Source organism: Passer montanus, unplaced genomic scaffold (genome assembly GCF_014805655.1).
Source record: "Passer montanus isolate IOZ18808 unplaced genomic scaffold, ASM1480565v1 scaffold53, whole genome shotgun sequence".
NCBI lineage: Eukaryota > Metazoa > Chordata > Aves > Passeriformes > Passeridae > Passer > Passer montanus.
In genome coordinates this window covers 965,583-1,252,358 of record NW_024370263.1, presented here as the reverse complement: position 1 = coordinate 1,252,358, position 286,776 = coordinate 965,583, and the positions used below count along the sequence as shown (strand labels likewise).

General features: G+C 44.4%; 9 protein-coding genes and 1 long non-coding RNA gene across 17 annotated transcripts; 5 read left to right on the top strand and 5 right to left on the bottom strand.

Moving 5' to 3' along the window:
* Positions 1–119,943: 119,943 nt before the first annotated feature.
* GP1BB (glycoprotein Ib platelet subunit beta) lies at positions 119,944–123,670 on the bottom strand. The gene is made up of 2 exons (XM_039724582.1): positions 122,226–123,670; positions 119,944–121,572 (listed from the first exon to the last, which is right to left on the bottom strand). The coding sequence occupies exon 2, from the start codon at positions 121,408–121,410 to the stop codon at positions 120,799–120,801; it is 612 nt and encodes a 203-aa protein (XP_039580516.1). The 5' UTR covers positions 121,411–121,572; positions 122,226–123,670; the 3' UTR covers positions 119,944–120,798.
* Positions 123,671–123,805: 135 nt separating this feature from the next.
* SEPTIN5 (septin 5) lies at positions 123,806–166,055 on the bottom strand. 4 transcript variants are annotated; one of them, XM_039724578.1, is made up of 13 exons: positions 165,923–166,044; positions 165,779–165,789; positions 145,507–145,570; positions 134,339–134,435; positions 133,737–133,823; positions 133,072–133,195; positions 132,833–132,967; positions 132,040–132,157; positions 131,599–131,700; positions 130,634–130,730; positions 129,252–129,387; positions 127,624–127,726; positions 123,806–127,320 (listed from the first exon to the last, which is right to left on the bottom strand). In XM_039724578.1, exons 3-13 carry the CDS (start codon positions 145,519–145,521, stop codon positions 127,264–127,266), a joined length of 1,071 nt encoding a protein of 356 aa, XP_039580512.1. In that variant the 5' UTR covers positions 145,522–145,570; positions 165,779–165,789; positions 165,923–166,044; the 3' UTR covers positions 123,806–127,263. The 4 variants fall into 4 exon arrangements, with proteins under 4 accessions (XP_039580512.1, XP_039580511.1, XP_039580509.1 ...); XM_039724577.1 differs by lacking the exon at positions 145,507–145,570 and having other exon boundaries at positions 165,923–166,055; XM_039724575.1 differs by lacking the exons at positions 145,507–145,570; positions 165,779–165,789; positions 165,923–166,044 and adding an exon at positions 138,665–139,307.
* A 2,710-nt stretch (positions 166,056–168,765) lies between these two features.
* On the bottom strand, positions 168,766–203,574 carry LOC120509655 (septin-2). 3 transcript variants are annotated; one of them, XM_039724580.1, is made up of 13 exons: positions 203,495–203,574; positions 198,684–198,735; positions 197,502–197,601; positions 195,974–196,060; positions 195,271–195,394; positions 190,723–190,857; positions 190,101–190,218; positions 185,446–185,547; positions 184,484–184,629; positions 183,432–183,515; positions 182,451–182,508; positions 176,140–176,233; positions 168,766–169,546 (listed from the first exon to the last, which is right to left on the bottom strand). In XM_039724580.1, the coding sequence occupies exons 2-12, from the start codon at positions 198,708–198,710 to the stop codon at positions 176,165–176,167; spliced, it is 1,050 nt and encodes a 349-aa protein (XP_039580514.1). In that variant the 5' UTR covers positions 198,711–198,735; positions 203,495–203,574; the 3' UTR covers positions 168,766–169,546; positions 176,140–176,164. The 3 variants fall into 3 exon arrangements, with proteins under 3 accessions (XP_039580514.1, XP_039580513.1, XP_039580515.1); XM_039724579.1 differs by having other exon boundaries at positions 168,766–169,543; XM_039724581.1 differs by lacking the exon at positions 203,495–203,574 and adding an exon at positions 202,744–202,767 and having other exon boundaries at positions 168,766–169,543.
* A 40-nt stretch (positions 203,575–203,614) lies between these two features.
* On the top strand, positions 203,615–208,960 carry LOC120509658. Its single transcript, XR_005629313.1, has 2 exons — positions 203,615–203,849; positions 207,043–208,960. It is a non-coding gene; the product is annotated as an uncharacterized LOC120509658 (long non-coding RNA).
* A 3,875-nt stretch (positions 208,961–212,835) lies between these two features.
* CLDN5 (claudin 5) lies at positions 212,836–216,513 on the top strand. The gene has a single exon (XM_039724483.1). The coding sequence runs from the start codon at positions 212,926–212,928 to the stop codon at positions 213,574–213,576; it is 651 nt and encodes a 216-aa protein (XP_039580417.1). The 5' UTR covers positions 212,836–212,925; the 3' UTR covers positions 213,577–216,513.
* A 13,555-nt stretch (positions 216,514–230,068) lies between these two features.
* CDC45 (cell division cycle 45) lies at positions 230,069–242,869 on the bottom strand. Its single transcript, XM_039724525.1, has 19 exons — positions 242,695–242,869; positions 241,553–241,612; positions 241,170–241,262; positions 240,574–240,711; positions 239,852–239,995; positions 238,874–238,929; positions 238,236–238,284; positions 237,576–237,637; positions 237,141–237,191; positions 236,156–236,275; positions 235,689–235,820; positions 235,211–235,309; positions 234,802–234,963; positions 234,458–234,596; positions 234,023–234,106; positions 233,440–233,558; positions 232,938–233,014; positions 231,694–231,760; positions 230,069–231,036 (listed from the first exon to the last, which is right to left on the bottom strand). The coding sequence occupies exons 1-18, from the start codon at positions 242,743–242,745 to the stop codon at positions 231,696–231,698; spliced, it is 1,701 nt and encodes a 566-aa protein (XP_039580459.1). The 5' UTR covers positions 242,746–242,869; the 3' UTR covers positions 230,069–231,036; positions 231,694–231,695.
* Positions 242,870–243,105: 236 nt separating this feature from the next.
* UFD1 (ubiquitin recognition factor in ER associated degradation 1) lies at positions 243,106–248,858 on the top strand. Of its 2 annotated transcripts, none has more exons than XM_039724304.1 (12): positions 243,106–243,296; positions 243,397–243,503; positions 244,214–244,246; positions 244,622–244,743; positions 245,054–245,184; positions 245,669–245,741; positions 246,223–246,291; positions 246,807–246,872; positions 247,146–247,193; positions 247,549–247,637; positions 248,132–248,213; positions 248,727–248,858. In XM_039724304.1, exons 1-12 carry the CDS (start codon positions 243,121–243,123, stop codon positions 248,799–248,801), a joined length of 1,071 nt encoding a protein of 356 aa, XP_039580238.1. In that variant the 5' UTR covers positions 243,106–243,120; the 3' UTR covers positions 248,802–248,858. The 2 variants fall into 2 exon arrangements, with proteins under 2 accessions (XP_039580238.1, XP_039580239.1); XM_039724305.1 differs by having other exon boundaries at positions 243,209–243,296; positions 243,397–243,529.
* A 519-nt stretch (positions 248,859–249,377) lies between these two features.
* On the top strand, positions 249,378–250,692 carry CUNH22orf39 (chromosome unknown C22orf39 homolog). The gene is made up of 3 exons (XM_039724306.1): positions 249,378–249,970; positions 250,082–250,089; positions 250,389–250,692. The coding sequence occupies exons 1-3, from the start codon at positions 249,406–249,408 to the stop codon at positions 250,515–250,517; spliced, it is 702 nt and encodes a 233-aa protein (XP_039580240.1). The 5' UTR covers positions 249,378–249,405; the 3' UTR covers positions 250,518–250,692.
* On the bottom strand, positions 250,274–257,976 carry MRPL40 (mitochondrial ribosomal protein L40). The gene is made up of 6 exons (XM_039724656.1): positions 257,911–257,976; positions 253,862–254,056; positions 253,452–253,639; positions 253,182–253,265; positions 252,029–252,184; positions 250,274–251,684 (listed from the first exon to the last, which is right to left on the bottom strand). The coding sequence occupies exons 1-6, from the start codon at positions 257,974–257,976 to the stop codon at positions 251,375–251,377; spliced, it is 999 nt and encodes a 332-aa protein (XP_039580590.1). The 3' UTR covers positions 250,274–251,374.
* A 1,433-nt stretch (positions 257,977–259,409) lies between these two features.
* On the top strand, positions 259,410–285,671 carry LOC120509554 (protein HIRA). 2 transcript variants are annotated; one of them, XM_039724301.1, is made up of 24 exons: positions 259,410–260,173; positions 260,946–261,056; positions 261,843–261,933; positions 262,418–262,512; positions 263,352–263,447; positions 264,244–264,404; positions 265,369–265,536; positions 266,058–266,171; positions 267,688–267,758; positions 269,650–269,755; positions 270,313–270,534; positions 271,155–271,240; positions 271,692–271,886; positions 273,249–273,419; positions 275,365–275,584; positions 276,321–276,425; positions 277,201–277,349; positions 278,050–278,211; positions 278,925–278,983; positions 279,973–280,078; positions 281,231–281,353; positions 282,322–282,485; positions 284,181–284,269; positions 284,758–285,671. In XM_039724301.1, exons 1-24 carry the CDS (start codon positions 260,035–260,037, stop codon positions 284,872–284,874), a joined length of 3,120 nt encoding a protein of 1,039 aa, XP_039580235.1. In that variant the 5' UTR covers positions 259,410–260,034; the 3' UTR covers positions 284,875–285,671. The 2 variants fall into 2 exon arrangements, with proteins under 2 accessions (XP_039580235.1, XP_039580236.1); XM_039724302.1 differs by having other exon boundaries at positions 275,380–275,584; positions 284,758–285,168.
* The last annotated feature ends 1,105 nt before the right edge of the window (positions 285,672–286,776 follow it).

The window sequence follows — 286,776 nt, the reverse complement described above, 5'->3', positions numbered from 1 at the left end:
GGGGGGAGCTGTTCCTGGAGGGTGGCGTTCTGGGACCCACCAGAGGAAAATACTTCCATTTTTCTATCCGATAACTCTACTGCCTGGCTAACAAAAATAATCCCTTATTAAAGATAACAGGAATCTGGCTTGTATAATGCATTCATTGAGATTGATGTGCTTCCAGTTTTCAGAGTTTTTATTCCTTCAGAGAAACTAAAAGCCACAATATCAGCATAATGGTGGGGACAAGCTCTTTTGGAGACACAGCTTCGGTTTATGATTTTGTGTGTGCTTTTGAATTGCAGACTTAAATTTCATCTCATCAAAATAAAGTTATCAAGGTCTTAACCTGCCTGAACAGGTTATCCATTCAGCCTTGCATTGCAGTCAAGGGGTGCACACACGTAAACCACCTCTTTTTACCAGGGACATGGAGCCATCTATCTGAATTCTCAACCTTTTGTTAGACCAGAGATTTGTTTTACTACAAAAACAAGATGCAAATGCCAGTAATATATTCCTCTAACTGAGCCAAATTCCACATTCTCTTATACTCTCAGATACCTTTACCAGCAGCAGTATTTTGTGTAGTGTGCAAAAAAGCACAGTGGGGTCTTGGAGAAAGAAAGCTCAGCAGAGCCACTGCTACTGTTCCCCAGGGGGCTGCCGCAGAGCCCCTTGCTGTGGGACAGAGGTAGCCAGAGGGTACAAAAGCACTGATTCTGCCACAAGTCACCCAGAGTCCCCTCCACACCGGTACATAGCCCTCACATCTGTTTTGTGTGGGAAGAAGTGATTTCAGCCTGACAGGCAAAATCAGGTGTTCTTACAGATCAGTCCTGGAGAAGATATCAGTGGCAAGATAGATCTTAATTTCTGATGAGAAATGGTCCACCAGAACTGGCAAAGGCCCCAGCTCTGAGGTGGTAAATAACCCCAGTGCTTTTCTGGCAGTAAAGCAAAAATCTGCTTTTGTGCAGTGGTCAGCAGAGGAGAACTCAGCTGGAGCAACGTGGGGTAAGCAGAGGGACTCCCAGGGAGAAGATTAATGCAGGGGCTGTTTTGTAGACTCACAGGATTGTGATCCACTTTTGTGCCCAGAAAAGGTCTACTTCAGCATAGGAAAGTTCCACCCATCTCAGAATAGCTTTGGTTTTCCGAACACAATTTGATGTCATCAAAGATGATTTCACCCTTTGTCTCTTCATGGGTGAAATTGCAGCTGAGTGACATTCTCACATTATGCAGGGACAAGTGCAGCAGAAATTCCTCCAGCTGAGGAGTGCTTAATTGCAGGGTCACCTTGTCAGTGTGGTGAGGAGATCCCCTTTTGGCTCCCACCAAAGGTTTGAGAGAGGCCTCAACTCACGTGGTTCCTTCCCAGGACTTGGCTCTTCCCACTGAGCTTCCTGCAAATGGCAGGACCATGAAAGCACAGAACCTGGATGTCCATCTCCTGGCTCCTTTCATTCCTTTTTCCATAGATGAAAAGCATGGTTTCATCCTGGTAACACCCAGGAGCTGGCACGTTTCAGCCTGGAGTTATTTCTTTTTTTTCTCTAAAGAGCAGTGATAAAAATAACCCCCATTAAAAAAACCCAAAAAACAACACCCCTTGATGGCCTGACGCAACCTTCACCCACAGGAGCACTGGGACCGACAATACCATAATAAAGATCTGAGGTATCACCAAGAAAAATAGGAAGCAGCCAAAGGAAAAAAAGGTCACCACAAGCTCACTGTAAACACCCTTGCTTTGCACATATCTGGGCTATGCTGATGTGATTGCTAGCAGGCCAGTGTGATGCTGCATTTTCACTGCTACAGGTATTTATTTTACACTCTGGCTCTGAATCCGAGCCTCTGAATGTAAAAACAATCAGAAGGCTGAAGTGTAAATTCTCCCTGCTGATTTATTTACTGTTGTGTTTTTATAGCACCACATGGCTCTAAGTTTGCACTGGGTCCATTCAACCAAAACCCATGTCATACACTTCCAGAGAAATGAATGACTTTATAAATTCTCTACAATAATAATCCCACGTACAGGAATGCATGCAGAGAACACCCAGACGGGGCTGGAATGTTTTAAGAATATAATATTGTGCTTTTTTGGTCAGGGAAACACATTTCTCTCAGGAATATGTGGTGTGGCCCAGGCTCCAGCCCTGTCTGCCTACCACCTGTAATAAGCCCTTTGGGAGATTTTAGTTCAGGCCACCCAAACTGTGAGCTGGGCAAAGAGACATCAGCACTACGAAGTTAACAGCCTTAATGAAGCCCGGCCCAGAGGAGACTCAAAACATCCACAGTAGGGGAAAAAAAAGGAAAGAAAGAAAAGGCTTTGATAGGAAAAACATCTGATCCATGTTCTCTAATCTTTGCTTTGTTAGCTAAAGCATCTTTAAAGGGCCTAATACCCCTGGAACAGGGATCTCTTTCTCTCCCCTTCAGAAATACCAATTAGAAGAGCAGGAAACTGCTTCCAGAATGGGGGGACTCTAAAAGAAATTAACTTCAGCTTGAGTGATCTGATTGCCTTTTTTCCACAAGCTATTTTCCCCCTGTTGTGTGGGTGAGCAACAGTTTTCTCCAGGGAGAGAAACCAGCTCCATGTGCCAATACTGCTGATGGAAAGGGAAACCAGTGAGGCAAAGAGACAGGAAAATTTAGCCAATAAAGGGACAAGAAAACAAGAGGGTTTACATTTTAAATATAACAGGAATGACACCCCTCTGATATGGCAGCCTGAGGAGTGAGTGTGCTGTACACTGGCAAGAGGGAAGCAGCAGGCTGGGTACCAGCAGCCAGTCACCAGCTGCGAGCAGGATCAGTGCACGGCCCTCCAGCCCTGGCAGTGGAGGCACTGAGGGATCAGCGGGGCAGAGGCGGTGCTGATGGCAGCAGATTCCATTGTCTCTGCACTGCTCCAGTCTCCTCGGGAAGGGAAAACCTTCCCCAGAGTCTCGGCGAGGGGAGCAGGTGGGCAGGCACAGTCCATGTCTGCACAGCACAGCCGATGGCCGAGGAGCAGCTCAGTGCAGCCAGCCTCCTTCTGCTGCCAGCAAAATGGCCACAGAACTCCTGGTGACACGCTGGGGACTGTGGGCCACACTTGCTCCTGCCCCAGGGTTTGGTGGTGGGAGCCTGTGGGCTTGGCCAAGGAGCAATCAGCTGGCCAGTGTGGCTGCTGCTGCCATGGCAGCCCGTGCAGCAGGCTGGAGCTGCGATGGCGATGGCTGCTCTCCCTGATGGCAGCCCTCCCTCAGGGCCATCCCGCAGCCCCACTCCACTCACAGCTGTTACAAATGATAAACCCTCTCATCTCCACAGACCCAGCTAACCCAGAGCCTAGAAGGGAAACATCTGAATAAGCTCCTGGCTCTGTTCATGAAATTCCTGGACATAGTCCATGCTAAGATCTTTTTCTCTGTAGCTGAGTATTTTCTTTTGCACCTCAGGGATGTTACAACAGCTGTTTGTAAACAGTTTGCATCCAAAGTTAGCAGAAGGGTGAGTAGGGGAATCGTGTATCAACTTTGTCCTCTTGAACATCTAAAAACTGTTGCAGCTACATTGGCAGTGCCACGGCAGATTTAAGAAGTCAGTTGAAAAGGCCAGTAGCCATCAGGGAACCACCCATGCCTGCCCACACACAGCCAGGCTGGAGCAGGACTGTGGGATGCAGCCCTGACAGTGCCTGCCTGCTGGAGGCACACGCTGCCTCTGCTTGGGATGAAATTCATCTCAGAGCCTGTGGTCAGCTAGAATCCAGGAGGAGGAGGTTTTCTGGGAAAGGAAGGAGGCAGAGGCTGGTAGGAACTGCTGGAGCCAAGAAGCTGCAGAGCAAGTGTGTGCTGAGTGTTGAGCACTTTGGAAAACCTGGCGTTCCTCTACACAATGCTAAGGTGGCTGTGGGGTGGCATAAAGCAGGGCTTGAACCTAAACCCTGACACCACTGTCCATGCTCCCTAGTCCCTCACAGTATCCAGCCTTGGAAACAAGATACTCCTTCTCTGTTTTCATTTCCACCAAGAGTTACTGCTCTGAGCCAGCTAAGTTTTGTACTGAAAAGAGAAAACTTGCAAAAAAACCCCCAAAAAACCCATAAACACCCTGCACCATAATGGAGGAAGGATAAAATCTTGTCATTACTGCATACAGGGTATCTGGGTTTCTGGAAGGCTTTTGCTTTCCTATACAGCCTGAAATGGGCTGGCTACTGTGAGAGCTCAGTCCTATTGCAGGAAGCTGCTGCCACAGTGATCCCTGGAGACCTCAGCTGGTGTAAAATTGGGTTCTACAAGTCTCAGTAGCCCTGATGCAAGACCCTGGATTTAGGACATCTGAGCTTGTCACCCTCAGGAAGAGCCACAGGGGCCACAGCACAGGGCACAAGAGGGCTGGGGGGCATCTGCTGCCATCTGTGTTGGCAAAGCTTTTTCCCTCTCTTTTTCTTCTCAGATTGTGTTACCTGTCATCATTTCTGGGAACAAGTGTATTTTAAGAGATGTCTTTAGACTGCCCAGTGACAGGCTGCCATTTGTACATCGCCCAGAGTGCACTGGAATAAATGGAACCACAGCTTTGTCCAGGGGCTGTGTTTGCTCCCTCAGGCTTTTCTCTCCAGAGATGCCTCAGCTGTCTGACTTCTGCCGTTGTTGCAGGTGGCACAATGCCTCTGTGCTTATCCCTGCCAGCCCAGACTGACTGGTACTGTGTGCTGGCACACCCCAGCGTCCTGAAAGGTCTTTTAGTGTTTTTCTGGATGGGATGGATTGGCACAGGCCATCAGCAGAACCCAGAATTTTTCTTTCCATCCTTTATTGGCAGTCTTTCAGCTGATGTTGGGAGTACCTTATTTGCTTTCTTCTTCAACTAACACTTTCCCTTGACATTAAATGATAAAAAATTGTACTGACACTGGCAACAATTCCAGAGTATTTTTTCCAGCTCCAGTGAAAAGTGAGTTATGACTCATTGTGCTCATTCTGACACCAAATAATTCTGGGTGTAGATGTGTGTTGTGCTATATGAAAGTGGTTTTTGTGTGCAGCTGCTGAGGCTTCTGCTCATTTTCTGATGCTATTGAAGGCAGCCTGAACTGAAACAGAAAGATGAAGTATATGACCTCTGCAGACCTCTGGCATGCAACCAGCAGCAGGAGCTACCTGAGATGGGGCAGAGGCTTTGTGGATTACTGCCCTGGTGTCAGGTTAGTGCCAGGCATTAGCTGGGGAGGGTCACTGCAGTTTTCTCAAGTGCCAGATGCTTAGCTAAGGAACAAGCCCACATGGTCCCAGGTACAGCCCTGGATGCTGGGGCTAGGTTAGGACATCAGCATGTGCAGAGATGCTTATGGATGTCACACCCTGAAGCAAACTGAACAAAATGTACATTGCAAATAATTGCTCAATAAGAGAGGAGAAGCAGAGGGTGGGATGAGCCCTTGGGCTTTCCCACAGCACAAGGCAGAGGCAGGGAATTATTTTTACTTGCAGTTGACCATGTCCAGCTCCTGTTTCCTCCTCTCCCAGCCACAGACTCTGCTTGGTACCAGATGCACCCTCTCCACTTGATGCTGTCTTGCTTTTGCAGCCTGACCCGTCAAACTGAAACAATACAGGACATGTTTTACAAGGTACTTCTGCAGAGGGGAGGGAGAATTTGTAATTTTATGGAGCTTGTAAATTGAACTTGTAAAGTCCTTTAAAGCCCAGAGCTTGGGCATTTCATCCTACTGATATTTAGGGATAAAGGCCAGCAAGGGCAGAGGTGAAAGGGGCCAGATTCATTGCTGAGATGACTGCAGGCATTGGAGCTTACAGAGGGAAGGAGTTTGGTGTAATTTAAGCACTAGCTTTACAAAATGAGCCTAGACCATCTCCCTTGCAGCTCTTGGGAGTCTTTCTGAGCTAGTTATAGCCTTGTGTGAATATATGAGTACAAAAAACTCCAAGTAAGTGACACTGAGTCAGCACCTAAATGAAATGCTTTTGGCTTGCACTTCACCAAATATGCCAGCATCTGGGGAGACAGCTTACACCTCTGGCAAATTTGGTTTTTGTGCCTCAAAGGTTGGGGTGAGCATCCCTGGCCTGCAATACCACAGTAGTATAAGGTACCTGCTGAAACAGCCCCAAAAAAGAATAAGCCATCTATTGCAAAACACCAAGCATGAATGTAATTGAAGGCAAATTATAATAACAGTGAGTGTAACAGCAGGGCTTCCAATAAAGCCTGTTCTGTGTCCTGAGCCAAGGGCTTTACCTGCCACTGTGGCTCTGCAAGGTAATTATTCCATGGGCAGCTGAGATGATTGATGGAGATATTCATTAAACACAAACCTGACACTTTGCTCTCTAAGCCCAAATAATCCAACCAGGCTGTCCCTGAACAGGGCACCCTCCCCTTGGCACGTTTTTCACGGGGGGTTTCAAAGGAAAATCAGCAGTCAAGTACCAGAGCCCAGACCCAACGGGGGGATCCTGGCTTGCTCCTGAGGGCCGAGGGCAGGTGCTCAGGCTGGAGCCAGCTGTGCACACACGGACCCTAAGCAGTGAGTATTAGGCTGTGACAGCTGCAGCTGGCTCTGAAATAAGCACCAAGCATGAAGAGATTATGATAGATTTTACTTGTATTATGAAACTGATTTTACATCATATATGAGGCAAAAAATGTCTGTCTCTCAAAGGGATGGAAATCCTTTTGCAGGGCCAGAACCATCAACAGAGCAAAGCTCAGGGCTGCTGGTGGGGGTCAGGCTAATGGAGCATCTTCTCTGCACAGTGGCTGGTCCACAGTGTATGGCATGGAAAAAAAATCTCTATCTGATAGTCTGATTTCAGTTTGGAGGAAAAATAGACTTCTGTTCTTTCTCACTTCTCTTCCCAAAAACAGTTTTCAAATTTCTTTGCTATTTTTGACCAAGAACCAGGCTGCTTTGGTCCAGCTGTTTTTGTGTGCACCATAAGTAAGGGACAAGCTAGGGAGGAAGGACTCATCTCTACCTTCATCATCTCACCAACAAGAGTCATAATTCCCCTCTGAGACAATCATGTTATGTTTGATGCATTTCTAGTCTTCTGGGCTGCTGGAAGGACTTGCCCATCTGTTTTAAACAGGCTTGGAAAGAAGTGGCCTCAGAGCTGAGGGCAGGCAAAGTGATGGGTCCCCAGGGCAGCCCAGCCCAGGGCCTTTCTGTCACTCCTCTACAAGTGGGGAAGTTTGGTCTTTAGCCAGCAACTCCTTGTGCCATACAGATGTAAGTGCTAATTCATAAAGAGATCAATCTTACAGTGTTGAATAATACTAATGGCATAACTAGCACCACCTCATTAGTCCTCTAGTACCTGCCCCCCAGGACAACAGCGTGCAGAAGAATAAAAACCCAGCTTTAAAAAACAGCTCTCTAACTCTTTTACTACTATCTCTGCAGCTATTAACATGTCAAAGCTGCTAGTAAAGGGCCTCTGTTACTGGTGGGAGGCTGTACAGCTGGTTGTGAACTTTTATGAATATATTGAACTATGTAACTTGGAAGCAAAAGAGTTATGTACTCATTTCCGAAGCAGATCATTTTTGTGTGACTGAAATAGCACCTAATTCCCCTTCAGTTAATATCACAAAACTTCCATGTCAAAACTAAAGGAAAGCATTAGCATATGATTAAAGCAACAGATTACAACTTCAGACCTTTTAAAACTTTGCTTCATGTGTGTGTCCAATTTTGGACACCATAAAGTCCCTGCAAAAATGCTACTGATGTCTGCTACCTTCAACTAAAATTGTTTTTTTAAAAAAATTCCTCTGCTCAGAACTGGCATGTTTTGGGCAGTGACCAGGACCCAGGACAGCTGAGCAAGAGCTCTGTAAGCAGGCTAAGGCCTGCCAGGAGCAGGTGAAGGGTTTGTTATAGGGATTTGGGGAAGGAAACTGTGGGATCTCAGTGGAGCAGATCAGCAGGTTTGTCTAAGGATGGATGGTGCAGCAGCACCGAGTCACTGCTGAAGGCAAGAGACACTTTGGCAGAGGTTGGTTGGACTCAGTGCTGTCTCCCTGCACTAAGCCAAGGCTCTGACTAGCAAGGGAAGTGGGTGGGAACCAGGGTCTCCAGGCCATTTTGAAGGGCAAATACTCCCAAAAGTGGATGTTTTTACTCTTTCAAAGCCAGTGAAAGGCTTGTGATTCCCAGGGCACATCTGAGCCCCCTGGGATGGTTCCTCATTTCCTGCAAACCAGGTGTCTGCATGGGGAAGCAGGATGCACCACAGCTTCAGGCTCTGCTCACGGCACTCTTTAGTCACTGGGGTTATGGGAAATAGCCTGAACCATCCAGGAACTGACAGTGGACCCCATCCTGTTATCATGCTCTATGATGGCCTATCAGGAAATGACATAAATACCCTCCTTACTCTCTATTTTATTTTTCATCACTGTGAAGCATCTTTTTTGTTTTGCTTCAGCTGGCAGTAGGTGACCAGTCGCAGTGCCCTGGCTCCCCACATCCTGCTGGGCAAGGTCTGCCTCCGTCCCTCTGAGAATCGGGCAAAGGATGTGTCTGTTTGCCGGTGTTTTTTCTTGCTGCCCCAGTGATGTTGCCTAGGTCAGGAAATAAACCTTTTGGGAAGGGGCAGGAAGGCAGGCTGTTATTAAGCTGCCTGTGCTGAATGTCCACAGCGAGATGGGCACCGTGCGTCAGCCGGGACCAGCGCTGCGAGAACGAGTTCACACAGGTCTGCCTGTTTTGATCCAGAGTGACTCCAGGTCACTGACCCCTTCCTTTTGGAAACCTCTATCTATCTGGAGTGACCTTTACAGCAACATTTTAAATTTAACTTTTGCACTCTGCATCCTGCCTATGCTGAGAGGGGAAGCTCCCTTTCCAAAGAAAGCTTTCCATCCTTGGAAATACATTAAATAGTACTGCCAGTGAATTAATTGCCTTCTGAGAGTTACACACTGAACTGCTAAGCAGGGGAGGGCCAGTGAATACAGGAGCCATTCACCAGCTCAGTGCCATTGTCTTTCCCTGCTGTGGTCACAAGCTCTTTGAGGACAGCAATGTGGATATCATGGATACCATGGGTGCGACCAGCACCAGCCTGGTCCTAGGAGGAGCCCTCTCACTCTTGTCTGCTTTTCCTGCTCTGAACTGCCCAACAAACAGCCCAGGAGACCCGTCACAGGGTGATTTTCTGATTTACAATGGGACTGTGGTAGAGTATTTCTAGCTCAGTTAACAGCTGTTTTGTTAGCTCCTAATTTCTCCCATAATCTGTATATTTTTGTCGCAGCTAGGGCATGGTCTGTGATATATGATGGAGAGCTTTGCCATTAATCATGTGCAAGTGAAAGTATAAACTGCTTTTATTAGTTTTTGGTGTGCCAGGTCACATAAATTAACTGGAGCATGTGTTTAATGTGTCCTGAGCAGTGTCTCCTACCTTTCCTGGTAAGTCAATATGTCACCCAGGAACCTCCTCTATCTGTACCAGCAGGACCAGCAGGACCACAAACACTCTTGTGCTACCCTTGGGGTGACTTTTGCCTAGACTGCATTTAGGGCCTGCCTATCCCTGTGGAAGGGGTTTTTACTGTGACTGAAGTTTATAGATGGGGGAGCTAAGGCACAGTGAGGTGACACAGTGGGGTGACACAGTGGGTGTGCTGCCAGTCTGTGTAGCAGCAGGAGACCTGCCTGTATGTCTTGAGTGAGACTCAAGTGGGGCAGAAGCGTGAGGCCAATGGAAACTCCCTGAAACTATTTCACTGCAACCCAGGATGCTCTTACATCTAAAACTCACCTGCTTAGGACAAAGCTATGAAAAAACCAGCGAGTCAGCTCTTTATGGCTCCAGTGCTCTTGCATTTCCTATGGTGCACTGTCAGTATCACTCCAAGGGCTCGGGTTTTCTTGGAAGGAAAGGGTGTAACCAATTCATTAGCTGACCCTGGCATCCTGATTTGCATAGGATGCTTCTGCTGACTCTAGAATAATAGTGGTGATTATAAACACATGATGGAGAGGGCTGAGGGCGGTGAAAACCATTGTAACACACATGGGGCGACGTGCTGACGGACGGGCTGCGGCTCAGGGTCCCGGGTTCTGGGCAGCCTGCTGAGCTCCCACACAGCGCGCGAAATCCCCCAGAGCAGCTCGGCAGCTTTCCTGCAGCAATTCAGCTGTCCCCACCAGGGTCCTCCTGACATCGAGCTGCTGCCACTGAGCAACAGAGAAAATCTAATATTGCCTCTATGAAATGCTGTCATCCAAGTCCTGGATCAGAGCCTGTGATCCTGCACGTGCAGTCTAGACAGGCTGTGTCTCAGCCCTGCAGCTCAGAGCCCCCGGATTGGCAAAGCCAGGGCAGCTGGAGCACAAAGTGCCTGTACTGTTTTGTGTACTCCTGGCCCTCAAAAGATGCTGAGGCTGAGCAGGTTCTCACACAGACTCATTTAGGCTGATCTGACCCAGGGCTGCACAGCCTCTGAGCTTGATCTGGTATCATAGGTGGGCTCACACTCTCTCCTAACCTTAAATATCCTCTCTTGATCTTATTTGGATACTCAAGTTTTGCTCAAAATACCTTCCATTCTTCCTAGTGCTATCAGAAGAACCTTGGCATGAGATTCAGATGTGGTACCTGCTCTCCTGGCACCCATTCACTTACACACAGACTATTAATGTGCAGGAGTGTGTCATAAATTATTTGACATGTATGTAAATCCCAGACACAGAGTGTAGTTTTTGGCACCCTCTTCCACAAACTGATGTGTAAACTCTTTTACTTGAAAACTGAAAATGATTTGCTGGGTCTCACACTTTCCGCATGAACTCGTGGGGACTCTGTGTGAAAGAGATGGACAACACCAGGCTAACCTGCCCCTTGTTTTGGGGAGCTGTCAGATCTTTCTTGTTCCACATGAATGCAATTTTATGGCTTGTTCCCATCACTCTGATGTTTCCAAAATAGCTGCAGAGAAGAGTCCAATGACTCAGTTGTCATGCTTTTTTGAAGAGTTTTCACCATGACTTTTAAATATCTTTGAGTTCTTGATAAAAATATGACCATTTACTATCCTATGGAAGTCTGGTTTCCAGTGTATCTTTCAGAAATTATTCCTGTGATCAAACTGCCTCAATGAAAAAAGAATTCTTCTTACCATGTCCTTCTTCCTTTTGCCAATAGAAATAACTAACCTCTCATGTGCTTAAAAGGTCTCATGCAGGTCCTTTGGTAACTGGTTTGGAAATTATTCTTGCAATTTCCTAGCTAGCTACTGACTTGGCACTGCTGGATATTTTTCTGGTGCAGAAAACAAGGGGGGAACAGGGTGCCCCTTCCAGCAGGTAAAAGGGACTGAAGAGATGCTTGAATAGTTACTTGGCCCTTGCTCCAGTGCTTAAAAACACTCCTGTTTCCCAATTGGGCCCTATTTCTCTCCTAAAAACATTCCCTGATTTGTGACCTATCTGCAGGTGCCTGGGTTTTTGTTGGCTGAGTGTCCACGTCCTGAAGTGACATTGACTATTTGAGGATTTGTTTCTTGCCTTGCAAAAACATTTAGATTTCCAGAGCCAGAGTCCCCGTGACCATGGGCTGGTGGTTGGGTTTGTTTTCACACAGAGGAGAGGGGATGCTGCAGAATGACTGTTGCTGGGGGCTCACCCAGCTCTGGCAGGTGCCTGGGTTGAGATCATGCTGGGAACTTGAAATGTTGCCAGGTTGGTGTGAGACAGGATCATCTCATTTGTTCTTTTCCCACCCAGCTGTTCTCTATCAGGTGTTTGTCCTATCAGCTCACACACAGCTCTGAGCACTGCAGCCATCTCCCAGGCACATCCTTCCCATGTTGGAGGCTCATATTTTCACTTTCACAAGCTGTTGTGTCTGCTGGGATTTTTCTCAAGTTTGAAGTCCTTTTATGACTGAGCAAGACCATTGTTTAAGCCTGAAAATACTTCAAGGCTCTCTCAGGACTTACTTTGTGTCTATCATGGTCTTAATGATCTGGGCATGGAGTGACTGCTTTGTGCCAGCTGTCCTAGTGATTTCCTGGCTCCTACTCTACCATTTTACCTGTGATGGGGAGTTTGCAGCAGTAATTTCTGTTAACTTCTCTTTTTCCCTTCATAAATCTGCAAGGAGACACAGTCAACGAAGGACAGTCTCTCACCATTTGCACCAGGTTTTAGATGAGCTGCACACTCCTCAGTCACAGGGAGCCCAGGGCCCACCCAGACATGTCTATGTTAAAAAATTACAGCTGAATCCCTTCTGTTCAGTGTTGTGTCAATCCACCCAAATTCCCTCTGAAAGCCAGGCCAGAAACACTGATATGTCTAAATAATTAATGTTAAAACTGTCCCCAAACCTGGAAACCCAAATAAGACACAGGCTCCCACTAGAAAGGATATTAATACACGAAAGTGTGGCACACAATGAAAAAGAGATTACTGGACAAAGAGCTCTGTTAACTTATTGATTTGCAATAAATATGGATTAGGTATTTAAAAGATTTCTATTCTACTGTCCTATAACTCCCCGTTCCAACAGGAAGACTTATTTTAACCAAATGGATCACACTTTTATTTGTTTTTCTAGGAGCAAACCATCTGTGCACCAGGAAAGTTTTTATGGCCTATGAAAGAGTACTTATAGGTGCAAAATATCAACATTCCTGTAAAATTAAATTAATTACCTGTTTGGGAACAAGGATTCCTTTCTCCCTCGTTTAACTGGAATTCCCAGGTCTGCCCCCCCCGTTCCTTTCCAAACTGGGAACTCAATCAGATTAATCAAGGCGAAAGGCATTTCCGCTCGCTATTCAAAACATTGCAGCTCCCCTTTGTCCTTATCATGAAGCTCTTCAATCACTCACTGCCATAGAGGAATGGGATTGGTTGGGGATGGGGACAATGCATGTGCTTCCTTTGACTCAGATCTACCTTCCTTCCCTTTACAGTCACTGTAGCACCTTCTATTGCTTGGAGCCCAAAAGTAAAAGCTGCTCCAGAGGGATGCAGTGAGATGGTCTGAGCAAATTGACTTGCCGAGGTGAAGGAGTCTAGATTATAATTTCACTGGCTCATCTTTCCTGTGTAACAGGTCTGTGCTTCATTCTTTGCTCTTTTTCTCTGAGAATGATTACGTGACTCTGTTATTCTTCCTTTATATTTCATGTGGTATCAGCTATGCCACATAGTTTGCCATCACATCCTTTCCTTTTGTATGAAAAGAGCGTATACTCTATCCCAGCAGATAGCTACACTTTGGCAGGAATATGCTTAAAATTCAGTGAGGAAACATAAAGGGTAATGGACAGCATGATGTAGAAGGAAAAGATGCAAAACAGACATAGCTCTGCAGGAAACTGCATAAAGTCTAGAAGCCACTTTAGTGTAGATCTGGGGAGAACTTTCCTTACAAAAATCAAGTGATTCCTCAAAAAAGAAACTCTCCCACTTCTGAAAGCAATACACTATCAAATGCCCAGTTGGCATTTACCCTTCTGAAAACCATTTTCAAGTCAGAGGAATTTCAGAAGCAGCCTATCTGTCAAATATTTTAATCCTCTAACTATAAATATGGAGAAATCATAACCACAATGGCAGAATCCCTAGCAAAAACCTTCCTAGCTGCTAAAACAGTTTAAGGATCTGGAAGCAAAAACTTCTACAGTTTAGCTTATGTAGTGCCCTTCTGGTCATAGCCTTCATGAGTGTCTCTAGAAAACCTGCATGCGAGAATATCAACTGCAAAGATGGGCTGACCACAGATATGTCCCATGTCCTGGGATAACACACTGTACCTTTAGTCACTGGAGAAAACTCTCCATGCTCCTTGCAGCAATTGGGATTTAAAACCATTAGAAACAGGCAGAGGCACAAATGATAGAGCTAGAAGTTATAAATTTTTACGTTTTTGCAGTTGGCTCTGGTGGCTTTATGTAGTTGATTCAGGAAAGCACCTGCATTAGAGATGGAAAAGATTCCTTGTGTACCCCAAGTCCCCAGTACAGAACCCTTCCTTACTGTGTGCCACTGGTGCCAGGAGAGTTTTTAATAATGGATTTCTTTTTCTCACTTCTCTTGGAAGATGATTAGAACCCATCAGCTGAATGTCCTTTAGTTTTAGGTTATCATTTAGCTTGATGGCTAAATGGTGTTTGGTACCAGTACAAGTCCACAGCCAGATGTATACATGGAGCTGAGCTGGCTCAGCAGGAATTCCCTGCTGGAATGGTCTCACTGGGGAGTGGACAGTGTATGGTGGCATGTGGCTCACAGGAACTCGGCGCCTTTAAGACAATTCTGTGGCTGTGGTCATGCCGGAGGAGGAGTTTCCCCCTTTCTCTCTGTTCATGTGACACACATTGAGGATCCCTGAAATATTAAAATAAACAGAAAGTTTGACTTGCAGAACCTGTCTGCTAAGCCAGGAATCACATTTCTTGCTGCAGTTTCAAACTGCCATCCAGAGACTTGTAAAACATTGACAAAACCCCTTTGCCCCCAGAGCTTTCAACAAAAACAACAGCCAGTACTCACACCCATCCCTGAAAGAGCAAATATACTAAAGCCAGTTTCTGCTTCACTCTCCTTGCTTTTAGCCCCACAAAGGAGAATCTCTGAGCATATTCTCCTTTGTAATTTCAATTTCTTCTCCATTCCTGCTATAATAGCTGATTTAAGGATTAGAAGGCACCAATGTGCCAGATGTGAGGGAAGCAGGCTTAGTGGATGTAGTAAAAGATATGTAAGGAAACCCCCTGATGTAAAGGCCCATTTCCTGTTACTCTCATCACTGCCTGCTTTCAATGGGGAATGAGTGACCCTGTGTTTCACAGAGTGGAAGCTTCTAAGTGGGACTGCTCTGAGGCTGCCTTACTACTGCAAGGTGTAGTAAAGCACAGGGTACCCAAGAGACAGAGACCTCCAAGCAGATTATTGATGCATCTAAGCAGATGGTACATGGATGCTGGCTCTGTAAGCTCCATTCCTCAGAGACACGTTGGACTCAATAGTCACCACACATAACACACAAGGACAGGGCAGGGTTAGTTTGTGACTCACCCAGGAAGTCTGTGGCACTGCCAGGAACAGCACACCAGTCTGAAGGATGAGTGTTTATATTCTGCATGGTAGATCTGCCTGTTTTTCCAGCTACATTTTAATAAAATGCCTGTTGCCATCTCTATTGTGAAGAGAGGGACTTCCCTAAATGACTTTGTTTGAAAAAAAATCTCAGTGAATAGAAATAATGAAGAATATTCATGGATGAGGTTTGAGCTTCATAATAACTGAACTAATTTTTATCCCCTGACACTTCTTGCTACTAAATACATACTCAGAAGGATGCTGGGAATGTCTTATTTGACTGAGACACGTGTGAATTTGTGTAGGGTTTTTAGGTGATGATGTTTCATGGAATATACCCCAGAGCCCTCTGTCCTTGTGCTTGGAGAGAAGGTTCAGTTTATATGGCACCCACAGCATCCACCAACTCTTCAGGTGAAAAAAAGTACTGAGACATTACCAAAGATGCTTGGTGTTCTTGCCTATCCTTTGCCCCTCTACAATCATAGTGGGATTTGAGAAGATATGTGAAGTGAAAAAGCAATTTGATTCTACATCCAACTAACACTATCCCACCCTTAGGATCAACATATTTCATAGCAGCTGCTGGCAGAGTATCCCAGGTTAGGTGTCCAGTGCTCCCAGTAATCCACAGTCAGCAGCCGGTTTTGAACTGGGTTTTTTGGTGAATACCAATCCCACAGACAGATGGGCTTTTTCCTCCTCTGGTCTTCTTAGGAAATACTCTTTCAGCTGTTTGGACACACAGATCTTGCTCATCTCAGAGTAAGGACAGCAGGGATAGAGAGCATCCTCCTCTCACCTATCCACCCAGCTGGACTCAGCTATGGCTGCTGAGCAGAAGCAGTGCCCAAAATAAGATCCCTCCATCCTGTCAACCAAGGTCAAGTTTGAGAACAAGGTTAGAAAGTTTTACACATGCAGAGGAGACCTCCAGTCCTTCTGGTGAGAGAAAAGACGAAAAGGTGCCAGACAAGATATAAAGTGTTTGTAAAGCAGCAGAGAGGGATGGGGAAGCTGTCTGCGCTGCTGTGCTCCAGGTGATGGGAGACAAAACCATCCAAAACACCATCCCACGGATGAATGGGAAACCTTGTTTTGCCTTGGGGATGTTCACATTCTGTTTAATAGAGAGATTTGCTCATATAAGCCCCAAGGACCAAAGAAGCCAGGAAAGCACAGACTTAACATCTCAACAGCTCACAGAGGAGGTGATAGAGAGATGGTGCAACAGAGGAAGGCATAAAATTGTAAGCTTTTATTAGGTGTGGATGATAACAAACGCGCTAAGCAACCACTGCGTGTTTGGCATCCCAGGAACTCTGACTCCAGAGCTGGTATCTAGGGAAATGAGCTCTCCAAACTGCAAAGCTCAAGAGCTTTGCTGAAAATGTATGTCAGCTCTTCCTTTATCAAATGCTGCAGATCAAGTGAGAGAATTTGTTTCACCTGAATCTGCAAATCATTGCTAAGTCATCGGGCCCATCTACACACACAGCAAGAGCATCTGGCTGGCCGGCCTCCCTAAGTGCTGCCTGAGTGCTTTGCAGCTCTTCAGCCACAAGTGCTGGGAGCAAGGTGTGAGGTGCTGAAGTGAAATCGCCAGCTGACAACTTCCAGGGGAGCTTGGGAAGCTCCCTGCAGCCTGTTCCCTCTTACACTCTCTGACTTCCATGACCTCTCCACAGATGTGAAAATGGCACCTGAGAGGCTTGTGTGCAGAGCTAGTAATTTGTCCTCACCCAGTCTATTCCAGTATGCAGAAACATGCATGGTGTGAGAAATGTGTCCATGGCATAAAGCCAGAGCCAAAACAGACAAAGAAATAATGTTTACCCCCAGGGCCCTTCTGACAAACAATAAAAAAGCAATAGAGTCAAGATAGATTACGCGTCAGCTAAAATATTACCTCTTCCTGCCAATTCTTATAAAAGGAGGCAAAGCTGCTCTTCATGCTGAACTAAAACTTCTGTTAAAATACTCAAGGAAAACAATCATTTAGACAGCATCTTTTTTTCTAGCCAATGACAATAATATTCCTGTTAAATCTTTATTGTGACAGTCTGCTTTACGGGATGCAGCAGGCAGTTGGCTTTGACTACAGAGCTGCACAAAGGACTAGAGAACTCAGAGCCCGAGATGAACACTCTAGTGACAAAATCTTTGCAAGCAGAGAAATGAACTAATTCCATCTTCATCACATACAGAAAGCAGCTTTAGGTTGGTTGTTGGCTACTTTTTGCCCTGTGCAAAACCCACTTCCAAAGGCATGAAGGAAACGATTGCCACTTGGGCCTCGGAGGGAATGACGAGCAGGAATGCCAGCCTGCCTCACCTGAGCCAGCAAACAGCAGCCAGCTCCTGACTGGGTGCCTGTGCTCACCTGAATGGGTCTGAAAACATGGAGATGAATAGGCACCGTGTGAATATTTTATTCAATAAACTTGGCTCTGCTGTTGTGTGGTGGGTGAGGCATGTGATTTATTACTTACAAGAATTTGGACAGCCCCTGGCTTAATGTGAAAACACTGGCAAGTGTCAGGAAATTCATGAACTTTACACACATGATTATCGATGACTTGTATCAGCAAACAGTTCTGGATATCCTCCCTTTTGCAACAATGCCAGTGGCCAAGCAGAGCAAAACACCCATGTGGGCCTAAGGTGGTAAATGACACACCATCATCTGCAAACAACCCACAGTCAGAGATTTGTCTGTGTGACACCAGCAAGAGGCAAAGGCTCTGCTTAGGAACAGATCAAGAAAGAAGAGTTTACCCACTTCTGCAAAGCCTGGGTAAGTTTCCAACAGGCAGCACCTGTAGTGGTGTACAAGACACAGGAAGCCATACCTGTCTCCATTAAATTTGATGGGCATTGCTCAGAGTCTCTGTGGATATCTATGCCATAACATGAGCTGACAAAGGAGACCCATGCCTTTTTCAATGAAAGATATGATCAGACAGATGAGATAAGCTTCAGACAGCTTTCTTGGCTTGGCAAAACCAAAACTTCCTGTTACAGAAAACTACTCTCTGCACTCAACAGAAACAAATTTTGAATGCTGGGCTTCCATGTTGGTATTTAATGAAAGTACATGTTTCTGTGAGTCAGACAGATCCTACTCACACCTACCCATACATGTCTAAACCCACAAATCTGGCAGTGGGACAAGTTGTTTATGCACAAGCACCTATACCTGAAATGAAGAGTGCAAAGTGGCATATATAAAGTACTTAATTTCTAAAGAAAGATCTATTTCAATAAAGATAATTGAAGCATGCAGTTCAGGGGAGATCAGGCAATACAATACCATGCCATGCACAGACATTGAATATGAAGCTCTTCAGAAAGAACTTGTTCTGCTGTGAAAATTCACCACTTGTCCCACTTTGGAGTTAGGAGATTGTTCAGATTTTAATTAAGCACTTAAACATATGCTTAATCAAACCTATTCAAGGACAAACTGTAATGGAAACCAAGCCCCTCCAGTATAATGGTGCTTAGGAGTGAAGTTAACTGGGATTATTAATATAAGCACTGTTACCTGGGTGAAAGGGAAATTAAGAATAGCAAGAAAACGAAGAAACATACCCAGAAGTAATGAACTCATTATAGTAAAGAAGGATGAGTTCCTCACTCATGAAGCACTCATAAGTACCTATTTCTGTTCTGATTTTTTTTAAAGAAGGCATATTTCTATCTTTCAGTGATAATGGCATCCTCTCTGTCCATCAGAAACCAGGGAAAACTTTCAATAGGAAGCATCAGCTGCTTTAAAATCAGCGGAAGTGGAGCTGTATGACCTGCTACTGTTACATTTAAGGAAATTTTGGAACATGAGGGAAGTTCCACAAGACTGAAGAGAATTGCAAAAGGTGCCAACATTTGAACAGGAGTAGATGGAAAATCCCAGGGGGTATTAACTCAGATAAATGGATGTTGGTTCTGGGTTCAGTTGTGAAAAGACTGATACTGGATACAAGCATTGAAGAATGTAAAGGCAGCATATTTTGTTCCAGTCAGTGTAATGGTATAGGAAATAAGTTTTGCCAAATAAACTTTTTTTGATTACAAGCTTCATTAATAAAAATACCTCGGATATAATATAGAGATTTTTCTATAAGGCATAAGGTTTATTTGCACAACACTGACAAAAAGACTGAGCACTCTACAAAGCAGTGTAACATTTCTTAAGTTGAATACAATTAAGGAACTGGCAGAATACAAAATATTTGTAAATTAGAAACTGTGATGAAATGGGGCTGTTTCTGATAGCATCCTACCCTTGACCAAATACCATTCAGTTTCTTTTTTAAAATGCAGATTTAAGTAGGGGTAACACTGGAAGTGGCTCAATAAGGGAATGTGGTACAGTACCAAGAATGAAGCTCTGGCTTGTTTCATCAATATGCGCTCAAAGTTGACCAAATGAAAAACCAAACAACCAATGTGAAGACTGGAGGTCCCATTTCCAAGATGTGAAGCTCTAAAAACATTAGAAGGGCATGGGGGAACACAAAATAATCAGTACAAAAGTGTGGCTAAGAGTATTTGAACTCCAAAATAACAGACTATCAAGGGATTAAAATTGTATTATCTTTGCCTGAGGAATTAGTGAGACCACTTCTAGAATATCTGTCCTTGCTTGGATCTACTCTTCAAAAGGATGTGGAAAAATCTGGGATACACTCAAAAATTTATGTCTAAATGAGACACAAGGTTTGGAAACTATGACAGAAAACAAAGGGCTTGTAGAACATAATCTATGTAATTTATCGAGGAGAAACCTAGAAGAGACTTTGAGGAAAGCTGCAACTTTTTCTGTGTTCATTTTTGCTTGAAGGAAAACCAAATTTTAAAACCTGACTTCTTTCATGAAATAGATCTCCTGGTCTCTGAGCTGTTCTGATCCCAATGATCCTAAACCCTAACAAATCTTATGCCAAGGGTAACACAAAGCTGAATTTTAAATGGAGATTGGTTACATTTCTTTCTAGACAAATCATTTGCTGGTGTGTGCAGCTCCAGAATTACACACCCCAATGCATGAACAAGTTTTTCTTGCACCCAATGAGACCACGTGGCTGAGAAATGGTTATTGAAGGCAAGGACTGAACTCTAAGCATCCTGGGCTCTAATCCCACCTAAGCCCCTGCCTGATATTTTGAACCTGAGCAAGAATTTCACCCCCTCAGCCTCCAGTCCAGCTGCAGAACTGGGAAAAAATCAAGATCTTGCTGAAAACCAGATGTTGCATCTCAGCTAAGATTTATCTCTAAAAAGTAACACAATGAAAAGACCTGCTGGGGAATGCAGGCAAGTGGATGGGTGGAGACTGTTGCAAATACTGTAAATTCACAAGATGCACATGGATACTCAATGGATACTCAGGAGTAAATGGGAAGAGGCCTTTCCATGATGATCAGTTTATAGGAGTAGCATTTTCAGCCTCAAATTCACAGTAATAGCACACGCAGTGCTGCCAGCAGGCAGCTTTGAATTTTGTGGATTGGCAGCCTGGAAAGCCCCACTGCCTCAAGCAGAGGTGGTGGGTTGTAGGCATTTTCTTTCTTCCATGATTTGGAAGAGGCCAGTGAACCCTGCCATTGGAAAGCCCTCAGTTTCAGTTCATATTTATTCATGTGCTCGTTTTTCTTGTTTGGTGAAGGTTGCATGTCAATATTTAGTCACTGCTGTGGAAACAGCAACACACATGCAAAGGGAGAGGGGAAAAAGGAAGGAAAGAATAAAAACCAGTGTTTTAAGGCATAACCAATTTGGCTGGTTTTGCCTTCTTGTCTCAAGAATATGAGTTTGTGTTGCCCATATGCCTGCAAAAGGAAACAGGAATTGAAAAGGGAAGTGTATCAAACTGTTTACTTGAAACTGTGGGCAAGAGTGGGAGCCAGAAGGTCTGGGAATCCCATCAGGCATCCTCTGTGCGTGCACAGCTCCCTGGAATTGCTGCCTGGGGCCGGTGATGCAACAGAGCTGTTGTGTTTTCAACCACCTCCTCTTCTCACCAAACCCTGTGGGGGTACCCTGAGCTCCTCTTGGTGGAGTTTTGTTTCTGATCCTGGGGCATTGGGCACGCTGGATCAGAGCTGAAGGTGGGCAAGAAGGACCAGAGAGGAGCATCCAGCCATCCATCCCCAGCAGCCAAGGGGCAATGGAGCTCTGGGGCTCCTTCCTTCCTGTTCATATGCAACTTGCATTGAAAAAGCAGCAACAACAAAAGGATAATACTCAAAGGACTTTTGTTGATAAGACATATGAAACACTGATTACAATAAAGTTTTACCAAGTAATATTACAAATTGCCCAGCATTTTAAAAACTATGTTTAAATTGCTCCTGATAATATGTACCTGCTGTGTAGTAAAACCAAAATGACATGGGTAAATTCTGGATTTTAATGACAAGAAAGGACAAAGTCCTTAGGTTATATTCCATTTGAAAGCAAAAAAAGGAAAATGTGGTGACTGTGATCTCCAGAGAATATTATTTTCTCCATATTTACCCACAAATTAAGGGAAGACTTCTTTTTTTCTGTTGTTGGAAGTGGAAGGATATCTAGTTGTGATTTGGAGGAAGTGCCATCAATAGAGTGAAAAGTAGTTATTATATGTTGCACTTGGCAATGGGAACATCCTGAATAAAGACACAGGGATGTGCATGCAGAAACCTGAGGAAAAGCCTAACCTGAAAGGGAGGTCATCTGGTGCTGCCAGTTAGGGCTGCAGGGTTTGTTCTGCTCAGGCTCTAGTCTTTCAGTATGACATTGCCTGTTGTCAAAAAGTGGCAAGTCTCAGTGAAACCCTGGAGAAAGGGGAGACTGGAACACCCCCCGGGCTTTGGCAATTGTTATAGAAAATTTGTGTGTGTGTTTAGATCCTTGATTGCAAAAGAAAAATGGCATTAAGTTGGCACCAGCAGGGAATTTCATACCTGTCAGTTTTTGCACAGGTCTGTAAATGGCAGAAACTTTCAACTTCTGCCAGAAAAGCATCAGGGTTCCCACATACAAAGCCAAAGAAATAATATATCTATACCAAATACAAGAAATTTATTTTGATTTCAATACAGTCACTCTGATATAAGAGCTGAATAGGTTTGTAGAGGCTTGATAAAACCTAAAATGGAAATAGTTCTTGGTGTGGAAAGTCACATCTCCCATTTCTGCAGTAAGACCAGGCTGTAGCATATGAGCACCAACATACACCTCCTTAGGAGATATATCTAAAAGCTACATTAACTTATAACAAAAGTCTAATTTGACCTCTCAGGAGCTAGAATGTTGGACTTGCAGATCAAGTGTCATTAAATACAAAACAAAAGCTGACCTGCAGTTTGTCCTCCCCGTGCCAGGGCTCTCCAGATTCATACAATGGTATTTGTGTGTTTTCTGCCCTCTCACGTGGGCAGGGTCCCTGTCTGGGACAAGTGAAGAAGAGACCCTCAGCTGTTGGCTCCAGCCCTGCAGTGCATGGGGTCTTTGATGCCAGGTCCTGGAGTGGCCTAGTGCCAAAGGGAAAGACACAAAAGTGCCCTGCAGCAGATGTGTGGTGGGATGCCTTTTACATGGACCTCATTGTGAATCCCATTGTAATAACACAGGCTTGGTCCAAACCTTTGTGTCCTTCCACAATTCAACACTTACAAATAATTAAAGATCATCTTTACAAGTGCCAAGCAACTTACAGGTCTTTCTAGATTTAAAACTAGTGTTGCTGGGTCCCAGGTCTAAGGTGATGTGTGGGTCAGGCAGGTGATGTATGGGTGCTGGTCCCCTTGTCTGCTCTCCCCTGTGGCTTTCCAATTTTCATGAAGAAAGTGCACAAGGCAGCTTGTTGGTTGCTTTGCCACGTTCCCATCCAGACCAACAGTGTCCTTTCTTGAAGAGGGTGTGTATCTTTTGCCAGGTCCACACCATGAATGTTGAGTACATGCAGTCCCTTTTGAATCACAGGAAGTATGTCGGCTTTGGAGATTATCAGCCCATTATTAACATTTCAGAAAAATATAAAGTGGTTTCCGCTTTATCTGTTTACTCTGTGGCTGATAAAATATTAACATTTTTCAACCTCCACTGAATAATCCCTGGTCCCCAAATTCCCAGACAATATGGTGTGTGGCTTAAATGGATCACCCCAAATGAAGCTGTTTCTCTTGGCTACTGTCATACAGGAAGCTGGTGAGAAAAAGGTTGTTTGCACAGGATTTAAGCATTTAAAAAAAATTTATGAAAAAGTGATGCTGAGGAAAACATCAGGCAAGTAGTAAAAGTGCTTTGCATGTGTGCAGCTGTTTCCTGGACATTTCTTTCTATTGCAGAGGCACTTGGTTCACAGGAAATTCCAGCTCACATACAATGCCAGTCTCCCCAGAAAATGGGCTCTGTGCTCAGTCATATTGATCTGCTTTGTGCAACTGGTGGTGCTGGCAATTAACACCAAGTGCACACTCACAGACATCAGAGACTGTTTTGACTTGATTCTAAATGGGTTTTAGGAAATAATAGTAAATTTGCCTCCATCTGTTTTATAGTAGGGCTGTTTTTTCTCATAGTTAGTTTTGGACCTGCCCAGGTTAGATATTGGTACAGATATTACTTTCCAGCTAAGCTCTGTGGGCAAGCAGCTGGCTCTGGGCTTGTGCTGAGCACCACGTGGAGTTGTGCTTTTTGGTGAGAGGTCCAGAAGAAAGAAGCAGAACTGTAAATCCACAGGCTGATGCACAGACTGAGGGTCTCACATCAACCTTCTCTATACATCCACGATTTGTACCAAGTTTACAGGTCCTGAGAAATTAATTGTTTCAACCAGCTACTCTTTCTAGACTGTTTTTCCAAGTTTAGAGTAGTGACAACATAAGATGGGTACAGACTCCAGCAAGCCCAGATAAACTTCACATGTTTAGCATTTTCTGTTGGATAGAAACCCCAACATGTTGCAAGCACTGCTATGGCTCATCTCATGGCAGTCCCAGCAATGTTTAGTTCTCATCCGGAGGTGCTGGGAGCAAGACAAGTGCGAGCAGGGTTAGCTGGAGTTCCCATTCTGCTGAGTTGGCAGAAAGCCTCATGGCAGCAGATGCAGAGGACCTGAGATGATAAATGGACTTTGGAAAGCAACCCAAACATGTACATACAAATTAGTATTTAACATACAGTTGCTATTTGCAAATTATGCCCTTGTGATTTAGCTCTCGAATGAAAGCAACTGTGTTAGCTGAACAAACAGTAGCAGAGGAGGCTGCAAAAACCCAACTCCACTCCCAGCCACAGCTGCACCCTGGCGAGCCCCTAGGCCAGCCTGCCCCTGCGTTCACATGAGGCACACACACCCCTTCCCAAACACGCCGTGAGAGCCACCCAGGCTTGGTCTCTTCTCCCGCTCTAGCAGGCACTTTGGGCCATATGAGCCACCCTTAACCAGCCACTAGCCCTGAGGCTGTGGGGAAGGGGCTGGTGGCACCTGCACTGTGAGATGCAGGTCACTGGTGAAGGGGAGATGGGAGCTGGGCCGTTTGCCAGGTGCTTTGCAGAAGATGAGCTGGGTCACTATCCCATGTTTTTAACGGGAAGTGATGTTATGGCAACACATGAATCACAGTTTGACACCAAAAGGAATAACCACGGTGGCCCAACACCTGAGCACCCGCCCCTACATCCGGAGTGACACAGCGGGCTTGACGCAACAGGCCAAGCTCTGACGTGTGCTGTGAATGCCCCAAATCCCAGAACTCCTCCAAACCTCAACAATCAAAACAGACCTTCCCAGTGTGAGTCCCAGTGCTGAGAGCATGCTCTGCTCCTGGGCTTCTTGGAAGGTCCCAGGGCAGAGGGGAGGAAACCAAGGCTGAGGAGCATAGAGCACCCTTGGGGTGCAGTCAGCTAGTTAGTCTGCAAGGTGTTGGGACAGCACATCCCAGCTAAGGAGACTGCTTGCCTCCAGCAAATATGAGGAGCTGGTGGGCAGCTGCCTCCTGCCACTGTTCCTGGCATAGCATGGTCAGGGCTGGCAGCCTGAGCGCCGTCCCAGCTGAGCTCTGCACCAAGTGTGCTTTGCAGGACCTACCAGGAGTAGCACAATGTACCATCCTCCCCTGACCCCACAGCCAGGCTGGAGTTTGGAGGTACCAAAAGGTGGTGCTACTCAGTGGCCTACATTTTGCAGGTCAGGTCTTTCCCAGCCAAAAAAAGAGGAAAAGGATTACATTTCAAAATAGTTTCCCTTCCCTTTGGAGGGAGAAGTCAGAGGTAGAGCCAAACAGCTGCTACTATGCATGATTTAAGGAGATAAGAAGCAGCAGCAAGAGGGAGAGACTGGGATTTATAGTATCAACCCTAAAAATAGTTGTTAAGAGAGAGCCTAAGCCTGGCAAAGCCTCGCTGGGAGTTGCCCCGTACACAATTGCTAAGCTCAGCAGATGGCATCTAGGCGGGGAAGATTTGCCTTTGAAGTTTGTCTCCACCATCACCACTTTCACCCAAGATACTCCTTTACACTCGAGGTCCAAGTGGCTCAACCCCTTGTGTGGATGTCCCAGGAAGACAGGTCACACTGAAATAGGCTGTCAACACAGCAGCTCACACAGGCTTATAAAAATAAAGTACAACTCAAGCCAATACAACTTCCTCTTCAAGCATCTCTGAGCAAGGAAATGACTTGCCCAAGCAGGTTGGTGGCAGACACTAATGTGGAGAGGGGCTCTCTAGGCTGCATTCGAGCCAAACTCGAATGACATGCCCAAGTTGGCAACCAGAGCTGGAAAGATCGTCTGCATGTTGAGTCTAGCCCTCTGCAATCGCAGACAACCGTGTCATATAAAACCATTTCACTTTGTAACTATGCTGCTCATCCCTTCAAACCTACCAGGAGTGTTTTCAGACCCTCTCTTGTCTACAGGCATCCTCTTTGCTTTCCTTGCTAAAAGTCCCTAGGGCAGTGGGACCAATAAATACACATTCCACACTCAATTGGGAAAGCCCATCTGCCCCGAGAAAAGAAATAAATAAAGACAAACCCTAGTGGAGCTGAGATCAATAAGTATCAGAGCTGCCAGATCTTCTGCTGGAAATGAGCTTTCTACTTGCATTTGCACTGAATGTCACCCACACACAAAAAAAAGACATTGGTGCTGTAGCACAGGTATGTATTATGTATTCTACACTTTGAGGAAAAATGTGTTTTTTTAAAGTATCTGGTTTGGAAGTTGTTAGGAATTTAATTTGCTGTCCAAGAAAAAATATTTTTCTGGTTTAGCTTTAAAAAAAAAAAAAATCAAATTAATTTATTTTTAGTGATGGGAGATGAGCAGATACTTTTTAAGGGAAAGGTTAAAATAAAAAGATGCTATCTCTGGAGATTTCCAGCTAGATGCAAAATTTCTTTTTTCCACTAAAAGGTAAAATGTTTGATCTATTCCTTATTTGGTTGTCTCTCCCTCTCCACTCACTCAGGATGCTGAGCACCATGTAAGCCCAGACTGTGCCCTGCCCTGGCCTGGCTCTGCAGAGCCTGTGACAAGGAGCCTGACATGGCTGCACACCTCGTCCTCCCTGGCAGAGGAACTCACAACACTGGTTTTGCTCAGAATGCCCACATGCTGTTTCTAATAAAACCTGATCTCCTTCTTTTTGATGCAGATGACAGGAACTGGTCCTGGTTTAAGTCACCCAGCCAGAGAGCACACACCACAACTGGCCCATGATAACTCTGGAACTGGAGAGAGGGACTCAGGAAGCAATAAATCAACCGTGCTGAGTTATGACATCGGTGACAAAGAATGGTTTCTCCTCCAGCAAGCCCTGCTGAAGGTCCTTGGTCTCTGAAGTCACTGTAGGGGCTGGGCTGGCAGGCCCCACAGTGGAGCAGACAGTGTTTATTTGTCCTATATGCACTCTGGAAACAACCAGTGCTGCTGTGGATGATTTACATACAAGTGCAACAAACAGCATCAGGAACACTGAAAAATTGTTACTTTGATAACATTTTGAGACCCCACTGAAAGTTTGTATTTCACTACACTAGGAATATATAGTTGCCTAATAGGAACTGGTTCACTCCTAAACAGGGAAGATCAATGAAGAGTAATGGAGGCAGCCAGGGCAAAGAATGGTGGAAAGATGTCCAAGGTCACACAGCAGCTTGCTGGTTCACTAGTCCTGGTTCAGTGTGTTATTTGCTTCTTCTGTCTAATCCCTCTATCATTATTCACACTACAGAAGTATCTTTGAAACCTCTAAAATACTATTTGACCATTGAATCACAAGATGGAGCAAAGCCAGTGAGACTCAGGAAAGCCAGGGCCTGTGTCTCGAAAAGGTACATCTGGTAGAAGCAGCCCCTCTTGCAAACGTGCTCCCAGAGGAGGTGCAAGCCTGGTGCTGGCTGGGAAACATCTGAACTTCTAATACACTTTGAGCAACCACCTCCAACAAACAAAGTTTTTCAGTACAGCCCCACAGTACTCCCAAGAAGGAAGCACTGGACAGCAGTAACTCGTCACCCATTCACTGGGGAGGGAAAGGAGCTAGGACTCCAGGTTGCCAGGCATGTATTCCACTTGAATTGCCTCCTACCCTGATCAAGTGACAAGAAGCCCATATAGTGCTGTGTGGCATCAGAGGGTGATTCCCTCTGCACTCCCCTTACTGAAAACCTGAAGAGTCTGGGCCAGGGTGACACACCCTGGCCAAGCTGCAGAGCATGGCTCCCTCCAGGGGCAAAAGCAAACAGACCATTTGTTCAACTTTGTCTAGATTGTCTACAGACTCCAAAGCAAATAGCTAAGCATGCATCTTGTAAAAATGTCATGTCCCCCTGTTTACAAGAGATTTCTCTGTGATATTTGCTCAGACCAAAGGTAAAGTCACACCAGCGAAGCAAACAAGAAAGGAGAAGGAAGTCACAGTGAGGATTAAGGTCCCAGTCTGCACTGGCAAATGGAGGCTGTTGGACATGGTCATGTCACCTCCCTCCCTCTCTTCATGCATCAAGTTATTTGTGGCAGAGGAAAGAGACCATTTTAACAAAGAGCCTCCCAGGAAAGCTTGGTCTCAGCCTGCAGTGTGTGATGTGATCTCTCGGCCACACAGGATTCTCTTGTGGAGCAAGGAGGTCAGGATGTGTCCAGAAGAGGCTATGGTGTGTAAATCTATGCACAGCACACCAGAGCTGGGAGCCCCTCCAATGTCCTGAACAGCTTTAGAGGGGGAATGGATGGTGCTGATCCCCTGGGAAAGGTGGCAGCATCTGCAAGGGGGAGCTGACCAAAGGCTCTGCAGATCAGGACTGCTTTCCATTTCTGCTGCTCCCATTACAGAGATTCTTCTGCCACTGGGAAGTGAATTGTGGAATTTCCCCTTCAATCCTGTCCGCTCCACAGACAGTACTGGATAAACTGAAGATATTTGACACCACAGAGACATTTCCAAGGTGCCATAAACCCCAGTGTGGGTTACGTGTTGGGTGAATGTTGGTGAGAAAAGAGCTGTAAGGGGAAAGCACTGTGATGTTGCAAATGGCAGATCCACAATGTGTAACTGACCCCAGACAGAAGCAATTCCATCAGTTCAGGAACTTGCTTATAAATATTTTAAAAGCAAGCACATGAGCAGATAGAGATGTAGAAGAGGCATCTCTATCCCTCAGGAACTGTTGGCTCCTGTCCATGGGATTTTCACAGAGCACTTCTATCTCATTAAAATCATTTCTTCATGGGCCATGAAATGATTTTCCATGCATGGAAAAGGTTTGTAATGCTCTCAGCTCTGAGCAAAGGAACACACTGAGGATGGATGGCTTGGAGAAGCTGACATTACACCTGGTCCCAAGCAGAAAAATGGGAGTAAAATCAAAGCCATCAACTCCATGGTACCCTGAAGGGAGATGCTGAAAAAAACCAACCTCAGTGGCAGGATTTGGGATCACCAGGCAGGCATCACTTATCCAGCTCTGGCTGACACAGTCCAGACAGCAGCTGCAGCTTGTTTCCCACAACAGAAGCCCCTCCCTTGCCTCACCCTTTACCAGCATTTTAGGGTGAGCCCTCCCCAAGGAGGGAGCAAATGCAGCTGCCTCAGCAGGGTGACAGCCTATCTTCCCCTTGGGGTGCACCTGGCTCTGAGCCCCCTGTGTGTCCCCTTGGGCTGGGGGCTGGCAGTGTGGGATACAACCTGGGGCAAAGGGAGGGAGCTGCTCCATGCTCCGAGCCTCTCTCCACCCCTTTCAGCCACCTCCACTGCAGAGCCAAAGGCTGCTTTGCAGTACCCTGGAGCTGCAAAGCTCTTGAGGCCAGAGCCTGGGCCTGGTCTTCAGCTCCTGAGGCTCCAGGAGTCTTCAGCTGTCTGGAAAAACGAGTCTAAACCCTGCTTATTTGGAGAAGGCACAGGCTGGAGGAGTGTCTCTTCCCCACCCCCTACACAAAAGGAGGATGCTGATCCTTGTGCTGCTTGCCAGCCCCCTTCTCCCCCCTTCCAGCTCTTTACTCCTCCTTCTGTCTTTTCCTTTTTGAGAGGGTTGCATCAAGAAACACAAACACTTCTGATCAGCTTGCAGTAAAAGAAGCACAGTATTTTAGCTTCAAGAAACTTTGGAGAGGCTCGCACAAGGCTACAATTTGCCTTGCATTCCAAAAGCCAGGCTACAGAAAACCCCCCTTGAGATAATTTTACTGATACCTGGGTTACTTCTTCCTCCTCTTTGGCAGGAGGCTGCAGCACCAGAAAGTGTCAATTTACTCTCTCTGTTGGGCCAAGAACATCCCTGGTACAAATTTATTGCTCTTAATAGGGCTGGGCCTTTAATTCCTAGCACATACTTGTGAAGAATTTTGGCTTGTCACTGAGGGGTAGGAATTATTTTCCTCTCTACAGGTACAGGCAGATCCTCCTTTTGCTGAGGGCTCTGCACATCCCAAGAAGAGCATTACTGCAGTGCTCCCATAAAGAGAATATGCAAACCCCATAAGCACCTGCTTGTGCTGAAAGCCAGCAGTAGAATGGCTGCTGTTCAGTACATGGGATTTTTTCTTCTTCCTTTCCCCCTTTTTATTGCTCTTCTACCAGTTGAAGTGCTACTGTGGGATCAATCTGCCCCAGTCCCTTAGGGAATTAGACAATGGAGTAAAAGGTTCCTATAATGGAGACAGGGCACTTTTGCCATTGAAGTCACTAGCAGCTGAAATTAGGACGAGGGTTTCATGGCAGATTTTATGACTTCTTCCCATTTGTAAAGGAATCTGGTTTAAATGCTTGTCATGCTCAGCTGAATGGGGATCCTGCCATGCTCCTCTGTGGACAGTGCTGATGTTCTCACTGCTGCAAAAGCTGCTGCTGGTGGCTCCCCATCACTGATGGGGCAAGTGGCCACCAACCACAGCAGCCCATTAAATGTTATTCCCTAAGAGAGGATTGCTGACGACTGGAAGGAATCTCCCTCCTGCATTCCAGCTCACTCAGTGTCTGTAGGGCAAATCTGGGCTGATTACAGATCTTTTAACAAAAATCAGCCTGAAGGAAAGCAAAGAGCAGAAATGAGCACAGTGCCAGCATGTGCCACAAGTCCAGACTGCTGGCATGTGCCTGGCAGTGCGTGTGGCAGAGATGAGGAGACCTCTCCATGCAAATGCCCCTCTGCAGCCCAGAGGGCAGCCAGGCTGGCCAGGCCAGCAGCTCTGCTCACTGCTCTAACAAACAACACCTGAGAGCACAAACAGCAGGGACCACTGCGGGATGCAATTCCCATAAGTACATCAGGCTACAGCTTGCCATGAAGACTGCGTGGGTTCAACCGCAGCAAAGGCTCTGCTACTGCAGTTCCTTCTGTGAGGTGCCTCTGCACCCAGCCTGGCAGCAGAGGCAGCTGCACATTACCACTGAGGCACCTTGAGTGCTGTGTCCAGTTCTGGCCCCTCAGTTTAGGAAAGACATGGAGATGCTGGAGCACATCCAGAGGAGGCAACGAGGCTGGGGAGGGGCTTGGAACACAAGCCCTGAGAGGAACCATCGAGGGAGCTGGGGGTGTTTAGCCTGGAGAGAAGGAGACTCAGGGATGACCTCATCACTTGCTACAAGTTCCTGAAAGGTGGCTGTGGTCAGGTAGGAATTGGTCTCTTTCTCCAGGCAGCATCAGACAGAAGGAGAGGACACAATCTTAAGCTGAGCCAAGGGAAATATAGGTTGGCTATTAGGAAAAATTTTTTTACAGGAAGGGTGATAACGTGATAAAGTAATGGAATGATTCCAGGCTCCAGGCAGGTGGTGGAGTCACCATCCCTGGATGTGTTTAAAAAAAGATTGGATGTGGCACTTGGTGCCGTGGTTTAGTTGAGGTGTTAGGGCATGGGTTGGACTCCATGATCTTGAAGGTCTCTTCTGACCTAGTGATGCTGTGTGATGCTGTAAACTTCATCCCAGTGTGCAGCAGATTCCCCTTTTGACATCTTTCTCAATAATACTAGTAACTTTCTCGTTGTTACTCATGAAATCAGCACACAGTGGCTTGCAAAGTCAGGTGAAAGAGGGGATATTGTTTCAGTCCCTCACATTTCTGAAATGTGAACAGGAAATGCAGATTGCTTTTCTTCTGCAAGGAAGAAAACCCAGACTCCATGATGAAAAATCTTCTTTGGATTTCAGCTAATGAGTGCCACAGCTTCATCAGATCTACAAAGGAGGATTAGTGATGGTTGGAAAAACCCAAGTAAGAACATATGGAAGAATGAAAAATGATGAAAACTTAAATGTCTGCCTTTACCCTCCTATAAAACTCTTCTGTACTTGGCCATTATGGATCACTTGTGGCTAAGTAGAATAAAAAAGGTCACTATTCTTACAAAATAAAATGATGCTTACTGGAGGTCCCCAGTCCCCAGATCTGGGGCCTTGGCAGATCTGTCCCTTTCTCTAAAAATCCATTTCTGCATTTTGTGACTCTGCATGCCTAACGATGTTTTGTATACATCTGAGAGTCTGCACAGACACTCAACAAACCACTTGCCTGAGGCCTTCATTTCATGGGTACTATGTGAACTGGTCTCCAGATAGATGAGGTTGCAGAGGTTAAATAGCTAGTTACAGTACATAAAGTTTATATCCACTGTGACTAGATGAAGCTTTTCCCTTCTTTTAAGTGTCTTTGTCTTTATGGAAAACAGAAAGATGACTGCAGCCACATCCCAGCTTTACAGCATAATCCTATTTTAATGGTAATAACATAAAAAATCCTTCCTTCTTTACATCCAAACACCTGCACTGCACTTCTGCAGCAGTGAGAGATGCTGCTCAGCAGGCAAGGGAGACTTGGTGCCTGTGTCTTGACAATCTGTCTGACCTAACACCCCTAACAGTCTTCTATTTCAGACTTCTAGTGAGATGAGCAAGGCTAAATGCAGTGGAGATCCAAACCTGGCCCAAGAAATTGAGTTCTGCAGATAATTTTTCCTTTCTTTTATTAATTGTGTACAGCAACAATGTCCTTCCTGCTGTGACTTAGTTTTCTACCAAATTTCATAGAGAAGGTATTTGGAAGATGGTTGGTTGCATATTTCATTTCATAAAGTTAAGAACACTTTATCAAATAAAGAAAATACCATTACCAGATGCTCCATGCTGGCCCTAATAGAGCTAAATAGTCCCAGGCAGGTAGTGCCATAACTTCTTTCTCCATCATGCCAGGAAATGTTGTCTCGTGCAAGCTGGGTACATCCCAAGAGCAATGATTCCTCCAGGGGCTCACTAGTTTGGTGACCTGTTCCTACCCACCATCTTGTCCTTCTTTGCTCTAGGGCAGAAAGTGAGGAATTTTTAAATGACTCATGAGATAGTCAAATCTAATTTCAACCTTGATGCAGTCTGGAATTCCTACTAACCATCTTCAGCCATCTCCTCCATGAAAAGTGGGGTTTTTTTGATCATGATTCCTCTGTGCTCTGCCACAGGCATCTCCCAAAGCAGTGGCTGTGCACTGCACCATTGCATGCTCTCCTCTGTAAATAGATGTGAGGAAGCAAAGAATTGTGAGGCAGGAAATGGCCACTTGGTCCAATGAGCCTGGGCCTTTAAGTTTATCTCGAACGCACCTCCTTGCTTTGTCTTTGCATCTGCAAATCTCCTTTCTCCTCATAAAAATGTCTAGCTGTCTCTTAAACCCATTCAAACTATTTGCTTAAGTGACCTAACTTGGCAGCAACTCTACAGCATTTGGGCAGGCCTGAGTGACATAATGCTGCCAGAATCCCCTGTTTATTTTTCATGTTGCCTGCAATCCTGCCATACTGGGCTAGGCTGTAGCAGATAAACAAGTCCTGTACAGCCCACAGGAACCATACATGGAAAACTCAAAGCCATCACAAGTGGCAAAGCTGACTCAGCATCCAAAATGCTTCCCATGAAATAACTCAGGAGCTGGCCTGTTCTCATGGAAGAGCCATCTCTGGGTGGAGTTCTGAATTGGCTCCAGCCTGTGTTCAAGAATAGATGGGAGAGTTCCTGCCACCCTCCCATCTAAACTTCTCTTCACTAAGCATATTGAAGCACCTCCTGTTCCCAACAGTCAGGTAGCTGATTTTAAACTCATGTACAGTTAAGTAGTAAAGATTTTGTGAAGATTAGCTGGCTTTTCTGCTGCTTATAACTTTTCTTAGGAATGATATTCACTTGCATGTTCTAACTCTAGATGAGCACTCCATTTGGTTCACTCACTATGGTTCCTTCCACCCTGGTGTAAGGCCAGCTTCACTCATCTGCTCAAACCTAGTGTAACTCTGCCTCCCACTGGAGTTTACAGTGGATAATTTGTTTCCCTGTATCTGTTCTTAAATTGCTGTTACTGATGCTGCTGAGCACACACTACCCCACGAGAGGCAAGTTTCAATTGATGCAGCTGATGCTGTGTATTTATTCCTATCAATCCCATTCAGTGCTGTTCACACATTTTTGCTTGGCAGCACCCCCAGTTCCCCGTGTGGGACTGTACACCTCACAGCACAGTGGACTGAAGCCAGGGAGCTTGTCATCACATTTTCCTAGCTACCCTTCCTGCATCCTGGGAAAGATCCCAATCTGAAAATCATAATCACAGAATAAACTTTATCAGACATAGATCCTCATCCACATGCACCATTACATGAGTACCAATGGTTACACATAATGCCTAAAGCCTTAAAATCACTGAAGTAAACACTGCAACATCCAGCCTTCATTCTTTGTTGCAGTTCATACTCTGGAACGTGTTGGGAGCAGCCAGTACTGTTCTTCATCATGTGCCTGAGCATTTGTCAGCTGAACTGCAGCAGTGGGAAGGCAGGAATAAAAAACCTCCAAGTGTAACTTTTCCATATACACTGTATTCCTAGGTTACAAAATAATCCTACATATTCATATAAATGTAGCCTCACTAAGGCAAAGCACCACTGATATGAAAACTTATCTGGAATATTAGGATCTCTTCACTTCTGGTTAATTTCAAGATTCTGTGAGTGGTTGGCACATGGAAAAATCCCTTTGGTCTTTATATAAATCCCATTCTCATAAACATTTGAAAATGCTCTTATTCCAGTTTTGCCAATAAGAACAGACATTTAAAGCATGTAGAAACAGAATCAGGTTTTTAAAGAGCCTTTTTTGCTCCTCTCTAATTACTTTTTGTAGCACTTTAAATGACAGGGTTCCTGATGTAACCCTTCTACAATCTCTAAGAGACTACTGTGATTTGATTTTTTTGTTTAATATATTTTGAGCACTGATCATATATTTTGTATCTAATGTTGCTATCCATCTCCAGGCATGTGCCAGTTTGTTTTTTCCTGCTCTTCTCGGGTACACCTACGACTGGTAAGACAGAAGGCCAGATCCTGCTCTCCCTGGAAAGCTTAGTTCTAGCTCATTTAATGTGATCTGTAACAAACCTTATTTTCCATTTTCCCATCTGACCCCTTCAACTGTTTAAGGCCCCTACGTGTAGTAGGTTGTGCTGACTTTTGATGATTTCTTCATCATCAGTCTGTGTACAGAATGTTCTGTATTCAGAGACATATACGCAACAATGCAAAATATATTTCTCTGTTGAAAACTAAATCCCAGTTTGTGAGAGACATTATTTGCCACCACATCAAGCTTTTCCCATAAACTGCATTTCATTTCACCCTGCATTTCCATTCACTTCACTCTTCCTCAGCCTGGCAAAGCTCGAATTCCTCAGCAGCTTGCTACCAGCTAATGCTGTATCAAAGGATGTCTAACCCCAATGAACTGTGCACAGGGGGATACGAAAGCTCTCAAGAAGACTAAAAACACATAGCTGGGAGTCCACTGCCACCAGCCTTGGCAGCCTCAGCCTCCCCACATCTTTCCCACAGTTGGAGCTGCAGCTGGTGCCACCCCTTCCACTCAGCCATCCCAGGATGTGTCACTGCTCCCCCATGGAGCTGCAGCTGGTGCCACCCCTTCCACTCGGCCCAGCCATCCCAGGATGTGTCCCTGCTCCCCCGTGTGCAGCTGTGGCTGCTGGGCCAACGGGGCAGCGGTGACCAACCCAACAAGGCTCACACACTCTGCCAGCTCATTGCACTCAGACAGCTGGAGATTACACTGAGAACAAAGACACAGACAAACCTACAAGAGAAAACTGAAGAGAAGTCCTCAAGCAATGGCTGTGTTGGAGTATTGCTTCTCCTGTTTCCACACCATCATTTTTTGCTTGCTTCTCTGTGTCTAAGTATTTTAAAGCAGAAATCTGATCTGCCCATTTGGGTTCCAAACAGGCCAAGTTCCTGCTGTAGCATTGCTTGTGTTTGGTATCCAAATCAACATGGGATGGAGGCTGCCTTCCACAGCAGGGGATCTGAACACCTTTTGTCAATTTAAACATCTTGTTCATGCAGAACTGTCTGTGGCTTCACATCCTGCACAACCCAACTGCCATGGGCCAAAAGCAAGGGACAGCCTGGGAGAAGGGAGCAGCTTTCACAGAAGAGCTGGAAAATAAGAGAGGCCGACTGTGCCATGCTTTTTTCACTGATGCTGGCAGATAAATCACTGCCCTCTCATATCCCCACGGCAGGTGTGTACAGAGCAGCTGTTCTTTGGGCTCTGTTGCCCTGTAATGGCACATGTATGTTCTACCTACACCCCTGCCACAGCTGCTGGGAAATAAATCTCTTAACCCACTGGAAGGTGGATTCCCCCATTGTGTCTTGGGAGAGGTATTTTCATGGTGAGAGGATGGGAGGAAATAGGGCTTTGCAACCAGAAACATGCAGAACAATATTCAAAATCACAGTCCTGTCTTGCCATCCAGATGTTTCCAGAGACACCAAATCACTGCATACCAAATTCAGGGCTTCTCATTCCCACCAGACAGCACTGCATGAGGAAAGGACATGTGCTCTGTTTAACCTCATTTATTCCTTAGCAACCAAAAGCTCCCTGTATTTTCCCATCTTGGGGGCTTATGTGTGGATCCCCATTCAGTGACATTCTCCCACCATGAATGATTAAGGAATCTGAATCTTTAAAAATTGCCAGATCCCATTTCTATTCCTAAATACAGCCCTATAGAGAGAGATAAGCCTGGGAGGCCAGGGGATTTTAGTTTATGATCCCTTTTTATGGGGCCAAGAAGCAGTGCTATGAAAAGGAGGTCTGGGGCTTTTTCTCCCCTCTGTGCCTGTGCTTTGCAGAGATTTATGCAAACATTTTTTTGTGCTTTACCTAGCTGTGCTGTGGTTGCTGAGAAAGCAGCTAGAGTCTTGCCCTGGGATGCATGGCCCAGACATGTGCCAGGCCTTGGAAGTATGTTCAGCACTGGCCAGTGCTAATGGGAAGTGAGGATTAACATCTTAATCCCTGGCATAGCTGTGCCACCAGCAAAGCCAAGGCAGTGGGCAACTACCTCAAGGTGGAATGAAATTCAAGATTGGTTTGAAAAGGCTCCTCCTGAGAGTGCTGCCCATAGCCTTGCCTTCCTGTTTTGGGAATGAGTGGGATTTTGCCTCTCATTCACCAGTAAAATACTTTTATGCTAATAAGGGCAAGTGTGGAGTGGTAATTTCTTAGGAAGCTCTGTGCTGTGCAGGACTTTCCTTGCCTAATACAGCTCTTGAGGACAGGTTTATTTGTGTGGTTTACTTCACATACCTGCAATATTTTCTTTCCTGCACAGGGCTGAATGTACCTGTTTAAATTTATGCTCAGGACCAACTCAAAGATCAGTCACTACACATAAGGTCCATAAGTTTCACTGTCTCATTACCTGTATTTTCCTGAGAGGAGGTGGAATGACAAACCAAGGAACAGGAGAGAACAGCCATGGAACTTGGAGTGCCCTTAGCAGTGCCACTTGACCTTAGAACCTGCAGGCTTAGGGGTAGGGGAGTATAACCAGCAGAGTCAGCAGCTGGAATTCAACTGCCCCAGCAGGAACTGAAAACAAATGAACAGACCAACTGAAATACACCTTCCCCCGATCTCTCTCTGAATCAACACCGTGCTGTTTACAGTAGTGTATAATAATATTGAATCAAGATTTGCATGGGACAATTTCTATGCCACAGCACATGATAACTCTGCAATAACTTTTTTTTCAGTGATGCAAAAACATTTACTTTAATGATAATGAAAATAAAGTCAGTAAAATCCCTTTGTCCCGTTGTTTTGATCAGATAAACCATATCTACCAACTGTTAGAAGGAGGATTAACTTGGGTTGACTTTTTTTTTAATGTACTATGAGAAAAGCCCTGGGGCCAAAACATTTACAGGCCAGGTTTTAGTGCATGTTGATCTAATAGTTTCGCTGAAGAAAATGTCTTTAGACCTGGCAGGTGTGTATTGGTTTTCATTACTTCAAGTGTCTACTAGCAAAGTTTTAATTAACACAGTTGTACACAAAATATTTTCAGTGGTGCAAGAGTGAGGAAGTCCAGAGCAGGACTCCTGGGCCCTCTTTCCAGTTGCTGAACTGGGCACGGTAGCCAGGACTGTGGTAGTCTTGTCTGACTCTCCCATGGCTCTCAAACTGGTAGGATAAACTCTCCTCCAATACCCAATTCTCATGTACTATTTGCAGGACCCCAGTCCTGCTCTGAGGTACTGAAGGAACTGTCTTTGCTAAGGACTGAGGGGAAATACAGGAGCAAGGAGATGGACAAACTTGGCTGAAGTCTCCCAGCAAGTCTGGGACAGAACCAGCACAGGTCCCCAGGTGTCCCCAGACTTATTCCCGTGACCTAATCATCCTGAGCTGGCCATTTGCCTCTCCTCATTCCACCTGGGGAGATGCCAGTTTTGAGAACTATGGAAGAAAAGGAAACAAGCTTAGCAAGCTGCTTGCCTACTACAAACATAACAGGAGAAAACACAGCATTTGCTTTGCTTCTTATCAGAGACGTTAGGCCACAAGAGATAAGGTTATTAGCAAAAACATAGCACTGGTGCTCTAGTCAGATAGCAGAGGAGATAGACCACTTATCAGCCCCTTTATGAAGTCTCCCTCACTGTTATTATAATTTTCTGATAATATTCTATACAAAATTGATAACATTTTATTTTTCCTGGACAGGTTCTTTACACTTGCCCTTTTCTTAACAGGTTGTCTTTTTTCCTTCTCAACTAAGCAGACTTTCCATCTGAAGTCCTAAGTTTGGCTGCTCCATTTTGTGTCTTTTAGATCCACTTTATTCCAGTTTCAGATTGCTTCAATTGCACTTTTACTTTCTTTGTCTTCTGCTGCCTCTCTTTCAACTGAGATGCTGCTCTGGGGATAGGTTTTTGACAGTGAAAACAGTAAATGGGATGACTTGCATTTCATCCAAAACTCCACTCTTTGTCTGATGAGCATTTATTTATCATGGATGATAAAGTCCTTTTGTGTACTTGGGACAGAGCAATTTCATTATTTAGCTGTGCTAATCCATGGGATCCCCCATTACTTTGCCCCTCTGTAGTATCCTGAATGTTATGTAAAGGTTTGATTTTATTAAATTTAATGAAATCAAAAGAATCAGTGATCATCAAAGAGCTCTCTGATGACTGGCTTGTAAAGGCAAGTGCCTTGAACAGTCCCTGCTGCAGGCTCATTTTTTGGACATTAAGGTTCACAACTTTGAGAATGTAAAAGCACCTTCATGCAGACAAAAATTAGACCCTAAATTATGAAGTGCTGATCCTACACCTCTAAAATTAGTGAGAGATTAGTCACAAGTTTCAAAGGGCAGAGGGTCAGGCTCTACCAGGAAAACACAGTCACCCTGATTTATTGTGCACATTTTCACGGGACGGCCTCTGAGATGCAGTGAAGATCTCAAGATGGCCAAATTAAATGGTATGTAGAACCCCCCTCCTCAGAACCATCTGTATGATCCTTATTGTGTCCTGCACAGTCAAGCTGAAAATTTGGGTTGTTACCATGCAGATTATAACTAATTTCATACATATGATTTTGAAAGAGATCACTTTACAGGGCCTTTGCACAGGGATTACTTGCAATCCTCCTTGAGGGGTGATCTCAAAAGTTTTTTCTCAGTATGATAGATTGATTTTTCTTTTGGCCATTTGTGATGATTAAAGCAGAGAACTTGACAGGTCCTCCTACAAAGGGTCAAGTCCTGCTCCTGGAAAGATGGGAGTTGGCATCTGGTAGCCTGAAACTGGGACAGGCATTTTAAAAGCCAAACACTTGGCCAGGAATTAATTCAGACTGTCTGAATGGGACAACGTTTGTCTGCCCGTGGTTCTCACATGCATCATTTCCAGGGCTTGCCCTTCCTGGAATAACATAAATCTCTGATGCTGTTTGGCTGCCTAAGAGCACCTCAGTTGAGCAGAGCGTGTTGTCTTAAATAATTTCTAATTCCTTCCTTTCTGTGGTGTTATAAAGCCTTGTGTACACTGCTCTGGCATCAGGCCTCTGCCTTGGAGCCTGGCAAGAGGCTGCATTTTTGTGCTCCTTAGGGGATCAACAGCTTGGCACACTGTTGTGTTTTCTGAATCTTCATCAGTATATGCTGCAGTGTTTTCCTTCTGTGATATCCAGGTACATTTAAGAGCATGTGAGTCCTATACTCGTGGCAAACTTAAGATTAACTGAAAAACACAGAGCAAATTTTTTTTCTACATCAACTAAGTTTTTCATTTATAAATCAAGAAAGGGCCAGGCCCTGCCCAAGAGCAGAGCTGGGCTATTCTGTTGCACTGGCTGCAGTGCCCACCACACACTTTACAATCCAGCCTGCTTCCTTTTCATTCCACAAAAACCATACAGCCCTCAAAAGCTTGACTTTGTCAGTGGACGTGGTTTCTCCATAAATGCTGCCTTGGTTTGTGATGGTATAATACTGGATCATTTTGTCTGTATTTCATATTATTTATGAAAAACTGCTAAAAAGAGTGTAAATGCTTAAAGTAATGCATTTTATACCTATAAATATGGTATATTATGAATGGGTATGACCAGATGAGAGGAAGTTGTCACAGAATGTTTTGGAGGGCCTCTTCAACACTACTGCAATCATTAACCATCAACTGCCCTATCTGTCGTTTAGTAACAACTTACTTTGCATGTGTAAGTGGAAAATACAAAATACAACTGGATTTTCTTTTTGGTGATAATCCTGCAGTCTGAGCAATCCTCTATTCTAACTTGCTGGATATCCTCAAAGATCCCAAGACACACAAATAGGAACAACAACTCTGACCTGTTTCTGTTTTCACAGCCCAAATCACAGCCCTTCAGCAAAATAAGTCTGAAACTCCAAGCAATTTGGGGGCCTTTTTCAGATACAGACAGAAATCCAGATCACCTGGAACATATAGGTCAAAACTGACTTACTACATTTACAGACAGGTCTGAGACAATCATACATTTCCTGGTTTGAAAGTGTAAGCAGACTGTGAAGTGGCATCTGAAGAAGACATCTGAAGTACAGTGCAAGTCTTTAACTGTCAAAAGTATTTATTTACCTGATAGTGATGCAACATCAAAGTTTCTTAATACAAACTGAACCACAGATCTCTTTTCACTAAACAAAACAGCAGGAGAGGGAAGCAGAGTGGCACTACTTGGTGGAAGATGAAGCCAGCAGCAGTGGCTGCTCAGGGGCCTGCCAGGCCAGCTGCCTTCTCTATGGGGCAAACGAGCTGAGGGTCTTGGTGTGAAAACACACCCACACAACCCCTGTGAGTCCGTGGTATTTTGGTCTCTAGTGAAAGCTGAATCGCTTTGACTCAGCTGCAGAAGCACTTAGGAGTTGTGTGGGAGTCCCCCAGAACACATAACAAATCATGGAGTAACAAAGGGAATTAAAAGGTAGTAATATGATACATGATTTAAGAACATAGATTAAATATTGAATTAAGCCCTACTCCCCATTCAGCCTACAGCCAGTCTCTTTGCTATAAAATGGCACTGAGGGCCAAATTCTGCTCCTGCTTTAATGGGAATGAGGAGGAATTGCTATGGAGTTATGTCAGAACAAGCCTGAGATGGCGAGAGGAGCCTGAAGCCAGGGCAGCAATGCAGTCAGAGCATGCCCAGGAGGGGATGGGGTGGACAGAGCTCCTGACACAGTTGTCAGGGTAGGCAGACAGGCCCTAATTGGTCTGATCTGATTACTTTTTCCAAAAGCTTTGAACTTTGCACAGGATGCCTTGGGCCTGCCTGCAGGAGCCCTGCTCTGGTGGGGAATTAGCACAATGGCTGGGCTGACCTCCCCCCACCCCAATTGAATTTTATTATCTAACGGGCAATGGCTGGTGATGAATGACTGACAGGTGTGATCAGCTGATGGGAATCGCTGGGGATGGTACACATGCACTGCGATTTTACCAGACTGTAATGTGTTCTGCAGTGGGCAAAGGATAAAGCTTGTAAAACATTTGTTTTAAGTCTTAAAATATCAAATTCCTCATAACTATGGGCTTCCTAAAACTGGCCCTGGTAATTACAAGTGTTGAGCCATGAATAATTTCACGCTAGGAGGTGCATTAATTTTAACCTCCTCCCTCCTCCTCCAGACATTGTGAAAGCACATTACCAGTGAGGACAAGTTTATGATCTTATCCAGGACAACTGGTGCAATAATATGAAATGAAAACCAAGACAAAAATGTCATTGTCTGCACACTGTACAAAGGGATCCTGCAGAAAGCTCCCTTTGCAGCCTGAGACCAAGAGTGCTCCAAAGGTGCGAGCAAGATTTATGGAACCTTTCCAAGCACATGGCTCAGACCCTGTCAGATCTGACTGTCATCAGCCTGGTGTCTAGGGATTGTTTCAAGGAACAGGGAGGAGTTTTGACATCCCTGTGTTTTGACTGTCCCTATGAAGGTTTTTATTTAAAATCTTCAACCATGCTTGCACAAAAATCCACTGAGACCTGGGACCACATTGATCCCAATGCAGCATGCTTGCTCCCAAAACAATCACCTGCAGTCTGGAGTACTTGGGTTTCTAATCTCACTGTCATTAAGTTCAAGGCAGTGGTATAAGGATGTATTTGGCAAGCCCTCCCTGCTTAACATCTACATGTTTCTGTCTGATCACATTTATGACAGCAACCCCATAGTTTCACAACTCACTCAGAAGTTACACCTCAGTCAGAGAGGAAACAGGCAAGTCTGGCTGGAGGAAAGATCAGAGATTTCTATCTTGGGCAGGGCACCCCACAGAGTATTTGCCATTCAGGCTGTGTTGAGGCTGCACTGTCAACACCATCCTCAAGAAGGATGTATAATACAGATGTTAAACACCAATTATCCCACTAAAGATCAGGTAAAGTTAAATAATGGCAAGGGTGTGATGCTTAACATTGAACAAATTAGGGATGATATTTTCTGCTTAAGGATCCCAAGTGCCCCTGTGGTAGCTCTCCCTCACCTTGTACTACATCAGATTGTGTGTGCTGTTACAGCAATGCTGGGTTGCGAAGTAAAAAATTGTCTTGATGCAGATTTGAAAGCCTTGGGGTTTGCTTCACAAACTCAGTGCTACATGCTGACAATGTCATTCTCAGTTGCTTCTCAGTCCCTTTAGACTGAGTTAAATACCTTGAGCTAAATAAATAGGCAGTCCTGGTTTATATCAAGACATCACAATTCACAAGTCATTAACATTGCTGGGCTGCACAAGGTAGAATTTAATTTCTATGTCTCATCTATGATCCTGAAAAATCAAATCTTTGGGCACTTTAATGATTGTTCCCCTTTTGTCCTTTAAAACAGCAAAACAGCACTGAAGCCAGCTATAGGCTATTTTCTTGAAATTTTTCATGCTTCCTTTCCACTTTTTAAGAAAAATGTATCAGTGTGTCACTACTACTAGGATGCAATTTTCCTCTGGAAATCAAAGCACAACAAAAACTCTTTATCAGTTTCCCCATTCTCTTCAGAAATCTGTGGTAGCAGATGCCTTAAACTCTCTCGTGGGTGAAGGGGAAAGGTTGGATTACTGAAAAAACAAGGCAGGCTTCAGAGTGTGGAGGAGGCATTAGGAACTGCTTAGGATCTCAAACCTGCAACACCTTGAACCCATCACCAGCCAGAACCGTGATGGATGGGAGAGGATAAAGGGCAGTCTAGCTGACCCATGATGCCTTCCAGTGCCCTCCAAGAAACAAGAAGAAAAGAGATTCTTATCACTCTGTGAAAGAACAGAGGGGAAAATTATCATTAAAATGCCTTCCTAATAAAACTAACAAACAGGAACTTTTTTTCCTTTCAAACTCCATTCTCTTATCCCTTCCCTGCAAGCTTCAAGATGGCCATGACTTGAAGAATTTTAGTCTTTGAGTGAACCTTTCCTAAGTAGAGGTCACATCCTTCTGCTTAGACTTCAGCTTGGTTAGACAGTCTTCTTTGAAAACCTCAAGAAAATAAATAATTTTGTGTATATCTTCACAGTCATCAGTGCATCAAATAGCTATGTAGAATTATGGTAATACACAGAATTAATATAAGTAATGTAACTGTGTATTCGTGAATGTGAATTCACATCCCACATCAACCTCCCAGAGAATCACTGATGAAACATTAATGAGTCACTTTATTTCTCTGTTTGCTTTAGGTCTGGGAATTTTGCTGTCTCTTTGTAAAGTGCTCTAGATGACGTCAAGTAGTGGAGAAGTTAGGTGTGTTATGGAACTGAGGCAATTACAGACCTTGTAGCAAAGCTGGCCATTGGAACTTAATTTCCTGTGATTGCTTTCCCCATAGATATTTGCAGCCATGCATGTTTGTGCCTCTCCCAGCCAGCCAAAGAGATTTGCAGAGCTCATGGGAATCTTTAGGAGTCAGATCTCCCCAAAAATGGCATGATGCTGCTGGTGTGCTTTTACACCATATCTTCCTGGTGGTGATAGGGGCTGGTGGGACGAGGCTGCAAAGCTGAGTGGATCTCAGGTTCAGTGTCCAGCTACAGGGCACCTTGCAGGACTTGAGGTTCTGGAATCAAGAAATGACCTGTGGAAATTCACTTGTTACAGCCCAACACCCTACCCACACACTCGCAGCAGACGGCTGGGGAATAGAAGCTCTTTTTCCCTGTTCCCTGAAAGCCGCATATAGGATTTGGAGCAGGAGGGCTTGGAAACCATTTTTTAAAGTTAATACTAGGATTCTGAGTATTTTGGGGAATCATACGTATCTCTGATTCTTTTCTGAATCCTGTGGGGCCAGTCTCAAGCCCAGGAACTGCTTAACAGCCAGTGCTGAACCTGAGTCAGGCAGGAGGGATAGCAACATAGACACTGTGTCTTTCTTTGGCTATGGAGCTAGAAATGTTTCCCAAAAGCTGCTGTGATGTTGTGTCCCAGGCTTTTCCTACCATGGGACCTTGCACTACCTCCAAGGAACTGGTTTTGGATGTGAAAAAAGTTCAAGTTACATAGACATGCTGGCAAAAGACTTTTCAATGTAACGAAAGCATCAAAATCAGGTTCTTTGGCCTCTGTGCTGTCTATCATCCAGTGCCTTGGCCCAGGTATGACAGCCCCTCTGCCTTGGAGAGTGCTCCAGTGAGCCAGGGCAGAGGGACTGACATGAGACACTATAAAAATGGGTGATTTAATGAGTGCCATGCACCACATGACTCAGGCCTTTAAAACAGCCTTGCTGTGAGTGCCCGATGTACTGAACCATCCCAGATCTCTTGTAAATCTTGTCTCTTCTCCTCCAGAGCCTGCGAAGTTCCCATGATCACTGAAGGAACAGGGGTAGCTTGGAACCTTTCTGCATTCAGAGTTTATTCCTAATCCTGTTAGTTCCTATCTCACAATGACATAGCTTGGATCCCCCAAACATTCCAGTAATTCCTCCCTTTTGAGCAGGCAGCCGAGGCACTTCCTTGGCAAGCAGGCATCCCACATTCCTGGACTCGATTCCCAAGCTGTCTTGCCCACTCTTCAGGAATGGCTCCCTGCAGGGACTTATTTCCTTAAGGATGAGAGGTTTTCATACCCTGGCAAGCTTCCCACTTCCTATCATCACACATATCCTGTGCAAAGAGGGAGCAGAGCAGTGCAGGTTTCTTCTCAGTTGTTTTGAGTGCCCAGACACCTCAGGATGACAAGCAGGTGCTTGCAGAGTGTGTGGTCCCTTGCTCCAAGCTGGGACACTGCTTCAGGGTTGCCAGGGGTCCTGGGGGAAACTCTTGCCTGAGCTGTGACAAAGCACAGGGAAGAGCCTTTCAGATATGACACATTAAACTCAGGGGCCTGCTGAGAGGTGCTCCCAGGTCTGTGGCAGAGACCAGCTCCCAGCAGTTACCAGCACTGACAAAGCTGATGCATGAGAGCTCGGCTGCTATGTGAGGATATCACAGTTTCTAAGCAACTTTCTACCTCAAGCTCAGGTGAGAGTGTCTGAACATTAAGTTTTTCTCCAGGAAGAAAGGGTATCTGGGCTGAATTCACCAATCTCTGTGTTGTGTTGCCTTCTACCTTGGTGCCTGCATGTGCAGTCCAGCATAGCAGCACTTTGCATTTCCCAGGCCTCTCCCTGACTGCCCAGAATTGTGCTGCTCATCTGCTCACTCACACAGCCCTCTCCTCTCCTCTCCTCTCCTCTCCTCTCCTCCCCCCAGTGAGCTGAGACCTAGGAAATACCCTCTCATTGGGGCTCTAGCCACTACTGTCTTTATGAGCCAAAGGAACCTGCAAGGAACAGGATTTTGTTCAGGCCTGTTTTCCAACACAGATGCACAGAGGTGCATACAAGTTCAACACAAGTTATCGGGCTGGTTATGTTCACCTGACAGGCTGCCTAGTTTAATTTCTGCCTCCAAATACTGTTAGCTACTTCTTTTCTCATTTGCTGTCCATCACTGGGCTCCCAGGGGTGCTACCAGCATTTAAATATATTTCGGTATGAATTCTAGTTGTATAGGAAAGAAATAAATTCCTTCCCATCACTGAGAGGCCCGGTTTAATGTGATGTCTAACTCCTGTTCTACCAACCTTCCTCTACAGAAAACACTTCTGCCCGCTCCACACGAGGTGCCTGTGCGTGCTCAAACAGCGGAGCCGCACGTACAGCCCAGCGGTCCGCGGCACAGCCGCGCTCCAGCGCTGTCCCTGCTCCAGGGCTGTCCCTGCTCCAGCGCTGTCCCTGCTCCAGGGCTGTCCCTGCTCCAGGGCTGTCCCCGCTCCAGCCCTGTCCCCGCTCCAGCGCTGTCCCCGCTCCAGCGCTGTCCCTGCTTCAGCGCTGTCCCCGCTCCACCCATGTCCCCTCTCCAGCCCTGTCCCCGCTCCAGCGCTGTCCCTGCTCCAGCGCTGTCCCCGCTCCAGCGCTGTCCCTGCTCCACCCATGTCCCCGCTCCAGGGCTGTCCCCGCTCCAGCGCTGACCCCGCTCCAGCGCTGTCTCCGCTCCAGCGCTGTCCCCGCTCCAGCCCTGTCCCTGCTCCAGGGCTGTCCCCGCTCCAGCGCTGTCCCTGCTCCAGGGCTGTCCCCGCTCCAGCGCTGTCCCCGCTCCAGCGCTGTCCCTGCTCCAGCGCTGTCCCCGCTCCAGCGCTGTCCCCGCTCCAGCGCTGTCCCCTCCGTCGGTGCCCGGGCTCCCGCAGCGCAGCGCACGGAGACACCTCGCGGCGAGCCCTGTGACTACACGGGGGGCCAGAGTCCCCCTCCCCTCCAGCCCCGCTGACCCAAGAGCCCCGGGCCATGGCCGGAGAGCAGAACACAGACAGCCCCGGGACAGCCTCCTGTTCTGCACAGATAGGGTGTAAAAGTAGTTTTCCTTCTTAACGCTGACAAAAGGAGATGATTCAGGACACTGCATCAGAGCCGAGTTGTCCTGTGGAGAACAGGCCACACAGACTTGTACTCCATCAGAATGCATCGGCCAAAACCCTGGGACCTGCAATTTTTTTCCCAAAAGGGCTGAGGTGATCACCCACTATGTGTCTGGAGACAGAGCCTGATTGCTGCCTACTGGCCGTGTGTGCATGTCTGCAGCAGAGCAGAGCTCTCCTGTGAAAACGAGAGGCTGGCAGCCTACACTTCTGATGCTGAGGCACTGTTGGAAGTTTGCTCTACTTGGGGGCTTTGGTTTCCTTGACTTGAAAACAAAGTAGTAATATATGACCTGCAAGGGTGTCATTATCATAGCAGAGATCTTGGAGGTCCTTGGAAGAGAAGTGCTAGAGAAATGCAACATAATAAAAATGCAGTTTTCTCTTTGCCAATTCTATTCCGCTTCAAGGAAAGGGGCTTTTGCAATGACAGCTGGGATGAGCTGGTTTTGACACGTCAGGGTATGCAGGTATTGATGGAAGTTTTAAGTGAAACATGACTAAAAGACTACATGGTGTACAGTGCTTTTGCCTTCCATGCCTAAGTGCTTCACCTTTCCTAGAAACAATCAAGGCAGTGAGCACTGAAGTGTCAAGAATTCATACTTGATTTCAGCAGGGTAGAAGCAAGTCCAGAAAAGCACAATTGTCCAGACAAGTTCTTCAGCATATTCTCCCACTGCGCTTCTTGCTGGACAGCCTGGAACTGGCTGATAATCTCTGCTCTTGTACCTCATTGTAGCTCTCAGGTAGTGAACTTAGTACAAGGCATATTTTCACACCTACTTGCTACTTTCTAGAATTCTTTTTTTTCCTGCTAAAAATTCTTCTGATTTTATTTCAGTTTTACACTGAGGGTGGGATTATCCTCCAAGGTGACTGCCACACACACCTCCTTGGGAGCTGCCCAAAGCTGCCCAGGGCCAGCTGAAAGGCCAAAGCTGCGTGTGTAGATTTTCCCTGCAGTGCTTTGGGGAATGCAGCCTACGCTGGGGGCTCAGGCAGGCTCTGCCTCCCAGACCAGGGTAGAGGAGCTGGGAGGAGAGACTGAGTGCACCTCACCCCTCTGATGTGCTGTGAAAGCTACGCCGGATGCACCAGCTGGTCTCAGGGCTCTGCTGGCAAGTGCTGGCATGCACTTCAGCCTGCTCATGTTGGGGGAAGCATCAGGAACGTCTCCTGATTTTATAGCATCAGATCACATTTGAGGCCACAACCTGTTCCAGTGGAGTTAAGGCAGAAGAGAAAGAAGATTTTGCCAATGTGTTAACTTTTAATTAAATCTTAATGCCTTAATTAAAGCAAGGAGGGCTTAATTAAGGACTTAGCTAAAATTTAATACTTTAATGGGACTAAAGACTTTAATTTATCACTGAGCTGAAAAAGAAAAAAGCATTAGGACTCTGAGATGCACATACACACACCAGCCAATTATGAAAGAATCCTGGGGTGTCAGGTTCATCCATCAGAGCATGCTGTGCACAAGGGCAAATCTGTGGTTGTTCACATTTCCAGGTTGCCTGCCTAGAGCATAATCATAACTTGAGATCATTGTATTAAAAGGTACATGGTACCCTTTTCTTTTCCTAAAGATTCTCTTCTGAGCTGATGAAGCCCTTCCTCTGGGCTGTCTAATTCATGCTGCTGCTGTAGCTCAGGGATGAGGCTGGAGGGGTCCTGGTGCACCTGCAAATGCCCAGCTCTGAGCCCATGAGCTGCTGCTTTGGGGCTGTGTGTGATTTGAAGATGCCCCATCACTGGCACACGGCCCACAGCTCTGAGGACTGGACAGTCCTGCCCAACATTACTGGGGTGACAGGATTGCTGCAAGGCATTTGGCTGGCTTTTAAAGCCAAGTTTCCATAGAGCTCAGAGCTCAGCACCTCCCATCCTCCTCAGATGGGATGTTTGTCAATATTTCTTGTGCCTGAAAAGTATGAATCCAAGCCACTGCATCTCACTTTCAGCTTTTCAAGTGTGATGTCCTTACACTGTAACACCTGTACCTCACAAATACGTGGGTTCTAAGGAGCTTCTGATTACAGACTCTGAAAGATTCCCTACATGCACTGGTCTTTCAAAGGAATAATTTCCAACCATGTGACTTTTCAAGTTCATAATCCAGTACACCAATTAATACAGTTACCTAGAGAGGAATCAGGACTAATGAAAGCACAGAAAATCTACCCTTTTACATTTCTTTACATTGTGGTTTTGCCCTTTAACATTTTCTGCCACTGATCTTGAAAATCTTCTAAAAGGTCAGCAGGTATCATTGTGATTTTACCAGCAGAGAAGTTGAGGTATGGACGGGGCAGTAAATGACTAATCCAAGATCAGACAGTGACCTCACAGATATTTTGAAGACAATTCCCCATCAGGCAGTGTGCAGCTGCACTCCTTTGAAGGGAATTGGAGCTTAAATAGAACCTTAGGTTGAGAAAACTCAGCCCTTCTCCTGGGTGTAATGTGATACTATGTGGGGCTTGGCATTTTGGTCAGACTGTCATTTCTTCAAACAGAAATCTGCCCAGCCTCTGGAGAAAGGACACATATGTTTCCTATAACAAGACTGTATGTTATTTTTTATATGCATAGGAAGGCTATAATATCTGAGAAGACTCATTACGTGCTAACCATTCATATCTGCAATTCTCTGTGGAGTCACATAGGCCTAATACATTAACTGCATCAGACACACGGAGGGCCAAAGCTCCATCTCTGTCCAGGGAGCACAGTGCACAGCGCAGCAGGACTGGCAGGTCAGGATGCAGAGACCCCTCTCTGTTTCTCTACCAGCCTTCATTAGGAGCAGAGCAGTCCCCCAGGAGCCTCAGCAACACTCAGGGCAGTTATTCACTGCCAGAGCTGGGAGCAGAGCTGGGAGCAATGGCACAGGGTGTGAGGGTGCATGTAGCCCAGACACATCCCCTGGGCTGATTTGCTACAGGGACACCAACACACAGGAACTTCCAGGAGCTCTGGGTGACTTTGCTACACCCAGGATGTGCATATCCATGTGCAAAGTAGAGACAGTGTTAGGGGGGTGCAAATGTAAAACACTCCCTAAACCACGTTAGCCATTTGTCCCATAAATCAAGAAGATGTGCTGGGTTCCGCCTGCTTGCAATCCTCCCCAGGATGTGAGGAGAAGCACTCTCCTAGCACACCCTCGCTTGCTGAGTCTGCGTGCTCAGCCTGTGGAGGCAGCTTGGGGTGAGGGGCTGGGGACTTGCCCCATGCACTACCAGTAATTATTCTACTTTGATTCTTGCTCATCTCTGGCCCATGAAATCAAGGCCAAACTTTGGAGTGTGTGTGGGGGGTGCGGAGATGGAAGCTGGGCCCAAACTGCCTTAACTGGTTCCACAGAGCTGCTGCTTTCCGCAGCGAGCAAGCCAGAACAATGTCATCTCAATACCCCGTGCTAATCTGGGGGAAACTGAGCGTGACCAACTTCACGCATGACAGCCTGGAAGCCAAGCATGGGAGGTCAGCAGCAGCCTCGCTCCGAGCTCCCTCGCAGTCGCTGGGAGAGCTGAGGCACACGGACAGCGCATCCCAGCGCCCGTCACCCCCAGCATGCACTGCCACAGAGCCTGGCCATTCCCTGAGACCACAGTCCCCACGCTGACAGCCTGAACTTGCAGGGTCTCAGCTACCCACCAACAAGAAAGGCTGGTGCACGTTTTAGGCGTGCTGTCATTAACAAATGAGGCACAGCGCTTGATTAATTCCACAGGTTTCTTCCATTAGGAGCCACTACATCATTGCTACGCGAGAGCCTTCCTCCCCTCAGCGCTGACCTTCCTCCCACAGCTCGCCCATTTCCCTTGGCTGTGGAAGTTATTACAGACTGGTTATTTGAAAGACCTGGAAACCGGGGCAGCCGCTGCTTCCTTTCATCTCCAGCTCTGCTGCTCCTCACTCCTTGGCAGTTTGGAAGGATGGTGGAAGTAATTAATGGCTGGGGAGTGGAGGAGGAGGTGCTCCTAAGAGGGGAGTCAAAAATTCCTCTTGACAATGACCACATGTCTGAGGCTCGGCTACTAGTTCACCTGACAGCAATAAGGGCCTAATAGTCATTAGTCACCACTGCAGACACGCTCCATGCACTTCTCCATACTCTTTTTTTCCATGATGAAGGCTGAAAGTAAAACAGCATCAACCACCCTGATGCTTTCAACAAATTTTGTCACCTTGCAGGGAAAGACTGGGGAACTAATGGCTCAGAGAGCTTTGTCAGCATCCCCAGCAAAGATAGGGAAGGATCTTCAAGCACAGAAATATAGCAAATTAAAAAAAGATTTTAAAATGTCAACTAAATTCCACCAGGAAACGAGACAGCTGAGAAGGGACAGGGAATACCCACAGGGAATTCAGGCTGATCGATATGGAAAGTTTGTGTGACCCCATTCCATGTGACCTGCAGCTCCCAGTTTACCCTTCCTGTCTCTCTTCCTCAGCAGTCTCTCCCCTACCACCCTGACTTTAATTTCTCTCTGCACCTGATCCTGGGTTATCTAAAGGCTTGCATCCAAAGAACTTTGTTTCTGTGGTGCAAGAAGCAGGCATAAAAATACAGTGGTCATACCATAGCCCAAAAGCAAGTGGAAAGCTTGGCTCTGCAGCACTCACTGTGCTTAGGGCAGTAGAGAGCAAGGGTCAGACCAGTCCCTGCCTCCCGCCCCATGCCTGCTCAGGCTGACACGCTGAGGCCAGGAACCTGTGTGCTGCTCTCCCTGCTGCCTTTCCCACCAGCTCACACATGATAATATCTGAGGTTTTGGCTCAGAGTCACCTGTAATTAGAACAAAACTGGCAAATTTCTGATGTTGAACATCAGATAAAATTGGTTGTGAATGAAAAAATAAAAAAGAATGAGTGTTATAAAGTGGAAATGATATGTCTGAGAGCTGATCAGGATCTAGAAGAGCGATGCAGGAATGCTAATTCTCCTCCATGGAGGATTTGGAGATTATGTTTTGGACTGAATGCAAAACCAAAATATTTTGAAATGCAGGCAGGAAGGGAGTGCAGCTCTGGATCTTGGCAGCCATCTGCTTGCCAAACTGTCCCACAGCCACAAGTCATTGGGACTCCCTTGGGCTCTGAGCCTGTCCTAGACCTACTGACCACAAGGTACAGACCTGGCACCGGAGCTGTGCCCACCCCTTGGCTTGGCACTGTCCCCCAGGTGTGCTAGCAAGGAACAAGTGGGCTCTGTCAGGGCTCTGCAGAGATGCCTGCCTGGGGCCTTCCAGCCTCCCTTGTTGTGGAGCTGCTTCACAGTGTCAGCTAGGTTCTGGACTCTCAAAAGCTTCTGGAGCAGAGGCTGCAGCTTTGCTTTTCTGAGAATTCTTCAGTTTTTCGACTTTATAACCCAGCACTCTGCATCACCTATCCCCCTGTACCCCTGCCAGACAAATTAATCCTGCCATTCCCATTTTTCAACAGGAAAACAGGGGCATAACAAATCACAGTAGTTGGCCCAGGGCCAGACAGAAGATCTGACCTATTGAATCCAGGTCACGCAGTTCTTCAACCAGGGTCTTAATTGCAGGATCATCAATTCCTCCATCCACAGCTGTCCAAAACAAGACTTTTTTTTTCCCAGAAAAGTAGGCAAAAGACTCTTTGGGCCCAGCTGCCTTTCATAAGTATCTTTGCCAAGCTTTTCTGCCCCATTTAAGAGGGCTCAGGCATGGTTTATAAAATATCAGATGGAGAGCTCTGAGATAAAGCCCTTTCTTTTCATAATGCTCAATACAGTGCGTGATTTGGCTGCAGAGGAAAAGCGTTGCTGTTTGGAAAAGAGCTCTCCTCTTTGCCTGACCTACACATCAGTCATTATAAGTAATTGTCGTATCACAGAGAGAAGAGTAGATAATTTCACTGGTGGAGCAGCCATGCTGCTTTTGAGGAAAACTGCAGTCTCCAAGGAAAGCCACAGCAGGCTTGATTGGTGCCCAGCTGCCATGCAGAAGTTAAACCAGATGAGCTGTGTCAGCCCAGTGGAAAGCAAATGCATGGTAGCTGCTCCAAAAGCCTCTCTGCCCCTAGATTTGTCACTGACTGCATTGTTATCTGCAAGGGGGCAGAATCTAATCAGAAACACATTTTTGAGTGAAGGACTGACCTCTGCAGTATCACCAGGAATTTCTGAGGCGGTACAGCTGTGCAAGTGCCTTCCCATCTCCGTGAGGTAGAGTCATGCCCAGTTTCATTTCAGGGCTGCAGGGTCTCATATGGTGCTGAGCAGCATTTCTTTCCATCTTAAATCCATTCACTGTATTTGAAATACAGCTGTGCAGCACTGAGATGTTTCAGAAGATGGAAAGAAGTCAGAGAGGATCAATTGAAAGAACTGAAAGACTCTTACAAGAGTGTTGCCTCTCCCAGCATTTCACCAGGGTATTTCTATACAGTGTTCAATAGTGTGTGTTTGGCCACTCACCACTTGTCTTCCACAAAAGCACCTCCTCTTGATTTGAAGAAGCAAGAAATACAGAAATGTACATATAACCTTGTTCTAATGATTAATTATTCTCACTGTGAAAAGGAGGGGAAGTGCCTGATTTTATAATTATTTGGCTTCACCTTTCAGCCAATTTCTTGTTCTGCCTTTCCACTCAGATTAAACAGTGTTTAGTTCTTTTCCTTTTGAAAAGTTGCTCCTCCACTGCAGCCAAATCAGCTCTCAGACTTCATTTTGGAAAGTCGGATGAGTTGAGCTGTTTAAATATTTCATGTGGTTTAGCTTGAAATTGTTTGTGATGCTCCTTGTCCCCTGCTCTTCCCCTACCTCCATTTTTAATAGTGTGGAGCTAACCCCCAATACAGGCTATAGAGGAAGTCCTAGCCTCAGTCCCATCAGTGTAGCCCAGGGTCAGATTCCCTTACTTACTGCTCCATCCTGTTCCCTTTTAAGAGCCTGGGGGGAACCCTAAGACCATCCAAGGACACAGTTCCCACTCCAAAACTCTTCTTGTGAAGGCAAAAACTCTCTCTGAGGTCAGGTATACAAGAGCTGTGAAGATTCTGGGCTTGGTCTCCAACAGGAGCAGTAGATTAAATTCTACAGGAGCTAATAACAGCCTCAAAATGTAATTAATTTCCTGCAGAGCATTTTATTAATAGCCCTTGAACAGCCATGTTCTCAGAAGGGTGCAGTGCCCACAGGTGCTCAGCACTGGAGACCTCTGAAGGCCAGCCCCAGTGCTCAGTCTGGAGGGTGCTGAACACCTTCACATTCCTGAGCACTGCACACCTCCCTAAATGCACCAGTTTCAGGCTTTGAGATGGAAACCCTGGAAAGGGTTTGCTGGCATACCAATGACAGGAGTTTATTATTAATTACTGCTAAAACTTCACAGAATAAGAGAGATTACTTCTTGCTCTCCTTCAACTTTGTTTTCAGGATTACATTAAGTAGTCCTGAAAAAAAAATCAAGTGCAAAAATTCTTTATACGAAAAGTATAAGGATAATAAAATTACCAGAAAAATAAAATATAGAATAATAAAACCACTCAGTCAACACTTTTTTTCCTTGTTTTGTTCTAATCTACCTGATTTTTCCCTAAACCTACTCACAAACTTTAGGAAAAGGATGGATCAGTAACTCTAACAAACATGCCAATTTTCCAGTGATTTGAGGTCACAGTGGGATTGGGGAGCAGATGAGCTGAACACAAGTTTTTCCATCTTGTTCTGCAAGTAAGGGCAGGACTCACAATTCTCCTACATACATAATTCCTATAAATGCCTCTGCACCTTGTACATGGGATTAAGACCTTTTCAAGGTGAGAAGTTGTAGCCACAATGATATGATTGGAAAGCTGAGTCTTCACCTGGCATTGAGACAACTTATTCACAATATCCTGCTCTTGACAGTTGGCACTCTGCTAAAATGCAAGTGGAATATTTTCAAAAGCACTCCCAAAAGTTAAATCTTCCATTTTAATATTCAAAATAAGAAACAGCCCTTCCAAAACACTTGGCACTGCCCATCTGAAAATCACCAGTCATGTCTGTGCTTATTTTATAACATCTGGCAACTTTCTGTCATGCCCCACTGCTGGGTAACAACCTTGGTGACTTTTTGGCAGCTATTACATTATTAGCGCGTGTCAATCCCAAAGCTTACTGCTGGATTGAAGACCCTGAACAGCAAAGTACTTAGCTGCTCTTCATGGTTACTGGGAAACACCTAAAAATGCAAAACAAATATATCCTAAAGGCTCAGATGCTAAAAGGAAGATTATATTTTTAAACTCTTGATTTTTTGGCTTGCTGCATACGTTTTGATCACGGAGGGTTTTGCAATTATGCAAATGGCTGAAGAACCCTCTGAAGCTGGAGCTGAGCTGGAGTTCAGAGGCATACCTGTAATAAAATCCCATGATGACTTAGGAGTGCCACTTCAGGCAAATACCCCTTTCCAAGATAAAGAGCAACACACTATTGCAATACGCTGGGTTCTTCTCATTCTTTCGCCTTCCCGATGTTTGGCACAAGTCCAAATCCTCTCTGTTTTCCACCCACCCATCATACATATTCTGCTAAATATCCTGTCCTCTTGTCGTTTTGGCAAAAAATAAACTATGCACGAGAAAGAATTATGCCTGTGAGGCTCTCATAAAAAAATTCCTGTGAACGATAAATCAAAACAAAATAATAATTATCACCAGCCACAGGACCACATTTATGTTTCTCATATTTTCCTCTTACTTTTCGTAGATTATCAAGTCTACACAAGAGCAAGAGCCAGATTTTCTTAAAGATACTGATACACCAGTAATCTCCAAAACTGAAGCTCACCTTGTCTACAAGAGAATTCTCTATGCTATTTACAAAAAGGTTTAAAATTTTCTCTTAGAATTATAAATGGTACATTTCTGTCCTGGAAACAAGATGCCTTGTTTTTTCCTATGGCTACATAAATCTTCCCTGGTCCCTGTGCTACTCCTGACTTGCATTTAATAAATAATAAGTAGTAATAAAGTGATTTTTTTCCTAAGGCTCTCAAAGGCATTGACATGGACACATACTCTGTAGATGGGCAAACTGAGGCACAGGGGACTTGCCCAAATTGCCAGAATGGCTGGGTGGAGGCAGCTGCCTGATCTCACCCGGCAGATGTCCAGTTTTCATTGGCACAGCACATCCGGATCAGGTCAGGGACATTTATTTCCCCCTGGGCACATCCACCCATGCAGGAACAGCACCCAGCTCAAAGGTGTTCTCCAGCCATGCTGGGGCTGAGGAATGCAAGTGGGGCTGAGGAGTTTCCCACTCCTGCAGAAAGGGTTGGGCTGCATGGAAATGGGAAGGGCCAGCGAGACCAACTCTCCTCCCTGCTGACCAAGTGCTGCCCAGTTTTTGGATGCTGGGCTTCAGTGTGACCAAAGGACAGAGCGGAAGGGCCTAGAAGGAAACGTTCTCTAAAGAAATGTTAAAAGAATCACCATGGCTCAGTCTAGAAATGAGAAGGAAAAGCAACACTCCACTGTTTTCCCCAGCTGGGCAAAGTACTAAAGGCTCCAGTCCCTGAAACAATGTGGAGCTGTGGCAATCAGCACCCAAAGCTAAGGTGTAACCTCACCTTTCCTTCCCCAGGAGCCTTGGAGCTTGAACAGAGGCAAATCCTTCCAAAAGCCCAAGAGCAGATGGAATTAACGCATGAAGCCCCACCAAAATAAACGTCCACGGGACTTTTTCTAGCACCTCACAGGAGCTCAGACAGCTATCCAGCCTTTGTGTCAGCACCTGTCAGCTTATTCCCACTCCAGCAGGCATCAGGACTTGTGCCTCTGTGTGCTCTTACAACAGCAATTAGGCTCATTAGAGAGCAATTAACACTATTACTTATCAGCAAAGTTCAGAAGTATTTTAAAATTAGTTTATAAATACATTTGCCCACAGGAAAAAATACCATTTGCTGGATTTCAGCATTCCTAGACCTTAACTGTATCTTTTCCTGTGTAAAAAGGAAAAACCATATATAAAAAAACACAGGCAATTCCTAACCAAATCCACTGAGAAGGGACATTGAAATAATTATTTTTCACAAGCTCCTACTGTTAGGATTAAGGAGGAAATTATGGCAATGTTTTTATCTTAATACCTGAACTTCTGTGTCAATACTTTAGCTATCCTAGTGTCAAAGTCCTGACTGCAAAGCAATGCAATGTGTGAAGGTGCAAGCCCAGCCAGACACAGCATGGTGTGAGCAGGGGCTGCCCAAGGATGAAGCTCACTCCCCACACCAGTCAAAGGAATTCACGTATAGCAATACAGTTAACAAAAGATTCAAGGCACTGGACATTTACAGAGACAAACAGCATGGATCTAAGCTGTGGCTGGGATCCTCTGGTGAGTTTGCCCTGTGAAATGGAGCGTGGTACACATACGGAGAGCACAGAGACACAAAATGTAAGCTGAGGTTCAGAAAAGACCATCACCTCCAATGCCTTGGTATGTTGCTTGGGTGAGCTAAGCGATCTAGTAAAGGCTGAAATTTATCAGACTAATGCAAGCAGATTGCATCTGAATCCAAGCTGGTTTACACATGCAACAACTTTCTCAACCCCACAGTACCTTTGCCTACTCATCCAGTCTGCAGCTATCAGCATCTCATCCCTCTGGCAGACACTACAACCTTAGCTATAATCAGTGTTCACTGAGGCAAAGTACTGAGGAGAAAACCAAACTGAGGAGAAAACCAAGCCCCCTGAGAGCACCCATGGAGGATGGCTGATCATGTACAGGGTCTATATCTAATAGATGTAGTCTGTAAAAATGAACATTCTGTGAGTTGTGGAGAATAGGCAGAGGGACACTGAGCTGGGATCCAAATGTTATCACTGGAAATCAACTGATACCACTTGGCAGCATGGGGTGTTTCTGCAAGACATTGTGCTAGGTAAAAATATGTTTGGAGGGTCAGAGATTTCATGACCAGGCTGACACCTTATGTGACTTGGGCCAAAGAGCTCATCCTCTGTGTCGTCCACACAGCCATGTCTGGCAAGGTGTTAGGGGGAAGGCTAAGGCACTTGTACCTGGTTAGCCTTTTGGTTTTATTTTTATAACTACAGTCTCCCAAATGTTAATGCCAAACAAGCACATCACAGGCCTGGCAACATGAGCCACAATCTTGGAATGTGACTGCATGGTAATGTCAAGGGCAAATTTCTAAACACTCTCCACCCTTCCCTGAGAAATTCAAAGACACAGGCTATTAAATAATCTCTTCATTTTAGTAATTTAGTTGCTGTTTGTACAATGCTTTGAACGTGCGTGGTGCCACAGCACAGAAATGCTAAGTACTGGGTTATTTAGCTGTAAAGCCTGTGATAATCCCTCATTATGAAATAATAATTAATCATCATCATTTGATTCAAGAGCTCCTCACCCCTACCCCCACCCAAGCCCTACAGGCACTGACCAAACTCTCTCCTGTCTGGACAGGACAGGTTGGTTATGGATGCAAAGTTCAGGTATGAACTTTCCCAAAGTTCAGGGCTGTGCCTACCTGTGTGTCTCACCCAGCCCAGCGGAGGGACAACATTTCCTGATCTCCAGCTGAGGATCAAAGCTACGGATACACCCAGCCCAACCATTCCCATCACTCTTACCAGTCCAGAGAGGGAAATTGAGACATTCAAAGGGTAACAGAGGACTTCAGGAGATGACATCTAAGGGAGCGCTCTCTTTTTATGAGGAACAGAGTACCTGACTCAGCTATTTCTGTTTTCTGTATAAAGATGGGGCAGATCTTCAAAGCCTCCCTCCCTGGAGGCAAGGAATATCCTGTTCTTAGTGACTGCCCAGAGCAAGGTGCAGGGCACTGTGAGGCTGTTTGGTTTCAGAGCTATCTGTATTAAAAGCAATTTGGCATTTATAGTATTAAAAATTAGCACAAAAATATAGTCATGACTGCTGCAGGTGGAAGACAGAACAGAGCCTGGACATGTGAGAAGCCAGAGGGGACACACTACAGCAACACTGGGACCTTGAACTGGCCCCCAGCCACTTCCACCAGCTGTAAAGCCCCAGTGCATTTACAGCCTGGGCAAACACTCATGAAATGAAGAGGCAAGAGACTTAGTCATAAAAGAGGAAGTTGCAGGAGTCTCCTCCTGCTTGGGACCCTGAGCTCTCCACAGCAGTTAGCAGTGCACACAGTAATGCCTGCTGTGAGTGTCACACCTCTTCCCCCCATCCCACCTCTTAAAAGACCCACAATTCCGACCAGACATGAAGGTGGAATTGTGGGAGCTGCTCTGCTTTGTACAAGACGCTTCAGAGCCGATGCAGATGTTCATGTACCAGCTGAATGGAGATGTGCATTCCTACATGAGTTTGAATATTTGTGTCTAAGCGTTCTAAATTATCTTTAACTTGCACAGCACAACCTCCACACCATTACAAACATCTTTACAGCCAGTTGATCTCCCACCAGCCCTGGTCATCCTGGAGAACCATGCCTCAGCCTTCTCCCAAAACTTTACCAAAGAGATGTCTGCAGCTGCTCCCATCTACTTTAAAGTTAATAAAACTAAAGTGGAAAACCTTGTGAGGTGGTTCCTATTTCATCATGCTGTCTGAGGAGAATCTAAAATTAATGTCCTAGATACCAAAAGCAAGTTTAGGGTGAGCTAAATGACACCTGACTGACAAATGAACATGAACAAAGTTTCTTGTGCATCCTCCTAGACAGGCAGCACTGACCAAAGCTGCTGGTTCAGCCATTTGTCACCAAACTGAGCAGTAAGAGGAATGACTGGGTGGGATGGCTGCTATGAAGGGTCAATTAGACACAACACTGGTACCAATCCCTTGGTATGAAAAAACAGAGTCAAGAGCCTTGGTCTGCTCTAGTGCAGAACTCTGGAGGTGGAACTCAGCTGATTTGGGCTCTTCACCTGTGATAGCTACACAACAGCTCACTGTGCCTTGGCTAAGGTTCAGGTATGCTTTAAGAACTGATTTTCTTATTAAGATTTTCTTTTGTAACTAACTTGCTTCCAACTTTGTAATCAGGCAACTGAACTCCTTTTGATGCAAATTAAATATATTATAATTTTAGGCTAGCTCAGTGTTTAAGTGGAACTCCTCCTCTTTTCTGGAGGTAGAAAACCTAAATAAATCAGAATTGTTGGCATGCCCCTTCTGCAGCTGAGCTAGGAGTGATGTGAGCACTGGTGTCAGGCAGCGCCAGGTAAAGGGAGACTCAAACCTCTTAGCAGATGTCACACAGCACTTTCTGTCACAGAGCAGACACAGCAGAGCAACAAACTGCTCTAGCAATGTCCCCCTTAGCAGCATCTCTATTTTTGTGAGGTATTACAGTGAGTCCTTCATGATATTGTGAGAGAAAATACTAACAAAAATATGTGCAGGATGCATTAAATACCACTTCAAAGACAGAACATGAAAAGAATTTTTAAGAGGGAGGAATTTGGGGAGTTTTTGGAAGTATTCTGGATAGATGTATTCATGTGCTTTTAGTTCAACAACCTTTTCACTATTCTTTTTCAATAGCATGGAAGAAGATATAATACCAGCATTGGAAAAAAAATCCAGAAAACACTGGCAAAGAGTTAGATTAGCTTTTCATTCTTGCAGGAGAAGGTTCTTGCAGGTTCTTTAAGCCTCTGAGTAGTTCAGTTAATATGAGAAATAAAACTTTAGCTTCTAAATGTGAGTGGTATTCACAACTGGAACTGAGGGGGACTTCTTCATCAGTCACACTGTTAGAATATAGAAGAGATCTTTCTGCAGTAGAGCAGGGGAGCTGTTACCTGTCCATAGATATTGCTGGATCTCTTGCCAGTGCTGAAGATCTTTGGTCTGTAGTTACACAGCAGATCTCTTCTGCTCTTAAAGTCTCTATAGTTACATTAGACCAGGGCCAAATCTTCTTCAGAGTTACAGTGAATTTAGAGCAAATCCATGAACCTGTTTAATATGCACTACCTTTACACCAGCATAAGGAACAATATACTTATGAACCCTCATATTTAGATTTTTACTTTCTCCAAGGAAAACAGACCATGCCTAAAACAGTCAGGCAGTTTTATTTTCAGGGAGCTGCCTGCTATGTATTAGTAAGATACTTTCCATGCCGGGACTCTCACTCTGTCTTTCTCTTTACTCTTCAGCAGGTTTCCATTCAAATCAGGTTGTTTGCCTCTTGGCCATGGATATTTCTACAAAGAATGACTTTCAGGTGGGATGACATTTCCAAAGTGCTCAAAGGGACAAGTCTGACCATGCTGTTCTGTGGCTATGATACATTATCAGATACTGACCCAGAGGGAAGGTTTTTTGGCTGAAAATTGAGATAGAAATAGATCCTTTTGCCTATGTCACAGCCTCCTGACACTGAAGATGAAGAAATGGGCTATAGAGGGACACTGAGGAAGAATGACTTCACCACAAAGCTTTTCCCCAGCCAAGACTGGCAGTGGTTTCACTAAGGAAAAGCAAAGTTTCCAAATACAGCCCTGTTTTTATCCTACAATGGCAGCGAAACTGGATCCAGGTTTGACAACTCAAAGGACAAGAGATGAGATGGCACAAACAAACCACAGGAGCTGAATCAAGGTCCCACTGGGACCTGACTTTGCTCTCACTTACATGGCTATAAAACATGGCAATGAAATCACACCATTTCAAGGAAAAAATGGAGCACAAATTTTATTTTTTGAGAGATTACATTTCCCTCTTTGTTACAAGATTATGGTCATGTTATGCCAAGATCAGTTACGAATCTTGATGTTTCCAATGTCATAATGAAATATTAATCCCACAATTTTGCACTTGTATACACATTGAGTGAACAGCCATTCTCCAAAGCTCACTGGTGATTACACCATGTCATTGGCATCTCCTCTTTTAAAAAACACTTGAGAAAATAAAATAAAAATCATGCTGTAAGATTCTTCCCATCAGAAACCTCAGGGATCTTTAACTGCAGAAAGAAAAAAAAGCCTTCCCTAGTGCCTGACAGCAAGTTGCATTCTTTGCTGAATGGGAGGTCAAGAGGTGACCTTGCCCCTGCCCAACTTCCTGATCCTCCCCGGCTGCCAGCGCCGTGCCTGGGAGCCCTGGGCTGCTCCGAGCTTCCTCGCAGTGCAGGCCAGCACCAACATGGCCTGACAGGGCTGGAGGGAAAAGGAAGCTGCTTCTATTCCCACAGCCTGTTGTTTGTTTTTAATGGTGAATGGCAGCTCCATCACTGCATCCCACAGGTCCCAGGGAGGGCCGTGGGCTGCCTGGGGATGGTGGGCTCGCAAGCTGCACAGGTGCCACCACAGCTGGGACTCTGCAGGGGCTCAGACAATGCTGCAACAGGCAGTGAGTGCTGGGGAGGGAGGAGACATCAGCCTCATGAGACTTACCTCAAGACTCTTTTGCTTTCTACCTGATTTTCTGACTTGCAGATTATACTTCATTCCTAAGATAAAAGTATTTCCACTTACATTTCACTGCAGGGCTGGGGACAATGAGTGCCTTTGCTCATAGTTTTGTTGTCGTCTTGTGTTTTCTTTTGGGCCTGAACTGAGAACTACTGCCCAATGGGATACTGCAAGGCCTTCAGGAATGGGAACTCCATTGAAGAAGGAACAGTAAAGCACATCCTTTGCATGAGACACAAATCCAAGCTCTTTTATTCTAGCTACAAACACTCACAGAGTGGAGGCAGCAGCCGATCAATGCCCTGTCAGTGTTTGTGTTACAGTGACCATCATGGACGTCTCACTCCTTTAGCAAGAGAGTTGTAGCTCCACATGAAGAGTCAAGCTTCATCACAAATGTTTTTCTCTGAGCAACCACGAGCACAGACTGTTCCTTTTGCTTCTGAGGAAACGTCTCTGAGGGTATGCAAGGGAGATATGCAGGAAGCTCAACACCAGATCCAACTTGTCTTTCTCATGTTAATCACTTGTCTGTCATAACACAACAGGTAAATCTCATTGTACAAGCAGGCACTTGGAAGACAAAGGCAGCCACCCATATGTGAGGCTTAAAATGACTGGCAAGTGCAGAAAATTGTCCTACCTGAGACAATTATGTGCCATTCCATGAGTGAGCTTGTGGTTCCCCTTCTGAGAACTTGGTCTTCAGAAGCATTGCAAACATGCAGCATTTCTTTTGCAAAACAAACATATTTTGCTAAATAAATTGGTGCTAGCTGTATCATCAATTCTTTGAGATGGAAATGTCTGAATACTCTTTGGCTTTACAGGGCTAATATTTTTTGCATAGGGCTGCAGTGATACTGCTGTCTCATCTGACACACAGCTTCCTGCAAGAACAGTACGTTCCTCCCTGGTAGCATCTGAAAATGAAACTTCAGAGGAGTTTTCCACCCCCATATGTAGCAGTAAGGGGGGGCTGTGGCCTCCTTTTTTCCAGTCATCACTTGCCTCCATAAAAAAGGAAGAAATTGTGAATATCATAACATTCCTAGATTATTCCGAGGCTGCCTGCCTCTGCTTCTCTCAGCAAAGTTTTATTTGTCCCAGGTCTGCCGAGCTTTAGCTGATGCCTCATGGTGACAATCCATGCACAGCTGCACTGGCAAGAGGAGTCTGTTTTATGGCCACATCCACAGTGGCACTGACTGGTGTTAGATAGGTTATACCCATGTCCCACAGTGAAAGTTTTTATACACTCACTCATGGCTATTGCTGTGTAGCTACTCTGCACAGCTATTGTACCCTGAGGATTTAAATTGTCAAGCAAAGAGCCTGCTCTCTATTTTCTTTGCTCTTTTTCTGTGTCTGCTTTACATACTGATGGAGGATTACCCTGGTTTTACCTGCTTGTCAGGCAGCTATTCCACTAAGTACTAATTGTATTGTTCTAAATCTCTCACATTTCTTGACTAAAATTCAATTTACTTTTTTTGTCACAAGAACCACATGCCTGATTGTCCTAAGCTCATTCTCCTTTTCTGGTTTTCCTCGTCTTTTCAAAATGAAAAGCTTGAAAAAAAGCTTTAACTGAGCTAATGGAAGGGGAGATTGTTGTTTTTAAGGCAGATGTGTGTCTAAGAGCATTTTGGCACTGTAGAAAGAAAAAAAAATATAGTCAAAGTAAAGGCTTCAAAGAAAGTCTGCTGTCTTTCTTTTGCATGCTATACAGCAGTTGGTGTTTTGCAATGGCATGGAGTACAATGACCATATATAATCTTTTCTTACTCTGTACATCTGCTAAACACACACTTCACACTCGACAGCTCTTTAGGTCCCCTTAGCCTCAGTCACAGGATAGACCCTGGGTGCCCCAACTCTTGGTAAATGGGGATGTAAGAGAGGCAAAGAGCAGCTGAGACTTCTGGATCATGTGCCACACAAAAGGAATGGTTTGTTGATGAGGAGGGATGACAAGATGAAAATCTGCAGCCAGGTTCTTGGCCAGGTTGAAGTAGCAGTGGATGGGCTGCAAAGTCACAGGGGGACATGAAGAGACTGGGTGCCTGGCCAGGGCTCAGTGGCACTGAGGGGCTGGAGGGTGGCAGTCACCAGCCTGCTCCTGTCCTCTGCAGCTGCCACTGCTGGCTTAGGGGTTTTGTGCTAAAGAACTCAGCTCAGCAGGAAGGGGAAGGGGTGGTGTGGAGGCAACTGCCAGGGCAAAGGGGAGATGAATTTTTCATTTGTTACGGGGCCTGAAATAGCTCTTAGCAGCCCCGAGTGCGAGAGTCATGTTGCGAGGTGGGGGGAGAGGTGGGTGCCAATTTGTCAACAAAGCTGCTTCAGAGTTACACCGAAGATTTATGAGTGTCTGCATGGTCCTTCTAGCAACCAAATCCTGCTCAGGGTAGGTGAGCTTCATGCTCTGAACGATAGCAGAGCTCAGATGTGTTCACTCAGTCTGGCCTGCCTGGAGAGCGCTGTTACCTGCACCCTTCTAAGGCAGCAGCTATGGCCTTGGAGCTCCAAGGTGTCCTGGGCAGTCACTTCTCCCTGGATGTTTAGCTGCAAATGGCCATTAAGTGCCTTTTAAAATACCACCCAGAGGGTTAAGAGACAGACCACAGTCTGATAACTGACCCAGGGCAGAGCCAAAACAAGAATCTGACCTAGACTGTACAGACCCAGCATACTGGGCTCACACAGAGACAGCTGTGAGAGGCTATTGCCCACACTTTGATTCACACTGGGGTTTTAATAAGAAACATCATTTTTGATCAATCAGTTTAATGTGTGTCCTAATAAGGCACCAATCTGCAGTATAGAAGTCCTAGATTTTGGCCCTGGATCCTTGTTATTTCCAAATCATAAGGATAAAACTTAAATGGACAAGTTTCAGTTCAGTAGCTCTGACCTCCTTAAAAATCCTGACAGGTACCAGTGTCCCAGCCCAGCCTTCACAGGCACTCACTTGTTCCCCTGTCCTACCCAGTGTACCCAGCTCCTCACTGTCCCAAGTGGAGCCCAGTCCTGACAGTCTCCTTGGAGCTTTGGACAGCAGCACAAAAGTCTGGTTGTTCCAAAAAGTCCTTATTGGAACAGCTCTAACTCTAAAGTTCATGAGATGTGCTATCACCCAGGGATACAGATGTAGTTCACTGAATGCATTTAATAAGCTTAGCTAAAATCAGATTGGTTTTAGGACATTTTAAACTGATTAAGCTGGGCCATGTGACATGGCTATAGGTGGAGATAAGACCTTAAATTATTATTTTGCCTCTTAACTCTAACAAGGAACCAAAATTTCCAGTTTTTGCTACTGATACTAAAGCAATTATTACTAGAATAAATACACCTGGAAATGCTTAAAAATATCAATTTATTCTTCAAGGGAAATACTCCTATTGGAGTTCAAATTGAAGGTGACATTCAGACTTGAAGCTGGATTTCCCAGTCACAGCATGAGCTATATGGTACTGATAGAGCTGAAGTCAGTCAGAGGAAAGGCAAAAACCACTGCTTGGGTGCAGGGCATCAGGGAAAAGGACATAGGAAGGGCCTCTTTCAGGAATATTTCAAGAATTAGAAGTGGACACAAATAGTTTTATGACATGATTCCAGAAGAGTTTTTAAACCCCCTGCTTCCTCCTGTAACACAACAGGCTTCTGAAACACTGACACTCTTCTTAGCTCAGTCACTGCAGAGATAATAGATTGTGTTCTTGGACATGTCTCAGCAGTGAGTGAAGGGTGTTCTTTGAATCCCTTGTTCTAACCCACACCTGAAGATTTTCCCCTTCCCCACACTGGATACTAACCTGGAAGACTGTAACTTTCCCCCAAGAGCACCCTTCTCTTAAACACCAGCCTGTGCTGAAGCTGGGTGTCAAAGCATGCTCATTCAGCAAACCAGAAGGCTGCAAACAGCATCCCACCCCCAGCAGAAACACCAAAATCATTATCTTTTAAGGAACAGCCAGCCCTCAGGCTGCAAAGAGGAGGGGGTGAGGGACCCATAACCCTGCACAGCTCCCACTGCAAATTTACTGGCCTCCTGTCTCGTTTTAACAGAGTGAGGCTGGGGGAGAGAAATACCACACATAAATTTGTGCAATCAGTCATACAAGGGGGAGAAAAAAAAATCCACAGTCATCTCCAAGATTTACGAGCCCCCCTGAGCTACAGCACAGAAAAAACAAAGACACACACACATACACACAAGAAGTGAAGGGAAACGTGATCCCACTTGCAGCTTTATTCCTTTATCATGTTCCCTGACAGCAACCTGGGCCCGGGCTGTACAAAGAGGAAGCATACAGAAGGTGTGGCTGTGAACAGCAGAGAAACAGACCAAGACTAGTAATGTCCATGTCATAAAAGCCTGGCACTGCTCCTTCTGGGTGATCTTGAAGCACCAGAGAATCCTTCCATCCCCTCTGACCTCAGTTTAACTGCAATAAACTGAGTCCTGACATCCCAGTCAATGGAGCCACTGCAAACTCATCTGGTATAAGCTGGGAGCAAAGTGTGTCCCATCATTGCTTACATCCCTGGGATGTGCCCATTTGGACAAGTGTTATCTGCACTGAACACTCACAGCTCTTCCACAATTTTTAGAAAAGCTATGCTTTAACAAGGAAGAGATCTGTGGATCCAGATCCTCAAGCATGTCCTCCAATTTTAAACAACATAGCACATGTAGAATTTAGATTCCTTTAAATTCTCAGTTTGAGCATTAAAAATGAATGCACTAAACAACACCATTTTTTGCAAAAAAAACCCCCTCCTTGATTGTGGAATCTCCTCTCTCTCTCACAGAGACAGTAAATGGTACATTGGTAAATGATACACTTAAAACAATCTAAATCAAATGAACATGACAAGAGCTTATCAGCAATGATCAATCACACTGCTTGTTGCTACATTCCACCCAGCTCCTTATAATATTATATCATCCACGTAGGCTGTGCAGTGACAGAAACACTCCCCTCTTACTTGGGTGCACAGCACCTAACACACACCTCCAGACCAGTCCTGGGCTTTGACCACTGGGGAATGCTGGCTCTGCTCAGCTGCTGGTAGGAGTTAAGAGAGGACCTCTTTGTGTAAATTAATGAATTCAATTAAGATTTCTATGTCCTGGTCATTGTCCCTGAAACCTCTGAACTAAAGTGCTCCCACCCTTTTGCACCCCTCTGTTTCTGCTTTCTAACCAGGTTCAAAACCATAGATTTAAAAATTTGAAACATCAGTAAAGCTCAAAGTAAACTCAGAATGAGATCTCAGCAGCCTCTTTTAGCAGCTTCTTCTTATAAGTTTAGCTTTAACAACCTCCAGCCAAGGGGTGGCTGGGTACAGCTCACCAAAGCAGTACAAGCAGAGGTATGGTGCCAAGAAGCAGTGCAAAAGCACTATTTCATTTTCTCACCACTGGTCCTGACACCAGCACAGAACCAGTGACTGGTTTACATCTATTTCCTCATTAGTTGACATAAGAAGTTTAATCTGCAACCTGCCCTACCACACAGACTTAAAAGCCGTGATTCCTGCCCTTTTCAGTCACATCATATGACTGTGGCCAAAAAATATGTTTGAACAGCTCTCCCACCTCAGGCCACTTTGAGGGATTATTTGGGCATGTTCCAGTTCGGATGCTTTTTCTGAAGTCAGTCTGTGATTTTCACTTTAGTAGTTCTGCTACAACCTGAGGTAAGTCACAGTCTGCAGACACTGAGGCTCAGTCCTTAGGAACACCTGTAGAAGGGGAATGGCAGGTGCAGGTGAGAGAAGCACCTGGGCACACAGACCTGGGGCCCATGTCCCAGGTATGCCACCAGCTGAGAGCCACTCAGTGCCAAGGTTTTTAAAAATAACATGATTTGGGAGCAGGAGCTGTCTTTGTAAAAGTCACTGATGGATTTTGAACTCCTAAGATCCAATGCATTTCCTAAAAGCCTTGGCTCCTAAAAGCCCCAGTAGGGCAGATGGGTGCAGACTGGCACCAGGAGTGTCAGGTAACAAACAACCTGATTGCATTTGCAAACAAGAGTTTCAGCAAAACTGGAACTGGTCCTCAATGACCAATGCTAAAGCCAGAAATTAAAATGGTGTTTTTCCTACGCTGCCAAATACATAAATGTAAAATTTATGTTGTACCTTTATGATAAGAAAGCTGTAGTGCATGAGGTGTTTGGGATTCATTGCTGCGTGGCTGAGAGACAGGAGGCTGTGCCAGGCAGGGGCAGGGCCAGAGATGGTCAGCTTCCTTTGAGAGATGCATCCGAGTATGAGCGTGTGGGAGCTGTGCACCAGCCCTTGGTCTGTAACAGATACTGCCTCAAAAAGGATTTCTTCAAGGGGACAAAGCAGGCTGAAAGAGGACTAACACAGTGCCTCAGTGGCTGTGAGATGATGTATTCATGCCTTACCATCACACCTGTTAAGAGCTCAAATGCACTTTGGAAAAAAAGTCCAAACCTCACTTCAACGAGATCTCATGCAATCCAAATCCTCCACTCTCCCACCTCCCAGAGCTTTTGTGCTGCACTTTCAGTGCAATTACATGCTAAATATCTGTCTGTCAATGTGCTGGATCCCCTCAATTTGTATGACATGCTTTAACGCAGGCCTAGCCAAGCCTAATGGAATGACAGCTATGCCCTCCAACCATAGACCGAGTGCTGCTGGGAGAGCCTGCCCGGCTCCACGAGGAGCAGGGGAGGGGAGGACACAGGAAAGCCAAATGCCCCCACTTGGACCTGTGGCTCAAAGAGAAGAGACTGCCACCTTCTCTGTTGTTGGCTCTGAATGAAAAACCAGCAAGGGAATGCCATACTGTGTGTGTTCCCTGGCCCCAGACAGACACACAGCCTCTGTCACGGGTGGCTTGCCAGCAGGTGTAAACATGGGGAGCTTGTAGTGAACTTTACTGGGCAGTGCTGGTTTCCAGCAGCTGAGGGTTAGATCCCTCTGTCTTTGCACTGATCCCATATCATGGGTGTTTTAGTCATGCACACCAGGAAAGAGTCAAACTGGAAAAAAACCCATTCTTTTTGAAAGAAATCCTTAAACTCCCAGGCTAATCTTCCATAATATCGGTGAATCTCTCCAAGCTTGTTTTTGTCTTCATGTCCAAAACAGCTGGGAAGGTCCTTAGAAATTACCAAATCCATCACCCTCTGGTAGGAAACGAGAAAAAAGGGCCAGGGAGAGCCGCTTAACAACCAGAGAGAATTCTATTTGTTCAAAACCTGGTATAAGGGGAGGGGGAAGATAAAATGTATCCCAACTGCACATTATCAGGAGGGGAACGAAAAGCGACTGGAGGGACACGGCACTAAAAATAATGATTTTTCAGCCAGCAGCCAGACAGGCGTCTAATCCCATCTGAATAGAGACATCACTGGAACAGCACCCGTCAGGGTGACTGCTGATGCTGATTCCAGCTGGACAGGTCTCACACAGCCCAATAAACATAGCTCAGTCCTGTGTTTCTGTTAAATCTTTTCTTTTATTCTTTTTAACTGCTTTCTTCCCTCAAACCTTATTGTCTCTATTGTAACCTAAGAGGGCTTTTTAAAAGCTGTAATGAAAAAAGTAAATGAAATCCATATATCATTAACCCTAGCATTGCAAGGGACCATCCTGGCATTTGGTTGTGAATGTGTTTGTAGCTGGGCTGTGGGACTGCTCCTTTGTGATGTTTGACAACTCCATGGTGCAACAACTCATTTTTACAGATAAAAACTGTTGAAATTTTCCTTTTCAATATCAGAAGTGTTTAATAAACATCGCCACATAACAAATACCTATTCCTTTGCCTGGAATAACAGCTCTGGACAGAGATTCTGCTACCCTGAATTTCCCACTCAGTAGGGAAAGTTTGTTTGTTTTAAATCAGTGCAAGAATTTCCGAACTTATATTTATGGAAGAGAAAACAATAAATCAAATTAATACAAGCCAATTCTTGCCTCTGGTAGGAGCTGTCAACTTGAGCTTCCAGCCTTCCTCCTAGTCCTTCTTGCAAGAGCCACTGAGCCTCCCTGAACCAAAAGGCAATAGAGGGGCTGCATCCTGGATAAACCATGGATACAATACTTTAGCTGTGGGATTCCTGCTCTGCAATGGCTCTGCAAGCAAGACAAACACTGCGAGCTGGTGGTGCCAGAGCCCTCTAGCTGAGGGCAGCAACAGCAATCTGCAGCTGGATTCACACCGGGCACATTCCTCTGTGATGCCAGGCCTGGCCAGCCTGCTAGGGGAGCTCCTCATTTCAAGACTCTCTTCATCCTGGCCTGATGTCCTGTCAAGTAGCTGATGTGTTTTATTGCACATTTCAGCAGGGACTGAAACACGAGTGTGCAAATCAGCATCCCAAAGTATGGCAGAGCACCAGCTCAGTCCTCCTGCTCTCATAATCATTTTTATAGCCTTGAAACAGAGAGGTCCTACTGGCTAATCACCACAGGGCACCAAGGATGCTTTGCTCTCTGATTTAGTGGTCTTTTTCTAGCTTTTTGTTAGTGTTTAACTGTGTCTCTGAAGAAGTATAAACAAAACCCCTCGACTTTGCTTTACGATGACAAGAACCACAGCAGACCATCCCAAGGAAACAGCAGCACCTGAGAACTACCATTGCTGCACCTTTTGAGCCTTCTTCATTCACCCTCTAAAGCTGATTGCTAGATTCTGTTTGTAGTTTGTTATTCCTCCCCTACGTGGACCTTCTTACCTTGTTAATTCTGAAACTACAAATTACCTGAAAGAACAAAGGTTATGGGGGAAGGTTTAATTCTCATGTTCAATGCATTTTGACACTTGAGCAATCTTTCACCTATCTCAGTAGGTAGAAAATAAAGACAACCCAGACTAAAATGCCCCAAAATTAAAGCACTGAAAAAAAATCAAACTTGAACATGGTTCAAAAGTGCCCAGTAGACTGCTTTTTATAGAGGACTGAAATGAAATTCTGTTTCCAGGTTTTCCCTGGAGCATTCCAAATCTGGACCCATGGCACCATTACTGCATTTTAAGCACATTTACTGAAATATAGGAAACACCTTTGCTCTTTATGAGTTCAAACACTAAATGACTCAGAATGAATACCTGAAGTAATGTGAGCAGAGCCAGATGGTTAGCATTTGTAGAAGTTAGTACAAAACAGCTCAGTCTGTACTTTCTAAATGCTCAGAAGCAAAATATCCCAAAATATTTCCAAACATGTCAAAATCAGAAGTTCTTCATATGCTTTGTGGAGAGATTTTTGTTTTAAAGTCAGCTGTATGTTTTTTTTTTCTTAGGCCTGAATAATGATGCAAATCTGATGAGAATTAAGACAGTAAAGGAGCCTACAAAATCCTTTGGCTACACAGCAACAGAGAGGGGGTCTCCAGAGAAGGAAATTTCATCCGTCTGCTTTGCTGACAGGAGAAGGCTCAGCGTGATAAAAGAGATCCTGCCACTTGCTCTGAGAAACCCCAGCAAACCCCTGCACTGATACATCTCCTGTGACACCTGCTCCAGCTGATCCTTCGCAATTTGACAGGGCTGGAGGGCTGAGGGCTAAAGAGGAGGTGGGCCAGGTCCTGAGAACAAGCACAACATTTCATGTGTCTGATCTGGCTCTTGGCTTTTGAGAAGGCTGAAAATGAAAAAAATCAAATATTTGGGCACCCATAATGTTATGTTGCCAAGGCTTTGCAACCTATTCTCTGATGTTCATGTCCTACTTGAAGTTCATTTCACAGTACAGTATTGTTAGAGAGTTCTTTATTTTGCCTTTTTAACATTTTACCTTATAAATCAATCCTTTCAGGTCCCTATTCCTTATTCTCTTAGAACTTTTATCTGTGCAGGAGAGCACTACATCATTTATCCCTCTCTAGTCCTCTGGGGACTTCAGTGAAATCCTCACCTTGAGAACATGAAAACTTGAACTGGCCCTGGCCTGAGTGCACAGCCAAAAAGCCTTGGAGGCTGCAAGAGACCTCAGGCAACGTTCCAGATGTGTAACACTTCTTTCTCAATTTACATGAAACATACTCATTTGCAAATACTGACAACACAAACTCCTGATAATCTACATGCCACACATCACAGACACACTTGCCACAGCATGACAACACCAGCTAACATAGCTTTAGAGAGTCCTAGGGAAGAGCTTTCTCTCACAAGGCTGGCTTTGTAGCTTTGTCTCCAGAGCTTTTCTGTGAACATTATTGTTTAAGGCTATGATTTATCTCAGTTATTGACTGGGAGGAGAACAATGTAATGGTCTGAACCTCACAAAATTTCTCAATTCCATGTACTGGCACTGCTTTTCTTTCTGGAGTGAAAGTGTGTTTTGTCTGTTTAGCCTTAATAATTCATGAAAAAATAAATAAACAGGCACTGGCTATGTTGTTCTTTCCTCCCCTTATAAATACATCATCCTGATATGTGTTACCTGCTGCAAAACCCAGCCAATTTGCTCTTTACAGATAAGATGAAGCATCTTTTCCCAGTGAGGAATAACTGAGTCAGACCACATTACCTGCAGTCAGGTTGCAGGTGCCAACCAGCTGCACATCACTGCCCCCTTCCCCTGCTGCTGTGGTTTGCCTTTCTGTGACCTGCTCCCAGGGACTGCACAGAGAGCAGGAGGGGGAGGCTGAATGCACTGCTTCCACTCATAGAAAGCATAAGCCTTGCACAGCAGTGGCTCCTTTGTGCCTCTCTACCTGAAGGAGGATTCTGTGTTTGGCCTCTAGAACTGAGCATGGACAGAGCTTTATTCCCCAGAAGTGGTGTGAAATTTCCCCATGTTATAATTCAATTCTCATAAAGTGGTACTATCAGAGCAACAAAATATGCTGCTGTCCTTTCATTCCCTGTCAATCCATTTGTGTTTACAGTCCATTATGTAACCACTGACCTTGAGTTTCCTCTGGTAAAAAATCAGTAAGAACAAAAATCAGGAAGGATTACACAGCAACAAACTAGTCTAAAAACCCACTCTGGTGGCATTTCTTAAAATCTGTGCCAGATGGAAGACTTTCAACTAAGAGAAAAACTTGGAAAAGTCCCATGTCTTCTGGCTGAACTGTGAGAAACTAAGTTCCATCTCACCGACATGAAAGGCAGTAAGAGGCAGTTCATAAATTACACTCTGCTGCTGCCATCATGAGTTACCAATTTGTAATTTTGTAGAGATTACACCAAAGCCATGGGCAACATCAACCCTGAGCTCTAAAACTCTCATTAACAAAGGACAGTGTCACTCCCAGTGGCACAGGTAAAGCTATAGTGCATATCCCCTCTTAAGAAAGCAGAGTCCAGAGCAACACCAGCCACACTCTGAAACCCAGAGCTCCCCTGTGCACAGAGCAGTGTGAGCTTTATGAGCTCACACATCATAAGACACATCAATTCACATGACTGCAAAGTGGATTTTCACCTGTTTTGCAAAGTGAATCAAAAAAAGCAGAAGTTTTTAACACTTTAGTTAAGTTTGATCCAATCCCAATTTTTTTTTTTGAGTAGCTGGTGACTTGCCAAATGAGAAAACACAGAGCAGTTCACTGGAATTCAGAGGGAGCTTGGAGAAACTGCAAAACCCAAAGGTACGAGGCCCGGCCCATTCATTCCTCCCTCTTTAGGCAGGATAGAACATTCCCATACTGATTTTTCCTCATGAAGGAAAGGAGAGAAGGGAGAGAGCTGGTGTCAGGTGAGGATTTCAGGGTCTGGCTCATCAAATTCCAGGAGAATGACCACCCTCGTAACCCAAAACAGCTGCTGTGTTTATAGTAAACATAAATGATAACTGGGTGGCCTTTGAAGCCACCATGTCCAGTCCTGGTAATTATGGACAAGTGGATACAGCAGTGATGATCCAGAGCATTTGTTTAACGTTCAGACATAATTAAGGCCATTATCAAATTTCTGCCCCTTCAGCAAAAAGGGGGAATGGGGTCAATCGTCTGATACCACTGGCAGAAAAGCAGGGGAGGAGTTTCTTCCCAGGGTAACTCACAGTGGGTAGAATTCCTCAGTACCACCTGGTGCAGCGGAGGCCGTCGCTCGGACGGAGGCAGGTGATGATGGAAGGCCCCTTGGGCACAGCAGCCAAATGGATTCAACACCAGGGCCTCCCACAGAGCTGTCCCAGCCCCTGTCCCTTGAGTCCAGGAGACAGGGTAGTTCAAACACCAAATGCATGTCTTGGAATGTCACTTCTTGAGTGAGGGGAGGGGGCGGTGGCAGCATTACTAATTGCAAGGAGGTATTGCCTGTGTGCACTGGGAAGGACTAACCCCCCCAGTGCCACCCCCATCCTGACCCATGGTGACTGGTTTGTGAAGGATGCTTTCCTTTCCCAGACACTCCAGCTTTATGGCAGAGGGAAATACCTGGTTTGCAAAGGGTTATCCCAAACACCAGAGCTGATGAAAAGGTAACTACACAAGGCCTTTATGGTGGGAAATTGAAATGACCCATAGTGAGAATTATCAAACAAAATCTAACCAAGTATGACAGTGAGAAAGGCTGGAGGGATGGGGAATGAATTTTACCTTTTCAAAGTTGGAGACCTAGTGCTAGGATCCATGTAGCATGTTTATTTCCTAAATAAAACCATATGATTATAGTGCACCTAAAAATTCTCCAGAAGCTGGCAGGAGCTGCAAATGCCCAAACTGTCAAAACCACACTTGAACCACACTTCAGTGAGATCAAAAGCACCATCCACAGATACCTGAGCATCCCAAAGGCCTTTTTTATTGTGACCTCACAGGATGTGCTTTCTTTCCCTCCTCAGAGGGAGAAGACCACAGGTTGGGAAGTGGACTGAGATGTCAAAATGTGGCATGGAGGACCTGGAGACCTCCTGCAGAGCTGCTCTGCACAAACACAACTTGTTGCTGAGCAGTCTAGCTGTGGAACACCATCTATCTCCTCACTTACAGGAGTCCCTGGAACAGACTAATACTGCCAGCAGCACCTCTTGCTCCATCTGAGGGGATGTGGCTCCAGTAGGCCAGAGGGGCTGAAGGGATGGGGTAGTGTTCCCTCGGGAGCTGCTCCCTGAGGTCAGGGCTGGGGCACAGTGCCAGAGCAGCACTGAGAATGCTCAGAGCTCTCTGCTCAGAGGATAAACAGAGGGTTGAAATCTCTGGGGTTGTTAATCTGTCACCTTTCCCCAGCACTGAATTAATTTTTTTAATGTGTTTTTAAAAGGAAAGTAAATAAAAAGAAAAAATAGAAGAGATGATAAATGAAGCCCTTTCTATTCCCTTCATCACTGGGCAATACCACCCAGATGTCTGGCAGGGACAAAATATTAAAAGGTTTTTTTGCCTTGCCATCCCCAAGAAGCATCTGGATTCACAGAAGCTCTAATAATCTGTCTATCCCAGATTTAACCTCCTCTCCCTGCTGCTACAGAAGCAAAAATGAAGTGACCCTGCTTTTTCCAAATCATAGAACTGTGGACTGCATGAACAGTGCTGCTCAAGTACAAGCTGATTTAACACCATGATAAGCTAGTCCAAAAAGACCCTGAGTTTCCATTGTGCTGCCTGGATTTTCCTACTAAGAAGCTGGAAGAATGCATCACATAACCTGGATCTATTCTGTGCAAAGCTCGCAGCTGTTAAAACAGCAAAGAGTTTCCCAGAGCGTGTCTGTGTTTGCTGCAGAAGGGAGTGCGTGAGGCTGCCGGCCGCACTGGGCAGTGAATGGGCCTGGGACCCGCGGGACCCAGCCCAGCTCTGACCTGCTGTGTGACCTTGACCCTGTTACTGCACTTCTTTGTGCCTCTGCTCCCTTTGCAGCACTTTATCTGGCCTGCCTGTTTACCCTGTCAGCTCTCTGTGCTGGGTTTGTCTGCTGCAGCTCGTACACATGACACAGGCAGGGGCTGATACCATAATATTAACACTTGCTAGCCAGGTTCTGCACAACTCTTCATCCTGGAGCAAGGGGCTTCTTTCCACAGCAGTGAATATGGTAAGAGCTAGTGCAGAATCTGCCATCACCCATAAACACAGACTGAATGACACACAAATCCTGACAATTGTTACCACCTCTCTTCCCTGAGGTGGAAGCAGGAAGAATCACTGCTTCCACCTCAGGAAAGGCCTTCTGAAACCCAGTGCCTTGCAGCCAGGTGCTGTTGGCCTTTTAGATGAGAGGTGCTTGAGGAAGCATATTGCCACAGGGAAAACAGAGTTTCATTGCATTCATCTTCCTTGAAAATCTAACTGAAATAAAGCAAGCCCTTGGCAGCATGTAACAGGAGAGGAATATGCTCCAGAGACTGCTGCAGTGCACACGGTCCTGGTGACACCAGGGGTCTTTCAGCTGGATTGTCTGCTTTCTTCCTAACACAGCTGCCATTAAGGAGCAGAAGACAGACTTCAGCCCCTGCAAAGAGCACTTTCATCTGTGCACCATCTCTCCAACTGCCAGAGCCAAAAGTTTACTTGAAGCTCCAGCCAATTACTGCTGAAGACACACCAACAAGATCTAGTTCTGTGGGAGACATGCAAATGCATGCTGGGGTTCCCGTGAGGGTGTGAAAGCTGCAGACCATGTGCTGCTCCTCTGAACACACCTGTAATTGCTTCTAGCCCAATATTTACCTTCCTGAAGAGAGCAGTGACCAACCACCCAACAGCACCTGGCTACTGTACAAAGCCCCAGTGGAGCAGCTTCCTCTGTTTTGTGTGAAGGAGGAAGTGGGGGCAGCTAATAATTTCTTCTCTGTAGCTGTACCACACAAGTAATCAAACAACTGCTGACAGTTGGGAAGGGAGGTGTTGGGGGAAGGGGGCAGGGCGGGGAAGGACCATGTGTTAACCTAACTGATAAGATTTGCCCAGCCACAGCTCAGCCTGTCTTGAAGGTGGGGTGATGGGCATGTGGATTTGTTCTTAGCAGTTCACCTGCTGCTGGCTTTCAGCACTTTTTATCCCGTTGTTTTGTTTACCTTACAGGCCTATTGTCATCACCTCCGCGCTGCCAGCGCCGGCCTCAGGTGCGAGCGGTCCACGAGCGCTCGAGGTGCAGCCACCACAGGATCCTGCTGGTTGTGAAAATTGCTTCCTTTGCTGATGGTGATAACATCAGGCAAACAAACGTTGTGTGGACTGTTGAGCTTGTCTTTCTCCTCGGGACTTGAATTGCGTGGAGCATTCAAAGCAGTATAAATACACCTAATGTCCAGTAATGAAGCTGGCGCAGACACGAGCAGGTCTGAGTACCACTTGATGACAGATTCTCTTGTGGGATTATTGCATGAATGGAGGTGCTAAGCGTGGTTATTGTTTTCAAGTAAGATTCAAAAAGACTGCTTCCCATCTTTTGAGCTCCCATTTTCAGATGTAAAAATCCTGCCCAATAAAGTCCAAGATATTTGCATGGGATTTTTGGCCCACTGTCCCAATTACATACACAACACAGGCCCAGGGAAAGGCATCCTGCCTAACTCAATTTTGTAAACTTTCTGCAGAATGGGTAGGGGTGGGTGTGTAATTGGGAAGAACCAGTGGATGTGCCTTTGCTACAAAAGTGCCCAATAGTTTAAAAAACCCCATTCATGCGTCTGTCTCCAATTCACTTTTGTGTCCTTAAGAAGGTTTTCACTAAAATACAGCCCACCAGCTTACAGTGTTAATGAATCACCTGCTTCCCTTGAATTTACTCCCAGTGTATTGGCAGAGCACAGCCACATCCCGTTATTTATTTTGCTAGACAAAATAAGCCAAATTCTGTGTATAAAATCCACAAACAGTACAATTTCCTGATTGTTTTAGGACATCTTCTCTGTACTCCCTCCAGTATCGATCTACTTCTGATTATGGGTCAACCAATACAGAACACAGCATTAAAGACGGGATTTCCCAGATCTCCTAGATGGCGTTGACATGGAGAGAGGGCACCACCCACCAAGCACAGGCATTCAGCACTGCAGACATAACCAGTATCTTTAATGGCACCTCCATCACCATTTGAGCTCTTCTCCCCCCTGTCCCAGGCACCTTCCCTATTCTGCTCACACAGCACAAGGGTGGCTGGTTCTCAGGCCTCATGTTCAGAATCCTGCAGCAGCCTAGTCCACAGCTGCTCAGCCACTCAGGGATAGTGGTGTGCAGCTGCTGAGCCTCAGAGCCAGCCTCCAAGAGTCCTGACATGGATTTTAGTGGGATTTACTGCACTGAAATGCAGAAAATCTTGTTGCCTTTAGGATTAGCCCCTTCATTTGCACATACAGTAGTGCAGGCTGTCTGGGTCCACTTCCTTGCACATGGTGCTCAGTCCTTCAGTTACCACCGAAAAAACTACTCACAGGACACCCACAATTTTAATTCCATCTATCAGCAATCATTGCAGTAGGGCAGCTTCCAACTGTTACTGGAGCAAGGACTGTCAGGAATTTTATCACAGTCAACCTAACTTAGGTTAATTTATACTCATTATGAATGATCCTAGGTCATCAAATACAGATTAGTGATACTGCAGTACAGGAGTTTTACAGTGCTCTTGGAACTAAAATGCAGTTATTTCATTAGAAATGTTCCAAGTTTTCATTACAAATGGAAAATAACAAGGTTGGAGCAAGGTGGGCTGAGGAAAGGCTGCCTGGGCAGGAGCAGTGCAGCCCTCAGCCTCCATGGCCCCCAGAGCCTGCTCAGGGAGCACAGCTGCACTGCAGGGTAGCATCCCACAAGAATAACAGATAAACACACTCACTTCACAAGCCACTGGGCACTATATTTCTTCTGATGAGAACCATCCATTATTCTTCCATCCTCCTCTCTGTGTCACATTAGTGAGCAGTTTTACAAAGCAAGTCAGGGGACAGCTTTATTTACTCCCAGCCGCACTGCACGGCACCCAGGTCCGTCGGTATTGGTTACACATGACCTCGGGTCTTCCATTATGGGCTAATGTCTGCAGCCCTCTGACCTCCGGAAGTGCTTGAGGAAGAGCTGCAGTAAATCAGAGCAGCACTTAGCTGTGGAAGAAGAAAGTCCCTCCTTATCAATCTGCCAGCGGGAGAGGAAGGACTCTGGCTGGGCTGCTGAAGGGTGATGTGCTCTCAGCTGCTCGGAAAAATCCACAGACAGAAGCAGCCCTTGCACTGCATGTTGCCACCATGGACTGTAGGAGTGAAGGCACAGTGGCATGAACCTGGCTGTGTTCCTCTCTCAGCCTGGGCTGCCAGGGACAATCCCAGCCACTCGCTTCATGGGGCAGGTCCCGTCTATGAACACCTCTGCTTGGCAGGCACAGACTCTTCTACTGCTTTCCCTTGAGGATGCCTGGTCTCACACACTGACTCCACGGCAAAGTGAGGGCCAACCCAAGCCTAAGGCTGACCCTGCATAAGGTCTATAATCAATCCTTACCACTCAGCCTCTTACCAGAGGACGTGAGCAGTCTGTGCAGTCTCAGCAAATTCGTCATCATGGAGTTAACCCAAGGATGCTGTTAAACACCCTGTGGGGCAGAGCATGAGAAATTACAGGTGGAAGCAATAATTTAACCACAAAACACCACACTTGCAAACCATCATCAGTACAAGCAGTTCTTCCTGTGAGGGTGGAAACAAGCAAATTTGCCACATCCTGTGCCGACAGGTGGAGCCCCAGAAGGACACAGAATTGGGAGAGCATTAGGGAACGAAGCTCCAATCTCTGCTGGTCCTGCAGTTAGCAGAGGATTTCAAAACTAGTAACAAGTAGCTATCAGGGAGGCCCAAAGAACATTGGGATGGGACGAGGTACTTCTTTGTTCTGGATGGGCCCTGAAGGGGAGAGGATGAAGATCTGCTGATGAAATGCATAACTTATCCTTTACAATCAAGGCAGGAGGACCTTGGAGAACAAAACAATCAAGGTGGCAATATCACTTTCCTTCCCCATTTATCTCATACACAGTTGTAGTCTTTATCTCTTTCTCAGAGTGCCTGGCTCAGTCAGGTCACAGGAACTCCTCATCCCAAAACCAATCCTATACTTCATACAGTATATTTCTTTAAATTTTAATTTTGCTGTCCAAGAAACAAATGAAAAAGCAGCTGATCAGCTTGATCAGGTCTGGAGAAGGCTTGAAGATCCAACATCCCATCTCCATCCTTCACCCCTAGAGCAAGAATACTACTTAACATAAAAAGCAAGGAAAGACAAGGGAACAAAAGGATTTTTAATGCATTGGAATGTGTCATATGCCTAAAAAGTATTCTGCTATGTCATATACATGCATACACAGATCACTTTGTATGTGTTTTTTCCCTCTTGCCTGTCTCCAGAACAAACACTGCAATTGTACTGTCCCATAACTGTTTCTTGGCTGCTTCTACACATTCCAGTACAGCAGCATCACAGATTCACTATGGGAAGGACTCACTCCCTCAGCTGATGCAGCTCACTGCCAGACCAACATTATCCTCTGTGTATGAGGACTGGTTCTTTGGGGAAAGGCAGGGTGTAACATCTAGCAAAGGGAGAAGCTCCACCCTTAGGATACAGGAAATACTATCAGAAAGAATACTTTTTTTTCTGGCAGAGCTGAAGATCCATACAAGATTCTCCAAGGGTGGGGAATCACCTCCTAGTGACAACTCATTAGGTCACCTGGAGGGGTTTTTTTATGGTTTATGTGCTTCAGGGGTTTTGTATTCTATTGCAAAAGGAAGTTTACAGTGGGGAGGTTTTTGCTCAGCTACTGTTAGAGACAGGCCCAGACCGAAACCTTCTAATTACAGAATCCCAGATCTTGGAAATGCCCACACATGTATTCACAAATCCAAGTTCAGACCAAATTTTCCACTACCTAAGGGCCAGTAATTGGGGTGTTTTTAACATGTAAATAGTAAAACCAACCAGCAACACAAACAGAGACTGCAGAAGGAACACCATGTTTCCAAACACCATGTTTCCAAACAATGCAGGAAAGATTTTTTGAAAGAATCAGCAGCACCCATTGGGATCCTGGGAGCCCAGATTCCTGAAGACAGCAGACGTGACTCCCCTTTTTCCCTCACCTCAGTAACTACCTGCTTGCTGTTTACTTGGTGTTTCAGAAGTACTAAGCCACAAGATCCTGTCCTGTCAATTCTGTCACATTTCATGTGACAGCTGTCCCTCTTCTACATGATGATAACGACTTTGAAATTCACTTGGCATTTCAGCTCCCTTCCTGCTTCTCTCAACAGCTACACAAATGATGTCAACACATACAGAACAATAGTGAATCATGAGCTGACAAGCACAAAGTGCACAGGAGCCTGTTTCCACAGGGTGATCCCCAAAAAGATTTTAATGCACACATTAAAAATGTATAGAATCACCATTTCTCATGGAAATAAGGGAGCCAGAATTTATTGCTCTGTTCATGTTAAAGTCCTGGGTGTTGTTAAGCACTGATGCAGATGGATCTTGCAAAACAGAAAGCTAAGCTGGGTAGACCCAAGCTGCCTCAAGGACAAAACTGAACTGTCCCACATGTGTCTCTCAGTTGTCACAGTCACCAGGGCTGTTACCTGCTGCTATGCCTGAAGGAAGGAGCAGGACCACAGCCCAGCTCCCCACACCAAATACACATTACGTGACATTCACACTACAAGCCAGAGTTTCTCAAAGGCATACACTACTAAATTAATGCATAATGATAGATAGCTTATCACAGTCCTATACATTCCCTACAAATCTAGCCTAGGATAAAACACAACATATGGTGTTCTTCAGAGGTTTCTTGCTTTGTAGTTACTTCATCTTTTTCAGTGCAAAAGTTGATTCAAATATTTCTCTAACCCCCAAAAAAGAATAAGAAAAAGAAAAAAAAAAGAGGGAAAAAAAAAGGCACGAATAGCAACCCAATGTTATTTTTTGTGGTGCAGGCATTTAATGTCTGCATTATGGCAGTTTCATATTATGGCAGCTTAAAGTCCTGTGACTGCCACCTAAGACACTATCTGAAATAAAATAAGAATTGTGGCAAGTCTGTAGCCAAAGAAAAGTATCACCAAGGCAATAAACTCCTGACAATACTATCTTTGGCAGTGGAGATGTCCTTGCCTTTCACTGCTTCAGCCTATTCCCAGAGTGCTTTTACAGAGCATTGTTTTAAAATGAGAATCATTCAATGACCAGATTTATAGCACAAGTGGAAAAATCATGCCAAGGGTTCCTTCAGTCCTGCCCCATAAGCACTGCTTAAAGCCCACCCCCTCTTTATTTTTTAACTTTTTTTTTTAACAAGAGTTTTGTGCCATGAACACACCTATCCAGCAGCCATTAGCAGTGACTGGTGCACAGTTAACACGGGCACTCCAAATACCAGGGCCACATCAGCTCGTGCTTCAGTTTTACAAGTCTCTAAAATAGGAAAAAATGCAACTCAAGTGTGCAAGGAAGCTTTTATATAAATATGAATAAACTGAATTTGAGAGCTTTGAAAATTTGATAGTGCCAGTGAAATCCTGCTACTATGAAGACAACCAGACTTTGCTCCCTTCCGTACTAAATCATTTTGAAACCTGTTTGCTGACTGTTTTTATAGTTACTGTAAAAGTGAGAGAACTTCCAAATTCACACTGCCCCAAGTATTTTTTACCACAGAGAATCTTACTGCAATTAGTCTGGTTTGTAATGGAAAACAGATGAAAGGAGAAATTAAATCAAAACCTTGCCTCATATCTAAGGTGTTTTCATGCCACACATCCCAAGTAATTTTCCCAAAACCAACAACATTAAATTAAAAGCTCAAATATTTCTACCAGACCAAACAAATGCAGATTAAGCTGAAATTTAAATGGAAAGTTAAAAGATTTTTCCTTCTCCTCACCTGCCAAGTCTTCAAAGTTCAGGGCTCTGTGTTTCTCTTTCAACACTTAGCAGCAGAAACACCTAGGGTTGAGTGGAGAGATTTCCTCCTCACACTGGCATTATTCATTATTTCTGAAGTGTCGACAAATTTCTTCAACACTACACAATGCACACAAACAGGAGTCCCTGCTCCAACAAATTTACAGTCTGAGGTGTTATCTTTGTTGTGTTTTGGTACATCACCAAAATTTCAACAGGATACCAAGTGAGCCCAATCCAACTTCCACCAGCAATTTTCCACTGCTTTTAATATGAGCTGGAACAGCCCCAGTCAGACTAAGTTATAGAATTAGCTATTGCAGGAGAGAGCAGAGTTCTTGGCATGCCTGCAAACAGCAAAAAACCTGATTCTCAACAGTTTTGTTTGAAATTAAGTGTATATTTGAATGTTTTCACACATAATACATTTTGAGAACTAAAAGAGCTCCCTTTTCACTCTGTCTTTCAACCCCAGCAGTGCTACAGATCAAGCAGAAGCAGACAATTTCTGAACCAAGGCAGGCTGGCAGCTACAGTAACAGCTCCAGCTGGTGGAAGTTGGTGAAAGTTTTGGTTTATTTTGTGCTGAGCTTTCTGCCAGGACATTTCACACATTGGAAGTGTGTATTTTCTCTGACATTACTGAGAGCCTGCAAGTGTTCCTGCAAATAGTCCCACAAATTTATTTCAAATTCAAATTAGGGCAATTTCTGCTTATCCAAACCTTTGCACTGAGTTGTTATCTGTGCCTTTTCCCCAGCTGTACCCTGTGGAAGAGAATGCAGCCACACAGCCCTGTGCACTAACACACATCTATTTACACCCAAAAGGCTGTACAAGGATAGCACCAACTGGAGTTGTTGCCCTTCTGGCTTGTGCTCTAGCTGGGCATGGATCCTTGCCAACATTCCTGTGTAAACCAGACAGGATTTTAAATGTTGTCATAATTAATTCTTGCAGTTTAAGCAGCATTTCAAACCACAAGTGAAACAAATTGCAGCTAAAGGCAGAAGGGACATTAGTGGCAAAAGATTGGGAAAAAAAGCATCTTAAACCCACACCCACCACATGTCCTAGGTACTGCTGATTCACATCATGCCAAAGCTCAGCACCAGCACAGCCAAATGCCAAATGCCACAGCTCACAACAGCCTGACCCCACCACTCCATAACCATGCTCTGTTCAGACAAAGACAATGTGAAATGACTGAGAAAACCTCACAGTTCACAGAGCATCTTCAAACTCACATACCAGCAGTATCCCCACCAAAGGCCTCTCCAGCTACCTGGTGCTGTCTTCTGGGAGAGAGGGATCTGAAAGGGCTTTCCTGCTTGCAGCATTTTGCTGACCTGTTCTCCCTTCCAAACAGGGCATGGCCAGGAACTGCTGTGACCATCCAGACAAGATGCCAGATGTTCTTCTCCTTCTGTCCTCTAGCACTTCTTGCAGTTATCCCTGCTTACAACCAGTGCTTTCCTGATTTCCTCAGAGATGTCCTCCTCCCTCCAAGATGAGAAGTCCAAGGGGTTTCCATTCTTTTCCTCTACTGCTTTGCTCAGTCACTCAGCCACTATGGAAAGCAAAAATGAAGATCATGAGACTTAAGTGCAACAGAACAGATAACTTGTTTGCCATAAGATGTGAAAGTTTTTTCTCACAATTCTTATGTTCAGCTCAAACAAATTCCTCTCTGATACTTTTTAATGGTGCTTTTTTTTCTGTTTCACTGATATTTCCAAAAGCTCCAAAATGAACATAGGCATAAATAGCTTCCATCAGAAAGTATTCAGTCTACCAATCTAGAAACACTGCTTGGGGATTTAATAAGGTAACTGCTTGTCTATAGTGCATCAAAACACTTCATTTCCTGAACAAAGCTTTTTAGTACTTATTAACGTTTATTTAGCTTGTATTTAACTTCCTTCTTTTGAAAAGCTTTCTCAGTTTCCTTCTCTGATGTAGCATCACCCCACTGATTACACATGAAGAGCTGACAGGACCAGACTCACTGCTCAACTCTGTTCAGTGAATAATTCAGGATCATCTCTTTCCACCCTAAACTGATCTGTTTACTGTGGAACCACTCTGGGATACAAACCTAATATCAGATTGGTTATTTGGATAAGAAGGGGATTTTTTGCCACACCTATCAGATGGAAATTAAGTGTTCCAAGATGTATTAGGTTTAGGTTATTGTGAAAATGGGATCCACTGTGAAGGTCACATGCAAGCTTAGTTTCTGAATGACTATAAAATTTTGGATACCCAGGTTGAAAGCACACGTCCAAGTTTTATATAGAAGCTGCCTTCAGGTTGAAGAAAATAAAAACTCCCAGGGAATGAAAGACTAGCTGACTTCCTTTATAAACCCTGAAAAGTCTTTGGGGAGAAGAGGGCTACACTTTTGACATCTAGAAATAACCTCCTCTTGCTCCTTGTCTCCTACCTTCCACTTGCCCATTTCCCATAAGGTCGTTTCCAAACACAATTGATTTGAAAACTCAGATTATTGTGTTAAAATTGCTGACTGTGTACTTGGCACCCTGGGCCAGATTGGGACAAACCCCTCAGGTCCTCTTTCCAGCTAATTTATAGCAATTTTTGTTGAGACAAGGAGTTATGGTCTGTAAAAGGCTTGCTGTCAGCCTCTCATAACACCCCAGCACCCTGTCAGAGAAGGGACAGAGCCTGGGAAGAAAGTTTCAGCAGTGATCAGCTGGTTTCCAGATGGGTGGCCTTCTACACACTGTCCAACCCCATGGGTCCAATAAACCAGCCCTGATTTTGCACTTTAAAAAAACAAAGATACAAACCCTCCTCTACTCTCCAATAGGGTTTTATAAACACAGTCCCAGTCTCTGTGTCAAATTTATTAGGAAGAAATTAATTCTGCTGTCTCTCTCTTTGTATGCATGTGGCCAGCCCCTTTTGCTCCAGTTTCTCATTTTCACATGGGTGGAGAGACTTGCATCATGATTTACACCCTTCTGGGTTGTTTTCCCATCAGAAATAAAGAGGGGGCTAAAACAGTCAGAAAGTTGAGGGATTGGCCTCCAAGGTATAAAACCACCCACATGAGGCCATGTTTGTCCTCAGTCTGGCATAAATTCTCCTCTTGTCTGTCCTCCTCACCTTAGCAAACCAGAAGAGCACATGATTCAAGAGGTACAAGTCTGATCAGCAGCACCAGTGGTGAGAAAATGGCCCAGTTCAGAGCAGGAGAGCATCCTGGCCCTGGAACAGCACTGCCCCTGCACCAGTGCTGCTGCTCGGGGGCTGCTCTGCTCAGCACCAAACTGCAATCACACCCAACCTGCACCTACACATCTTCAGTTCCCTTCTAACTACAGCAATCTAGACAACTATTTATTCAGCTAGTATGTCTGTCTGTTTACATTAATCGTTGCATGCATAACTTTCCCTGTATTTAGCCCAATTTCCCCTTTTATTTTCAGCTTATTACTCTTACTCTTACTTCAGCAGTGCAAAGATTTCACACTTGGCATTACCCTGAGGAGAGCCAGAAATGGCTGTTGTCACTCTTTTGCCTGGTAGGTGTCTCAGAGCCAATATTCAGGCTTTGGACTTTCCTCATAAAGCTGCAACTTCAAAGCCAATTTTATTCCTCTCTAAACTCAGTCCAAGAAACATGAGTACTTCTACATAGGAACCATTAGGACTGTTCTCTCAACTGTCCCATCAGGATGATGACCCTGATTATAACATGCTCAGAGACTTCCAAAAAGTGCAGAAGTAGAAATCATAATTGTAGGGGGAGACTGATTGTCTTCACAAAGAGTGAGTAAATGTCATATTTAATAAAGATGTTGAACTAAATTTTTAGGCATCATAAATGTCTGCTCACTAAAACTCATAATTATGGATGATCCTGGAATTTGAGTATGTAGGCTTTGTACTGAAGAAATTAGTAGAAACTATGCTAAGGAACAGAATTAATTGTAAATACATGATAATGATAGCACCAATCCCTTAGAACCTCTGAAGGATTCACTGTGTGTATGGGTAAGAATGAGCCAGCTTTTATGAAGGTCCCTTACGAAAAGAACCTCTGAAGGATTCACTGTGTGTATGGGTAAGAATGAGCCAGCTGATACTGTGTAAATATATATTTTTTTTTTAAAAAAAAAACACCTTTTATGAAGGTCCCTTACGAACGTTTAACAATGGTGTGAGAAGGAGACAATTGATAATCCCATCATTTCTCTGATGTGTCTATTAGAAAAAAAATCCAGATTTGCTTGCCATGACTTGCAGCCCCCTGAAGGCTATGACCATCTTCCCAACTTGGCCATGGCCAGGATTTCATTCTCAGGTATGACTAAACCTTAAAGAAAAACATGTCCCACAAACAATTACAGCATTTTTCATCAACACAAAACTCATCAACCTCAGCAGCACAGACAATATCTGTTAGAACAATGAATTTTTAGTGGCAGCCTATAGAAATCTCATGGCATAGGATCAGGGTTATTATTACTTTTTTAGAGGTATAAAGTTCCCTCACTAGGTGCACTGAAAACCAGAGCTCCCTCACAAAGAAAGAACACATCCACTCCATTATTAATAAGCTTTCACTGCTGAGGCTCAGGACAGCCACAAAAAGTTAATATCAATCTTTCCTGTGAAGCTCTGCCCATCTGCAGCATTTGGCACAGATTTTAAAGTACAGTAGACTCGAGTTTTCCAGGGAGCAGCCATCATTCCTGTGCTCCCTCTAGAGTGACTACTGGAAGCCAAAAGCATTTAAGCAAAGCTAGATAAAATCAGCAGCGCCCAATGTGGGTTCTTTCTGGTTTCCTGCAAGTAAACAGACATGTTTACAAGGGGCTGTACATTCACATCAATCATAAGGTGACTTTGTTTACAGTAGAGGAATTTCCTGCAGGCTTTTGCTGTCCTGGTTTCTTTCTCTCTGTATTTACTTTTGTTCAAACGCAATTTTAAAAAGCCATAGGTACTCCAGCTCAATTCAAAACGTGACACGCTGAAATCTGAAGCAGGCTATAATTCATGCCCAGATTTAGTTGTTCTTTTTCTTGTTTGTTTGTTTAAGCTAACACACGCCTCTGCATTAAAAAGCCACTTTTCTTTACCCATCCAATTCATCTATACCTGGAAAAAGGCAGCTTTAATTTACCACTCCATTAAGAACTGCTTTTCTCATCAAACATACAAAACAGCAGAAGGCCACCTTATATAGGGATCAGGTTTATAATTCAGGCATCTAGAGACAGATTCCTCTGGAGGAATTAAAGTAAAAATGTTAGTGAATGCAACTGAAAGACTGGTATTAATAGCACCTGAGCAGCTGGGATTAAGGACTTCTGCTGCCATGAATCAGAGTGAACTATTTCTCCACCACTTCACTGAATAAAAAATTATTTCAGTGGGAATTTAATTTGAAGAAACACTACAGAATTGGGCTGCAAAGTTCAGAACTTGGACAAGGAACCATGTTGGCTGTTCTGAGATACACACTTTGATAAAAAATAATGAACCAAAAGTTCACTCTGCTTAAGCTACTGGATACAGATAGGAAAAGACTGCAGCAGCTGGGCAGCCATCACACCTGCTATGATGGCACAGATCCTACAGCTGCTCCACCAGCCCCCTGAAGTGCTCACTCTGCCTGAGCTGTTTGCTCTCCATTCTGCTGCATGGTTCAACCACACTTTAGGTCACTCTGAATTATCATCCCTGAGTGCAAGTGTGCACTAAGAGGTCAAACACAGGAAGGGCCAGCAAAGGACACTCCTTTAACACACAGGTTTTAGGAGGCAAGGCACATCTAACCCCAAAGGCTACAAAAGAGAGATGCACAAGAATATGAAGAGCAAAGCCAGAGATTGCCAAGAAGGAAGTATATTGGTGTTTCTAAGTGGCAGAAGAGGGAAGTAGCCCCCCTGTTTGCCACTGAGAGGCTAAGTTGCACAAATAGGAGCAGGGCCCACATGAATACAAGACTTCTGGAATTTCTTTTCAGTAGTTTCCAATGCACAAGCCATGATTCAGTAAAAATTCAGCCTAGTACAGGCTCTCTTTGTTAGCATCTGTTAGCAAGAATGTCAGCTAATCAATACATTTTTATTGCCAGATACCTACAGGGCTGGAATAGACACTATTTCTGACATTATGTTCAGTGTTCTTCTTACACCTCATTTTCCTGGAAGCTGTTTTCCTTCAGCTTGTGTGGCATCATTATTCATCTTCACCGATGCTTATCTGCCTCCATAAATTTGCAAAAGGCCATCCAGGGAGCTGAGTCCCTCTGGACAGGCTACCAAACTCATGCAGCTAACTTCTCCACCACACCACTTCATGCTTTCAGACTGTCACCTGCACTTGGGTTGGGCTTTGGCTCTTCATGGTGGTGGGGACCCCTGTAGTTGACTTGCAATGTCCCCACGGAGCAGTTTCCCTGCTGTAGGTGACAAGAGGCAACAGCCAGGACTTGGCAATAGACAACAAAAAAATCTTCCCAAAGCTGTAATCCAATTTACAAGCAGCTCCTCGTACCACATTTGTGTGTCACAGGTGAATAGAGCCATGAGCCATATCTGTTAGCAGCTCCTGCTGCAACCAGACTTCTGCAGAACTATTTGGCACCCTGGAGAATACGTTAGCAAGCCTGGAACTGCCTCCTGGAAACTTCCCAGCCTCTCTGTTTGCTTCTCCAGACAGACACCTCTTCTCCCATTCCAGGTACCTGCGTTTTTCTCTCCCATACACTGGCAGAGCCCTGGGTTCCTCAGTGCTTTGTGCTTTTGAGGAATCCTGGCTGCACACTCACAGGGCAGAGATAAACTGGCACGTGGTGCTTTTCTGCTCCACAAGTGCTGTGTCCCAGGAGGATTAGCAGCATGAAGAGCAGGACACTCTGAATCAGCTGGGGAGCCCTGTAACCACTTCCTGCTGACCTCTTGGCAAGTCACTCATCTCTCAGGGTCCTGTCCTGCACCTCAGCTACTGAACTGTCTGAAACAGCACCTTAAAGGCACAAGCTCCAAGCTTTATGCCTCTGCTCTGCTCTTCATGGTTCCTTTGATATTATGGCCAAGTCAGAGTATTTGTGAAACTGTGTCCCAGCCTGGATGGAGGGCTTCTCCTTCAGCACAGAAAAACATGAAGTGTTGACACCACAGGGGGCACAGAAGGACACAACACCAAAATTTTTTCAAAGATGCCCACTGCCATCCTAGAAGCTACAGAGAGCAAGATCTGTCTCCAGTCACAGGCTGGTGAAACCAGGCACCCACCATGCTCTGTCACTTTGCACTAATGCTCCTCACTCTATAAATAACAGTTATTGGTGTGTGGGCCATAGTCAGTAGAATAAGTACCAAGCACATAGGATATACCACCTCCAAGTTAAGTGTTTGAAGGGAGTAAAATTAAGGTAAAATTCAACAACTCTCATTTCAAATCAAGTGAATAAGGCAATGTCATTTAAACAAAGGGGGACACAAACAACTGTGCCATGCACACTTTGGGAAACACATCAGTATCAACAGTATCTTGGAATAATATATTTAAGAGAATTATTTTAATTCTGAATACTGTCTTGCCTCAGGATCAGTTTCTATTTGTCCCAAGACATGTTGAAACAATAAAGAACATTTTCTCACCAAGCCCCTGCAAAAAAATTTCTCTTAGGGGTTTAAAAAATTGGCAAAAAGCCTTCTGCAAGAAAAGTGGAAATACTCTTTATTGCAAAATCATCACACTCCTTCAAAATGTGCATACAGATACTGGCAACTTAAACAACCCTCATGTTTAAAACAAGGTTCTTTTCTGGCAAATACAATGACCACTTGGCCTTTAATTTTAGAAAAGGACAACATCAAGCAAAACTTTCCAGCACAGTACACAAATAGATGATTTCTGTAAATACTTACACTGATGAAGCATGTGCTGTATTTGACAGGTAGGTTGTGACATGTTTGCTTAGCTGCAGGACAACGAGATTCTGGAGCTTCTATGTGCTAATACAATCCAGACAATCATCAGGTATTTTGAAGGTTTAGAAATAACCTTCTATTTCTAAATATACAGGTTAAGAAGACAGGAGATCACAATGAACACCCAAGTGTTTGGCATTTGCCTTATATTATCTGACTTAATAAGTCATCTGAATAAACCTGCATGTACATAAAACTCAAGGGAACTGATCAAAATGAAGAGCTACTTTGTATCATGTCTGGCTAGAGCTTTAAATTCTTCTAAGGAAACTGGCTGAAATATAAGAAAAGAGGCTTACTTCTTCTGTGAACCTCTTTAGAGCAGTATCTGCCACACAGAAGATACTGAGAAAGAAGAAACACATTCCTAGCACCCCATGTCCCAATATTTTGGATGGAAACACGAGGTGGTAGCCTGAAATTCATCAGACTTCAGAATGAAAAATGTGAGTTACATCAAGTTCATTTTAAAATCACTCTTTTGCTGTAGAGAAGACCAAAATGGCTGTTGAGGCTCTATGGAATAGCAATGGGTACAAGGACGTGCTGTGGGTCTCTTTGGCAGTGCCTGTCACAGTAGCTCAGAGCTAGCCAACAGTGGGAGGAGGAAGAAAATTAATTGCAGTGTATCAAATAAAAGACCCTGCAGTTGTTACCATCCTGAGGATCCCTGACACAGAGCGGGCTCACTGCAGGGAAAGAAAAAGCAGCACAGTGAACTGACTCCCTTGGCATCATGTACTCAAAGCCTACACAGGAAACACAGACAAAGCCTCCACAGTTTGCACCCTGCCTGCCAAGAGGAGGGGGTTCATCTATCCTATAGACAGGTACAATGTGCACTAGGGATAGGGGTAACAAGGAAGAAAACCTACTGAACTCAAAGCAATGAAGTCACTGAGGAATGGCTTCCTTGTCCTTGCACCCCACGTGAGGATACACAAAGTCTCTTCCTTCCTTTATCCACAAGTACCCCACTGGGCCTGGGTTACTAATTTCATCAGAAAAAGCACAATCTATGCCATGAAGATAAATGAGCTACAACTGGAGGTGTTTTTCATGTTTAAAGCACAGTGGGCAGCAGTAGACACCTAAGTACTTGGTATTTCTCCTCCCTGTAAGAAAAGGGTTTCTACAATTTTCTAAGAAAAGCAGAGGAATCCTCAGCATTCCAATCTCCTTGTCATTGTTCACGGTGAATATTTGCGTAACAAATCCTGCATACCTGAATTTCCTTACCCAGGCTGTGTGCATGCTCACACCTGACAGCAGTTCTGCTGTATTTCCTGCCATAAGATTGCTTGGCAAACATCAGGGATACAGCAGCAAACTCATCTATCTTTCTAAGGAATACAATAAATTCTAATGTAAAAATTAGTCAAGTGTTCTTCCTTTCCCCATTCTGCTACTGATTAAAAGTTGTCATGAACTTCACAGAGCTCCCACCCCTCGCCATCTACTAAAACCATTTGTCTAATTCACTGGTGGGTGTGGCATAACCATTTGCACTGCCCTGCAGCATCAATTCAGAAAAGTGTTTCAGCATAGGATTAAGGTCCTCTGGGTACAACACCAAAGGTAAGCAAATGCCCAAGGACACTGCTGACCTGGCTGTACCAGTGAATCAAGTTTTTCAGCTGTCAGGCTTTGTATGAGCATCCTGCTGGTGTACCCTGGTCTCAGGGCATGGGCAGCAAGCAGCAATCAACACTAGGGCAAAGTAGTGCTGGTGAGCATAAAAGAATAGCATTAAAGCTAGGAAGGAAACACTTAAAGATTCAAATCACAGGATGAAATGTAGGTAGTAAGAGACATCACAGCAAACAGGAAATGTTTTAAAGCCTCCTCAATATCAAGATAATTGAACCAGATGATCCACTATGGTCCCTTCCAACCCAAATAATTCTGTGATTCTGAGAAAGTGAGAAAAGAAAGTGTTGGTGGCTTGCTCTCCTTCTCTCAGGTCTGTGATCCCTGAGCTTAGAAGGAAAACTGGGAGTGGAGCAGGGAACAACCAGCCCAGACTGCTTCTACTCGCACGTCCAGCTGTCCTGTTGCCACACAGACAAGCTGATGTGGCACAAAGGCACAAAGGAGCACAATTTGGAGGCCGTGTTGGACTCCTGGGGGCAGAAGATGATCACCTGTGCTGTGCTGAAACCAGTCCTGGGATCCCCCCAGAGCTCTGTTTGCCCTGTGGAACTGAGAAGCTGATGTCTCTGGGCACCCCACACCATTCTGTCCATGGTTTGGTGTGGTATGCCCTAGGAGAACACACACCTGCAAATACACTCCTCCAGGAGGCAAACAGAACAGGAAAGTAGATCTCCACTAGAAAGCAGAAAACCTCCTGATAATAAGCTGTGACTGAAGTGAAATTCTCTTTATGCAAGGCCATGTGATATCCAAAACCAACCCAACTGTCCTTCATTTTGATCTTTACCAGGAATTATTAGCACCCCTCCAGGAGAAAATCCACCTCCTGTATTCTGTTTCCAGCTGGCTCCAATTCACTCATGTTCTAAATGTCCCACTGGATTCTTCTAACATTTTATAAGGTGTCAGCTTAAATTCCTGTAATTCGTGGCCCCAACTATGGCTATTAGCATACAGTATGAAAAACAATATTTGGGAATAGGAGAGCCAAACTGTGAAAGTGCAGTCTCTAAATATGGTTGCAGCTTCAGAAAGAGTTTGCAAATGTCCAGAGATTGGGCTGCTCTCATGTAAACCAGGTCACTTAGACATCAGATCTCCTGATCTGATCACATGTGCTGGAGCTTGAAAGAAGCAGGGAGAAGGGGAACATGTAGAGCTACATAAAACCTCCATTTGCAACAACTACCAGCATACATTTATATTGAATATGTGTCCAACAGGAGAAAATAAAATTAAAAATAGTAATAATAAAATAAAACAAAAACTCCTGTGTCTGCTTGGCTCAGGACATAATAAAAAATGGCAAAATTTCTCTCTATTAAGACGGACTATTAGGGCTTTTTGTCCCAAGAAAATGGAGGATTCCCTGCTATGTAAATGCTTCTTTCTGATAGCAATTGGTCAGCTAAAAGATGGGGGACTGATTGAAGAATTATTTGGTGAAATCTGATGCCTTCTTTTCTGCCTTCTCGGGCGCAGCCGAGGGCCAGCTGGCTAGTACCTTAACTCTCCCCTACCTAGCATCCTGACAAATGGGTTTTCAAACAGCTCTGGTCCCTCTGGAGGGGATTTTCTGCAAGAGTACACAGTGATAGAAGAGGGAATGGCTCTAAACTGAGAGGACATGTGTACATTAGATATTAGAAAGAAATTCTTCCCCATGAGCTTGATGAGGCACTGGCACAGGCTGCCCAGGAAGTTGTGGCTGTCTCATCCCTGGAAGTGGTCAAATTAGGTAGGATGGGGCTTGGAGCAACCTGGTCTAGTGAAAGGTGTCCCTGCCCATGGCAGGGGGGTTAGAACCAGATGGTCTTTCAGGCCCAGTCCAACCCAAACCTTCCATGACTCTGTGATAATAAATCAGGAAACCTTGTCTCAATTGATAACTCTCCAAACTGGAGAGAAGTGAGAATAGAGAGGAAGTTTAAGTCTTGGAAAAGATCCAGATATTATTACATGGAGTGTAATACAACAGAGTGAGAACTAGATGAAGCTAATAATGAAGTAAACATCAATAACAAATCTGTCGTACCCTGAGCAGCAATATATCATCTGCCTGCAGCCTCAGTTTAAAAATCCATATGTACAAGCCCCTTCTGCATGTCGGATTTTGATTTCTTCTCTCAGTCACATTCAAATAAGTGTCCCCTGAAACAACCTCATCCCAAAGGAAACCACAACTTTAAAGTGCAAGCTATGAATATCCCCATGGCTACAATGATTCTCAGCAGCATTTGGCATTACAGCCAAGGTCATTTATTCACCAGCTAGAAGGGATCATTAGTGACCTACAAGTGCAAGTCTATTACAAACCTGTAGGTCTTAAATGAGCTAACAGCACATACCGTCTCCAACCTTTTAGGGTAAGTGTGAAGATGCCTCTTAGATCAGATCCTCAAGATAGCCTGGGGATACTGATGCATTCAGGTTTGAGATTCATGCCAAAACAACCCCAAATAAAAATGCTGTGAAAAAAATCCAGTGTCAAGGTGTCTGGTTGGGAAACAAGAGTGCCAAAACCACTTATCTTGTCTGGGAACACAGCTTTTAGAGATTGCAGGCCTATTTAAGGGGTGTATGTGGAACACTGTACAGAAACACTCTTATTACCAAACAGTAAAGAACTAATAAATGTTTCAAGTAGGATGAACTTAAGCTTATCTCCACTTTTTGTTGTTGTTGGGAGTAACACGATACAGTGATATTAATGGACACATTTCCCATGAGTGTCCTGGTTGCACCTTTATACTCCAGTGTATGGTTATTGATGAGCAGTATTGTATGTGCAGTTCTTCCCATCTGGGTGCAGAATCTGCACTTGCTATATTTGGAAGCTGAGTAGAAAGCCAGTTGGCCATCTCCCCTCCTTGCCCTCACAGGATGCCCCTTTATAGCCCAGCAATCACTAAGCTCTAGGCTTTATCTTTAACCAGTCACCCATCTTGACTCAAATGTTTGTAAAGTTTCCCATTAGGCCATTTTCCTCTGTTTCACACCACCAGTATTTGAGCTCCCATTAAACTGAACCAAGGAGACATTCAAACATGACAGATCATCTCAGGATACTTTATATTTAGAAATCAGCCTCAGGCTACAACAGTTCCTGAGATTCCTACCTCCCTTCAGACCCAAGTTTATAATGTATACCCTATGAATCACTTTAATTTCAAATTAGCACTGTATAGTCCCAAAAAGCCACAGAGAAGAATGAGGCTTCCACTGAGCCAAAAACCTCATAAATGTCAGGGAAACATGGCCCTAACCATATGTAAAATCCAATCAGAGTTGTTCTGGTCATTAGAAAGTTGTCCTCACAAACACTCTGGTCTTCTCCCCACCCCATATATTTTATAATTAGTTGCTTGCTTTTATTTAACAAATACTTTTCTCACACACTGCCTTCAAGGTTACCCTACTCCGGCCCAATGTGAGCTGGCAAAAGATAAACACAAGCTGCCTACCAGATAAATCTAGAGAGGAACACACTCCATAGTAAAATCCTCCATTGCATCTGTTCCCTTCCCATGAACAACTGCTGCAATCTGGTATTTCTGTTCCAAGATATTTCTGTGTTTCACACAGCAGTGGGAAGCGATTAGGGAAGGCAGCCCCGACGCTGCAAAGCGCTCACCAGCTGAAGCGTGCGTGTGGGACGATCAGCTGTCAGTCTGAATCCACATGGATTTTGTTACCTGTTGCCCCTGTGCAACACAGTAATCAATATTAAGGGATTACACTCTAAGAACATGAGTGGGGTTCAGTTTTCTCTAAGTGACCCAAGCACATGCTCAACGTGTTTGTATGAGGAGATCAAGTGAAAGATCCATTAGACAATAAAGCAGCACAAGCCCACGTTCCTGTGGGCTGAAATCAAGGGCACATTTCAAGCACTGAGTAGGCTAAAGAAACTTGATGCCATCTGAAACACCCCTCAGCCAGTGCTGGCTGGCTGGATAGAAAATTCTTATTATCTTCCTATCCTGCTTTGTCCTTGCTAGGTTTTTGTGGTCTCAATAATAAAACAGCAAAGTAACATCCATTTAGTCAGAAAAACTAAAGTGCCACCCCATGTTTTCTTTATGAAGTGCTTCATGTATTTGCCTCCAGTAGCTTTTTCATAGAAGCTAAGGATATTCATGGGGAGAGGCGTAGCGAAACCAATCTGCGTCTGGAAAAGTTGATATGCTCCTTACTTGTTGTAACCTGAAGCCACTGCCTTCTTTTTTCCCTTTTTTTTTTTTTAATTACTGGTACATATTTGAGACCTAAGCCAAAATGATATAAGAAGGAATCCTGCTGTGGCTTTGGTGATTACTTGAACAGGTCCTTTGATGGCAATAAACACCCGTGCTGATAGCAGAGTATAAGATCATTTCAAATCAGGCCAAAAAGCAGGAAAAACAGGTGACCAGGTGACTGCTGAAAAAGAAAATCCTAATGTAAATGCATGTGGTGGTCTACTACTGCAGTGTAACCCCAGGTGCTCTGAACTCCTTGTCAAGGAGGCTGCAGTGCTTTAAAAACTTTCATGAGCTAACCACTGCAACATCCCATGGAAACAGGGAGGTATCCTTCACTCTGTAACGTGGTAGAGAGCTGATGTGTGCTCCCACCCCTGTGGGGCTGGGGACTCTGATCCCAGAAGGACCACACAGTCTCATCCAGGAAGCCACTGACAGCACTGGGACTAAGCCTGCAAATCCCAGCCTTGTCCCTAACCAGAAGAAATACTTCCTCCAAGATGAAGGAAGAAAATAGACAAAGTTAGGTTGATAGGCTAATCTGGTGACAGTTGCTGTGCTGAATTTCCACATTAGACAGTGATAACAATAATAATTCTCTATTGAATGCACAAGAAGATTAATAATGCATTTCTTTTAGGAAATATTTAAAGCCTAGTCACATAGTGTCATACCTGAGCACTCAACTTTATGATTTTGTCTCCAAACCATGACATCAATATTAAGATATCATAACTTGTTGGGTTGCTGTTTGTTTTAAATTTGCCTCCTATTTCTGAGCCTTCAGTCTTGTTTTCCAGCTATTACTTTTTTCCTATGACAAGGAGGTTAGAAACTGCCTTGGTTTTCGAAAGCTGAGATTCCCCATTAATTAAATGCATGGCTCTAGGAAACACACCAAATATCACATAACTTGGCATTCTTACCATGTTTCATGTGCAAAGCACTTAGCAAAATTCAGTTAATGGGTCCTGCTAGCACTGCTGTATTTGGAGTTAGTGCAAAACTCTGAGCAGGAGTTGGGACCCTGACAAGGCCCTTTGGAGGATCAGGCCCTAAGCAAGATTTCTCAGGGTCATTGGAGTACTCATAACTGGGATTACAGTTTTGGATTCCTCCTGTCCCAAAAGCACACTTCTCTTATTTAAGACTTTAGCACTCAAACAGAGCCTCATCCACTCCTGAGCATCTCTTTATACAGTCTAGGTAATTTTTGCTTAGTTTGTTACTGACATACACCTCTAGCCAACCCCACAGGAATAAAGCAGTATACAACATCAATAAAAACAATGCACAAAAGAGGTTTTTAAGTTGAAATACCACACATCTCTGTAAGATCTGGGAAGTAACAAAGCACAAAATGGCAGCTCTTGTTTCCACACCTGCCTTTCTTTCCCATCCACTCACCCAAAATTTTAACAGAAGTGTTTATTTGGAGAAAGGAAAATTAAAAGCTAATAGGTAAGAGATGCACACTGGGGATTCAGAGGGCCCTGATCTAGGAACAGGGAAGGTCTCATTATACCTGGAGAGCCCTTTTTCCTTTCACTGCTAAATCCCACTCTTGGACATCCCTTCTGGAAGGCTTTCTGAGGTTGGTAGTGTTTGCACTGCTTTGAAATGCAAGTCTCCCTGCTTTGTTTGTTTTTGAAATGGCTTGAAAGGGAGGAGCAGACGTCCTTGGCTACTAAAGCTGAGCTTTCCCAAAACACAAGCTGCTGCTCTTTGTTTGCTTCTCGTTAATTAGCTGTGTGTCTAATTAGTGACAGGTTCCCTTTGGCTTTCCTGAAACCAAAGCCGCTCCATGTCAGTAGAGGTCCATCAGGGGACTTGTCAGTGACCGAATGGTTTCCAGCTGCTCTGGGGCTCTCCTCGGGAGCACGGTGCACACACACTGCCACTCACCCCGAGGGACTGCTGATAGCCCTGACAAAGGAGATACCAGTCCCTTTATCGGCACTGAACCCCTGATTTCAGGCAGGTCTAATCTGTAATATCCTAATCCACATCACACCCTAATTCACATCACATCCTAATTCACTGTGGAGACAGTTTCACAGCAGGATAGGAAACAGGGGCTTATTTTCTAACCCTCTGCTCTAATCCACTTTCCCTTCCCAGTATTTAGCTCTGACACTTTGGTCAAGATTCACCTCAGTTAGTGCAGTCCAATAACACGAAGTTCACCCAAGGGTGAAAACTACTTTTCAGCTGCACAGTGCATCACTCAGCTTTCAGGGCACTCACCATAGGATACTGTTATTGCAGTTTGTTTATTTAAACTGAGGTGAGCTTGGCCTATTACCAGCTTTAAACGCACCTTTTTGGGGATTCATTGAAAAATCCCTTCAGCTGTACATGCTGGTGTGAGAAAAAGGGAGGACACAGACTTGCATCATCCCAGGGGACCACTGAGACTGCTTCTCCCCCACGAACACACTTCCTGCTCTTCTCTGCTCACTTCCCCCCTACGGGTTTCCATCAGCAGATCCCTAAAGAGAGAGGAGTTTATTTAATTCCCTACTGATGTCAGATCCTGTTGGTGCCAGAATGATTGATGGGCAAGCACCATGACTGACGGGAAGATGCGCTTTCAATTAGTGCTGTGTGGGCCCCTTCCCTCTCCTGCTCCCTTCCCCGAAGTCCCTCTGGGGCAGTGCCCTCATTGCAGGGCTTCTCTTTGTAGGGAATTCTGTATTCCCTCCCCTCTCTTAGATCAGCACACCATTTTACAAAAACATGGCTTATTTTAAGCTGGGCAAAGCTGAACATGGAATTGTCTTGGACATTAAACAATCCCCAAACCCATCAACCCCAGGACACCAGAGAAGACATTTCTCCCAAAAGCCACAGGGTTCATAGCATTTTATCCAAAACCTCTCTGCAACCCAAGGTCTGTGAAACATGGTACATGACAGCTCCAGGGAGCCATGGAGCCAGGAGAAAAAACATAATCTTTACATGGTTTTGACTCCTATTTTGCAATAACTACTCTAAGAATGGACTACATATAAAAATGGGGATTATTTCAATGAAACACTATCAAATGCAAGGAAGATGGGAATTCATCCTATTCACTTTCTTCTTTCTGCAGAACTTGTAATATCTTAGCTCTTGCTCTCATCCTTGGTTAACAAATCCAACCCCTGGCACAGCCATTTGTGCAAATACGATGGCATAAGAACATCAAAAGAGCATTTTCTTTTCACTTTTTCAAAGGTGATTTATTTGTGTTTCTTTCTAGGTTGCACTAGAAATAATACAGTTTCCTGGAAATATTTTCCTGCGCCAAGATTTTCCATGAAGAACAAACAGTGCAATCTAAACATTGACTGCAGCTCAGAAGACTGAAACCATTTTCCTGTGTCAGAGTTTTAGCAATAGCCAGATGTTGATGAACAGCAGGTGCCAACAGAAAACATCAGCTCTGAGCTCACAAGCTCTTCACCAGCCAAGTCCAAAGCATGCAGCAGGGTTATTATTTCACTTCCCAGAGTAAAAGTGATCTAGTCAGTAACAATGGTGTGGAGATGAGAGAAATCAGGGCACTAATGAGGAACTACACTATTCTTGGACAATCAACTCCAGACACAAAAGCACTGGGCTTTTGAAGATGAAGTTGAAGAGATATGTAAAGAGACTTTGCTGGTGATGTACTGGAGATATAACATCTAAGACCTCCTCTGTTGATCAAATAAAGCTGTTCTGAGGAATTATATCACATTAAATCATGGCCAGATAAACTTATCTAAACCTAAATCCTCTGTAATTGCTTCTCTGTGCCCATCCCTCCATCTGCAAACGAGGTTTGATCATTCCCAGTAGATCTACACATTACAAAGCTCACTTCTCCCAACCTACTGGCTCTATATATTTCCAGAAGCACTGTTGTTTTCTGGAGTTTACAAGGCATCTTGAATTCAATTCTGGAAACACACATCTAGAGCTTGCCTAGAATTTCTATGTAATCAACAAATTTGAGACAAACACTTCTGTACTGGCTGGTACAAAGATTCCTTACTTACACAAACTACACAGCGTGCCAGTATTAATAGCAATTAAGTACAGTAACAAAATCATCTCTTCCAGCAATGAACCAAATCTTCCTTGTTTTAGACAGGCAACATAACTCAAAGTCAGTAACATTATGCTTGTACTGTTTGAAGAAAAACACTCCAGAAGACTGGAAAGAAAAAGCTTCTACTAGAGATGCTTTCCCAGATTTCCACATGGAAAAAGAAACCCCAAAGTATGTCTCTACTGCAGACTTCCAGCTTCTGTTGCTTTTCTAGCTCAAGTAAAAAAATTTCCACAGTCCACAGAAATGCATGAAAAAGAAATCAAGCACCTGACATACTTGGTTTAGGATTTAAGTGACGTGTATAAGCAGATGTGTGAGACTTTCCTGTAAAACTCATTGCTCATCCTTGGTCAACTACAATTAAGGAAACAACAGGGTGAATTAAAATGGGACAGAAAACCATGAAAGAACAAAAGCTGAGTCATCAGTCAGCCTAATCCCAACCTCAGTTACAGCATGTGAACCTGGAATAAGTCTGCTAAAATTAGTGCTACTCTTCCAGACCTACATATAGAGATTAGGAGGTAGTTCTGACAATAAATCAGAAGATGTGCAGTATCACTAGTTTCACTGCAGCTGGTGTACTGCAACACATACCTCTGGCAGGGGGATGCTATAAACAGTTGAAACCTGACAGTCAGAACTGGTTTGGACTCCAAAGATGGAACTGCTTCTTATAGGTTGCACAGTGAGGGATGGCAGTCTGAAATGAACGGGGAATCTGGCTTCACTCTCCACTGTTCGTCTGTTGGAAAAACAATTTCCCACAGTGAGGGATGGCAGTCTGAAATGAACGGGGAATCTGGCTTCACTCTCCACTGTTCATCTGTTGGGAAAACAATTTCCAGTAAAAAAAGAAAAAAAATCTTTTTTCTTCGCTTTCCATCAACTTCCCCTGCAATTACACATGGCTTAAATCTAGTGCAAAGGAGGGACCAGGGAACAGGGAAATAGGGCTGTCTTTGGAAAAGCAACTTAACTCTGTGCAATGTGGAATCAGATCCTACATTAAAAAGGCCATACTACAAGCAGGCCATGAGGGAAATAAGAATTTGAGTTCTAATAAAACAAGGAAAAAGAAATGTCTTTTTAAATATCCCATGCTTTCAAAACTAGGACACAAAGCCTATAATGAACACCATTAGTGCCAGCCACTGCAGCATGTCTGGCTTCAAAGCTGCCCTTGTGACACTGTATGTGTTTCTTCATCTGTGTCAGTAGAAAAGAGCAGTAAACAGCTCTAGCAGAGCTGTGTTTTGGTCAGATTTGAGATAGAGTTAAAAGCCAAGTGCAGGCTAAGTAAGGAGTGCTCACAAAGCCAGTACTAACTCCCAAAGAGCTTGTCTCTTGATCTAATAGAAATTCACACTGGGAAATGCTGTATCCCGATCCAGATATGTGTTCTCTGTGAAACACCTCTAAGATCACCTGTAACATGAAGCAAAGGAAAGGCAGAAATATCTAATCCAGCCACTGACCCTGCCAACAATATTTGTTTCAGCTACAGCAGCAGAGATGAGTGGGGCACAGTTCAGTCTGTGTGTATGAGCCCCGTGGGCAGGAAATAGGATACAGAGAATCCTTTTGTGAAGCAGCCCCTTGACCCACTCCCCCAGTCTGGCTGGCTGGATGAGCAACCAAGTGGATGTTCCGGCTGGGGACATTTCTATCCAAGTGTCACAGAAATCTGCCCCAGAGCAGGACGTCCCTTTTCCTCGTCCGCTGGCCTGTGCTCGGCAGAGCGCATCCCAAGGACCGTCTCCAGGTTACTGGTGCCCTCTGCCGACTAGCGGGAGCAGGAAGAGCCGGATGGGATAGCGAGGGGGAAAAGATCCCATGCCTCCGGCAGTCTGCGTGGAAAGGCCTCAAACACAACACACAGACCATACTTTGGGGTAAGAAGCTCCTCCCCTCTCCCCAGTCTGACTGGGTACCCCACGCAGCAACACGTCTGCCAAGGGACAGCATGCTCACTGTAAAATCACGTGCATGAGATGACTGAGGTTCATTCTGAACCCCAGCCCTCCAACCAGCAAAGGTATTTTAAAAAATCACCACCATGTGCGGGTTTCTTGTCAAACAGTGAACAGACCCTCAGCACACACTGAAGTGCATCAGCCCTTGCAGTCCTGCACCACAATGGGGCAGGGGAAGGCAGTGTGGCCCAGGAGCACTTTGTTTGTTCTGAGTGAAAGAGGGGATTATCTGAGTGGGGCTAGACAAGTGCCCTGAAGATTCAAGCGATGTCCAGAGACAGCTGAAAACAAGCTGTACTGCAGCCACTCTGATGGCAAAAGATAAAGGGGCTGATGGCTTAAAGAAAAGGGCTCATTGCACAGAAGAAATGGAGGGTAAATTGGTCTTTTTATTTCCTGCTCATGTCAGCTGGTGATGAATTAGGAAGACAAGAAGAACCTGGCAAAGAGCAGGCTGAGGATTTGGGAGGTTGAGGTCTGCAGGGACCCCATGGCTGCCCTGTCACACATGCCCAGCTGTCTGTGGAGTTTGGAGTTTGACTGCAGGGTGGGTGAAGAGGCTGGAGCTGCCTGGGGACTGCTGCTGCGACTGGCAGAACAGCTTCCCTCCCAAGGCTGATCAAGGGGCTGAGGAGAGAGGAAGAGGAGCTCTTTGCTAAAGTGTACCAGCCTCTTGTGGCAGAGCCAGTCGAGCAAGAGGAGTTGCTGAAACTTTGCCCCTGGCCTATCAGGGTTTTTTACAGGACAGAACACTGTCCTCTTAGCACAGCTTCAGGAGGGGCAGCACATGGGTTTCACACCCCACCAGCTCTGAAGAACAAGCACTTGCTGGCAACCCTTCAGCTCCAGCCTGTCCCTGTACCCAGCAGCTCAGGAGCAGCTGCACTAGAGGGTAGTGAAAAACCCCAAAGCCACATTACTGTTTGCACACAGAAAAGGTGATTCAGCCCTTCCAGACTGATCTGCCACCTTCCAGCTTAGGACAGATTCAGCCCTTGGTCACCCACAGCAATTTTATATCCACTTTGTTAGGGTGTCACTGGGCTGAAGGAGCCTTTTCCCTGACCTGTCTTGAAGCCAGCCAGCCTCAGTAAGAGCCCACTTCCTCACCTGCCTCAGTGCATGTAAGTGTGCATCCCACACTTCAGGTGCCAAAGAAGAGCACTGGCCTTGGCATCTGCAGGCCCAGGAGATATGCACTGAAAGACACCTGCTTTCAGGCTGTGGGAACAGCCCTCTCAGCTCTCCATTAGAGAGGGTGATGACAGTTGCACTTATACAGGTGACTAGGTTTCACCCATAAGAGACAGGCAGAAGGATGCTTTAAAAAAGGGCACACCAAAGAAATGCACCTTCTCTTGGCTAACCACTGCCCTCCTGGTCCTTGCCACCCACAGTGAGCTAAGGATGTTCCTTGAGGTAGAGGAACCAGTTCTGGTGGCAAAAGCTTGGCTCAGAGCAAGAGCCAGAGCTTGCAATAAACTGTTCTTTATTAAAGCACTTTCCTGCCTGTTTTCCCTTTGGTGGCACTGCAGCACCTCCCCTTCCCAGGTGCCCTCTCCTGGACTGGACCTCAATTAACTCACAGCCTCAGGCTATAAATCAAGTCAATAAAAGGGGCTGTAAAATAAACACGAACAGATCTTCCCCTTTCCATTCAAATGTAGTGAAGTGGCAAAGCCTTTTTCCAAGCAGAGCATAGACACCCTGTACTTCACTGGCTTCACAAGAGGGAATCCAATGTGCTCATACATTAATAGAGGTGACCTGGTCACTGGGATACAGGCAGTGCTAGGAAGTGCCCCATGGCTTGGAGGTCAGCCTCAGGTCACTTATTCAGAATTTCCATGGGGTGGACAGTTCTAATTTACAGCTCACAAGAGCTGGAAAATATTTTAGAGAGGGAGGTTAAATAAGCAATGTTGTTGGGTTTTATTAAAAGGCCTGGCCTACCAGAACATAAAAGCATACATTTCATCCAGCAGACCTACCTGACACCTCAAATAAGGAAGAAAAGTAGATCTTCAGCACCGGAGCCAAAATCTCCTCCAAGGGATGCCCAGGAGGTCAGTAAAGTTGGCTGCGTGACACTGTAAACACAAAGGACTAAATTCTGCTGTCAAAGCAGCAGCCATGAGAACTGTGACATTTTCTAATAATTTGCAAAGGAAGGGATCAGAGGATATATAAACTATTGTTATTTGTAGTGCTCCAGTGTCTAAAGCTTCCCATTGAAAACAGGGCCACAGCATGCCAGGTGCTGTAAGCCAAAGTGAAACACCCTGCTTTGAAGTAGTGGAGTCCCTGTAGGCATGAGGGGGTAAGAAGACAAAGCAAGGAGAACAGAGCTTTGGTTCTCCTGATGGACCCGAGATTGTCTATACCCTCACTGGGCAATACAGCAGGATTACCCTGTCAAAGGCTGTTGGGAACAGTCTTTTAAAGTAAGATGACCCAATTTAGGGAAAGTTCTGCCTTTCAACCAACTCTCCAAGTTGTCCAGCAGCACAGCAGCTTCACTCATCTGGTCTACAGAAAAGAAACCAGCTTTATTACTCCAAATCACTGCCAGTTCCCTCCATGCTCCAGAGCCTGCATCAAACATTTTTATAGCCTTAAAAGCCATATGGAACCTTGAAATACATTATCCACCTTCCTGGGTCAAAACCAGCAAACAGTAACTGTAACTCCCCAAATCTATGCACTGCCACACCCTTTGGAAATCATCCATCTCCCTTGTAGCTCATAATCCAGCCCCAGGGAGTGTCTAACTCATAACGAGACTGTTTGCTTGGAGCTAAATCCTCTGCATGTTATCGTTAAGAAATGGATGAGGCAACTGTAGCCTGTTTTCATTAGCAGAGGGTCCAAAACCTGTTCAGAACTGAGCTGCTCCATGCATTAGAGAGTGAGTGACCATATGTGCACATACCCACAGTGGAATGAGAAGGGTTAAAATCCTTAGGTCTATCCTTTTGTGGCCACTCTTTCTGTGTTATTGTTGGTTGGAAAAGAAGTGCTCATTCAAAGAAGCAGGTGAGACACCTTTAGAGCCAGGAGATGGATCAGAAGATACAGAAAAAAATAGCTCAAGAGAGGAAGAAAAAGCTGAAGGGGACTGAAATCTTCATTCAAGTCTTTGTCCCTCCTCTATAAATGGGGAACTATGACAATGCTCCTGTAGTTTGTCCAGTTAATTATAGAACAATAGGAGGACCTGGGCTGTGATGGATTGGTGATTTACAAGATAGGAGTGTGAGAGCAGAGAATGGCAATTACACGAGCACTTCCACTCTGCCTAAATGACAGTGTTTGACTAAGGAACTGGCTGCCTTCCCCTGGTGATAAGAGCCGAATGCCTCACAGGCCCAGGTAAACAACAGCTTGGCTTCACTCAGTCTGGATGGGATGCCCGTTTTCCTTCCCCCCACCCATCCTGGAGAGGCACCTAGGGAGAAGGTGCAGCACTGGCAACTGCTCACCTTCCCTGCAGGGAGTGGATGCCCAGGACCAAGATAAGAATCACTGAAATAAGGCCACAGGCAGGGGACAATGGCCGGGCTTGGGCCACAAAGCCATCCATCACCTGGGAAACAAAACTGTTGTCAGCAGGGTTGGCTGCATCCTCCAGGCATGTCAGTTGTCGATTGAGTTGGATGACAGGCACGTCAAGGACAGAGAAGGCCTCCAGGGAGATGCCAGGAAAAGAAGAAAGACCATACACTGATTGTCACTACTCTGCACCAGTGCCAGGAAAGGCCACACAGCTTCACAGATTCCTTCCAGGTGAAGAAAGCATAAATCTCTTGGTATCAGGTTTGATTTTTCTTAACTGAAGTATTTCTACAGTAGCTGAGGATGCAGCACTTTTCCTTGGCCAAAGGGAGTACTGCACAAATTAAGGCCCTTCATAATTTCTGACCAAAAAATCCAGGCTCGAAGTATTCAGGGATTCTTTTTTCCTCTTTTCTGAATGGTGTGAACCTCTCCCTACAGTCTCTGAGTACCCATACAAGAATCCCCACCTGCCTACAGCTCTGATACAAGTTTGCTCCAGTTACCCCATCATAAAATAGAGGAACATTGGAGAGCACTGATGGCTCCACAGAGGGGTTGCAAGGGAAGGGAGCTGTAAGATGGTATACCTATCTCCTTCACACTTCATACATATCCCACACCATTACTTAGGGCTTGCCTGAGGAACAGTTTATCTGAGAAGCCCCTTCAATGATTACTCTTATTTCAGACTAACAAAGCAGCTCTGTTTGACTTCCCGACCCACTCATGTCTGATTGCCCCATATGGACAAGCCCTTGCACAAGTACTTTGGTGTATCTGTAGCTCCACCAAATGATCCACCTTGAGGGAACAAGAAAATTTCCAGCAGGTCTGGCTTCCACATGGAAGTGATACAAGAAGAGTCAGTACTGGCCAGAAGACAAGAATGAAACACATGTTTCTGATCATTTCAGAAGCTCCAAAAGAAGCCTGGTTCAGAGAATGGGCAAGAGTTCGAAGGGAAATAGGGGAAACACATGTCCTGTTTGAATTGTAAGGTCTCATTTTATTATTAAGCCATCTTAGCCACTCTTAACACATGCATGTGAAGTGTCAACCCAGGGCAACGTGCAGAGTAGTTCATGATGCACATATCAGAAGTTAAGACATCCCAGAGTTTGGAAACTGCTGAATTCAGCAATGTGGTCTGAGCTCATTGTAAAGAAAGATTAAAATGGAGATGAGAGTCTGAACTTGGACTCACAAGTACCAGGGCTTAGAGCAGGGTATATCTCAAATTATAGGCTGGTCTCTCTCCTTCCTTTCTCCCTGTTGCAGCTCCTGGGACTTGCCTTCTCTGTGTCATGTTTGGTGACTTTTTGCTTATTTTTCTGCCGTCGGGAGAGATGCCACAAACCTGGAGCTGGGCCCTTCCACCCATTAATCAAAAGCTACAAGTGCTCTGCAGGGAGACAAAACCTCTGTGTGTTTTCTCTGATATTTCTGGAGTAAGGCATGGGGGGCAGGGGGGCTGGGCCAAGGACCCCTAGTTAGATTAACATTTTATTCAGAGACCTATTAATCAAAGTCAGAAGTGGCGTGAAGCAGCACCAAGGGAGAAAAATAGCTGGACAATCAAGGCCCTTTCAAAAAAAAAACCCCAACCAACCACCCAACAAAAAAAACCCCTCAGCTTGCTCTGATTTACTGCAACTCACTCACAGAACTGGGTGGGAAGGGGGGATTTGCAGCCTCTATCCAAACAGGACTGGACCATGCAGGTAAATTCTGGCTTTTTTCACTTTAAGCAAACAACTCTCTGTATCCTGCCCTCAGCACCAGTCAAAAAGGTCCCTATCTTTCTTTCTCCAGAGCATAACACGCTTTCATGCAAGCTTATACTTTTTAATTATTATTTTTGGAAGACTGCACAATTACACTCCTTTTTCTTACAAGGAAAGACAGGCACAGTTAACGGGAACAGGTCTGGCCAGAGTTCTGCAGGGCCTTTTGGGGAGGAGATAAATGACCCTAACAGCACAACACGGACAGGAGTCAGGCATGTATGTGTTGGGAGCCTGAACAACCCCGTGTTTGTTCCCTCTGGCACCGGCATTAACTCATCATGAGACGAAGCACAGGGACACAGGTGGTGTGAGCCTGAAAACACAGAGATGCACTGGGCACAGTGCAAAAGGGGCACTTTGTTCTAAGACAGAGATCAGCCAGGGAAGAATTCAACCCTCAACTCCACAGTTTGCCTCAAGAACACAGCCACTGAAGCTCTGCATGTCTCAGTGAGAGTCCAGTCCCTCCTTGACTTCAGTCTCCTCAGGCTGTTGCAGGATGGTACCTCAAGGACCTCTGAAGTCTCAAGACACAGAAAGGAATTGGGCCCCATGATCCCAAAGGGTGATGGCATTAAGAACATTATTCTGTAGGGCCTCAGCCAGTAGAACCATATAAATTAAACAATCCTCAGAGGAAAACCTTGTGCTTTCCTCTGAAAGTGGGGCAAGCCTCGTGGAAGACAGAGGGTAAGGACTAAGCTGGACAGCAACATTTTGACCAGTCACATCAAGCAGTTTGTGGCAAACTATAGCAGCTGCCTTATACAAAGACAACTCTGCCACAAAGAAGAGGAGATGGGGAAAACTGTGTGCACATATTCTCTGCCCAGAAAAAACCAAGGCATCTCCAGGAGCTTTGTGTTGGTTTTCTCCCATGGTAAGTTCCTGGCAGCTGATGACAGCAAGGAAACTTAGGGACCTTGATCCCTTCTTTCTTCCTCAGGCTTCTGCCACCTCCAATCCCAAAACACAAGTACATGGAGGAAGAAACAGATTTTTCCTGTACAGATACACCAGACGCCAGGCAAAGAGAGGCTTGTGGAATGCACAGTCCAATGGATCTAGTTTCCCAGAAAGACTGGCCTGGCCTTAGCAGAGGGTTAATTAACTCTGGCAGCTCAGGGCTGGAAAACGTCCACTTCATGCACTGGAGTGCCTGGCCACGGGTGAAGAGAGGGCCAGGGAAACCATAGGGGCAAAGGTCCATCTGCAGACACATATAAAAAGCTTGGCTGGGCTTGTGCCTGGGTCCTGCGGGAGGAATACAAGAAAGATTTAGCCAATTGCTATAGCCAGTGCAGGGTCTTGTGGGTGCAAGGGGAGAACAACAAAACCACAAAAGAGCTGGAAAAACACAGCCATGCCAGGCGTAGGTGGAGACACATTATCATAGGAGGCAGGCGTGCACTCTGCCCTCCCTTCTCTAGGCATCACAAGTGTCTTTGTACCTCAGCCTCCATTAAAAATGGCTGAGGGTCTGATGGGCTTAAAGAAACATTCCTCAGTGGGTGCTGGGGTTCACAAGTAGGGAAGCCAAGTGCATCACTGCGGCATAACAAAGAAATGAAGTCACTCCAAGGCCATGCAGACCTGATGAAAGCAGGATTTGGCTTCCTTGCACACTGAAAGAGGACACTGTCCCATATCTCTGTGCACACTTGAGTGAAGTGTGTTCAAGACAGGAGACCTCTGTTCCCATTGCTAGTTTTGCACATTGCCAGACTGCAGGATACATTTCATGGTCAACATGAGCAAAGTCAGAGAGATTTTTTTCCCAGTGTAGCAGCTCCCAGCTGTATCACACATGAAAAAATGCCCTTGTTCCCCATTATTAGTCTAGCACCTAGGATCTGAGCACTTTGAGAAGACTCCTGGCACCGTTTTACAAGACTTCTGCAAGGTGGCAGCAGCTGCCCATGTAAGCCCAGGGTCTGGAGACAGACACTGCTTCCCAGACCCTGATGTCAACCAGTAACACCAACTCTTCCATCCTCTGACTTCCTGAAACCTAGCAGGAGATTGGCAATTAGCTTAACCATGAAGAACAGGAGAGCATGGTGCCTCTTCTCCAGTGTGCCAGTTATTGAGAAGGAAGCAAGGAAGAGCTATGTGCAAAAATGCACCTTGGGCTGCACATCCTTCCCTCTCACTTCTGAGGAAGGTGGTGCAAAATGCAGGGGTGTTCACTGCCAGCTTTGCAAGCTTCCCCTGCTTCAGTTTCTCCATCTTTGCAATAGGTGCAACAACTGGTATCCAGCTTGGCAAAGCCCTCCAAGATCCATTGATGACAAGGACCCATGAGACAGTTGGTATTATTTTACTAATTATGTTCCTCACACTTCCTACAACAGCAGGTTCATCACAAGGTAGAGAAAAGGAGGAACAGTGCCTGGACCTATTTTAAAATGTCCCACCATCCAAAAGATAAAAGATCAAATCCTTTATGCTGTGTTAGGATAGAACAAGAAGCAAGTCGGGAGCTTAGCTATCTGCCTGGGAAAGGCACTGTGTAGCAAAAGGAGAGTGAGAAATTAACACAGAATTTCTGTGATTCTTTGGCTTGCTACTCAAGATGAGTATCACAGCCATAAATATTTGAGGGAAATACTACACCTAAACAAAGGAAAGTAAGGTTCAAACGGAATTGTTTGCAAAGAATAGGGAAGAAAAAGAGAAGGAAGACAGGCCAGGAGGTATTGGACAAGCCAAGGAAAACATTTTGAGAACACCATGCCACTTAGTGCAGTCAAATATATTTCAAAAGCAAAGAAATAGTTTTTCAGAAGTTACTGCATAGCCCAGCTGTAGGCAGGAGGTATTCTGTTGCCCCTGCTTTGAACCAGACATATCCTCTCCTTCTGTCCAGCATTTTTCACTCACAAATTTCAAAGCACTTACAGATGTTCAAACTTAGCATACTTCCGAGATTAACTTTCTAGATTAAGTTTCTTGGTAACTCTACTCAATAAAATAGACTTCAGCTTTTTCCTTCTGCTCAGAAAGGTCCTGCAAATGCTGCTTTGCTATGAAGTATTCATGGCAGCCCCCAAGTTCTACTGTTTTCCTCTCCACTGCAAGTGCAGCAGTTTAAGTATATTTTATGTACAACTTGGCATAGACTGACTTGGGTACAGTGACTCCAACAAAAGAGCCTTCCTCTCCTGTGCTCTGAAATAGGGCTGGATTACTCAGAAAGGTAGGAGTGCAGGACAAGAGGAGAGAAAGTGAGTACCAAGACACGAAAAGGAATCCTGGCATTCCTCTCTGAGCCTGTAACCAGATCCTCCCCCTCTATTATTCTTGCCACTCATTCTCGATCTGTACGAATTGCTGAGAAGACAACTGGGCCAGCTCAGTAGGCACTGAGCATTTGTAAATACTCACTAATCAGCCCAGATCAAGCTCTTGCTACTGGGAAACTGCCCATCAGGTCTACTCTGCTCACTCCTGGTCTTCTCCTGGTTGTGTGCACAGACTTCATCTTGAGGGCTGTTTGCTGTCAACTCTGCAGTGAGGTTCTTCCTTAGCTGAGTGAGGAAACCTTTTCCAGGCAGCTCTCAGCAGCAAATGAACAGCCAGCAGGGAATGCTTCCATACACCTGCCAGGGACCTCTTCATCTTTGCAGAGCTCAGGTCAGACCTTCCTGGCTCAGGAAAGCCAAGGGGAAACTGCCAGGTGGAGGGCAGCCCATTTCATCCCCTATGAGGATCACTCTTGGCCCAAGCACTGTGGAGAATTGCTCTTGAGAAGCCAGTGCCCCATGGCATAAGCCACATCCCCTCAGCAGCAGGCCATGAGGTCGCTGGTGGTTGCACTACCAAGGACCATTTACCCCAGACAGAGCCTCCTGGCTGTGCAAGGTAAAAAGCTGGTGGAAACCATTCTGAGAACTATTTATTTTTTAATATGAAACCCTCAGCTTGGCACAACCAAGGAACAGTTGGTATATGCATTTATTTTTAAGACACAGATTAAAAATATATCAATCAATTTACTTGTTTAGCTGTCTGTTTTCCAGTTAACAAATACGAGGCTCCAATTTTTGAATTAGAGTTATTTTTCACTTAGAGAGTCAAGTGTGTTGCTAGCATGCAGGCGAGTGAGCATGAAGATGAATGCACCAGTTGTATGCTCTGGGTTTCAGCTGAATTGCTTCCAAGATAGATTTTTTTTTTCCTCTAAGATGGGAAACATCCGAGATAATTTCCCATCCCACATGGATTTCACAATTTCCCATCCCTGGGAACATAAAGTACCTAGTACATGGGGCCCTACAGACATCTACAGATAAAGGCAAGGCAAAGTAGGAATGCTGGAAACTCACAGACAAACAGGGACTGAAATTACATGCTAATTTTTCCACAGCTAATTAATCACTGGAACAAGTTTAGGGAATACAGTGCCCAACCTTCATCCCAATTTTCTTTCATTTTGACAGGACTCAGATGCTTTATGTGGTTTTAGAAGTACTTGCTTTACTGTACATAACTAATGTTACACTACGAAGACATGCACAATCCAGTGCTCTTGCCCCAGAGCTGGGCCTCCCTGCACTGGATCTTCTTAAAGAGAAGATCCAATGCAGTTTGTGTGCACAGCCCAGGACATGCTCCAAAGGCTGAGCCCTGAGCTTTACTGCAGTCAAAGGCACAGTAGAGCAGGGCTGGGATTTCACTCCACTGCCTTCAAGTTTCACATGTTTTCAGCAGACATGCATCTACAAATTATTTTTTTCCTGCACATCTGGAACACAAAGTAGGGCACTGGATTATTGCAACACAGAGCAACTTACCCACAGCTGACTTCTTCCAGAGAGTGAACACCACCACCGAGTTCTGCACTTACTGAGGAGCTTCCTTTCAGATATACACACAGGAAAATACATCTCATGATATATTTTAAATTACAGACAGTACAATGCCCTCTCTCCACCTCTACCTGATGTAAGTATATCTCTTTATTCCTCTCAACACAGAAGCAGAAACCAATACAGTATTTTTATTTTTTTGCCCAAATCCAGCAATGGACAGAATACAAAACACTACCTGGTGTGCTGTAGGAAACTGCATGGGAATTTGCACACTGAAATTCACACGTAGCACTTAGAGAGAGTTTCCCTTCATTTAGGCAGCACAGAAATGACAGTGCTGCTTCTTGTGCTCTTTGAAGTCTCAGGTAAAAAGGAAAAGAAGCAAAGGGATCATTAAAATGCCGTTCTTGATGGATAGTGGCAAGAGGGGATGACAGGAGAGGAAGTAATCAAGAACACCAAGGTCTTGCTTTCAAAGCCTCCTGCACTGCATGATCAAATTAATAAGTTTGGTGGGTTTGCTGCAGCTCGGCCATCAGAGAGCCAAAGGGGAAAGCAGCAAGTTGTATTTTCTGTACAACTTGGGAAATGGCAACAGCAGTGGCAAGGGTGTGGAAGGGCAGGTACAGACACAATAGGCAGCAGCTCACAGCAGAGCTGAGGACGAGGCAAGAAGGACAACAGGAGTTTGGCTGGAAGTGAGCAGCCAGCCCAGGCAAGAGGCTTTGGGCTGGACCTGGAGAGAAGTGTGTAAAGGCAGAAAAAAACACACACAACTGCACAGGGAACTTGCCCTCCACTTTGTCAGTGTTAGTGGGTACAAAGTCCCTGCAGCATATGGGGATTTATGGAATCTAAATATAAAGCCCAAGTCCCACTAACTCTCATTTTGTCTCTGTCCCCACAGAACAAAGATTTCATGTTTTACTTCCCTTCTCTCTCTCTGCAGGAATCAAGGCAGCTGACCCAATATGAAGATTCACCTGTGAGAGGTACAAAACAGCCCAGAGAAAAGCCTTCATTTCACCAGCAGGTTCATTCAGAGAGATCACGACACAGCACATAAGGGGGCCATTGTTTCTGGAATAAAATCTCCATTTGAGCTCTCTTCTTTGGCCATGATCAATGGGAGGGAATTAAAGTCTCATCCTGGGAAAAAAAATCAGCTTGCTAACACTGTGTTGAAAGATCAGGTAATGGAGATACAGAGCAAGTGTGGGTGCCCACATAATGCTTTGGTGAGCTTGAGAATGCTGGAGGTAAAAGCTCCCCAAACACAGGCACATCCCTTATCATACCCTATGAGAGACAACCAAGTCAAGGGCTAGGTTCCTAACAGGACTTGTTGGTATTTCACAGTCCTTTGATGCAGATTTTAGTTCCCCACAGCTCCTGCCAGTCCAGAGGCATTTAAATTCCATGGGTGCTTACACAGCTGCCTGTTCAAGCCTCTGCATTCTCTGTCCCACAGATGCACAGAGCCAGCCCCAACAATTTTGAGTCCTCTGTCCTACATGACCCTGGGGCATTCTGAGAGCACTAACCTCCCACCCATCCTCCTGACCCAATATGGAGATTCACCTGTGAGAGGTACAAAACAGCCCAGGCACCATGCCATGTCCAACAGGTATGTCAGTAAAAAACCACTGCTCTCACCACTCAGTGATGATGGCAAGAGCTTTTTCTACCACCTGCCAAAGGATGGATTTCCACCCTTCAAAGCTCATCAGACTAAACACCCCCAGAGAACCAACCCTATTTACATCATGGCCACAACACCATAATGACGACCTCCTCTCCCTCTCTGTTTCAGTTTGATGCTTTGAAACAACAACAAGAAAAGGAGCTTTTTACCTAGCAGTTCCTGGTTCAAGAAGCAGTGCCTGCTGCTTGGGGCAGCTAAGTCTGGGGCATCCCTGTCATCTTCTGGCTGACATCACACTTGCCTTCACCCTCTCCCAGGCCCAAATCTCACGTGTATTTTACTAGTCAAAGCAAACAGGAGTTTAAAAGCGATTTGCTGCCCTCTCCTGAGCGAGCCCCAGTGACTGTCAGCGCTGCAGTGGCTCTGGAGACACTTTCCTTCAGTGAGCACAGCTGCTCCCATGCACAAGGAATGGTGTTGGTGTGGAACCAAACAGCTGTGACAGGGCAGGTCAGAAGTGATCATCAGCTGTGACAGACGAGGATGGCAGATCAGCTACACAGCCTGAGCCATTTGGTATCCACAGAGGGCATTCCTGGCATTTTGGTTTTGTAACTCTCAGGTTAATTTTCCTCTGTGGAAAAATAAAGAAAGACCTCCCAGCATATTCTGTTCTCAATAGTCACAAATATTTCAGACCAGAAGCAGACCATGAGATATATAAAGAAATAGAAAAAAAAATTACTTGTAGATTTAATTCGTAGGGTGAATTGAGGAGGTTTTTTTGGACTAAACCCACTTAAATCTTTTATGTCCTCCAGTAGTGCTCTATCCTGTCCCTCCAGGGAACATGTAACTTTACCTAGACATACAGTATGTACACACACTATCTTCAGAGCAAAACACTGCAACCTGCTGCTTTCAATGCACTTCCCCATGATAACCAATCTTTTGCAGAAATGTGTCAAATTAAATTGTGCTCTCCATTAAAGCCCTCCAAAATAAGGCCTATGAACCTGAGGGAACCTTTGTTTTCATATGCAAATACAGACATAAAAAAGTAAAAGTCAGTTCTGAACATTTCTCAAATCTTTGTTTTTCCATGTACCCTAGGACAGATAAGATGTCCCACGATGTGGAATCAACACTGTTTTCTTGGCACTCTCTCTGGGATGCCCTTCATGCTTCAATCCTGAAGGGAAATGAGCGGGTTAGAAGGCCAGGCAGCATCATACTCATGACCAAGAAAAATGCCTCTTACGATTTGTAAACAATGCAACAAATGCCAGATCAGGCTGCCCCCAAGGCATCCACTGAAAGTTCTCACTTGGGCACACACAGCACCCAGCTCTGACTGCATGAGAGGGATGTGCCATGCTCCATACTGTCTCCAAGTGCTGCATGGAATGGCCTGTCCCTGTGACCAAGCCCTGCAGTGGGTGACAATGAGTTGCTGCCTGTGTGTACAGCTGTGATATTTTCATTGCATGCCTGAGGGTGCAGAGCCCATGAAAGTGTAAATAAAAGGACAGGGGCAGGTTCCCAAGGGTCACGTGGACCCAGACAATCTGTAAGCAAGGGCCTGCAGCAATCTTCAAGCAAAACAGAACCACTATCCATATGGTACAGGGACTGTGGGATTATGGGTTAAAATCCTCTAGGCCCCAAAATCAGCTTGCTTTGCTTTCAAGCCTTCTTTTTCTCTATTAAACATGCAAAAGTCACCCTAAAGATAACTGAGAAACAAGGCATTTGGAGGAAGGAAAAAGCAGCGTGCTTTCCCCAGTGTCATCTACCAACCACTTGGTCCTTCACTTAGGAAGTGCTGAGCTGCTTTTTAGACACCTCAGGTTTGGAGATCTGCATCATGGAGGCTGCAAACACCTTGTCTGGTCTCCCAGGCTTCTTTAACCTGGTAACTTTGAGAGAAAGGAGCTGCTTGGAAGCATCTGAACCTTTGGCAAGCAGTAGACTGTCCAGCAGGCCTGGCAGCCCAACCCTGCATGGCATGGACTTGGATTGGCCTTGATACTAGAAAATTATTTGCAAAGCAGCTTAATAGCTTGCCCTTATTATGTTTGCCATATTTCACCACTGCTTCCCCTTCAAAGCATCTGTGCATTCTTGGACAGTGTCCCTTCAGAATGAAAGCCAGTTCTCCTTTCAACGACAGCCCAGCAGATCCTCCACTGGGTAGTGAAGCAAGAAAGCATCTGTGACATGCAGATTCCTGAGCCAGGAGAAGGCAAGATATGCAGGCTCTGGATTTATGGATTAGACATGCTGCCATGGCACACAAATCACTCTGCACTCAGTGCAATTCATTATCACAGTGCCATGGCTGGTCACATTTTTTACAGGTGCAAATAATACCGAAAAGGCTTTTAAATTTCTATGTGCCAAGACTTAGTGATGCAGAGTCAGGAGCCCTCCTGCCTGCTCAGGGTAGTAAAACCAAAGTCAGCAGTTGTTCTGTCTCTCTGGACACACTGAGCCATGAAGGATTTTCATCACCCCATGGCAGTGTCAACAGACTAAGCTGTCACAGGGCTGGGACTGTGCCTGCTCCCAGTTCAGCCTCTCCCAGCAATTGAACCTGTTGAACTGCCCACATGCACCAGCAGCACCTTCTAACCCAGGTGAATTCAGCTACAAATCTGCAGTCCCAAAAGCAGCAGGTGTTGCAGTGAAAAGCCCCAGGGGCTCGGGGCGGCGGTGCTGATGGAGCTGAGGTGGGAAGATGGAGGCCTGTGGGTCCCCTCACGGGGCCTCATGGAGCACCAATTTGGACCTCTCCACAGAGGAGGCTCCTCAGCAGTCCTGTGTGCCTCCTTGGAGGTCATGCTCATAGTGATACTGCAGGGGATACTGGTGCAAGAGGTGCAGTCCCCAGAAGAAAAAATAAATCTGAACTGGACCCCAATTTCCTTGGGTGCCTTGCTGCCACATCCAGTCAGGCCAATGCCACAGGGGTTAGTGCTGGAAGGACACGGGGCACAGCAAGGAAATGGCAGAAGGAGACCCCAAGGCAGAGCCCCATGTTACTCACCTCAGTCAGGCTGGCCCCGGCACACACAGCACGGGGAACGTCCTTCTCAGCCATCGAGCCCACCCGCGCGCTGCCCGTGAGGGGACCCACAGGCCTCCATCTTCCCGCCTGAGCTCCATCGGCACCGCCGCCCCGAGCCCCTGCGGCTTTTCACTGCAACACCCGGTGCGTGTGGGGCTAGCGCGGCCCCCTGCGCTGAGCTGAGCCGAGGTGAAGCAGCCTGAGGCAGAGAAGCCCCAGGACTCCCTTCTTCCCCTCAGGTGGCGCCGGAGTGCCCGGACCGGCTCCTTCAGCATCTTCAGCCCCTTCAGCTCCTTCTCCCGTGAGGGGACCCACAGGCCTCCATCTTCCCGCCTGAGCTCCATCGGCACCGCCGCCCCGAGCCGCTGCGGCTTTTCACTGCAACACCCGGTGCGTGTGGGGCTAGCGCGGCCCCCTGCGCTGAGCTGAGCCGAGGTGAAGCAGCCTGAGGCAGAGAAGCCCCAGGACTCCCTTCTTCCCCTCAGGTGGCGCCGGAGTGCCCGGACCGGCTCCTTCAGCCCCTTCAGCTCCTTCGCCCCTCACGGGCTCCCTCAGCGGCCAGCGGGCCGCTAGGGGGCGCTCGGCGGCCGCGGGGCAGCGCCGCCTGGCGGCGCTCCGTCACTGCCCCGGGCCCCACCGCTGTCCCTGTTCGCTTCTTCCCCTCAGGTGGCGCCGGAGTGCCCGGACCGGCTCCTTCAGCATCTTCAGCCCCTTCAGCTCCTTCTCCCCTCACGGGCTCCCTCAGCGGCCAGCGGGCCGCTAGGGGGCGCTCGGCGGCCGCGGGGCAGCGCCGCCTGGCGGTGCTCGGTCACTGCCACCACTGTCCCTGTTCGGTCACTGCCGTCCCTGCCCCGCTCCCATCACTGTCCTTACCTGCTTCAGGTCCCACCGCTGTCCCTGTTCAACACTGCCCTCCCTGCCCCGGGTCCCACCGCTGTCCCTGTTCAACACTATCCTTACCTGCTCCAGGTCCCACCGCTGTCCCTGTTCACTCACTGCCCTCCCGTGTCCCGTCACTGCCCTCACCTGTCCCATGTCCCATCACCTTCCCCCGCCTGTCCTGTCGCTGCCCCCGCCTGTCCCATCCCCTGCCACCAGCTGCCCCGTCCCCACCGCTGCCAGCAGCCCCTGGGCAGAGCTCTTCTCGTGGCCGAGCTGAGTGGGGAATGGACCCCGGGACTTGGGTTTGGGGACTGAAGGGCTCAGGTCGTTCCCCTGCTGGCCCCACCAATGCCCTCCCCATTCCAGCTGCATCACAAAACAAGCAGCCACGAAGTGGCTTTGGAAGAAAGTCCCAGTTTCTCCTGGCCCATGGTAGAAGCCAGCAGCTGCCAAAGTTTAACCCTATGGTGCACTCCAGTAATTTCTCCACCTGCCCTCAGGATTTGTTTTGCTTGGCACAAAGTCTGAGGGTGAGGAACAGTCTCAGGGAACACAACAGCATGCAAAATATACAGTGCAGAATAGAAAAATAAGCCATTTATATAATTGTGCATAATTTTATTTAAATTTTTCTTTATTTCAAAAATAATTAAGGGACACCATAAACAGCAGTAGACACATCAGTGGGGTTTGTAGTTTTGAGTCTCTCAAGATCAGATCTCTTGTGCCAGGTGCCATACAGGCACAGTCAAACAATTCTTGTCTTCAGGATGAATTCCCATAAAGATTCAGGGCCCCAGTCTCACTCACTTAAGTCAGTATTAAAACTAAAGTAGACTAAAAGGAATGCAGATAAGGTAAAATGAGTGGGTTTCTAGACTTGCCCTCCCTCCCCTAGAAGAACATTGGAAAAGATGCATCAAGCAAGAAGATATTTCCTTTCCCTTTTACTTGGGAAACCAAGACAGGAGAAGACTAAATCCCTAGTCCAAAGCTCTTTATGCTGTCTGTGGTAGCAGAAGGAAACTGTATTTCTCCATTGTCCTAGCTCAGTACTCAAACAGTTTGCTGCCCACCTCTGTCCTCCCCTGACCCAGCACAACCAGAAGCATCCTGGGGAATACGGCTGGAATACTGTAGGAGGGCAGGGATCGAGCACTGGAGCCCCTATGAGCTGTTTGAGTCAGTTCTGGTTGCTGTAGTTTATTACTTCCTTAGTCTACAGAACCACTTCCAGCTCAGACAAGCAGTCAAGATCATGCTAAAGAATTTAAAGCATTGAAAAAACCCAAGATTGATTCTTTAGGGACACAGCAAAAGTCTGATCAGTTCAAGTCCTGCTCCAGACTGCAGTCAGGATTAGTTGCTGTACTAAATTGTCCCCTCTGGGTATCACAAACTACAGGACTTCTGCACAGCGTCCTCCAAAGGGAGGAGGGTTTTCTGTCTCGTGATGTTAATTATTGTTGGAGGGGTTTGTTGAAGAAGATACCCAAGGGTCTACCTGCTGGTCTAGTTCTCGGGTGGTGCTCCGGACCTCAGCGGTCATTCTCCGAAATTTCTGCTGGTAGACAATGATGAGGATAACCAAGATAGCCTGGAGGAAAAGGAGGATGAAGAGAGAGAGCTGAGAGAGGAGAGCCAGGCTGCAGTACCACTGCTGGCACGTGGAGACGATCTCATCTTCTGTCAGGTAGGCGATGATGCGGCCGCGCAGGTGCTCCGGGGAGCTGCACCTCACATCCCGGTACAGGCTGCGGTTCTGCTGCCACTGCAGCCAGGAGCGCAAGTAGAGGATGTCACAGGTGCACTCCCAAGGGTTGCCCTGCAGGTAGACCACCTGGAGGCTCCTCAGGTTGTCAAAGAGCCCATTGGGAATAGAGGTGAGCCTGTTGGAACCGAGGTGGATGATTTCAGCCGAGGGACGGAACGCAGCGGGCAGGTTTTCTACAGTCAGGTTTTGCAAGGAGCAGTCAGTAACGGTGGTGGTGCACTTGCATGGCACTGGGCATATGGGTGTCACAAGTGGGAGGAAGCCAAGGAGGGACAAGAGAATTCCACTGTTCATTTTCAGCTGCAAACACTTCCCTGGTGAGATTGGATAAGGTGGAGACCAGACACCACACACTCCAGGACTGACACCACAGCCAAGGTCTTTTGTTGTTCTGTTCTGAGGATGAGCTTCTAAAGTTGGGTGAATTTGGTGTCCTCCACCAGCGACGCAAGAGCTCTGAAAAGAACAGAGTTAAAAGAGAGCAAATTCTGGTCTCTCACTAGAGGTGAAGGAATATTCATGGTCTTGCAACCCTGGATTTGAGGAGGGACAGGAATACATGGCTACTGGAAGGCTTAGCTGCAGCCATCAAATACATTTTCACTAGTCCTCAGAAGTGCACAAGAGCTGCTTGTGTTTTCAGCATTACTGGAGATGCATTATCAGGGTAGCCAAGAAAATTTCTGTCAAGGAATCAAAAACTAGAGTATGAACTTCCTCATGTCTTATTATAGCTCTAGATTACGTCTGTAAGCAAAGCTTCGTTCATGCCAACTGCAAGAGGAGATTCAGAAATAAATTTACTGTTACCATGAGTAAAAAATAGCCTTTCCAGCCCTGAAAAGAAGTAATAAACAGTTTTTGGCTGCAGAGAGGATGCTGACCACTGAGGATGGAGGCCAGTGGAGTTTTTCATGCCATACACTGCCCCAGCAGGTGAATAAATCACCTGTGCTGGGAGACACGGGTCAAGGAGCAGCTGTAACTTCTCCAGAAACAACTACACATACCTGCAAAAAGGCAGCATTTTTCTGTGCTTGACAAATTGTAATTGTCAATCAATTAAATAAAATTTTAAAAAAGAGTAGAAGGTAGCATTATTGACTTACCAAAGTAGCTCAGTCCTTGTTTTCTTGCTGGCTTTACAGCCCAAGAGAAAGGTCTCGAGGCAGCCCAGCCAGTGCAAGAGCGTGTGCATTGCTCTGCTCCCAGATAATCCCCTGCAGCTGGCTGCCAAGATAAGGGCCAGGCTCACCCAGGGACACCTCCCACATGAGGCCTTCCTGCAAGTGTGCTGCCTGGCTCCGGAAGCTGAGGCTTCACTGGGCAAAGTCTTCCAAGAAACGGGAGCTGACACTGCTCACAAGAACAGTTTGCTGGGAGATGCTGCCAGTACTGGGAACTGTGATTCTGGGCCCACAGGCTCAGCCCAACAGCAATGTTACAAAGTCTGTGGCACAGTAACTCAAAATGCACTTCAGACTGGAAGGTGATGTTACTGGTTGGGACCATACTCCCTCAGCACTGGGACCTTTGGTTTCCCATCTCATCAGGAAAACCTGGCAGAGTGGTGACACCCAGCACTTTCTGGGTGCTGACCCTCAGGTTTCCCTTGAAGCAGTGACACAACTCTACTACTTATTAGTGAAAGATCTGCTGATAGACATGGTCTTCCAGTCCATCCATCTTTCCAGAGAAATATTCTTCAAATGGCCCACAGCCCTTGACAAGTGCACTTACTGAGAAAGACTGACCACATGCTTTATTTAGAAGCTGCATTACACAAATACTCCAACAGCAAGTCCAAGGATCAAAACTACCTTCAGGCAGAATCACATCTTCTCATGGCCACCACATCTTCACAGACACTTCTCTGCATCAGCCTGGCCAGGCATACACTACACTCCTCAGCCTGAGGCCACCAGAATCACATCATGGAACTGCTGCCCCATTGAACTCAACTCTGTTACATTGTACTGTGGACATCCTAGAGACCAGAAATTATGAATGCTCTGAAGGTGCTCATGTTGAGAGAACTCAGGGGACAAAAAATTGCAGAATGTGGCCCTAACCGAGGGAATTTTTTTTATGCTCTGAAGAAAGCAAGTAAACTTTAAATTTCTACAAAATTGGAGCAGATAATTCCAGTTGTTTCACTGTGGTGGCCAGGCAGAGTGGGAAAGATATCTTAGGCTAACAAACTAACCCAGTTTTTCCTGCAGGGCCTGCTTTCCACTTGGGAGCAGCTCAACTACAGCAGGGTAAGTTTGTTCAGCAAACTTACCTCATCTCATGTGTTCAGTGCAATGTTTATCCACAGGCAGGTGTTCAGGCCAGGTGAGGCATGGAGCTGGTCTAGAGCCAGCCCCACTGTGGCTCTGCATGCAGCATGGGCTTGGCAATGCTCTCCTGGCTACTTACAAACTGGATTTCCTGGGACTGGATCTTGCCCAGCTGACCACTGATGATTTAGATACCACTCCTAGGGGAAGCTTGGATGTAGAAGAACCTTCAAGATCATCCTGCTACCTTCTGCAATAAACAGGCCAGAAATCCCATGCAGGAAACCTGCCTGAAACCTGCTCTGACTGAATTAGATAAAAGGAGAAACAGGGTCAGTTTTGCTCTCTCCTACAAATAATGCATCACCAATGCTGCTCAAGGGGGCTGAAAATTAAACAGAAAAAGGTTGGATTTTTGAATGTATTTATTTCACTGATCAATTCAGGTAGTAAACATTAATAATAATAATAATAACAATAATCATTTAATAAAATGGATATGTTTAAAAGGTTTCATTTTCTTTGTTCACAATGACAAAATGTTCAAACAGAAATTTACAAAAAAATATATAATTATAATAACCCAACAGATGGACAGGAAACATAGAGCCTAGGAATGGAGCAGGGGGTGAGAAAGGTGCATGGCAGGAGCAAGCCAGCATTAAAGCACAGCAGAGTTTGTGAGGAAGAGCAGGGAATGCCATTGCAGAGCACACGAGTGGGAGCCCCTCCTTTGAGGGGAGGCATGCAAGGAGGCAGCAAGGACTGCACAGGCAGGACCAGCACAGCAGTGGCACACAAGGAGTTCATGCCATGGATCCATCCTGTCAGGCACAGGGGCCAAGATGTACCTACAGCCCCAGCTGCAGCCTGGGATAGCTGTGGAGTGGGACACCATCCCTGCAGCCACTCACTCAGCAGAGGCATGGGAATGTGCCAGGGGGTGCAGGGATTGTATGTGAGCCTGTGGAGGGTTGTGTGAGGGGAGGTGTTCAATTACTTTCCTATCCACACTTCTCACTGCCAGAGCCACATGGCTAAGCTCCCTGTGTTCAGGAGTCTCTCCTCCACTTACTGTGAGAATTGATGCCACAGTACAACACACTCCTTAAATAAACAGATTCCACTTCCCAGGCCAGAATCTGAACCCCTGATGTCCCCCAAAATCAGTCTCTAGTCCCCTTCCAAGCAGTCCCTAAATTCTGGCACTCAGGCCAGGGAACATCCTACAGAGACATGGTTTCAGTGGTACCACCACCCCTCTGTGGAAGCCATCTCTGGTGCCTCACTCCTGTCTGGTTTTTCCTAAATGAAGCTTGAACCATCTTTGCCAGCTGGTAGCCAAAGGCTTCATCTCTCTGTAGAGGACAGGCTTGTGACCCTTGGCTTGATGGAGGAGCCACGTGCACTGAGCTGATGGAGACTTCCCCACGTGGAGGGATGGGCAGATCCACCTCAGCAGCCCTGCCTGGGACCAGTGCGCCCTGAGCTTCCACCAGCACACAGCACCTCTGTGCCCAGCCCAGCATGAAAGGTGTCAGCTGCTCTATGTCCATGCTAAAGGGAAAAGGTCTCCTTTGTCTTCCTGGAATTAATCTGTTTGAAAGAGGAAAATCTCCAGGTGGACAAGGCTCATTTGCAACAGAACATCTCCTCACCAAGATTAGGGCAAGAAAAGAGGGGACAGGTACTTCAAGATGTTTCCTTTTATGTTAGCACAGACAAAGCCAAGAACTCAGCTGTCCACCTTTTTGGAAAACCTGGAGGAAGCTCCTGTTTCAGGCTACTCCACTGCTCAAGTAAGCACATCATGCAAAGAAAGGTTACACTTCCTCTCAGGTGCCTTGGTCCTTCATGTTACTGAAGTCAAGCTGAATCCTTCTGCTCCCCTAGGATGGCACTGCCACTTATGAACCCAAAATAGGGGAGCATGGAAAAAACCCCTGAATATTGTTGAACACTGCTCTCGCCCAGCTTGCACAGCTCTGTCAAAGGGCTTCCATCCTTCCACATGGTGCCAGGGTCTCTCCCCTGCCCCTACAGCCCATGCACTGGCTAGGCAGAGGCTCTGTACAGTGAATAACTGGAACCAGCCAACCTACTCACCAGGGACAAACCCTGACAGGGACTCCAAAGCCCCAGGGAGGAATCAGACAAATGCAGTGCCCAGTAACAGAACCTAGGGCCTGGCTATTCCTGGCCAACACTGTGCTTCCTACCCAGGGAGATCTACTGGGGAGATCCAGAGATGGAGGAACAGATACAAAAAGGGAAAGGGGGCAGAGGAGTCAGCCAAGGAGCAGAAGGGCCCAGCCCATGGCTGCACTCCCTGGAGCCAGAGGGAAGAGCCAAGTGTCTCTCCCTCCAACAGCCCTGACTCCTGTGAGCATGGCAGTGCTGCTGGTGAGCCCTGCCCTGTCAGGCGCATCACACTCCAGGGCTCTGCTCTGGCTGCACTCAAGTTAAAAATACTGCAGGAAGCAAGAACAGGACAGGAGCTGCTGCCCAAAGAGAGCTTTTATCTCTGCCCAGCAGACCCACCAGCCTTCCCAGCACTAGGAAGAGGCAGGAAGAGGCAAGGAATAAGGAGGGGGAGAAGGGCAGGGGAGCAAGAGCCAAGCCTGCTGGGCTGTGCTCAGCCCCACTCAATGGCAGTCCTGCACCTGCCAGGCTGACCCAACACCTCCCACACAGACTGCCTGCAGATCTCTGATACAAGCCTACAGAAACTGCCTCTTCCCCCAGGAGAAGCCTGGAGCCAGCAATTGCTCATGGGACTGCAAAGCCTGGGGGTAGGGGGCAGGTCTGCATTTTGGGCTGGATTTCAGCCCTAGGGTTTCTACCCCCTCCAAAGCAGTCTTGGCAAGTGCTCTGGATGCCACAGTGCTTTTCAGAGCACACACTGGAGACACACTGCAGGTGATGACCAGAGCTAAACCATGAAACACCCTCACCCAGCTACTGCAGGACCTCAGGGTTCCTCTGCCAATGCCTCCAGCCTGCTGTGGGAGAAAACCATGGCAGGGAAAGTGCCCACTCCCATCACCTCCTTGCAGGCAACAGCCAACAACTCAACCTCTGCCAGAAAGATGTAACTGAGAAGAGTTTTCTTGTAACCAGCCTCAGGCACTCAGTCTTTTGCTGTTCAGTGCAAACATCCTGGAGTTTTCTTGACAGGAAGAACAAAACCAACCAATTAAACAAAAAATCCATAAAAACCTGGACAGGATACCAGGCAATCATCAGGACTCCTGAGCAGGTCAGTGCACAGAGGAACCCCCAGCCCCAGTTCTCTGGGCCAGCACTGTCCTCAGGCTGAGAAGCCCAAGCAGTGCAGGTCAAACTCACAGAAGGGTATGGCTGCCTTTACAATCCTTGTGCTGGCCCCAGACAAGGGGAACAGGGACAGGGGCACAGCACCTCAGTTGGGAGTAAACACTTACGTGCATTGACACAGATACTCTAAGTTTGTACACCAGAGAAACCAGGACTTTAAATACCAGAGCATTCCCAAACAAGATATTAGTACATAGGAAAGGGGGATCTTTTTCTTTTCTTATTTTTTTAGGATGCCTTAGAGATGTCCCAGGCTAGTTTCTTTAAAAAAAAAAAAAAAGAAAAAAAAAGAAATCAAAGAATAATTATTTAAAAAGAAATACACATCAGTAAACTGTTAAGTGAACAGCCTCCTCCACAATCCAGCTGGTCGAAAAGCCAGCACTGCTGCTAATAAATTAGAGGGTGCGGGTGCAGCTCTTGCCCACAAGTCTCTATACAACAGGAAACCTTTTCTAAATGTTCACAGCTCTTGCCAGGTCTCAGATGGTCACTGGGGGATCCCCTCTGCCCTCCAGGTACCTGCCTCTCACTGATCCTGCATCTGCTGCTGCATCTTCTGCAGCATCTCTTGCATCCGCCGTAACTGCAGGAGACACAGGAGAGAGAGTCAGACAGGGACCAGCAGCTCCACACTTGGCAGCCCCCTGGAGCTGACCAGGGGATCCCTCAGGGGTATTAACTCCTGCCTGAGCACAGAGGCACCTGTGTCTGGGGTGGAAGGCAGCTATGTTTCCCTGACAGAGGAAGCCACGGCTTTCAACCCTGTCCCCCACCCCAGGAGCCCACAGGAGTGGGAAGCATCAGGACCCTCCATGGGGCAACCCTGGAGAAACTCCTGGGGTTCCAGCTCCAACATCCAGGAGGCACAGGCAGAAATGGTACTCACCTCTTCATCCTTCATCTTAATCAGCTTCTCTGTCTCTGTGTCTGGTGTTGGGAGAGGCAGGATAGGAATGGGGCTTTCTATCCTGTTGTCCTGAGTCAGCTTGCTAGAGAGATGGAGAGAAGGGGGAAGAGCAGTCACTCGTGGTCCAGGATGGCTGGCTTTGGTGCCACCACACAATGACTGTCACTCCCCATGGCACAGCCACCAGCAATGCAGCATCACACACCCAACCAAGTGGAGGGCTCGTAGGGCAATCCAGTCCAGAGCTGTGGCATGCACTTGGATGGAGAATGAGAGCTCCTGCTCAGCAGGTGGGAGGCATGAGACAGGCACAGCACAGCAGCATTGCTCTTAGGGCTGGGTGCCCATGACTGCAGGTAGGGGACACAGGAAGGAGATGATTTTCTTTCAAAAGACAGGAGCTCTCAGTACTTGAGAGGGAATGGTAGTAGCCAAAGAAGTCTGGGCTGAAATTGGAACTTCACGATGCCACTTGCACGTGTTCACCACTTGGAGTCACCATTGGCTCATTATTGAGACAATTCCAGCCTTGGAGCTTAGGCTCTCCTACCAAAACAACTCCCTAGAACTGGCCCTTTGCTGCTTTTATGAAACTTGTTCACTGGCAAGGAACTAATCATGGCATGAGAAACAGTACCAAACTGAAGCTTTCTCTAGGCCTAGCAACCACTTTTTCACTGTGCTCTTCTTTTAATAGACACACAGCCTAACTAAATAGCAGCTGTGACACTGCTCACCCAGCTCTAGCATTTAGCATAGTTATTTTGGGACTCCATATACTTGCTGCTGAAAAAAACAGGCTTGTCTGCTATGCAAAAGTACAGGGATACACTGCGTGTCAGGAGAATGTGCCAACCTGCACGTTGGCACACATGCAGGACTGCTCCTTGCCATTCTGCTCTGCAACATGGCAGCACAGAGCTACCCAGCCAGGGCTGGCAGGAAGTGAAGGCATGGTTCACAACAGAGGAGCCAAGACCTACTTAAACACAAAATTTTTCACCAGTATATCAGTCATGGAAGGGAGAAGGAAAAGTAGAGGTCTCAAATGAGAAGCCTGTGAGTGTTCTCTCTTCTGTTTTCTGATCATTCTGACAAAAACCACAGAGCATCAAATGCAAAGGGAAGACAATGCAGAGAAATCTTTGAAACTGTGTTGTCTTACTAATTGCCTGGGCCCTGTTGTCTGAGAAACAACAGCATTCCCAAGGGTCATGCTATTATTTAGACGTAACTACAAACCACAGAATGCATTCCTGTTCAGCAATGCACACAGCTATCCCTCACCAGAGAGATGGTTTATCCCATTTTATTTGGCTGGATGTATTTAATCCACTGCTCTTCAAAAGAATCTTCAGGCCTATTTCTTTATATCTGCATGGGGAATCCTCAGACAGGAATGTGGATTCTCAGAAGCATTCCTGCTTTGGGTTCAGGCTGTGGGAAACATGCTTGGATTTGCTATTTTAGTTCCCAGTGCCATTCCTGGAGGCTGCAGCCCAGCAAGTCCCCAACAGATCCACAGCCTCCTGACCAACGAGCTGTTGTGAGAGCACCCCCAGCTCCACAGAGGGTGACAGACCCCTCCCACCAGAGGTGGGACCCACCTGGTCATCTGCTGGATGCACTGAGCCCGGTAGTTCTCGTAGTGGACATCACAAGTGACGTCCTTCAGGTCGTGCATGTGTGTCCGGATCAGCATGTTCCGCAGCTTCACGAAGTCGCAGTGTGCCTGGTTCTCCACTGGGGAAGCAACAATGGGAGAGTGCTTGGATATCACACCCCACCAGGCCTCTCCAGGAGCCCCTTCTCAGCTCCTGGACACGCAGACTGGACTAAAGCCCCACCCAGGGCTCCTTCCTCATCGTCCCCTGCCACTGTCCTGGCGCAGGCCTCAGTGGGGCTCTGCACTGCTCACCCTGAGCCAAGGCTGCTGAAGGCACCGTGCTCCTTGTACCTTCTCTGTGTACAAGGATTTATTAAGCACATACAGCAGAGCCCTGAGAGGGGATCCCATGTAATGGGATGTCACTGTTATAACCACAGTGAGCACAGCTGGTGCTGGAGGTAAATTGCTTGTCTGATCAGAATTTAGGACTTATCAAAAGGCCCCTGTAGACAAAATCAGCCCCTGAGGGGCAAAGCCAAGAGCAGGCAATGGAGAGCTGAAAGAGCTGCTGTTGCTATGGGGAGCCTGGCTCCAGACAGTGCTGTGGGAAGCACTGTGCTGCTGTGATGATCTCCATTTGCCTCTGCAGGGCTGGGGAAAACCAGCTGTATCAGGCACAGGAGTTCACAAAGTTGATCCTACTGCCAAATGCCAGCATCCTAACAGGCACATCCCCCTCTGGAGCCATTGAGGGAGCAGAGCCAACAGCTGAGCAGCTCGAGCAGCCAGCACAGCTTTTGGGATCTAAAGCTGCAAGGTCTTAAAGCAACAAACCAGCAAGGGTAAATCAGCAACAGCAGCAAAAGCCATTCCAGGGTTATTCTGCCTAAGGGCTTTATGAAATTTCTCCCTTTAGAAGGGAAGAAAGTTGGAGACAAACACTGTGCACCAGCACAGCCTTCAGCCCAGCAATTCCAGCACTTACAGGAGCAGCAGCAGAGAAAGGAGTACATGAGGGTTTCCCATTGTTTGGCTGAAAACAACAGCTTCTCCCCAGAAAATAAACAGGCAATGCCCAGCCTGCCCTGCTTCACAAGAAGCCATGTCACAGTGCTCATTAAAGCTTAGGCACTCATCCATTCACACTGGAGCCTCTCTTCCTCAGTCTGCAATGGGAGGGTTGTTGATGTACTCCCAGCAACACAGACCTCCTGAGCCAGTCCCTGTGCCTCTGTCTCTACCCCACCTTGTCCCCTACCATGTGCCAAAGGTGGCACAGGCAGTCCCAGCTCTCCCCTGCCATCCCTGCTGGAAATGCCTGTCTGTCCTTGCCCCGTCCCTGCCTGCCCTGCTCCCAGTGCTCCCAGGCTCCGTGCTTACCTTCCACAATGCCCCAGGGGTAGAGCCGGCCCCGGACCCGCTGCCCTTTCGCCTCCACCACGGTGTTGCTGCCGATGACGGCAAAGGGGGCGCTCTCCTGGAACGAGAGGCACCGCAGAGCCCGGCTCAGCCCCGGCTGCCATGGATCCCTCTCCGGGGGCCGAGCTCAGGCACAACAGCAGCAGGAAGGTGCTGGGAGGAAAGGCACAGGGACATCCACGGGTGCCACAGAGCAGGGTGCACAGCCCAGCTGCAGAGAAAAGCCTGAAACACGGGGATCTACAGGCAGCCTAGCTCCCAGCCTGAGCTCAGCTGTGTCTCTGCAGGTGCCTGCATCCCTTCATTAAGGGCAAGCTCTACAAGGAAGCCAGAGCAAAGAGACTGGGACACCAAGCAAGTGGGACAATGTATGCCAAGAGCAGGAATGTACAGACTGTGCTCTTCTCTGCTTAGAAGGGAGTCAAAGCCCATTGCCCACCTCTGGCAGGAGAAACAAGGCCATGCTGCATGTACACACAGGCTTGGGAGGCAGTGAGGACTGGGCTGCTGGGGCCTCCAGATATGCCTGTATGATCATGTTGTGTCCCCCAATGGAACTAATGTGTCACAGTGGTGCCTAATCACTCACAAATCTCTCGTCCTTGCTGATGGCATCACCCAGAAACAGGTGCTCAGAACTGCTGTACAACCCAGCCTTCATCTTAAACACACAGGCTGGGGCAGATGGAGGAAAGACTGACACTGCCTGGAGGGAGAGCAGAAGGGCCATGAGTTCGTGCCACACTTGACTTCATGGCACCAGCAAGGACATCAGCACCTTCTCCAGCCACCTGCCACATGAGGCAAGGCTGCTCCCTGGGCAGCAGTAGCACAGGCCTTCAGCACAAGCAGGGCAGCTCTGGCTCCTTCTGGACTCACACACCCATGAGCCTGATTCCCCAGACCCTGCTGAGCAGATTTCTTACCTTCAGCTCTCTGTCTTGCTGCTTGAACTCCTCATCTTCATCAGAGTCACACTCAGGGAACTGATACACTTTAATGCCAAATTTGTCGATCTCTTCCCGGATCTACGTCCATGCAAGATAAAAAGATGTAAAACTCAACAATACAGAAATGCTGGTTTTATTCTGTTTGTGCTACCATGGTTTGCTATAGCCTAAAGGTGGCAAAAGGATTTGATGTTTCTTCTACAGTCAGCATCTCTGCTGAGAGCAGAGCACAGCTGCAGCTGTATGTGCAGATACTGTGTATGTGTGTGTGTGTATATAGACACACAAACACGCTGTAGAGACACATAAATACATATATGTACAGGCACATAAATACATATATGTCTATCTGCCCTCCCTCCTCAGCTCATCCCTGCCACTGCTTCAGGGATAACCTGTACAGAAGGAGCATCTCACCCTCTCTTTCAGCTTCCGGATCTCAGAGGGGATCAGGCAGTCGGCTTTGGCAATCAGGGGCACAATGTTGACCTTCTCATGCAGAGCCTTCATGAACTCAACATCCACAGGCCTCAGCCTGCAGCAGAGGTGAGGGACACTGTTAGCAAAGACACACTGGGCAGCTCCCCCTCCAGCCTCTCTCACCCAGCCAGCACAAAGGGAAAAGGACAGCACTGTCACAAGAGCCTGCAGAGGCACTGGGACAGCCCTCAGCCAGGGCTGCACCTCCAGGAAAGCTCTCTCCAATTTTAGCTGCTCAGTGTCTCATACAGACACTGGCTGGGTATTTGCTCCCTTGCAGGCCAAATACTGCCCAGGTCACAGCCTGGGGTCTCCCTCCAGCTGTCCTGTACCACAGGCAGCCAACACAGCCCCTTCAGCTGCTCCAGGCTAGGCTGACACGTGAGCCAGCAAGGGGCAGGGACTGAAGGCAGCTTAAAACTCCCTTTCCTACACATCAGTCCAGCTTGGCTAGCTAGGAACATACAAGTCTGCATGGCATTATTTCCCCTGGTTTTCAAATCAGGCTGTAAGGCCTGAGGGAGACTTGCTGTGTCTGTTCACAGGCTGTCTGTCCTGCCAGCGAGGAGAAGGGAGTGCTGTGATGCTTAGCAGAGGGAGAACATCCAGACAGCTCCTCTCCTGTGCAAACAGCCCTGGCAATGCACAAACTACTACAGGGCAATCCTGGGGCACAAGGGTCTTCCCTCTGGACTGAGTCAGCCCCCAGGCCTGGAGTTTGGGCTCTCACCCGTGCCCAAAGGGAGAGATGAAGTAGAGGCAGCAATGCACTCGGTTGTCCTGGATGTTCTTCCGGTTCAGGCCACTCTCATCACGGAAATACTGTTCAAACTGCTGGTCAATGTAGTCAGTGATGGGCTTCCAGCTGGGAAGGGCAATTCAATCAAAACAAAACCATCAGTAGTGTCTCCTGTCTCCTAATGACTGTGAGGTTAAGGACAAAAAGGGAGGCAGCTGTGCCCTGCTCACCACTCAGTGTTGTTAACAGCATCTCCAAAGCCTGGTGTGTCCACTATGGTCAGCTTCAGCTTGACACCCTTCTCCTCAATGTCCACTGTGTGCTTGATGATCTCCACTGTCTGGTTGATCCTCTCTTTGAACAGGAACATGTGAGTTAAAGCCAGGCAGTAATGCTGGGGATCCCCACTACACCCATGACAAGCCAGCTCCCTTTCACCACTGAACACAGGGGAGTAACACAGGTTTCAAAAACCCCAGATCATGCTCCAAGGAGCTCAAGGGGGTGGTACTGCAGGGGCCAGCAGCAGGCAGACAGACTCCAAGAAGATACACAAGCCTCTGAAGTGCCTGTAGCCCAGCTGCTCTGAACATTTTGTCCAGTCTGGGGAAGGGGAATCCCTACCATACTCCAGCATCCAAGAACAAAAGACAAATCTCAATATCTCATCCCAAAGGGCTAGTGCTGCTCTGCAGCTTCATCTTCCCTTCAAAGGACAGAAGGGCCCTACAGCCAAACCGTTTTTGCTCAGTTCTAGTGCCTTAGCAGGCACAAAGGAGAGCAGAGCCAAACAAGAGGGCTGGGATCCAGCCAAGCTTGTAGCTGCTGCTGAAGCAAAGAACCAAAGTGCTTGTCCTTAGGACAGTCCCATTCACCCCACTTTGCCCCAACTTACCCTCTGCATTGAGGAGCTTTCTGTCTTTGTAGAGGTCTGTCAGGAACAGGCTATTCACCAGCGTGGATTTACCCAGACCCGACTCTCCTAATTGACAGAGTGCAAAGGGGAGGAGGAGTAAGCAAGCAACATGACCCACTAATTGACTTACAAATGAAACTTTGAACAAGGCTTTGAATCCTGAGCCAGAGGAAGCAAGAGAGACAAACTGTCAGGAGCTGTTTATTTGCACTACATTTTTCCAGCAGTGGAAAGACTTTTGCTGCAAGATGTCTCAATCCTTGTAAAAATGGGATCTCCAGCTCCCCATTCTTCCTCTCCTTCCTTCCCCCTGGTCTCTGTTCAGCCCTGCCTTCACCACCCAGAGCAGTCACTGGTGGAGGAAAAGCTTGCTCGAGTGGGTTATGGGGGGTCAGGAGGGGCCTGTTCCTCCTGGGGGAATGTCACAGGCTGGGGAGCAAAGCAAGGCCTGAGACAAGCACCAGAACAGAGGGAGGGGAGGATCCAGGCGCTGTGGGAGCACCACAGGGAAGTGAGGAGAGCTGCTTCCCTCCACATTCCCACCGTGTGGCCCAGCCACCTCCATCCACAGGCAGGCTCACCTGCAACCATCAGGGTGAAGTCGAAGCCCTTCTTCACGGATTTCCGGTGCACCTGGTTGGGCAGAGTGGCAAAGCCCACGTACTGCTTCTCATGGTCCTGCGGGGCAGAGGGGCACGGCAGCAGGTCAGAGTGTGCCACCCCAGCCTCGCACAGTGACAGGGAGTGGGACTCAAAAAGCCCCTGGGGCAGAGCCCAGGGCTGGAGGAGAGGTGGGTTACTGTCCTGGCAGCAGTGCAGGGCAAGGCACACACCTCATCTGGGCTTAGGGACCTGGCCCTTCCCACAGCTGAGCACAAAGGGACATGTCCCAGCCACAGCCCTGCTTGGCTGCTCTCCCAGCAGCTTCCCAGCACAGAGAGCACAAGGGAAACAGCACATCCCACCAGAGAGCACATCCAGGCTGCTGACAGACAGCCTTCCTAACTCTGCTTCATCTGCACAGTCACAGCCTCCCTTCACAGCAGGGTCACCAAATGCCACCTCTCCCCAGGTCATTTCCACATCCCTCCCTCCAGAGGCACGTGTGCTACATGATGGAGAGCTCTGTAATTAGCACCCTGGGGCTTGCACAGTCCTGAGCCATGTCTAGAGGAAGGTACAGTGGCTCAGCTTCTGCTTGACCTGAGAGGGGATTATTTCTTGCTGTGTCACAGCCACTCCTGGCTGAATAAGAGGAAATCCTGAGTAATCTCTTGTGTTATTTTTGAAGAGACCAAAGTTCAAGGAGTATGGGAAGTGGAAGGATGTGGAAATATTGATAATAGAATGAAGATAATTTTGGTGAGGGTATTACTTTTAGCATTACTGGAGTGTCACCCACCACCCAACCACTCCAGACAGAGCCCCTTGTCACTGAGTGCTCCCTCACAGCACAAAATCCACAGGCACCTCACAAGCATGGTACATGCTCTGTACAAGCACACTAAGCCATTCACAAATGCCTGAGCTACAGACATGACAGATTCTGCATTTCAACATCACTGAATATAATCATACCACTGGGATTCACACCACAGACACATCCACAGATCCAGGAGTTCCTCAAAACTGGCCCTAGCTCCTATTCCATGGATGCCTTCAAGCACATGACTGTCCTTACCCAATCTCCAGGCACAGCAGGGAACACCTCAGTTCATGAGTTTAACTATCTCCATTCCTGGGCCACACACTCAAAGAAATACAAAATACGATCCAGGGTGCTGAGCTCAGGGCAATGCTGACTAGCACCTATTTCCACACTGCAGGTGGGCAATGTCACTCCCAAGCAGCTCTCTACAGCTGCATGTCCACGTGTGAGAATCCCTGGGCATCCTCAGTCGGACAGACTGCAAAGTTCCACTGGGGACACTGAGCAGGGAAGACAGAGAGTCTCCTCCTCCCAATTTATGGTTGCTCTGGAGCTGCCCACTGAGATGGAACAGATGTGGCTGATGGCTATTGTGGCCCAAGGACTCTGTCCTGTAGCACTGTCATTACCTTCCAGCCACTGAGGTTTGGTTTGGGTCTGAAAATTGGTCATTTTGGCCCTGAGTGATTGTGGGTTCTGATCTCCCTCACCTCCCAGAGCTGAAGCAATGTTGTTTCACCACCCCACAGTCCAGAAAGGCAGGAAAGGACAGGAAAAACTAAATCAGAGAAAATGGAGAGAATTAAAGAGTGCCCAAAGTGCCCCACTGGCAGCTGTAATGGCTGATCTAACAGGCAGTGACATCCTGGGCAGCAGTGCAGCGAGACCCCGGGTGATGAGTGATGGCAGCTCTGATGAGCTGCGTGCAGCAAAGCAATGCCTGCCTGGGGGACACCACAAACTGCCACCCAGAGGGCTCAGTAAAGGACAAACGAGGTGTGCAAAGCAGAGTGAGAAACGTGATAATGGCAAGGTCACCAAAACAAGGAAGAAAAGGCTGCTTCCAGCCTCTGTCTCAGAACCAGAGCTGTCTCCCAGCTGCTTCACTTCCTGGTAACACACATCCATGAGCACAGCCAAAGTGGGCACGTAACAGCCAGCTCCTCACGGTAAAAGGTCCAGTGTTTCCCAGCAAGCACCACAAATATACAACACACTTCCCTTTTGTGCTTTCCTGCCCTGATCTTTACCAGACTTTGGAAAGACAACGATCACTGCTCTCTTCAGTGACCTGACATGTGAAATAGTATTAGTAATGTGCAAATTAAACCATGGCTGAGGCTTGGGGTGTGTTTCTCTTGTTTTGCTTGGTTTTTAACCTTGATGACTAAGGGCTGATAATGGAGACACTGGGGACCTGTGCTCTGGTGCAACTCCAGTTACTTCTGCCAGGTGTAACTGGCTGAACCTGATCTCTCATTTCTGTTCAGCCCAACCAAGAGAGCATGGATTTGCTGTAGCTCTGGTTGCCTCCCTATAGCTCTATGGAATCATGATATTCAAAATGAGCAGATCCCAGCTGGTACAGGACAGTGCCCTTCACCCATGACTCATGTAGTCATTTCCCCTACAGAAAGGAAGGTCAGTGCTGGGTGCAATACCAACAGAAAATCTTCTCTCACTATGGGAGAGACCAGCCAGATCTGTGAGGGGGAAAAGCCCTGTCCCCAGCCATGTCTCCCTCTGACCAGCCATGGACACTCTGCAGAGCCCTGTCAAGGGTGAAGGCAAGAGACCCAAGGTGAGTTGTGAGGAGGTGTGTGCCTTGCTCAAAGCTCCACACCACTCACCACCTCCTGGTACTGCCTGCAGAGCAACCGTGCATGGGGTGGAGAGGCCTGAGAGGGCTACTGACAGAGACAGGGGGCTTTCTGGGTTATGAAAAGCTAAAATCATTAATTAGACAAGAGGTTCGGATGCAGGGAGTTCCTAAATGCATCACAGCCCCCTCCTCGTGCTCTTGACCCTCACAAGCCAGGTCCCATCAAGCTGACAAAAGCCAGGACAGCTGGTTCCTGCACTGCGCTTCCCTTGCCAGCTCCAGCTGTCAGGAAAGGGCCTCAGCCAGCCAAGCCAGCAGCACTCTGGCACAAGGAGCCCCTCTCCCACTGCCTGCTCCATGCTGCTGCCTTTGTTCCCCCGGCATCCCACAAGCACGTGCCTGGGAACGTGCCCCACACACCACCACCGAGGCCACTAAGAGCTGTGGCCAATCTTTGGGACCCTGTCACAAACCAAAGCACCCCAGGCCAAGAAAAACACACCCGTACTCTCCCTTGGCACACACTTGCTGGCTCACCAGACATTACAGCAATATGTCACATCCCCACATCCTCCAATACCCGGCCGAGGTGGCCAGGGCTCCCCTGGCAGCCAGTGCTCCCCCTGGGAGTTCAACCAAGCAACAAAGCCCTGGGTGGGCTCAAGCCCTGTTCGTGTTGGGGGTGTAGGAACACCCAGGATGTGTTGCACAGAGAAGCTACCCTGGTACTGAGGTGTTCACAGTGCTGTCTGCATCTCCAAGGCAGAGCACAGCCTCCATCACTCCTGTCCTTCCAATTCCCTCCTCTGTCTCTGGTGGATGTGCTGTTTAAACCAACCCAGATCTCACGTGACTTCATTCAGCCTGGGGATAAAAGGGGCCTGGCTGGGTATATTCAAAAGGGCTAAAATTAAACATTATGGGACCACAGCAAATTTGAAGAATAATCCGTGTCAAGGTCTGCAGCAAGCCCAGCAATGACGGAGCTGTGCTAGGACCCTGGTGCCGGTGTCCCTTCAGGGGGAAGGGGCCCTGTCGGTGTCACAGCCTGCAGCAGAAGCCATCAGGCCCCCCAGGCTGCCCTTCCTCCAGCCCTTCCCCTCCGGCCAGGCACGGCCGCCACATCCGCGTCTGCACGGAGCAGCACGGCCCAGCCCCGGAGGAGAGGCAGACCATTTGCTTCCTTTCATTGCAGAAAGCTGCATAAATTCATAACACAAACAGCCCCCGAGGCATCTGCCGCGGACATCTGCTCCTCGGGCCTGGGGCTGAGCACAGGAGAATCGGCAAAACCACTCGGCCACCAGCATTTGCTGAAGAGAAGGAACTCGGCCAGCAAAGCACAGCATTAGCACAGCGTTAATTAACACAAATCGGACTGCGTGTGGGCATACACCGCGCTGACTGCTGCCCTGAGCCCCCCCGTTCAGACAGGGAATCACTGCATCCAACAACCGCACAAAAGCGCTGCGCATCTCCCGGCCGCCCCCGGCGCCCGCGGGGCTGCCCCGTGCGCCCGCCGCCCTCCCTTACCGGCGCCTTCCCGCTCCTCTGCTCCTCAGAGGTCCCATCCTGGGCTGTGCGCGTCGTCTCGGGCACCATCCTCCCCCCGCCTGCCCCCGCCGCCGCCCGGCTCGCTATAAATACACCGCGTACCTTCAGCTTGCCCGGGTGGCTTCGCTGTGCCTGCGTGCGCGGAGACAGCAGCCGCTCCACTAACCGCTCCTGGATAATGATCGAATCCATACCCGCGCCTGGCAGCACGGACGGACAGCCGCGGCGGGCCAAGGGAGAAAACCCCAACCCATGTGTTCCCTCCCAGCCTTCGCTAAATCCATGCGGCAGCCCCCCCGCCTACGCGTGCACACACACGCAGGGCTGGCTCGGCTCGCCTCGAAAAAAGGGCGAGGAGGAGAGGCGAGGAGAGGCGAGGAGGCTCCCAGGCAGCTGCCCGGGATTTCCTGCCTCCGCCTGTGCCGCGGGAGGAGCCTGCCAGCGAGGACAGGACAAAGGCCACCGCGGCCGCCGGCCAGAGGCGATGGCTGTCGCCCGCAGTGTCCCGCGGAGAGGCTGTGCGCGTACCGGATGCTGTCCCTGCCATCAGTGTGACTCCGCGTGACAGATGGGCCTATTCAGCTGCAGGATTTCTTACATGCCCTGCCTGATGCAGCCGACACAAAGGTTTGCTGGAGGAAGCTTGCTCTCAGCAAAAACGGGCTGCTTGTGGCTGTGTGGGTGAAGGTGTCAAGGGTCCACAAAGCCCCCAAAAAGCAGGTTCAGATATAACCCCCAGATCACAGTCCTGGTTGATGTGGCTCTGTCCCCACGTGGTGCAGGCTGATCTCTTGTCTGGTCCAGGCTCTCTTGCAGCCTCATCTCTGAATCCAGCTGGAATAGCGGCAGATGCATTCTGGATCTTACAGCAACCATTCAAGCTCTGAAGATGTTTCAGAATAAGGAAGCATCTGTGTGTTCATTAAGCAGATGAACCCAACCCAACAACAGCCCAGCACACCAAAAAAGTTATTCAAATCTCAAGTCTGGGTTCTGAACCTTTCTATAAAATATGCCTTCCAGCTTTTCCGTGCAGCCATAGAAACTGAACAGGAATTTATATTAAACAGGCAAAAGCTCCTAATTTCATATAATCACACCATTCTGGAAACTGGGGGGTTAATGCCACAGCATGTATAATAAAGTGACAATACCACAGCATGTATAATGAAGTGACAGGAGATGACAGCACTGGTGGTGCTGGAGGAACCTGTCCCTTGCCTCACGGGTTCCTGAGCAGCTTTCTGCTCACCAGTGGGAAGGACACAGGCTGCAGCCATACTCCTGCCTCACTCTCACCAGAGCTCCTGCTGCTTCTCTGGGATCTGCAGGACTCCAGCAGTGACTCCACAGAGTACCAGACCAGCAAGGCCTGCCCTGGTCATCTTGGGCCACAACCCAGGGCCTCCACCATGCACCCCAAGTCTGGCTGACACCAGGGTCTGTTATAAGGTACTGAGTCACTCTAAGGTCCAGTGGCCTGAAGTCTGGGAGCAGCTGTGAGTGTGCAAATGAAAGAAGAGAGGAAAAACCCCCAGTGTTTTACCTATGTGCTGCCCTATAAGCTGACAGAGGGTGATGTCAGAAGTCAAAGGCACAAGATCCTAAAGTCTGATAAAAATAAATGGAGAACTGGGAAACACTCCCAGAGCAGGAAAACCCCTGCCACACAACAGCTGTCATACCACACGCGTGAAACCCTTCTCCAAACCTCCTTACTCTGCCAGCAGCATCCTTAATTACACCCACTGAGTTTTGTTCCTGGTTGTTTCTGTGTGTAGCAGTCAAGCAGAAGGCCTGGAGTGAGATCCAGGTGTGGCAGGAACTGCACTGCTCAGAACACGTGCCTGTTTGGCAGCTCTGCCCTCCCTCTGCTGCATTGCTCCAGTCCCCAGGGAGCTGACAGCCCTGCATTGGTCTCTCTGCTCAGTGGTAGGTCAGGCCATGCTCATGACACCTCTTCCTCCTAGATTCACCTAATCCTTGCTTTCCAGGACTGGGCACTCTCCCACCAGGGTCTGCAACTGGCACACGACTGAGGAGCAGTGACAGCACCATGCTGCCTGCACTGGGCAACAGGAGCAATGGCTTGTGGCACACCCAAGGTGCATCCAAACCTTCTTAAGATAACAGGAGGTTTCACCAGTCTTCCCACACCATAAACCACAGTAGCTGCAAGCAAACCCTCTCCAACTCTGATGAATTCTCATGGCTTGGAAAACTCTTGTCTGAGTACCACAGGCCACATGGCCACCAACCACAAGCATCTTCCAAAGGCACATGGAGACATGCTGTGTCCCCATGAGCCCACTGCACCAAATCAGAATATTCTTTTGGGCTGGGATCACAGATGAACTCGACAATGATTTGGTTGCGACAAAACCACAGTGTTGTTCATGGCCCAGGAGCTGTGCTGACAGTGCAGAGAGAAACAAGGAACGACTGTCTCACAGTGCCTTGAGCTCTCACACTCACACATACCCTCAGCACTGGCAGCCAGGGAGGAATTCCAGTCATAAGGCCTTGCCTGACAAGTCAGAGAACAGATCAGGAGAAGAAACAGAAGAGTAGGTCTTGGCTACAGAAATCATCTTAAGACTGAGTGGCCAATGCTGTGGCTTCCAAAATGCTGAAGGCCAGTCAACTGGTCTCAGCCTCTCCTGTCCCTCCTAGAGACAGGAGAGATGCTCATCTGGCACCCTCAGAGTCACCAAACCATAAATGACAGACTCGTTTGTGTCCCTCAGATGTGCTGCATGACACACCCAGAGCTGTTGGCTCAGGCTGCTCTGTGTCCAAACTTCCAAAGACAGCCAAGCCAATCTTGTTTTGCCCGTCCTTTCTGATCACAATCCTCTTTCCACACAGCCCTTAGAAATGCCCAGTGTAAATCCTGGCCTGCTCCTCCAACGAGAAATCTAATGTACACCATCCTTAAAAGAAGAAAAACAGGACATCTTGTGAAGCGTGCAGCAGAGCTCAAAAGGGAAATACTTGGCATTTCCAAGACCTAGAGCAAATCCAAAGTGTTTTCTTGCACTGGCACCTCTAAGCTCCTCTCCAGGCAGGTGCTTGCAGCAGCAGCTCAGGAGTCAAACTGGCTGCAGGATCCAGGCTTCTGAGTGTCAGAGCAGACAACCCCACACTGCCAAGCAGTCAGCAAGGGCAACACAGACTTGGGGTGCACCGAATCCTTCCCACCTCACAGACCAGCTCTTTGTCAAACTGTGACAGCAGAGAAGTCCTCCACCTGCAGGGGAGCTGTTTCCTGGCAGAGATGCTGTGGCTTAGGGACTGCAGTGCCCAGGCTCCACCCTTGGTGAACAACCAGGAGCGTGTCATGGAAGGAAAAATCTCCAGCCTGATCCCGACAGACGCTCTTGAGCAGCACAGAGCCAGGCAACAGGGTCCCACCAGGGATGCACCCAGCCAGCCTGGCCTGCATGCAAGAGTGGTGAAACTGCATTTCCATGGCTTGGCAGGGTCAGCACACTCACGTAATAACAGCATTTGTGTTTCTTCCTCTGAAGCAACTAAGCTATTTCCAGTATTCCCCACAGAAGGGAAATTTTCTTTCTGGCTGTTTTCTAGGACGAAGGGAAGGGCAGCTCCAGAGAGGCTGTTTGCTCAAGCTGAACAGGAGCAGCAGCAGGCAGCAAACCCATTCCCAGCTTGGACCAGGGCAATGGAGGATGAGGAACAGCCAATATCGTCCATGCAGGTGCATAGCTGGGAACCTCCAGGGCTCAGTTACCACCTTCTCCTGCTGTCGCCTCTCCCACTATAACGAATATCAGTGCTGACTTCAGACAGATGAATCTCACGGGTATCACAAGGTCTGAACTCTGGTGCTCCATCACCAGCAGAGCTGCACACTCACCCTGAGGCTCCTGCTGACCTGATCCAAGGGAAACAACCTTGCTGATCTAAACTCTGATGAATAATTTAACCTCAGACTTGCAAGCAAGGCACTATTTAAGTGGCTTCTGGGAGCATCAGAGCCCTGACTCTTTAGCTAGGCTTCATCCTGTGATGCTCAGGAAAAAGCAAGATACCAGACAAGAAATGCAGAAATCCCAAAGCACAGGATTAATCCTCTGTATGTTCAGTGCCACAAGCACAATCTGCACAGCAGCCAGATCTCATCTTTTACCTATTCCACAGGTCAAACTTTTAATTTCCGCTCAAGGATCACTGCTGCTTTGGCACATAATTCCTCCAGAAATGTATCAAATTCTATTTCAAAGGTATTTATGCTCCCTGTTTCCTCTAGAAGTGCCTCGTGCTTCCCAAGAAGCACTGTGTGACTCATGCTGTGCCTCCACTTCCAGCTCTTAAAAAGGAGCGAGGACCGTAATTTGCCTCCTGCCTGTTTAAACTCGTGACTTGCTCTGGAGCGACTTCACAGAGCTTCTCACACCCAGCTCCTCATTTAGGATAACCTGCACGATAAAGCAAACTGGGCAGACGTGGAGCTGGCTGGTTCTCTTCCAGCAGCCCCTCAGTGTCTGCCCGAATCTCCAGCAGCCCCTCGGTGTCTGCCCGCATCTCCAGCAGCCCCTCGGTGTCCGGCCGGATCTCCAGCAGCCCCTCGGTGTCTGCCCGGATCTCCAGCAGCCCCTCGGTGTCTGGCCGCTCCCGCGGCCGGAGGAAGCGCTGCGGTACCGGAGCGCTCCGCGCGAGGGAGAAGCCGGCGCACGCAAGGGCCGTGCCCGAGCGGGGAGAGCCCCGGCGGCTTCCCTGGCCAGGGCCACACGGAAATCAAACCTGCCACCCTCGCTACCCCTCCCATATCGAACATATTCGAAAGGACAGGACAGAGGTTTCCAAATTTAGCCTGTTAAGACAGAAGGAGAAACCAGGTGGTGCAAGAAGGTCTGTGGCAGGCTCGGCACTGCTGCTGCTCATCTCTCCTTCCGATTCATCCTCCAGCTCTGCAGCACAGATCAGACTTAAATAGATACCCGGCCTCTCATCTCGAAGCTACAGCTGGGAAAACCAGGGAGAGGCAGAGCAGAGCCCTGCCAGCCTGGGAAGCCAGGAACATTGCTTGGGAGAGAAACAGGTACACATTCCTCTGGGGCACAGCAGCTGGCTGGGCTGAGAGCGGTTTGGTGGAAGAGGATGGAAAATAATGGTGATTTATCCTCTGCAATGGAAAGGCACTGCTTCTTCTAGCTCTCAGGTTTTCCATCCAAATGACAAGAACATCAGTTTTGGAAGTTCTTGGTGCATGTCAACATACACGAATAGGAAAAGGTTGGGGACAGGATCCTACAGAAGGTGCAGTTTAAGTTACAGGTAGTGGTCCCAATCCTGCCATCCTTACTCACCGAGTAGTCCCTTTGAAATAGAGACGACTGCTCACGTGAGTAAGGGATGCAGGATCAGGCCTGTCTACCAAAGAGGCTGAATCCTGAACTGAGAGGAGATTGTGAGACACCTACGCCTGGTCCAGCAGAGCTAATCCAAGGGCATCACAGGGGAAGACAGTCCAGGCTGGGGCACCACACCTGCAAACAGCACACTGAGCACAGACTACGGAGAGCAAGGTAGTGCACAACAAAAGTGCTCCACGCAAGCAGAAATTCTCCTGCTTCATTCCCAGTTCATCCATCTCATGGATACTTCCAGGTTTTCAATGAGATCTTTCTTAACCTTGCTGTCCTCCCAGCAGGCTTCCAAAAACCTTATTGGGAGAATTGAAAGCTAACTGCCTTGGGAGAATTCCCAACCTCTATCTTCCACCTACAATTAACATAACTTCAGGAGTAGCTGATGCCCACAAGAGAGGAAAATAAGCCCACTCAGCTCACCAAATAATTTTTAATTCCATTAATGAAGGGGGAAAAGGCAGCTCTCTATAGCAACTTTCAGTTCTGGCAGGCACCCAAGGAGAGAAGAACTGGCCTCAGACTGTGTGAGCAATAACTCCAAAAAGCTGTGCAGAATAAGGTGGTAGAGGCACCTTCTCCTTCCTAGGGGGTCTCCTGCAGGTCACTCATGAAGGATTCAAACCCCCAGGCTCCAGCCACACACCCTCCCTCCCTCCCTGCTGCCAGCTGCTTCTGCACGCTCAGTGACATGAAGCAGAGTCCTTGTGCACTTGGGACAGCAGAGGCACACAGGGACCTTCACCTTCCTTCCCAGCCTCACCCTGGGCTTGCAGCCCAGATGAGGCTGCTGAGAAGGAGCCATGCACTCACCCTCCTCCCTTTGCACCAGCACAGCTCCACCTCCGTCTCCACACACCACAGCTGGACCTGGCTGTGAAGTGCTGCCCCTCGGAGCCCAGCACGGGCCAGTGCTCCTGGAGAAAGCAGCTGTGTGCCTTCCAGTCTGCCCCAGCTCGCTGGGATGTGTGCTGGACCATCTGCTATCCCACAGGGGTCCCCCAGGAGCCCATTTCCCAGCCCCACCATAAACACAGTCTGCAAATGTCACTGCCCACATCAGTCTGCCCAGGGCTGGGCCCTGTGTTGGGACCAGCATCTGTCTTTGCAGATGGATAATTAGATTCCCTCTCCATTTCCTTTCCCCTCCTGATGGTTTTTTTTCTGGCTGGCAGTTTCCCCACAGCCCTGCACAATCCAGCAGCATTAGTCAGAGGGAAATTTTGCTCCCTTCCTCCCCAGGATGTTGTTCTTGGTTCAATAAGAGCAGCAGAATTAACTGCATGATGATTTGAGTGTTTCATTGCAGTAGCATTTGTCCTTTTCAGCCTGGCAAACACAAGCTTCCCTCCCATAGGTGCACCCTGCCCCTTTTCCCCAGGTGCCACAGAAATCACAGTGTCATTTCAATGAGTGTGATGTTGTTAGCAATTGGAAGCAATTAGCTAATCAGCAGGAATATGCAATCAGCTGGACTGGGGTAGCAGCACACCTCCATTTATGAGCAGTGGTGCCAAACACTCCTTTTGGGCAGGGCCTAAAGAAGCGTACCTGATTCTCAGCCATGGTGTGAGATGCTCTCAGAAAAAGATCATAACACCCTTCTGCAGGAAACCTGAGGAAGAGATGGAGCAATGTTGGAATTGGGGTAATTTAACACAGAGCTGTATCTCAGAGCTCCCAGAGAAGGAGAGGTTTGTGTGCCCAGATGAAGTATCCAAAGAGATCCTCACTGAGCATACAAGATTGTCTGTCCTCCCCTGCCACTAAGAAGTGGCTTTCTGGGAAGCAGTAAGCCTCAAGCCCTGATGGTTGCACAAGCATCCCCAGGACCTGCAGAGATGCACAGACACATGAGTTCCACCTGACAGAGAGAACTTATCCTGCTGGGATCCACAACTTTGCCAGTTTCCCCCTCACAGGAGATGTACAGACTGAAGCTTTCAGTCTGTCAATTCTGTCCTCTTGTACCCTGTGACATCCTGTGTTCTCCATGGGCAATGTCCTGAATCCATGCAGAGCTTACAGCCCTCCAGTGCAAACCATCAAGACTTCCAGCAGCACCACATCACTGCCTGGGCTTGGTAGCTTCTATTCTGCACAAGGCTGTAAAAACCAAACTGCTGCCTGCCCCATGCAAGGAGCTTGGAAACGCCTTTCAGAAGATTCCAGGAGCTTGCAGCTAACTCCCTCCCCTGTGATCCATGCCAGCCACTGCTGGCTGCCCACCAAGAGCTGTGTGCAGCGTTACCCTGCTGTGCCAGGCTCGCAGCCCACGAGGCTGAGGCACTGCAGCCATGGGGCAGTCAGTGCCTCTTGCACCACCTGCAGCCTGGCTGGGCTTGCCAGGGCCTGGCACACACTGGTGCCCACGCCAGATCAGGGTGGCAGCAAGGCAGGGTGTTCCCAATGGGCATCACAGCCCTGGCTGCCCCAGGAGGTCCCCAGCACAGCTGTGGGACCAGCTGGGCAGATACAGAGCCTGGCAGTTTGCTGCATGGATGAAGAAGAGAAGGTAAGGGCAGCAAGGCAGCTGGGGACCAGGATTGGTCCCCACTGCCTGTGGTTTTGCAGCCATCCAGCACTGACATCAGCTCCTTGTACCCTGCCATCGCAGACACTGAGGCTGTGCCTGGGGGGCAGCTGTCACAATAATCAAAAATGGAGTCAAGAAATGCTTTCCAACACCTTTCTCTCCCCTTCTCAATCACCTGCTTGCTCCAGCAAACACCAAGCCTGGTTACACCTTTGCTGCACAAGTCACTGCTTCCCTGTGCCCTGCAGTGTGACTGGAGAGTCACATTTTATGTGGTGATGGGAGAAAACTTCAAGTCACTGAACATCTAAATCAAACTGTGCTGTCAAAGGGAATTTAAATGAAGTTTCTTCCAAGCTTAAGAGCAATAGTCAGTAACTGCTGGATGTTGCTTCTCCTTACCAGAGAGATATTGACCAGTAGGGCAAAAAGAAGACTAGTTAGTCTGGGTTTGTAGTAAAACAGAGCAAAGAACCTTAGATGAAGAAGTATCTGGCTCAGAGTCTCAGCAGATACTAGAGGGCTCCCCATGTCCTTCCATAATACAGGTGTGAACTGGAGGGTCTGGAGCCTACAGTAAGGAAGGACCACACAGATCATTTACCAAGACTGACAGCTCCTGATGGCTCTGCAGTACCCAGAGGAACACCCTGCCTGAGGCTGCTGCAGGACACAGCACAGTTTGCCAGGCTAGGTGGTCAGCTCAGCAATCTTGGTGCTGTAGTGAGAGGGGGGCAGTAACAGGCACCCCAGCACAGAGGCAGGAGCCCAGCACAGCCCAGCAGCACAGCAGCCTTGTCTGCTTCAGTCCAGCCCCAGACTTCATTAGCAGTTTTGCAGCAGTGAGAGATTCCTGCTAACCACTGAGATGGAGCCATCTGTTTCCATTTATGTGCTGGCTCACAGGAGCAGCTACACAGCAAAGGACTCTAGAGAGGGTTTGCTTTCCTGGGCACAGGGGAGTGAACAGCCAGCCAGCTGGGACAGAGGCTGAATTCACCTCCTCGGTGACCTAATACCTCCCTTCTGCAAAGTGAACACGTGGGAGGCACTGCAGCCCTCCCCCTTGGATTTTGTGACCAAGCTCCATCATTAATCCACCTACAGGCCACGTCCCTGAAGGCACAGAGGATTTGCTCCCAAGAGCAACTTATACCAAATTATTGCTCTGCATGGCACCACCGCAGAGGAGGGGTTGATAAAGTTGTTCCCAACTCTTGGCCTATCCTCTTAAAGCCAGAAGGAATCTGCCACTGATAAACCAGGATCCCTAAATTAACAGCTACCAGGCCCTGTTTTTTCTATATCACGTCCTGCAGAAATCATGTAAGGCAAAGAAATCTTTACCCAGACACCTTTTCCATGCATTCTTTTTTATGTACATCCTGCTTGGGCCAACTATGTACCCAGCCCCACAAAAGAGCAAAATGTGCTAGTGCTGCCTGTGCAGCACAAAAGCACAGAGTGGGGGTGAAAATGGCAGCAGGTACAATGGGAGAGTCTAGGCAGCTTCCAAAAAATGTAGCAGGAAGAAAGGGATAAAAACTGGGGATGCCCTGTGTGGAGAGGGCTACAGAAGTATTAGTCCTGTCTGGCAGCTGAACTTTGGGAGGACTTTGCCACCTTGCTTTACCAGTCACACCTGCTTGGAGGGAAAACAGTCTTCTTGCTCAAAAGGAAGTTTCATACTATAAAACAGATTGCTTAATTCTTGACAGTTAGTGTTCGGAAACTACCCTTTTCCTGTGTTTGCTACTTCCTCTCTGAGCAGACATTTTTTCAGAGCCAGAAGAGACATTATGCTCTTCTCAGCCTGCCCATGGGCCCTGCAATTCCCTTCAGAGATTCCTTCAGTTTGGAAGATCTGGTGCCTGTGGTGGACTCACAAAAACAGCAGAGAGCAGCAGAACATATCCTAAATTCTCATTTCCTTCACAATAAAACCTTCCTAATCTTGACTGGAGAGAGCAGAACTGAGTGTTCCTAGAGAACATTGCTCTTAGGTGAGAAAGGATGGAATATCAGGACATAGCATGAATAGCAACGCCTTGTGATACTGCAGAAGCAGCAATTGGCTGGACAAAACTGCCACAAAATAAAAATCCTGAAACATCCTACACAGCTTCATAGAGGGATCCTTCCCAACATGATCTTGTCTTACTGCCCCAACCCCATCACCAACTTCTCTGCCCCATTGTGGTTTTGGTTATCTCACCTCCAACCACAGCCCTCTGCAGAGGGCAATTCTGGATCACCTGGCAGACACCACCATGCTCAGTCCCACAACAACACAGCCCTGATGCTGCAGAGAGGTGGGAGAGCAGCCAGACCTCAGGGCCATTCTCAGCAGCTGGAAAAGAGCATTCTCTGAAGTGCATCCTCCTGTAGCTCATGTGTCTGGTCTAACAGCCCTAGCACAGGAGCTTCCCTTGCTTCTCCAGTCTGCTTTGCTTTGCTGTCACATATTGTCAAGCTGTCCCACTCAGCCCTGCTCTGCTGAAATCTTCGCAGGAGACGTTTCTCCTCAAAGCTCCAGACAGAGTGACATTGTCATCCTGGTCCATTACAGCCCTGTCCCAGTCACCCTGAGGCAGCTCTCGGGGACTTGATACATTGCAGAGCACAAAGGGCTTCAGGTCACAGAGCCCTGCTGTACCTGAGGGACCAGGGGAGCCCTGCCTCCTGCAGTTCCCAGGCCACCGGGCAAAGCTGTGCTCAGGCAAGCAGGATCTGCTGCCAAGACCTCCCCCAGTGAAGGAAGAGCCAGTGACCCCTCCCTGAATCAGGGGAGGCCCTGAGCAGCACAGCAGGGCTGGGCACTGAGCCCTGAGTTACCATCCCAGCTCCAGAGCTGACAAACCTCCCACCAGAGGCCGTGCCTGGTACAAAGCTTCTTTTGTTCCTGACACACGAGCCTGCTCCAGGCTGCTGCCAGGACACATCTTTATTGTGCCCTCCTGACTTCAGCAACAGGCAAGCCTTGGGGATAATGGTCCCTTTCTGGGATGCTGCTGGGGCTCACACACAGAGGCTGCAGATGCAGGGGCTGCCAAGGTCCCGAGCCCTGCCAGGCAGCCAGCACTGGCACTATGCAGCCACCACCACTGACAGCAGCACAAACTCTCCTGAGGCTCCACCAGCCCAAACTCCTCCTCAAAGACATGGCAGAGCTCCTCTGTAACCCAGCCAGTGACAGTCTCCTGTGATTGCACTTCAGTGTCATGGGCACAGCTGTGGGATGCTAAGCAGAGAAGAAAAAAGGGGCATTTTTAACACAAAATGCCTGTTTGTCTATGCACTTTGGGACTGTTTCATCACATACAGGCATGAAGACAATTCTGAGGCAGGAAGGAGGAAAGTCTGCAAACTCTTGTCCTCACTGTGACACGGTCACAACAGGATTAATTTTCAGTCCCTGCTCCCAGTGCAACAGGGAAGAGGGGCAGAAAAGCTGGAGAAAGTCTCTTGCTTGATCCCATGAATGGTTAAACTCTCCCTATTTAGCAGTGGTGGGAGGGGAGTTTATCTCCAAGCAAGAGTCTTGATGCCACCTGGGACAAGGCCAAGAGAAAAGCAAATTCTTCCAATTTATTCCCTTCCAATACTGCCTACCCAGCTACAGGGAGTTTCTGCAGCCACACAGCCACAGAGACATGAGAAAAGACTGCTTTTATTTTCCCAGCCGTAGCCTACCACAGCCCAGCATCTCTTCAGCTTGAGCTGGAGCCAGAAGACATCTAAGCTTAAGGGGAAGTGGCTGGACACCCCCACACAGCTTGTGAGACAGCACTTGGAAGCTGTCCTTACTGAAAAACATGGACATTTACTGAAGTCCAGAGCTGCAGACCAGCTCCAGCATCCAGGACACAGCTGGCCTTGCTGGACACCAGCAGAGTCCAAGGACTCCAGGCTTCAGCTGTGCAACAGAAAATCTTGGCCACCTCAAACCAGCAGACATCAAGGCAGGAGGAAGGGCCCTTTTCCATGTCAGGAAGCAGAATTATCTAGTAGCTTCTGCAACTGGCATCTGTGGTCTCATGTTCTCCTCATCACTATCTGGACCAGTAGCTGACACCCCAGCTGGCTCCCACCCCATGCTCCAGATCCTCAAATCTCCCAGATTTCTCACTGTCATCTTGAGTCCTAAAAAGCAAAACCTCCAGGAAGGCTCTGATCCCCTTTTCTGCTGATCCACAGGATCCTCCAATTCAAAGAACCCAGCAGGGACTCTTCCATCCATGCACATACCTTCAGCACCTTTCCACACAGCACATGAGCAGAGTTAGGGTGTATTCCAGCTGGGCACAGCTCAGCACCCTGCAGGACAGGGCTGGACTCTCATCAGGAACTAACTGCTCAGGTATGGGACACGTCCAGCTGTGTTTTTCAGATTCTGCTTCTCCTTCCTACTTCCCCCCACTCTAGCATGGAGAAAGATGAGAATGGAAAGATAAAACCCCCCACAGCCATCACTTACCACCCCCTTACACAGCTGTACACCGCTGGGCAGGAGGCACAGGGCTCTCCTTGAGCCTCAGCCCTTGTCTGCATCTTTCAAAGAGTACCATAAGCTCTGGTTGGGCCTCCAAACACTGCTCCACCTCCGAGCTGGAGACAGATGAGATCACCTCCAGTCTGAAATCACTTCCGTTCTCAAACTGCTCCCAGGACTGTGCCACGGATTAAAAAGAGTGGGATGGGTGGGGAGGGAAACCCAAACCAATGGAGCATGTTCCCCATTAAGAGCTCAACACTTAATTTATCTCTGCCTCCCAGTCGACTGCCATCCGAACCCTCCACCCTCCCTCCTTCCCCTGCAAGAGCAAATCTGGCAGAAACTGCTTTGAATTAACAGCAGGGCATGGCACAAGCTGCACAGGACTGCACTCAACCCCCAAATCCCCAAATCCAAACCCAAGCAGAGCAGTGGGGAAGAATCACAGCTTGGTGTTGTCAGATGAGCTCAGCCACGCTGCTCTGCCTTGTGCCAGCTCCAACTGCAGCAGCCCAATTCTATCTCCCCACACACAGGGTTGGAAATGGTTTGTGCTGGCAATGCAGCACTGAGCACCAGCCCCACAGCCCTGTGGTTTGTCCAGCACAGCCCCATTCTCCACTGTACATGTGGCTACACTGGCCAAGGTGGGAGCAGGATTCTCCCACCTGGATCAGACAGCACAAATGCCTGAGGAACCAGACTGAGAAAGGAAAATGAAAATTAAGGGGACTCACCAGCATGGGGGAGTCCTAAGGAAAAGAGCCTGCAGTGGTCACACATGGCCAGGAGAAGCCAGACTGACAGTTCAGTGGCATTCTTTTAAAAACACATTGACCACAGATGAATCAGTGCCTCTTTCATGGGAGCTATAACCCAACTGCAGGACCCAGCAGTGCCTCAGGCAGTGACAGCCAACACACATCACTGTCATACACACACTCCTACACAGTCATGGGTATTTCCCCTCACCCCAGACTTTGCTCAGCACAGGAAGGCACCCAGCTTTTGTGGATCTCTTCCAGAATTCCCAGTCTCACTGCAGTGGCAGCCATTGCATGGGGCCATTTTGTCAGCAAATAGAGCTGCTGTGATCCACACCCTGTTTGGAATCCAATCCAGCTCACACATGCACATGGCCTCACTGGTGACACAGCAGCCACTGGCACAACCCCACAGGGTAGTATGAGCTCTTGCAAGTGCAGTGGATAGAGGAACAAGGGGCAGAGCATGCTCCAGTGCAGCTATCGATCACATGCTGCATAATTTCAGATTTCCTTCAAGCAGATGGAAGACTGGGTTGTGTGTGCTGCCAATCCTGTGATAGTTTCTTTGGATCACACAACAACCTTGGGGCTGAACAGCAGGAGAAGTACAGCATGACTGCATCTCCCAGAGAGCACTTGTTCCTCAGCCTCTTTCCAGAGGCCAGCCCTGGACAACAACTAGCCAAAACTGCAATGAAAGTGAGACCTTTTTTCCTTGGGGGCTTCAGACCTTCTAGAAGCAGTGGGAATCTGAGAAAGGAATCTCTCTCAACCCCTGGTACCAGGCATGGACCTGGGCTGTTCTGGTAGCTCCTCTTCAGCATAGACTAGGAATAAATACACTGCAGGACAAAGGGGTTTCAGCAGAAGAAGCAGCAGGCTGCTCCCACCTGGCTGCATTCCCACCAGATTCTTTCTGCCAGTTCTGGCTTCCCACCTGTAACTCAGTAAGGTGCCAGAAGTCATCAACACAGTGAGGACCTGGTGGGGAAGTGACTGTCCAACAGTCAGGCTGCCTTGGTGGGGGGATGAGGAACCACAGAGCTTCCACACAGCAGTGCCTGTGAGCTCCCAGTGGGAGAGCTCCAACAGCAGTGAGTGGAGAGGGATGTGCTTCACACCCTGAGAAACACCAACCACGACATGGAGGGAACAGGTCTGAAGTTGAACATTTGGGCTAAGGGGAATCCTGAGGCTCAAGTGCCTCTGGGAAGCTTTAGTTGTGGTGTGATTGACTCACAGGGGAGGAGAGCCACTCCTTCATCAAAGTATGCTGTGTATCCCTAAAAATCGTGGCCTCCAGACAGAAATGCCTCTAGACAGAGCTCTTGTATCCTGGGCTTCAGTTCCACCACCTCTGAGCATAGAGAATTTCACTGCAAACACCCACACCTGCCCTAGCTGGGCCAGTGCTGTCTGCTGAGCCCTCAAGAATCCAATGATGCCAAGCACTGAAGAAGAGTCATACTCTTCACCCTGCACCCAGCCACCCTGGAGAGCTCCTAACCATGTCCTCTGACCCCTGAAAAGACATCAACACTGCAAAAGATAAGAAAAGATCTGCAAGAGCAAAGCCTGTGTGAGTTTTCCATGCTGTGATGAGTCTGGGTGCAGCAGAGACAGGCACATGGGAGCGTAAGGCCTCAGGGCAGTGCACTGCCTGGCTCCTCAGCCCTGGATTTGTCATCCAGAGAGCAGACTGCAGCCAGCTGCACACCCCCAGGGAGCACATCCCTGTGTCAGCGTGCAGAGCTGGAGCACAGGGGTGATCCCAGCTGCAGAGGCCTGTGCTCAGCACACAAGACAAGTGCCAGGCACACAGAGCAGTCAGAAAGCAGCACAGCCACTGAGCTAAACAGGGACTGTCCACTAGCCAGCTCCTGCCAGCGAGACACAGGAGGGGTTTAAGGAGAAGTCTGAAGGAAAATAAAGAGGACAACTTTCAAAAGAAGGTGAGATGAGCTTAAGAGATTAATCTGCAATGGAACATCTCTGCTGAACAGATCCCTAAAATAGAAGCAGCATTGTAAAAGTTTCAGTTCCAATACAGAAACCAAAATGTTAAATGGGTCTGTCACTCCTGAGCACAGCCATGATCCTTTCACAGAGCTACAACTCTCACTGATTTTTTTGAGGCAAAGATGAAAGAGCCATTCAGAGCAGCCTGGAACATACCTCTTGCAGTATTTTCCTTCAGCAACCCCTTTCCTGGACCTAGTCCATGGACCACAGCACATGAAAGGCAGCTGTAAGCCTGGCACCAGGTGTGTAAATGCCGAGGCAGCAGCAGCCTCCTCATGGGAGATGGTGAGAGCTCCTGCTACACAGCAGCTCAGATCAGAGAGGGGTGGTGGGGGAACAGCAGTGACAAGGCTGCTCACCAGAGCCAATTTTATAAAAATACAGGAGGTATCTAGCTCCTCAAAGGAGTTAGGTGCTTTCATCTGTATTAAAAGAAGGCTGCCCCTTGGTTCCTATTATTGCAAATTGCCTGAAAAATTTGCCTTTTAAATAACTACATTGTACAATGGCCTTTGTGGGAACGCTCATGTTTCAGCCTATTGCCTTTCATCTCCACACCACCGACCCAGACCAGAGGAATGTGTCAGCTCCTTGGTTAATCCAGAATGTGCCAACAGGCACTGCAAACAGGATCATGGGATCATTTCATTTGTGGCAGGAACAGCCCACATTCCTGGACTGGCACAGTGGGAAACTGCAAGGCTGTGGCCCAGGAGTGGCTCCACAGACACCACTGCCATGCAAACACTCAATAACTGCCATCATGCCACAAGGCCCCATTGAGCTTCATACTGGAAAAAGAAGATCAGAGCTGCTCTGATCTTACAAAAAAAAAAAAAAAAGACACTGCGTTTACAACCTAACTCTGCAATTTTGGCAAATCTCACCTCTGATAATTCAGTATAAAATACTGCAGCCAGACCAGGCAATCTAATTTGACCAGGACAGATGTGGAATATGAGTATTGTTCTGACAAAGTCTCAGAGTATTTTCTACTGAATTCAAGACTGCCATTTTGCCTCTCTCCTCATCAAAAATTACAGCCTTAGGAACAAATCTTATCACCCAGCTGGACTGCAGGAGACAGACACTAAAGCTGTACATCTTGCAGAGGGTTATTAAAAGACAGACATTCAAAAGTGCATTCTCTACACCACCTAAAATCCTTTCCACCTCAAGATAACAATTTCTTCCCTTAAAAACTGAGAGAGAAAGCAATCACAAAAGGTTACTGTCCTTGCATCGGGACCACAGCCCAACCATTGAACACACAGGGTTCTCCATAACATGTTCTTTGCTGATAACATCCCTGTGACACTGGTCTTTGCTGCTATTTCAGTCTTGATTTCCACTGTATCCAGTCAGAGTCACCAATATATTCTCTACTTGCCCTGTAGAAAAACCGTTATCAGCAACTCACTAATGGAGTCCTGATTGTAAGGAACAGATAATTGTGGGATCCTCCCTCCTGAGAATTTTTCTGTAGCATTGCTGATTTCATGAATCTCTTTCTGGGCTCATCTGGAAATAATGCAAATGGTGAAGTGCATGAGATGTAAGATGAGAGATGCTAACATAGCAGGCACTGGAATAGCAGAGTTCATGAAGATGTCACCTTTGAGATGATTACATTGGATTTCTAGAAGTCAGAATGAAACCAGATTAAAAAGATATTAGAGAAGACAGAAAGTCATTTGACTGTAAACGCTGTGGCTGTTGGACACACAAGGGGCACCAACACGCAATGTTAGAAGGAACTTGGAAGCAATGGAGTGGAAAAAATTGCATTTGCTAGACTGTGTTTTCCTACGAGGCAACCCAAAGGAAATGGAAACAGTCGTGTAGGTAAGGCAGAGCAGCAAGGCAGGGTGGGGAATGCTCTGCTCAGTCCATGGGCTAGCAGAGAGCCAGAACCCCCGTGCAATGTCAGCTCAAGTGACAGCCACAACAGGCTAAGAGTAATTTGTCACTCGCAGCCCTTTAACGAGAACTGGGTGCAAAATCAAATTAGATACCCACGAATAGCTGTTAGGACGTGCAGCACAGCGTGAAGGCAAACCTTTATGTGTCTTAGGAATCCAAAGATAACTATCTTCAAGCAAAGCCTGGAACCACCATCACATGCAAAATGAGGAGGGGTTCTCTTGGGCTTCTAGCCTGGGCTCTGAGTTGCCAGGCCAAACAACGATCTCTTGGGATGTATTTTCTGGGATTTATTTTCTCACATTTATTCTCTGTGTGGGTTCTCACCCCACTGCCCCTCACAGGCTTTTCAGGCTCATTTATAAATCATTGCCTTGAAAATACAAAGCAAGATCTGCTTCCTCTTCTGAAGAAAACACATGCTGGCCTATTACTGTAGGATGCCAGCCAAGAGGTGGGTGGATGCCCTAATTATTTTATTTTTTTGAAAAACAATGAAGAAAAATAGTTATTTGTCATGAAGGAAAATCCCTAATCAGCTAAGGGACAAACTCTAGGTACCCAGTACACATGGACTCACTGGAGCCACATGGAAGCTCAGGCATACACAGGGTATCTGAGGAAACAAGAGCAGTGGTCTCATCCAGACATTTCCTGGATGTCCCCTGCCATTAATGTCATGATAAATGGGATCTGAGTCCTCCAAAATGCACAATATGTGCTGTGAGCTCTAACATGCAAGGACACACTTAAGTACCAAACACACCCAAGTGCAAGATGCAGCACAGGAAGAAGCATCCACACACTTTGCAAAGCAGAAGATGGCTCATTAAACTTTCAAACTAACAAGCCCCATGACATCCCTCATTAGCAACCCCATGCACACACTGCTCTGCTGCCACATGAGGGGCAGCTCCAATAACACCATCACTTGTTTACCAAGAGAACAATTCTGCTATTGCCTGACACCTGCCCATGACAGCGCGACCACGCGAGGAGCAGGGAGAGGTTCAGATGACACGGGGCATTCAAATGAGGCAGCAAAATGCCTGGCACTGGCTGGAACCTCTGAGCAGCTGCTGAGGACCAGCCCCATCAGCTCAAACAGAAAGGCTTTCACTGACATTCATGAGAGCTGCTGCAAATAATGCCATCCCACAGCTCCGAGATGGCATGCAAGTGCATTTGGGCACTGGCAGCTGAACAGAGCTGGCACTGAGGAACAGGAGTGCTGGGCTCCATCCATTGCTTCTGGTTTACTCAAACTGCTCTGAGATCCAATGCTGTGAACCTGGGGGCAGACAAGCATGGTGGGGCAGGGCAGATGAGGCTTATCCAGGTGGCAAGAGGACACACTCCTGCTGCACAGTGATGGTCATCAAGGTCCCAAGCAGGTCCATGGGGCACTACTGGGGCATATGCAGCAAACAGGCCTCTGACTCACTGACCTCCATGGGCCTGCTCTGAGCCTCTGAAGTGTCAGCCCCAGGGCTGTTGGCAGACCAGAGCTGATCCAGAGGGTCACAGCTGCTCAGGGAACCTGGAGTGCTAACCAAGCATGCGCCTGAATTAACTGCTCAGTAAAAGCACCAAGTTCTGCTAAATTACTGTCCTCCCCAATACCCACTTCCCTCATAAATACACATGCTGCCAAGGGCTCCCTTCAAGGGGAGGGGAGCTCTTTAAAGCAGCTGAACAGCACAGGTATAAACCTTGGGATGGGACACAAGCAGTTTCTCTTCTGCTTGCTACAGCTCCTGTGCACTGCTCCAGCTGCAGCACAGAAACCATCTCTGAGAGTCAGGACTGCAAGAACAATGGCCAGGAGACAAAAGATCATCCCTGACAGCATCTCTCACTGTCCCAATGACACATTCCTGCTCATCTTGGTCCTGTGCAGTCATGGCAAGGCTTTGCTGCAGACCTGCTGCATTTCTTGAATTAACTCCTGTTGCCTTGATTCAGCCTACAAAACAGGGCAAATACCAGCTTCTGAAGGCTCTGATGCTTCTTCCATTACTGTCTGATCCCAGCTGGCACCAGACTCCCTAAGCAGCAGGAACCTCTGAGAATCTATAGAATCTTAAAAGCCATAAATCTCCCTGATGTTTTTTACAGGGGGCCTTGGGCAGAGGGAAATTACTATTGGTCCAGATGGGCATCACTGGCAGAGACTCAGGAGAGCTTCAAACCAACCAGAAAGCACAGCTAAGGGGACTGTGCATAGGGCAGGCAGATGCCTTTGTGACTCAATTTCACCTGAATATATAATTAATGTAGTATGTAATTAATTTGAAAATAAAAGTGGATGTAAGACTGCAGGATCTAAAGAGACTACGTGTGTGTACGTATCACAGCAAGAATGAGCTCAGTGCGTCAGGAAGGATTAAAATAGTTCCCACGCTGAGGAAACAGTGAGGAGACATTACAAAAAGCTGAAAGCAAAGTGACTTGCCTGGGAAGTAACCTTAAAAGCAATTGCAATACAAACTATAGCAGTAAAAGGCCTGGCTTGTGCTCCCATGTGTGTTCACACAGCTTCATGCACCAGAGGTCCACAAGGAAAAATGAAACATAACCACTGAAGCCACATCTGTACTGCCATGGGCTTTGCCTCACAGAATGCAGAAGGAAGATGTTAAGCCCTTGGAGCCTCTTTTCCCAGAAGCTGAGTGGATCTCTTTCCCCTCCCTTGCTTCTGCACTGAGAACGTGCAGAGGTCAGTGGGACGGGCTCACTCCTCATGGCCAGCCTCCAAGAGCTAGCACTCATGATCCTGTGGATTATTTGCTCAGCCTGCACTCTCAGCTCCAGTTTCCCTGCCAGGAGTCATTCTGAGAGAATGGCACCAACTGCCTCGGGTGGGGTCAGGCAGAGATGGGCCATCCCACTCCATACACACACCCAGGACACATTGGATAACAAGCTGCAAGACAAACAGGGCACTCCCAAAGATCCCCGGAAGAGCAAAGGGCTGAGCTGCACAAAGCTCAGCTCTCCCTGTCCTTGGCACCGAGTGGTGACACAGCCCAGGCAGGGCCGGGCAGCCTCTGCCCCTCTCTCCCCAGCAGGAGTCAGGGCAGGGTGGGCACGGCTGTTCCTGCCACCAGCCACTGCTGCTGTGCACAGAAACAGCCCAGATCTAAGAGCCGAGTGAACAACTGGAGTTAACTTCTAGTAAGGGCTTCCCACCTCTGACTGACTTACAACTACTCTGGCTCACACCCCACAGAGCCCCAGACGTGCATGAAGCACAGCCCACGATCCTCCAGTGCTCCATGTCCAAGCATTACCCCTGAGCCTCCCTCGGCCCTGGCTGCCAGGGCACAGCACCAGGCTGGGCAGGCCAAGGGCTCCAGCTGGATCCAGAGAGGTCTCTGCCATCCTGAGCATCCCTGCACTGTCCTGCCCAGCCCAGCCACATCCCTCTTCCAGAACTCAACTTCAGCCTCAACTTCTCTTATTTCTTTTGACTTCAGGAGTGGACAGCTGTACTCAAGCCAAAAACTAAACAATTCTTCTCCCCCTCTTGGCGTTACACCCTTGCAGATGCTTGTGCAGGGTTTCACTTCCTCTTCAGCTTTTGGCCAACAGTTAGCCAAGCTTAGCTCATTAGCAAAACAGTCCCTGCATCTTCTCAGCACACTCTCCCTTCCAGCCACCCCCAGCACTTGGCTGCTGTGATGCTGCTGGGTACCAGCCTTGCAGGGAGTGAGGGAAGGGAGAGCAGTCTAGAGCTGAATGTTAGCAGGTCGTAACAGATTTCAATTAATGCACTGGAAATGCAAAAGAGAAGGAATGAAGCTCAGAACTAAAACAAAGACAGCTCTTAAGTCAGAAGCAGCAGAGCTGTTCCACTTCCTGCAGCCCAGCCCCTATGGTCAGCACTGCACATCCAAATCTTCCCTCTCAGTGTCAGTGCTGCCTTCCCCTGTTCACACTGAACAGTGTTTCTGGAAAGCCAAGTCATGGATGAACAGCAGCACACATACATACTGATGAGGAGCATATGTTCTGGCATCTGATCCCACCACCACACACAAATCCAGCTCCTGAACACTTTTGTGGGAACAAGATGACTGCAAACCTCTTCACAGCTCCAGGGACAAATCTCTGGGAGAAAGGAATGTGTAACAGCAGACAAACATTTTTGCCTATGCTTCAAGGCTAACCACACTGTAGACATGCACACACACACATAAAATCCAGCCCTTGGGAATTGTGGGAATTATTAATGGGAATTATTCCAGTATTCTATGAAACAACTTGCATACACTTCACAAGCATCTAAAGTCACACAATTATTAGAGGTGCCTCATGTTTCTCTTATGAGTAGAGCATTACACTGTGTGGTTTCACTGTCACAGGGAAACCTCTCCCTTGGGCAAGAAGGGGACAAATACTTAATGTTGGTCAGGAAAGAAAACTCTACAGGTAAGCAAAGAGTGTGCCCTCCAGTCCATGCTCTGTTATCCAAGAAAAAAGGCAACACAGAGGCCACTTGAACTGGCAGAGAAATGGGAATAGGAGAGGGATCCTCTCAACTCAGTCAAGAGGTATCTCAGCAAGAAGTACCTGAAGTACTAAGGATGGAGCTGAGCTCCCCAGGCTTGGTTCCAGCACATATGAGCAGTGACTGCAGCATGGTTACAGGAGCCACCACTGTGGGGTGTCCCAAAACAGCTGGAGAAACCCCTTGGACCGAACATTTAAAACTAATTTGGCAAAGCTCCTGAGATGCACAGCAGGCACCCAGCCTGGCCTGGCACAGTGACCAACCAGCTGGCTGAGATGGAATCTCCCCTGCATTTCCAAGATGTGCATTTCACTGGGTATTTAATGAACAGCATCTTAGACTGAAACTGGGCAATATGGGTTCTAGAAGACACTGAACTCCACCAGTTCTTTCTCTCTCTTGGCTTTTCCAGGGAACGGTCATAACACAAGCCTCTTACATTTACTGCTAGAACCATCACGTGAAGAACAGCATCAGTAAGAAGCCAGTAACAATTTTTGAGAGCATAAGTGGTTGTAAGAGACTCCTTGACTTTGGAGACTAAAAGCACCCAGGGACTGTGTTTCTCCTTTGTTCAAAGGGCAGCAACATTTTCTCCCCTGCAATCACAAGCTTTTGCAAAGCCCCAGCAGTCTGGAACCCAGCAGCTGAACAAGTGTCACCAGCATCTCTTGGGGTTACATGAAGGTTGTTCCTACTCCCTCAGTATCAGCAAGGATCAGGCCCTAACATCTGTTGAACTTACACATTTGGTTAATATGCCTGGAACACTGGAACAGCCCTGTACAACTCTCATGTGCAGCAGAATTTTGGAGCTGCACACAAGTAGCTGAGCAGGGAAACTGAAGTGACAAATGTCCTGTGCAGGAAGCACTTACTTCTCCTTTCCATAAACTGCAGATTGGTACTTGCACCGAGAGGGCTGAACCTCTCCCCTGCCCTGCACTCACAACTGTTTCATCCATTTGGAGCATAAATAATTGAAGAGACAGCAGCAGGAGACAGAATCTGTGCCCAGCTCTCCAGCACTTCTGTTTCACCACAAAGTCCACGCACTCACCTCTTTTTACAGCCCTTTTCTAAGTAGCCAAGCAGAGAAAGAATGGGAAAAAAAAAAGTCCAAGTGCCCAGGATGAACTTCCCTTCCCAGCCCAGCCCAGCCCATCTGTGACACAGGGCCTCCTGCAGCCAGGCTGTTTAGACAGATGCACAGCAGAAAGACAGGCAGGGCTGAACCTCCTGACCTGCTGCAGTCCCACCCCTCCCGACACTGTTCTGAGCACTGAGCCTCTGCCCAGCTTGGAGGGCAAGGGACCAACGTTGTCTTTTGAAATGGGCCAAAAAAAATGAATGAACCACACTAGGTTTTTCACAGAGAAGTAAAAGCTTCCACTCCTATGTTGCATCTGGCCAAGATACACTGGGACATCAGAAAAACAAGCAGGGATGTGCTGCTTTAAGAGTGTTTCCAGTATTTACCTCCAGATTCTGTGACTAATTTGCTACTCCCTTTCTGGCAGGAGCATCTTGGTAGCCAGGATGCATGACCAGGGTTGGAAAACACAGAGGTTGGAAGAGACATTAATGTGGGGAGTCAAAGAGAAACAGCCTCACCCAGGGCAAGCTATGACACAGTGAGAGACTATCCAGCTGTGGTGAAATATCCCATTAGACAGCTGCAAACATAATTTTGCTTTCTCCAAGGGAAAAAAAAAAAAAAAAAAGCCACCCCACCACAACCACCCTGAGTTGACACAGAGCAGGAACACAGATCCATACTGCTGCTCCCAATGACTCAAAGAATCACAATTATAAAATAATTGGTTTAATTCTGAGAAAATTAAAGAGTCTGTGGTAGTCTGTTCTCCTTCCAGATTCCAAACTTTCCTGCACAAGCAAGAATGTTCCTCTAGCCATAAGACTAGAAGAACTCTTATTGTCAGAAAAACATTTAGGTGAAAGATGGCAATGCCACAAAGGAACAGTGCAGGTACAAGTCCTCCAAGCTACTCCAGCAGAGACTTTGGGGAGATTCTGTAAAGACTAAGCTCTGCTTATGGTCTTTGTTGTACAGTTGCTGTACAAGAGAACCTACCACTCTCATACTTCTCATCACGTTTCACAAAACTCAGTTAATCAATTTTCCCCACATAAATATCTACATAGAAACTGAGGGTCACATTAGGTCATATTCAACCAGCTCAAGGCAAGCACAAGGAATCACCACTTTGCCCTCCTCTTAATCTGTTGTTGGTCATCAAGCAGCTGCCTGCACTGAGTTGCCCTCAGTCTCTACAACTACCCCGGGTGTCTCAGCTCCATGCAGAGTGCAGTCTTTCAGGGGATACATTTACCTGCAGCCCATCTGGGCTTATTTCTCCATAAGCTCAGTAGAGAAAAGGAGAAGGGAGTTCAGCACACATGAGCAGGAACTGGGGGATTTCCACCAGCCAGTGCTCTCTAGTAGGCAAGGCTGGGGTTGAAAGTTGACCTTAAAAATGATGCTCTGTGTTGGCACAGTTGCTATTTTAGATAGGAGACATCTCTGCTGTTGCAATATCTGCTGTTCCAGGAATGACAGAAATCTCTGCTTCATTTTTAATAAGAAAAAAGCAAAGGAGTCTGAATGTAAGTTTTTAACATATAAAACCCAGATTCTCAAAAACCGAAACACAAAGGCAATTAATTAAGTTTTAAATGACTTGCACTGAAACCACTCCTCCAATCAAACTACTTTTTACACAGCATCTTCTCTATACACAGACCCCCATATATATTTTTACTGACAAGCAGACCACTTAAAAATAAGTTCAAGTAGAAAAAAAAGACTAAATGCAAAAGGCACAGCCCTGTAATTTCAAACCCACTGAAAGAACTGGATCCACCAGATAGTCTCTGCTCCCACACCCAAACAGCTTTGCAAGTTGATGGGGTGGGGAGAGATCAACTTGGGAAGGAGAGGTTCCCATCCTCCTGATTTAAAAAGAAACAATGACTTCAAAGAACATGAGAGACATGAACCTGAATGGGCAGGAGCCAGCTTCAGAGACACAGCAAGGTAACACCCCAAACACACACACGCCAAGAACACGAGCGAGGAGGCATGTTCTGGAGGAGTGTGCCAGAGACTCCAGTTCAACCAGGTACTTGCAAGGTTTCACCTTTACTCCTCCCACAGCAACACCTCTGGCTTTGGCAGAGCATCCATCTGCTGTACTTGTCCTGTCAAATTCTTGACAAATTGCTGGGTTTCCCTACGTGGGGCCTACTCCTCTGCACATGTGACATTAGTTATTGCTTCATTTCCTACTCAGCTTCACCATGAGAATCTCTCTTAGTTATCCAGTGGTAAATAAATTGCTAGGAAAGAAACCATCCCTCTCCAAGAGGTGCTGAACTGAGGTATAATAAAACTGAGGAGCTTGATGTCACCAGGCAATCTGCCATAGAGCTCCACACCAGCCCATGCTCTTAAACCACAGCCCTTCCCCTGGGAATGCTGGATGCTCTGCACACAGAGACCAGGATGAAACCTCCACTGACTTCAATAATTAGGAGGTAATTCCTTAGAAATGAGAGAGGTGGACAATCTACTGTTATTTTTTCCTGATGAATGGTAGTAATGAGGAGCCCAATCTGCAAATCAGAGTACTCTGAACCCACACAATGCATGAGCCCTGACCATGCTGTGAGGGAGGATGAACACATTTTTTGACACCACATTGTTCCACTCTATGGACTCAGTAAATCATGAATATTATTAAGACTTTACCAAAGGCAAAGACTTTACCCAACTAACATGCAATCTCCTGTACTGCCCTATAAGAAGCCCACTTCATTTCCTAAATATTCATTAAAAAACAGCTCTTATAATATTTTTTAAATCAATTCAGACAAGAACTATAGCTTCAATAAATCCTTTCAATTGTTATCTGCTGTCAGATGCAAGAAGATTGGAAAAAAATTGCACAGGCAGAAAAATCATGCTCTTAAAAACACCAAATAAAAATCATTTATGCTTTTGTGTATTCAGTTTAATTTTAACAGATTGCTTTGTGTTCACAGCTTGGTCTTCCCTTTCCATCCACAAGTATCAGGCCTGGCCCAACTCCATAATGAACTGTGCTCTGTCATGCCAGACCCACTCTGCACTCAGCGTGAGGCACAGGACACACACACCTCCACACTGCAGGAAAGATCTCCTCTGGCCAGCAGGAATGCACTGGCCTGCACACGCGGGCTCTGGGGTACACACTCCAGCCCACTTTTGCCTATGCAGTGTGACAAGAGCCTTCAGGAGCTGTGATAATATCTACAACAGACTCCTCTGATCTCTACGTTCTTCCCCTAGGGAATGCACAGAAAGGAGCCTTATACATAACCCGCTTCCCTCTTAATTTAAAAACATGAACTGTAGAACAGCATGGTTTGGGGGGGACGTCACAAAGCTTCTCCCCACTTCACAGCTTAAACTAGATGTTCCAGAGTGTCAGAACACATTCTGAATTGCTTCCATCCAGAAATAAAACAAGAATTAACTGCAACATTCACAAATAACCACAAAATACTAGCAAAATTCCAAGTATCTTGGGAAAAAAGCATCTGGTGATCCCATTATCCTATTACTCCTGGATTTACTTTGTTCTTCTCATCACTGTGATCAGCAGCTCACAAAATGCACAGTGCCAAGTCTGCATTATATAGGGAAACACCATCTCCTGTCATGGCCAGGTGAACACCCAAGCTGCTACAAAGCTAGTTTGCTTTCTTGTGGCCCAAAAAGGCTGTGCAGTACTAGGGTCTCAGCAGGCAAGGTGTTTGCTTCATACAGAATTGGAGGCTCAGAGAGAGACTGGACTCAAAGGCAGCTGTAAGCCAGGCTGGGAATGGGTGAGATTCCTCCTATGCACTGCTCTGCTGTGCTAACCATCATCTCCATCCCCACCCTTGTGAGGCAGAAAGGCTCTTTCATTTACAGCAGACTTCCCTGTATCATGATGATGGGTACTGAGGGACACACAGGACCCTTATAACCCCTTGCCTAAGCATTGAAGCTCTGCAGAGGAAGATTCCTCTTCTTTTCAAACACCCTAAATCCCTTCAAATACCAAATAGACAACAAAAAAACCTGTCGATGTCATCTGATTGCATCACCCCTCCTCTCTCTCCAGGACTCAAAGGCATGTCTCCAAATAGCTATTAGCTTTGCAAAGCAAAACAGATGTTTCCTAACACCCAAACCCCGGCCGCCTGCGAGGTGCCGATGGGCTGCAGCACCAAGGAGCGGCAGGAGCGGGGCTGTGTCTGCGCATCTGTGCTGCGGAGGGAGAGGGATGCGAGACGTGCTCCCAATACCCAAACGCCTCTGCCGGCCCCGCGCTGCCTTTCTCCATCCGAACCCGCTCGACACACCCAAAGGCAGCGACAAAAAAGAAACCCAAGCCAAAACCCGGAGGGATGCGGCAGGCAAAGCGCCTATTTCCCGGATGAACGCGGCCAAGCCGCCGCTGTGCCCAGGTAGCTGCCGCATCCCCGGGAGAGCCGCGCCCGCGGAGCCCACCTACCTGCTTCTCCTCTGCGGGGCGGCGCGGCCAGGGCGGGATGCCCGCGGCGGGGAGCGGCGGCGGGGAGAGAAAAGGACAGAGAGTGAGGCGAGAGGGACGCGCCGGGCCGCGGGGCGGAGCGGCCGCGCGTCCCCGCCGCCTCACCTGGGTTGACCAGCTTGCTCTTGTACCGCATGCCCGTGCTCATGGTGCCTCCGTGCAGCGACTGCCGTGCCCGTGCGAGCGAGGGCGGCGGGGGACTGAGGGAGCCGAGCGGCGGGGCCGCCCCGCGACGGGCCGGGGGCTGCCGAGCCGGCAGGGCAGCGGGGCCCGGCCGGAGCAGCGGAGCGATGCCGCCCTCCAGCCCCGCCCCGAGCCAGCCGCCGGCGGGCACAGCCCCGGGCCGGTGGGCAGGAATAACCCCCGCAGCCACCCCGAGCCGGGCAGGCTACACCTCCCTGAAGGTCTGAACACTATAAAAGGCAGCGCTCCCTGCTCTGGAACAAACACGGCACCGAGAAGGAGGAATACTGGATTAAAAAAAATACAAAACCCAAACACAAATGGAATAAATAGGAAACGTGTTTCCAGATTTAGCGTCTCAAAATACAGTGGGAAGTCCTGAATCATACTGCAACCATGCTGTGTGAAGTAGGAATGTGTGCTCTGTTTCCATTAAAAAATTTAAAGAGGTTATATGAGAAGTTATTTTAGGTGAAAGCTGTCAGCATAACTCTTTAAGACGAGGCAAGAGAGAACTTAAACAAAAAGCAGCAGTTGCACATGACATGAGAACAACTAACAGAAAACAACAGAGAAGAAAGGAGAATGGGATGGGGAGACTAAGGACACCCAGATCCTTCCCCTGACTTCCATGGCTGCAGGGAGGGGTCACGTCTTCTCCATTTCAAGGACAGGCAAATTATCAGACCTGAAACTCTTCAGAATACAGGACAGGATAAACTTGGAAGGGTGATGGCATAACTGAAGGGCACTACCCTGCCTGGGAACAAATGTGACACTGATGCCACAATACCAACTGTTCAAATCATTGTAATCACAGCATTCATCTTGGCAATTCTTCCACCTCATTCAAAACATCCCTCACAACAATACAAGGAGACACTTCTAAGGCCTGCCAATCCGAGGCACATACATTTTAAAACCACATTAGCTCACCCTGAGCTCACTTTTAGCCATTGATTCAAAGCATCAGAAAAAAATGAATCAGGTAATTGTCAGCAAATTTCCTTGTTTTTAAATGCTAGAAAGCTCAGACCATCAGAGACTCTGCACCACAATTAAAGGTACCAACGAGCCAATCAGCGTTTCATGAGTTGTTTTATAGTCTGCCACAGTGTTTTAAAACTAATGAAGACTGAAAGGACTGCAGTCAAATACTCTTTGATCCTGCTGAACAGTCATTAAAAAAGTTACATGTGGGCTCTTTGTCCCAGTGCTGGAGAGCGTCTGTCTAGAGAAGGCCAGGATGAAATTCAGAGAAAGGGACTTGTCTTGCAAGGCCCTGGTACTGCCAGCACCTAATGGAGTTGAAATGCAAAGTCAGAATGCAGGCTCTAGCCAGTGTCCTCTGTCCAGAGAGCTCCACAGTACAAAGACTTGGCTTAACAACTGCATATTCCCCAGTAAGCTGTTAAGTATTTTAACAAAACCAAGTTCAAATGTAACTGAAAACTAACATCAGTCAACATCAAAGAAGTGGCAGAAAGCATAAAAAAATAAAACTACCTTGAAAGGAAAATATTCACATATGGAATCAGCAGCTCTACAAGCTTCTTGGACAATTATTAAAATAGATCTCAAACTTTGAGCCAAAATGCTCCATCTGGAATCCACAAACCCAAAGAAAGCACAGACAATCAATCAGTACTCAGTATCACCAAGTAAAAACCTTTTCACTGAGGCTGTGAACTTGTGACAGTGACTTTAGTGACTTGCTTTAAAGACAGAGGAAAAACTCCTCTGTTTTTGATAAAATTAAAGACTAAGATGTTTTTGAATGTCTGCTTCCCTATTGTCCTAGCTGGCTTTGAAAGGCAAAGCTTTCATGCCACCTTTGCTCAGCTAATCTAGCTTGTAACTAAGGTCTCCAGCTGAAGTCTGGGTTTCTCAGGAGGGGTGTGGCTGTCCTGACTTTCACAAGAACAAACAGACAGCACATAATTAAGAGGGTTGCAAAACATGATGCAAAATCCTGGAAGAAAAACAAGAAATGTGCAAATAACAGCAAAAAAATAATGAGAAATGTTTGCCATTAAATCTCTCACCTTGGCCCTCTGGGCAGACATGGTTAAATTCAAATTTTCATAAAAAGGGTAGAAAACTTGTGTGAATGCAAATCTGTCACTCCAGTTCTTCTTTCAACTTCATTATAGCAGCCACTAAAGTAACAATGTAACATCCATTTTATGCAGTTCAAGGAAGCCAAATATGCATCTCAGTAATGCCAATCATTTATGAATCCTATCCTGATTAAACACTCATTGCTAGACAGCAAAATTAGGGGTAATCACTACATGAAAGACACCCCAATTTGGTGCAGAAGACAAAGTGTCTCAATCCCATATTTGGAAAATAATGTACACTTGTGCACATATAAAACAACAAGACTACAAAAGCATGCAGAAGAGAGCTATAACTCAGCAATGACATAAAGGAAATAACAACATTCATGAACTTATAAAGTAAGATGTGTGATCAGATTTTCCAAGATATTCACCCACCTAAAGACATCAGTAGGTGCTTAATAAACTTTGGAAAAAAATAGATGTGAAGCTTTGCTACTTAACTTATAGGTAAAACACTTTTAAAGTTGTTTTGAAATGAAATCAATGCAGTTTGCAGGTTTACAAATTTTAGAAAGCACCTTCATACCCCAGGTAAACATCACAACTCCTTTGAATATGCACTGTGCACATCACAGCATTTCATACATTAGCTTGAAAAGGCAAAATAAAACAAGAAAAAAACACCCCAAAAAGAAAATAAACATTTTCCACATTCATACAATTTATTACAAAACTTCAAAGTAGTGCTATGGTATATATAAAAAATCAGGACATGCCATCGCTCAGCTGACAGAAATGCCTGTGACAAATTTTTGCCATCAATTCTTGAGCCAAAGCTCCAGAGGCATCCACACAAGTTGTTGGTGTGTGGAGTGTTTATGGTGTGTTAAGGCACGGAGATTTAGAAAAGTCAGCTTTTTCCAATCACTGGTGAATCATCAGCGTTTCGTACATTTTCTCATACATCACACAAATGCAAATCACCAGAGATGAACTTCAAAAGCAACAAAAGCACAGAGGAAGTTCTGAAAAACTGATACGATACATAATAACCTAAAATGGCAGGTGAAAGTTATAATACTGTGCAAACACACATACATTTACTGTAAACAGGCCACAAAGTCTTAGTATTAACCACGAAACTGTTCAGAACAACCTAGCAGATAAATGATTAATTCATTAAACCCACCACAATGACTAGTCCAAACAGTGTACTCTTGGCAGTTTCTGAATAAAAAGGTACAGGAAGGATAATAAAACCACATTGGTAAGTATGAAGACAGTGTTAAGGAATTAGAAAAGATACACTATAAGTTGAATAACAATGATTATATAAAACAAGCAGTTTTACAACACGATCTTCAGACTTTGTGTTTGTTTTAACGCAGGTCTTGGTCTGTGGCATCCAGCTTTTGCATGTGAACGTTACCACTCGGGCAAAGAAAAGAGAGCACCCATCCACTTAGAGAACCGTATGCTGCTGGAACAAAAGTGGAAAACAGAGCATTAGAAAGGACAAACTCGGCACTGTCAGAGCCCCTGAGAGCAAAGCAGCATAACCCAGGGAATGGGGAGGCTCAGTTCCTGCAGCACAGGCACCTGCACTACAGCTAGATCAGCTGAGAAGTTTGGTCCCAAATATTTATCACAAATGTCCAATAAGAGCTTCTAAATGAGAACTTATTTTTAGCTACATACTTTCTTAGGCACCCACAACCCCCCTCTCAGCCTGCAGGAACACAAGAAGAGCTTTACAGCTCCTCTCAACAGTCCTGCACACAACACATCGACCTTGGCCTGCTCTGTGGAGCATTATTGCTGCTGAGGGAAACAAACCACCCAGCTAAACAGGGCCAGCAGCAAGCTCAACACCATGCTAAGGTAACCAACACTGCTAAGGTAAAGCAGGAAAGAAGATATTAAAAAAAATAAAAATAAAAAAAGCAGTGTTCCCATGGCTGAAAAAAAAAAAGGGATACTGGTCTGTAATTTCAAAAATAACTATCAGTTTTGGATATTTCTACAGTTACTTGCCAATCAAAAAGGCTGCTACAAAGAAAGTAGAATCCCAGCTTTCCCTGAAGGTTAGATCCTGCTTAAGAAATTGTGTCAGATTTGGAACTGGGAAACACCTCAAATCCTCCAGTCCCAAAAATATACTCATTCCTGACAGAAAAAGTTAATCTAAATGTTCATCTGGATGGAGAAAACACTATTGTGCCAACTTGTAAAATGCACTGTAACACTCATCCAGACTGCAGTGGGGATAAAGAGCAATGTGCTTTGCTCTTTGCCCTTCTCACTCTGGAGTTCTGTTCAATACACAATTCCTTCTCATTTTAAGGAGCTCATCACTTCTAATAACAATTAAAACAAGCAAGCTAACAGCAAGGCTTTAAAGCCAGAGTCCATAAAGTCCTAAGCAAATCCAATACTCAAATTCATTCTCAACCTGTTGTGCTACACTGCTACTTTGAGTTTGAAAGAGAAACTTGGTTTCTACCACTACCTGCCCAACTCTAATCTGTTCCAGAAGATGCCTCAAGAAGAAACTGTAACTCATGTTTCAGACTCACATCTGAAAAGACTGGAATTTCCAATAAACATGAAGGCCTGGGTTCTAAGCACAGCTGTGCATTGATGTTAGCAGCATTAGCTACACAATACCTACATTTTATAAGTTCATAGAACACACTTGGGCAAAGTATGTTTGTGTACTTTTAACATGGATCCATTTCACTGCTCTTTCTTCCTCATCTCCTTGTAAGGCAATATTTTATGACACAATTAGGTTGATACTATTCTTGACAAGTTTGACCTCCAGCTTTACTAGACCAACTTTACAGTCCACATGCTCATTTCACCAACACACAGAGTGAACAAATGCCTCCATCTGCAATCTGAGTTCATACCACCATTGAACAAAGAGGATATTTCTCCAGTGTCCATTAAAACAAAACTCTCTCAGTAAGCAGCATAACTAGCAAGTACTGGAACAAAAGTGGAAAACAGAGCATTAGAAAGGACAAACTCTGCACCCTACACACACCTGCACCCTGATCCAGAGGTCACATACCTCAGAATCCTGTATTTGTGAAGATTTTGGACACCTTGTAAAGGAAATGGGTTTGTCTCCCCCTCAGCTCTTCCAAGAACACCACTACAGAATAGGGTGAATTGGCACCTCTGTGTTCACTTCTGAACTCCAAATGGGAGAAATTTGCTTGATAAGCTGCTACATTTTCTCACTCACCTTGTTTTTCTTCAAATATCACCCATTTCATGACAACTACCGCCCTTTGAGTGTCCCATCATCAGCAAGGACTTTAAGAAATGGCATCTTTCCAAAAGGCAGAGGAGTGCTGGATGACACCAGTGCTCTGCTGTAGGTTTTGACTCATTTTGTCACCACACCCCAAACATTTTGGTTTTGTGGTGTTTCAGTCACCCTCTGTTGACTTCACTGCTTCGGGTTTGTTCCCTTTCCTTTGCTGCTCTGTAGCAAGACCTCGGACTTCCCCACAGCAAACATCATCAGCTGAGTTTACAGTAAATTACAAAATTGGCCCTTAAACTGATTACCAATGCTCATCAGTTAAATATGTCAATGGGCTGATAATCACAGAGTCACATCTACATATCAGGATCCAAGCTTCGAAATGATCAGAAATGTTCCTCTGTTTCTTTAGGGAAAAGTGGTCCTGACACATTTTCAGGTTCCCCACGTGACCTTACAATTTCCAACAGACGTCTGTTCTCTAAAGGTGAAAAAACCTGTGCCAGCCCATCAATGCAGGGCTTGCTGAACAACTCCACAGTCAGAAGAGCTGAGGGAGCTGGACACAAACAGCACTCTCCTGGTCTAGTTTCTAGCCAGAGAAACATCCACTGGCAGTGCCAGGCAGTTGTTACAAATACTACCAATTTGCCCAAGCTTCACATTCTCCAGGCTCTCAATTTCAGCTGCCAAAAAACTACAACATCATCTCTAGTTCCTCAAATGACATTTCTCATCAGATCAATTCAGCATTCAGCAGCACCGTTTTAGGAGGCTGGTTGCTATGACAGTGCTTTGTGATGTTCTGTTAAATGATGTCAATTCATTGGGAGAAAGAAGGAGCTGTTTGGTGTCTTTAGCACTGTTCTTATCAAGAACCAGAACAGTGTTAATGTGCTCAGGAGGCTTTAAAATACTTGTGGAAATCACAAGCTATACTAAAAGAATTTTCAGCATCCTACAGATATTTTAAGTGCAAGATGCTTGGGTTTCTTTTTTGTCTGGACATATTTTCCTAACTATAACTACATTTCCAGATGGCTGTATTAGCATTCCACAGCCTGACTTCTGTTACTGATTTGTCCCAGTATGATCTTGAAACTGAGTGAAGACACAAATCAGATTTGTAAGAATAACAAGAGGAAAACAGATTGCAAAGAGATACATTTTGAGAAGCAGAGAAGGAAAGGGAAGAAACATGTGCCAATAACCATTTCACTTGGCACAATCATTCCAGCTTTTCATAATAATAGTTTATCTGAGAGGGACAAGTTCAGAAACTAGTAAATATTCTGTTGGAGTCACTGCAGGTTTATTTCAAAAGTATTTCATATTTGAGCACCCAAATAAAACTAAATGTGTTTTAGGGTTTGCCATCTTTCTCTTCAATCCTTCATGGGAACTGTCAAATATAAGAACCAATAAGCTCCTACACTTCACAGCAGCATCTTGTGTTTTACAAGAAAAAACAAATCCGAGAAAGATTAGCAAGGAGAGTATATCAAAAGTCAGGGTAAAAAAATTGTTACTGCTTATTCTAAGAATATTCTGGTGTCTAGCTGTGCTCTCACTGCCTGCTCCACCTGCACTAGTTGCACACAGAAGTTATTAAATGTTTAGAGGAAAGAGACAAAAGTGTAGGTCAACACACCTCTGTCAGGGCTGCACTCAAAAGATCTTAATCACCACAATCTGTTCTCACAGGCTTTTGTCAGAAACTGCAGCTGGAAACAGGAATGACCAGTGTGCCAAAATCATCTTCCTTTCCTACCTCTAACTCAGTCTCCAGAGCATTCATCTTCATTCCCTTTCAGGATTCTACTTCTCCACAGCAAGAAATCTGCCTGCCCTCTTTGGAAACTTTGAATGTATTCCCTGCATCTAATCTTTGCTTTTTCACTCCCCTTATTCTCTTACTCCAGCCTTGAAAGTAAAGGAAACTGTTTGAAGTGAATTTTCCCTTTGCTCTTTCCATAAAACCTTTCAAGATGGCCCTATTCAAAAGGGATCATGCAAACCAGATCTTCCAGTCATCCCATCTGTGTAGCACTTTCTGGTAACACAGACCTGTCAGCCTTTTTGGCAAGAATTTGAGTTTAGCACTTTTTAATCATTATGCAATGCTCCTGCTAGAAAACCCCAAAGCATTCAGCAAACTCCTCCCCACTCCAAAATACACCTGAAATCAGAAGTGGGTATTTCACATACTTGATATTAACACATTTCATTACCCTACTGTTTATTCTCCAGCTCTTACCCATGAAGGTCTTCATACCATACCACGCCCCACTTTTCCCAAAATACCTGAAAACTGTGCTTTATGTAGGGGAAAATATTTTAAGGGACTTTTGAAGAAAACACAAAACTTAGGTATGTACCCAAAATAAAAAGAGTGAAATTAAGATTTTTTGCATAAACTCTCTGTTTATAATGTCACATACTTTTTCTCAGCACAAAGTAAGGGTGCAAAAGAGCAATGGGAAGAGAGACTGTGCTTTCAGTAGCACAGGTACTTTAAAGTTCTTCTCGTAAAACTAGAACCTGAGAGATGTTCAAGATAAACTGTGATAGAACAAAAAGATTAATACCAACTACATTTAAATTTGTTGGCAGCTTGGCTCTGTTAACCACTGTGTTAATTACAAGCTTCCTGGCTTCTCTAGAAATAGTGATTTCAATAAAATACAGCAAATAAATCTGATGGGAATGGTGGAGCTTGAACTCATCACACCTCCTAAGTTGCAGATTCAGTTAACATGCATGAGAGAAACTTCCCAAAGGCTAAGCTCTGGATGAGGATTCCCTTCCACATGCTGCCTGGATCATACAGCAACACCCTGGTTTAGCAGGACTGCATCTGCAGTTCTCACTGCATACTGGCCAACAAATTACTCTAAAAAAATCAATCTTTCACTCTCTCAAGGGTAACAAAACCAGAAGTTCCAAAGTCTTTCCTGAAAGCAACCTGTCAAACCTGTCACGATTTCCACAGCAGCTTAGCAAATTCCAAAGTAACAGCAGGACCTCCATGTATGAGGATCTCATTCAAATCTTCTCAAAATCATCCATACTCAAGTATTTCAGCCCAATTAAATTCAGCTCAAGATTTAGTTCAAATCACAACAAGATTGTGGGAACACTGTTAAATCTCCTGCTTAACACACAGAGTGGTCCAAGCTGCAGTCCAGCTTAGCAGAGTGAGGTATCTGCAGAAGAACACTTCCCTTGCACAGACATGAGCATGCTCAGAACTCTGTTTACTTAAGTAGCCATGGCTGCAAATTCAGCCTGGGACAAACCATGCTCCAGTTCCTTTTTATAAAGACCTTATCCAGTATTGCCAGAAGCTGTGAAACACAGGGGATCTGGGGCCATTTCTGGCTAACCATTAGTGGGAATACTATATCCCATCAGCCCTCAGATACTGATTTCACAGCACAGGCAGCATCTAGGAACTGAGCAAAGAACTCTGAATATATCTGTACCCCTTGCTGTCCTCTGCCCTGCCAACAACAACTGTGGACAAGGGTGGATTTATGGTGTGTTTTTCTTACTGAGTATCAGTTTGAAGGTGCCATGGGATTAAACATGATTTCTAACCCCTATGAAGAACTGAGCTCTTTAGCAAAAAACAGTAACAATAATTTACACTAAAAAAGCTTTCCTACACCAAATAACCATTTCTACAAGTGGTAAGAATTTGGCCACATGACAACAAAGTCACAGTGAAAACTTGGAGCTTTCAGTTCAGACTATAGTATTTACCAATATTGAACAGGCTGCAAAATGACCAGCTCCTGGCTGGACAATGAGAGCTTTCTGTCAGACACTGCTTGCACATACACCATGTGGTCAGCCACAAAAGTATCCTCAGTGTTTAGATTTCCATCTCTGGGAAAACATATCTTAATATGGAAGTTGGAAGACATGATGTGAAGACTCCTCCATCTGCAACAGATGAAACTGTGCCTGTAAGAAACCTGAGACTGAATTACTGATTTCCCCTTAAGTACTTCACTCAGAGATAACAGTGCCCATACCAGTAAAACCATCAACTTCTGCTTAAGTAAGAATCCAGTGAATAAGTTTATTTCTTAATGATTTTTTTTCTTTTTTTATATGTAAACAGGAAGACTGAAGGTTCAAATAAAGGCAACAAAAAATCTCCTTATTTTAGGCTTGGAATGTTGGCAGCTGACACAAGGTCATAAGGGATAATATAATCCATTTTATTCAAGCTTTACATTCCACAAGACCAGCAATCACAACTAGAGTATTAAACTGAAGTATTAAGCAACAAGACTTCTCATATCCTTCCATTTTTTGTTCTTGCATTTAAAAAGAAAAATTCTACCAGAAGAAATAACAAGTATGTGCTACAGGAATTTTTTTATTCACTCACTCTGATCTCCCCTAATACATCACACATATCATCAAGGGAGTCTGTATTCACACCTGACCAAAATTCTGTCTGGCTCTTTGAGAAAACTGTTAAAAACTCAGCAGTCTACATACCCCAAAACACTCTATCTTCTGTTTGCTTATCAAATTAACTTTCTGACCAGCTTGTGCTAACAGAAGCAAAGCCTGATGACCCAAAAGTAAGGCACTGAAGAGAAGGATTTACAGGTCTTAAAAGCATCTGGAAGATAACACTGGCATATATCTTTTCTAGTCTACTCATGACATCACTTTTTCCTATTAAGTACAGTACATGCCAGGCCAAAGTTCAAAATTAACAATAATCATTGCCAAAATCTTATGCAAGAGGTAAAAACAAGTCAGAAAAGCAATACCTGATGCATCCAGATGCTAAGCACCTTAGTCATCACCAGGCTTCATCCTCATCTGGGCTTGCATCTGGGCAATCATCTCCTGCATGCGGCGCAGCTGGAACAGAAAGACACCCAAGTGTTCACAACAATTTCATGGGAAGCCCAAAAATCCAGGGAACCTTAAAACTTCTTTTTCCGTGGTAGAACACAGATCCTATTTTCCTCTTCACAAACTGAAAATGTTCAATAATTCACAAAACTGATTACTTCATTTTCTCCATCTCTTACTCTTCAGTTCAGTACATCTAACCTTCACAAAAGCTTGGATGTAAGAATTAAGGAAAATTAAGCAATGGAATCCAAATCTTTTGAAGTCAGCTATGCTTGCAGACCTGTGAATCAACATTTAACCCATAATAAGGAAAGCATGTCCTTTAGGTGTGCACAGAGCTACACCTGAGTGTAGCAGCTTTGTTCTGATACAGGTGCTCAAAGCAGAAGATGTAGGAACACTCATCCTGTGACTATCAGAGAACTCTGCAAATTTTTAGCAGCAGTAACAGCCAAACATGAAAATAAGATTTAAAAACTATTTCAAAAGAGAAATAGAAAGATGTTTATAAAATTTGGAATCCCAGACTAAACATATTAAGCACCAATATTTTTAATATCTAAACAATTACTTTTCCTGGAAAAATATGTTTTCTTAAGGCATTTTCTTATAACACTTAAAAATTAGTTTCCATTTCATAAACGACCACTTATATATAATGCTTTGTTGCTGGTTGTTTTTTCAAAAAAAAGAAAAAAAAATCAGAACAAATGTTTCTGAGACAGAAGAAAGAACACTAATATGGATTTTCAAAGTACATATGCAAAAGCCTCCAATTTGCTTTACAAATGACTGGGTACTTCCTTCCAAATGCAAGAGGGGAAGCCCCACATACAGAACTACAAGAGCCCCATTTTACAAAGTGAGAAGGAAACAGGCTGCTATGTCCATGCACATTGTGTAACCTATGAGTCCACCTCAAACTAGAGATCATGTAAAAATCTGAGGCTTGTACAGCAATTTCTCTTTTTTTTTAATTTACGTAGAGAAGTGCTTTCATTTATTTTCAGGGGGAAACTAGCTGAAAAAGCACTCTGTCTAAACAATTATACTCTATTTTCATCCAGTCAACCACATTAATTATTGTGATGATCGTTACTCCACCAGGTTCAATGCAAAAGAACCTGAGACAAATGCTTGATTATATGCACGTGGTGTTGTGCTGTTGTTTTGATTTGTTTAAAGAAATCCCACAAACTGAAAGAAACATCACAGAAAAAGGAAAACTAGCTCCAAGTGCCTATATCACTTTTTCTTGCCTGCTCTCAGATTTAGGAAAGAGTAAGAAACAGAAGATCAACTAAAGAGTAAAAAAGATTGCAGCACAGCCAGCAGTGCCAGAGCTTGCCTAAAACTCACTGGCTTATGTACTTATCCTCTTGCTGCACAGCCCAGGGCTCAGGAGAGGCTGATTCAGGTTCCTGTGGCTGCTGCAGAGATGGCCTCTGACAAAAGGAGATTCACACAGGAACAGCATGAAATTCAGCTAAGTCTGTGGGGATTATTATAAACCCATCTACATCTTTCTGCTAAGTACTTAAAACAAAAAGCTTCTGATCAAGAAGATGGCATAACACTGCAAGAAGGAGGAAAAAAAAGCAGAAAGTTCCCAAAATGAGTGCTGCATTGATTTCATGATACAAGAAAAAAGAAAAGCTTCAAAGATCAACTTGTAAATATGTAAGACACCTGGTCTTTTGAACTGCCTCGTTGCAGATTTACCATCAGAATAAAACTAGCTTTTTGTAAGCTCTCCTACTTGAGCTTTCCCAAGAGCACTCCAAGCTGAGCCATGAAACATTCCCAGAATAGAAACCATTCAGTAATCACAGGGAGAGACACTGCTGCACACGTATTATGGTGATTGCTCAAATGCAGAATTCTGCTAATAGCCAGCATTATATTTTAAGACTTAAATACAACACTGAGAATTGCATTTTCTTAACTTTAACTGATAAAAATATGCCCATAGCACAAAATAAATCAGATGCTGCATATGACACAAATATAAGGTAGCACAAAAGCCCCAGGAAACCTCCTCTGCTCTAACATTAAGAGTGTAAAAGATTTTCCTTTTCCATCCTCATGTGGTGTTTTTGAGACCTACTGGTGAAGTCTCAGTCTTTTCCATTAGGCAAGTTTCTGAAGGAATGGCAAGTTTCTGAAGCTATTTTTAACCAATCCAGTAGAAAACCTTTCAGGCACAAGGCCTGTGAAAAAAACAAGGCACATTGTTGTCAAATTAAAAAAAGGGAATCAAGCTCTATTGTGCTCAAGGAGTAACCATGCCAGTCTCTTCAACAATTCCTCTCTGAGTAGAGGACAGGACACAAGAGCTGCTCCTCCACATTACACTACAAAGAAAACCAGCTCATGTTCACCTTACTGGACCTACTGAATAGACAGAAAAACCTCTGCTCTTAATAGAGGAGCATGTAAAAGAATCACACCAAAGACTGAAATCGATGTCATGTCAACATCTGCATCCCCTTTGCTGTTGGGGACTACAAGCATCAAGGGCAGAAAGTGACTTTGATCTTGCTCAGCAGAGTCCTCTCACTTGCAAGAGCAGCATTGATATATTTGTGTTCACCCCCTAAAGAACAGATGCTACAACATGACAGCATAGGGCCAATGCACATCATGAGTGGAAGGAAGCTAGGAAACAATGTTTGGAAATCTGTTAAGACAAATAATTCCTGTGAATTCTCAGATAACAAAAGGCAAAAGAATAAACATAACCTTGGTATAAATGCCCCTTAGTTTACTTATGTCAGGTCTACAATTCAGTTCAAACAATCAAGTAACTACTGCAGCAAAGCAGAAAGGAAACAAACATTTAAAATGAGAGCTAAGGTTACAGAGTTAAAAGTGAACCATACATCTGGTTAACAGCCTCCACACCCTTAAAGAAACCACAGCCACACAGCTCTGCTGTACCTACAGAATTTCATCTCAATACCAACAGACACTATTCCTGTTTAAACAACATGAACAGCTTCTCAACCAACATGCAGGTATCACAGGAGGAGAAATATTAAGAAAGTAACAGTATTTACTTCCTGCTGATATGTTTCCTCTCTACCAAGTCTGATTATTTCTGCCCATGCCTTTACATAAGAAAGGCATAAGTGAAGATGCTGCAAGAACAGGGAAGATAGAAAATTGCAGACAGTGGATTTTCTAGTGAATGTTCCTGTAAGAGCTCTTTTGATTAAAAATACTTCCAATACCAAGAACACAGGTAATTTTGTTAACTGAAGACAGGAAAAAGTATTCCTGATAATTTGGAAATGGGGCTACCATCAAGATAAATGTCTTCCATAGGACAGGCAAGGCTGAAGCATTCTGCCCCCTGCACTGGGCAGTAACACCCCATTAAAAAATTAAACTTTAGACCTGTTTTTATTTCCCTCAGGTCTGCAGGTCTTCATCAGCAGTCATGCTGCCTCTTCCCATAGAAGTCTGCCCCTTGTTTCTCAAGACAATGCTTTCCCCACCCCCAGCAGCAGCAGGCAGGTACCTGCCCACACCAGTCCCATCCTCACTCCCCACAGGGCCACTGCTGCTCCCCAGCCTGGCAGCCCCACTGCTGTTCCCCCTCCTGACTCCTACACTGAGCCAGGGCTCTTTATCTCATCTGCCAAAGGGTTACACACATTCAGAAAGTGGAAGAAAAGAGAGAAAACAAGTTCAGCATTGTGCTCATTCTGCTATATACAGCCCACTGCTGACCATCTCCACTGAAAAGGATTTGCCCAAAGTCTCAGGGTAGATCACTAGAGAAACCCAGAGTTTGCTGTTTTCATGTAATCACAGCCCTAACATTTTTCTGGAAGTATTACCTGTCAGAACCTTCAAAGGTTATTATTAACAAGATCTCTTCAGAGTAGGAACACCATGGCACAAAACTACAAACTTTAAGTTTGTGCCCACTTACACTACAACATCAAAATAATCTGTTCTGCAACATATTTACAGTAAGGAACAAGAATATCTTTATGCCTATTTTCATTTTCCAGCTCTAAAAAGCAGGTCATCACTTGCAAATGAGTAAAAGTACAACCAGACTAAGCAATAAATCCAAAATGACAGATTAGCAATCACAAATTGGCTGAACTGGGACCACATCCTTTGGCATAATAAAAGACCATTTAGCAAAAGTGATGCCTTGATAAAGATGATCCTGGCATTCGTTCAAGCATTCATTCCTTCCAAGGTTATATAAACCTCACAAAACTGGAAATAGAACATCAAGCACCGTTACTGATGGGAATGCAGAACAGGAGGGGAAATGGATATTTGTTTTCTCTGTGAAGGCCATGGAATGCAAACCCATTTCCTCTGTGCCTCTTTCCTCCACAGATTTTTCCCAGTCTGAACCTTAGGGATGATTTGGAGATGAAGGGACTTCATACCAGCTTATCCACAGAAGATTCAGCAAAGCCTCTTGATCTCTTTGGAACAATAGAATGCAGAAGTTAAAAATGTATTTGTTTTTTCAAGTTCTAACCTAATCCCCTGCAACTTCAGCAGCAGTTATTCAGAGATGATTAGCCCTAGAGGAAACTTTCAAAGACTGTCCCCTGAGAAATTCAAAATTTCATCCCTTTAAGCCATGTTATATAAAAGACTCATTACGTATTTATATACTGGTCTATTTTGACCCTCTGTGTCAATGCATAAATAGAATACATATATATGTACACATATATATAGTGCCTGTCATATCAACAGTTTCCAGGGGAAATATTTATAAGAGACTTTTTTCAGACCTAAGTCTTAAAACAAATAGTTCTACAAGGATACCCAAAATTCTACTTAACTACTAGGCACGTACAATTTACATAGTTGTTTCTCCTGTTATTTGAACTATGACTCAATTTCTTTAAGTCTACTCGTTTGCTTGGAATCATTAAGGAAAAATAGAAAAACAAACATTATTTTCAAAAAATGCTCTTGACTTTTTCAAACATTCAGTGCTGCTGGCTATCAGCTGATGGGCTCCTGTGCTTTGCACATGCCCCAAGAAATGGGAGGCAGTTAATTTGTGTACAGAACACTTGCAGAAGTTCCACTCTTGGATGTGCACAGTCATCAAGTGTGCTCATGCTGCTGAAATGCAGTTATACAGTGATAAATATGCAGCTCACTCAATTTCCAGCAATTCATATTATTAACTACTAATTATGGTGATAATCAGCTGCTTCTGTATTTCCTTATAGGACTATTTATAGCAACATGCCAGGGTTAGCCAATAGCTAACCAGGGTCAGATATTTTTAAATATGGATGCTATAAGGGAAAAAGGAAATGCACAGACCAAAGTAAATTTCAAAAATTTCCATATATGGGAATCAATTTTCCACCTCAGAAACACACAAAACTGTAGTTTTTTATTTTTTATTCCAAATCACTGCACATGTGCAGTGATCTTTCCTGCAGTTATGGATGTGGATCCAAGCTGAATTGGATAAAAGAAGGATAAAGAGAAAAAACCCCATTATCTTACAACTGGAAGTAAGTCTTCAGTTTTCACACTGCAAATAGTACAAGCACTGGCAGCATACTGCTAGAACTTAAATACCATGCTAAAAATTTCTGAGTCTCTACAATTTCAGCATAAAAATACTAAGTTAAAAGGCTTAGCAATAACCTGGAAACACAGTGAGAAATCAGTTTGAAAACAGACAATTTCATAAATGGGCAGGCACAACAAAAATACTATGATGTAAGTCAAGGTTAAGATGAAAAAACACATGTATTAATTAGATTATGGGATTTTTAAGACTCAAGAGCCTATTTCTACTCCATAGCCACAAGACATAAGAATAAATTTACTGGTAATGTGCTTGCAGTAAGCACCTGCACACCTGAAATGACATGAGACTGTCAGTCTATCCCACCACAACACCCAGCATGTGCAGCTGACAAACATAAATTGATTTCAATACTTAAAATAGCAAATATCCTTATGGAAAATCAGCACCAAACAGGAAATTATAAACATTCTGCCTACAACCAAGAGTGCACACCACCTCCCATCCACAATGCAAGTGACTATAAACAAAACACTGTAAGGGCCACTTGTGTGGTCAGGTTATGCCTGTCATTTTGCACAGCTCCAATCCTACCTGCCACAGGCAGTAGCTGATGCAGAAAACTGAAATCAGAACCTAGCATGTTATATTAAATAACAAGTTTCTGAAAGCTCCTCTTACCTCAGCCTCTTTCTGCTGGAGGATTCTATCCTTGTCTACCACTTCCTCTTCAACAGGCCTATTGAAGAAAAGAATGCATTGACAGCATAAAATACAGAAGCAAAAGTCTCCAAGAACAGATTCAAGACTCACATTTCAATTAATATAACATCATCAAAGTCTACATTCTTCCGTACAGGGCAAATTCGGACGTTTTAAAAATCATGCTGCCCTTCTGTAAAAGGTCATCTTTACCTCACAGACTCCTGCTACTCCCTCTCCATTTCTTAAGATTTCATTTCTTTACTGCTATATGGATTTTTTTTTTTTTGCAATTTACTTTAATGAAGATATTTCCTTCACTATCTATCCACAAAAATCAACCACTAAGAAGCTGTGTAGGCTATTTAATTTCTTCTTTAGCATCAAAATGCTTTGCTGAATACTTGAAGAACAAGTGGAATGCGGACAAGAGTAAGCTACTACCCAAAAAGATGCAGCAAAGGTAGTTGTGGATTTTTTGCATTAAGTTGCCAAGGACAACCCTGCCAAGAATTAAAAAAGATATAATAAACTCCATAACACACAAATTATCAGAAAAGATTGTTTGGTCTAAACTTCTCTCTTTAGCTACATACGAAGGAGCAAGAGAAGCAATACCTCCCTAAGCAGATCGACTGGGGCCTATTTAAATTTGCCCACTAGCATTAATTTTCTTCAAGCAGACATCATTACATAAAACCTATCTTGCTTGCAGGCACCTTCTTCCTGCACATTCCAATTAAAATCATAGAGAAAAGGGGATTTAAGCTGTTTACAAGCACAGCACTTCACTATACATTATTCCTCTTCAAGAAGAGCATTTCATACAAAATTCAGAATTCCACAGATTGAAATCTCATCAGAAGTAACTGTTTACAGGTGGGATTAGTTAGGAGGAGGAGCAAGTGCCCTGTCAGTGGGCAGTGAGGAGCAGCAGAGCCCGGGGCAGCACACACTCACTTGCCAGTGCGTTTTAGCCTCTCAGAACGGAAGTTCTCGTAGTGCAAGTCTTGGGTCACCTCCTGCAGGTCCTGCATGTGCGTCCTAGAACAAGCAAAGGGCTACTGAACACTCAGAAAGTAAAGGAAAACACCCTTTTGTCTTCTGTTTCTGTTTTGTCTAATGGATGTTTATTACCAAAATTACCAAGCCAGCCAGAATTCTGCATTCAAGTTCATTGATATTTAATTAATTCCTAAGTGCCCCACCACTATCAAAGACCCAAAATATGCTGCCCTCCTTTTGGTCATTAATTATTTCAGATGAGTTGTTTATACCAGTTTTTGCAGTGTTAAGAACTTTCAAAGACAGAAATTCGGAAAGATACTTTAATTCCAAAAGTATTTTATTACTCTTAAGTGCTGTCAAATATACTTTGTAACTGGGAACTAGGTGGAGCTGCTTGGCTTGCACAACAGCTGCCATTGCTTAACAATTTCCAATTGCCAAGAAAAAAAAGAAAACCCGTTTGCTCCCAGTGCCCAGCAGAGGGCAATCCCTGCCCAGTGCAGACCCAGTTTGGAATGACACAACAGAACTCATTTCCAACAATAGCCAAACATCGTTTAAAAAAAAAATCACTTAAAACCATTTACGCAGGCAGAATATCCGTATCGGCTAAAATCATAACGGGGTGGGGAATCATATTTAACAAAGGATCTCCCCTACTGCCAAGAAAATTGCACTTTGCTTTTGGAATATTCATCACTTAGAAGAGTATTTTAAAAGCCTCTCTGCCCCACCAACTGCACTATAATAAACTTCAGTTGGTATTTACAGCCATCAGATCAGCTGACATAAGGTATAAAACCATCACATACATCTGGCAACATAAAATATAGCGAATATTTTCTGAACTGAGAGATCAGAGGGTACAGCAGGAAAACAAGCTGCAGGAGACTACACTGGCATCAGGGCCAGTTTTAAATTAAGGAATGAACGTTGCTCTAGGTTTTCAGTCACTGTGGCAGTGACGTCACCACAGGAGATGGGATCATTGTACCATTACTCACACCAGCATTGTGCGCAGCTTGAGGAAATCATTGTGCTCTGGATTTTCAACCTCAACAACTCCCCAGGGATACAGGCGGCCTCTGATTTTTTTCCCCTTCACCTCAATAAGTTGATTGGATCCAATAACAGCAAAGGGAATGCTAGCCTAGTTGAGACAGAAAAAACAAGTTACTGCTTTGATTTTTGGCTGGTTAGTTTTTGTGTTTTGCTTTGCCTTTTTTTTTTAAAGAAAGCACAATGATTCAAATAACAGGCAAGAGAGGGGGAAAAGAAGTGTTGAGAAACACTCTCTACTAAAACCCTCTCTCATCAAAAAACCAAGAAATGCCATTCTAGGCAATGGAACCTCTCCTTAGGAGCACCTGCAGCTGTGTTAGGACAGATTTGTTTTAACAGAGGCCCAGAAGGAAATGACGCTTCGCTTTAGGAACACTCGACTGTTGTTGAAGTACAGTTTGGGCATAATGTGTCATCTGACATAACATCATGCATGGAGAACAGCCAACAGAAACATACTTCAGATGCAGAGTGAAGTAGCTAGAGAGAATTTCAGACACATTCTTCAAACACCTTTGCAAGCACAAAGAGGAAATTACTTCAGTAAAACCTTGATTATCTGCTTTAACACAAGGCAAGTTGTTAATTAGTACAGCAACCATAACACCCACAATCTCTCTTCTTGCTCACATGTTAAAACGTTTGAGTCAGAAAACAGACTGCAAATACTAGTTCAAGGTGAATAGTGGTTTACAGTTAAAAGAGGGAAGAAGAGAAAGTCATGACACACTACACTTGGAATTCTGATGAAGCAGAGACTGGAATAAAAAGGATTATAATTCCAAGTCAACACACAAAGGAAACTGAAATTTTCAACACATTGTGAAAGGAATAAAGTACCTTTAGGCATGTTGTAGATTGAAGAACTACAGCAGCAAAATGATAAACTAGGAGTGAAACTTGCCTTTAAAACTCTAGTTTGCTCTTTAAACTCCTCATCTTCATCAGAATCTGCATCAGGGAGCTGATAAATTCTAATGCCATGTTCAGAAATCTCATCCAGAACCTGAAAGTTTGCAAAAAAGAAAGAATAGTACTCTTATTTCATTGAAGAGATATTCACTTTACAATATATGAAATTGATTAACTAGTCTGTCACAAATATTCACCTGACTCAGTGTCCAAACTGCAAAATAGCACAGGCTTGAAGATTTTTTTAAAGGCATAATAGATAAATGTATTTTTGGAAAACATAGCAAGTAAATAATTTTAAAATGCCAGAAGATTTACAAGGCAAATACAGAAGCAAAGTGAGGTTAATATGAAAAAAGAGTAAAAGTAGCAAGAAAGAATTCATTAGTGACAGAACCAAAACTATTCACTCCGTGTCAAAGAATATTTTTGTGCATTTGATACATTCAAAAATGTAGAAGACAGTGCCTAGTGCCTCTTGAATAAAAAAATATAAAAGCTGATTATCCATTTAAAGTGAAAAAATATTAAAAATCCACTCAGAAAAAGACCTTGTTCTTAAACAGTTTTCTTTGTCATTAATGTCTGAGGGTAACATAAAAAATACAGTATCTGTATTCCTGGGCACATTCTTTTCCTAATGAAATCACTGCAGGGGTGAGCAGCCAGCATAACTCCAGGCCTTTTGCAGTTTCAAAAGGTGGCACAAGTCAATTCCTTCCTCAAAACCACAGAGAATGTTTCTGCTGCCACACTACTGAATATGCTTAGGTCAGCTCTCGTCACTGCCTCAAATGCACTGACAAGAGTTACCTTCAGTAAAGGAAGTGTGGTGGTGTAAGGAGAGCATGAAGAATGCTGAGATTCCACAATGACTCTCCAAAGGGATCTTGGATGTTTCTGCAGAATAGGGGAACTGTGCAAACTTCCTAGAGCAGCAACTGTAACCCCACCAACAGCATCTGCACCAAGCAGCTGCCCTGCTCAGTGACCTCTCAGCACAGACAAAGTTGGGCAAATTCAGGGAGAGTTTTGAAGTAATGGTAAAAATATTCAAAAGAGCCTACGTAAGGATTTGTGATACCATCACTGTGTATACAACTGGAAATTGGTAGCATGAAAACAAGTAGACTTCAAATAGAGAGGTCTTAATGAGCCTTCTCTGAGTACTGCTGGCTCCTCCATCCTCTGTCATGATGGCACCCGACAGCTACAGTAGAAATGAAAACTGTCCAACCAGAACAGGGTTATTTAACAGGTGTTTAAAAGAAAACAATTCTCCAGACCATTAGCAGAGGAAAGACCATGCATGAGCCACAGCTGTTCCCTGACAATGTTTTCCTGCCAGGTACATAAACATCCCCCACACTCACACACGCGCACACCGAGCAAAGGACCACGAGCCCCACCTGCACAGAGAGCAATGTTTCATAGAGAGAAAAGAAATCTGGGAGTAAGTGCTGCCAATAAGCCATTAAGACATTCACACAATGACATTTAAATCAATGCATTTAGTTACTGTTTTGCAAAATGAGAGACTTGAACTGTCACCAAATGACAAGAAAAGATGCACAGCTGGGATGGGTGGGGCAGCACTGCAGTTCGATGCCTTTAAGTAGTTGCATAAAACAAGAAAGAACATTTAACCTGGCTGAGATTTTTGAGATAAAATGCAAGTGGAACAATAACGGGAAAGCCAACAGCAAGGGGTGCTAGAATAATATATTACAGCTGTTAAACCTAGTGCTTTCCTGAAAGGAAAAAGAATTGCAATAAAAACAAACTGTATTTTATGCTCCTAACAATGAAACAGCATTTTGCTTCTTCAAATCTGAATTTTATTGGCCTCAGAGGATTCTGTGTTCCTAAAGATTAGCCTTCCCATGGGAAATTAAAAAAAAAGTCAAAATATTAGTTCCCCTCTCATGAAGTCATTCTTTTGAGCATGTTTCCTTAGCACTCTTGCATGGCACAGCTTGTGAAACTGTCTTGCATTTCTTCCCACTCAAGAGTTTGAAAAAATAACTTTGAATTCCAGAAAGCCCAAACAGGAATTACTCCAAGCTGGGTTTCCTTTGCAAGCACCACAAGCTAATCTTGCTGCTTAGTCCATAGCGGCAAAACAAAAACATTTTACTTCAGATTGATGGCCAAATGGCAGAAACATCTAAAAAAAGTAAGGCTTCAAGCTGCGTCAGCAAAGCAGGACTTTGATTCCTATTCTTGATTAGAGACTCTGTTAGCCAAGATGCTTTGAGTTAGAACAATATACAGTAGCTTTGATTTTCAAAGCTTTGGAAGCACATTATACATTTGACTTAATATAAACTCAGTTTGCAGAGTGACCTTTGCCAGCAGTACAAAAATAATGAAAACTTGTTTACCTGCTCCCTAACCACTCCCTTAGACTACAGATGCCCTTCATATTGTTGTACTTAGCAGTGCATAAATGTGGTGATCATATGTCTAAGTCCAGACTCTTTTAAAGATTAGTTAAAGTTAGTTAAATTCCCAGTGAATTATATTTTAAAATAATTAATGTTCCACTTAAATGCCTCCTTCAAATCTTTCAACATCATTCTGCTCCCAAATGCTGAACCAAAAAGTAAGCAACTATGAACACTGAGCCTGAAGTACACTGCTGAAAGGGTGAATTAGGGGGGTTTTACAAAAAGTGGCAGCTCCACAAACAATGTGTGATAAACAACTTTCACAAAGTCAGTACAGTAACAGAAAAGGAAAAGCAATAAAACCTGCACAATCAAACACATTTTTGCTTTATGATTTCCCTATAAGTTCCTTCAATTTGAATGCAGTGCACCTGTTGTTACCTTACAGTACTTGTGGAGGAACAAAATTAAAGTTCAAAAGCCTGGACAGAATTTCTCCCAGCAAGATACAAAGGTTCTTCTTGTCTCAATGAATGGATTTTTAAAAATTTCCTTCCTCCTTTCACCTGGTTCACCATAAAGCTGCTCATTTCTGTATAAGCATCTCCTCCTCTCTTCAGTGGATCTTTGCCTGCATTGCAGGCAAGGTTTGTACAGTCACACCATCCCCACTTTTAACTTTCTCAACTATGAAGGATCCATTCCATCTCTTGGGCAAGTTTTCTTACATCACTGAGCTTTATAAAACACAGCAGCAATGCCAGCAATACCTCATATTGCCAAAATGTAGTTCTTCACGTGCCCACACAAACCATGGCCACACCTGCCACTGTGGCACTGGTTCACTCAAAAATGCTCCAAAAAATCCTCTGAATTTAGGTGGAGTTCAGCTAAAGTGCTGCTTTGCAGCATGATTTTATCTATACTATTTTCCCAATAAATAAAACTGTAGCCCCTCCTCAAGAAAATAGAAAAATACTCCCAACATGAACACCCTTGGAATAAAGATCTAATAATCATTCTAAAGGCCTACAGGAAGTCCCAGGGTCACAATCAAAACTGTTATGCCCTGTATGAAAATGTAATATAAAAGATACCTTATAAAAGGTTTACTCTTGTGTAAAATACAGACTGCAGTTTAGAAGAACTAATTATCCCTACACTACCCAAGGAGTAAGTAATTCAATTTGTAAAAAATTCATAGGCATTATAGGGTTCAAACCCATTAGACTTTGCAAATTATTGTACTGGTTTTGAGTCAACTGAATGTGACAAAGCTTGTGATTGATCTCAATAAATTTTACTGGGCCACCTCTAAGCATACATAATACAATCACACCACCTACACATTCCTTTAACAAGGTGCACAAAGTCATTCTCAATCAAACAGAATAAACCAGAATAGATTAAATATTTACATTCATTGCTCAGATGATGCAATAAATTGGAAATTCAATTTAAGGTTAAAGACTTGTACAATCACAAATATTGACATTATTCCATTTAATTTACTACAAGGTCATATCTGGCAAAAGGTGGGCTGTCTTGGAAAGGTTTCTCAAAAACAAAATTTCAAGATGCTGAGTAAATCTTGCAAAGCAAATGATTTTAGTACTACTGTCTGGAAAGACAGACTGTCTCCACTACAACCCTAAGTCCTGGTGTTTCAGGTGAACACATAACCCAGCACACAAAATGTTCACACAATGACATACATTTTCCCATAACAGTGGAGCCACAAAAGCATCCTGCTCATACATTAACCCAACTGTCCTGTCTCTGCATTAGTGTTTCAGTTTGTACCATGAACCATGTACCACTTATTTTAAAAGTTTCCAACCACATTTTGCTACAAACCACGCAGCAGAGTGCACAGCCCAAGTACCTCCTGGATGAAACTGAAGATATGCCCTCAGAACACCCCTCATGCACTCCCAGCACTAAGGGGCACTCAGGCCACTGCTCAGTCTGAAACATCTCCACCTCCCCTTTCAGGACTGTCTGAGCCCTTGTTACAAACTGTGTTGCTACTGGGTGCACTGCTTTGCTAAGATACCTGAAGCCAAGAACAGCCACATTCTCAGCAAGTGTAACCAGCAAAGCACATCAGACTTCAGTGAAGATTTCCCACCTCACACTTGACCAAGACTGGGTTCTTGGTCAGTATCATTTACCCCTCTTCAGTCTGAAATGACTTTATATTTGGCTTTAATATTGTATGGGTTGATCTAGTCTCATGATCAAGTGTTAGACCTACTCTTCTCTTCAGCCTCTCCCTCTCCTTCAGTGTCAGGGTGTCAGCCTTGGCAATCACAGGGACAATGTTGACTTTTCCATGAAGAGCCTTCATGAACTCCACATCTAATGGCTTCAGTCTGCCAACAAACGGAAAAAAAAAAAAAGATTTAAAATAGGCATGGAGTCTTGTGTTGTTTGTTTTATAACAGACCAAATGTAATAAAATTTACTTATTTCAAGTGTCCACATAAACAGTATTTTCATAATAAATTAAGCTTAAGTCATTCAACTTAATGCCCTTGCTTATCAACTTGGTTGTGCAAAGTTTAAGCTGTAATTAAAACTGTCTCTATATAATGAAGTAGATATTAAAAGCACTTGTGTTTCTGGGTGATAAACAGTGCAGTACTGCCTTGAAACAATATTCTGCCATCACTGCCTTGAAACAACATTAAATGCAAAAGGGGATGAAGTAAGGGAGAGCACAAATCTCCATGGACTGTTTTAATTGCACTGGCTAACTGACAGGTTGGCAACTCATTAACATTACTGCTAAGTTACCAGTTCAAGTAATGAACAGACTTATGATCTGTTATGAAGGTACAACACCCTAAAGTACAAAAGCTGCAGGTTTTTCTTACCCATGCCCAAAAGGAGAGATGAAGTAGAAGCAGCAGTGGACTCTGTTGTCGATGATGTGGCGCCTGTTCAGGCCACTCTCATCGTGCAGGTATCGCTCAAACTGGTTGTCAATGTAGTGGATAATTGTTTTGAAGCTGTGGTGTGGGAGGGGGGAGAAAGACAGGCATCTTACATCAGCTTTAAATAATAAGGAAAGAATCATTAAAAGATAAGAACAGAATGAGAAACACACTTTATTAAAAACACTGCTGTTACAGAAAATTCAACTTCCTAGCATTTTATCTAGCACTGAGGAAAAATATTTTGATAATGCAAAAGGATGTTTTCATAACAACCACCAAGTGTCAACTTATGCCTAGAGCCAATCTCAAGTGTTACTTTGTTCACTGGATAAAAAGTTCAAGTGCAAGCTCAGAAAAAAAGCACTTGGTGCTGAGACAACACAGGAACAGAAGACCGAGGATTTTTCTGCCTTTTTTTCTGGGGTAGGGGCTGGAGATTTGTTTTTAAACTGGTTGATGAATGACATATCCCGGATATCCTCTTGATTTACAACCCTGACCCTAGAGCCAGGTTTCTATAGTTACCTATGAAAATTCTGGTATTCTGTTAGAATTAAGTACAAATACATTTGCAAGTCATGCACTCAAGCATCACATGATTTATTAAGCTATTTTTGTTACCTTACAGAATTCTTTTCTGTTGGCAAAGAAAAAAAACTCCTACTTAGTTGAAGGCAATTTAAAATATTCCCTACAAAGAAGTAAACGAGCACAAAATCTGATCACAGATAAATCAGACCCAGAGAGCAGTGACTAGAGAGAAAATAAAACAACACATAACCAAGATCATTTTAAGCTATTCCAGAGCATGCAGACACCTGCAAACACCATTTATACAAAAGGACACTTGATATTAGGTACTGCAGGGAAGGGAAGTGAACAGCTGACGTAGATAAGCTTACACAGATGATTGTGTATCATGAGCAAGTCCTAAACTACTTGAGAAAAAACTAAGCAGAAAGCTTGAGAAATAGGAACATCCATGTTCCTGTTGCTGAGAAAACACAAACTTGATGTGATACATTTAAGGAGGAAACAGAGCAGATAACAGAAAAGAAAATTAATAATTTGGAAAATGAACATAGAATGCTGGCAAACACTGCAATAGACAGCAACGTTTGACCCAGGGCTGCATGGCTGCAAAGGATATAATGAAAGAAAGTAACAAGAATGATGGAAGAGAACCTAGAGGGAATTTGACTCTCCAAAGCTAAATTAGCTTTTGGATTGAGAAAGAATAAATCCAGTAATAGTAGAATATACACACACACATTTACATCATTGCAAGATTTGGCAATTCTAAGTCATATTACAGAAGACAACAAAGCAAAAGATGGAATTCATTGGGTTTTGACCTTAGTGCTACTCATTGGGAAACAGCATCTTAGTACCTAAATGTGCTGAAACACATCAATAGGGTTTTTGTTCCTGTTAATCTCCAGTACTTCTCTTAGCTGGTAAAAGGTAACGAGACTGAAGACACACAAATATTAGGACAGAAACCAAACCCTAACAATGGGAAAGAACTATCACACATTTCTCTGGCAATGCCATTAGTTTACGTGCAGTTTTCTAGGTCTACCAGCTCTGATTTTCCCCATGAATCGGTGTCAGTGTCCTGTACCTCCTGGCTTCCGGGAAACACCTGGCTTACACCTCAGGGCTGTCATTACTGAGGAGACAGCACATCCTGTATGGAACAGCAAACAACAAACGCTGCATTGGAGCCCACTGGGGGAAAATGAACAATATTATCAGGCTGCCAAAACCCATCAAATATAACCTTAGTCAGTTAAAAAAAAAAAAGGAAAATAAGAAAGAAAAAAAAAATTTGCAGCAGCCAAAGAGCTGAGAGCAGCCATCAAAGAATGACCTGTGACACTGCAAGCAAGATGAAATAGAGTGTGATCAGCAATATCTAACAAGTTCACCTGCAGTCTGTTTTTGTCAATCACTTTTTTGAGGCCAGATATCAAAGCAAATCTAAGCACCAAGCATTTTTTTTCCTCCCTTGATTAGATCCCCTCTCTTCTCATGGAAGATGTTATTTTAAGGACACTCTTCTCATGATCCCAATGTACTTATGCATGGAAAGATGTTGAATGCATCACACCTCCCACCACAAAGAATTTTGCTGTTCTCCAAACACACCCCTAAACTGATGCCATCAGCAATCCTAGGTGTGGGTCTGATGCTAGAATACAGAACTCCAGCCAGCACTAAAGCTTCACAAAGAATCTTTAAAAAATCACCATGGTTAACTGTGGTTCACCTCCACCTTACCTTTCATATTGTTTTAAGTACAGTAGCATCCAGAAAACAACCTCTAATTCAGAAGGTATGCTGTACTAAATCTATAACAAATCATCTCCCAATCCAACACTGTTATTTTTCCAATCCAACAGACCTCCTGGACACACTCCTAGTAGCACAAAATTCTTATCAGTACTTTTTCTTTGACATAAAATACATAAAAATTTACCTCAGCTCCTATCCCTGAAAGTCAGACTCCTAAAATTTAGACTTTTCATCAATGCACAGAGACTAAAAGCCATTAGGGAACCTACTCAGGAGAAAGATATTTGAAACTCTCCCAGCATTTGCTATCTCCTAGAGACACCGTGCCAGTTTGATTTACCTGTGTTCAAAAATAGCCTTCGTAAAATTTGTCACCTCAAAAAACAACCAGTCTGCACAAATTACAGCCTTCCCAAAAAAAGGGCTTTATAAATCTTGGGTCATGATCAGCACTATCCACCAGTGAACCACAACTGCAGTGAATGCTCCTGAACAGAAACATAAGTTCAAGAACATGAACTTGCTCCTTCCTCTGAACTAGCAAGGAAGGAAGGTGGTTGCACTGGGTTAGTCTTCACTACAGCTCAAAACAAAGAGTCTGCCCATCCAAGTCCCTGAAACATCCTGTAAAGATTAACAGACTTTGTCAAAATGACACTTGCCATGGCTGAAAGGCTTTTCATGTGACATAAGTAGACTAAAGAGATACCACTAACTGCATCTTTTTATTTTGTAAGCACTCTTTGTTCCTGTAGTGTATGTGATGTCTCAGATTTGTCACATAAAACTACGTATAAATTGTTCTACACAGCTCTGAATCACCACAGAATGATTCTATTCAGAAAACTTCCAAAAAGAAAGGGGGAAATCTGAACACGTAGGTCTCTAAGAAACATCTGAGCAGAATAAACAAAGGGCATTAGAACACAATCAACAGGAAGAGCTCTCTACAACACAATGCACAGGCTGCAGAGCTCTTGGCTGCAGCGGAAGGAAGCTCTAGTCAACAGTGCACAAAATAAGCAAGACCATGATGCAGCCCAGAAAGACGCCTTTGTCTTATTCCAAAAGTTCCAATTTTTTCAACTTACTAAAGTAGGAAAAGTGGGAGGAAAATAAAAATCTCACTAGAGCTTCACTTTCAGACTTTCATTTAGGGTATTACAGAACTTCACTGCCTTCACTTTTGCTGTGTTCCTGCATCTACACCATAGAAAGAAGAGAAAAACTATCTGATAATAAGAACACATCATTCTGTCACTGAAAGATTGCAAAACATTATATTAGCATTATATATGTTTATTTTATCTGTTATTTATTTATTTCCTGGTCTGTAAGGGAAGGACCCAAATCAACCTGTATTATCTTTATGTTCCATCTCTCTGCACAGTGATCCTTGTTTGCCTTGGGATTACCACCACCACAAATAAAGTGTCAACAAAATTAACAACTGAGTAAAAGAAATATTGTTGGCACTTCTTAAAAGACAACCATGTGAAAATTCAAAGTTTCAATCCACTGAAACTAGAGGCATCCCCGTAAGGATATCTCATCTTTATTTGAAAAAATTCATCAGCTTTCCACAGCTGAAGAGAATTGCCTGACTGTGATTATTTGGAAATTACATTTATGAATTTAGTTTGTTGCAAATTGCCCTGTTCCTCTCTAGGTGCTTTACAGATTTCTTTCTTCATAATCATTATGCTAAAGCAATTATGCATATTTTCCAGTGTATCTACTGACAATTATTTCATCCATTAAAGATTGTCGTTGATATTTAGGCCAGAGAGAGCCAAGTGGTAACTTAATCATAAAAAAACACCAGTTCTACCCAAGTTGCTGGTAGTACCTACAGACAACAGGGAATGAAAAGAACTGTCTTAAAACATGGAAACTGGATGGGCCAGAGATACAGAAAGTAAAAGACAAAAAGTTTCCTCCCTCCAGAATTTTGTTCTATTGGAATGGCCATAGAGACAAAAAGCTGACTGCAGTGCTCAGAGAAACTTTTTGAAGGAGAGGCTGTGAATTTTGAGGCAGAATCATAGACACACCCTACAAAACTTTTAAGAACATCAGAAGTGGTTATAAAATTTAAACTGGAAGTTGTAGAAAGTACCAGACACACTAGAATAGTGTTTGTGTAGGACACACACTTTATTAACAAAGCAGTATTTACACACATACCAGTCCTGGCTGTTAATGGCATCTCCATATCCTGGTGTGTCAACTACAGTTAAACGCAGCTTCACCCCTCGCTCCTCTATCTCTACTGTAGAAGCTTCGATTTGAACTGTCCTCTCTATTTTCTCTAAAATAAAGGAACATTTGGGTTGTTATTTGCCTATCAGTTCCTGCAGAGACCCCCACAGGAGGAACTGCAAGCTCAAAGAGTGTTGTAACCTGCATGACATAAAATATTTTATCAAAATATACAAAGTAGTAAGCAGAATATAACACCACGTTTTTCTAAGTAAACAAGAAACAATGAACTGAAACATGAGTTTACTTATGACAATATGCAAAAATAAAATAATAATACTCAAAAGCACAATAGATTCTTTGTCAAAAGGTTATTTACACCTCTAAAAAGGATTTAAGGCACTACAGACAAAAAGCAGTAAGAAGAAATGGGGATTAGAGCAAAACCACATTTAGGTATATTGATACCTAAAAGGTTTGGGAGGTGTTTTTTTTTTTAATAGCAGCTGATAAACAAAAGCTGTCTTTGAAAAATAAGAAAATGACAGCTCAACAAAACATAATTTAGAAAATTTAAATACAGCAGGATGAAGTGGTGTAATGGGTAAAGAAGGAAGCAATATTAACTGAAAGAGCATGAAATTTGATAGGGTGGAGTGTGCTGGAGGAACTGCAAAACCACATTTACCTGCAGCTCCAGGAATATAACGTTCTGGATAAAGATCAGTCAGGAACAGACTGTTAATTAAAGTGGATTTTCCTAAGCCAGACTCACCTACAAACAAAATAATTCAGGTTATTAAGCATATACACTTTTTACTCCAAGATTTTTAAAGCACCTTGTCTTTCTCCAAGCCCACATTATGGAGGAAAAATAATTTGTTCATCAGGATCCACCCTAGCTTTTGATATAAAAACATCAAAGGTTCAGCTAAGCACTTTGAAAACACCGGAAAAACAAGCCTTCAGTGTTTTCATAAGTGTTACATGAAAATTGTAAGTTTACTGTAACAGATGTCACAATAAAAGCTGAAAGGTCATACAGCACTTGGACTATAGATCTAGAGATAGCTCAGTTACTTGAGGGAAATTACAGCTTTTTTCACTTAAACTTAAAAATCAGGAACTATAACTCTCTTGCCGAAAATTTCTGAGAGCTTGAAGGTTTTCCTAAGCTATAAATTGAACTTGGAACACTGCTGGGAAGATAAATGAGTAAAGCAATCCCAAACTAATAGTCAAGTTTTGTACCCTTACACTTAAGCCCATATAGTTTCCATGGAACTGAAAATAATAAAGCAAATTATTCAAAATTCACCTGAGAAGTTTTATAATTCTGTAACTTCAAATGATACAAATTTTGTCCTACATCTAAGTAACAAAGTTAGACGTGTAAATTTAACTCCTAAATCTGAGTTACAAAAAACTGCTTGCTTCCTAACTCAAGGAATCAAAGGAGCCAGCATTTAGACCAACTGGCTGTATTATTTTAGAGGCTACTAAGCTGATATTAGAGATGAAAAAATTATTTGTATTTCTCATCACAAGCTACATGACACAAGAACTCTACAATTATCACGTATTACCTGTTTATCTCACAAACTGCTGAATACTGTCACCAAGTAATCCCAAATGGTACTACAGAGCACACTTTCACTTTTCACTACTGCTACAAAAGAGTAACAGTACTGTGGGCTCCCTTTGCACATGCAAACCATTAAACTGATTTAATGTAAACATAACATCACTAGGAAGAGCTTTGTGCCTAAAGAACTCTCCATCAAAGAGACTCAGAAGTGCTCATTGACAGAACAGGCAAATTACAGGTTTATCTCTGACACCAGAGTGAGTCAGTACAGAACAGCAGAGAATACAACAGCAGCATCACCATTTCAACAGCAAGACACTCACTGTGTGCATTCATGCCTGCAGTGGGGAAATGAGTGAAAGAAAGATTAAACAACTACCCCTGTCATCTGACGATGAATCAGGAATGCCAAAATGTCCTGTTGGCTCCCAGTCATCATCTTTAATCACTATAAATACTCCCTCCCACTAAACATGACAAAACAGCAACAGATGTAATTAGAAAGTGTATAGAGGTTCAAAGCTTTTTCTACTGTGTAGCAGTCAATTGCTAAGTAGGAAGATGCATACATCTATGTGAAAGAAATGTTGTTGTATAACAGTCAAAAATACTTGAAGAGCTCACTTACCAACCACCATGAGTGTGAATTCAAAGCCCTTCTTCACAGATTTCCTGTGAACCTGGTTGGGCAGATTAGCAAACCCCACATAGCCTGCCGAGTCGGAAAACTGACAAGAAAACAAAGGTTGAATATAAATGAGATCCCTTTCCCCCTAAAAAGCTGAAAAAGAGTTTACTTGATTCTACACAATAATAGGGGTATATAAAGCACAAGGAAGAATAGAGAATGAAACCTTTTTTGCTGCAATAGCAAAGCAGACCTTAAAAAGGCTCATTTACCAAGCAGGCTGATATAAATAGAAATCAGATAAGTACCTTGAGCTATACAAACAAGTCTCCCCTTGGATAAAATCAAAATCTGCAAGCTTGCAAGAACACACTATTATTAATCTTAAGAAATAAATACAGCTCAATATAAAAAATTCTGTTCAAATTTGGTGTCTGCTGCTATTATCTTCTATAAAAATAATGCATATGCTCACAGGTAAAAAACAAGAACATTGTACTAATGGGGGATTACTGAGATACAATCACACAGAGATGTATCTTTTGCTGCTTAAGTTGTTCACCTATCTTCACAATCTCTGACTTCTAACACAAAAGCAGGAAAAAGAAACATGCCTGAAAAACTTATCAAAGAGATTTGGGCTATAAACAAGGCAGTCTGCTCCAACATCTGTTACCCACTGACTGAAAACCTAACAGGAGCCTAAATAAGAACTGCAGCCACCTGATTTAGGGACCTGTGGGCTACCTGGAACCAGATGTCTTCTTCACAGATGAGCTTATCATGAGAACAGGTTTTTTACAATGCCATACACTTCCAGTGGTGTGGGGGGATACAAGGTAAATCACTTAAAAGGTAATTATTTATTTGCTAAAAATCCTTTTAAAGCCCATCTGGATGGACAAAAACATTAGGAATGAAGATTTGTCACATGAAATTTCCTTAGGTTAAGGTACCATTTTAACTTTGTAAGCAGAGACTGAATGTCTGGTGAACAGCAGAAAGTCTATCACTAGGATCACATAAAACCTCTGTTTCTACTAAGCAGTTCCTTTTAAGAAACACATCTGAAGCAATAAGGTATCATTTATTCACAATTTTAGCATTTCAGTAGAACTATAAATGTTTTCAGAAGTTGAATAGATTCTAGACAAAATATTGGCTATGCAGCCATCTCTTTACCTTTACTTTTTCACCTGACTGAGACATGTTTCTTCACTTCAAGTTTCAGACACTGGAAGAAAAAAAGCCATAGTGCCATGTTAGCTGACTTGAAGATTACATTACTTTTAATTTTGAACTGATCAACTGCATATAATAATCACATTTTATTCTTGTAGAATGAAATGTCACATACTCAAAGATTACCAGAACAAACAAGCCATAATCAAAATGTCTTCCTTCTGAAATAAATCACAGGAGTACTTAATTTAAATACTTAAAAATTTCAAAACAGAAAAAATCCTTTAAAATGCAAAATATTAAAATTTAGTATCATAACAAACTTTCATCCATCCTGTCTTTGCAGAAGGATTGTACAGAGATAGGCGAATGTAATGCAAATGTTGTCCAAACATTACATTTGAGAATTATTACCACATCCAAAAATTCTCATGAGAACAGGACACCTACATGATTCCCAGGTAAGGGTCAGAACATAACATTATCTTCAGTGACTTCAAAGTGCTCTTGCTGAACAGGACACTGACTTGGCTAACCCACGCTGGACGCAAAATTCATGCCAGTGTGAAGGGCTATCAAAAGAGATTTGTTCTTTAGTTCCAGACACCCAGAACAGCTGGACTTTGGCAAGCCCTTATCTCTTTACTCAAGGATGTTAGCTGTGCTATAGATTAGTTATCAGGGCAAAAGCAAAGGCCTTTCATTTAGAGCAGCCCCAGAGTAGGGACAGGAAACGCAGAAGCGGCAGGAGCACTTCACAGCTTGGTTTGTTGACAATGCAGCTCTTGGCCTGGAAAAGTAGGGAAGTGACCTATGCAGGCACCTGTGTGTTCAGACCTTCCTGTTGGGTAGCAGGAGTCATTTTAGCAGGATACAGTCCAGTTTGTGACACTGGCAGTTTGACAGTCAAATCCTGGCAGAGTCCAAGCTCGGGACTGAAGGAAAAGTTGAAGTTAGCATAATTGCCACTTGGAGTTCTAAAGAAAACAGATCTTCAGCTCCCATGGTTTTTCATTTGCCCTGCAGCAGGCATTTAAAATCCTGGCAGCTGTGCAGGTACCACCTACCTTATAAGCAAGGAAAGCTGTTTTTTTCCCTCTTTCAACTACTTTTCCCCATACCCAGCTCATTTGTGTACTAACAAAAGCACAGTGCATCCATTGCCATGGAAAATAGGGAGGTCCTCATTCTAATCATCTGTCAGCCTTAACTGTGTATTCCTCAAAACATTCTGGAAAGCATCCCTTCAGAATGGCTTTGAAAACCAGAGCTTCTTTTCCTGTGACCAGTATGCAAAGGCTCATTCCAGCCTCCAGCCAATCATTGTCACAGATCCTTAAAGACACTCACAATCCCACTGAAGTAACTCTGTTGATATCTTGTTTCTAAGTTTGGAAACCTCTGTTGTCACCTTGTCAATAAAATTAGTAACATAGTTCAAGAGTTTAGAAAAGCTCGTAGTTACTGAGTGCCAATGTAGATATACCTGACCCATTTCTCACAGTAAGGCCAGAGAAGTCACCCAGGCCCTCTGTCCACAGATAAAGGAGAGACAGGGGAATGATTCAGGTTTCAATATGCACAGCAAATTCCCTACTTCTACTTTAAACTGACCATACAGTCACATCCATTGGAGCATTACTCAAGTTACTTGATTAAAAAGCACAAGAGTCAAAATTGCCATCAACTGATTATGACACATTCAGCTTCAAAGTTAGTCTGTTATCACATACAGAACTTTTTTTCATAAAATTATCTGCTCCACAAGTACAGCTTACAAAACCTGTTTCCTACAAGGCAAACCACATCACCTTGTGTCTTACTCTGACTGAAAAGTTGCTGTAGGCAAAGCAGCAGCCCAGCTGCTGTGATCACATCATGACTGCAGCTCACACTTCCAGTTAGCAATTTCCCAATGTCTTTTGTTGGAATAGAAATGTGCTAGCTAAGTTACCTCAACAACAACAAAAAACCCCAGAGAAACACCTGCTGTTCCACAACACTTAAGGTGCCTGGGTTCATTTGGGAGCTCAGTTGCTCAGCCTTGACACTTTGCAATTCCTAATACTGCCCTCATGAGGTTTCCTCGAAAATCATTCCACCAAACCTCCCCGGGTAATGTGCTGCCTTCCCAAAGCTCTACCACACAGTACAAATCAAAAGCTCAGAATGAACAAAATGCCACCCGTTAAATCCTCTCACAGCACCAAAAAGCACAGCACCTCAGCACTGCTCACAGGTGAGAGCTTGGTGCTGGAGCACTCCCTGTTGCACATCAGTGAGCACAGAAACCCACAGCGCTGGCTGCACACAGCTGACTCCAACATCAAACCAAGGTGAAGCTGAGTCTCTGACAACACTCTGGGGAGTTCACACACCTGGAAATTGTAGCATCTAATTTCTTATCAATTGTCCAGAACAAAATGGATAAAAAAAATCCCCACAACTAAGGCAAACCAGAGCAAGAACTGTATCTGTTCTGTTTTCTTTAGATTTTCAAAGTACTCTTTCAATCAGTATGAGATATGCAAAACAGCACATACAAAACAGTTCAAGGAGAAAGGAACAGATAAGATACATTTGCAACAACTTACAAAAAGCAGTGAAACTTTATCTGTAAATAATGCTGGGCTCTACTTAGCAGGCCCAGCAGAAAGAAAGGGACACTGTGCTACAGCATAGGAATGTTCAAATCTGGTTTTGAACAGCAGATAACACAACAAAGTTTCATTCTGGATTCCAATAAATTCCTATCCTGAACAATTTGATGCTGGCAATGTAAAGGAGCAAAGTGCCACTGAGTTCAGCTGCAGCTGGAACGTGCCATCCCACTGTCCTGTGCTAAGAGCAGTATTCCGGTGAGGGAGAAAGAGAGAGGAAGGAAAATGGGTCATTTCCTTTGTTCCTGTCAGGATGCAAGAAGTAAACTGTGAGGAACAGGCAGACTGGGAGCTTCTCAATAGGAACCAGCACAAAGAAAGCACTACAAACATGCACAAAGAGCGTGTCCATATAAGGATACCAGACAACATTTTCAAATAACCACTTCAGAGTGACCTTACAACCATCTCAGCAAGCAGAACAGCCCTCCTGATGTCTCAAATGAGGCTTCTTTCTTCCATCAGTGGCTATATAACTCAGATAGTTTTTTGGCAGTATTTAGTGGCCACAGACAGGAGTAAAGACTTGAACAGGTTTCCCAATGCTGGAAATGGTCTCAACAGCATCAGCATTCTGAAGTCACTTTTCAGACTTAAAGCAGACAGAAACACCAAGATATCCCAGTAAAACAGCAGTATTTGTGGTTTCTCACTAAAATAACTACAAAACCCAAGGAAGAAATATCAAATCTGAGTCACATCAATAATAATAGAAAAAACTGCATGATTCAGTGAATCACTGAGTTCTAACAAATGTATCCAGCACAGCCTGTTCTGTGTGCCATGCTTTGTTCCTGGCATGTCCTCACCTCTACTGTGGGAAACCTCCTCCAGATGAACAATCCCAAGTGACTTCATTTTTGCTCATTAGAAATAGGTATTACCAGTTGAAGGAATTCTCTTTTATACACTACCAATTCTGCTTTACTCTTATTCAGGAAAATGACTATATCACTTCCACCAAAGAAGGAATTTACAGAAAATGCAACAACCCAGATGTGACTTTTGCAGACAGACCACGCTAAGTGTGAGCCACTGCTCTGGCTTGGAACTGATGTTCAGAGTTCATAAGTTCTACAGACTTCCTTCTGGGATTGTATGTGAATCAAGGAAACTGCACAGGGAATACTACTGGGAAGGCATCAACATTTGAGACATGCCTGTGACTCAACAGCACACATATGCACAGCAGAAGGAACACAAGAGTTCAACCATCTGTATGAGCACTATTCTTAAAAGGTCAAGAAAAAGCAACACATGAACCTAAGGCTCTAATCTTAAATATTTTATTTAAATCTCCATTTCAATGCTAACACATGACTCTAAACAACTTCCTTTCATAGTGTTTTATCAGTGAGAACAGCTATTTGAAATGCACAAAGGAGGCAGTGATACCATGCCAGTTTTAGGGATGATGTTTCCATGCAAGCAGCGTTTGACAGTATTTTTGCCGAGTTACTGTGTCAAAAAGCACTGTTAAACAGACCTATAATTGTGAAAAACAGGAGGTTTTTTTTTTTTAATTAAAAAGATAAACATATTACTCGATTACTCATCAGGAAATAGGCAGCTCTGCCTCACACCCTCAGAACTCAAGTATAACTGTGTACATACTGCCAACGCACAGCAAACTGGTACGTTTGTGTTTAAATCATTTCCAAGTCATGCTTAAGTCTCACGATACCATGAAGTCTCTGACCTACGAGCAGTAATTAACGACAAAAAGAGCAAAGCTGGGGTTGGGTGCTGTCCCCGCTCCAGTGCCCCGCCGCACCCCCGGCCCCGGCAGCCGCACCGCCCCGGTGGGTGCCGCAATTTTAAAAGCATCCGAGGAATGCCTGGTGGAGACAGCACTTCCTGCTCCATCCCCTCCTGCATCTCCGGCTGCCCCAGCAGCGCGGGCCCGTCCGCATCTCAAATTAATCCCGCCTTGCTTTAAAAACACATCAAGGTGAGCCCGAAACGGCCCCACCGCGGCGTCCCGGGGCTCCTGCCGCGGCTGCACCTCTCCCGTCCCCACACAGCGGCTGCACAGCCCTGCCCGCACACGGCGGCGGGGGCCGAGGCTGTGCCCGGCACGGGGAGCCGCTGCAGCGCCGCGGGGGCGGCGGCGCCGCCGGACCGGGGACGCGGCCCCTTCCCCGCGCTCACCTGAGGCCGCGGCCGCTCCCGCCGCCAGGCCGCGATCCGCCGCTCCGCCCCGCAGCCCTCCCGCATCCCAGCAGCCACCGCGGCGGAGCGCCCGCCTACCCCGCGCCACTCTATGGTCCGCGCCCTGCCGGAGACAGCGGCGAGAGGCGGCCCCGGGAGCAGCGAGAGGAGGGACAGAGCGTCCCCCGCCCGCCCCACGGCGCGCGGCCATGGCGGCCCGCGGGCCGGGGCCGCTGCCGAACCGTGTTCACAAGTGCCGCATCTACACGGAACGGTTTGGTTTTGTTTGCCACCCAAACATCGTTGAGTTTTGGGATTGCTCCATTTACAGCGGGTTTATCGATACTCCTCAGTGGTAAACATGGCTGGTGTGATAGCCGGGGGGAAATGCAGCTTAAACTTCGTGCTGTTTGACTGTAATGCAGTGTAGCACCAGCCTGGCTGGTTTGCAGATGCTCGTTCACACCAGAAGCAAATTCCTCTCCCGAACATTGTACAAAGAATCCCCGGTGTTTGTTCACTTACACTGTCCCCTCCCGTCAGGCTCTCCCTCTGCTCTGTGCGAGCCTCGGCCGCTGTCACCGCGGCAGGGCCGGGCGGGATTGCCCGGTGGGATTGCCCGGGTGGGATTGCCCGGGTGGGATTGCCCGGGGGGGATTGCCGGGTGGGATTGCCCGGGTGAGATGTCCGGCTGGGATTGCCCGGGTGGGATTGCCTGGTGGGATTGCCTGGTGGGATTGCCCGGGTGGGATTCCCTGGGTGGGATTGCCCGGGTGGGATTGCCCGGGTGAGATGTCCGGCTGGGATTGCCCGGCTGGGATTCCCTGGTGGGATTCTCCGGGTGAGATGCCCGGGTGGGATTGCCCGCTGGGATTCCCTGGTGGGATGCCCGGGTGGGATTGCCCGGGCGGGATTCCCTGGGTGGGATTGCCCGGTGGGATTGCCCGGGTGAGATGCCCGGCTGGGATTGCCCTGCGAGCCCTCGGAGGTGTCAGGGACTCCAGCAGGAGTGTCAGTGATTCCCACAGTTAGATTACAGACACAGATCACTTTCTCATGGGGAAACATTGTTACATTGCCCAAACTCTAAACCCAACACTGTCAAAACTAAAATACATTTTAGCTGAAGTACTGGAAAAGCTTTTTCCAACCTTCCAGCTTCAAGAACTGTGCTCAGGAAAGTTCCTGGACATCTATCCACACATTTTGAGAGGACAGTTTGTGTATGTGACCCACCAACAAATCTTTTGACTTAAAATTCTGAATACCAAGAAGCACATTTCTGTTATGTCTGCATTGCCATCCATTAAGCAAACAGGGTTGCAGCTTTCAACAGGAAAATCTGGAAATGAAACAAATGCTGCTGAAGGCAGACTGGCATTATCTGCAATTCACATTGTGCTCATATTATCAACTGAGCATTGATGGGATCTGAGTAAGAACAAGATAAAAGCCAGTGAAAGCACAAGCAAGCTCCATTTCCTAGGACAAAATGTGATGTTATAACTCAAAGTTCTGATTCACACTTCCTTCCTGGAGGAGTTAAAAGATGGCATTTCAGTCTTCCTTAGACATTAAGGTTTTATTTTAAATTATTCCATGGATTTCCATATAGGTGTTTTATACTATCACCATAGAAACAACTGTGGCAGTTTTTCTTTCACTAAATTAGAACACTGTGGTGGACACAAGATTTTGCACACATGCACTGCTATTACAAACAGCTGCTTAGTATCTGAAGAAATTGTAAGAAACTGGCACAGACGATGCCAAGCTACAGACTGCCATCAACACAGAGACAGGTGGAAGCTAGTGCTTTCCCATGACTGTCCCTTTCCTTTGGTAGGATTTAGTGCAAGGGGTGAAAGAGTCTCCAGAAATTTCAAATCCTTTGCTATCGAGGCAATGATTTTCCCAAGTCATGGCTGAATCGGACCGCTGACCAATTGTCACACAAAATGTTCAGGGAAGCCACAACCCTTCCAAAGAAGTCCCAGAAAGTGATGTAAGGAAGGGCACCTGGGGTGAGAGCAGAGGTCAGTCCTAGCAGTGCCCTCCCTCTGCAGTGCCCAGGAGCAGATGCTAAGGAAAAGATAAAAGCAGCACCGTGCCTGTGTATCCTCCCAGATTCCAGCCATCTGCAGCTCAGCAGCTTCCTGAGCCAGAAGTTTTATCTTGATGGTTCTCTCTTCCATGAATTTTTCTTCTTGCTTTTTGAACCCATCCCAACTTCTGGCATTAAAGAGCATCCTGTGACAATGAGTGTTACTCGCTTGATGAAAATGTACTTTTGTTACCTTTGAAACCTGTTATGAGACTGGTTATGAAAGTGCAGTTCCCAGGCAATAGAACTGGAATTGTTTTGGGTGTGTGGCTGAGAAATGCTGCACTGCAGACACCTACAGCAAATGCAGCCCCCCCAAACACATGCTGCATGTTTTTTATTTTTCACACCAATATTAGCAGAGGTGCAAGCAGAAGTGCTTGTACTGAGGAACACTGGTTAAATAGTCTAGAAATGTTCATGCTGTGAACAGCAGCCTGACTGTGAATCACTCATTCCCAGAATTACTATTTTTGAAAGAATTTTGTTTCGTTTTTCCCTTGGAAGTTCCAATGCTTTTTCTTGAAGTTCCTGATACATCAGGGTTTACATTATCAAAAGCACAAAAGTGCTTCCTTGAATTCAAATCTTAACTTTGTGTAGAGTCACATCTTGGTAAATCAGAAATACCTCATACATTCAGCAAAACACATCATGTGTCTTTTGTTCCAGTTCTTACCAGAGAAAATGGTGATACTGATTATAAGAAAATAAATACAGCCATAAACTGAAACCTAAATGGAGTTTTAATAGGTAAACCAACTCCACATTCCTCAGCATTAGTTTCCTTAAGATATGCTGCATAAAACAGTTTTTATTTTTCAGTTGTGAGATCCCTTTTAACTTAATTTTATTTCAGTGAAGTCTTTTCCTCACATAGATGAATGTTTGGGTTTGAGCCTAAAATTCTGTGTGATTGCTGTAATTAATGGCTGCACTATAAAATCATCGAATCATGGTCATATTGACTCAGGACTGTAAGACACTGAGCATCTTGAACTCTCCCAAATCTCTCTGCAGATAAAATTGCCCATGGGCTGATTAAACAACTTAATCATGTACATAAATCCTTTTATTTTCCATAAGATTTCAGTTTGTGTTTGATTCAAAGTATTTGTGTATGCTTTGCCAAGTTACAGTACAGTACATGGCTCCAGATCCAAACCTTTTAGGAATAAATCTGCTGCACACTGTGGGTGACATCCTCTTTTAAAGGATTAGGAGAGAAAAAAAAAAACTTTTAATGTAGCTGGTGGGAATGTCAGATCAAGTAATTTAGATATTCCCTGGGTTAATTTGTAGGATTTGGGTGTGCTGAAAGACAGAAATTTAGGGGTGAAGTTCCCATTGATTTGATCAAAATACTCTTTTGTGTAGGGCTTTGTCTGTGTAGTCACCAATGGGATAAACCATTCTAACATCTCAAATTTCCTCATTTTTGCAGACATGCTGCATCAGGAATCAGAACTTTCAGGTCCATGAAAGCTGTTGTCACTGATGAGCTCTTCTGAGACCTACAGCTCAGAGCTGGAGCCTGGGCAGGGTAGGAACAGGAAGCCACTATCTGTCCATGCACCAGGATTTACAGACACAAGCTGCTTTACAAGAAAATCTGCAACAGATAAGTATTTTCCCTTGCTGCAAAGAACGTCCAAGCCTCATTTTCAGTGACACACTACAGGAAATGAAGATTATATTTGATTTATAGTAGTCTCAGAGGAACAGAAGTGTTTCTTTTGCATTTACCAGCACATACAAGCCCTCTTTTTCAAGATGCTACTTATGGCAATAAAGAAGCAATAAGAAAAGCCTACAAATATTCTCCAGTATAAGAGACATTTTGCATCTTTCCAGCAATAACAGTCACCCTTTCCTCTTACTGGAAACAAAATTCCCTTTAGGAAGGAAGTCAGGATTGACCAAGCAGATGTGCGTTATTCCCGAAAGCAGAGCTTGCCCCAGATGTGGTGGGGCTGCACTGCTGAGAAGAGGTGTCCCAAACCCCCCACATCTTCTCAGCAATGCACAAATCTTCAGACAAGAGATAAATGTAGTGTGTTTCCCATCACTAACCCTGAATAGTTTTCAGTAACTTCATGGTCATGTGTTTACTAATTACTTTCAACATCTGCAATGTATATTTAAAACAATGGCATTTGTCCTGGCTGACGCTGCTCTTTACAAAGTGACATCTCATCTGATTTCCCAAGAATTACATGGGAAAGAGATCTACCAGGGTCCTGGTACACCACAATCTGTGGAAGGAGGCTAACTCTGGAAAAGGACAAAATTAAACTATAGTTCTCCTGAAGGAAACATGATGTAGAATGGACCATTAGGCATGAAACAATGTGGATTTCCTATAGCTTCCCCCCATCCTGCCTATCCAAGCTTTAATATGTTATGTTCTCAAGATCTGTCCATAGCATTAAAGAGAACTATTTAAAGTGGCATGGCCTAAGCACATATTCAGTGAGATCTTCTGATGAGTGGGATAATCAAACTCATCTACATGACATTTTAAACTTTGGGAAAGGGCCTCCATTGCCCATATTTACTGCCCTGGAACACCATTAACATGGGGTTACGGCTGTCTAGTGACACCACAGTGTTCTCTGCAAAGCTAAATCCAGAAAAGAAGGTGCTGAAGGGTTGAGTGCTCAGCAGCTCACCAGTGCAGCCCAGCTGGTCCTGACTGAGCTGACTGGAAATGTTCTCTGCAGGGCATGCTTTAACAGAGAGACATGAAAATCAATTCCAACACTGGGAAGTTGTGAATCCTGCTCCAGAAGTTTATGTGCATAGAAATTCAAGAGGGGGGATGTGGAACTTAGTTCTAATGATGGTTTACCACTATTGTTTTCCTCATTCAATGAGGAAAGTACCTGTAACACTGTCTCAGCATTCCCACCATGTGTAGTCCTGGCTGCACCAGGGCAGAGTGTGTGTGGAAAGAGTAGAGCCTGATACAGGGCTAGAGCCACTGAGTCTGGAAAGGAATCTGCAGCAGCAAATAATGAAGGCTGGAAGCACATTTATAACTTCTTTCAGTGTTTTTCCAGCTACATATATCCATTTCCTTCCTTTCTTTTACCTGAGTTTAGTCACATCACCACTGGGAGGGAACAGGGCATCCATTTCTCAATCCTGAGGGCCAGCAGCAATGCTTGAACTAAAAAAAGTGTTGGATTGTGCATCATTAGCATCAGCCACTGAGAACACTAATTGTTCTTGCAAAATTCTGGTCTGATTTTGTTTTTGCTCAAAAGATGATCTAAGAGAAGAAGTGGCAATTTCATGTTAACCACTTCAGCTCGTTTCTGAAATAACTGATCCTGAAATAAATCCTGTGGTGAAATTGAGCACTTTCATTTTGTAATAACCTGCTCATTTGACAAGAACTCATTTCCTATGTGCCAGTCTTGTGATGTGTTACACTGAAGACACGTTGGCACTGCTGACACACAAGAACTTCCTGGAACCTTATCCTAGTATGGAATCTCTTCTGTTGGGAAATTCTTTTGCATTTTAAAGGAAAATTCAGAAAGAAATAATCTTCTCTGAGAAACCTCAGGCTTTCTAAATAAAGAACAGCCTTTGCCTAACCCCTCTGTGTTTGTAAATCTCCCTGCCTTTATTTCAGCACTAATTAGAATACAAAATATGGCACAAAATCAATCTCTAATAGGATTCCTAATTCTTCACCTTTGCTTATGTCTGATCCAAAAGTTATGGTAAGCTGTCTCGAGATCATTGAGCTTTTAATTAATCTTTTGACTCATACTCCATCTTATTCACACAAACAATACGAGGTTTGTGCATAAGATTGATCCCAAATGTCATTTTCCCCTCTGTCTTCCAGATGCTTAATATTATAGGGGTTAGAAAGAGCAGAAGCACTTAGGTAAGGGACACTCCACAAATTATAAACCAAGTGTGCTCTGCACACTACGTTTCAGGTCCCCAAAGGCAAATCTATCCAAACATTGCTGTGGGAGGCCTGGGGCTGAGCAAAGCCCTGGCAAGGCTGGAGGGGCTGGGCACAGCAGCTCTGTGCCATGGGACGGGGTTCATGCACCAGCACAAGCAATGCTGGTGAGAGCCTGGACCCCCCATTAGCAGCCCTCCCAGTAACTCTGTGCCTGGTGTTTGTCCTGATTGTCAGGAAAGGAGCAAAAACACAATCACCTCTAATCCCAGAGCCCCTCTTGCTATAGTATGGCTCCTGTGCAATTGTTCTCAGCTTGAATACCACTTCCGCCCATTTTCACAGGCTGTAAAGCCCCCCTAAGTATCCCCTTAGAATAATTTAATTAATACATAGCTGAAGCAGAAATAGATGTAATGACAGGAATGGTCATTTGTTAAACAGCTACTTTGCTGTAAGAGCATCATGCCTTTCAGTTTAAAGGAATTCAGACCTTTCCAGCGAGGGTTTAACTTAAAAGGAGGGATTTTCTTTACTTAACACCCCAAATAAAACATCATGCTGATTTGTATTTCCTTTTAAGAAAGTAGAACCTTTTCATTTCTGGGAGTTTCATTTCCAGTGTTTTGACATTAACACCATCAGAAACCACACCATGCTGAAGCTGCTGTGTCAGTCAAGACAGCAGTAAGTCAAGTAAGCAAACCTGTGAGCACCTTGCACCGGTGGTCTCATTAAAGGTAGCCTGTGCAACAAACTTTTAGGATCAAGGAATAAAGTAATTAAAAATGGAGGTTGTTGCCAGTAACCAGGATAAAAGCTAATATCTGGGGTTATGAAAAGAAACAGACAAAAGTGAAATACCAGGAATGGAAATGCCTCTAAGCAGAAAGGTTCTGTTGCCCTGTGATTATTAAGCATGAATTTCCCAAGAGAAATAATTGCCTTGGATTAAGTGATTTGTAGGAATCTGTTGCTGGGTTACAGGTAGCAAAGGAAGGTGGGCTGAGGCTTGCAGAGGTAAAACAAGCCATGGGCTGGTTTCCCTTCTCAGCCCAATGACCCAGGCAGCTGCACTGGCCCCTTGAGTGCCTCCCAGCCAGCACAGGAGCACACACAGGCCGTGTATGGAAGGAAACTCAGAGTTCCGTGCTCCCGGGCAAGTGGCAAGGGTGGGGCTTTCCTGTGCTTATGGGCTAAGATAACTGGCATTTCTCCCCCCTTTCTTAATTGTTCTTCTGTGCTGTTTTCTATATAATCATTATTATCATCATAAATACAGATGTTATTCAGTTTCAGACTGTGATCTGGGTTTCTTCCTGTTCACCTCTGAGATATCTCTGTCTCTGTGGATGGATTTTTTGCACATTCTCCTCTCCCTGACACCAGGGACTCTTCTGAGTGATTGTAAGCAGCCCCAGTTTGACAAACTGCACAGCCCCAGTCACACATTCCTCCTGGACTTGCACACTGGAATTTGCAGTTTTGAATAATTGAAGTAAACTGTATGTATTTTATATACAACTGGAAGAGGAGATAAATCCTCTGAGCTCTGTTTACCAGGCATTCTTTGTTAGGAAGACATTTTCCATGCTAGAATAGTTTACAGCTCCTCAGGAAGAGATAATCAAAAGGCTGCAGTCATCACGTGTCCGCATGTCCAACTTCATGATGGCCCACAAGCTCCTGATATTCTTGTACTTCTTTTTTTGGGTGTCTTGTGGCTATTTGGGTATTTTGCGGCTAAAATTCATCTTCTGGTTATTAAAAAAAGGAAGTGAAAGGCCTTATTCAGTGTGCTGTGACTTTGTTGTCATCCTCCTGTTACTACACTGGGGTCCTCTGCTGAAGTCACCTGTCAGGAGGTGCGCAGGGCATTGCTCTGTTACTTCAGCCATCACATCCTCAGCTGGCAATCCATGTGATTCCTTTAACTTTTGCTTATTCTTTCTTCTGCTGCTTCTTCCTCACATGTGCACTTTTCCATTCATGCTGCATTCATATCAGTCTTAAGATTTGGATCACAAACCTCTGCATGCCACAAGATGTGCTGTGCATTTTTGTACAACAGAGAAAACCACTTATCCAGGGGGAGGAAATGTGTTCATTTCAACTCTGCAATCTCCTCTACACTGGAAGGACACTTTGGGCTAACTGAAACTAAATCTAGTCAGACCAATTCAAAAGTTGCAGTGAATATAACTTTCAATTTTGTCTAACACATTTAAACCTACTGCAATCAAAAAGCCCTTCTCAAGACCCCCAGTGCAAAGCCACTGGGGCACAGCCCCTTGTGCGTTCTGTGAGGCAGCTGATGAGGTCTGTCCTCTTTCTCCAGCTGCTGTAACTGCAGCATTCACACCACAACACTCCCTGCATCTGCCAGCTTTGGGGGGCTGAGACCAGCTGCTGGCTGCAGGGGCTGAACCAAGGCTACTTTGCAAGAACAATCCAGGACACCAGTGGTCCATGAAGAGACTGTAGCAATTACATTTGCCCGGCCTGATGATAAAATCCCTTGCAAATACAGCAATTTTGACATGGGCATTTAACTCCTTAACCTATCATAAAGATTCAACAGTACTGGAACAATTGAAACAATAAAGTCCAGTTTGGAATCTTTGTGAAAACATGTTTAAATTGTATACCTTGCTCTTGGCTTCAGAAGCAAACAGTCTCATCCCTGGTGTAAGCTAAGAGCAGTTATTTTTCCTGGACCTATCTAAGAATCTGCCTACTGGTACTGACAGGTGACATGCAGATCCCATATCCAAGGCTCTTCTATTTTCTGGGTGGCTCCTAAGCGTTTGACGCCGTTTTTTTAATATTTGCCTGACACAGTGTGCAGGAGGGAGCTGTGCCTCTCCATCAGTGCTTAGACTTGTGAAAAATTATCAATTAGACTCCAGATAGATAACCAGAACTTTCACACTGCTGGGTGCCTGTATTGGCAAGACCTCTCCGAAGGTCTGGCTGCGGACTTTATCAGTAAATAGGAAATTCACAGATAACGGCACTAAAAGGAATTTGAGCAGCCGAAATCCGAGACGAGATGCCTCCCGCCCCACGCTTAACTCGGGACGGGCAGCGTCCCTGCGAGCTCCTCCCGGAGCGGGGTGCCGGGGAGAGCAGAGCGAAGTTTCCCGGCTCCGGTGGGGACCCCCGAGCAGGAGGGAGGGCCGGACACCGCCCCCGGCCCCGGCCCGCGGCGGGCGGTGCTGCTGCCCGGCGGGGCAGGGCCGGGCGGGCCGGGGGCGGAGGGCGGGCGCCCCGCGGCTCCTCATATAGCCCTGCCCGCGGCCGCGGCGCTCAGAGCCGGCTCGGCAGCGCCCGGGGCAGCGCAGCGGAGCCGCCGCGCCTTCCTTCCTGCGGAGCCCGTGGGACAGCGCTGGCAGCACCATGACTTCGGCGGCGGTGGAAATCTTGGGGCTGGGACTGGGCGTCCTGGGCTGGGTGGGGGTGATCCTGGCCTGCGGGTTGCCCATGTGGCAGGTGTCGGCCTTCATCGACGTGAACATCGTGGTGGCGCAGACCATCTGGGAAGGGCTGTGGATGAACTGCGTGGTGCAGAGCACGGGGCAGATGCAGTGCAAGGTGTACGACTCCATCCTGGCGCTGCCGCCCGAGGTGCAGGCGGGCCGGGCGCTCACCGTCATCGTGGCACTGCTGGGGCTGGTGGCGCTGATGGTGACCGTGGTGGGCGCGCAGTGCACCAACTGCATCCGGCCCGGCAAGATGAAGTCCCGCATCGTGATCGCCGGCGGGGCCATCTACATCCTCTGCGGGGTCCTGGTCCTCATCCCGCTCTGCTGGTTCGCCAACATCGTCATCAGCGACTTCTACGACCCCACCGTGCCGTCGTCCCAGAAGCGGGAGATGGGGGCCGCGCTCTACATCGGCTGGGCGGCCACGGCCCTGCTGCTCTTCGGGGGCTGCCTCATCTGCTGCTGCTCCTGCTCCCAGCGCGACGAGACCTCCTTCCCCGTCAAGTACTCGGCGCCGCGGCGGCCCACGTCCAACGGCGAGTACGACAAGAAGAATTACGTCTGAGCGGGGCTGGCCCGCTCCGCCGCCCCGCGGGGCACGGACAGACGGCTGCGGGCCGGGAGCGTCTGCGGGGAGCTCCAGCGCTCCCCTGCCTGGAGGCTTTTCTTAACGGGGACCCCCGTGAAGCGGCGGCCCTAGGCAGGGCAGCGCCCCGCTGCCCTCCAGCCCGGCTCCCCGGCGGGTCCGGCCGCTCCGCTGCGGGCAGCGCCGCGCTCGGCGCCGCCGGCTCCCGGTACTGACCGACGGCGCTGCCGGCCGAGCGAAGCCCTCCGCGGCCGCCCAGAGCAGGCGAACCAGCGTCTCCGCGGCCCAGGGCGGCCGGGAGAACCGAGGAGCCCCGACGAGTCACGGCGGCCTTTACCGGGACGCCCCGTCCGGGCTCCGCCGCCAGCCCGCCTGGCTCCCGCCGCAGGCCCCGACCGTGCCCCGGCCTTACCGTGACTCTTGTGAGTACTTTGCCGCCCGCTGTCGCTGCCGGTGCCTCGGGGCACCGCCTGCCTGCTGGGACCGGCGTCAGGTGCGTACCGGAGCCGAGGAGCAGCTTCCCATCTTCATCTCTTCCCGAAAGGCTGCATCGGGCAGTTCCCGCTCGGACTGATAAGGGGGGGTTTGATCTATTCGGGCAATTAAAATAGGGATCCTGTCCAAAGCATGACACTAACCTTGGTCCTTAAGCAGTAACTCTGTGGAGAAAGTTCTTTGACTTTCCTCAGTTGTTTCAGTCCCTCAGTGAAGCGTATTGGTCTGTGTGTATTTGAAACTTCGAAAGAGATTTCAGGTAGTTGCTGTCCTTTAGTGGAGCACAAATCAGATACCGCTAGGTTGTCTCTTGAGGTTCTTCATCTCTTCTTCAGCTTATGCTCTGTTTTTACTTGAATATGAACTCATTGCCAGAATTATTCAAGGTCTAGATTAAGAAATCTAGGAGATCACTGTATGTCCTGGCTCCAGCAGGGCCTCTGCTCCTCTCATCTGCACTACAGGAGATTGAAAAGATAAAAATCGCCCCAGATACTGATGGTTGGGGGGAATGATGTCTTTGTGGCCTTCTTGCCAAGCTCTGCTTGCTGCCAGTTTTGAAATGTGTGTTCAGTTGGACGTGAGCTTGGTTGGCTCCCCACCATGGTTTTGTTAACACGTGCTTTCCTTCATTTACCAAATCAAGCAAAAAATTGCTAGAAGAATTTTACCAAAAATATCTTGACTGAGACTTTACGCCAGGTGATCAGTTGTGAAGTCATGAGTGTCACAGCTCTCAGCTCCTCTGCAATGCCCTAGTAACACTCTGCAGGAAGGAAGATGCTTTGGGCAACATAACTAATTTTCCTGAGGTCAACACCTCCTGAACTTCACCACAGTCTGAAATACTAGCTTACACTTTTTCATTTTACACTGCAGAGACAAACTTTGTTAAGGAAGGGGGTTAAGGGGATGGTGTGATACTCCTCCAATCTAATTACTTGTAAATCCACACAGGATTATGCTACTGACTATGGCAGCATCTGCACTGCCATAAGGAGATTTCTGCCAAGAGTTAGGGAGGAAAAGTGCTGTTTATACTCCTCAGAGATCAAGCCTACAGCCTCATAGGTCCTTACCATCATGTAGCAATACAGTGCACACCTGACCTGAGCATTAACTCTTACAGCTTTCTGGTAGCACCAAACTTATTGACAAACCATAGCTGGGGTCTGACAGATTTACATTGACTCTGTTCTTGCCTTAGAAAACTTAAAACCCTGGAAGTATCAGCAATTCATAAACTGGAATGAGAGACTAAAGCCCCTGCAAATTTTGATGTTGAATATTGATCACCTTTTTGAAGAAAACTGCTTTTGTTTTTTAAACACATAAATAGCAGGATCTGAGCTCATCAGAGAATACAAAAGCAGAGCAACACAGCTATTTGTGCTTTATAAAGAGGTGCAGTTCTAATACTGTCTCCATTTAAATAAAAGCTGTAATATTGTTTTTATTATGTGATATGTAATTTTGGTACAAGAGTGAAATATTCTGTATTTCATCATTACAACTTTTTGAAAACAGTGTAACCTTGTAAACTGTATATGTATTTAAATGCATATATTTTGCAAGAAATCTACCAAAGTTGGCTTGTTATATGGTTTGGTGATTTTATTTCATGACTACTTTACTTTAAATTGTAACATCCAACTGTATTTGTCACTCAGCCTCACTCAGCTCTCTGGTGTCTAGCTAACAAGTCCACAGATATTAGCCCAAATCCTGGACCTCACTCACTTTTGTCTCAAGTTAAAGAACTAAACTCCACTGACAAACTGTCTGCACATCTCTGAACAGCAGAGGCTTCAGAAGTGCTGTGGAATTCGAGGGTCTGACCAAAAGATGAAATATTTCTGGACAATGCATTACTAGCATTTCAAATCAAAACTGGTGTCTTTGGGAGAGGGAGGGGAAACCCATGCCTTAAAAGGGAATTTCAACAAGCCAAATTTCTTGTATTGAGGCAGGGCTGGATCCTCTTATAACCAAAATCTGAAAAAAATTCACAGAAAGATCCCAGTGCTAACTGTGCATCATCCTACCAAAACTGTAACTTGTGGCTGAGATCAGTGGGGCAGCACCCAACAATACTTGCAGGAAGTGGAGCCCATTTAAAAAATATTTTTATATTTAATCTCATCCTTCAGTATCCTTAGTTGTTGCTGTGCTTTGAAAGATAACCTGAGAGAATGCTGATACTGATGTCATTGGCTTCAGGGTAAAAGTCTAAGTTGGTTTCTGTTATGATTCGTTTTCTAAGAACAAAGACCTAGTCCTGAACTTAAAGCCTTGGAAGTGCTCAGGATCAGGCCTGAACCTCATCCCAATGAAAAGATAAATCTGTAGCACTTGTTTACTATTTTTATTTTGTATTTATGATTTCGCATAAAAATAAAAACGTGCAAACCAAGCCCCGAACAGGGTCACTGTGTTTTGTGAAAGCCACTGGATTTTTTGTGCTCAGGAAGGTGGGTGTGATATTGGTGCCCAGAGGGAAATTACCTGGGCTACCTTTGGGGAGGAGAGCTGGGTCACCTCTGTGGAAGAAGGAAGGGCAGAGCAGGCAGATCTCAGCTCTCCACTGAAGCCTCAGACAAAAGAGAGCCAGTAGCAGCAGCTGGTCTTGTGATGTGAGCACATTAGGAAGTGGAGTGTGAGTCCCAGCTATTTTGGGAACAGCTCTAAGCATGAAGCTTTTAAAGCTTTCAATTTTTTTAGTTTAAACTAAAAGGAAAAAAATCCTTCTGCTTGGATCAGCCCCAGCCTGACCTGATACCCTAATTGTTTCTGCCAACCATTTCTTTTTCTGGAAAAATGCATTCAAGCTGGGGAAAAACATTTTCACAGATACAGTAGAACAGAACCTAAAAAAAAAAAAAAACAAAAAAACCAACAAAAAACCACCCAAACCCAAAAAAAACTGGCGGGGAAAAACATTTTCACAGATACAGTAGAACAGAACCTAAAAAAAAAAAAACCCAACAAAAAACCACCCAAACCCAAAAAAGACTGGGAAATTAAACTATACAGACTAATTGCTAGTGGAGAAATTTGCCTAAGTTATATGACTGCCAAGGAGAACATTCAATATTTTGTAGATTTTTTTTTCAAGATTTTTAAGCTTTGTTCTAACAAACTGTTGCTTTAAAAATGAAGAAAAAACATCTTCAAAGCCTTCATTTTGCAGCATACTTGCCAGCTCGGTTGAGATTAACAAAAGCTCCTTGCCACCCTCCCATTGCTGTGCACATGCTGAGCTGGAAAGAGGGTGTCTGGGCTTGGCCTTTGTCCTGCTAAACGAACCATTTCAGAGTTATGAATTTGAAAGTAACCTGCAGTTCATACCCTGCAAATCTGGTTAGATCCTGTCTGTGCAAAGAAGGGAAATGCACCAGGCAGAGGGAAAAGGAAGCTCAATCAGTCACGTTTGCTGCAGGATGTTTAAGGAAATATTTCCTTTTCCTGTACAAAGATGTTTGTTGGGCATCTGCTCTTTGAAACATACAAAACATTTTACTCTTGAAGTGAGAAAGCAATGTAACTTCAGATTTTTTTTTTTTCTATTCTCTGATCAAATATTATGCAAGGAATTTGTTCTTTTTCCTTGGCCATCTTTCAAACCCTAAAAGCAGGTCTCCTCCAACTCATCCATGTATCTGTAATGTTAAATAGTCCTGCTTGTCAGGGGCCATGTGTCACATGTAAGTGCCATATTCATACATATATTGAACAATATATTAAGGCAGTATTCAGTGTCAGATGGTACCCACAATGCATCCCTTTTTGTGTGTGCACCGAAGAAGAAAATCATTAATTAAGCACACATGTTTGAGGATTTTCTTTTGTAAGTCTGCTTGGTAAGACATAACAAATATTCCTGCTGTATTAGATTAATTGGGTGAGAGCAGGTGAATTCTCTTTTCAGGTCAAAGACTGCATTTGTTTTACTTGTAGCCTGATTGTGATAAAACAAATCATTCCACAAGCAAAGCCTCAGGAGTTTCTTATATTTGTATTTTGCACGTGACTGACGTCTACCATTTTTATTTTGATCAGACCTTTCTTTGTGTCTGTGTGTGTCACTGCTCCAGACTGTTCCTTGCTGACTCTCTGCAGCAGCAGGCTCTGCCTAGAAATTCCTTCTTCTACCTACTACGACCCTCAATTAGAAGAAAAGGAGAACTTCAACCACTGCATCACTGATAAAACCTCCCATGGCAACACTGAAGGCTTTACAGTTGCTTGGATACACAGGACTTGCTTCACCTTTTTCTTAAGCACAGATTGAGACATCATGAATCAATTCAGCAGTGTGCTTTGTCTGTGCCATTTTGGGAATTCGTTTACAACAGTGAGCTTTCCCCTCCTTCCAAAGCTCACCGTGTGGTTCCAACCAAAACTGCACAGAGAAAGACAAGGAGTAGCAGGACTCAGCATGGAAACACAAGTGCTGTGCTGAAGGCATCTCCCAGGGCTCCTGCCAGTCTTCTCCTCATGCCTGAGCCCAGCTGCACCCTGGCCACTCATCTACTGCCCTGGGGGAGAGCTTTGCCTCTCTGAAACTCCACCTGTAGTTTAGGTCACTCTGTCCAAAGAAGCTCAGGATAATGGGGGATCAAATCACACAAACTTCAAATGTGAAAATACTCATCAGCATTAGAGTTTGCTTTAAAAGTGATACAGGAAATGAATATATGAATGAGTCTGGATATCAACCATCCTGACAAGAATTAACTGGTGCATTAACTGAACTACTGGCCTTAGCTTTTTGACTTGAGAGCAATAGAATCATACAGCATGGGGTACTCTACATACAGCACTGATTAAAGCAAAAGAAGAATGAGCCTTGAGACTACTATCCAGCTGTTTTGGTCTCAGGCTACAAAAGAAAAATAAAAAGGGAAACACCTCACTCCACAAGCCACAGCCTTTTCAACAAGACACACAAATCTCATTACATTAATAATGGAGAGTAAACAACAAGACCACCTCCAATACCCAGTACAGGAGGACTTTGACCATCCAGAAAACCAGGCAGAAAATAAAATAAGCTGCATCTTTTACTCTGATATTTAGAGCATCTTGAATGGCAAAAACTACTCACACTGACTAAAGCCCTGGCAGCAGCTGGCAGGGTATTCATAGCAGGTACAAGGTGTTCCTGAAGCCCAGTTGATATCACATCCACACAAGTTACTCCTTCTTTTGGAAAAAACAGCTTTAGTTCAGGCATGATGAAGTGCCTCAGTGCTGTTATGTACAGCAATAGCAGTGCATCCATTCCTTCCTACAGCTCAGCCCCAAACCCAGGGATGTTCCCTTCTGGTGGATCCTCCAGGCTGCACCAGGCAGACAGAGTTTGCATGGCCCAGGGAGGTGCTCTGGTGTACACAAACAAAACAGATGAGATTAAGCCTGCTCATGTTTATTTACAGTAGAGAACAAAAGTAAATGTTTAAAATAGCTGATTTTTCCAGGCAAACAACAGATAACCCTCTCAAAATGACTCTGATCCAGCAAGCAAGCTGTGAACTCTGTGCCAGTTGTATCATCCTCTGCATCTCATTGCTGGCTATGTCCTGCAGGAGGTAAGTTACACATGTGCACATTTTAGGTCTTTAGCACCAGCTGTGCCAGCTGTGGAACATTTTGGGGTTTTTTTAAGATAAACAGAAGATTTTTATGCGTTGAACAAATGCACTAAAAGCTGTGTCCTGCAGGAGGTAAGTTACACATGTGCACATTTTAGGTCTTTAGCACCAGCTGTGCCAGCTGTGGAACATTTTGGGGTTTTTTAAGATAAGCAGAAGATTTTTATGGGTTGAACAAATGCACTAAAAGCTAGGAGATGCATGAAACCAGATCCCACAACAACAATTTTAATCTGGTAGCAAAACCAGTTTGCTGTGTTAAATGCATGTTGGGTTCAGCTGTGTATGTTCCTAAAGATTCAATGAAGCAGGTTGGCTGCCAGAGCTCTGACTGGCATTCCTCCTGATCCCATGCCAGGTACTCTGAATATTAACTAATCAAATGTGGGTACCTCTGGGCTCTGTTCCCACTCTCAAACACATTCTGAGCTGAACTGATTCCCCTCTATTACACTCATACATAGCTCATTAGCATTAACTGTGTTTGTTATCAGAACACTTCCAAAGAAGGTTAAACCTCAAGAGAATTTAGGCTTGGGCACAAAAGATCACCCAGGAAAGAAAAATAGGCACTGCTTGACAAGAATATATGTGAAATCTCAAAATGGAAGGATTCAGTTTCAATATACCTTCACATATTTGAAGAATTGGGACAAAAACCAACAATCACCAATTCTTATCAGCTCTAACAAGTGCCTAGCACGGCAGAATTCTTGCACTATGTGTATTTTTAGATTACTCTTTCAGTTATAATGTTCTGTCCTTATTGTATATCTTTTGTTAGAATTAGGATATCTGCTGCAGCAGCCTGGATAACCTTTAGCCTGAGCTACAAAACCTTTAACGGTTTCCAATTATAACAGCAATCTTTCATTCTGTAATACAAATAAACCCAAGTGTTATCTCGACACAGAAGACTCACATGAATACCCAATGACTACAGAATGATTTCACCATTTTTTTCCTCTATAATTTCCTGCTATTATTTCATTGGAAGTGACTGCCAAGATCTAAGCAACATAATACATTTCACTGTTTACATCTACTTTATTTTTGTTATACTGTTGACATTTCAAATTGTTGACATGCAAGGCAAGTTTTAAAAATTTAACATCTACTTGAATTCCATTATGCTCTTGAACCCTTAAATTATTTTTAGGCTGTCCCATTTTCTCTTGATTTTCTTGTCTGACCAGTTGAGAATATCTATGCACCCAAATACCTGTCAATTTTATAAAATTTTACTCCTACAGCTTGTGTCATGGAAGAAGAGTTTCAGTTTTTCAGAAAGGTATGACAAGGTAATGTCCCTTTTCAGATATATGGAACTAGTTTCCTCATAAATATAATCTTTGTGTACTGTAACAATGTGGATTGGGCAGCAGTTTGGAGAAAGAGAGTTCCATTGGGTGGGAATTCCATTAGGAAGAAACTAAACAAAGACATCCTTAAAGCAGTTATTCTGCAGCTATAGATAGTGGATATTCCCAAAGCCAATATTGTACTGAGACTCTAGGGGTAAAATGCTGCTGTTTGGGTAATATTAAAAGAGACTTCTTGTCTACCTGGGGTTATTAATGACCACAACTATTTAAGACATTCATACCATCATTATAGAGTCCCTCCTAAAAGAAAAGCTATTATCCATGGCATCCTGCCCAGATTCCTGCAGAGCTGATTACATTCTTTAGAACCTGCACTTTGAGTTCATTACAGCAATCCTGACTTCATACCTGGATGCTGTATGGGTTCATTTCACACCCTGAAGCCATTACTGACATCTGTCCTAAAGGCTGATCATTGGTGCTGGGAAGAAAAATCCCTTTTTCCCCTGCCTCTCTCACAAGGTTGGAGTTGTTTGTTTTTTTTCTTTCTGTCTGCAGAATATATTCACAGCCTTGCAGAAATGGCCTCTGGCAGATTGCAGTGCAAGTACTGAACTCCACTGGTGTGTAGAAAACAAGCCCACTTCAAAGACAGGCTGGGAGGGGGAAGATAAATTTTAAGACCAAGTTTTTTTCCCTTAATAGAGTTACTGAAATCTGACTCATGTCACAATAAGAAATTGAGAATTTCAGTTTTAACACCTGTTGGTACACAGGAATTCAGATTGTGAAGGAAAGGGCAAACTGCAATTATTTTCCCAAACCAAAAGGTCTTAGGTCTGTCCTGGCCTCATAACATGGGCAGGCAGGATGCAGGAGCTCTTAAACTGCTGTGAAACTTCACTTTGTGACCTTGCAAGGAAGTCTGAGTCAAACAGAAGGGTCTTAACTCAGAGGAAGAAAAAGGAAAGACATAATATTAGTGCTTTATAATGAGCAAAGTGGGGTAAGAGCTCACTGTGCTGTTGGCACCAAACTGAGTGTCTGAAGTGACTGTGAAAGCTGCAGTGAAAACTGCACACTGATAAACAGTTAACAGGAATGGGAGCCTGGAAATGGAAATGAACAGATGCAGGGCAGAAACAAAAACTAAAGAGCTCAGTTAACTTAAAATGTAAATGTAGAACTATAATTAACTTTGTTTCGATTGTACCCAAGTTGAAAGTACGATAGGAAAGGATTTATTAACAGACTAGAAAATAGTACACATCACATGTGTGTAGGTAAGGAGGTGAATGCCCCAGACAGTGGGAGGGTTTGAAACTGATCTCAGCAATGTACAAGATTTTTTTGTTGTAAAAACAAATGCGAGAACTAAAATGAGTGATTGGACACTGGACAAAAACCAGCACAAGTGACTAAATATAAAGGCCTGAGATGAGACTAAATACTGCTTAGCTAATAACTAATTAATTTGTCACAGTAATGTCCTTTTGGGTCTCGCTGTCCATTTGCATGAGGTGCTGTCTAACATCCATCCTGATGAAGGAAGAAGGTAAGGCAAAGAGTAAATACAAAGTGTAATGAAAGAAAAGATCACAAATATGTGCTGAATAACAAAAAAATGAGGAGTCATCACATTTCTTTCCTAAGGGCTGTAATCAGGGAGGAGAAGGGGCAGCAGTGATTCTTGAATAGTTTCTGCCAAGTCAGTGCAGTACTCTTGGAGCCATACACTGTATTTGTATCTTTGAACAGCCCAGAGAAGATACCCTTTCTGAAAGGAATAATTTATTGCTTATTTGGAGATAATGGAACAGATGAGTAAGAAGATATGTACATTCACAGAGACTTGTCAGAATGGGATATTGGCTCAGAACACAAACAATATCTACATTTGGCAAAAATTCCCCATGACAATTGAGATAGTTGAGAGTTTATTAGATAATATGAGTTAAAATAAAAAGAAGACAAGCTAGTAAGACAACAAAGCTGGCTTTAACTACTAACCATTCCAAAAAGGTGTATCTCTTTCACACAGACCTTGTTGGCTCCTATCACCTATTTGTAGAATGAGATGAGGGTTTTCAGACTGGGTAGATGACCCCTGTGCAGCTGTGCTACATTTCATTCTCCCTTTTGTTGCACAGACAGTTTAGTGGGACACACTCCTGTATCCTATTCCCTTTCCCTGTTATTCCCAGCAGAACCTTTCACTTAGCATTGCTAATAGTGCCGTGTAGTGCTGTCGTTTCAGGAAATGCCTGCCTGTATTCACTGCTAAATCAAGCAGGAGTCGTGCTGGCACTTCAAGGAACACCTCATCAGAGGGAAAAAAGCAATTGCTGCTGAGCTATTGTTTTCCATTTCATTTCACACACTCAAAGAGCTCTGGTGACCACCCAGTGGGTGCCCTGAAACACAGATTCCAAGACACCTTCCTGAGCTAGAAAGGCAAACCGGATTTACTGCTTAGCCTCTATTGTTACTCAGCCTCTCTTTTCCTCTTAGTTCTTTATTTTCTATTTTTGTACTTCACCCTGTCATTTTCAGTCCTTTTCAGGTCCCCTTCTCAGTTTTGTATGCAGCAGTTGGAAAGCTCTGTCCCTTTGACACAGCATGCTTTGCTCAGGCACTTTTCTGAGAGGATATTCTACAATAGGAGCCAGCAATTCAGTATGAGTCAGAAAAATGAGTCAGAATTCAGTAGCTTTTGCAAGGAAAAAGTCTCATAAAAAGGATATGTTCATTAAGTTATTGTTTTAACTACTCTGTCCTTAACACTGATATCAGCTAATCTACTCACATGGCTACACAGCAAGTGGAACCAGCTGAAACAACAATACTCTTCCCCTTCTTCATGTTCATGAAACAGCACACGCTGGATTTGCAAAGCAGGTAACCAAATCCAACACCCATGTATGCTGTTTTTGTGGGTGTGAACAAACTGCAGCCCAATAACAGGATAAAGAAACCTAAACACTGCAGGGAGATTCAGTCCTTTGGTAGGAAGAATGGGAGGCAGTTTTGCTTAATGTTAGAGGCAGATTACACAGAGGCAGAAAAATCTCACAAGGGGAGAAAACAGGCAGAGAGGAAAAACTGCAGGGTGGTTTGGCTTTTCCTTAGAATGTTTTAGGGGAACAGTGTTTCCCTCCCTAGAACAGAAATGTCTGAGAAACTCCACGAGTGCTTTACAGTATGTGCATACAGGTCTTTAAAGGGTTGTACTTAATTTTTCAAAATGTAACTTTTACACAGTCCAGAAATGGTGCTGTTCTGATAGCACACACTTGCAGAGCCATTAGCCCTGGAGGGTAATGCATAACTTTTACACAGTCCAGAAATGGTGCTGTTCTGATAGCACACACTTGCAGAGGGTTAGCCCTGGAGGGTAATGCACGTTACTGACAAGAGCTATAAATAATGAAGAGCACACCAGGTTTTATATTTTTTAAGTAGAAAATGTTTTCAGCCATGAAGATTTTGGCAAGTGAGAAAGTAAAGCTTGAGATGACAGACAACATCTTAAACTTCCCAAGGAAAATACCACAGTGTTGGTTGGTAATCTGGTCTGGTACTAGATAGACCTGAACTCTCAATTATAGACAAAATAGGATTTCTAGAAATCTGGATATATCAGAAAACTGGATATTGATTTAACCTAGTAAGCAACGACTGTGTAATTGAGGCAAGCATGGACAGTGTAAATTAAACACTAAACAAGCCTTGGCTCTGTTTAGAAAGCAATTATTTGAGCAGTGTGACACGTACCAAATGGTACCATGAAACACCACAGTTCTCAGCTGAAGGATCAGGTTGCAGAATTATATTACAGCACTAGTTCTGCAGCTGTTGAGATCTTGTTTCCATTGTAGGGCAACAGCTTTTCAAATTTGAGATCCTGTGAAGAAAAGCTCCCAAGCCAGTCTGCCCCCTCACAAGTGATGCAGCCAAAGAGTCCTTTGAGCTTCTTGAACTTAACCGTTACCATGGGAAAAGTCCAGAACTGTTTGGAGAGGACCTTGTTTAAAATTTTTATTTATTAATTTCAACAGCTTCCATATGATGCAGCAAAGCCCTTTCCAGTTAAAATAGACTTCCCTGAAGGAAGAACAGCAGCCTCAGGAAAAAAAAAATGTTAGTTTTTTAAAAGATGAATGTCATCAGTGTTTTTTAAAGATGAATGTCATCCTGTACATAGGGATGGGGACATTTTGGTCAGTGCATGGTCTCAGATGAGGAACTTAGCCAGGCCCCAAGAAGGTAATCTCAGACATGCTTGATCCAGGCATGCTGTATTCTTGCTATTTGAGTCCTGAATTACTTCACTGACCACAGCAGTTTTTAAAGAAAACACCATTTTACATGTCCCTTCCTTCTAGGCTACTGATCCAGTTAGACTTTCAAATCAGACAGTAGATCATTATTAATGGCATATTTATTTTGAGAGCCCCTTGGTGACTCCTTTCAGCAAATAAAAACATACTAAGAGCTGACTGTCCCTGTGAATTGTTTCCAATTCAACGGCAGGCACCTCTGATTTTCCACTGACATGCTGCAAATGAATGATTAAATGAAAGTAAATTCCACTGAGCTAAACAGTGGAAGAGACACCAACAGCAAAGGGACTGAAACAGACAAGCTGCAGCAATAAGAGGTGACTCTAAGTGCTATAAAAGACAGCACCCTTTTGCTGTAAGGGAGTATTATCTCTTTTGCAAGGGCCAGAAAGGAATCACATAAATTAAAACTGGTTTTGAAAAGAATGTCATGGGACAGGCAACATAGTCATAAACATGAAGGAATACCCACAGAAGTAACCTACAGTTCTTAAGCAAGTGGCAAAGACTTCAGAGACGGAAATTGTTGAACCAAGGATTAAAAAAATCCTCTGTTCACTTACTAAAATCAACCCAGATCCAGCACTGGAAGGAACTGTGTTGTGATACAGCTTGTGGATACATTTACCTTAGTTTAGTTCATGAGATAGGATTAGGGCTGCCCATAAATTCTTACAGGATTGATTCTAATTCTGATTTAAGAATGACTTGTGAGCCTTCAGCTCATTGAGAATAGCATGCATCAGCAACTCTGCTGAATGCTTGTTGTGATATCAAATTACCAGACAAGTCTTTATCTCTGGTTGTTGAGATCTCAGTGTAGTGCCAGATGCACACCACGGGAGCAGACAGCAAGTCCAGGTAACACATGCCAGGGTAAAAACCCAGCAGCCACAACTGCCTTGAGGGGGCAGAGGAAGCCAAAATTATTCTATCACACAGCAGAGGTGGCTGGGAAACCCACACTCCCTGCTCTGTCAGACCCAGGGATAGCATGAGTTTAGGTACCATGAAGTTAGGGATCTCTTGCCTATTTTCAACATGTTTGACCTTTGTGTTTCTTCTCTAATTCTGCCACCTTCTGAATGACAAAAATCAAAACTCAAATGCTTTAAAAGAATGGCATCCAGCCTGAAAAAGCTCCCACAATTTTCTTTCCCTAGTGAAAGTTCTGCAATATTTCCTGCTAAGTGTGTGTTTATAACCCAAATGCTTGTACATAAAGGTGGCATTTTTGAGCTCCACCCTGGGCAGCATATTTTTCAGCTCTTGAATTTGCTCCAAGGGAACTTTTAGTACCACCTTGAAGCCAACAATGGTATACTAGTGCCAAGAAGGATTTCAATTTTTCCATTTAAAGAAACAAACATTTCACTGCTTTCTTTCCCTCAAACCAGACTTACTCACAAAGGAAATTTCAGAGGAATGTTTTCAATAATGTTTCCTCTATAAGGGAATCAAACCCATTGATTGACAGATGTACACATAAAATCAACAAATGATGCTGTTTATTGCTGTGAGAACAGTCCTGGTGTTTTATGTTTTGATCCCTCCTCACTTTTGATTACTACTTTTCCCTTTCAATAAGTACTGCTCTGTACTGCTCCCCTCTTTACAAGTCAGCACACCCTGAGAGGCCAATTCAACACAACAAAACCACCTTCAAAGAGCTCCTGTACAAAAGAGACTGATTTTAGAACTTCCTCTTCTGGACTTTACAACTGGGGTACCCCAGACTAATGATTGGAGTGATGTAAAGTTTTATTTCTCTTGTATTTCTGGACAGATGAGCGCTGGAAATGTTGTCCTGAAAACAGGAGTGGAAAAAGTGAAACCAAAGCATTAAAGACCATAAAATGTGACAGTTCTAAGGTACTTTTCCTACCCGGGTTCTCTAGAGTACATGGGATTTAACTAAACAATCAAACAGCTCTCCTGCAAACCATTCAGCATTCTAAGACTGCAATGGCTGTCTCAGATCCTGTCAGGTTTACAAGTGATGATTTCTGTGTACCAATATAAACCCAAATTGCTGATAGAGCAGCTAAAACCATCAGATTCTGAAATACCTCTGATTTATTGCTTCTGCCATAGAAGCAGAGCAGCAGGCTCTAAGAGAGTAGTCACAGGGCAGAGTGTGAAAAAAGAGCAGAGATTATAGCTAAATTTGATAAGGGTCATGAACCAGAGCTCCTATTGATGTAGGACCAACTGTATTTTCATCTAAGTACCAAAGCATAAAAGTCTGATGACAAACATACATACTGCTGTAGATCAAGGCAAAACCTCCTAATATCTCCCAATATTCAACCCAGGATTATTTTCTGTCCTTTATTATAAAAGGCTTTGCAAGAGCAAATAAAAATAATGAATATTTGCAAAATAATTTGCTTAGAAATCATTGTAGGGATTTTAGCCTCTATTAATAAGAGCAACCAGCACTATTACACTGTTCCATAGGGTTGTAGCTTTTCACACAAAATCTAGCTGTGCTGCAAATCTACTCACCACAAAATACTGCACAGGCTAGAATTTTGGGAGGATCTGGGAGGAAGTGAATGCAGACTCCCAGATAAACAGTGACAGTGACCAAACACACAGAAACCACACCTGGCCCAGGATGGCCTTGAGCACAAGGACTGGGCCAGCACTTGTTTGCATCTGGAAGGAAACACCAAATGCAACTGCTTTGTTCCACCCTTCCCACCTGCTTCTGACATTAGAGAGGCCAAGAACTGACCAAAGCCCACGGGCCTCCCCCTGTGGCTGTTACTGCCACAGTCAAACTGGCACAGGCTGTGCAGGTTTTTCACACAAGGAAGCTGTAACACTCATTTTTTTTCCCCTAAAGAGAATTAGGAAAGGAGGAAATAATTAATTCTTACCCACTATGCAACCCTGACACTGGTAAGTACAAGTCTATTAAGTCACCACAATTCTTTCATCATTCTTTCGTTGATTCACTTCAATTCCAATCAAATCAGCTCCTTACTGTGCAATTTCAATTATGTTTAAATTTATCACCCCATAAGAACCCCAGCCATGAATCGCTGAGCAGGAATGGCATAAATCAGCTTGTTCAGCTGCTTCAGTACTTTGGGATTTAAGGATTTTCAACATTTTATTTTGTTAAAGAAAAATGAAAACATTTTAAAGGATTTGTTTCATACTGCTATTGTTCTCAGATTAGCAGCAGCAGAAATATTTAAAGAACTGATTAGGAGGCTGCTATTACAGCAAGCAAACACTGGAAGAGTTACTGCAGCTTCAATACAATCCTCAGGGAATGTTTCTATTTGCATTCAGACATGGCTAGGTGCAATATGACTGTATATTTCAGAGGCTAAGTTGATTTCTCAGTGCTCTATTTAAGATATCATTAGAGCCACAATTTCTATTAAGGATAATCAATCAAAAGCATAATTATCTCTTCAGGCAGAGATGTCAAGTGACCATTTTACCCAACCTACACAAATTTCAATGGGCCACTCAAACCACCAAGTTACTGCTGCTGAATGAAACTGCTGCACAATCTCCTCATACAATTATTCTCCAGGCAGTATTAACGTATTAATCAACAAATTCTGTAGCCTAAAATAAATGACATGAGGAGTCTTGGATTCTACTGCCCACATTGCAAAATGCTGACATGCAACATTTTTATCTATTGGCAGACACTTCTTCAGGTGTCCATGCAGATTTAATAACTTTCTTTTTACACAGCATTCCACACTCCTGACTCATTTATAGCCACATTTGGATGACCTGGGAATCAGTTCAACAGCTGATCAATTCTAAAATTTGCAAAAGCATTCTGGGCACTTCCAGCAGACCTTGGGAAAAACTGAAACTGTAAAACCAGCAAAAACCAACCAACCAACCAACAAAGAAAAACAATAAAGGAGGGACAAGGAAAGTTTATGTTTCATGTTACACACATTTGGTTGAAGAACCTGGCAGGAAAGCAATTACCAACACATTCCAGCATAAAAACTAGCTCCCACTTCTCATCCTCCCAGTTTCATCATGACAAATGAAGCTAAAGGGTGCTTGTGCCTGAAAATCTGTCCATTTTCCAAAACATGACAGTGACCTAGTAAAAGAAGTCTTAAATATATGATATGGTTGAACTAGTTAGTCATTAAATACTGTGGAAATGGCAGTGATTATTTTGTGATAAATTAATTAATTTCCTACATTTATCTGATTTCATTTAATTCACTCAGCAGTTTGCAGCTGAAAGATAAAGTGAAAATATTTAGAAGTGCACTTCACTGTCACAGAGACTTGTACCATTTACATATTAATTGGCCTGGCACTATTTGTTCAAAAGACAGCAGAAACTTCTGTGTTTCCATTTCCAGAGACCTAAAGCCCAGCAAGGTAGTTCAGAAAAGTGATAGAATTTCTGTATGCTGTGTAAAACCCAAAATCTGCTGGCAACAGGCAATAGAATTTATTGCCAATACTACCTAGTAAGCATGCAAAACTAAAAGGCAGCATTGCTTTATCTTAGGAAGCACAATTTTTTGACCATGCCAGCTTGGCACATGGATTTTTTTCAGATAAGGTGACAACATATAAAAAAGTTCTTAAAAACCCAAACCAACGTCTTTTTTGAATAAAAATAGATAGTTTAATCAGGCTTCTGTTGGCTACATTTAAATCACATTTAATATTAAATTAATCTGTATTAAAATATGTACAAAGAATGATGTAATGATACATAACCTCTACGTATTTGTTACAACACATGAAAACATTGAAGTCACAGTGAATCCAAGCAGAAGAGCATTCCACATGTACACATATACACAGCCAGCACAGCTCAGCAGGGGAAGGCCAAGGAGCCATTTCATATGACCAAAGTAAAAAGAAATCTGCCATGGAACAGGATAAGCCACTCTGTCAATATTTACAGTGCTACACTCTACACAGAATTATCATAGCTCTTCAGCCTCCTTCCAGGAAAATTATTCCCAGGGTCAAGTCAATATAGTATCCCAATCTATGATTAAAAAGGCTTTATTGACACTGGTATTTGTTTGATTTTTCATTTGGTATTTGGCAGTTACTCAGTATTTGGATTTTAAAAACCCTGAAATCTAAAAACTCCTCTCACTAAACAAGTCTTTCAATTAAACTACAAGACTTCAATCTAGTAATACTAAAAAACATTTTCAGCATTCTAGAACTTCAAGGAGAGTTTCAAATAGTTTGTTTAAAAAATAAAAAGCATTCAAGACAATTTTAAAAGTACAATTGAACAGTAATATAAATATGGAACTTCAAAACCTATTTTTTGTTATCAGTCAACAACTGAACATCACAAGAGTACATCTACTAATAAAAGCAGGCTTGATAAATAGAAATCCAATGTACAAGTACCAGGTGACAGCTTTTGCCATTACCAGGGTGGGATGTTTAGAAAAAGAAGTGTTCAATATCTCTGTGCTGAGATCAAAGTCCTTTTGACCTCCCAAAAGGCATAAAAACACCAGTCCAGGCCTGTACCAGCAGCTAAGATACACCACAACTGCAGCACCATGAACTTTGGAACATCCAAAACCATTTCAGAGGGTCTCATCCTCAGCTTCCAGCACAAGGAGCCAAAAGGCACTACTGCATAACAAGAGCAGAAGACAAAACAATCAGTAGTTGAAGTGTAAAGAAAGACACAACTGGATGTAGAAATCCTGTGAGCCACGCATGCCTCTGCTGTCTAAGAAGCAGCTTTGAACTCGTGTGCAGCTACTTGACAACTACAAATAAATTCTTCTATCCCCATCTCTCTTCCAGGTAGAAACTACACACCAACCTAGGCACAACCCTAACACTGGGAAAGAAAAATGCAAATTCTACATTAACATCAAAGCCAGTGGCACTGCTGTAGCCAAATTCCATCCTGAGCTCAACAAGCCATCAGAATTAAATGTCAGTAACAGAGGATCAGCTACAATTAGCTAATATTGCCATTTCTCTCACTACACAAACTGATGCTCCTTTCCCACCGTAAGTCAAAAAACCACAAAAAGTTAGGAACAATGACAGAGAAGCTCATGGATGATGAAACTTAAATAAATCTCTTAAGGATGAAAAAATTTTGCTTTTACATTGTCCGACTCCTCCTCCAAAGGAAAACAGTTGTCTCTGTAAGAAACTCCTAGCTTCAATTTATATTTTCACTAAAAGTTGCCACATTTTAAAAAAATATTCTACAGATAGTGGCAGGTTACTTGATTTATAATAATTTTTAAAGTAATGCTTATTGTGTCTTACCTTTAAGACAAGAGAGAAATGAGTGCATCCAGAAATTTGCTCCGATCTTCTGTTTTCAATTCAATTACTAAAATATAAAATATTTTATTACAGGGTGGAAATAACTGAAAGATATACCAGATATCACCAGAAGATATACCAGGTATCCTCTCTTGAAGAACAATAAGCCTGAGTATACCAATTTATATTTTTACCTTTAAGAAGGAGCAACTATTTGGACAAAATGCAAAGGATGTTGGTTTTTTTGTGCTTAAATATTAGCTAACTAATTTGTAGGTGCTCACTCCACAACAGAGCAGGCACTTATTACATCTAAGAATTTTTCTTTCTATGTTCAACATGCATAGATAGATATTGTTAAAAAAGCCTGTCTCTTTTTTAAGCAAGTGCAAGGCTGATTTCACTGCTTAAATGTCCCATCAAAGCAGGCTGCTAAATTTAAAGCCTTCCCAGCCAACATCATGGACTGGAAATGAAGTGCACATGTGCACACTGTCAGTGCAGACAGAGCACAGCTCTCAGAGCCAGGCTGGCTGCTCTGTGGTTTGTGCAGCAGGAGGCAGCACTTGGAATTCCCAGTGAAAATACAAAAAAATGCTTTGTATTTACTTTTTTAGATGTGAGGTGTTGGGGGAAAAAAGACTGTTCTATGTGACCTATATTGCAGTGAGTATGGCTCACCACAAAGTCAGCTTGCCCTTATGCAGTTTTGAATTATTTCCCTGACTCATATCATGCAAAATAACTTAAAATTGGGGTCTGCTATACCCTCTACAATACTGAGTCTTTCCAACATCAGCTATGGTGTAGTTGGGTTAATTTTCATTCCAAGGAACATCAGCAGAATGTGGTGAGGTCAACACTTTTGCTACTCAGGAATACTTGCCAATATCTGTCTTTTGAATCTTGGAATTTGGCACCAGGTCTTTTCCCTGTCATTTTTAATTTTTGCTTTTGCCTAGGCAATATTTCATGACTGTAGACATATGGCAGTGAGCACATTTTGTGTTTTATTCCAATATCTCAAGTCTATTCAAATGTGGGTTTTGCCTGACATTTCAGCATCTACCACACTACGTTAGCCAACACGTATTCTCTGTCTTTCACATAGATGTCTTTATCCATCCCATCCTTATTGATCCCTCTTCTTTTACACTGTTTTTCTTCACCCACGGGTCTGGATTGCCCGCAGAGCCTCAGCAAGGGCCGGGCCAGCACCGCCCCCTGCAGGGCCCGTTACTCACTGGACATCTGGAAGTGGTTGTGCAGCGCCCGCGAGCTCGTGCTCTCCGCTGCCTTCTCGAAGGCTCTTCCAAAAAAGCTGAGGCAGGAGCAGAAACACGAGTGAGTGGCACGGGAGAGGATGTTTACTGAGGTAAAAGCAAGGAATTTTTTCATGGCTGAGAGGGGGAAACGGCTTCCAGATGTTTTTACAGGTGCTGTGTATTCAACACACACCTCACTTATTCATTGCAAAAATTTTTACATTGGAGGCTTTTAGAAATGAAGTCATGGGCCATGCAGTAAACTATTTCCCTCTTTTAAGAGGGAAGGAAAAGAAAAAACCTTACAGGGAAGGTCTTGAAGATCTGTATCCTCTCTCAAAGTACCCCATGCACACAGTATGCAGAAGGTGTGTTTTTGAGAAGGATAATCATTCCAGTCAACATAAACAGTGTTAAACGGGTACAGGAAAGATACATTTACTTCAGAGACAGGTTTAGAACTTGCAAACCATTTGCTTACTTCTTTTTGTCTGAGCTTTCTGTCTCTGGAGGAATCCCCACCATGATGACAGTTCCCTGTTCAACATCCATGGGTGCAGCCATGACCAGGGGCAGCAGCTTGCAGCGCTTGTTTTTTGTCTGGAAGTCAGAAAACCTCTTTGTTACACAAGGCTCAGAAAGCAATTTAATATCAGCTCTCCTCCTGACATGGCATTACAAAGTGCCACCTAGGGATACAGATATTCTGCAGTTCAACAGAAGGTGGTTTCTTTACAGGATATCTTAATTCACTTGTTCCTTGCAGTAAAAGACACTTTAAGGACCAATGGAAATTTCAGTGAAATTTCAAAACTTACAAAATTACAGAAATGTTTAGATTGTTATTATCTTAGTAATGGAAACTCAATGCTATGAGATTTCCAAATAGCTATCTTCCCTAGAGCAGCATTCACAAATATGCTAAAATCATCCAATCAATCAGCAGAAAAACATTATTAATAGTTTCCTCTAATGCTTTTAATAATCAACTGCAAGTATCTGACAGAACAGTAAGTACTACAGCAGCCCCAAGTTTGTGAGTGAAATGCTTTTGATTTACTTACAGAGCAAACAAATGACTTCAGTAAGTATTTACTAAGCAGACAGAGAGACACTGGTTTGGAAAACAGTTTCACATCTGGTGTGCCCTAGGAATAGAAGAATTATTTCAATGACAGCCCAAGATAATTCTTAGTTAGTTTTATTATGTACTAACAAGTCTAGAAGCTGTGTGTGGCTCAAAGAACACTAACAAGAACCATTGCAATACAGGAGGCTGAGCTCACCCAGCTTTGCAGCAAAGCCCTCTCCCCTTTATGAGGGGTGATTCTCCTTTGGGAGGTTCAGAGCAATGTCAATATTGACCCAGCACAGCACAGAGCAATGGGTTCTTTCTTACAGAGTAATTCTTGCTGGGCCAAGCACTTAAGGAAACTGTTATTCAAGGATGATACAGGCAAAAAGGAGAGTCAAATGAGATCCAAACACACAGTTCTGACCTCCATGAGGGAGCAGTAAAGAAATGGCCCCTGGGAAATGACAAGGTTGGTGCAAATACAGCTGGCCACTGTCTGCTGAATGGCACGTAGCTGCTTTTTGGCTAGGTCCAGTCCTTGGTGCAGCTTGTCCAGGTTACCCCTGCAACAAAAAAGAATAAAAATAAACACTTCCTTAGTACAATAAAGTTTTTCACATAAAAAATATATCAAAATACTATTCGCAGGGATATTTTTATTTTTTTCTTCAATAGCTTATGAAGCAACAATTTATATTTTAGATCCATGATCCCAATACACTGCCCTAAATAAAACTGCAAAATAATGAAGAGACATATTTTTAGTACCTGGAGAGACTGTCCAAAGCCTTAATGAAATTAGTTGTTTCAGGCCCCTCTTTCTCTGTGTTCTCCATGAGAGAAGTTGTTGCATAAACTATGTCACTTGCTGAGAACTTGTTCTTAAAGCCAAAGTGAATGCTGAAAGTCTGAACTCGCAAATCTTTCATTCTGCAAAATGAAATAAACCCAGGAAAGTTTATTAGCATTATCAACATTGACCAGCTGTCTCCCCAGTACGTTAATCTTAAGAACATGAAAAAAACCTTGTACTAACATTTGCAACAAATCTAGTGTTACTTTGTCAATCTAAGAATCATATTTTTAAAAACAACATGTTAGATCATCTTCATACAAAAATATTTGAACTTAATTGAAAAGTATTTTCCAATACAACATTTGTATTTAAACAATTTACCCAAATTTGTTTGCAGATTCTTCAATCATCTCCCGAAGATTTTCTTTCAAAGACATGTCCATGGAATTAAACTTCTGTTTCACTTGCTTCAAGGGCAAACTAAGAACAGAAGGAAAAAATTCATTGACAGGTATGCCAGAAGAAACAAGTATTTTGCCTTTTTCTCATAGGACCTTTAAAATGACTAGATAATTTAACAAAGTTAAGTCTGACTAAACTTGCATGCTTTTTTTTTTTCAGTCATTGAAAAGCAAATACAAAGAAGCAGAGTTTACTTTGCTGAGCTGCCATTCCATAAAAGCATACAGCAAGTGTTCCCTGTAAACCAATACACAAGTTGTGTAACTCAGAGACACTGCCACCCATTCAGAGCCCCACAATCATATTTAAAAGCTGACAGCTTGAGTACTTGCAAGCTATATTCTGAATATTTTCCTGTGAGGCATTGAAAAAAATTCTCCAAAGTTTTGTAACTCACCCCATGTCAGCCAAAAACTCCTGGAGCCTCTTCTGCCCTTGCACAGACCAAAGCTTGAGGCTGGCAGAGGTGTAGCAGGTGTTACAGAGACTTTCATAGAGAGACCAGTGCTGGTACAGTGCCAGGCGCAGGCTGAGCAGGAGTTATGGCAAATAATGGCAAACACAAATATCCTCTGACCCTACAAACTCCACCAGTAGGATTCAGCTGCCCTTCATATTGCATGCCTGTGCTGCATAACATGCAGAGAGCAGCTCAGGTGAGGTAACCCAAGGGCAGCAATGGTGACTTGTAACCAGGTCTGAAAGGTTAAGCTGGACTGGAGCCCCACGAGCAGCTGAAAGAGGGACCCAAACATTTGGAGTTCCCTTTATTTATTTCCATTCTCAGCAGAGATGGTGCTGGGATTTTTTTTCCCCTAGATAAAAACGCCAGAGGGGTTCACCCCAGACCTTCTTTAAGGATACTCATACTCAAATGCAATTCTCATGCAGTCAATGGACAGCGAGTTCTCCTCATCCTCGTTGCGGTGGTTGTGGCGGGACACGTGGCGCTGCAGGATCCCGATGTCAGTCACGTACTTCATTCTGGGACAAAAGCAAGCATGTCACTTCACCTTCTGCCTGGGAATTTTTGTTCTTGGTTACAAAAAAATAAAAATGCTTCCTAAAGTCTACAGCATGAAAAGTGTAGGTACATTTTCAAACCCTCCCAACTCAAAATAATTTTTTTTCAATATTCATCTTTTTACACAGGCAATTAAAACAAAAAACCCCAAAGCCCAAACAAACAAACAAACCACCAAAAAACCAAACCAAAACCACAACAAAAAATCCACAAAAACCACAAAAAACGCCAAACCAACAAACAATAGACTGACCAAATAAATCAGTTACTTATTACACTAATCTATTTTTAAATGTCCATGTATTAGTAAAAATTTAACACCAGAATTTAAGTCTACACATGTAATACTAGAATTCTGATCATATCTAGTAGAAAATAAAAAAAGAGGAAAAATATCTGAAACTTGTTATCTCAAACTGTAAAGGAACCTGGAGGATACAGAACATACAAAAGTTTCTTCATTAATAAAGCTGTATCAAGCTCATGCTCAGGTAAACTACCATTAAACAGTTTCCTCCCAGATCAGAAGTGATTGATTTATAATTTTGTGAAAAAAAGTTAGCTTAAAAATGCTAAATTGTAAAAAATAATTTTTAAAATATATATACATTCCTATCTTTGGGAGGCAACAGATCACATTCAGGCATTAATATATTTAATATCACTGTTAATTACTTATATCTGTTAAAATAATACTCTTACGTTTCCTAATCTCTACTGATTGCTGCTAGCTACTCCCAAAAATAAAATTTTAAAAGATAGACAAATAAATGAGAAAGAATAAGAAAAAAAAGATAAACTTAAAAAAAAAAAAAACTTTCTTACTGAGTGATTTTATCTTGGACCCATTGATCTGTTAGGCCAACAATAGCCCACCTAAATTTTTTTGGAAAAAAAGAAATAGAAAAAAAGGTTAAACCAACAAATATTCCAGTTGAATATATCTAACCCTCTAAGCATGTAACAGAACAAATCAGAAACATTGTTTACCAGCAGCCCAGAGAAGTTAATAACAAAGTTATCTACTACTATTCCCTCTTTTGCAGACATACACAAAGTACCATTCTCCCTTTTTCCATGCAAAACCTGTTGTTGCTTTTAATTAATTTACACAGATGCATCCTCTCATTGAAGACAAACATCCACTCCCAAAAGAAACTGGAATCTCATAGTGAAACCAAATAATTTTGGGAAACCATGCCCGTCTTTGTGGCAGGCTTAAGCTTCCAATCTCTACTAAAAATGATGATGGAAACCTACCACAGCATGTCATTCAAGTCCTTAGACATTATCCATGCCAGATCAAACATCACCATTGCAGACTACGAGAGGGAGAAGCAAAAAGACAAATGAACACAAGACACAGTCCACTAAACAAAGAGAACAGCTCAATCTGCCAAGTCCCAGCACATGTTACTGAAGCCCCAGAAATCACCCTGCACTCTGACAGGCTGCCAGCTGCTTCCTAAGATACTGAGCAGGAAGAAAAATAGTCTAGAGAGCTCTGTAAACCTGCATTATATAGAAAGCAAACACTTAATTAAATATAAATAATCAGAGAGGCCAAATGACAGAAAGAATAGTCTGAAGTTCTAAGTGCTGTGTTTGGGATATCCTGACACTTTGAAAGACAAACAACCTCCCTACATGCAAAAGTCTTTTGTAAATAGATAGATACCCTTGCAAAGATCTAAAAAAGCCATAAAGCACTAAATTAAGTTAAAATACTTATATATATAAACTGCATCATATGTATATACAACAATAAGATACAAAAATGCAAGAAGCAATAATATTATTATATTGCATAGTATTATTAGATAATTATATAATTGTAATAGATAATTATAACGTTGGATGATGTCCAATTACCTTTAAAAGTCACCTTGAAGTTTTATGGCAAACAGAGTTTATACTTACTGAGGTTCCATGGTATTCATATTGCTCATAATCAAAAAGAATTTCTCGTCTAAAATGGGGAAAAAACCAGATTTGACTAAGAGGGGAACTGTCATTGGAGCCAATTAAAAAAAATAAGCCAGAATGGTGATTAATATTTAAATTCCATTTCAGCAATTAAAAATATTAAACTTGGACTAGAAATTGTTTATCTACAAGGCAATTAGACTTTAGTAGCAATGTGGAAACTACACTGAAATGTACTCATAAAGCAAAAAGGAAAAATATTTACATCACTGTTCCTCAAATGCCATTTTATCTGATTTGTTCCTGCTCATTCCTATTGACTACAGTGGGATTGTAAAAGTAGAAAACAGAAGGACAAATTTCACCCCAAGACAGACAAGATAAGAATATTACAGCTGTTTGAAGTGAGCTAATGCACCTATTGGTACCCAAATTTTAAATTACTATTTACAATTTCCTCCATTTAAACATTATATTTTTATATATTAAATATCTCTCTCAACTTTCTAAACAAAATTATAACTAAAGCATCTTACAAATCACAGCTTGCTATCTTGTGTTTGTATTCTTAACACAATTTTAATCAAAGAATGAAAGAAAAGAAGCAACACCAGAAAAGCCCATTTACACACCTGCGTGCTTCCCATTCTCGCCTTTGTCTCCTTTTCATTGTCCTCTCTATTATCTCCTGTAAATTAATTTCCAGGATGTTAAAAAGCTAGAAAAAATATTCTAATACATTAGCATCTAGATACCTCAATTATTAAACTTTCATTTTTAAAATGTAATTTAAATTTTCATTTAAAATATTTATTTTCCTTAAAAATAATTGCCATTAACAACATCTAATGAGAAAAGTATATAAAAAATATTGCCAAGGAGCACACATAAGATCTTTGTGAAATATTTAACAGATCTGAGAAAAGCTTTTGTGTATTTGTAATTTTCTTTTTAATTGGATAGCTTCTCTGGATAAGACAGTGCCCTTTTTGTATTAGTAGGAAAAAAAAGTACAATGCTAATGGGAAGACAACAAAGCTGACATGAAATATATATTAAATCTGAAGATGTCTTTATATTTAGTTATCCTTTAATGTTGCTGGTTTCATGCCTTTGCTTATTTTAATACAAACAGAAAATATGCTACAAGTGACAGTGCAATTAAATTTCATGTGTACAATTAATTGTACAATTTGTTAGTTTACTGTTACAAGCACAGACAAAATGCACTGCTAAACTATTTGTGAGCTTGTATCTGCTCAAACATTTTTTTTTGTAAAAGGAGTGAATATCTAAACAAGTTTTACTGCTAGACTGCCAAGCCCACAGCACATATTAGGAGATAGATCTCTCCAGTTCACTGATTATAAAAGAATTATGCATAAGTAAGTTCAAACAGTTTTTTTAATTTGGAGAATATTTCTGTGTAGTTCAGATAAATATTTTGTTTATGTGAAGCTACCTGTTGTAGTAAATTATTTTTAAATCTTGCACTTGGAGTTGTGATCTAATGGAACACAATTTTTAAATTCAAATATGATTATGATGTAAATATATATATAATAGCAGTGTTCTTTTTCTTCCTTGCAGAAGTCAGCAGTGAAACCAACCTCTTCAAAGCGTCTGCGCTTCTCCAGGGGTTCTGAGCCTTCACCTTCATTCTCTGAGTCCTCCTCCTCCTCCTCATCATCTCTGAAGATGTCATCGTAAGCAGGAACATCGAGATCATCGTCTTGCTTGACTAACAGCTTAATCTAGCAAGGAGACAGCTGGATTTTAGAGTCAGTAACTTATTTAGTGAGCAAAATGCACTCCTACTTCGAAAAGAAACTAAAAATTCATTTAGGCTGTATTAATTCCTGGCATAACAAAATATTGGTTTTTAATACAAATATACTGATTTATAGAAAATATGAGTAAAAATCCATATTCCTTTGTTAGAGCATTATTGAAAAAATTGTCATTTTAATGCTTGTTAAATTAAAATAATTTGTGCTTAATACTTTGATATTTAGGTGCTGCTAGATGCTGAGAAATAATACATGTCACACTCTGGAGGGATGTTTATCCTCTGATTTATGGCAGTTTGATTTATAGCAACAACATTAACAGGTGCTTACTACTGACAACTACCACAGTGCTAACATTAGAGATTTCACTACTGGAAAAAGGATTTTTTTCTTGTCATGTAAACTACTACTGCAAATGCTTATTTATTAATGCTGCTTTCTGACCTACAAGCTAATGCTCTAACCAGTTTTGCAAACACAGAAAAGCACTACACTGCTCTCCAGCACACTGTGGGGAGGTTTTTATGAAAGGAAACTTTTACCTGTGTGTCATTGTAAACATTCACTACATTGATCGGTCTGTGACTGTCACACACAAAAAAAAAAGTGTCTTCCTCAGGCTGCAAGATTTCCAGGAGGTCTACATTGGCACCACAATTAATAAGAACAAAGTATTTGAACTGCAAAAAAAAAAAAAAAAAAAAACCAGAAAAAAAGAGGAAGTTTATTACTTAAATTGCCAGGAAACATGGAAAAGTGAAAATATGTTTACAAAACCTACAGAGCACTCATCAGTGCCAAAACTTGTGTTTACTTTCTGATATTTGATGTCTCTGAGGCAGAAATTTTTTTTAAGGCAAAGCCTTAAATTCAGGGATGTTGGACGTTCAGTACCAGCACCTTTGTATCTCAAATTGTGTGCAAACTTCATTTGACTCTACCAACATTATAGCACATTTGTTGGAGGTGATGTTAAAAACTTGACAAGTTTATTACTGGTATATTAAAATGTAACCACAGCTTAAAGAAACCACTAATAATAATGAGTTAAATGTTGACATTTTAAATTGGGGAAGGGAAGCAGTTTATCTTTACAAAAGATGAGCTACAGCTCAAAAACTTTCCAGTATGTTTTCACCTGATCCTTATGCTCCAGAAAGGCAGTTTCAAGCTCCTGCCACCCAGCCACTGGCACGAGTGTGTATTGCACATGGTCACACTGAAACAAAGCCTGCAAGGAAGCAACAGCTGTGAGCAGAGGGGAGGGGAAACAGCCTCTCTGCAATGCTACACCAGGCTGTGACTGTTCCACAAACCCTTACAATAAACACACCCCACATGACAAATCTGCACCAGCTCTGAGACTACCACTCAGCAGCTTCTAGTGCCACAACTCATGGAAGCAAATGTTGCAAAAGGGGATGAAAGCCTCCCCCTGTCCCCAGCTCCCAGCCATGCTCAGGATCCCAGGGCATACAGAGCTCATTCTGTCAGCTGCAGTGACAACGAACCAAGACTTACTTGGAGGATTTTACAAGCACATAATGCATCAACATCTGAAGCAACAAGAAGAAGAACACGCTGTAAAAATAACAAAATAATAGGATTAATACCGATGGCAAATAGAGTGTGCTGGTACATTAAATGCATAGAACATTGAGACACCAGAAATTCAGACAGAGATCATCATAAGCATAAAACAAGATTGCTTCTGAATGGACACTGCAACCAAAATTAACCAGTCTGGATACCTGTCAATATTAAAAACAAGCAACTCCACATACCCAAAGTTTCACACCTAGTCAAGCCCTACAATTATTTTCATTGTGTTTAGAATGGCCTTTGTTTTCTGCACAGATCTGCAAAAGTTTCAACTAAAAAAAAATTCTATAGCAAAAGGAAGAGAAGAGCAAGGCAACTCAGGAAAGAAATTCTGTCCCTTAAATCAAGGTTGTTTTGGGGAGGGGGGCAGGGAGAGGTTGGCTGGTTTGATTTTTGTTTGTTTTGTTAGAGTGTTGTTTTAGGTCGTAGGGGAAGGGTGTTTTGAGATTTTGCTCACAGCTGGAGAAATTAAGATAAATGCTTTCATTTGCACAGTCCATAATATTATTTCGTTGGTAGAAATGCCAAAAGATTGTCCAACAAAAGCTTCACCACCTGACCACAGTGAACGGAGCTAAGCAAACCCTGGGTTAAAAATACAAGTAGCAAACAGATGAGCTACAAGACTAAGGAAAAACATTAAAGATTACAGAAAACAGTATTTAGTATTTGAGCAAATGACACCAAAGCAGTTAGAAAGATATTAAAATAAATAGTTCAGAGATGTCACGGTTAAGCAAGAGACCCAGAACACACAAGAACACTTTTGCCGAAGGAGGCAAACCGTCAGTGAAATCCCTGCCGCTGCTTTGTCCCGGTTCCCAGGGGTGGGGAAGGGGAAAACACCCGGGAAAGGCATTTTTACCGCCCGGGTGACGGCCGGACCCGCCGCCCTCAGCGCGGCCGCCGCTCCCCAGCCCTCAGCCCCGGGGCGAGGCCGGCACCGGCCCGAGCAGCGCAGCGCCTCAGCCGCCGCGGGCAGACGGGGACGCCCCGCACCGACCCTGCGGCAGCCCAGAGCCGGGAGAGCCCCCCGGGCCGGTCAGGGCGCGCTGCCCCACCTGGGTGACGATCAGCTCGTAGAACTCCCGGCGGCAGTCGGACACGAACATGGCGGGAACGGCGGAGCCGCAGGCCGCGCCCGCTCAAACTGGGCGCCAAACCGGCGCCGCGCCTCATTGGTCCGCGCCTCACGCAGAGCTGGCCAATAGAAACGCGCCCATCCCGCCTCCGCAGCGCGAGCTGCCCAATCCTTTTCGGGGTTCCGCCAATGGGATGCGGAGAAGGCCGTGACGATACGCGCTGCTGGCCAATCCTGAGAGGGTCTCGGCCGGAAGCGCCCTACTGGGTGTTGTCGCCATGTCCGCCATCTTTCCTGCGGGCGATTTACCGCTTTGCCATTAAAGAGAGCCGGAGAAGGGGCAGCAGGGCCGCATCAACACCCGGTGACCGAGAAGAAGCCGAGCGGGCAGGAGGAACTCCCGGCGATGGCCGCCTCGGAGGGCGCGAGTGCCGGCCTTCCGCCCTCACCCGCAATGGCCGCCCAGCGGCCGGCGCCGCGCGGCACGCTGGGAGGGGCGGGGCCCGGCACGGCCCGTGAGGCGAAGGAGCGGAGCTGGCCCGGCCCGGCCCGGCCGCCCAGGGAGCGCCCGCCGCCGCCATGGTGAGAGCGGGGACGGCCGGGGGCCCTCGGCGGGGGCTGGGACACCCTGTATCCTCTAGATACTGACGATTCCTCTCTGTGTGTTGTTTTCCCTCCGCAGTTCTCTTTCAATATGTTTGACCACCCCATCCCCCGCGTGTTCCAGAACCGTTTTTCAACCCAGTACCGCTGCTTCTCGGTGTCCATGCTCGCCGGGCCTAATGACAGGTCAGATGTGGAGAAAGGCGGGAAGAGTATGTGCATGTTTTATTCTGCCTAATAAACTGTTGGGAGAGTGTTTGTGGGTAGTGTCGGGTAGTTGAAAACACGGTGACCGAGCTGGGCAGCCGGGTCGGGCCGGGAGGAAGAGGAGGGGTCACGTTCCCTTGCTTTACTCGGGAACTGAAAACGTTTACCGAGTGAGTCGGGGTTTATGAGCATTAGAAGGAGAGAGTCTTCATCTGTAAAGTTTATGTTACAATCTTGTATCTAGTGTGAGCCATGGAAGTTTGTGGTTAAGGAGTTTCTCCTCCCCACCGTGTTGCACTTTTTTTAATTTGTATAAAGAAAGCAGTAGATTGGGCAACTTAATTTTCAGGCTGTCAGAGTAATGCTGTGTTGTTTTGAGTTGGTATGGATTGAAGAGCACCTGTGAGCTCTAACAAATAAAATTAGCTTGGGGAAAAATTTTATTCAGTAAAAGTATTGTAAAACCTTATCTTCTCTTTTATTTTTCCCTGATTATAATGCTGAAATCTCCACATAGCAGGGATATTTGTCATGACTGCTTCTACTGAGCTCTCTGTGTAAAAATGAATTTTCTGATTTTAGGATCTGCCCTTTTTAAAGAGATTTTAGAGAAAGGAAGGATAAAATTGTGTGTTATGTACTCTTGTACAGATGTTTTCCTAATTTTACATTCTTATTTGTTCCTGCAGTAATTATGCCACCATCAGCTTTGGATCAACTCAGTAAGTGAATACTTTATCCTGGAATAACAACATTAGCAATAGGAGCTAATGTGTAGGCAAATACCACAGTATTTTAGTTATCTATTTAAATCTTAAATAGACACTGTGACAATAATTAGTTTAAAAAATGTATTTTGAAGGTATTTTTTTCTGTCAGAATTCATGGGGCTTCAAGTACAGACATCTGAAGTGCTGGGTTCCCTGAGTGCAGTGCCACACTGATTTGTGTGTCTGCCTTCTCAGTAGTTTTGAGCAGCTGGGATAATGGTGTGAGGGCAATCCTCTCCATGCTCTTGGTGATGTTTGATCTCTGAAAGCTTCAGAAATGTGCTAGGGGCTTTTAACAAAGAAAACTTTTTTCTCCTTTCTCACTAGGCCGCCTTAATATTACGTACCCCATGCTGTTCAAGCTGACCAACAAGAACTCAGACAGGATGACTCACTGTGGAGTGCTGGAATTTGTGGCTGATGAGGGCATCTGTTACCTTCCACACTGGGTGAGCTGTCTCCTGCTGGGCTGTCAGAACCTGAAAAGTAGGATTAGGGAGTTGCCAAGGTTAATATTAAGGAGGTGGAATGTTTCCTGGCAGTGCCTGTCTCTGCTGGTCATGTTCCTACAGCAGCCTTTGGTTCTGGCTCAGGCTTCCCTCTGCAGAAGTTTAACTGAGCAAAGCAGACTGCTTTTAATGTGCACCTGACAGTTCTTCCTGCAATTGCATATCCATGAGAGCTGATGAACACAGGAGAGAGATTTGAAAGCATCAGACCCATTCATAGGGCTTTGTGTGTTTGTTCCCATTCTTGCAGATGATGCAGAATTTGCTGCTGGAAGAAGGAGGCCTGGTGCAAGTGGAGAGTGTGAATCTGCAAGTTGCTACTTACTCAAAATTCCAGCCACAAAGTCCAGATTTTCTTGACATCACCAATCCCAAAGCTGTGTATCCTTCCTATTCAGTTGTGGAATAAGGGGAAAAAAATTTCTTCCAAACTGGAATGATGAAACAGAGTGAGCTTTCATGTGTGGCTCATACACTTCCAGTAGTACGTGGCCACTTCTGCTCCTTCTGAAAGCAAAAGGGATGAGGAGCTGCTGTACAGAGATGTGGTCAGCTGTTGGTACAAAGTGTGTCTGAAGGAGTGTTGGCATAAAATCCAATGAGTTTTGGGAGCTGCTGTACAGAGATGTGGTCAGCTGTTGGTACAAAGTGTGTCTGAAGAAGGAGTGTTGGCATAAAATCCAATGGGTTTTGAGTGTCCCTTTGAAGAATTTATGCATCCTAACATTTCCTAGAATCCTATCTGCAGTACTGATGACTTTTAAACCACGTTAGAGAAGCTAAGGATTAGGGATCTACAGTGTGGTGACTTTGAGGCTTTGATGTTTTACTGAAAACAAATATTTCATCTTAACATACTCCAAAGACTGGAAAATGCATTGAGGAACTTTGCCTGCCTGACTACTGGGGATGTGATTGCCATCAACTACAATGAAAAGGTACAGTTAGGGTTGAGGGTTGTAGACTAAGTTTAGGTGTTGGATGTTGGTACTAAAACAATCCTCCCAGAGCTGTGCAGTGTCTTGGACAAATGAGCCCCATGGCAGATTTCACAGTTGGTTTGCTGTTGGAGGGAAAATGGAGTCAGGAAAAAGCTCAGTATTTTTTTGAGCTACTGTTTAAATTTCTTTGAACTCACAAGAAAATAAATGTTTGTGCTGTTGAAGGTTATACAAGTCACGGGAAAGAATTTATCCTAAATTCAGAATTTGTTTTCAAAAATGCAGCTTAAAGTACAGTAAGAGCAAGGTGCAGTAATGGGTTCTCTGGCTTCTAAGTTAAAAGCTTTTGCTTTTAAATTCTCTAGAGACCCTGCAGTACTAGTCCTCAACCTAAAGAGTACTTCAGGTCTGGAGGGAAAGGTTTAGATGTGCTTTCCTCACACATAATGCAATCCTCAAATGTCTGTGACTGTTTCAGATCTATGAGCTTCGGGTAATGGAGACCAAACCAGACAAGGCTGTGTCCATCATAGAGTGTGACATGAACGTAAGTTAAAGCTGATGGGGAAAGTCTGCCCCAAGGGTGTCCTCCCAAGAGGAGAGGACACTTGTGCAGTGATAGCTCTGCACACCCAGCCCAGCTGGTGCTGCAAGGAGGGTGCAATCCATGGGGTGGGAAGGTGACTCACTTGGGAGTGCTCTGTGCCTTTGTAACCCCATCTGTGATCCTGATGAACATCAGGTCACTGCAGAGCCCAGAACTGAATGTTTAGCTTTGGCATGCTTTATCTGGGTTTTATTTCATAGCTTGTCTTGACTCATATTCCAGTGATATTGTGGAGCTGTTTTACTGCTCTGTTTTCATTACATGCTAAGGTTCATTCCTAAGAGGCTTGGTCTTTTTTTAGTTCTGAGTTAAATTGTTTAACAACCAAATCTTAGTTCTTTTTAGATCCAATGTAGTGATAATAGTTTATGGAGTTTTGAGGAATAGTAATATAAAGCTTATGATTTAAAGAAAAATATTCATCATGGGTTTTTTCATGCTTCTTGTGCAAATAGGTGGATTTTGATGCTCCTTTGGGATACAAGGAACCAGAAAGAAGTGCACAACACGAAGAGGCCGCAGTACGTTCAGCTTTTGTTCTTCCAAAATGCATCCCCTAAAGTCACTATTGATTGTGGAGAGAGTGCCAACATATTTTTATTAATTAAAACAAGTTCTTAGGGGTAAATTTTACTTACCAGAATCTTTTGCATATGCTCCTTAGGAGACTGGTGTTTACCAACTGTTATTTTGGGAAAGTGATTGTTGTGAAGTTTTGTTTGGTCAGAAATACTTGGAACTGTTTTCATGTCAGTGCATGTCAGAACAAAATGAACTTGTTCTTCCCCTCACAGGATGTGGAAGCAGACCACAGTGGATATGTGAGCGATGTAGGATTTCGTGTAAGTGCCCTGTTCTGCTGCTTTCTGAATGCTGTAAATGCCGAGGGAAAGTTGTTCTGAACGACTGCAGAACATTAGTACCTGTTCCAGAGATGCTGTTTATTTAACTGGCAAGTGCCTGGGATGTTTGTGTGACCACAGCCAGGAGCAGCATGACTTGCTGTCTGCAGAGGGCAGATGGGAGGCTGAAACAGACCCCTACACCCACGATTCATCATCTTACATGTACCAGAAAGAAGCATGCTGATTTAAATAACTAAATAAAAATTCCTGTAAGGTTTTACAGATATAGTGTCCTTGTGCAGTGTGCTTTCAAATGCCAGGAGTTCAGTTAAAACTGGTTATGTATCCACAGGCATTCTCTGGATCTGGGAACAGATTGGATGGCAAGAAGAAAGGTGTGGAGCCCAGTCCCTCCCCAATTAAACCAGGAGACATCCGAAGGTATGTCTGTATCATCCACCTGTAAACCAGTGCAGCATCAGGGTTTGGGCAGAGTTTGGTTTTTTCCCTGCTCCTGCAATATAAACAACCTAATTTTGTCGTGAGTTTGACTTTAGAAAATAGTCTTTCTTATCCACAGGCTGGTGGAAATGTGCCTGTGGCCAAGCTTCCACAACAACTCCAGTATTTGGTTATTTACTTCTGCAATCTTCAGAAAATAATTCAGTGGTTTAACTCTGGAATTTATTAGAAATGAAAATATGCAGTCAGTATTGGTATTACACTTTCAGACACAGAATAGGTTTCTCTGTGTCAAATTCAACAGTATATAAAGCAATCTTCAGAAAATAATTCAGTGGTTTAACTCTGGAATTATTTATAAATGAAAATAGGCAGTCACTGTTGGTATTACACTTTCAGACACAGAATAGGTTTCTCTTTGTCTGTCAAATTCAACAGTATATAAGCATACTGTTTTTATTCTTCTTTTCCAGAGGAATTCCCAACTATGACTTCAAGATCGGTAGAATCACGTTCATTAGGAATTCACGTCCACTGGTCAAGAAAGTGGAGGAGGTAAATAAAGTTGAATCCTCCCCAGTTTTGCACAGAATTAGAACTAAGATCCAAGTTTGTGGCCCCTCTGTCTTTTTTTACAGCATGCTTCCTTTAAAAAGCAAGAAAGTGGAGGAGGTAAATAAAGTTGAATCCTCACCAGTTTTGCACAGAATTAGAACTTAAGATCCAAGTTTGTGGCCCCTCTCTCTTTCCCCTTGTTTTTTTTACATTTTTTTACAGCATGCTTCCTTTAAAAACTGGCAGTAGTTTAGAATGGTTTGAGTCAAAGGAAACCTCTGATGTCCTTGTCACTGATGGAAAAAGACTGGCCTGGTGTCAGTTTGTTAAGCCAGCTGGCTGAAAGGCCACCAAAGTGCTACTGTTTTATTTTCAGGAAGAAAGTGATTTTTGCCCAGATTAGGGATGTGAAATGTCTACAGTCAGTGCAGTATCCTTGCTAACAATCGTTCAGCTTTCATCACACGCAAGCAGCGAGCCAAGAGGTGAAACCCTTTCTCCTCTCTTTGCCAGGATGAATCTGGAAGCCGGTTCATTGCCTTTTCAGGAGAAGGCCAGTCCCTGCGCAAGAAGGGAAGGAAGCCCTGAGCTGTGCTACCTGCAGCTCCTGAGGGGGAAATAAAACACCGGGTGCAGCGTCTTGGATCTTCGTTTTGCAACACAGGAGCACTTAACTGGTGTTTTGGTTTCGTGTTTGGAGCTGGAGCTGTCAGACTGTCTTAATTTTCAGTTGAAAATTAAGTTCTGGGATTTGGAAGAAGCTTTTTGTACGTGTTGTAAAGAGGGGAGCACAGGTGTGTGGTAAACCTGAGAAGCAAAACTAGCAAGCTCTACCTTACTGAGGGTCTGGTTCTTAGACTACATCTTCCCTTCATCTCCTGAGTGATGATGATCTCTTGTTGCTCTGTGCTTGGTATTTTCCTTCCTTCATATATATTTTGCCACAATTTCAGATCAGCTTTTTGGTGTGGTGCAAATGAAGGGTGACTTTGGTGTTTAGGATTTTAGTGCAGGGAGTCTCTTTGAGCTTAGCTTCAGGTGTTGGGTTATTAATCATTCTAAGCAAACCCCCTGTAATTGCTTTTTATATTTATAATTAATGACATGCCTTTTAATAGTTCAGATACTCTAACGTAGCGTAGCAATCTCTTGGCACGTGTAGGGAGAGGAGGGACCCCGCTGCAGCTTCGGAATGGTGCGAGTGTATCCCGTGCGCCTCGTCTGCCGGCGAGCGCACCCGGGTGCAGCCCTGCGCTCTGCGGCGAGCCCGAGTAAAAGTTCCTCGTTCCCAGCTGCGTGCTGTGTGCTCATTTCGGACAGACCGAGCCCCGGGGCTGCCGCGGTCCCGGTGCCTCCGGGGCAGCGCCCGCGGCCTGCGCTGCTCCCTGCCGGCTGCGGACCGCCATGGCTGCGGGCGGGGCCGCTCTGTGCCGCCCCTCGCCATTGGCTGCCGGTCCCGGGCCGCTCTGTGCCGCCCCTCGCCATTGGCTGCCGGTCCCGGGGGGCCGGGGGAGCCGGGCCGGGGCCGGGATCGGGATGGGGCGGGGGGCTCGGCCCGGCCCGGCGGGACCCCGCTCAGCCCGGCCGTGTCCGTCCGCAGCCGCCGCGCTCGTGCGAGGACTACTGGGCGGAGTGGAAGCACTGCCGCGGGCTGCGGCACGCCTTCCACCACTACTACGCGCACGGGGCGCTGCCCGCCTGCGGCCGCTGGCGGGAGGACTACGAGGCGTGCCGCGCCTGGGAGCGGGAGCGCCGGGGCCGGGGCGGGCTGTCTTAAAGTCCCGTGAGGAGCCAGGGAGAGTTTTCGGTTTTCAGCTGTAAACGCTGTTGATTTCTGTTGCTCTGGCGTTTCCTTGTAAAAGGAAAAGCCGCCGCGTTACAGGGAAAGGCGTTCCTGGGGTGTGTAGAAATGCCCCTGGCTCCAGCCAGCTCCTCCTCCCGCCAGCCAGGACAGCTTCCTTCCAGCTTCCTTCCTAACTTAGAGCCAGAGGCAAAATATAAATATGACTTAGTCAAAAACTTGTATTCTGGCTTACTTAGATAACATTTAGCGCATCTGCTTATGCATGATAAATTTTTATTTCTTCTTTTATCTCAGATGTTCACAGCAGGAAATCAGCTCTGTGTGACTGGAACATCCAACACTATTATGGTAATATTTTTTTTCCTGTATTTCAGGAAGCTTTGTGCAAGAGTGAAAGAGCTCGAGTTATGGAAAAACAGAAATATGCTCCAGTGTGGAAGCTCAGGAAGAGCCCACCACCTGACTGGTATCTACCACTTGACCACGACAAATCAAATTAACAAGACTGTTTTCTGTGTCTTGGTCTGTACCATAATACACAATTCAGAATTATGCTTTTTTTTTCCCTTTCCACATCATCTTGAAGTTATTCAGCTGTAGCTCTGCCCTACAATACTTTAGCACTTGCTCAAAAATTCTGAAATTTTATTTAAATAATGAACATTTTTAAAGGGAGATATGAGGTGATTAATTTGGTTGTGGTCTTTTACTGTTGACTTACATTTCAGGATTTCATTTCAGCAGGCACCTTCCAAATTAATGCATGCATGCTCTAGCTCTGAGGGCCTCTTGCCCCAGCAGCTGGCATTGAGCACTTCTGGAACAAGGTGCCCACCCCAGGCCTGCCAAATGGGGAGAAAGAACCAGGCTGGCACTCTTCCTTTCTGGCTCAGGACAATCCCAAACAATGGCATTTAAAGGACTTTTCCCAGAACCAGGGCTGTGGTGCTTGAAGAGCTCCTCACCTGTGGGCTGCACACCCTGGAACTGCCCCTCTGTGGAGCTGCTCTCCACTGGTGGTGTGTGTTGTGGCAGTGTTCAACACAACTGAAAAATAAAGGTTTAAACGAATGTAGAGAGAGATCTGGTTTGTATTAGGGCAAACCCACAGAAACTTAGTTACAACAGTTACATGGCAACATAAGAAAATTAAAAAAATTGGCTTTGCCACTATGTAAGTTGTGTAGCTTTGCTAGGTGTGTTATTACCTGTACAGTCATTGAAACACAGAGACACTTCCTTTATTTGTTTACAGTCACATCCTGCAGTGTTGTAACCTGCAGGAGAAATTGTTTATTGCTCCAGTCTCTGTTCCTTCAGCGCTGAGCACCTCAGCAGCTGCAGCAGGAGCTCCCCGTCACTGTGTGTACACCTTGGTGATGTCAACGCACTTCCCCTCGGGGGGGTCGTAGCCAGGCAGGGGAGGGGTGTAACTGGGCCCGTCCCTCTGGAAGGGGAAGAGCGCCTCGTCCCTCAGGACTGCTGCCTGGTACAGCTCCTCGGACTCCAGCTGCAGCTCCCGCAGCGCCTCCTGCTGAGATTCCACCAGGGCTTTGATTGCTTTCTTTTCTGCCTCATCTTGTTTCTGCTTGAACAAACACCACTTCTTCAAAAGCAAAACTCTTCTTTCAGCCTCTTCAGGAGAAAGAGCGGGAAGGCTTCGCACCCTGGTGAGGAGAAGGGTAACAGTGCAAAGGAGAAACAGCCTGACCAAGGACCAAACTAAGAAAAACAAAATGCCCAAACCAAAAATCCCACCACCAGGCAAAAACCCCCCACCAAGCCCAGAGAGTACACTGAATTCACTAGTAATTTACTCAGTCTGTGAGGTCTTCCAACAGGAAATTCACTGTTTTCATTATTTTTAGCAAGAACAAATAACATTTCCCTTCCAGATTTTTGCCCTGATGGAGGTGGGTAAGGTTTTGTACCAAGGCTGGCACTGTGTTGCAGCTGTGCAGAAGAAATTCACTGTGAGTGCAGGTGCAGGGTGAAAGGCAGACCCACTGACCTGTTGCTCTCTGAGTACTTCAGTGGTGTTATAAAATCCTCAATTGGAATCAGTTCTGGGGCTGCTTTTTCCAACTTTTTAAGCCTTTTCTTCATACGCTCCTTCTGTGCTTGCTCTTTCTTCACATCCACTTTCTTCTTCTTCTTTGGTTGTGCTCTACAAGGGAAATAGTAAATGAAAGAAGATATTTTGTCCTTTAATTCAACACCAGCAACGATCACTTTCTTTTCCATTATTTAATTTGTCCCTGACACAAGTTCCAGCCATTAGCTTTATTCAAGTAATGCAATTTCCAGTGACATGTCTGCTGAGATTTTCTGTAACTGCCTGGGAAAAGCAATTTTGTGCTGAACATCAGAATGACCTGAGGAAGTTCCACAAAAAATTGAATTAGAATTGTTTTAACTGGCTCAGAGTGCAGCTTAGTAGGTTTGTCATACTTATGTTGGAAAGGACCTTAAACCTCCTGTGGTTCTAATCCCTGCCATGGGCAGGGGAACCTTTCACTAGACCAGCTTGCTCCAAGCCCCATCCAGCCTGGCCTTGAACAAATATTCCTGTTATTCCACATTAAAGACTTCAGGTGGTTTTATACAAGCTTCTGAAATGTCTGCATTTGGGGCCAAGTCCAGGCTGTAGATGTTACTTCTCCGTGCAGATCCAAGATACCATTGCACACCCCACAAACACAAACTGACCCTCATTCCTGCCTGGCAGCCTGAACAAACATTTATGCGGTGAAACAGTCCCTCTCCAACAGCACCTAAGAGCCACCTGGGTATTTTAAATCAAGCTGCATCAAAACAAAACACAGACACTGAAATGTGGCACAGAAACACACATGGGCAGCCTCTGCCTTCACAGCCAAGCGTTTCTGGTTCAGCCAGGCTTTCACTGGTGCTGCCCAGCAGGGAATCCTGGAGCACTGCATAAATCCCAACATTTCCAGCCGTGTTCTGTGGCTGTGCTACCCAAAGCACGGAGTGGTAACTGTGTCACCTCTGAACTCTCCACAAGAGGCCAACAGTTCCCAACTGCTTTGGCACATAGAGATTTAAACATGTACAGTTAAAGGTTAAATTTGGACTTGGGAGAATTTGTTCCCCCAGTGGATGAGAACACTTGTGTGTAAGTCCAAGAAAGCTGCACTCACCTCACAGGGAGGGACGTCCTGAGCCCCAGCAAGGAGCTCTGCCAGTGACTCCCTTGGAGCGGGACCCGCTGGGGCAGCCAGGAGCTGCAGGAGGAAAAGGAGCACAAGGCATGAGGAGGAGCTGACCGTGGTGTCACTGATTCTGCACAAGAGCTGTTTGTTATTCACGTTTTACAGTGAGGAGTTTGAACCATCTTGGGCCACTTCATTCATGGCAGGACACAGCGTTGGCCCAGAGATGCCCTCAAACTCTTGAGCCAGGTAACTGACCCCAAATACAGACAGGCGGTGTGAGCCCACCCGGGTACCGAGGGGTGCAACAGACACGGCTTTTGGATAGGTGACAGCACTTTTATTTTCAGGCTCTGACAATGACCCCTTAGAGGAGCTGGTATGGGAGAGGTCGGATCGCCGCCGTTCAGATGAGGAGAGCGATGCCGACTGTCCTGGCTCTGCGGCTGTCACGGGGGGAGAACCGGCCCGGGTGCCGAGGCACCGACCTCACCTGCGGGGCCCGGCCCGGGCCCGGCCCCAGCCACGGCCGGGAGCGGGCTGGGCAGGCTAAGGGGCGCTTCCCGGCTCCCTCCCCGCAGCCCTGGGGCAGGGCGGCCCCAGCCCCGGAGCGCGGTGCCAGCCCTACCTGAGCCGGGCCCGGCCCCGGAGCGCGGTGCCAGCCCTACCCGAGCCGGCCGGCCCGGCCGGCACAGCCGCGCCGCGGGATCCCGGGAGCGCTGAGCGCATCCCGCCGGCCCGGCACGGCCCGCGGCCGCCTCGTGCTGCTGCAAGTGCCGAGGCACGGTTTGAATGGAGCGGGATGAGTGTCCAGGCAGGACGAGGCCGTGTCCGGTGCCCTCGCTGACCACCCGGCTCTCACACTGCTGACACAAGTGCAGTATCAAAAATCCTCAAGTTCACTGAGCTGTGCTGTTGTTCTCCACGGAGGGAAAAGTTTCTTCCAGTGGTTCTTTCAAAACAACTCCCTGAATTCATGTAGTGTCCTGCCTGCCAGTTCTCTGGTGATGTTTGTGAGCTAAAACAGCTCAGAGTGAAGTGCTGGTATTGACAGAAGGCTCTGTACTTTCCTTGCGTGGCAAATACAGGACAGCAGCAGAGTTTATGTCATATTTACACTGCTTAGGATGAATTTCCAGATTAATACCTGTACGGTTCCTGGTGAAGCAGTGACCAGAAACCTAACACAAAGAGCTCACTTCTGTTTTTGCAAGTTTTGCCCTCAGATTCATGGGTACAGCTTTATTTCAGCTGCAGATTTTATACTCTGTCAGCGTATAAAAGTCATTAGCTGGGCTCATGTAGCTGACTGGTATCTGGAGTAAAACTGAGGCCAGGTTTTTCAAGCTGGAAAAGCATGCTTTGAGTTAAAAACACCAGGTAGAACTCTATAACTGCCTTTCTGCATGTGTTGTGTTCTTTGTGCTCATGCTGCAAATGCTGATAACAGTTTAAGCCTCGAGTTGCCATTTGTGTGCATCTTCACTTGGCCTGCCCTCCAGGGACTCCACAGGCAGCAGATGGACTCAACCTTGTAACCAAAGGTTGTAGTGAACTGAAAAAAATGTGGAAGTGCTTTACTTGAGATGTTTTTTACATTTCTGCTTGGTTACTCTAAACAAATGCAGCATTTACATCTTCGTCTCTGTGACTTCTTTCCTTATTTCTTTAATGGGTGCACCTTTTGCTATTTGTATATATTTGAAATCTGCAGCAATTTAGAACACATCCAAGCATTGCAGAGCACAGGCTTCAGCCAAGCAGGGCTTCATTTAGAGAGCCCTGTGGCAGTGGAAAATGCACCACACAGGGCCTTGATGTCCTGAGTTTTACTCCCATTTCTGCCTCTGACCTTTAGGGATGAGTTTGGCCAAGGTTTTTCCTCATCATTTCACCGCCTTTGCCCCCAGCTCCATTTGTGGGGTGCTCTCAGGGCTGCAGAGGGGTGCAGGACTGTGAGACAGCCACACACTGCTGTCCTTGGGGCAGGGAGTGCAGGATAAAAACCAGTGAGTTAATGAGCCTCCTCTAACGAGCCCGGGGTCCTGCAGGCATCACTGCCTGGCAGGACTCTCCATCATCTCCTGGGCCTTCCTCTTGGCTCTGAAACCTCTCCAGAATTCACACTGTGTGCTGGAGACTGATAATTCTTATTCCTTTGGTTTCTGCAAGGCACACGGGGCTGCCTCTCTGCTGTTTGTGGGTTCTGATGGCAGGGCTGCCTCTGCCACACACCAGAGCAGCTGCTGTCATCTCAGCCTTTCCTCCTGCCACTCAGTTCTGGGAGTTTTCTTTTACTGACTGGACTGGAGTGATGCTTCCAGGCAGACATTCTCCAGGAGATAATAGACACTAGAAGTGAGTGTTGTAGGCAGGAAACCCAGCACACCTGGGAATTGTGTGCTGCACAGCCCAGATGCTGCATGCTTACAGTAAAAGCACTTCAGCACTTTGTGGCTCTACAGGTTTTTGCCTTGGAGTTCTTAGTGTCACTTTTTCTGAGTGCTTATTGGAATTATTTCTTGCTCAGATGCATTTTCCATAAGCTTTTCACACACTTAATGTGGGTTTATTAGATTTTGCATGAAATTCTCATTATTGCTGTGTTCTTCTCTTCCATGTCTGACTTAGAGCAAGGAATATTCAAAAGTGCAGTCTAATGGTGGGGGTGAGAAGAGATTATTGTGAGATACAAGTGTGGGATTGGCTTCTCTTTCCCAGTGTTGCATTCAGCGCCTCATGCATCCAGCAGCTGCCTGTGCATACTCAGCACTCAGGGTTTGGGGAGCCCAGGTGCTTAAAGACAGCCCAGGCAGGCAAACACTGATCCCTGTGGGAAAGGAAGTCCCTTGCTGTTCCAAGAAAGCCTTGCAAGCCCCAAGGTGCTGCTCATGTATAACAGCTTGGAGGAACTGGAGCTGCTGTTGTTTAAATATAGGCATGGGGTTTATCTCTCCAAGCTGTAATGGTGGAATGTAAATATTTGAATTGATTTGTGAGTCACGTTGAATGTTATATATTAGAGGGGCTGGAAGCAAATTGAATAGAAATTCATTCATTTTGAGGTAGAAATTCACCTAAGACTGTTCTTATATTTAATTGTTTCTTGTATAAAGTTAAACAACAAACAAGAATGATGCAATGTTTAAAATTGCTTTTATTCTTCACTGATGTATTTTTTTTAAAGATGGGACCTTCTCCTTGGGTTTCAATTATCTTACTTAGATCTTTTTATTCCAAGCTTGTTTTGTTATCAGTATTTCTTTAAGTACATAATGCATATTTGGGTTCTTTAAACAAATAAGCCCACAGGACATCTGGTATATCATAAGGTGTTCTGTTTTTAATGAACCTGATTTGCCTCCTCCTGCAATGTGATTCTGGGAGCTTCAATAATTTAAGCTTATCCTTTTTTAGAAATTATTGCAGGAGGTCAGAATGTCTTAAAACACACTGTGTTAGATTTTAGTGTTGCTGCTTAAATATCACATTTTGTTTTGGTGCATCATTGCTGTTGGGAAACTCAGCACATCTCCAATTAGGAGCATGGGAAGCTTCAGTCACTTTGAAGCAGGGCCCTTGTGCCTTTTGGCTTGTTTCAGCAGGAGCTAACAACATAATCTGATAGAGACATGGACCCAGGGAAGAAGGTGATTGCTGTCAAATAATGGCTGCTCTTTCATTATTTTGAGAAATTGAAGGAAGTGAAGAAAAACCCAGTATCTGTGCTCAATTTGTAAACCACAAGTAGTATGGAACAAGCCTTACAGCTTCAATGTGTTACAGTTATCCAGCAGTGTAGATGGCATTCTCTTGATAGTGGTGCCCTGGAGGAAGGGGCACCCTGGCAGTGCTCTCTGTCCTGTGACCACTTCATCTGTTCTTTGCTTTTTTCCTTTTTTTTATTTCATTAGTAATTGGACATTGGGTACTGGGCAGATCATTGTGTATCATTAGTTACCTGTGGAATAAGATCCTTTCCTGGATCACTGTTGAGCTGCCAGGGCTTCATTTATTACTGCTGCCTTTCCTGGGAGCAAAGTCCATACCCTCCTTAAACTTCATGTATAAAATGATGCCCTTGTGACTTGACAGCTTTCACTGAGCTCTGTATTTTTAGGATTATAACCATTTATAAAAATCTACTCAGTGCTTATTTGATTGAACCCCAAATTTATGCTAGAAAAAACCTAAAAATAAAATGTTATCCTGCTGTGTAAATATATGGATAGTTTGTGTTGAAGCACATGGTCTTTAATGCCATTCCCATTCATGTCATAAAATAGAGGAGAACTGAAAGTGGCTTGGAGTGACCAGAATGACCAGAAGTGTGACACCCTTTGTACCAGGAACAGATGAGCAGTGCAGGATCTGTGGGCAAGCAGTGGGGTCACTGGGCTGGGGACATGATGGACACAGTCGTGAGTGGCACAAAAGGGATCAGTGTTGAGTGATTTTCCTTCACTGCCCTTCTGTACAAGAATTAATTGCATTAAAGTAACAAATAGCTGGCACAGATCCTCAGAGTAGCAGGTTCCTCAGAGTGCATGGCTGAGCAGTGGATCTCTTTGTGTAGGGGTTGTTGAATTATGGATCTGAGAAATGGCTGATTGAATTTATAGAGGGAAGTCCATTGAGGGCCCCTGATTCAAGGAGTCAGAACTGTCATTTCTTTGGAGTTGGAAGATTATCTTAGGAAGAAGCATTGTGTGCTTACCATTGCACAGATCCTCAGGGACTTATCTAGTGCTGGTTTCTGACACAGAGCACTGGGCTTGGACATTTTCCCTGGTGTGGCTAATTTTAAGCATTTATGGACAATTTGTAGCTAAGTTACCTCTGGCTCTCTAAGAAGAGTAATTTGCTGGGTTTCTTCAACCCCAAAGAAAAATCTTTGCCCAGGAGAAGGGAGAGAGCTGATGTTGCTGCTCCTGTAGAGTTGTGGTCTTAAGGCAGAAATTGGAGAGGCTGTGGTAGTTTTAGACATGTAGGAAAGGAAAGGAAAATTGTATCATGTCAGTAATTTTTGCAAAGCAATGAGTGCAATGACAATTTTTTGGAATGTGTGGCATATCTGAATATGCCTGAATAGTAGTGGTGGAGGGGGCTAGGTTGCTGTTCTTTCTGATTTGCTGGGAAAGTTTTCTCTTGGTGCTAATGATGCAGAGGCAAAATGAGCCAGGTTATTGGAATTCAGAGGTCTCTCATAGCTGGCTTCCTACTCTCCCCTACACATCTAATGGCAAATACCAGAGTGTATGAGCTCTTCTTGCCCAAGATTCGATGCAAATTGAAAATGTCACCTCTTCCACCTCTGAGGTCTCCAGAGTGGCCTTTGCAGTAAGTTTCAGTGGGCTCAACTATTTCAGATGATGCACTGGTTTAATATAAGGGAAATCCCATGTTTTGGAAAGGGTAAAATAAATGTTTGTTTCTTGTTCGTTTCTCTAAATATTCAGCTTAGCTGTGAATGTTGCATTTGAGTTAATAGAATAAAAGCAAGAATCAGGCATAACAAGCTGAAGGAAAACCACAGCTCATGTGTGTCTCAGCTCATGTGTGCTATGTGGTCTGAAGGACTTGGAAGGAATGTAAGTTGAGTGCCATCTTTCTGTGCTTAAGGTCTTTGCTTGGCTGCCTGTGAAAATTTTAAGGGAAGTCACATGTCAGAGTTGCAATATAAATCCAAATAAAACAAACCTTAAAACAAGTCAACATAAAGGATACAAAAGTCAAAAGGAAGCCAAATGTGTATCCCTTAAAAAGTAAGAAATAGTGGGCATTTGGATTTTATTAGGAGTTTAGTGTCAAGGTTTCAGTTGCTACAGTTGCACATAAAACTTGCTATTGGATAAGATCTCCAGGTTTTACCATTTATGTCTTAACATCTCCTGAAGATGCAGCACAGGGTTGACACTCAGGGGAAATTTATCAAGTAATCTTGCTGTGTGGGTACTGGTACTTTTGGCTGTTTGATAAATTGCCTTATTTTGTAGTGGATATATGTGATCTTGATTGCAGAGGCATTCCAGTTTGAACGGGTTGGAAGTGCTGCCAGAAATTCTTTGGACGTGGAAATCGCATGCGTGTTCCTTCAAATGATCCTTAGTGGTGGCTCTTGGAGCATCACTGACAGGCAGGAAGCTTGCTGCTCCCCTCTTCCTTTTCCTCTGCAAAGGTTAAAACAACTGTGAACATACAGAGAGTGAACATGAGCCAGTGGTTGGAGCAGAACAGGTTGGAAGTGAGGGCTTTCTGGTTTCCAAAGCTGTTCCCCAGCTATGTTGTTACAGAGTTTACATTCTAGTAAAATTACTAGCTTTCTTCTGAAAGATGTAGCATATGAAGAATTGAAGGATTTAAGAGTAATACTGGTCTTGGTTAGTCCTCCTCTTTCTCTATGGAAGCCATAAAATCAAAACTAGGATTTGGGTAGAAGACTTTCATTAAGAGAATTGAAATTTGAGACAGGTAATTGTGTGACCAACAGATGCAGCCTGAGATTGGGAAGGATTTTAAAAAAACAAAAACAGAAACCAAAAGAAGACTTGCTTCAGGTCATCAGCTAATGAACTGTAGAAACCTGGAAGAAATTGCATACTCAAATACAGTTTTGCCTTGTTGGCACTTGCTTTGTGGTATTACTTTGCTTTGAGGTATTTGGCATATCCTGCTGGATTAAGTGTCCCTGGTTATCTCTGGTTTTTGTGGCATGATAACTTCCAAACAGGCCTTTAATAGGCTGCCATTTCTGTCAGCAAGCTGCACTCAGCTCTTGTAGTCAGCTGTAATTCTTACAACTTGAGCCTTTAGAAGAAGTCACTTGCCAGCCACAAGAGTTATGGTGGTTCTGGTGTTACTGCATTCTCTTGAATGTAAAACAATTCACTGTGTTGCTGTTTGTCCTCTAATTCCAGGAAAGCCAATATTTTCAGTGGACATTCACCCAGATGGGACCAAGTTTGCAACAGGAGGACAAGGTAAGTCTGTGTACTGGTAGAAGACAGAATTGTGGGTAATAATAATAATAATCATTATCATCATCATCATCATTTTGTGCTTTCACAGTACTTGAATTGGTTTAACCCTTTTAAAAAGACATCACTTTTACCTCTAAGAAACAGATAATTATGTAAGCTATGAAAATGTATTGGGAAGTGCTGCTGCTCCTGCAGAAGGCAGGGTTACATGTTCTGATGTCCTCATCCCCTTGGATGCCATTGAGGTAGTAGCTGCTATCAGTGATTGGGTCGTGGCCATATTTCCTTTTAATTTGAAGAGGAACTGGATGTGCAGTTGAGCTTTTTCAGTTGCTAAAGAGTAGAGCTATTGGAACAGAAAAAATCCAATTATATAAATAGAATAGCTTAAGAAATACATGCTAAAATATTATTAGGTTCACAATAGTGAATAATTTTATGTTAGCTACAATAATTGCAATTTAGTATTTGAATATGTATCTTTTCTCTTTTAAAATACAATTTCATTACAAGTAATTGTCCTTACAGTTGGTATCAGTTATGTACAGTATGACTTTTGTACAAGGCTGTATAAATTTATTTTTAATAGCTTCAAGAGAAATAAAGTACTTCTGATTTGGTCTAATTATACCAAAGTGACATCTTTATTTAGATGTTTCCAAAGTCCCCACTGCAGCAATGCCTACATTTTCACATCTGTTCTGGAACTGAGATTGATTTGAAAAGCTTTTTTGGATGTATTTAGAAGGGGGAGTTTTTTGGTCTCTTACAGGTCAGGATTCTGGCAAAGTTGTGATCTGGAATATGGCTCCTGTCCTGAAAGAGGAAGATGAAAAGAATGAAAATATCCCCAAGATGCTTTGTCAGATGGACAATCACTTAGGTAACAAACTTGGTTGGTTGGGTTTTTTAGTTGCTGGCTATTGGTAATTTGCCAAAGCTTAAGACTTACATGTCTGCAAGTGCAAAAATAATGCTTGTCCAGTGGTGCAGAACAATAAAACACAGCAGAATGGTCTCATACTTTGGCTGTACACTTTTCAAGATATTCAGCAGAAAATGCTGTTAAAATGTGAGGGAATGTGCAGAGGACTATAGATACCTTTGGGAATCTCCTCCCTATAAGCTTTTATCAGCTGTGGCCATAAAGTATTTGATAATGCACATTCTGAGAATCTGTAAAGCTCTGGAGGAAAGGACAGGAGAAGTAAGTGTAAAAGATACATCATATGAAGTATATTGGTTATAGTATAAATTATTGCATTTATTACATTATAGATCACTGCATGGAATTAGTAGGGTCACCTGGCAAGTTGTCCCTTTAAAATATACCTCTCCTTCTTTGCCCTCTTAATCCCACTTTATTTACTAGAATAAGTTTCCTTCATTAGAAGAATATTAATCTTTCTTCCTTCAAGCCTCTTTTGGTGAAGCTTCTTTAGATAAGGAATAGAGTTTTTTAAGTAAGAAATGCCTCAACTGCTATTGAAAGATAAGTACCAATTCATTTATCTAAGGCAGACAGAGTAACTGCTTTGAGTGGGAAAAGCCCACTTAAATCCTAAATGTCTCCTGACAGGTTTTGCTTATTTGTAATATAAATCCTGTCTGCAGTCCAGAACCACTTATTCCCATATTTCATCTTGCAAACTTTCTTTTTCCCTTTCAGCTTGTGTGAACTGTGTGCGATGGTCAAACAATGGCGTTTACTTGGCCTCGGGGGGAGATGACAAGCTGATTATGGTGTGGAAACGAGCTGCGTAAGCATCTTTCTTCCTTCAGCTCTGTGTTTCATTTCAAGGAGGTTGCTCTGTGACATCTTAGTGCTTCCTCCCTGTGCTGCCCTTTGGTAAGCTCAGTGCTCCACCTGGTGTGGAAGGAGCTGAAAGCTGGGACACCACAGTGGGGGAGATGTGGCCTGCTGGGCTCACCGTGTCTGCCTGGGCAGGCTCTCTCCTCTGGAGGAGCTGAGACATTTTCTTCTGTCCTTGAAGAAAACCTGGTGAGATTTGAAGAGTCACCTTAAATGTTACCATTTTATGCTATCTATAGAAATTCTACATTTTGTTGAAGCTAATTTTTTAATAGCAGGAATTACTCTCTCTAAAAAAATGCACTTTTTTCCCCTTCTGTATTGTGGAAAAAACTGACTATAAAATACAAGTGTACTGTGCAGCTGATTTTCTTATTAAAAAGTGAAGAGCTTGTGGTGGTTCTTCTTATAACTGTTTGTATTTTAATTAGGTACATTGGACCTAGCACTGTGTTTGGTTCTAGTAGCAAACTTACTAATGTTGAGCAGTGGAGGTGTGTGTCGATTCTCAGAAGCCATTCAGGGGGTAAGTTTCAAGGTGTTGAATGAACATCATTTGCATGTATTTGGAAAAAAATTGCTTTTCAGCATCATACTTTCATGTTTGAAATATATATTTGGTGGCAAGGCAGTAATTAATTTTAAGCACAGCAACAAAAATTAAAAATAAATAATTTTGAATGAAATGCAATTTTCATACAAGTAGCTTCTGGCAAGTGTGGTATGTAGGAGAAAAATTAACAACTAAGAAACTTACGTTTTGCTAATTTCTAGCTTAAAAGTGAATCTGAATAAAGGAAGCTAAACTGTGCCTTTAATTAAATGTTCACACTAGCAGTGAATAATCTGACTGGCAAAAGACCATATTATTTTAAAACAAATAATATCAATGTTTATTTAGAAGAAAAATATCTGAAGAGCAATGCAAAATTTTAATAAATTAATAATTTCAAATGAATTTTGCATTTGCTGACATGAGCTGTGATTAAAATCAAGATGGCAATCACTTTGATCACTCCACGTGTGTTGGAGCAAAGTGAGTGCACTGTAATAGCTTCTGTTGCTTTTTAATTCAGAACAAGACAAAGTTCTTTGTGCAGGCATTAGTACTTCCTACATCACTAAACATTGCATTCTTTCCCTTTTGTTGTTTTTTTTTTTCCTTGACCCCATATTGAACATTGGAAGTTGGGGAGAATCACTCCCAATGAGTGTTGCTTTCTTACCTTCCACTTTAGTGAGGTGGTAATCATTTCTCAGTGACAGAAAATATTGCTACAGAGAGCACAAGTTCTTTGTAAAAAGACTTTTTGATTTTCTGATTACCATCAATCTCTTAAATAGAAACTTCCTTTTCCCAAACAGATGTGATGGATGTAGCCTGGTCTCCACATGATGCCTGGCTGGCATCCTGTAGTGTTGATAACACTGTTGTCATCTGGAACGCTGTCAAATTCCCAGGTGAGAGCTCTAAAGATGTGCCAGCATGTAAAACTTTGTGACTAAGTCTTCCCTCCTTGGGTGTATTTCACTGACTTCAAATCTCTAGGAGGGATTGAGCTGTCTGTTTTCTGGGGTGACACACCTGCAGTCTGGCAGTCTGTCCTTCCAGCTTTGGATGGCAATGAGCAGGGGATTCCACACTGCTGCAGACAACAGCTGCATTCAGGCTGTGCTCCTGATTTTACATGAAAGTCATGATTGCATGTATTTATTTACTTGGCATTTATTTTAAGCTGGCTTCCAATATTGATACCAGAGTTTTTAGACTTTGAAGCTGATTGTGCTCAGCCTCTCCTCCCACAGGCTGATAAGCAAGAGTGTGACTGAAAGTAGGTTACCAGGTCTGCCAGCCTTGTGTGTCTGTTGAGTCACAACTTTGACTTGGTTCACACTTGCTGCACAAAGCTGGATTAGTTGTGATAATCTTTGGGTGTGGAGGAAAGGGTGAATGTTTAACTGAAATTCCAGTTCAAGTGCTGCTTTCCACAGCTTCAGAGTGCTACTCTGAAGTGCTGGGACTCTGCTGCTCTGACCTGTCTTCTAAAGAGTTTTCCACCTCTTACTCTGGCCAGAATGCTCCTTACCACTTCTTTTATATCAATTTTTCTTAAGAACAGGTTCTAATGTGGTTTCTATACTAAAGGAGGTTATACTTAAATATGCTATTCCAAAAAGATGTTGTAACTTTTCTCAACAGTCTGCCCTGAAGAAGATAGTGGTAACTACTCTCTATTCTCAATTTTTGTGTGCACAGAAATTCTTGCCACTTTGAAAGGGCATTCTGGCTTGGTGAAAGGGCTGACCTGGGATCCTGTTGGAAAGTACATTGCCTCTCAGGCCGATGATCGAAGTTTGAAGGTGTGGCGGACCATGGACTGGCAGCTGGAAACCAGCATCACAAAACCCTTTGATGAGGTACTTCAGAATGTGTGGCTGTTCAAAGTGAATTCCCTTAGAATGAATGAAAATTAGAATAACTTGGATTCTGCACACACACTGAATTAATTGACCAGTGCTGAATCAAATAAAGCTCTTAGATAGCAGCTACAAAAGAATGGGAAAAAATTACTTTCTCATAAAAATATGATTGACTAGAGACTCTTATTGTCATTTGTTATTGTGGATATCAAAAGTATGTAAACAATTAAGTAAACTTCTGGAAATGTAGTGGTTATTCTGGGGAAGTGTTTGCACACAGATCACAACAATCTGACATTCTTCCCTGTGCATTTCTATTGGCCATTATCAGAAATGAGGTAAATACTTGGGAGGGATCTTTGGTCTGGCATCATAAGGCTGTTAGGTGATGACTTTGATGAAGAGATCAAGTTCCTGGGGACAGATGCTGGTGCTTGGTGTTCTGCAGTGATCTGAGGGTATTTTGATCAGTGCAGTTGCTCTTTGTTATAGACCTTTTCTGCTTCATCTCCTGTGGGAGCTGGTGTGGCAAGCTGAAGTCTCATCATCAGTGGTTGCTGTGTTGCAGCCCTGTTACTAACTAGGACTGTCATAAACACTGATGAAACAGTATCCAAAAAGATGTAACACTTGTCTTTCCTTTAGAAAAATTCTCTGAGTTCCTTCCCCCACCTTTTGATAGAGCTGATGAAACAGTATCCAAAAAGATGTAACACTTGTCTTTCCTTTAGAAAAGTTCTGAGTTCCTTCCCCCACCTTTTGATAGGATTTCTTAAGTTACACCACATCACCTGTGTAAAGATGGCCAAATGCTGAGAATTGTGTGTGAGGTCATTCTCTTATATTCTCAGGATACTTTGTAATCATATTCCCTAAATCTGAAATTTAAATAATTTGTATTACAAACCCTTTGTTTGCCAAACACTTTTAAAGCTCTGGTATGTTCTTTTTTTTTTGTCAGTGTGGAGGGACAACTCATGTGTTGCGCCTTAGCTGGTCACCTGATGGTCACTATCTTGTTTCTGCTCATGCCATGAATAATTCTGGACCCACTGCTCAGATCATTGAGAGGGATGGATGGAAAACCAACATGGATTTTGTAGGGCACCGGAAGGCAGTTACAGTAGTGGTGAGTGAGTGGTAGTAATTTATCCCTGAAGTTAAAACCTGTTGCTTTTTGATAATTTTATGCCTAAATGGGACAAGAGATGAAGATGGGTGTCAAGATTAGTAAAGAAAATGCATGGTGGTGATAAAAAAATGTCAGCTTTACCTGTTGGAAGCAGTCAGGTGGCTGTTGTGATAAGAGAACTGGATGTAGATGAACGAGACAAAGGGGAATACAGGAGCATGTTAGGAATGTCAAACATCAGCTTTGTTGGCTGTTCAGTGACTTGATTAAAATGATTTAAGTTTCTGTGGGCTTCTGATCCCTAGTAAAATTAATATTGTTTGCTTTTCCTGTGAAGGCATTCAGAAAACCCCTTAAGAAAGCCTCTGCAGCTTTTGTCACTGCTGTTATAGAGTCTGATTCAGGATTTTATTTCTATGAAATGTTGTTTTTTCACTCTTAAGTGGAAAATTTGCTTAGAAAGCAGATCTGCTGAAATGTAATTACAGTGATAAAATTTGGGCATCTCATTTGTTCAGAAATTCAATCCAAAAATCTTCAAAAAGAAACAAAAGAATGGGAGCTCCACCAAGTCAAGTTGTCCCTACTGCTGTTGTGCTGTCGGTAGCAAAGATCGATCTCTTTCAGTCTGGGTAAGTGGTTTCTTTGCTGCCTTTGAGCTAACGTGGTCATTGGATAATTTGGGGCTTTAGCACAAAGGTCACATGTACAGCATCAGGTCTGATATTTCATTTCATGTTTAGGGTTTTTTTTGTCTCTGTTGTTACAGGTTTAGCTGGGGGGTAAGGAAATGGATTGGTATTAATTCATTCCTCTAAAGGAAAGAGCAGTTAGAAGCCAGTGGCAGAATGTGCCCTGGTAAGGATGAGCAGCTGTTAGGGGATAAAACATTTTACTACAGTTAATAAATGCAACCTTATTTTCATCCTTTTACTTGTCTTCTGACCTTGTAAAGGAAAGGGATGTGAAAGTGAACAAGCTTTTTGAGTATTCTTTCAAGTTTTTGATGTCTGGTTTTGGTTTTACTTTAAAATCTACACTAAATTTTTTATTTTGGCTAAGAAAAGAGTAGCTATTTTTACATTTTTAAATGCAACTGGAAAATACAGGGAATCAGTTTAACTGATTTGTAAAGCTTTGTGATGAGACTTGTGCCAGAACCCACCAATTGCTAACTGCAGTCTGCTATTTATAGCTTCCAGTGTGATATTTATCCATCAATCTCTGGATGCATAACTAAATCTGTTTCTGGTAATGGCTACCAGTGCATACCCATATCAAAGTATCATTCAGTATATTTTACTTTCTATTTATATTATGAAGATTTCATTTGGAGCGCCTGTTGAAATTACAGAAGGTGGCACAGACATGCAAAGTTATAAGCTGTCTTTGCCCTGAGGAGCTTAATAAACATGTATAGAGAGCAGACCTATAAAGCATAAATAACTACTGAAGATGACAGTGACACTGCATCTGTGAACCTGTGAGCATGAAACTTCCATGACTATATCAACCTTTGCTTCATTTCAGTTGTACTATACACTTAGAGATATTAAGTCCGTTGGTTTGACATTAATGAGCTTAGAATGTCTAATTTAGAGCAGGTTATTGGAGTTTTCATATTCAGTTCTTTATTACTAAGCTGATTCTTTTAAGTGCAGAGGAATCCTCTTTAAGAGTAATTGTGAGTCAAATTCCCTTTGCTCTTGATAGGTTTCACCTTCTCAGACAAGTAGTCCGAGTGAGGACATGGAAACCTAATCTGCTTTCTGTCTTCTTGTGCTGGCAGTTTGCAGCATCCTTATCTCAGTACAGCTTAGAATAGAAGCTGTCTTTTGCATCTGTGGAATTGCTTTTGGAGTGGCAGAGAGTGTTTGATGACTGTGGTGTAAAGGCAAAGATCATTAAGAAATTCAGTCTGTGTTTCAGAAAGGAGAATTGAATGTCAGCTGTTCTTCTCCAGAGGTTTTCTGTCCCAGCAGTGGAACAGGTGACTTGGTGCTTCAGATGCACCACCAGGCATGCAGCTGTTTCCTGGCCAGACCTTGTTTGGTGCATATTGTGAGGCTCTGGGAGAGTGTTAATGTGGTACTATCTGTGGTAATGTGAACTTGTACATTTCTGAGTGTTGTTTCTTGTTTTCTTAAGCTCACGTGTCTGAAGCGACCTTTAGTTGTCATACATGAGCTGTTTGACAAGTCAATCATGGACATCTCCTGGTAAGTTGATTTCTGCTGTTTGTTATGGAAGCCAAAGCTTTGTTATCAACTTCAGGTGTACTTATTAAGTGGAAATGCCTTAAAACAGTACAGACTGTGGTTGTTGGAACACAATTGGTTCCTGAAGGTTTTGTTTCTGCTGCAGCATCTTTGGTAGTAAATATGAGCAAATAGCACATGGTCACTTGAGGTTATTAACTGAACAAATAGTAATGGATTTAGAGAAAGACACAATAAAATAGCTGTGGAATGAGTTTCTACTTGTTACAATTCTCTGACACAGGTTGTCTTAATTCTATCACTTCCTCACTTTTCTCCCTTTACAGCTACAACAATCTCTTGGTGGGTTTACACTGTGAATTTTAAAGCTTCCTGGTTTCTAGGTGCCATGTGGATTTTGCCTTGAAGCTCAGTGAACCACAAAAAAAAAGCTTTCAAAACCAAAACATTTTTCTTTCATTAACAGATTAAGGCTAGAAAGCCAGAAAGTGGAATATTTCATGAGAAGTGCTGCTATTGTTATAGTACAATAGCTTTGAATAGTTTAGTTTTCCTGTAGTGTTTTTTATTTCTCCATTTGCAATTTGCACATTTTTCATAGCATGAAGTCATTGGGAGTAATAGCTGGTTAACATTTTGTAGTTTGTGAGGAAATGTTTTGTGGGGTATTTGAGAGACAAAGGATCATCAGGCAGCTTGGTATTTTATATCCTGTTTACAAATTGAAACAGATGGATAAAATGTCAATAATATGGAGTGTTCCCAGAAATGTGCTCCATTCTGAAAACAGACTGAGTAAATTCTGAGAAACCTGGTGCTATTATATTGTTATAGCTATATAATTTCTGGTTTAGAATTTTAGACTTGGATCCATCAATATAATATCTGTGAGTGATTATGTTTTCACAGAACAATTGCTTGGATCCAGAGGTCAATAGGAGCTCAGCAATTTTCTCTGCTAAGCACAAAGAAAACTTTCGACATGAGTTTATAATTTGGAGTACTGTTGGTGTACCTTGTTTCGTGGTGCTGAGGCTGGTTTCTCTGGATGTGATGCTCTCAGTGCATCACATCCAGCCTCAGCTGCCACAAAAATAGGGGTTTCCAAATGCCTGTAGCTGTAATAGATTGTAAACTTGTGATAGATTTTTAATAACTAGGTTAGGACTTTGGAGTTGTGCCAGTTTTCCTTTCCTCTTCCCTTCTGTGTAGCAATTCATCTGTAAGCCACTGTGTCACTTAAAAGTGTCTGGGGTAGAAGTCAAAATTCAAGTATTTTTCAAATGTGCAATAATAGGTTAAATATGCAAAATTATCATTCTATTAAGATAGATAGTTTCTCCTCTCTCTTTTTGTTAAGAAAACCTGACTTCCAGAAAAGGGTTACTGTGTATCCCCACAAATAAACATGTGCAGTTTGCTTAAAAACCCAAATAATTGAACAGTAACAAAATCAAACCTGTGTTCTTGCCTACAAGCAAGATATTTTGGCCTGCTTGTCAGCTGAGGGCCCATTCCATTAGCACACCCTTCCATTAGCACAAAAATTTCTCATCTATTAAAGGAAATGCATTTATAATTTTCTCTCACTGTTCATTGTGAACACTATTCAGGTTTACCCCTTCAGGAAAGTTTTCATGCCATGGGCAGGTTATTGTCCCAGTGCCACCATCCTTGTGCAGTCTGCAAAGGAGCATTGGCACAGGGACTCTGCTGCCTGTCATCCTGTCTCCTCACTGTCCCACTTCTTTGGTTCCATGAGTTATTGCTGTGATAATAAATCTTAAGCTGAGATTTTTATTGAACAATCCTTCAGAGTTTATTGAACAGTCCGTCATCTTTCCTTGAATGAAAGAGATTAAAAACAAAGTTGGATCTTTATTTCCCTCAGGACCCTTAATGGACTTGGTATCCTGGTGTGTTCCATGGATGGATCAGTGGCATTTTTGGACTTTTCCCAGGATGAACTTGGGGATCCACTCAGTGAGGAGGAAAAGGTACAGTAAGCACTCAGAGAACCTTTGATCATATTTCAGGGATGTATTGATTCACTTAAAATGCTGGCCTGTTTATAGCAGCATGTAGTAACTCATTTCCATATTGTAGAAAATGTGTTGCTCTTGTCTGCTTTACAGATCATTAAAAGAGAGTAGTCAAGAAGTGGATGTGTGGTATTAGTTTCTGTTCTGGAAAGAAAGAATTTGGAAAACATCCACTTGCTTACACATGGTTGTATATCTGAAGTAATTATTTGGCCAAGGAAACAAGAAGTGAGTGCTTCAATGCACTATAAAATTACTCTTTCACTTGCATATATGCAAGTCTTTTTAAACTGATTGCTCTTGGCTGTTTTTCCTCTCATTGCTATTAGCAACTAGAGCTTTGAATTTCATTTATTTTACATATTGATTTAGTGTTAGTTGAAAACACAAAGAAAAAAAAATCTGATATATCAATGCTACAGGGGGCATTTTATGGATTCCATTAGATTTGTGTGATTCCCTTGTATTACAATCAGTGATGTCATGGTCACTCACATCTTTAATGCCCCCAGAGCAACATTCATCAGTCCACCTATGGCAAAAGCCTGGCTATCATGACTGAAGCTCAGTTGTCCACCACCATTATTGAGAACCCTGAGATGCTCAAGTACCAGCAGAGACAGCAGCAGCAGGGGGATCAGAAGAACGCCTCAATGCGGGACGGCTCTGGGAATGCCTCAGCTCCCAAAGTGGCAAGCATGGTTAATGGAGAGAGTCTGGAGGACATCAGGAAGGTGGGTGCTCTTGGGCACTGTCAAATACTGAGTCACTAAATACCAAACTCTCAGGAAAAAAAACAGTTTCTGTGCCCTTATTTGTGCTGAATGGCATCTTTCAGCCTGTGTGTGGCCCAGCTGATCAACTTAGTGGGTCATTTACTGGGACTTGTTGCAAACTGAAATGCTTTTTAGGAGAAGTAAGGCTATGTGGAAGCAGGCTTGTGGATATTTCTGTGATGGGTGCAAAATTCTTGGTGTGCAGAAAGGAAAGCAGGAGTAACTAATGACAGAGAAGCTGTAGAACTGTGTTTCAGTTTCTCAGTTACAATAGTTGAAAGCATTGTTTAATTCTGTCCTAAACATAGAACACAACTTTAATTAAAGATTTGATATGCACATGGTTTTAGACTTGATTCTAAAGTGGAGAGCAGATTACATTCTCCACAAATGCCCTTTCTACAGATGGATAGGTTGAAAATTGGAAAATTGCTTGTGTTAATGGGGAAAAAGTCTTTGCTAACAGATTTTTAATTGAGGCACCTCTTCTAATACATCTATTTTTGTCAGTTTGAAAAAAAAATTAAAATAGCATTTCCCATTTATCAGAAATTATGATAAAATGTATTTCCCAACAGAATCTCTTAAAAAAACAAGTGGAAACACGAACAGCAGATGGTCGGAGAAGGATCACACCTCTCTGCATAGCTCAACTGGACACTGGGTATGTTGGGAAGTAATCTATAGAATCCTTCCTTACCTTCTTATCTTTTTGTTTGTTTTATTACCTGTTCCAGTTAGGCTTGGCATTCCATCTTGGGGCATAAAGCACTTACTGGAAATAAGTGTGTATTCTTATGAAATACAGTTTCAACCAGTGTTCTTTGGCCATAAGGTCTCACTTCTAATAGATCAGGCTAATTCCCATTATTTACTGTTATAGGTGAACAATGCTCTAATGTATTGTTGATTTATATCTATATTAGTACCAGCTTTAATATGCTTTGGACATGAGAAATTACTCTGAAAAAGTACTGGGGATTTATTTAGGTTGTATATGAGTATCCACATGTGGAAAAGAAGAATGGAATAAATATTTTAGCTAAAATTACTAGTTTTGAATTATCTTTAAACTGGTTTTGAGAAATGTATTTGTTGTTTGTCTTTTTGTTTAGGGATTTTTCTACAGCATTTTTCAATAGCATCCCAATATCTGGAACTCTGTCTGGCTCAATGATGTCTTCTCAAAGTAACCAGCAGCTCATGTCACTAGATTCTAACGCAGCAAATTCCCTTAATACTTCAAAGCCTTCTGTAGAGCCAACAGCAGCCAGTATAAAACCAACAGATGATGCAACCAATAAAGATGGGTCAGTATTTGCTGTTTGTTTTTCACTCACATGAGTCTGTTTAGTTTTTAATTCTTGTTCATAGTTTTATATTGAAGAAATTATTAAAGTGGTTTCCTTGCTGCAGAACTCCAAGAAAACATGGAGATTTTATTAGTGTTTGGTTACTTTAAATATTGATAAATTGGGAATGAATAAATCCATGTGCATAGTTCTGGCAGTGAACATCAGTGCAATGAAGTACACAGCTGATTGCTAATGCTTTAGCAAAATGACTTGCTTATGGGTTGGTGGGTTGCTATTAGTAAACAATAGAAGGTGTTCCAGTAGTGTAAGTAATGAATCCTACTTTACATCAAATGACCTGTGTCATTTCTGACCTGTGTCCTCTCTTCAGCCATGGTGGTCCCTCTTTCCTGTATAACAACCCCATCAGAGCACAGTGACATTGGCTTGTCAGTGCACAGTGCTGATGGGCCAGCGTGTCTTTCAAATTAATTACAGAACAACTGAACTTTACTTGGTTTTTTTCCTCAATTGCAGCACTGACTTGACTTATTCTCAGTGTGTTTTCATAGCATTTGTAGCAGCACATTGTCATTGAAACCTCTACTCCTGCATCAAATTTGGTTGAAATTGGCCACAGATTAAAAAATGAGCGGGTGGACTATGAGAAATGATTGACAGATGAAACTATTAAGTATCCTTTTCTTTGTAAATTGTACTTCTAGCAGCTTTTTAGTACAAGCATCAGTTATTTTAGAGCCATTCATTCTCTGAATTAATTCTCTGAATGAATTGAAAAATCCCTAAAGTAAACAGCTATTGAAATAATGGATCCCTGGAATGCTTTAGTGTGGGGAAAACACATTCCTTTGTCCTAGAGTTGTGCTTGGGAAGGCTTAATAGTCAGGTTGGATTTTTCAACAACAAAATCTAAACCTGGCATGAACTGTTTCATCCCAAATTGTTTGGCTGATAAACAGTGAAATATAATATTGTAATGGGCATATTTGGTAACCTGAACAAGAGGTAAAAGCAGGAACCCCTGTGATCATTTTAAAAAGTGGTCCTTTCCCAGTAAGTACCAGCTGAAAGTATCATTTACTTTGTGAATTTAAAATACACAGTAAATGAATTAGGGTCTTTTAATGCAGATATGTGGCCACATAAAGCTCTGAGGTGTACCATAGACAGCTTTTGAGAATAAGCAAAGCTTGAAAACACTGATGCATGAAAGAGTGGAAAAATAATATTATAATTGATTCTATGTTTGAGTGAAAGGTTTTCTAGCCACTATCATGAATGCTGGTTGTTGTGAGCAATGCAGCTTACCAATACTAAATTTTTCAGTCCTTATTTTGCTTTCTCTTTTCTTGACAGTGTAAATGCTACCTCTGCCTCAGCTGCTCCTTCTGCATCATCTTCCTCTGTGTTGACAACTCCATCCAAGATTGAGCCTATGAAGGCGTTTGATTCTCGATTCACGGAACGATCCAAAGCCACCTCAGGGACTGCTGTTGTAACAAACACAAATCAGACTGTTGTGGACAGGTAAGACATAGCCTGGGGAGGGAGGAAGGTGATAATGTAGAGCTGAAACACTAATTCTGTGGGGTGTAGATGTCACCCTGCTGACACTCTAGAAGTTGTCTTGGGTTTCTTGCGCTATTGGAAGGAAGGGGGCAGCTACAAATAGGTGAGTTCTGTGCTGGTGTTATCCCTTTGTACATTTGTCCCTGGCATTTTGGTATCACACAGATTCTCCAAGATATTCCAAGTTAAAACTATTGTTGTAAGAGGCTGTGTGTGCACATGCCTGTGTCACTGAGTGCAGCTGGACTCCTTAGAAGACAAAACCAGCCAAAAATAGCCAGCCTGCATCTCTGTACAAGAGAGATTAACTTCAAGGTAAATTACCATACATGTCAGCAGATGACCTCTCAGCATTGTAGCTGCAGTTATATTTCAGCTTTATGCCTTGAAGGCATGCAGAGAAGATTCTCTGAGTTTAAAGGGTTTTGGCTTGGGATCCACGTGATTAAAAAAAAAAAAAAAGAAAGCATTTTGTCTTGTGACATAGTGTTATGGCATAAATATTCCTGTTTCACTAAAATAAATAATTAAAAAATACCAGTCTCGAGAAAAAATATGTCGTTCCCCAGTTATTATCAGTAAACATGTTTTTATGCATCAATATTTTTATGTCAAAGAAATTAACTATATGATGCAGAAGCAAGATGTATTAAATTACTCTCATAAATGCTTCTAATATGTCTTAGAAATTGAAATATGGATAAAAGTATATTGTTTGGCATAATTCAGATGCCAGAGAAAAAAGGTTTGGATTATGCAAGGTATTTCTCTGAAGCCAAGTAGTTAAGGAATAAATGGCAAAACAGTGTGAGTTAATAACCAGCTATTGGAGGGAAAGGGAAGAGTATGATTAAATGACCTATTTTATGGTATAATGGTTAACAAGAGAGTTCACAGGGATTGTACTTTGTATTGGTTTTATTATATTCCATTATAAAGGGACATGGACCTGTTGGAGCAAGTCCAGAGGAGGCCACAAAGGTAATGAGAGGGCTGGAGCACCTCTGCTGTGAAGACAGGCTGAGAGAGCTGGGGCTGCACAATCTGGGCAAGAGAAGGCTCCAGGGTGACCTTATTGCTGTGCCTAAAGGGGCTGCAAAAAAACTGGACAAGGACTTTTCACAGGGACACATAGTGACAGGACAAGGGAGAATGGCTTCAGACTGAAAGGGGGCAGGTTTGGATGAGATATTCGTAAAAAATCCTTTACTGTGAGGGTGATAGACACTGGAACAACAGAGAAACTGTTGATGTCTCATCCCTGGAATGTTCAAGGCCAGGTGGGATGGGGCTTGGAACAGCCTGGCCTGGTGGAAGGTGTCCCTGCCCATGGCACATTGTTGGCATCAGATGGTCTTTAAGGTCTCTTCCCACTCCAGCCATTCTGTGATTCCATAGTTATGTTTCCTGGAATGGCAGCTGGAGCAATGAAGTCATGTGTGTGTTTGCAGACACACATTTTGCAGTAGTCAGAACTGAACAGAACAACTTCTGGGAGTAGACAACAAAATGACAAAAGTTCTACATGAATAAGCAGAATGTCTAATGTCCACTGAAGGGGAAAAGATGAACTACTCTTGCATCTTAGAGTGCTGAATTATTTGTATCAGCTCAGGGAAAGACATCTGATGGTAATTGGAACTGAATGCTAAAGTAAAGTTGCTACTTCCAGCTTTATCCCATGGCTAACTGCTGGCTTGATTAATTTTTTTAAAGGGGAGAATATGTCTGATTGCTTTACATCTATATTGCACATTGTACTTTTGGAAAGGATTTGCCATACCTCTATAGCTTCCTTGTGCCTTGAAATGCACTCCAAGAGGGCTAAGAGATGTCATCTTATCTGCAAGAAGGCAATGTGTAGGATATATGACAACTTTTGGAATCAGCTTTTTTTTTACAGACTTTTTTTTTACAGACTGAAGGATCAGAATTTAATTAAAGACAATAAGCCCAAGGATATTCTGGAGAGCAGCAGTGACAGTGAGGAGAAGATTCCAGCTGTTAAACCACTCAGTGTACCCAAACGGAAACTGGAACTTGAGGGAGAAACAGTAGAAAAGAAGAAAAAAGGGAGGCCTCGGAAAGACTCCAGGCTTGTACCAGTAACTTTAACTGTTCAGGTGAAATATTTAACATTCATGTGGCTTTCAAAGTTCATTTAATAAAGTCACTCCCGTGTTGACTTGTTCCATTGACTCAAAAAACACAAATCAGTCCCTCAGAATTTTTAGCCATCCCTTTTCCATGCCTTTAAATTTATTGGTTTTTAGAATTTAAGCTTAGAAAAAGCAGGTGCACATGGTGTGGCAAATGTGCTTATCTTTTATATAGATATGTAGCTACTTACTGAAGGTCCCAGCATGCTAAGTAATGCTAGCCTGCCAAAGGCTGTCTAGAATAAAATGAAATGCCAACAATTTTTGGTGGTGTATGATGGAGAGTGGTCCAAGAAGAAGAAAGTGGCTTAGATGTGGTGATTTAAATGGTTATAAATTTCCTCAGAATGCTGAAGTAGTTGCATTAGAGTTTCCATCATTTTCAGGCATATAGATATCTGTGTTTTCAGTATCTAGAGCTTAGATTTCCCATGTAATACGCCAGAGTTTTCATGAATTAGTTGCAGCTGAAAATAGGAGCGTTGAAAAAAAAAGAGACCACTTCAAGTTTTTGTTTTTCTTTGATTCTTAGAAGCTATATTAAAAAACTTGTATTCATGCAACTAATTGGGACATTTGCAATTGGCATTATTTGGAATTTTAAGAAAATTCTTTTTCAAGTCAATCTGTTTGGTAGAATATATTTGGTTTTCACTTTTTTAAATAGAAAAATGTAACAATTTCTGCAATTTTTTTCCAGTCCCCAGCTACACTGGCCTCTGAGAAGGATGCTGCTTGCATCTCTGCACCAGCATTAGCACTTAAACTGCCAACCCCAATCCCACAGAAATCGTTTACTTTACAAGTAAGTGTACTATAAGGAAAAAACTTAATACTTTAAAAACAAACAAAAAAAATCCTGCAATCCTGCTTTCTTTTAAATATCCTAAGGTTATTCACATCCTTTCAGTTAACATTTGAATGCATGTATTTGTTCGAGCAAGCAAGATGGTAACACTTTAGCTTCTAAGAATATGTCTGTATGAGTAGAGAAAATGGCAAATCAGCTAAAAATGGGTCACTTCTGACCCAGCTAAACTCCAAAGAGGAGTGAGAGCCTCTGGTTCATCAGTCCCTCCCTGGTTAGCCAAAGTGTGTGGTGGAGATAAGAGTCTCTGGGGAGTGGCTGCTGTGCTGTTACTGCAGTGCTGTTGGGAGTACACCACTGAGGAATTAAACCAGGGCTTTTCTGGGAGCTCTCTGGAGGTGCTCTGCATCTGAACAGTCATGTTTTAGGTGTTTATTAAACAGTTTTTAGGTGTGTTCAGGCTGTGGTAGTCTGGTTCCAATTGCAAGACTGTGGGGAGACTGGGCACATAATTAGGAAGCAGAGACAGACTAGCACAGCCTTTCCTTATGTTTGTGCTTCAAACACAAAGAAATTACTTGTGTTTTAGGCAAGGCTGATTTTCAGAGGTCTGCTTCTTTTGAAGTTCCATGGTATATTTTGAACCCACATTAAAAAGAGAATGCCATACTTAAATGTGTTCTTAAAGACAGCACTGTTTTGTTTCTAATAGTAGTTGCTGCTTTTTTGAATAATTTTTTTCCTCTTCCAAAAATTATTTTTTGTATTTCAGATAAGTTCAGATCCGTCAATGTACCTTGAAGTGGAGAATGAAATGACCACAGTGGGGGGCTCAAAGCTGAGCAGGTTAAAGTGTAATCGAGAAGGGAAGGAGTGGGAGACAGTCCTCACCAGTCGAATCCTCGCTGCAGCAGGAAGCTGGTAAGAGAGTTGCTTTTGGAGCAAGGGGGTCCTGAAGTCCTGAAGTCATTTTAGGTGTACAAAAGTACAGTTTACAGTTATTTTTCGTAATAAATATTTATGGGTAAAAGTGTGCACTGCTCTTAGTCTCAGGTTTTGCTTCTAGAGTTAACTCTATGCAGTCTTAAAACATCACAATTCACATTAGCCAGTTACAACTATTTTCCTGTATTTTTACATTTTTCCTTTAAATTTCTTCGTTAAAGTTGACTAAATTGTAAATGACAGGTTTTCAAGTGCTAACTGCTAAAGAATGAAAAATCTGAAATGGCATATTTGGTCATGTCAAAGTATTTTCCTGAGTCTTTTGCTATTTTTTCTCTTGTTTTTTCTCAATTTTGCCTAGTTCCAATTTCAGAGTTTCAACTGAAAGTGTATTTCCGAGCCTGAAAAAAAAGCAGCAGATTTTAAAGCTAAATACAAGTATAGCCTTGAGGGAGAGCTTATGTATAACCAAGAGCTTTACTGATATTTCCAGCTATGTCCCTTGATCTGTTTAGTTCTCCTCTTGGTATCAAAAATTTTCTCTTAAAGCTGCAATACTTATTTTTTAGGGAATTAACCCAAGTTGTATGATAGCTTAAGAATTCAGCCTGGTTTTATACTATTTGCATTTGACAGCAATCAAATGTTTCTTGTTTATTTGTTGTTTCTTTTCCAGTGAGATTGTAACTGTGGCCTGTGAGAAACGAACACTGTCAGTATTTTCAGCTTGTGGTCGTCGCCTTCTTCCTCCCATCGTCTTGAACACACCCATTTCCACCCTGCACTGCACAGGTTCCTGCATCATGGCTCTCACCACTGCTGCTACGCTCTCTGTTTGGTAAGGCTGCCTCAGGCCGTGTTCTGAGCTACCTTCAGTCGTGTCCCTGCACTGCTCCTGGGACCACATCAGCTCTGAACACAAGTCCACTTATTTTGAGTAGAATATGCAGAGTTAAATGGGCAGGACTGGTTCTGTTTCAGCAAAATCCTGTTTCTGTGCTGACAGTCCAGAATATTAAACTTCATTCTAGAATGAGGATAAAGAATCAGCTGGAGGTCACTGGTTTAAATGCTTGTGATGCATGTGGAATGGACTGGGGAGGTTGGGAAGAGAAGTATGGCTACTTCCATCTTCCATCACACTTTACCAATGAAGCACATGAGTTTCAGAGTTAAAGTACTCCAGCCATTTTCAAGATGCCAAGATAAAAACACTGGTAACTCGTTTGCAGTTGTTGAATTCAATCTAATGTCTTAGGCAAGTCAGAGCTCCTAAAGGAGTTATTTAGATCCTGTTTGCTTTGTTGTAATGAGGTTTCCTGATAAAGAGCCATAAAAATTGTTCTCTGCTATTAACTTCTGTCTTGCCATAAGGGGTTTAAGTTTGCCAAAACAATTTTGTCAAAGCAATAAAGAAAATGTCAAAACAAAAAACTAAACAAACTCCCAACCCCCCACTTTGTCATGAATAGTGAAAAAGTGCATTTTTATAAAGATTTTGGAGTTTTCAGTACTTTATTGACTGCAGACTTATCCTTTTGTCTTTTTCAGGGATGTTCACAAGCAGACAGCCATTGTTAGAGACGAGTCTTTGCAAACAATATTTTCAGGTAATAAAAAAGTCCTTTAATTACCAACCTTTGAGCCCACTTGTACTATTTAGTGCCATTTATGGATATGCTGAAATTTTATGAAACATGAAAAGCCTAAACAATAATTTCCCTTCATTATTGTGTAGTAAAGGGAAGTTCTTGAAATAACAGTGATGACAATATCAGTGAGTAGCAAACTTGTGTGAGATTCTGTAGCTTATAGTCTGCCTTGCTTCTGTGGAAATTCAGTGTTGTGAAGATCACAAAATAAATACGTAATGTAAATCTGCTATTACAGCAATTTCTGTGTAATTTGCATGTTTATTGTCTCAGTGCTGAACAACAACTGATTGTCTTCTGATTCATTACTTAGAAATCTTCAGTTTCAATCACTGTGCCATCTGGCACAACACAAATCATCAGAAAAGCAGTGTCTCAGAGTACCTTAGCTTCTGGTTTAGCTTTAATCCATGCAGTACTAATCCAAACTAGCTAGAAAGCAGTTGTATTAGAGTTTGCAAATGTCATCATTAGAAGTTACATGCACAAGCCCTGGGCTTGGAGTGTGCTGGGAAATGAGACTCCAGCTATCCCACTTACACCGTGCTCTTAGAGAGCACACTTTTCTAAATATGCTGGGGTTTATAATTTTAACTTAATGGGGAAAAGAAAGCTAAAGGCTTCTTGGGTTACAAAAGACATGGCAGAATTGCTGAAGATTTTCCCTAGGTAAGGAGAATGTTCCTGATTAAGTCCATGTTCTATATAAATTGCAGCATCAAGATTGATTATGTATTTTGCAAAATTGAAGTTAATGCTACTGCACTGAGCCTGGTGCTTGCCATCATTAGCTTGTGTCTTGACCTTCCTATCAGTGCTTGAGAACAGCATTGAACCTTTTTCTGTTAGTTGCTGTAATTGATAAGAAGCAGTAGATACCATTTTTTACCATTATGAGTCTTGGGCAAGGCTCCAAAAGAAACACTTTGGTCTGATCTGACTTGCAGGAAGTGATGCAACTGTCTCTCAGATCTTGCTGACTCAGCATGGAATTCCTGTCATGAGCATGTCTGATGGGAAGGCATACTGCTTTAATCCTTCTCTTTCTACATGGTAAGTCATGGATTGTTTCCTGCTTTTGCAACCCAGAGGAACTGATGTGTTCTGATTTACTGGGAAGAAACCATTCTGCCTCAGAGTCATGGAAGAGTCAGTACTAAACACCAGAAAAGGCTGCACAAGAGTCTGTGTCTTGTTCAGATGGGCTTTCCCCATGGAAAGGCATAAGTTCCTGTGAAAAATTTCCATGGGTAAATTATTTACAGGATCTTTACAAAACAGGTTCTTTGTTGTCTTCCTAAGAAGAAAGAAAACATGTTGTAATCCTAATATAATTGTTGTAATTAGTGTAATGAGCCTGCTGGATGAAAGGGCTTATTGTTTTAACTCCTCCTTAGAATAATTGTTGCTATTCAACTACTCAAAGCAAATCCTCTAGAAAAGGAAAACTACCCTATTTGTTTATTAAGGGAGTAAGGAGCAGGGGACAGACTCTCAGCCATAATTCTGAATTTGCTGCTATTTCTTAGTTTGTACCACAGCTTGGGAAGTGTATAAAAGAGCAATGTGTTTAGTCATCATAAAAATTTGGACATGATAAAGCAGCAAAGGGTGTTTTAAATATTTGTATATATTACCCCTGTGCTGTATGAAATCTAAACTTAGCATTGGTTTGAACCACTCTTCCTCCTGGCATCTCAAGCCAGTGAAGATGATATCCTTAATTAGGTGTGGAAATGGCAGCTGTAATGTCAGCTCCCTCCATATGAAGGGATAGCTGTAATTATGGAAAAGATTGTCAGTGTGTGTTTGTCTGGTAGGGGGGGAGACCTGACATAAGGTAAAAATCAAGTTGTTAATGAGAAAGTCATTACCTGTGTTCACTCCACACATCATTCTGGGTCATGACTTCTTATTAGCTTGTAAAATGGCAAGGAGAAAGTTAATTTCCTTCCCAATGAATGGTAAATTGTATTATGTAATTAATATTTTTAACTTTAGGGGTAGGAGGAACACACCACAAGCAGAATTTGGACGTGTAGTGGGAATAATCAGGGCCCCTGGAATTCCTGAGCCACTTCAGTGATATTTTTTTGGTTATCTGTGAAAACACAAACCCAGTTTTGAGGCAGAGCAGAGCTGGGTCTGCTGACCTTGCTGTTTGCACTTCTCACACTTGTTTTTTGGTTGTTTGCTCTTTTCCAGGAATCTTGTTTCTGACAAACAGGACTCTCTAGCACAATGTGCAGACTTCAGGACTAGTTTGCCATCTCAAGAAGCCATGCTGTGTTCTGGGCCCTTGGCTGTGATACAGGGACGCACCTCAAAGTACGCGCGCCGCGCTCGTGCCGCCAGCCTGGCTGGGTTTGCTCATGGCCTCATTCACCTGCCTGGATCACTGAGCTCCTTCTTGAAATGCCAGTGGCTCTGAAAGGATCAGTCATTCACACAGTGGTTTTTTAATTCTTTGCATGTTGTAGTCTGTATCTTAATGTTATGAGATTGTTTGGGGGGCAGGAAAGCATGCTCTAAATAGAATCATTTGAAGGCTCCTCTTTATTGGATGGGTAAGGTATTGGACAATTCTGTTATACTTTTATTAGCTAGACTGCATTTTTTTTTACATTTTGCATTTTCATTTTTAGTTTACTAGCTTTCTGGAGTAGGCCTACAATTTTTGAATAGTTCAGTTGGCCTCAAAGAATCTGTTAATGAAGTCTTTGAGAAAGTTGAGATATTAGTCATCTAGTGAGTATTTTTAACTTGTGAAAATATCACCAAGGAATTGTGTGAGCCAGAGCAGATTCCTGTAGGTAGCTTTATAGCCCATCCTCCCTTGGATTTGAATTAGATTTCCCAGGCAGATTTCTTTGCTATTTCTGCCCTTCACATCCAAGTTTAACTTTTTTCCAGAGAGAAACTGTGTAGTGTTGTATGCTTTTATTGCTGTTCTCATGAGGGGAAGGGGAGTTCATTGTGAAAAGCATTTGAAATATAAACAATCAATACTCTTTTTGAGAGAGAGAGGCTATAACAGAATGAAAAATTACCTTTTTGAAAAAAATTCTAATAACTAGTTACTTTTTTCAAATTAGCTTTCTTATGACAATGTGTTTGTATGCGAGAAATCTGAATGCAAGAATCTGTAATCATACTAATCTGTATGCAAGAAATTTAAATGCTTTATGTCTTGTGTGCCTCTGAAAGATCAATGCAGTATAGCTAGTGCTACAAAAAGATATATTCCTTAAACTTGTATCTGATTTTATGGCACATTAATCTTTTTGGTTTTGCAGTTCAGGAAGGCAAGCTGCAAGATTGTTCTCCATGCCTCATTTAGTGCAACAAGAAACAACACTTGCATACCTGGAGAACCAGATAGCAGCAGCACTTATGTTACAGTCCAGTCACGAATATCACCACTGGCTCCTTATCTATGCACGGTACCTAGTGAATGAAGGTGAGACCTGCCAGGCTCTGGTGCTTCTCTGCAGCTCTGATGGGCTTCTAAGAAACACTGTTCATGTCATGTATATGTATGATTGCCCTTAACATCCTCCTTTTAGCACTTGGCTTCTGGACTCGGGTTTGCTTAAAACCAAAACAAATTGCATTTTCTTCTGCAGTGCTCAGTCCTCAGGAGTCCTGTTGGACACAGTGACTGGGGACAGACTGTGGTTGGGGAAGCAGTGCCATCTGCAGATCCAGTAATGGCAATTGCATTGTAAAACAGCCCAGTGGTCTGTCAGGCACATCCTAGGTATTGTCTGGCAGCAGCTACAGATGTTTCAGGGAAACCAGGAGGATTGTAAAATGCATAACCCTCTTCAGCCAGCTGACAGCTGATGCTTGATGTGAGATGGAGGGGTTGCTCAGTCTCTGACACTTTGTACTCGAGCACATAAAACTGCAGAGAATTTGCTTGTATTGCTTGCACTTCATTCTTTTTTTTACGTTCTAAAATTTTTAGTGGTGCCACCAGTACTGTTTGTACTGGTGAATTCCATATGTTAAATTCTCTGAGAAAGGAAACACACAAGAAAGGTTCCTTGTGTGTATTTTATATTTGAATACACTTTATCTCTATGCTATTATGTTAAATAAGGTTAACCAACTGACTTTATACTTTTTGGATTCTAAAGATCTCTGTTGTATCTCTGCCTGTCTACATTCATAATTTAGTAGTTCCCCTTGTATTAATTCAGCCTTACTCCTCACCTTGCATAATCATACTGCACAGAGGGAAATGAAATGGTTCATGTTATGCCACCTAATAGGTGTTGGCAGAATTAAAATCAAACTTATTAATTCTTCCCTTTTGACCCTTACCTTATTTAACAAGAGAGCTTGTTGAACTGCATGTGGTTCTCTCTGTCCTTCCCCAGTTGAAATTAAAATGTTCTTTTTCTTGGGTCATATGTTAAAAAGATTGTGCTTTTAAAAGCCTTCATTAACTGAGAACCTCTGCTGCATGCACTGGGTTCCTCTGGCACCTCCAAATGTTGCTGCCATGGATGGATGTCACAAAATCTGTGCTTTGCCAGATGTGTATTGCTGCTTCACTAATTTTCTAGAGCTGATGAACTTTGAACATTGCACATCCTATTACTGACCCTTTATTCTTATGATTATTTCAACATCTGCTGAATTCTAATCCGTTAAAATACTTGATCTAGTATATGTTGATTGGCAAGTTACTCTTGAATAGACTTTGTTTCCTACAAGGGAATCCCCACCTCTGATTTTTGGGTAAATAAAGGTGGCCCAGAAACTGTGTGGTTTTATTAAAGGTGTTTTGGTTTTTAAAAAGTTGGTATGTTTGTGTGGGAGAAGACACTGAGGTTGAGATCAGGGCAGCTCTTATAACAAGCTGGAGTAGTTACTTCAGACTTCAGTTTTTCTCCCTGTTGTAAACCATCTTTAGCAGTGGGTTTGATTTTGAGAACCTTAAATAAGACCATTCAGAGCTCTCAAAATCATCTTATATTTCCAAAAAATTGCTGTAAGAATAATAATATAACTTTCCAGAAATCAATGTATTGGGCTTTATTTTATTCCAGATACTTGTAATTCTTTCCTGAATGTTGTCTGCTACATTGTGGAGTGGTTGTATGTAGTGAAATGCTGTCAAATGTGATTTTATTTCTGTCTCCAGGGTTTGAATATCGTTTGCGAGAATTATGCAAGGATTTACTGGGTCCAGTCCATTACTCAGCTGGAAGTCAGTGGGAATCAACAGTTATGGTAAGTCCTGATAATAGTTCAATGAAGAACAAGGAAGGGTTTCCCATAAAAATGATCCTTTCCATACTCTGCTCTGATCACATAAGCAGGATGTGGCACTGAGATTTATTCCATGTGAAGCCACAGGCAAATGCTTGTTGCCCCAGTGTCAGTTCTGGTGCTGTCTTGAGTATCACACAGATGAAAGAGAGTTGCATGATCAGCTCTCCACATTGTTGAGACAGCAGCTTTGAAATAGGCACATACCAAAGACATCTTCCCTCTCAGAACACAGCCTGGAGTCTGGAACTGCAGAGGCTGCTCCAGCTTCCTGACTGTGTAAGTGTAAAGACAGTTTTTATTCTGGGAGTCATGGAAGCAGAGTGAGAACAGAAAATGCACAGATCTCTCTAGGCAGGAAAAGGGGCATGAATCTTAGAGAGCTCCATGGAACATGTTAATGATAACAAATAATAGATTCTGAGGATGCTTTTGTGTTTTCTGTGCAGGGTTTACGAAAGAGAGAACTATTGAAAGAGCTTCTTCCTGTTATTGGACAGAACCTCCGCTTCCAGAGGCTTTTCACAGAGTATCAAGAGCAGCTGGACATCTTGAGAGACAAGTAGCACGTTCCCAGATTTTCCCTGCGGGGCCTGGTCCGAGTGAAACTGCTGAACAGCATTCCCAGAGGCAGGAGAGGAGCGAGAGCCCGGCCAGGGGGCACTCCTGAAGAGGGGCTGTGCCGCAGAGGTCCCAGCGGATCCTGGAAATGACGAGTGGAGGAGCTCGACAGTTTCCCCAGTGAAACTTGACCATTGAAGCTGTGACCTCTGTTTCTATGGAAAGTCATGGATATGTACTTCAGGGGGATCCTTTTGGATCTGGATCTCATTTGATATTAAAACTAGCTGAGAACTGTTTGTGCGGTTTCTTGGATGTCCTGTGAAAAGCACAGTACTTCAGAGTACACTGAACAGCATATTTAACCCTGTTTGGGGTTTTTTGCCTGAGGATTTATTGAGGCTCAACACTATATTAAATTAGATGAATGAGCCACGTAAAAAGAAATTTCATAAATATTAAGGTATTATGCAGCCAATAGACTTTCCTGTGAATATAATAATAATAAGAGGCTGTTCTAACACATGGACTATTTTTGTACTAGAATTTGCTAACTTGTAATATGGAATTTTATTTGGCCAATAATCAGGCTGTCACTACAAAGTCATCTTGTAGGAGTTTAATTACAAAGGCTATGTTTCAAAGTAATTCTACCAAATTAACATGTCATCATCAGGTTTTTAATTTTTCAATGTTTGTAAAAGGCATTTGGGGGGAGGGGGAGGGATACAATGGGGTGGCTCTTTTTGTAAGTACAAAATAAAAGAACATTGCATTGGTTTAAAAAAAAACAAAACAAAAAGCAAAAACATGGTCTTGAATTATTGCAAAGAGCACAGGCATCTCCAGAAATGTCAACACAGGCTGAATCACGGTAATGCGTCTGGAAAAAAATAATTTTGTCTGGATGATCTTTCCTCAGAAAGCACAATCAGACAAGTGCTGGTGATGTCTGTGGACAGCCCCAGTGTTTGCCCCCGGAGCCCATCTCGGCTGAGGGAGCAGGAGCTGTGGGAATGTTCATCCATCCTCTGGGGCAGAGCCAGCAGGCTCCCTGAGCACTGAGCAGAGTGCCTGCACTGCAGCGAGGAGGGAGCTTTGCAGTTATGGCTGTGTTCCTTGTGGAGTGCTCTTGGAATTCCACTGAAAACAAGTCAAGTTGTTTTGTTTTTCCAGAGTGTACTTGGTGCTGGGACAGGAGCAAGTGAAGGTGTTGGTTCTTTGGATATGCCTCAACGCCTTGCTTTGAAATGTTTTTGAGTAAAAGAATCAAAATTATTAAGCGTATTTAAAGCCTTGTAAAAGGGCAGTTTCTCCCCATAACATCTAGCAAACAATATCCTTCCCCCTCAGGCAGGACAAGGAGTAGCTGTGCTGCTGTGGCCAGTGTCTGATAGTGAGAACCAGATGTAATGTTGTAAATCTTTCATGTGCTGCTGCCAATTAGACTGCACTGCTGGGAACAGGTAATCTGTTCCTCAGAGGAGAATTATAGCAACACAGAATCATGGACTCTCAGAAATCATTTAGTACAACCCCTGCAAGCAGAGCAGGTTGTGCTCACCTTGTGCTGAGGATGCAGCCAAGGAGCAGCTGATGGGATTGAAACAGGAGCTGAACATCTGGGGAGAAGGGAGCCTGCTGCAGTGCCTGGGGTCTGGCTGGCTGCTTCCATGGATGGCACTCAGTGGCTCTGTGTGGGCAGCTGCCAGGGTGATGGTTTAACAGGGAAAAAAAAAAGCGTGCATGGATTTGGAGGTGTTTGGTGAGGGAAAGCTCCAGGACAACTGGCTGTTTCCTCCTGCTAAAGGTGAGGGATCAGGGCTGTGATCATCTGTTCAGCCTTGTGCCAGCCATACTGGTCTTGTAATGAAGGCTCTTTAATGGGATTTAAAGGTAATTAGCTA

Bases quoted from the DNA above. Each gene is read 5' to 3' on its own strand.
- CUNH22orf39 (XM_039724306.1), top strand. From the start codon at position 249,406: ATGGTGCGAGTGTATCCCGTGCGCCTCGTCTGCCGGCGAGCGCACCCG.
- LOC120509655 (XM_039724580.1), bottom strand. From the start codon at position 198,710: ATGTCTCAGTCAGGTGAAAAAGTAAAG. The intron at 190,858-195,270 runs GTATGTGTGTAA...CCCACACCACAG, and splicing joins GCCATTAACAGCCAGGACTG to CTTCAAAACAATTATCCACT. The intron at 185,548-190,100 runs GTAGGTCTAACA...GCAAACTTTCAG, and splicing joins GGGAGAGGCTGAAGAGAAGA to GTTCTGGATGAGATTTCTGA.
- MRPL40 (XM_039724656.1), bottom strand. From the start codon at position 257,976: ATGTCCAAGCCCAGTGCTCTGTGTCAGAAACCAGCACTAGATAAGTCC. The intron at 253,266-253,451 runs GTCAGTTACCTG...TTCCTCCTGCAG, and splicing joins ACCGCCTGTCTGTATTTGGG to CTCCTGGCTGCCCCAGCGGG. The intron at 251,685-252,028 runs GTCAGTGGGTCT...TCTCCTCACCAG, and splicing joins AAGTACTCAGAGAGCAACAG to GGTGCGAAGCCTTCCCGCTC.
- CLDN5 (XM_039724483.1), top strand. From the start codon at position 212,926: ATGACTTCGGCGGCGGTGGAAATCTTGGGGCTGGGACTGGGCGTCCTG.
- UFD1 (XM_039724304.1), top strand. From the start codon at position 243,121: ATGGCCGCCTCGGAGGGCGCGAGTGCCGGCCTTCCGCCCTCACCCGCA. The intron at 246,873-247,145 runs GTACGTTCAGCT...TTCCCCTCACAG, and splicing joins CACAACACGAAGAGGCCGCA to GATGTGGAAGCAGACCACAG. The intron at 247,638-248,131 runs GTATGTCTGTAT...CTTCTTTTCCAG, and splicing joins AAACCAGGAGACATCCGAAG to AGGAATTCCCAACTATGACT.
- LOC120509554 (XM_039724301.1), top strand. From the start codon at position 260,035: ATGGTGGTTCTGGTGTTACTGCATTCTCTTGAATGTAAAACAATTCAC. The intron at 269,756-270,312 runs GTACAGTAAGCA...TAATGCCCCCAG, and splicing joins CACTCAGTGAGGAGGAAAAG to AGCAACATTCATCAGTCCAC. The intron at 273,420-275,364 runs GTAAGACATAGC...TTTTTTTTACAG, and splicing joins AATCAGACTGTTGTGGACAG to ACTTTTTTTTTACAGACTGA.
- GP1BB (XM_039724582.1), bottom strand. From the start codon at position 121,410: ATGAACAGTGGAATTCTCTTGTCCCTCCTTGGCTTCCTCCCACTTGTG.
- SEPTIN5 (XM_039724575.1), bottom strand. From the start codon at position 138,754: ATGGATTCGATCATTATCCAGGAGCGGTTAGTGGAGCGGCTGCTGTCT. The intron at 133,824-134,338 runs GTGAGCCTGCCT...TCTGTCAATTAG, and splicing joins CTTCACCCTGATGGTTGCAG to GAGAGTCGGGTCTGGGTAAA. The intron at 132,968-133,071 runs GTGAGCAGGGCA...TGCCCTTCCCAG, and splicing joins GCTGTTAACAACACTGAGTG to CTGGAAGCCCATCACTGACT.
- CDC45 (XM_039724525.1), bottom strand. From the start codon at position 242,745: ATGTTCGTGTCCGACTGCCGCCGGGAGTTCTACGAGCTGATCGTCACC. The intron at 240,712-241,169 runs GTGAAAACATAC...TTTTTTTTGCAG, and splicing joins TTCTGGAGCATAAGGATCAG to TTCAAATACTTTGTTCTTAT. The intron at 238,930-239,851 runs GTTGGTTTCACT...ATTAATTTACAG, and splicing joins AGCGCAGACGCTTTGAAGAG to GAGATAATAGAGAGGACAAT.